This window comes from Doryrhamphus excisus, chromosome 22, assembly GCF_030265055.1.
Source record: "Doryrhamphus excisus isolate RoL2022-K1 chromosome 22, RoL_Dexc_1.0, whole genome shotgun sequence".
Lineage (NCBI taxonomy): Eukaryota > Metazoa > Chordata > Actinopteri > Syngnathiformes > Syngnathidae > Doryrhamphus > Doryrhamphus excisus.
The window spans coordinates 4,029,196-4,246,913 of NC_080487.1; the positions used below are offsets into that span (position 1 = coordinate 4,029,196).

At 41.5% G+C, this 217,718-nt stretch overlaps 22 protein-coding genes and 2 non-coding genes across 81 annotated transcripts; 13 read left to right on the forward strand and 11 right to left on the reverse strand.

Annotated features, from left to right (window-relative positions):
* The first annotated feature begins 207 nt into the window (after positions 1 to 207).
* LOC131109882 (urotensin-2 receptor) lies at positions 208 to 10,223 on the forward strand. Its single transcript, XM_058062345.1, has 2 exons — positions 208 to 1,443; positions 4,675 to 10,223. Exon 1 carries the CDS (start codon positions 337 to 339, stop codon positions 1,426 to 1,428), a length of 1,092 nt encoding a protein of 363 aa, XP_057918328.1. The 5' UTR covers positions 208 to 336; the 3' UTR covers positions 1,429 to 1,443; positions 4,675 to 10,223.
* Positions 2,938 to 13,783, reverse strand: uts2r2 (urotensin-2 receptor 2). 2 transcript variants are annotated; one of them, XM_058062346.1, is made up of 9 exons: positions 13,640 to 13,783; positions 12,935 to 13,161; positions 11,509 to 11,584; positions 11,332 to 11,374; positions 11,110 to 11,174; positions 10,491 to 10,547; positions 9,539 to 9,692; positions 8,334 to 8,457; positions 2,938 to 4,863 (listed from the first exon to the last, which is right to left on the reverse strand). In XM_058062346.1, the coding sequence occupies exons 1-9, from the start codon at positions 13,705 to 13,707 to the stop codon at positions 4,634 to 4,636; spliced, it is 1,044 nt and encodes a 347-aa protein (XP_057918329.1). In that variant the 5' UTR covers positions 13,708 to 13,783; the 3' UTR covers positions 2,938 to 4,633. The 2 variants fall into 2 exon arrangements, with proteins under 2 accessions (XP_057918329.1, XP_057918330.1); XM_058062347.1 differs by having other exon boundaries at positions 2,938 to 4,867.
* A 115-nt stretch (positions 13,784 to 13,898) lies between these two features.
* Positions 13,899 to 19,482, forward strand: hexd (hexosaminidase d). 2 transcript variants are annotated; one of them, XM_058062122.1, is made up of 12 exons: positions 13,899 to 13,992; positions 14,131 to 14,222; positions 14,299 to 14,414; positions 14,499 to 14,586; positions 14,710 to 14,874; positions 14,949 to 15,132; positions 15,570 to 15,641; positions 15,763 to 15,961; positions 16,039 to 16,200; positions 16,288 to 16,395; positions 16,869 to 16,958; positions 17,044 to 19,482. In XM_058062122.1, exons 2-12 carry the CDS (start codon positions 14,136 to 14,138, stop codon positions 17,213 to 17,215), a joined length of 1,443 nt encoding a protein of 480 aa, XP_057918105.1. In that variant the 5' UTR covers positions 13,899 to 13,992; positions 14,131 to 14,135; the 3' UTR covers positions 17,216 to 19,482. The 2 variants fall into 2 exon arrangements, with proteins under 2 accessions (XP_057918105.1, XP_057918104.1); XM_058062121.1 differs by having other exon boundaries at positions 13,903 to 14,222; positions 17,044 to 19,480.
* Positions 18,278 to 20,932, reverse strand: LOC131109777 (cytochrome b-245 chaperone 1 homolog). Of its 2 annotated transcripts, none has more exons than XM_058062125.1 (6): positions 20,867 to 20,932; positions 19,583 to 19,670; positions 19,454 to 19,495; positions 19,182 to 19,352; positions 18,894 to 19,038; positions 18,278 to 18,460 (listed from the first exon to the last, which is right to left on the reverse strand). In XM_058062125.1, the coding sequence occupies exons 2-6, from the start codon at positions 19,668 to 19,670 to the stop codon at positions 18,313 to 18,315; spliced, it is 594 nt and encodes a 197-aa protein (XP_057918108.1). In that variant the 5' UTR covers positions 20,867 to 20,932; the 3' UTR covers positions 18,278 to 18,312. The 2 variants fall into 2 exon arrangements, with proteins under 2 accessions (XP_057918108.1, XP_057918107.1); XM_058062124.1 differs by lacking the exon at positions 20,867 to 20,932 and adding an exon at positions 20,173 to 20,334.
* narf (nuclear prelamin A recognition factor) lies at positions 20,678 to 29,620 on the forward strand. Of its 2 annotated transcripts, XR_009120785.1 has the most exons (15): positions 20,678 to 20,951; positions 21,993 to 22,065; positions 22,157 to 22,222; positions 22,286 to 22,414; positions 22,479 to 22,611; positions 22,928 to 23,062; positions 23,522 to 23,640; positions 23,968 to 24,097; positions 24,721 to 24,793; positions 24,928 to 25,065; positions 25,137 to 25,294; positions 25,371 to 27,245; positions 28,454 to 28,819; positions 28,909 to 29,018; positions 29,087 to 29,620. XR_009120785.1 is itself a non-coding variant. In XM_058062123.1 (12 exons), the coding sequence occupies exons 2-12, from the start codon at positions 22,009 to 22,011 to the stop codon at positions 25,616 to 25,618; spliced, it is 1,386 nt and encodes a 461-aa protein (XP_057918106.1). In that variant the 5' UTR covers positions 20,678 to 20,951; positions 21,993 to 22,008; the 3' UTR covers positions 25,619 to 28,379. The 2 variants fall into 2 exon arrangements, 1 of the variants encoding a protein (XP_057918106.1); XM_058062123.1 differs by lacking the exons at positions 28,454 to 28,819; positions 28,909 to 29,018; positions 29,087 to 29,620 and having other exon boundaries at positions 25,371 to 28,379.
* A 236-nt stretch (positions 29,621 to 29,856) lies between these two features.
* Positions 29,857 to 41,143, forward strand: fdxr (ferredoxin reductase). 5 transcript variants are annotated; one of them, XM_058062099.1, is made up of 15 exons: positions 29,857 to 29,948; positions 30,014 to 30,196; positions 30,601 to 30,707; positions 31,084 to 31,179; positions 31,343 to 31,465; positions 31,534 to 31,647; positions 31,724 to 31,825; positions 32,032 to 32,139; positions 32,524 to 32,608; positions 33,074 to 33,273; positions 33,340 to 33,511; positions 33,595 to 33,768; positions 34,068 to 34,640; positions 38,493 to 39,314; positions 40,279 to 41,143. In XM_058062099.1, exons 2-13 carry the CDS (start codon positions 30,121 to 30,123, stop codon positions 34,196 to 34,198), a joined length of 1,488 nt encoding a protein of 495 aa, XP_057918082.1. In that variant the 5' UTR covers positions 29,857 to 29,948; positions 30,014 to 30,120; the 3' UTR covers positions 34,199 to 34,640; positions 38,493 to 39,314; positions 40,279 to 41,143. The 5 variants fall into 5 exon arrangements, with proteins under 5 accessions (XP_057918082.1, XP_057918080.1, XP_057918081.1 ...); XM_058062097.1 differs by having other exon boundaries at positions 29,863 to 30,196; positions 34,068 to 34,219; positions 34,536 to 34,640; positions 40,279 to 41,141; XM_058062098.1 differs by having other exon boundaries at positions 29,863 to 30,196; positions 34,068 to 34,219; positions 34,536 to 34,623; positions 40,279 to 41,141.
* On the reverse strand, positions 35,073 to 37,789 carry LOC131109758 (histidine-rich glycoprotein-like). Of its 32 annotated transcripts, XM_058062083.1 has the most exons (10): positions 37,674 to 37,781; positions 37,549 to 37,608; positions 37,390 to 37,473; positions 36,701 to 37,320; positions 36,399 to 36,637; positions 36,266 to 36,338; positions 36,069 to 36,217; positions 35,898 to 35,948; positions 35,679 to 35,783; positions 35,073 to 35,462 (listed from the first exon to the last, which is right to left on the reverse strand). In XM_058062083.1, the coding sequence occupies exons 1-10, from the start codon at positions 37,726 to 37,728 to the stop codon at positions 35,159 to 35,161; spliced, it is 1,740 nt and encodes a 579-aa protein (XP_057918066.1). In that variant the 5' UTR covers positions 37,729 to 37,781; the 3' UTR covers positions 35,073 to 35,158. The 32 variants fall into 32 exon arrangements, with proteins under 32 accessions (XP_057918066.1, XP_057918055.1, XP_057918053.1 ...); XM_058062072.1 differs by having other exon boundaries at positions 35,679 to 35,948; XM_058062070.1 differs by having other exon boundaries at positions 35,679 to 36,119; positions 36,234 to 36,637; positions 36,701 to 36,919; positions 37,034 to 37,320.
* mrpl38 (mitochondrial ribosomal protein L38) lies at positions 38,387 to 41,604 on the reverse strand. Its single transcript, XM_058062107.1, has 9 exons — positions 41,458 to 41,604; positions 40,864 to 41,052; positions 40,646 to 40,777; positions 40,271 to 40,473; positions 40,137 to 40,209; positions 39,995 to 40,040; positions 39,167 to 39,325; positions 38,690 to 38,826; positions 38,387 to 38,581 (listed from the first exon to the last, which is right to left on the reverse strand). Exons 1-9 carry the CDS (start codon positions 41,540 to 41,542, stop codon positions 38,442 to 38,444), a joined length of 1,164 nt encoding a protein of 387 aa, XP_057918090.1. The 5' UTR covers positions 41,543 to 41,604; the 3' UTR covers positions 38,387 to 38,441.
* Positions 41,605 to 41,721: 117 nt separating this feature from the next.
* trim65 (tripartite motif containing 65) lies at positions 41,722 to 49,553 on the forward strand. The gene is made up of 8 exons (XM_058062095.1): positions 41,722 to 42,180; positions 43,052 to 43,470; positions 43,674 to 43,769; positions 44,317 to 44,547; positions 44,921 to 45,089; positions 45,151 to 45,240; positions 45,504 to 45,721; positions 46,799 to 49,553. Exons 2-8 carry the CDS (start codon positions 43,054 to 43,056, stop codon positions 47,105 to 47,107), a joined length of 1,530 nt encoding a protein of 509 aa, XP_057918078.1. The 5' UTR covers positions 41,722 to 42,180; positions 43,052 to 43,053; the 3' UTR covers positions 47,108 to 49,553.
* unc13d (unc-13 homolog D (C. elegans)) lies at positions 47,674 to 67,735 on the forward strand. Of its 3 annotated transcripts, XM_058062057.1 has the most exons (35): positions 47,674 to 47,777; positions 53,825 to 53,894; positions 55,008 to 55,034; positions 55,110 to 55,166; positions 55,249 to 55,305; positions 55,382 to 55,489; positions 55,608 to 55,667; positions 55,780 to 55,846; positions 56,237 to 56,417; positions 56,486 to 56,530; positions 56,605 to 56,676; positions 56,816 to 56,885; positions 57,304 to 57,408; positions 57,551 to 57,643; positions 57,717 to 57,817; positions 58,488 to 58,605; positions 58,710 to 58,831; positions 59,003 to 59,093; positions 59,159 to 59,215; positions 59,678 to 59,775; positions 59,856 to 59,907; positions 59,975 to 60,105; positions 60,190 to 60,307; positions 60,398 to 60,550; positions 61,384 to 61,479; positions 62,420 to 62,626; positions 63,126 to 63,200; positions 63,272 to 63,351; positions 63,417 to 63,531; positions 64,261 to 64,332; positions 64,404 to 64,487; positions 64,567 to 64,687; positions 65,734 to 65,857; positions 65,942 to 66,165; positions 66,937 to 67,735. In XM_058062057.1, the coding sequence occupies exons 2-35, from the start codon at positions 53,832 to 53,834 to the stop codon at positions 67,047 to 67,049; spliced, it is 3,357 nt and encodes a 1,118-aa protein (XP_057918040.1). In that variant the 5' UTR covers positions 47,674 to 47,777; positions 53,825 to 53,831; the 3' UTR covers positions 67,050 to 67,735. The 3 variants fall into 3 exon arrangements, with proteins under 3 accessions (XP_057918040.1, XP_057918039.1, XP_057918041.1); XM_058062056.1 differs by lacking the exon at positions 47,674 to 47,777 and having other exon boundaries at positions 53,772 to 53,894; positions 66,937 to 67,734; XM_058062058.1 differs by lacking the exons at positions 47,674 to 47,777; positions 66,937 to 67,735 and having other exon boundaries at positions 53,772 to 53,894; positions 65,790 to 65,857; positions 65,942 to 66,091.
* wbp2 (WW domain binding protein 2) lies at positions 48,630 to 53,115 on the reverse strand. The gene is made up of 8 exons (XM_058062110.1): positions 52,885 to 53,115; positions 51,486 to 51,594; positions 51,274 to 51,409; positions 51,096 to 51,188; positions 50,200 to 50,346; positions 50,009 to 50,128; positions 49,796 to 49,872; positions 48,630 to 49,561 (listed from the first exon to the last, which is right to left on the reverse strand). The coding sequence occupies exons 1-8, from the start codon at positions 52,941 to 52,943 to the stop codon at positions 49,514 to 49,516; spliced, it is 789 nt and encodes a 262-aa protein (XP_057918093.1). The 5' UTR covers positions 52,944 to 53,115; the 3' UTR covers positions 48,630 to 49,513.
* Positions 67,072 to 75,645, reverse strand: unk (unk zinc finger). The gene is made up of 15 exons (XM_058062059.1): positions 75,364 to 75,645; positions 74,850 to 75,059; positions 74,034 to 74,210; positions 73,824 to 73,954; positions 73,169 to 73,304; positions 72,970 to 73,087; positions 72,821 to 72,905; positions 72,450 to 72,748; positions 72,312 to 72,377; positions 72,022 to 72,205; positions 71,820 to 71,921; positions 71,552 to 71,737; positions 71,298 to 71,479; positions 70,162 to 70,422; positions 67,072 to 68,308 (listed from the first exon to the last, which is right to left on the reverse strand). Exons 1-15 carry the CDS (start codon positions 75,510 to 75,512, stop codon positions 68,141 to 68,143), a joined length of 2,454 nt encoding a protein of 817 aa, XP_057918042.1. The 5' UTR covers positions 75,513 to 75,645; the 3' UTR covers positions 67,072 to 68,140.
* A 635-nt stretch (positions 75,646 to 76,280) lies between these two features.
* LOC131109768 (histone H3.3A) lies at positions 76,281 to 78,091 on the forward strand. The gene is made up of 4 exons (XM_058062111.1): positions 76,281 to 76,445; positions 77,093 to 77,230; positions 77,298 to 77,451; positions 77,534 to 78,091. Exons 2-4 carry the CDS (start codon positions 77,103 to 77,105, stop codon positions 77,660 to 77,662), a joined length of 411 nt encoding a protein of 136 aa, XP_057918094.1. The 5' UTR covers positions 76,281 to 76,445; positions 77,093 to 77,102; the 3' UTR covers positions 77,663 to 78,091.
* Positions 77,742 to 82,683, reverse strand: si:ch211-250n8.1 (uncharacterized). Of its 3 annotated transcripts, XM_058062103.1 has the most exons (17): positions 82,464 to 82,681; positions 82,344 to 82,367; positions 82,170 to 82,277; positions 81,423 to 81,498; positions 81,193 to 81,349; positions 80,763 to 80,808; positions 80,624 to 80,682; positions 80,524 to 80,559; positions 80,398 to 80,450; positions 80,173 to 80,305; positions 79,313 to 79,530; positions 79,205 to 79,250; positions 79,063 to 79,128; positions 78,905 to 78,964; positions 78,747 to 78,832; positions 78,224 to 78,312; positions 77,742 to 78,155 (listed from the first exon to the last, which is right to left on the reverse strand). In XM_058062103.1, exons 3-17 carry the CDS (start codon positions 82,192 to 82,194, stop codon positions 78,121 to 78,123), a joined length of 1,185 nt encoding a protein of 394 aa, XP_057918086.1. In that variant the 5' UTR covers positions 82,195 to 82,277; positions 82,344 to 82,367; positions 82,464 to 82,681; the 3' UTR covers positions 77,742 to 78,120. The 3 variants fall into 3 exon arrangements, with proteins under 3 accessions (XP_057918086.1, XP_057918084.1, XP_057918085.1); XM_058062101.1 differs by having other exon boundaries at positions 82,344 to 82,681; XM_058062102.1 differs by lacking the exon at positions 80,524 to 80,559 and having other exon boundaries at positions 80,398 to 80,414; positions 82,344 to 82,683.
* A 243-nt stretch (positions 82,684 to 82,926) lies between these two features.
* zgc:194990 (uncharacterized protein LOC568410 homolog) lies at positions 82,927 to 88,055 on the forward strand. 2 transcript variants are annotated; one of them, XM_058062105.1, is made up of 11 exons: positions 82,927 to 83,068; positions 83,272 to 83,336; positions 84,233 to 84,322; positions 84,384 to 84,482; positions 84,563 to 84,670; positions 84,861 to 85,019; positions 85,166 to 85,306; positions 86,292 to 86,343; positions 86,475 to 86,501; positions 86,575 to 86,601; positions 86,678 to 88,055. In XM_058062105.1, the coding sequence occupies exons 2-11, from the start codon at positions 83,319 to 83,321 to the stop codon at positions 87,235 to 87,237; spliced, it is 1,281 nt and encodes a 426-aa protein (XP_057918088.1). In that variant the 5' UTR covers positions 82,927 to 83,068; positions 83,272 to 83,318; the 3' UTR covers positions 87,238 to 88,055. The 2 variants fall into 2 exon arrangements, with proteins under 2 accessions (XP_057918088.1, XP_057918089.1); XM_058062106.1 differs by lacking the exon at positions 83,272 to 83,336 and having other exon boundaries at positions 82,939 to 83,068; positions 86,678 to 88,052.
* Positions 87,756 to 111,511, reverse strand: itgb4 (integrin, beta 4). 6 transcript variants are annotated; one of them, XM_058062050.1, is made up of 43 exons: positions 111,304 to 111,511; positions 106,897 to 106,985; positions 106,441 to 106,523; positions 104,956 to 105,057; positions 104,659 to 104,863; positions 104,497 to 104,593; positions 104,242 to 104,413; positions 103,819 to 104,082; positions 103,652 to 103,741; positions 103,444 to 103,566; positions 103,154 to 103,321; positions 102,999 to 103,075; positions 102,697 to 102,905; positions 101,189 to 101,292; positions 101,007 to 101,102; positions 100,617 to 100,749; positions 100,144 to 100,269; positions 99,682 to 99,800; positions 99,182 to 99,215; positions 98,918 to 99,112; positions 98,730 to 98,833; positions 98,596 to 98,654; positions 98,492 to 98,515; positions 98,190 to 98,338; positions 97,855 to 98,034; positions 96,883 to 97,031; positions 96,569 to 96,776; positions 96,140 to 96,457; positions 95,894 to 96,066; positions 95,626 to 95,806; positions 95,405 to 95,542; positions 95,034 to 95,216; positions 94,818 to 94,946; positions 94,277 to 94,435; positions 92,642 to 92,803; positions 92,419 to 92,574; positions 92,018 to 92,152; positions 91,631 to 91,780; positions 91,349 to 91,537; positions 91,117 to 91,272; positions 90,772 to 90,936; positions 89,762 to 89,881; positions 87,756 to 89,556 (listed from the first exon to the last, which is right to left on the reverse strand). In XM_058062050.1, exons 2-43 carry the CDS (start codon positions 106,970 to 106,972, stop codon positions 89,429 to 89,431), a joined length of 5,988 nt encoding a protein of 1,995 aa, XP_057918033.1. In that variant the 5' UTR covers positions 106,973 to 106,985; positions 111,304 to 111,511; the 3' UTR covers positions 87,756 to 89,428. The 6 variants fall into 6 exon arrangements, with proteins under 6 accessions (XP_057918033.1, XP_057918032.1, XP_057918034.1 ...); XM_058062049.1 differs by lacking the exon at positions 111,304 to 111,511 and adding an exon at positions 108,765 to 109,195; XM_058062051.1 differs by lacking the exon at positions 111,304 to 111,511 and adding an exon at positions 109,051 to 109,193.
* Positions 111,512 to 112,207: 696 nt separating this feature from the next.
* On the reverse strand, positions 112,208 to 124,281 carry sap30bp (SAP30 binding protein). Of its 2 annotated transcripts, XM_058062108.1 has the most exons (10): positions 124,112 to 124,281; positions 122,967 to 123,115; positions 122,095 to 122,145; positions 120,179 to 120,218; positions 116,353 to 116,441; positions 114,411 to 114,502; positions 114,165 to 114,277; positions 113,918 to 113,976; positions 113,474 to 113,564; positions 112,208 to 112,783 (listed from the first exon to the last, which is right to left on the reverse strand). In XM_058062108.1, exons 1-10 carry the CDS (start codon positions 124,203 to 124,205, stop codon positions 112,602 to 112,604), a joined length of 960 nt encoding a protein of 319 aa, XP_057918091.1. In that variant the 5' UTR covers positions 124,206 to 124,281; the 3' UTR covers positions 112,208 to 112,601. The 2 variants fall into 2 exon arrangements, with proteins under 2 accessions (XP_057918091.1, XP_057918092.1); XM_058062109.1 differs by lacking the exon at positions 122,095 to 122,145.
* Positions 124,282 to 132,812: 8,531 nt separating this feature from the next.
* On the forward strand, positions 132,813 to 140,855 carry LOC131109540 (cerebellar degeneration-related protein 2-like). Its single transcript, XM_058061676.1, has 6 exons — positions 132,813 to 132,985; positions 135,936 to 136,048; positions 136,853 to 137,001; positions 137,631 to 137,795; positions 137,913 to 138,120; positions 138,192 to 140,855. The coding sequence occupies exons 1-6, from the start codon at positions 132,907 to 132,909 to the stop codon at positions 138,957 to 138,959; spliced, it is 1,482 nt and encodes a 493-aa protein (XP_057917659.1). The 5' UTR covers positions 132,813 to 132,906; the 3' UTR covers positions 138,960 to 140,855.
* An 821-nt stretch (positions 140,856 to 141,676) lies between these two features.
* Positions 141,677 to 141,749, forward strand: trnar-ucg (transfer RNA arginine (anticodon UCG)). The gene has a single exon. It is a non-coding gene; the product is annotated as a tRNA-Arg (tRNA).
* Positions 141,750 to 142,232: 483 nt separating this feature from the next.
* Positions 142,233 to 143,567, reverse strand: mrpl58 (mitochondrial ribosomal protein L58). Its single transcript, XM_058061988.1, has 6 exons — positions 143,303 to 143,567; positions 143,116 to 143,140; positions 142,972 to 143,031; positions 142,811 to 142,893; positions 142,568 to 142,737; positions 142,233 to 142,357 (listed from the first exon to the last, which is right to left on the reverse strand). The coding sequence occupies exons 1-6, from the start codon at positions 143,462 to 143,464 to the stop codon at positions 142,282 to 142,284; spliced, it is 576 nt and encodes a 191-aa protein (XP_057917971.1). The 5' UTR covers positions 143,465 to 143,567; the 3' UTR covers positions 142,233 to 142,281.
* Positions 143,568 to 143,630: 63 nt separating this feature from the next.
* On the reverse strand, positions 143,631 to 143,702 carry trnaq-cug (transfer RNA glutamine (anticodon CUG)). Its single transcript has one exon. It is a non-coding gene; the product is annotated as a tRNA-Gln (tRNA).
* Positions 143,703 to 143,859: 157 nt separating this feature from the next.
* On the forward strand, positions 143,860 to 150,992 carry daglb (diacylglycerol lipase, beta). 3 transcript variants are annotated; one of them, XM_058061722.1, is made up of 16 exons: positions 143,860 to 144,005; positions 144,352 to 144,539; positions 145,024 to 145,175; positions 145,929 to 146,103; positions 146,174 to 146,441; positions 147,091 to 147,213; positions 147,288 to 147,415; positions 147,482 to 147,608; positions 147,680 to 147,763; positions 148,065 to 148,142; positions 148,216 to 148,296; positions 148,387 to 148,514; positions 149,261 to 149,329; positions 149,453 to 149,525; positions 149,608 to 149,861; positions 150,290 to 150,992. In XM_058061722.1, the coding sequence occupies exons 2-16, from the start codon at positions 144,445 to 144,447 to the stop codon at positions 150,462 to 150,464; spliced, it is 2,010 nt and encodes a 669-aa protein (XP_057917705.1). In that variant the 5' UTR covers positions 143,860 to 144,005; positions 144,352 to 144,444; the 3' UTR covers positions 150,465 to 150,992. The 3 variants fall into 3 exon arrangements, with proteins under 3 accessions (XP_057917705.1, XP_057917706.1, XP_057917707.1); XM_058061723.1 differs by having other exon boundaries at positions 143,887 to 143,965; XM_058061724.1 differs by having other exon boundaries at positions 144,000 to 144,126.
* A 1,001-nt stretch (positions 150,993 to 151,993) lies between these two features.
* On the forward strand, positions 151,994 to 172,899 carry spag9b (sperm associated antigen 9b). 6 transcript variants are annotated; one of them, XM_058062035.1, is made up of 29 exons: positions 151,994 to 152,547; positions 156,065 to 156,185; positions 158,024 to 158,094; positions 158,293 to 158,393; positions 160,730 to 160,877; positions 161,718 to 162,045; positions 162,134 to 162,230; positions 162,357 to 162,481; positions 162,863 to 162,920; positions 163,015 to 163,167; positions 163,255 to 163,312; positions 163,785 to 163,915; positions 164,365 to 164,421; positions 165,590 to 165,769; positions 165,892 to 166,021; positions 166,199 to 166,282; positions 166,731 to 166,892; positions 167,633 to 167,804; positions 167,877 to 168,089; positions 168,159 to 168,285; positions 169,022 to 169,150; positions 169,220 to 169,300; positions 169,378 to 169,445; positions 169,521 to 169,669; positions 169,755 to 169,926; positions 170,003 to 170,116; positions 170,663 to 170,842; positions 170,934 to 171,062; positions 171,144 to 172,898. In XM_058062035.1, exons 1-29 carry the CDS (start codon positions 152,248 to 152,250, stop codon positions 171,260 to 171,262), a joined length of 3,957 nt encoding a protein of 1,318 aa, XP_057918018.1. In that variant the 5' UTR covers positions 151,994 to 152,247; the 3' UTR covers positions 171,263 to 172,898. The 6 variants fall into 6 exon arrangements, with proteins under 6 accessions (XP_057918018.1, XP_057918015.1, XP_057918016.1 ...); XM_058062032.1 differs by having other exon boundaries at positions 167,877 to 168,285; positions 171,144 to 172,899; XM_058062033.1 differs by having other exon boundaries at positions 167,877 to 168,285; positions 170,666 to 170,842; positions 171,144 to 172,899.
* Positions 172,900 to 205,411: 32,512 nt separating this feature from the next.
* Positions 205,412 to 209,808, forward strand: tob1b (transducer of ERBB2, 1b). The gene is made up of 2 exons (XM_058062379.1): positions 205,412 to 205,645; positions 207,598 to 209,808. The coding sequence occupies exon 2, from the start codon at positions 207,767 to 207,769 to the stop codon at positions 208,772 to 208,774; it is 1,008 nt and encodes a 335-aa protein (XP_057918362.1). The 5' UTR covers positions 205,412 to 205,645; positions 207,598 to 207,766; the 3' UTR covers positions 208,775 to 209,808.
* The last annotated feature ends 7,910 nt before the right edge of the window (positions 209,809 to 217,718 follow it).

Genomic DNA, 217,718 nt, shown 5'->3' on the forward strand with positions numbered 1-217,718 from the left:
ATTCCTCACTTCTCTCATTTTCCAAGTTAAAACCTTTGAATTGAGAATAAAAAGTGAGTTAGAAGCAGGTCTCATTGTGCACCTCCAAGCCATTATGTTAAACCTGGAATGCAACATCTAAAAAGTGAGCATTATTGCTTGTATTGGATCTACAGACCTCATGTGGTGTCCAATGAGTGCAGTTGTAGCACCATCACCACCGTGTGTTACGGTGATGACGTCAGGAGCAAAGCTGCAGTGCCTGCGAGAGCGACGCAACCTGCTCCTACGCGCATCTTTTCCAAACTTAAAGGAAGCAAGAGGAGGACGCGCGGCTGGGAGTTTGTTATTGTTACCATGAAGAAAGACAACATGACTAACAAGTCTTTCTTCAACTCAAGTCCCAGTGGCTCTGGGACGGGGACGGCGGACGAGGAACTCGTCATCACCTCCACTTTCGGGACTCTCCTTTCCGTCGTGTACGTCATCGGGGTGTCGGGGAATGTGTACACTCTGGTGGTGATGCGTCACTCCATCCGCTTCGCCACGTCCATGTACATCTCCATCATTAACCTGGCCCTGGCGGATCTTCTCTACCTCTCCACCATCCCCTTCGTAGTGTCCACCTACTTCCTCAAGGACTGGTACTTCGGCGACGCAGGCTGCAGGGTCCTTCTCAGCCTGGACCTTCTCACCATGCACGCCAGCATCTTCACGCTCACAGTCATGTGCTCGGAGCGTTACCTGGCCGTCACCAAGCCCCTCGACACGGCGCGCCGCTCGAAGAGTTACCGTAAAGCTCTAGCGTGGGGAGTGTGGCTCCTCTCCTTGCTCCTCACTCTCCCCATGATGGTGATGGTGGCCCAGACGACTGCTAAATCCCCGGACGGGGGTGTGAAGAGGATGTGCGCTCCCACGTGGGCGCCCGTGGCTTACAAAGTCTACGTGACGGTCCTGTTTGGCACCAGCATCATGGCACCAGGTCTTATTATTGGGTACCTGTACGTCAAGTTGGCGCGCACATACTTGGAGTCCCAGCGCAACTCTGTCGTCAGCAAAGGCGGGAAACGCTCACCGAAACAAAAAGTACTCATCATGATCTTCACCATTGTGCTCGTGTTCTGGGCGTGCTTTCTGCCATTTTGGGTCTGGCAGCTGCTGCCGTTGTACCACAGCCAGCCGCTGAGTTTGGCCTCGCAGACGCACACCTGCATCAACTACCTGGTGGCGAGCCTCACCTACAGCAACAGCTGCATTAACCCCTTCCTCTACACGCTGCTCACCAAGAACTACAGGGAGTATCTGAAGAACCGGCACAGGAGCTTCTACCGGTACACGTCGTCGTTTAAGCAACGGCCGCCCAGTTTGTACTCCTGGGGGAAGTCCGCCTCCTCCAGCAACCAGTTAGAGTTCAACTCGGAGACGCTCGTCATGGGGACCTTCAAGTGACTTTTCGCGTCACAGGTGGGTGGTCAATTGTGTCTTACACATCGAGCGAGTGTGCGTAAAGCCATTACGCACGACGGACAGACCACAAAGTGCGCTCAAACTAGTGATGGGAAGTTAAAAGTTAGGCTTTTTGCCTTAGCTAGAAAAGCAGACGCGAACATTTATGCTCCCAAACAGATCTTAAAGGTGCAGTCTCCCATTCCCACAAAATACACACACACTGACTATGTTATGTTTGTTGTGGTTAGTAAAGTTAGCTGCTCACATTAGCTATCACTAGCTATGAACAATGTATCCATCATCTTTAGGCTACTTTGTGGTCATTTGTCATTATTTAAACAAACAAGAAACAAATAATCTGTCACAATATCACCAGCATAAGGCGGGACACGCTATGTGTTTGTGTTCAGGACATAAGACATAATTAGTATAATGACAACAAGAGAGCAAAATTGTTCTGTGACCTTCAAGAAATTAATAGGTACCTCATGAACGTGATATCCATTTCCTTGTGGGAAGTACTTTTGTATATATGTGGCTGCCTTTCGCCCCAAGTCAGCCGGGATAGGCTCTAGCATACCCCTGTGACCTTACAGTGCAAATGGGCATACGTCATTGTTAGTAGTGATTAATCATGATTAATTTGAAACATGTGATTAATCTTATTAGCTTACCTTTCACCACTTGTCTGTCTTCTGTCAGCCTGGTAACACAGCCCATGCCACGAGATAAATCAGTCCAAATCATCCTTAGTAATATCAGGTCATCTCACTCTACCGACTTTGGTTGGAAGGAGGAACTCAGGCTTTCGTATCTGCTGTGCTCACATTAACTTTAGTTTTTGGTAGGATGTGCAAACACAGGCTGGATGTAGAATGTGTGGTCGGCCAATAAAAAAAGGCTACAGGATTCAAGTATTTCAAGGTAATGCTTTCAGGTGTGATTAGGTGAAAATGTTCTTATTTCTTAACATTTTTGAAAGGTTTCACTCACATGATATTGTAAAAAAAAAATACCCAATTTACAGAGCAGGACAAATTACACAGGGAAACACTGTAATTTGTATACCAGTCCGATACCACAAGTACCCTCACCAGTCACTTGTCTGGTTGGAACCAAAACATATTTTTCTCAGCACATTATGCCCTGGCCCCCACATCACCTAACATGTTGATGAGTACCACATGAACAGCATCCTAAAAATGTCCCCAACACTTGGGTATACTTTAGGTGTGTACGAATGTCAAGTGCCTCAAACTCATGAATAAATTTATCGCAGCCGATCCTAGTAATTGGTGTACATTGACAGAGCATAGAGATGAATTAAACAGCCTAGCATTCCTCTCCTGCTGTGCAACTTTTTGTACCCAACATTGCGTTGTCATATCACTGCAAAAACTTACCGCAAGTAAAACAAAATAGTCAAATCTGACAATTTTCCACAGTCAATTCTAAAATAAAGATAACTAAAAATGCCCCATTCAAAATTTCAACAAACAGGCAAATTTATTCAAATACATTTAATATCTTTAGGGTACTTTTCAAATTAATACAGGTTTTGATTTGAACTGCATGTACAATATCAAAACTTGAAACTGGGGTTTGTATACAAGTTGTCAGGAATTGCTGGAAAAACAGACGTAAAAACAATTTTTTTTACTGGTGCTCACTTAATAATAATAATACCACCCAAAGATGTTATTGCAGCAACACATAACTCCCAAATAGTAATGAATAATAATGAATAAGACGAACATTCTTCAATTGACACCCAGGCGAGGTGCATATGGATTCAAGTAGGTACCTAAATGAATACAGAGATAATGATATAAGGCAGAAAAACAATAAAAACAAAAAATGCAAGAATTACCACACAGACAAGGGTTTCATGAGGGATGCCCCCTGCAACATCTCCACATATCCATCTGCCGTTTGACGGCCCTGCACAACCTGAAGCTACACAGCACCTCAGATCATGAGGCGCCACACGTCCACTGTGTCTTGTGGAAAACACCTCCTTGTCAGACCAGTAAGCTTGCAAGCCATCAGGTCCATCACGGTTGCATTTTTTTCTCATCAAAGAATAAAACATGCCATGTTTGGTGCTCTCATACAGTTTCCACACAGGCAATTTTGCAGCGTTGAAGGAAATAAAGCCTTTGAAGATGCTTTTCTGAAAAGCACCAGTAACAACCTTCATTTGTACAGAGGATCATCCCGTGTCTTGACAAACAGCGGGTCCTCTAGTTCAATATTTCTTCACTTGACTTGTTTGTCCGTAACCTTCAGGAATTTTGGAAGAAGTTCCAAATGACTTATTGCATCCAACCCTGGCAGCAATGGCGTGCAGCTCAACAATCCGATATGTTTAAATAGAGAGCGTTTTTTTTGCCTTTGCAGTCAAGAGATCATGACCGTGTCAATACCCTACAGAAAATGACACAGAATCTATAGTTCTTTTAAATTATTGCAATTTTTCTACAAGTCTTAAATTTGGATCAGAGGACTGTCGGGTTTGTCCATTCAGTCATAACATTATTATTATAATGTCTCACTGTATATAGTATTCTGAATACTGTATCCAGATGCTGAGCAGTTCAACTAAACTAAATTAGGATATTTACCAGTAATTTGCATACATTTGTAACGTTTAACATTGCTACGCTATTATCATGTAAGTCAGAGGTCATTATCCTAGACTTTTCAGATGTATACACACATATTTTCTTCATTAAATATTAAAACCAAACAATCAAGAACATAACCCAACCCTGTTGATGTTGTTGATTGTAAGTAAGTAAGTATAGGTATTGAAGTATTGTATGGATCCGAACATCAGGCCACGCTGATGATATCAAAACCAGTTTTTGAAAAAAAAAAACAAAAAAATCATGTTTCAGTCATTAGATTTTGTTAATCATATTTCTTAGCTGCCTGGCAGTTGTTTGATGACTCTGCTTCATGTTCACCATTATCTTAAAATTAGGATCAAAACCCCTCCTCTGTTTTTTCCTAAGGCTGTTTTCACACTTGTGGTTTGCTACTCTGGTCTGAACCAAATATTTTTAAAAACCAGACCGTTCTAAAAACAGGGAAAGGGGAAAAAATACTGTCTTGGCACAATCAGTACGAGGCAGCCAATCAAAAGACTGCAGCTATTGTATGAACTCTGAAACTAACTTGAGCAACAAATTAACCTTCCTTTTCATATCCTCTCATCACGCTCTGCTTCCCCCCGTTTTGCAGGGCTTGAGTGAGCCGGAGGACCTTCCCGGGCCCCTCCCTCTCCACCCATGGGTGCTTCAGGGCAGAGCTGGGTCAGAGATGGCTTGTGTCGGGTCGCATGTGAAGGACACGGTAATGGCGTACCGGGTCCCCCATGACACCGTCTCCACACGGTGGAGGTTCTCAGAGCCGGAGGAAAAGAAAGACACTCTACCTGGGCAAAGAAAGCGTCAAAAGCTTACAAAGAACACTAAATTCATCACACAACAACTTGAAAAGTATACCTGAGAAAGATAAGTACAATGAGGAAATGGATGGATGGATACGTACAAACATGTACCAATACGAACTTTACTCAGATGCAATGCATTATGGGAAAACTTTTTTCAAATAGAAAACAGCCTCTTGTGCGCCGCAATATGCCATTTCATAACACTGTGGACATGTTTGATATTATAGTCCAGTGTGGCTTATCTATGTTTAAATGATATTTTTCCTGTAATTCTAGTGGGTATATACCGGTGTGGCTTATAATTTACGGTAACCTTGAAGAGTTGCCCAACTCCTGTGAGAGGGTTGCAGTTTTATGGTTTGCTGCTTCAGTGTCCCACAACATTTTTGCAAGGCCCGTTTTGTCCCGGCCCATTGGTACTGTTGTGATTCACTTAGCGGACTTTCATTCGTCTAGTCTGGGATCAGTTCACACTCAATGTCCCATTCATAATCACCCTGCAATTGACTGGCGATCACTTGGGGGGATTTGCCCATAAAGTGGATAAGCAGTACTCTCTGACTTTCAACACCAATTAGAAAAGTAACAGGAAGTAAAAGTAAATGACACACACTATTTATCAGGAAGATGGCTACTGTATTTTACATTGGCCTTATGAACACAGTGCAAATGTTCTCCATTGTAGTGTAGTATATTTATGAACATACCTTTTATGATCCAAATAATCATTGAAATACTTTAATAAAATCCCAAAAGTTTAACCGTTATTATTAAAATTACAATAACGATGTGTCAATTTAATATGAATATAAATTGTACTTAAGTGGCGCCACAAACTAAATCAGAACTATGTTCCTCATCACGGAAATCTGACCAGAATTGGTGTCAAGGGGCGATGTGGGGTGTAAGTCACTGATGATGCAGTACCCTGTCGATGGGGATGTCATACAACCTCAAGTCTAAAAGATGTGAACTATCCCTTTAAAGCAGAGGCTGTCTCGTGTGTTCCTGCAGTGGTCGCATTTTTTGTCAGGGACGAGTGGACGTAGAAAATATTAAGGAAGGTTCAGTTTAAAAAAATGTTTCTGCAAGTGAGCATGAACATATGTAGGCTGTCAAAATTATATGGTTCATTTTCATCTGTGATTCATTGATTTATTTATTTATTAGTTTTCATTCATTCAGTTTTTTTCTGAATGAGAAACAACAAACACATAGGAAGACAGGTTTACGTGTTCTGGCTGTCAGTCATAAGCTACTATTGATCCTCTTGTCTTTGTGCAAGGTATCTCTTCGATCGCATTTCCACCGTTTACCTCTCTGATCATTGATGTCAATTGGCTTATTTTCTCTGTGCCCTTCCCTCCTGCCCTTGTCCTATAAGGAACACTATCGCATTGCCTCTTACTGCTCTCCAATCCTTTCCTCCCCTGGGCTTCAATGCCATCATTATTAGCGGCTTTCATTTTATCTCTCTCTGCAGGCCCGATTGTCATCTTGGACTTTTAATCATGTACCTCCATGCATGCTGGTGCATCGATGAGGTTAAGGAAAAATGTATCTGGGCTATTGATGCATAATGTAAGAGGTTTGCTTTATCTGAGGCATTTTGGGTTGGTGGCGTTGTCAGTTCTGTCATATTATGATTCCAAAAGGGTGCTTTACCTCCGCTGGGAATTTAAAAAATCAGTCAGGAGGACTTTTAAAGAGACAGGTGTCACCTTGTTTTCCATCGCTTCTGTCCTACATCTTCTTGCACATTTCAAAGGGTTCGGTCTCAGCGGTGACCTACTTCTCTCAATTGTTCAGCGATTATTCCCAATTCACTGATGCAACCTCCTGCACTATTAACAACTGAGCTGTCACTGGAGATGATTCAACGGGCACGTCCAAATCACTCTTTATTTCCACGTCCATCAGTCAGCATCACTCCCTACTACATCGTGGACGCCGCCACCAGCCCAAGATGTCTCACAGCGGTACACTGCCTGCTCACCTGAGGATTTGACTGACGGAGATGTCAGAGACGTTTTATGAGTGTGAATGGTTTTTTGTGTTCTGATTAAGAGGCAGAAAGGCTTCATGAGAGGTCAAGGAATGGGACAATGCGATGAGATAAAAGTGAAGAGCTAGAAGGACAAAGTGAACAAAGGACCCGATGAACAAAGACAGCCTATGATGGTTTGCTGCCACATGGGAGCGAAGCCGCCAGAAATAGGAAACTGTCTCGGGAGATGTGTTGCATGCTAAACAGATTTGGTTACAGACAGTTGGGTTACAGGAAGTAATAAAGGGAGCCGTGATGTATTAGGCGATAATGACTTTAACATTCAACATTAAATTACATAGACTGATATCAAATTTTATTCCATTAAGCTGTAATCAGCATAGCTACAAGTGGCAATAATATTGGGAATTTCAAAATAAACAATAAATAGGGATTCTATTTTGCTGAAATTGTTGGCTCATGCCGCGTGCAAACATTTACATTAAGGAAATTGAAATAACTTCACATTTTTCTATATTGAAAAAATGGTTACCATAATTTCCTGACTATTGAATGTTGAATTAAAATCAGTTTAAAATTAAAAGCATTTTCCAAACAGTGGTGAACAGTGTATCTAACACGGCTAGTTAAACAGTGCAGAACAGCACTTTGATCATGTGATCATGACTGTTAAACAGTGGCCTACAAGCAGTCATCACCGTCCTCATCCTCCTCCCGAGAACTAAAACCACTAAAGTTGTCTTCTTCTTCCCAACTGAACAGCCTCATGAATTCTTCGTCACACACTTTGTCAGTCTCTCTCCCCTTTGTTGTTGCAGCTTATACACCCAAAATGACTGTACCCTTTCTTCACATTTTCTCCGTTGAATATTCTCCGTTTAATATTAACTATTAACTGTAACTATACCTTAAAAGTAACGCACTACAATTTGTGAAAATCAGAAGTATATTTGGGGTCCCACTGGGGACCAATTCAGCTCACTCACACCAACCTCATATTTCAAGAAGTATGACAAAGTGAGCAATACTATTCAAAAAAGAGCTTTTCTCTAAATTATCTACACTACCATACACATGACACCGAAATCCCAACAATATTGGAGGTATTGTTGCTCTCATTGGGTACAGTAAGAACATTTTAGCCGAAGCCGCGGCACCGGAAAGATTATCAGTCATTACTGCGGATTAGCCACTTACAGAAGATTACGTTCATATTGCTACACCATTGTCTGATAAATTCACCTTCAGATTCCCTAATGTAGTTTAGTCACTTATCATTTTAAGCCTGCCTGGGATGAAATCCTCCAGCACGCATTAGTGCAGCCTTAAGAAGCTTCAGTAGACAAAGACGGAGGTTACATGTGTTATTTCTTACAGTGTATTGATGGTGCATTCAAATACTGAAGAGTAACCATGACATATAGGTAGATAGGTAGATACCTGCTCGTGGTTCAACCGTCTTGTTGCCATTTTGGTCCATAAAGACAAACCTTCCTCCAGTGAAGTCAGAGCCGTAGTCAGACAGGTACAGAAGGGACGTGTAGTCAAACGAACCATACGTCACCTGACAGAAAGGAAAAGAAACACAGAATCTGATTTTCATCAATGGAAGCTATGCATACATTAAATTGTGATATTTTCCTTTTTTTACACAGATCTAATGAGGACACTGCACAGGTTTAATGCAACACTGGGATCAAATCAGCATTTTCCTGTACCTCCGAACTCGGAACTCGGTACGCCTCTGAGTTCCATACCAAACAACACAAACACATGCCCTGGTGTGGACGCTAAGCTATGAAAGTTGTGTTAGCAAGTTTCTGAATGCCGCGTACAAAATCCACATTGCATCACGTCACAGTCTGATTTGTGATTTGACACCGTAACAGCTGTATGATCGATGGGAAGAAAATTTGCTATCAAAAATGTCAAGACCATTTACATGTTAATGAGTGTGAGGCAAGCCAATTATTCCCCCCAAATGTCTGCAGAGACAGATGGAGCACGGACGCACATCCCTACGTATTCAATTCCTTTAGTGCCAACGGGAGCAAATGAGGTGAATGAGGTAACCGATGCCACATAAAAAAAAACAATATGGGGCTGAAAGATGGCCCTTGGTTGAGGTGGTTGCGGAACCTTGGTTAGCATCAGTAATTCATTCCAGAAAGTCCGACACTAACCAAAACGGATGTTAACCAAATCATAATTTCCCATTATGGAAATAATGAAACAATGAATGGAAGGGCTTATGCATGAAAAAATATAAAAACCTTTCAGAGAGTCAATTGATCATTGGCGGGTGACATAACTTCCTGTACGGTTTGTGCTATCTAGTACTAGGAACCTTTTGGCCCGGGTTTTGCCCGGTATTCAACATATCTGATTGAATGAGCATTAGTGCTATGAAATATTGACTTTGAGATATCCACAAGGTTTCATCGAGATTCAGCTGTGTTTGGAAGTCACAAGGCAAGTCTAAATGGTCTCCAAGAACCCAAATATGCTGGCATACACATCGTGGTGACTGGAAAAACCATCATCACAAGACATTAGACGCCAGAAAGTCATTCTGAAGCCATTACAACAAATCTGGGAATGAGTAAAACCAGTCTATGTCAAAAGCCCATCAATCCATCAAATACCTTATCTATGTGTGGGTGCCAGTACTCGTCGTGTTGGGTCTTGGCCGTTGAGGAGTTGATCCTGGAGAAGAAGGTGGGCTTGGTGAGGTACATCAGAGTTTGGTCCAAACCAAACGTCTCTGCAATAAGTGTTTGGATTCGCTTGCGTACATCTCTGAAAGTGAAAAGAACATGACAGCGGTTAAGGCAGCTTTTCTTGTCAAGGGGTCGTCTCAGCTGCCTTTAAGTCGCTATATTTAAAAAAAACTTTACAGTTTTAACCTGAAATCTTCCCGTGTGGCCGGGCTCTTGCAAAGTTCAACCTCAATTGAAGAATAATCTAAACTATGAGGCTCGATTGACACGACATGATTCAAGCGTAATGCTTGACTGATAATGTAATCTTGTCAAGGGTTGCAGACATTGTTCAAAGGTCCTTGAAGGCACCATAGTTGTGTGCTCTGACTGCATTGCATCTGTTTATGCCTGTTTATGTGTACTACATTTACTTGTACTGTACATTTTATCATTTCAAATCTGTTAAATGTGTGTGTGAGGCATATTTTGGGTTAGCATCCATCGCTAGTGATCAATGACAATTGAAGCGCTGGTTCTGAAACCGAATATAGTAGAATAATTCCAAGAGCCACTTTTATTACAAATGTTGATCCAAAAACGGAGAACGTCAAGAAGAGTTTAGATGGGTAGGAACGAGCCATGTGTCAAAAATAGACATTTTTCTGGGCGTGTCAATTACCAATTATTATTACTAACTATACAAATGTTTGCCTTGGAAAGTAACTCACACAAAAAGTTGGGATCCACTGTATTCCTACCATTTTATCGCTACTCAACAAGTGCATTTTATCATTTTTGATATGATAACCTTAGGTCAGAAATGTATTAAATTTGCCAGCGTGGAACAAACCACAGTGAAAAGACTGCTTTAAAAGGGTAAAGATTATGTGGTCACCTGTATAGCCGGAAATCCTCTTCTGTGAACACCTCCTGAACCTTATCCCCAAAATACCTGCACCCAGGTTTCCAGATGCATACAAATCCAGGCAGAGATCAGAACGGGAGACACAAAACACAACGGTTGTGTAAAAGAGAGTGGGATCTGTCAGCGGCATAAATTAAAGAATAATCACATGTGAGATTAATCATGAAGATTGTGCTGTGTAGGTCATGTAGATAACACTGTCTACAAGAAACTGGTTCCTGTGAGAAACAGGTGAAGGGCTGGATGATTAAAGGTACCCAGATAGTGTTCTCTGAAGATCCTACCACCTGCCTATGGGATGGCAGAGGGAAGGGAGGATTCTGAGAGTGAAATTAATGAGGGTGTTGGTGGACATGCTTAGTGGGGAGAAAAAGAAAAGAGCGGAGCAGATGATCTCAGTACGAATCAGATTTCGCTGGCAGTGACCAATGGATCCGAGTATGGGTCACTGGACCCGGAGGTGATAGCTCACAAGAATCAGCATATCAGCAAGACTGATGGGCTACTATTTAATAAACTCCTACAAATGTTACATATTATGGAGGACATTCCAGGGAACAATATGTAAAGATAACATATAGTGTCCCACCTGTAAATGTTAACAAATTGTTTCCCCATCGATAATGCTCCTGAGTGCAGGTCCAAGATGGAGGCCTTTTAAGGTCAAAAACAAACTACGATTAGAACTCGGAAAATCACTTTTCAACATTCCAACTACATAAATTAGAAAAATAAATTAAAAACAGCAGAGAAGTGTGCTTGTTGCTCAGTCATTATTAGTTCCTCATGTTTTATTTGGCAATGTACTCACTCCTCCCTCGGATCCAGCTAGTTGTAGCCCCCTCTCAGCCAGTCTGTGCAAAAACGACAGATTTAAAAGTGATTCACTCAACCCACTCAGCTAGAAAGCAGTGAAACAAAAACAAAAAAAAAAAACAGTGAAAAAAATGGAGATGAGACACGCTGTGTTCTATTTGAGAGTGTTCACCTCCTGAGGACCCGAGCTTCCTCCACTGTCACCACGCCGTCTGCGAACGCACGCCCACACTTCTGCGGAGTGCAGCCTAAACAGGGAGACATGCACACACAGAGGTTGAAAATGATTGAATTTTACATTCAGGAGTTGGTTGGCGGAAAGGATTGTTTTCAAAAGTGAAAGTTGTTTACAGTGTAGACGGACTTCTAAATAAAACCACAAAACTGATCCTAATCATCCCCTGCTGGAGAGATGGCAGTGTGCTATCTTAGCTTATCTGTGGCGGACCGCTGCACAAAATAAACCTGTCGTTTTTTTTATATCTGGGTTCAATCACACAGCAAGGCTCATTCTACAGTGCCAGCTTTGTATTCTAGGCCTACAGGTCCGCTTGGCAACACTTGGCAACCTTGACCCACAACATTCTGTAGCTGCCCAACCGGTACTTAGCTTTAGGGGCAGACCATGTAGCTTTGGATTGTTTTTCTCCCTTCATAATAAAAAGTTTAATTTAAAAAAATACATCTTTTGTTCAGATGTGTTGTCACTGACTAATATTTAAATTAGTTTTATGATCTGAAACATTGAAGTGTGACAAATATGCAAAAAAATAAGAAATCACTGTATGCTGTCATTTCGAGAACTATGTAGTGATTTGAAGCCAATGGAGAAAATCAAAAGGGTTGTGCAGCCCAATCTGGGCAAATTCTTGCCTTCAAAGCTTGAATTACTCTTACTAACTGCACTGAATCAGCGCGGCCGTTGTCAGTGAACGATGACGTCAAATGACGGGTCAGTGGGAGGGGCTTTTATAGGCTGTGATCTCTTATTGGTCTCTCTCTTATTATATCCTGAATCAAAAAACCTACCCTGCTCTTGACCAGGTTAACTCCAGCATATGAGTTACCGTGGCGACGTGGATGATGTCCTGTGGCCTAACCCAGTACGGCAAACTGATGCACTTCTCATTTGTATATTTTTGTACTTTATTTTTTACATAGGCTTACTGTAGACAAGTGCTAAATGCACAATGCTCTATATTTACTATACATTGTGATGCAGAGAAGCAGATCACACACATGCTGGCATGCAGTGGGAGATGTCAGGAACCATAATAGCATAATGACAACTACCCGTAGTTGATTGGCAGGTTTACTGAACATTTTGCAATGTTATTTAAAGTCAAATAGTACCTAAATTATAATATTTCATAGTTAGTCACCTTTTCAGCCTCTGACTTTTTGGTGTCAATTTCAAATTCAACTGTAAATACTGTACATGCAGGGAGGGCTGTGTTGTAGCGCCATCTAGAGGTCTCTATTGAAATTACACAGCATCCAAACGTAATTATAGCAGGTCTGGCTTCATTCCATTCAAATCACTGAGGTAGTGGTACCGCATTGCTGGAATAATAGAGTGTTGAAGCAAATAACCTGACCTGGGTAGCGTTTGTAGTTGTCATAGTCCTCTGAGCACTGGACAATGTAAACTCTGGGCTTTGGAGAGACATGCTCACGCTGGCTGACCAATGTTTCTGTAATGTCAGGATCCCAAGAAGTGATGTACAGCCAAGTTGCTGCCCCACAAAAACACAGAGCAACCAGCAAAAAAGCTGTTAGGCCTCTGGAACTCCACCATGCAGTTCCCTGCCGCAGTGCATTACCCCTGGTGAAAAAAGGGAAAAGGAGAGTGAGGTGTCCATTTTATATATACCAGTCACCTGTGACCTTGTTTGCTATAGAATCACCACAGCAGGATAAACAAAAAACACAGTAAACAAAATCAAAGAAATCCCAAATTCCCCTCAAACACAAAAATAACGACTTATAATCAAATAATAACACAAAGACACACTCTTTCAAATACACAACATGTCCCTTAAGTACATGTTAACATAATATCAAGCCTGTACAAACATTTTAGGACAAAAAGAATATGGGAGGGAATGTATTACATTAAAAAACAACCAGAATAAATCAAAATTGGACATAGTTAACCAGCTTTCAATACAAGTTCAGTTCAATGTCATTAAACAAAAGTCTTTACGTAATATAATGGTAATACATGGTAATAGTGGACACAATAGGGACACAATTGGCTTTCCACGTTTACACACACAGACATGATCATTTTATGATCTCACCTTTTGATTTTCTTTCCTATCTCTGTAGCATTCAAACCCTTCGCAATTCTCTGCCGTAGCGGCGCCATTAAAAGCCGAAAGCGCACTGATTTTACGCAGTCATACAGGATCTTGTTGTTGCCCGTTAAACATACAACATGCCGCGCCACTTGCACCCGAATAAATCCAGTTCCGGGTTGGCGCATGTGAGACGTTCTGATTGGCCGAGCAGAGGAGAAAGTGTTGTTCCATTGGCTAAATCTGTCTAATAGGCGTGGACACCACATTGTTTGCGGATATGCTACGAGATAGAGAATCAAAGTCCACTTTGTTACGGTTTATAGTTCTGTACTCCTATTTATACGATATTTGAAGTAAGTAAGTACCAAAATGTCTACGTTGTGTGCTCGGGTATTTCTTTTTCCTCTTAAGGTTTAGCTACCATTCATAAAAAGAAGCACACACATCTTGTTGCTTTATTTATTGAGACCTACTGTACACTGCTACAAAAGGCAGGATGAGGAATCCACCGTGGCCCACAGGGAAGAAACTGGTACATCTGGATTTAAAAGGTGCCCCTCCGAAAATTGAATACCTACACCAGGTAAAATTAAGCCGCTCTGTCATAGTGACGCTTTAAACATGTATGTGTAAACGCTTTCTCGATTTTGCTGCTCCAGCTGATAGAGTGCTTCTCTCAGCTGGGTGCTGATGGCCTCCTTGTGGAATATGAGGACATGTTTCCTTATGAGGGAGAGCTGAAGCTGCTGCAGGCCACAGCACAACCTGCATACAGGTACAACAACTAGATATTGACCATATTGTTGTGCTTGGGAGAATTCTAGTTAATTTTGCTGTTTATGCGATGCTGTGTTTTTAGCCAAGATGAGATATTGTCCTTGCAGACAGTTGCAAAATCTAAGGGAATGGAGATTGTACCACTTGTGCAGACCTTTGGCCATATGGAGGTAGGCTGATGTCTTGTGATTTCTCTGTGTACAAAACATAAACTCAACTACCCTTTGTATTGATACTATGGATATTTGTATTGATCCACGCACTCCCATTGTACACATTTCTCTGTCTTGTAGTTTGTGCTCAAGCACCAAGCCATGTGTAACTTGAGAGAAGTGTCAACCTGTGTGGGCACACTCAATCCTCTCAGAGAAGATGGGTTAAAGCTTGTAATGGAGATGTTGAGGCAGGTGGTGGAGCACCATCCAGGTCTAAAGACACTGCACATAGGCGCAGATGAGGTAACGTGTACTACTTGTTGCATTTTTATCATTCTGGTATTTGCATTCTCCTAAGCCCTTTCATTTACCTTTAGGTTTACAGGTTGGGTGAGGGTGACATGTCAAAATTATGGTTGGCTTCACCTGGACGCACAGTGGAGCAACTTTTCTTGACCCATGTCGTATCGGTGGCAAGGTACATCAAAGCGGCGTGGCCTGACATCACGATCATCATGTGGGATGATATGATGAGAGGGATGAGCCAGGACACATTGAAAGGTTAGTTAGTATTTCTTGACAGAAAATGTAATCTCCGTACTTTTGTGTTCACATTTTATTTAGCTATAATTTTTACAATAACTAGTGCTAAAATACATTTATGTATTTTAAGAGTTTTTCCATATGCGTTACGTCTGAGCAATGCATTCATTGGTGCTTGCGAGGGTGCTGCAATGATGTCAGCCTCCTTCTGGATTCTGAGATCTTGTGGTGGATAAAGCATTGCACCACCATCCATCCCTTTTCTATGACGCTTGTCCTCCAATTAAATGCCTTTCTCAGACGCAATGCATTATGGGAATGCATGACACCCCTGGTTATGAATTGTTGTTTTAACTCTGGCTGACCTTGACTCACTCAAACTGTAGTTCAACACTTGGATCAGTCTAAAATAGCCTAATCATGTACATGTCTGCATTTCTTTGTTTTTATGACAGCTAGTGGTATTGCAGGACTCGTCCAACCAATGCTGTGGGATTACACACCTAATCTGGATGTGGACAAAACAGGTACAAACTACAATGTCATTTTCATTCAACAATACGGCCTGTGGAATATTACAATGATGTGATTGTTCTCAGTCTCCTACATAGTTTTGATTCAGATATACTTTATTGTCTTTCTTTGCAGTGTTGTTGCTGGAGAAGTACTACAGTGCCGGTATGCAAGATATCTGGGCAGCAAGCTCCTTTAAAGGCTCCACCTGTGTTTACACCAGTGTTCCCAGCACACACAGACATGTCGAGAACCATTTGCAATGGTTGAAGGTGGCAGCGTCTCTCCCCACAGGTTTAAATCTGAAGGGCATTGCCATAACAGGCTGGCAAAGGTAATACTGTGTTTTTCTAACCTTATCTACATATGGACAAACCCTCATGAAGTGCATTTGTGCTTTCCCATCATCAGGTATGACCACCTGTCTGTGCTTTGTGAGCTCATGCCAGTGGCTCTTCCTTCACTGGCAACTTGTCTCCAAACACTTCTCCACGGCCAATTGAGTCCTGAGGTTCAAAGCAAAGTGACGAAAATGTTGGGTGTCTCCTCTGTGGAGGCAGAGTTCATGGGAAGGTGAGGTCTTCACTTTTGGGTTATTTAAAAATATGAAGTACATGTTGATTTTTCACTTTAAGAGCTTTTTGTCTTGTTGGTGTTTAGCGCTTCTGGTGATGCCATCCTGTTCCCGGGAAGGACACTGGCAGAGTCGATTGTGGAACTGGATGCACTCCTTACCACAGAGGACATCATGTATTTTGAAAAAAATATGTGAGTCATGATTGGTGATATAATACTTACCTTGTTATCTGCTCATTATTAATTCAAACCTTTATTTTGTATTTCATTTTGTTATTCATTCAACAGCTTATTTTTTTATTTCCTTTATCACAATTACAAAATGGTGACACCTACAAATAGGCAGCCAACAAACGTTTTTGTGACAATCACACCAAGTATTGCATCGACATTTAAAAGCAAAACTTTCTCTAATTATTAGTTTAACAATACCAGAAAGTTGTCTGTTGCTTAATATTTCCCATTTTTGTGTGCCAACACAAGCTGCAGGGCCAGAAATGGGCCCTGGGCTGCACTTTAGACACCCCAAATCTAACTAGTTGTATTAACTCAGATGCTGCAGTAAATTCCACTTTTGCTCTTTTCCATCATAAAAAATATGGTCGACAGCTGAAGTCTGAGATTTTCCACTGTAATTGAATGAATATAGTCTGTATGTGACCTAGGTATGTACGTGGATGGTTTAGTCCCTACCACAGAGCAAGAAGGATGCTGAATCCTCTTATCGCCGTGCAGATTCACAGTCAAGCATCAGGGTGAGAACTTGTCATTTTCCAATCTGGACAGCATCGGTTGTGCCCCGCATGTGTATCGATAATATGATTATGTATCTCTCCTAAGGTATTTGGCTATGCTGCAACAGAAGGTGGCTGCGGTAAGAGAGCAGATGAGTCATTTTTACCCAGATTCAACAGCACAAGAGTGGATAGAGGAGCATGTTAGCCCGGTGATGGCCCCCCTGCAGAGCATTATTGATGAAATCTCAGAGTGCACAGTGAAGATAGTTCCATAGAATCATCTTCCTTTTTAGTGCTAATGTAAAGACTAAAGGATTGGGGAGTACATAACATTATGGTTCCTTGACAAAATTAAACCCAATAAATATAGAATGATTTTCAATTGGAATTCATTTATTTCTCTATGTACTTACAGTATATACAGGCCTGATTCAGAACACTTTTCATTTTTTAATTATCTCGTGTAGTGACCTCGAGATGACTGAATTTGAAGAATGAAAAGGTGTCACTTTATAAAGAAATTGATGAGCTGAAAGGGAAAGCGGAAGCTTAGAATAAACAAATTGATGAAAAGGATCACATATCAAACATAGTATGTAATTGTGACTGGGCTTTACGTTACATGCAGGTATTATGCTAGTGCAGCTGATAACACGGTGCAGAAGATGTTTCTATAAAACAGCAACAGGTGGATGCGAATGTCAATGTTTGGCTGGTATAAGGACACCACACATCATCGTCATAGAGTTGATGATGAGAAAGAAGCGAACGTCTACATGAATAAGCATCTGACCTAGCAGGAGCAGGAGAAAATGTCAATGTTTCAGTGCTTGCTGCACAACTTGTTCACAAACTTGCTGCAAATTTTGCCATTCAGCTCCTTCTGAAATAGAAAGTTGCACAGTTCATGTGCATTCAAATTAAATTCAGCTGTAAACGTTACATAGTGCATTTTAGCTTCATCCTGAAAATTCACACAAAATAACCCTGACTTTTTGAGTAGGGTATGTCTTTGGTTAACACACAGAGACGTAACAGGCAGAGGAAATTCACACATCATTTACCCGACTGGCTTGTAATTAGCTTAGTGTGTAAAAACAACCAAAAACTGGGTGGTCCAGGAAACTGTTTGGTCCGTTGACACACAATAAATACCGATCAGGGTTCAGTAGAAAGGCACAGTAATCTAGAATGTCTTGCCAAATAATACTTTACATATAAATTTGAATGTAAGAATATATGCATGCATGTAATTCAAGTCTGTAGGTAAGCATACCAAGCAATAAAGGCATCACATGTTATGTCTTGGCAGTGGCAGCATCCCAAAATCCATCCAGTCAAACTTACAAGTTTATTTACATATGAACCTGTGTCAACGTTTTTCTTTTTCATCCTCTGAATCGCTGCTGTTACCCGAGGAGTCCACTTCCTCCTCTGTGTACTCTGCCATTTTATCCTGCTGCCCTCGCTCCTCCAGACCCAAAAAGCTCTTCAGCAGTGTCTCTAGGGCTTCCACATCACTGACAAGTAATGGAGGAAAGAAAAAAAGCAGTCATGGTCAATCTTTTATGTCAATGTATAATCAGAAAAAAATATATATATACAGTGGAACCTCTATAAGCACAATTGGATTTATCACATATCAAGCTCCAATTTGGCTGTTGTGGCTTGTTGATACGTTCTTTCCTTTCGACACCGTGTGGAAGTCGAGAAGAGTCTCCCTTTTAAGACGGGTATCACACCCCTCAGCCTCCCTGGAAAAGTCCATCTATTCCAGAGTGCTGGAGCTAAGACTATTGGTGGGACTCCAATGTTCTGTCACTGTATGTTGCATTTAGTTTTGTATTTTGACACAAAAATTATGTAATTTCCCAAATTGTACAACTTCATGAGCTAAATTCTATCTGTAGAGGTTCCACTGTATCTTGTAGGCTGTTAGTAGTTGAGAGCTACCTGCGCCCCCCAAGCGTGGCACTCTGAGTCAACGGGTAGGAAAAGCCTGTAGCCAGACGTAACATCAAGAGGTAGCCTTTCCCCAAATAACGGACCCTTTCTTCTTGAATGCAGACATCATGGAGATGCCTCAAGTCCAACACAACTTAAAAGGGGAGAAAACCGAAAAAGACTTTAAATGTGTATTACTGTACTTCCCAATAGTGGAACCCGCTTATCTCAACGCCTCTTGGTTGGCGTCATAAGCGGATTCCACTGTAGATAACCCCTCTCTCAGTCACAACTTACCTTTCTCTTGTCCCTTTTTCCACAATGTCAAAACTAAAGTGTACAAGCTAATGGTTTTGAGTTCAATAACATTTGTAGTTTTGTCAAACACTGCCTCTTCCCATTCTTCCATGTTCTGCATTGCTACAAACAGACAGCCCGTCACGTAGAAAAGCTTCCACAAGATGCTATCTGTGTAGAAAACATGACAAATAGGGGCAGTCATGAAATATATGTGTCAAGCAATGAAATATATTAATATATACATATAATACATATATGTGTTTGTGTACCAGAGCTGTAGTATGCAGCCGCCAACCCAATTGATGCCATACCTGGACACAAGGAGGGAAGACAAGTTGTCGTTTTATATTCTCACTTAATTCAACTGTATTAATAATTTTTTAAAAATGCACATTTACCAACAAAGAGAGACCAGGAACGGATGCCAGGGGTTCTCTTCAGGTGCAGAATAGTTGTGCTTTTTTCCTCTACTAGCATGTATCCCATCTAAAACAAAAACATGTGTATACCAAACTACCAAACTCTAGACTCACCCTCATACAGTAGTACTAGTAGCCTATTTGCTGTTTGGCATTCTTTGCTCTACTTTATATAGTTTTTTTGATGGTAACTTAAATAGAAAGTGCTGGTGTCTCACCAGGCAATTGACATTTTCCAGCAGAACAACGCTTTGACAAGAAGCAATGTTTAAAATGCATATAATAAGTGTGATAGGGATCTCTCTGTTAACTCCAAATATTCCATTCCAAATCCATAGAGTTCCACGTGTGGAAGATATGACATTACCATTACTTTATTGTACCTAAACCCAATCCTTCATATTTCCTTCATGTTTTCATTCTGATTCCCGTGTTTAATTTGCATCGCCACAGCAAACGTGGCCCTACTCACTGTACAATGTAACTATTTCAAGGGCTGAAAATAATCAATATTGTGGTGTATAAAAGCTGCCCCCCCCCCTTGCCACGAATAACAAAAAATCCCTTACCTTAAATGAGGTGATATACGTTTAGTTTTTCGGTAAACAATTCCAACAAAAGAGACGGTACACTTTATGTACTGTAATATATGAGGAAGTTCTACTCGTGTAAACGTCTTCTGGTGATACTTCCTTCCTGGATGCGTGTTGTCTGATTGGATGGATTCATTTCCGGTTGGATTCAAAATAAAAGTTAAGTAAAATAAACACACAAAGGTGTGTGTTATTTAAAAATAATATATTGTTACTATATTATTAGTTATTATAATATATTTGCCATACAGTTACATTTTATAATACCATAGTAATGTTGTTGTATCAATTCGATAATAAATGAAATCGTTTTGTTACAAATTAAATAAAATACCACAGTTTTAATATTATAGTAATAATATATTAATAATAAATAATATATTATATGTTCTATGTTCAATATAAGACATTTATAAATATTTTTATTGATACTTCCGGGGCAGGCAACGCTCTGTGCGCATGCGCTGCTTTGTATCGTTCTCGGTTGCAACAATGGAGTCGGACGTACATAGACATGACTGGGCCCGGTTTGAGAAACGCCGATTCCTTTAAAATCACCCGTTTGTGTGTCATTAAATAACATTAATGTCTAACGATACCAGTCCCATTGACAACGAATGCACCGACCTTTCTTTTACACTTGAGGTGTGCTGAGTGCTTGTGGTTTCACCTTTTCTTCTGGGCTGTTTTGGCAGTGGAGCTCCTCCAGTGGTGCTGATGTTCATCTCTTTTGTCCCTTTATACTTTGCTGACTGGTGAGTTTCCGAAAAAAAAATACCTCGCAGGAAAAAAAACAGAAATGAAGCGTCAGTGCTGCGATTCCCACAGTGTTTATTTTAAAGGTGCTGATCGATACTTGCGCGGCGAGATCGATATTTTTAACTTCTGTTTATTTTCACAAATGACTGTGGGTTTTGGTTGTTGTTGTTGTTGAACACATATGGGAATTTGGGACGAAATACGAATGGCAACGGTAGTTTTTCTTTTTGTTTCATTATTTTGCTCCATTGCACTATATCACATTGCACCACTGGGGAAAAATTACCTTTTGTAGGGAAATGTTAACACAGTTCAGTTCCACTTGTGAAACATGTAAATAGGTCATGGTTTTATATTTGCAAATGGTTATATTGATCTTTAAAAAGTGTTTTTTTCCACCCATTTTTTAGTCGTGAACAAATATTTTCCTGAAACTTATGTTCTAATGTTCTACTACTGCTTGCTAATGAACGGAGAAAGGTAGAAACTATTTTTCTGATGATAGACAGGAGTCTAATCTTTATTTGTTAGGTTCCGTAGAAGACAATATTCTGTGTGCTTTGAAAGATCCGTTTTTTGAAAAACGGCTGTGATTTAATGAGTTAAGAATTTATGGTAATGGTTTTATTTCATTTGAACATGCATCAGATTACAATTGAATGCATCACATAATTAGTTCACAGTTCCACATGTCCAAAAGGAGTAGGAAGAAGCAAAGCTTATTAAATCCTACTTTTACAATCAGTAACTGTTACATTTGTTCACTTCCTGCTTTCCTAATCTCATTTAATTTTTTTTTCATTTGTTTTTTTTGTCATGTACCGAAGTACAAGGTGATTAATTTAAAACAACTTTTTTTCCTTGTTTGGCCATAGAATTCTGTTATGGGGTTTGTCAATAATGTGCGTATAAATAATAACCAGTGGTGTCAGGATAATTGTGCATTGCTGATGATAAGCAGGCTGAAACTTCGGCACAGTCAAAGGAAATGATTAAGTTCTTCGAAGGTAGAAGTATTTATCATCTTCTCTTCACAGATAACAGCTTAAGAAAATGTCTGAGGTCAGCATCGGGAAGCGCAAGGAAAAGTGTGAGAACTGCACCAAGCAGGTATTTTTTTCTAGATATTTATCCCAGAGATAAATACTCATACAATTTAGCAGTTATGATTTGTCCAATTTATCAACGACTTCCTCAACAGTGCAACAAAAAACAGAGCAATGATGATATCAGCGCACATCAGGAGAGTGATCTCGTCAATGGACAGGTAAAGCCTTATTTCTGAGTCATCTGAAAAAACGTTAAACTCCAAATCTTGAAACTCCATCAGGAGCGTGAAGGATCCCAGTTGCTCCTCAGTGCGTGTCTATCCTGTGACGGCTGTATGTCTGAAGAGGAGAGCCTGAAGATCTCTCAGCAGAACTTGGAGGAAGTGGAGCGTGTTTTTGCTCTCAATAAGGTAAACTACATTTAACGGCTGGTCTTGGGAGCATTTTTGAGAAATGTCCCTCTGTCCACATCAGAAGTGTGACGTGGCCAAGCACAAGGTCCTGGTGGCGTCGGTGTGTCCACAATCGCTGCCTTTTTTTGCCGTAAAGTTTGACCTGGACATCGCTGAGGCTGCCAATAAACTTTGTGGTTTTCTCAAGAGCCTTGGTAAGCCGCTGAGTACTTTTACTTTTTTGTGTGCTTTATTTAGCTAGAAACACTGACGAACCATGTTCTTTACCTTGTTTTTTATTCAACGTATTCAAATATTGTTTAAATATGGCTTTTGCTGTCACATCATGGCTTTGAAATTCCTACACAGGCCTGACTGATCAATTACATAAGAATTATATTGAATAGTTCACTTCATTTTACCTTATAAGAAGGTAAAATGCATTACATTTGACCTTAGAGGAAGGTAAATAAGGCGTGTAATCATGAACTGTATATCATCGTATATGATCTGTCTGGGTTTTCTGTGCAGGGGTGCAGTTTGTGTTTGATACCACTCTGGCAGCAGGTTTCAGCATCATTGAGAGTCAAAAGGAGTTTATTCAAAGGTACCGCAGGAGGCACCATGACTCCCACGCTTTGCCCATGTTCACCTCCTCCTGTCCAGGTACAACTCTCCTCATATTCTGTCTCACCTCCACCAACCCTGTTTTTAGCTAACCGCCCTACCTTGCACCCTCGTAGCTGCAGTCATTGATTGCACACCTTGCTGGGAGTTCTTATGCGTCTGCAGCATTTGGAGAAGTGCAGATAACAGTGCGGAGCTGGTGTGGAGAGATAGAGCACCCATTTTCCACCACTCCCTGTTTGAATGATAGGGACAGTGGCAGTGACAACTTGCTGTGGAGCATTCTGACAGCTATTCTGACCCTCCTTTTGTGAGAATAGCTCAACTAGATGTGGCATTGTTCACCTACAGACAGGTAAAGGCAGGAAGTTGGCAAGGTGTAGTGCAGAGATGTCCGTACTATTAACTGAACAAGTACTGCAAATAACATAACATAACAGACCTGAGGCTGAAATGTGGAAAGTGTTAGAAAACCAAAGTGTATGTTTGCTTGAACAGGCTGGATCCGCTATTCAGAGCGCGTCCTTGGAAGTTTGGTCACCCCCCACATCTGCACAGCAAGGTCTCCGCAGCAGATTATGGGCTGTCTAGTCAAAGACTACTTCTCTAAACAGCAGGTCAGTGAGCATATCAGCAATCGAAGGATGTGATGAGCAAACACAGGAGTTTGGTCATTTGCAGTCGGCTGGTGTATTTTTTGTATTTTTATGTTTTTTATTGGCCCACTCTTTAAAAAAACAACTATGAGAATAACATTACAAATTTTATGAGGACAAATAATTATATTTTAGTAACGTTCATATAAAGAAAAACATGGTAATCAAGTCAAAATATTGAGAGAAAAAAAGTCTGCACTCAGATTAAGCACACAAAACAAGCATCAATTGTTACAGTATTAACATTTGGACGTCATCATAACCCCCCACTATCTTCTCTTCCAACAGAAGATAAATGTTGACAAAGTGTACCATATGGTGGTGGCTCCCTGCTTTGACAAAAAACTGGAGGCTGTCAGAGAAGAGTTTTACAGCAGTCTGCTGGAGAGCAGAGATGTGGACTGTGTCCTGACCTCAGGTTCAGTACTTACAGTATATTAGAGATGAAAAATACTATTCTGACCTACTTTGATTTGTCATAAACATGTCCATGTTGAATTGATCATACATATTTACACTCCTGATCAAGACCAGTTGAAGTCACTGTAGTTGTTGGCGGTGGGAAAAAGTGGGAATGTTGTTCCAGGGATGGAAGATGGCTTCACAGAGAGCCGCCACTGTCTGGAACTGATTTCCAATGTTGTAAACTTCCCTTGCTTTCTAAATGTTCTTAATTGGGGAACACACAGGATGGTCCAAAAGAGTGAGCTTACTCCTCTGGAATGGTCCTGTGTCAGGCGGCCATTGTGAACACCAGCGTTGTCCTGTTGACAAAGGCAGTCATCACCACACAGACGAGGGCCTTCTTAGTGTTTCAAAGTGTTTCCTCAAAAAAATGTTTAGTCTGACTTCCATTTTTTTTTTTGAAGCTTTGCTAACAACCTCGTTAAGATCCAAGAGTAGAAAATGCAAATTTTTGCAATTTCTCAGCTTGTCTTCCAATTTTGATCAGGAGTGTTCTGTGTATGTTATGTGTACATGTTTCAGTCAGTTGCTACTGGCGTTAGCAATACGTTATTCACATACTGTGTCATGTTCCAGGGGAGATTTACTACCTTATGCAACAGAAGAAGGTCTCTGTGGAGGAGCTGGACTCTGTTCCATTGGACCATGTGTGAGTTTTTGACCAGCCTCATTTTATGAAAGAACAGTTAATGTTTTGCAAAACTTGAGTCATGGTGGCAATTCATACTTCATTCATCCTTTACAATACAATAGAAAAATACGGTATTGAATTAACCATTGCAGGCTAGGTGAAGGTGGCGACGTGGCGCTGGTTCGACATGAAGGACACGGTTCTGAGGGTTTTCTGGAACATGTGTTCAAGCATGCCGCCAAAGAACTATTTGGTCTGGATGTCCACAAGATCACATATAAGACCCTTAGGTGAGACAAAATGACACCAGTGGGTTTGCATGGAGGAGAATTGTTATCATTGAAACACTTGAATTTTGTAGGAACCGCGATTTCCAGGAGGTGTCGCTGGAGCGAGATGGAGAAACGCTGCTGCAGTTTGCTGCCGTCTATGGTTTCAGGAACATCCAGACCCTGGTTCATCGCATGAGGAAAGGACGGGTCCCTTACCAGCTGGTGGAAGTGTTGTCCTGCCCGGGAGGTATAACACTGCAACTGTGACTTCATTCTTATTCCTCACCATTTTCATTCCAACATGCTTCTCTGTGATCTCACAGGGTGCTTGAGCGGCCGTGGTCAAGCAGAGAGCGACACGGCGGGCCGGGTGGATAAAAACCTGGTCCAGCAGATGGAAGAGGCTTACAGCAGCTTGTCAGTCAGTCTCCCGGAGGTCAACCCCACCCTGCAGACCCTTTATCAAGACTGGCTTCAGGGCCAGGACTCACAGCAGGCTGGCAAGCTACTTCACACCCAGTATAAAAGTCAGAGACAGATGCCCTCGCAGGCCCCGTATATGCAGTGGTGAGGATAAAGATGATGAGAGCTGGAATGATTAATGAGGGTCCACCATCTGACAAACTATCATTGGGCTAAGTTACCCCAGGCGCACACTGAATCCGTTGCAGGTCTGGTCTCGCGAGAGTAGATGTTCACGTGATAAGTAGCCTTGTATACAGGACGTTTTTGTAAACCATTTGCCTGCACAGCCACGCCTTTTGACATCATAAAATGAGTAAGTACTTCCAATAAAATTAAATAGCGTTTAATTTCTTCATATTGTTGTTTGTTCTTTGATGGTACAATGTTGATACATATCGTCCAAATTGTCACTGTAACGATTATCACATTTCTTCTAGTGATACGACATGAGTATTCTGGCGTCTGAAAAAAAAAAAAGGTTGACCCCAAACGGATTATTTCCTTTTGGCCGTACGTCCGCCGGAGCTGCACTACAAGAGCTAGTGTGAGCCTACAACAGATCCACAACGGATCCACAACGGATTCAGTGTGAGCCTGGGGTTCAGGACAAGCCAGCATGTTTAAACCAATCACAGCTGGACGGAGTAGATGCAGACCTCCACTGGAGGGCGCTGTAGAGTCAAAACAAAGAATACTTTAGTGCAGACAAATGTGATGTGATTTCTTGTTGACATGCCCAACAATAAGCCAACTAAGGAAAAACTCATCCAAATGTACATAAGGAACATATTTTTTTAATCTAAACCAGTCCAAAGTTAAATGTACAGAATAAGTGTTAGAATTATGCAACAGTAATCTACCTGATGTCTCGTCGGTCAATGAAAAATATGAGTTTGAAGCATGATTAGTATTTCTTTGAAATGGTACAAGCTGTGGTAGCAGGGAGGAAAAGTGGTACCTTCATAGTTGTCCCAGTGTCTGGCTTTGAGTATCTATACGCACCTTTGGTTGTTTTTATGCACCTAAAGTCGTCTAGGGGAGGTTACAGCACAACAAACAATGGCAAATTTTTTGTTTTAATTTATTTATGTTGCTGGTGTTCTGTCTTTTATAAAATTGATACATGCTGACCACTAAAAAAAAAAAGTCTGACAGCTGAAAATTGTTGGTTTTATTTGTTTAGAGCAGGGGTGTCCAAAGTGCAGCAGTTTGTTTTTCATTGGTGAGTGATACACTGTAAAACTAAACATTAAAGTTTTGGGGAAAATGTAGCAAAAAGGCACAAAGCAAAGAGGAAATGCTGAAATGTTGATACATGAAGCTTTGCTTTTAAATATGTGCTTAAACGTGTCTTGTCATACTCCACGTCTTGTTCAGTTAAATCTTTTAAATGGAGTGACTTGTTTTAATTTTTTTGACATTCAAGTCTTTTGCCACTTCTAGCTAAAAGATACCCACCCAAACAATTTCTAAAAGCTTATTTTACCTACAAACTTGTCTGTGGTATGACCAAGTTTGCGCTGTACACTCGATGGTGAAAGCGGGCTTGCACCTGCATAAACAATCAACCATCTTACTTCCTTTTCCAAACCACATCACTTCTGTGTAAAAAAAGTCAAGATGTTTAGTCCGTCAGCTGCTGTGTTCAACAAGGCTGGGAAAGATGAAAGTCAGCTGGTGGAGCTGGGTGCTCGGACTACTCTGCATTCCAGCTGTAGTGAACACCTGGCCAGGTGAGGAATATCAAATATTATTGGCGCTAAAATATTTAGGATTTCTTCAACGAGTCATTTTTTTCTGTTGTTTAGAGTCTTGCCATTAAAACCGCTACTTTTTTTTTTTTTAGCTCTCCAAGAGAAAACCTTTTTAGCCACACATGTTCATCAGTCTTAATTGCGTATTTACTCATAGTATGTCTTCTATACTGGGTAATACGTGATTAAAGGTGACTATAGGGGTGTTATTCAATGTCTAGAGATCTCTAATGTTTAAAAATGTATTTAGAAGGTTGTAAACGGCAGTCGAGTGGTTAGCTTGCAGACGTCACATCTAGGAGATTTGGGTTCAATTCCACCTTCGGCCATCTCTGTGCGGAGTTTGCATGTTCTCCCCGTGCATGCGTGGGTTTTCTGAATGTGAGTGTGAATGGTTGTTTGTCTATATGTGCCCTGTGATTGGCTGGCCACCAGTCCAGGGTGTACCCCGCCTCTCGCCCAAAGACAGCTGGGATAGGCTCCAGCACCCCCCACGACCCTCGTGAGGAAAAGCGGTAGAAAATGAATGAATGAATGTCTTCTATACTGGGTAATACGTGATTAAAGGTGACTATAGGGGTGTTATTCAATGTCTAGAGATCTCTAATGTTTAAAAATGTATTTAGAAGGTTTCTGCTAGGACACTTGGGTTCAATTCCACCTTCGGCCATCTGTGTGCCGAGTTTGCATGTTCTCCCCATGCATGCGTGGGTTTTCTCCGGGTACTCCGGTTTCCTCCCACATTCCAAAAACATGCTAGGTTAATTGGCGACTCCAAATTGTCCATAGGTATGAATGTGAGTGTGAATGGTTGTTTGTCTATATGTGCCCTGTTATTGGCTGTGATTGGCTCGCCTCTCGCCCAAAGACAGCTGGGATAGGCTCCAGCACCCTCGTGAGGAAAAGCGGTAGAAAATGAATCAATTAATGAATAAACAGGTTTTATTATACTCTAACACCAACAATGTTCCATTTATGAGTAAGGAATCTTCCTTGGGTCTGGAAGCAGTTAACCATGATAAATAAGGGATTACTGTATTTTTTCCGGAAATGGTACTGGAGCCACACTTTGGACACCCCGGACTGAACCATTATTTTGTCTATTTGGTTGCAGCCTCGGGGTCATTGTCACACCGAGACATGACCTGACTGCACATCAATGAAATAAATGTATCTCTTCCTCACAGTTTCTCAGAATCCTTCACAAGCGTCTGTTGTAAGCATCAACTCCTCCTCTGAGATAACCTGCTCCACCGTCTTGCCTGATCCAGTAGGGGTCTACCTCCGCAGGCATTTCCAAGGCCGAAGGGATGTGCTGTACTTGTCCTTGAATAAAGGCCGGCTTATCAAGAGCACAACAGCTACAGAATTTCAGGGCCGAATTCACATAACTTCTTTCAACCACCCCGACCAGGGCCGTGGCTTCACTATCAAGCTGTCTCTGCTGCAGATGGAAGACGCTGACCTGTATACCTGTCAATGGATCTTCTTCAAATTAGACGCTCAGAATGAGCAAACCCTACTCAGCAATGACACCGTCATCATTGTCAGAGGTGAAAGTGAAAGTGTTGCTGTTCAAAGAATAGCTCTTCCCACTTTGTCAGACTTCATAACAAATAGTACACATCTTTTCCCCTCACAGAAGTGAAACAATGCAGTAATATTTTGGATCTCATCATGATTGCTGTGAATGTGACAGTATTAACGGTCACTATGGCAGCAGTAGGAATCATTTTCAGACGCAGATACAGAGTAAGGTCCCACTTATTATTACACTGTTTTCGATGTTGTTGTGTTGTTTTTTCTTTGTGTTCCCACAGTTTAAAAAGCACTTCCAAACTGCCAGACCATCAGTTCCAACCAGAACATACAGATTACAACATGCGTGCCATCATTCCTACTTAGAAAGTCCAGTGGACATAAGATACATATAGTGCAAAGATATTTTTGCAACATGTTTTTTTTTTGTCTTGCAAAAAAAAGCTCAGCCTGCAAATTGCAAAGGTGTCAACTTCTGGTCTTTGGTTTCCTTTTCATAACAAATGTGTCTTTTGTTTCCTTTTCACAACAAATGTGCTTTGCTGGCCTATTATGTGCTTGTACTATACCACATCCTACCCATGTAAGAAGGCGATTGATAAAGTGTATGTATGTATATGTATGTAAGTCTGTAGCACATAAGCACTGTAGTAAAATGCCATTTTAACAATGCAACCATCTATTATGTATGCATTTTCCATAGCTTTATTTTCCAAATAAAGGAAGACCAGTGTGACAAGAAAAAAGTTCTGACAGAGCATTCAGGATTTAGTCAGCACACGGAAATGTAATCCACACATTTACTGTTTATTAAACCTGACTGGAAATATGTTGTCTTGCTGGGACATACATTTTACTCAAAACATTTCACTGAAAATGTCAAATATTTACAAGTCATCAGATTAAAGTCTGAGTCAAGTCTCGAGTCATTAAGAGTCAAGAGTCAATAAAAAATAATACATTCAAAATGTTGTATTCGTGTATTTGTATTCATGAATTGAAATATTCAAGGCGGAACAGTCATCCTTTATTTCAGGTTTCTCCCGGACGACATTGGATGGTGCACACCGTGACTGTCAAAGATAATTGTTTGGTGATGCTGTGTTCATCATGTTAAGAAGTTAATATGTGTAGAATTAAAAGGTAGCACCGCTGTATGCTGACCAAAACCCTTTTTTTTTTTTACCTTTGCTTGTCTTTGTTTTCAGCCTTTGCTGCCTGACCAAACCTCAAAGCGGAGTGGACTGCCTACCAAACAGGAACAATTTCAACATTTCTTGTTTTAAAACCCACTGTTTTCGCTAAAGAAATACAAATGGCCGGCTATAAAAGACTTTTTAACAGAGCCACATTATGGACTTGGAGAAGAAGTCGCTGGATTAGTCGATATGGTGAGTCGCTTTGAGTTTAATGTTGATTTATATGTGAAAAGTATGTTTGCATGTTGACAGAGCTTAGCGAACCACCTAACATTTCACAAATTCTCTTCATCCATTGTTGATTTCTCAAATACCGCACCGACTATAATAAGCAAGTAAGCTTGAGATTTTAAATACGTCACTGATTAAGTTAATCATTTTGGATTTTCAACAAGAACATCCCAGATGAGCATTTTTTTGGACTGTAATAAATCAGGTACTGATTGTGCTTACACCTTTTTTCCAGCTATAAATGTTGAGAACCACTGTATTGAGCCACTCTCATTTACGTTGTGCAGCATATTTGTGTCAGATATTTCTTGATTATGCATTTAAAAAACAAACGTAGCATTTACTTCAACAATAAACTTTAACAGAGTCTTCAGCTGCGTTTGGAGACGCAGCTTATTCTTCTTGCAGACCAAAGGTGTGTATTGTTGGGAGCGGGCCAGCAGGTTTCTACACAGCACAGCACCTGATTAAGGTATGAATATAGACATATTCATGATTTTTAGGTTTACAGTGGATCCCTCCAATTGCATATTCATAGATCTCCTCTAATTCAACTAACGTTCCCAAAAATAGGCCGTATTTTGGGGGCAGAAAACCCACCTCATTCACCCTAAGTCAGTATCTCATTGATAATTATGTGCTAATAAAGTAGAGGTGTCCAGACGTTCTATTCTTTTTTTGTGCCACACATCGTGGAAAAATGATATTTTGTAAACCGACACATGTAGACACAACAAATGATAAGATGTTGTTGAGAAAACTGCATATTAGCTTTATGATATAGGTGAAAAAGTCTTTTTTTTATTACAAAATTAGACTTTTTTTGTATGTTTACATCATCCTCTCAGGCCCGTCAAGACCTGGAGGTGGACATTTATGAGCGACTTCCTGTCCCCTTTGGCCTAGTCAGGTTTGGGGTTGCTCCTGATCATCCTGAAGTGAAGGTAAGGCCTAAAGCAGGGGTGTCCAAACTTTTTCTACTGAGGGGCCGCATAAAGATAACTTGAAGGATGTGAGGGCCACTTTGATCCATTGTGAGCATGAAAGAAGCTAGAAGCAATCCAATGTATTTTCCTTGGAGAATAATCACCGACATTACTTCCTCAGAACGTCATCAACACTTTCACGCAGACAGCCAAACATGCTCGCTGTAGTTTCTACGGTAACGTGAACATTGGCAAGGATGTGAGCGTTCAAGAGCTGCAGCAAGCCTATCATGCCGTTATATTGGTAAGATGCTTCTGTTAAAGATTTTGTGTGTGTGTGATTGTTATTTATTTTAACATGTGTTGTGGTAGAGTTATGGTGCGGAGGCAAATAGGAGTATGGGGATACCCGGAGAAGACTTGGCCGGTGTGTATTCTGCAAAAGACTTTGTGGGCTGGTACAATGGACTGCCGAGCTGTCGAGAGGTATATCTCTTCCTGAAGCTGATTTTTTGTATTTTTTTTTTTTAGATTTAGCTTGTTGATCATCTTTTCCATTCAGCTGAGTCCAGACCTGAGTTGCGAAACAGCAGTTGTCCTGGGTCAAGGCAATGTGGCTCTGGACGTCGCAAGAATATTACTGTCACCCACAGACATTTTAAAGGTAAGCAAAGACAGTATGGGTGTGTGTTCTGCTTCTTTAATGGTGACAATAATGTCAAAATAAAATGTTTAAACACTTTCAAATATCAACATACACAAATGAAGTTCATCATGTCTACTGCTGTATCATTAATTATGTGTAATAGTCATGTCATGTTATGTTTGTATTGTTGCCATAAATGAGAACATTATTCCGTTGGTCTGCAGAAGACTGACATCACCCAGCCAGCCCTTGAAGCTCTGATGGAAAGCAAGGTTCGCAGGGTGCTAATTGTCGGCCGAAGAGGACCCATGCAGGTCGCATGCACAATCAAGGTGTGGGGGAAAAAAAACCTTCTGTATCCAATAACATATTCCTTGATTTTGCAAACAATGTAACAATATAAAAAGTTGTTTTTGTATTGTCCATAGGTATGAATATGTGAATGGTTTGTCTATATGTACCCTGCCATTGGCTCGCAACCAGTCCACCAGTCTCGCCCCAAAATCAGCTGGGATAGGCTCCAGCATACCCCTGTGACTCTTCAGTCAGGACGATCAGGATAAAAATGAAATGAAGAACTTAATGAGAGGTCATGTTAGCATATGCGAGGGTTAATAGTCATCATACATGGATTGTTATCTGACTGCTAAGCACACATTGTACATTTAGACATCATAAATAGCTGTTATTAACTGTATTAGTTTTTTTCATTACAGGAGCTTCGAGAAATGGTCAACCTACCTGGGACCAGACCTGAGATGCTGCCAGCAGATTTTGATGGTGTACTTGAGGCTGTTCAAGGTGAGAGTTCATCTAAATATCTTCTAGGTTAGCACTTTCTAGATGCCAACCAGGGTCTTCTGACTCTGAGGCACATCTTCAAACCACTACTCCACTGCACTCCAGTATATAATATTATAGATCGAGAAATGTGCCTTTACAGAGATGTACTTTGCTGAGGATTTGCAGTAACACAATTCCAGGTTAAAACTTGCACCTCCACGTTTTCCACATATTCTCTTGTCGTGTTTTGTTGTTTTTGGGGGCAGTTTGTCCCACGGTCAGGTCATCTGCCCTCATTTGTCATCGCTTGCCATGTCCTTGCTTGAGAAAAAACAGCAGGGCGGATTGATGTTGCATGTAGTTCATGGTTCATTATGATAACTTGTACCATAACAAAAAGGTTAAAGAAAAAGCAAAAATACATTATAGAAAGAAATAAAACAACAAAAAAAGACGCAACATCTTACACTTTGGCGGTTTCAGATTTACCAAGACCAAGAAAGCGTCTGACAGAGTTGATGTTAAAGGTAGCCCTCCAGCTTCCAGCAGAAAAGGAGCAGGAAAGAAGAAACATGTCTACACGCAGTTGGGGACTTAGATTCTTCCGGAGCCCAGTTCAGGTCCTTCCAAGTCCTGATGGCACCACGGCGGCTGCCATCCGCCTGGCAGTCAACAAACTGGAGGTAAACTGGATTTTGTATTCTTGTTCTTGTGCTGAAGATTGCTAATTGAACGAGTTTTAACATCAGGGTTCCGGTGAGGCAGCGCGAGCAGTGCTCACTAACGAGGTGGAGGACGTGACCTGTGGACTAGTCATCAGCAGCATTGGCTACAAGAGCCTCCTCATAGACCCATCAGTGCCGTTTGACTCTCACAGAGCTATAGTCCCAAACCAAATGGGCCGTGTTCAACAAGCTGCAGGTACCCAGAAAAAAAACAAAGCACCAAGTGAGCTAAAATCAAGAAGATAAGTAAACACGCATCAAATTGTTCCTTGCTTCTAGGTCTTTACTGCAGTGGCTGGCTTAAAACAGGCCCAACTGGCGTGATAGCCACCACTATGAATAATAGTTTTGACACTGCACGATCCTTGATGGAAGACATGGACTCTGGAAAACTGGATGTCTCTACTGCCAAGTCTGGTGCACAAAGTATCAGATCTCTGCTTGAAAAGAGAGGTATCGCACTATAGTACATTGGCAGATTTCTTCACTGTGTACCTGTAATCGGTTCTTGATATTTAAAATGTGTTTGTCTGTGAGAGGCATATACGGTTTATAAGCATTTTGGGGGTCCCCAATATTTGTAGACAGTCTACAAAATTATACCTGACACCAATTACTTAATTGTCGCTGTTAAAATCACACGTTGGTTTAGCAAGATCCTACTATGATATTTGCATATATTCTCAAATGACAGTGTATTGCTCACAAGGATGTTTGGACAAGCAGAGAATTCCGGTTTATCATCTCCACAGAAGTCAAGCCTGTGACCTTCTCAGACTGGGAGAAAATTGACCGTGTGGAAACGAGGAGGGGTGAGTCCACAGGAAAACCCAGAGAAAAACTGCTGACCGTGGAAGAAATGTTGCAGGTGGCGTGGACGTGATCATCGTGGAGCGATTGCTTGGTAAAACTGATTTGACAGGGCAGGGAGTGGTTACTTGACCCATGAGGCATGGAAAAGTATGTCAATACGTCGTAAATGTATAAATTTGTTCTGATGTATTTCAAATAAAAATGACTGGTCTTTCTATACTAGTTTGATGTTGAGGTGCAATATAATGAATAAAACCTTTTCATTGGATTAGTCTGTGCCGTTAAAAATACTGAAAGATGCAACAGTGGGGAAAATGCATGATCCCCTTACAATAAGAACAGTCCGGAAGTTTTATGACCAAGTCATAATTTGATTTGTCTTCTGCATGTGCATTCTTGTCCCCAAGGTCCTTTGGCAGCCATTTGGTTTTGCCGATGGTGAAGTTTGAAGGTCTACATGGAGATTATGAGTACCTAAAAAGGACAGGATTACTGGTGTGCTTGATGGGCAGGTAACCCGCCTGTGGGGTTCAGAATTTTTGTTGGTTGGTAGGGAATCAAGTACTTTTATTCGTAATCTTTAAATGGGTGGATTTGAGTTCACATTCCTAGAAAACCCACCATAAAAAAAAAAAAAAAAAATCTGGACTTTTCCTGTAAGGGGTAACTATACAAAATCAGGAGATGAAATCCTTGAATGACATTTCTACAAAGCACATGTAGGAGCCAAATATCCTCTGTAGAAATATTGATTCACCAAAATGGGTGAATTTTAAAAGGTTAAGAGACCGCAGGAAATGTGGCTATTAAGTTTTTGGACCACATTACTTGAAACTTTAACCACCCAGACTAAATAATGAAGCAGCAATTAAACAGCTTCAATATACATATTTTATACTAAAGCACATTGCACTTGAGTTTCAAATAAAAAAACAATGCATAAACTTGGTGTAAAATTTTTATTTATAATTAGTTTGTTGAAATCTGTCATGCTTTGTTATCTTGCAGCAATCATTGGACACGGCATACCTTAAACAGTTGCGTTGTCCTGGTGAACTTGGCCCTTAGAGTCACTGTGATCCTCCACCACACTGCTGCTCTGATTGCTTGATACATTGTAACTGGAGGTCACCTTGTGGTCCTTTTCCAAGTCCGCCATGTAGTCCAAGGTCTCACTGTGGTCCACGTAGTCATCATGACTAGAGTTGTAATTTAGGTAGTCTAGGGTCAGGCTGTGGCCCATGTCATCGTGGTGGCTCGAGTTGTCATGGTGGTCATCAAAGGTCACACTGTGGCCCATATCATGGTGGCTTGAGTTGTCATGGTGGTCAAAGGTCACACTGGGGGCCATGTCGTCGTCATCATCATCATGACTAGAGTTGTAATTTAGGTAGTCTAGGGTCAGGCTTTGGTCCAGGTCATCATGGTGGCTTGTGTTGTCGTGGTGGTCATCAAAGGCCACCCTGTGGTCCACATAGCCATTGTGGTAGTCTGTCACACTGTGGCCCAGATCATCATGGTGGCTTGAGTTGTCGTGGTGGTCATCAAAGGTCTCACTGTGGCCCATAGCATGGTGACTCGAGTTGTGGTGGTGGTCATCAAAAGTCACACTGGGGGCCATATGGTGGCTCGAGTTGTCGTGGTGGTCATCAAAAGTCACACTGGGGGCCATGTCATCATCATCACGACTAGAGTTGTAATTTAGGTAGTCTAGGGTCAGGCTGTGGTCCACGTCATCATGGTGGCTCGAGTTGTGGTGGTCATCAAAGGTCTCACTGTGGCCCATATGGTGGCTCGAGTTGTCGTGGTGGTCATCAAAGGTCTCACTGGGGGCCATGTCATCATCAGCATCACTAGAGTTGTAATTTAGGTAGTCTAGGGTCAGGCTGTGGTCCATGTCATCATGGTGGCTCGAGTTGTTGTGGTGGTGGTCATCAAAGGTCTCACTGTGGCCCATATGGTGGCTTGAGTTGTCGTGGTGGTCATCAAAGGTTTCACTGGGGGCCATGTCATCATCAGCATCACTTGAGTTGTAATTTAGGTAGTCTAGGGTCAGGCTGTGGTCCATGTCATCATGGTGACTCGAGTTGTGGCGGTCATCAAAGGTCTCACTGTGGCCCATAGCATGGTGACTCGAGTTGTGGTGGTGGTCATCAAAGGTCTCACTGTGGCCCATATGGTGGCTCGAGTTGTTGTGGTGGTCATCAAAGGTCTCGCTGTGGTCCAAGTCATCATGGTGGCCCGAGTTGTTGTGGTGGTGGTCATCAAAGGTCTCACTGTGGCCCATATGGTGGCTTGAGTTGTCGTGGTGGTCATCAAAGGTCTCACTGGGTGCCATGTCATCATCAGCATCACTAGAGTTGTAATTTAGGTAGTCTAGGGTCAGGCTGTGGTCCATGTCATCATGGTGGCTCGAGTTGTGGTGGTGGTCGTCATCAAAGGTCACACTGTGGCCCATATGGTGGCTTGAGTTGTCGTGGTGGTCATCAAAAGTCACACTGGGGGCCATGTTGTCGTCATCACTAGAGTTGTAATTTAGGTAGTCTAGGGTCAGGCTATGGTCCATGTCATCATGGTGGCTCGAGTTGTGGTGGTGGTCATCAAAGGGCACACTGTGGCCCATATGGTGGCTCGAGTTGTCGTGGTGGTCATCAAAGGTTTCACTGGGGGCCATGTCATCATCAGCATCACTAGAGTTGTAATTTAGGTAGTCTAGGGTCAGGCTGTGGTCCATGTCATCATGGTGGCTCGAGTTGTGGTGGTGGTCATCAAAGGTCTCACTGTGGCCCATATGGTGGCTCGAGTTGTCGTGGTGGTCATCAAAAGTCACACTGGGGGCCATGTTGTCGTCATCACTAGAGTTGTAATTTAGGTAGTCTAGGGTCAGGCTGTGGCCCATGTCATCATGGTGACTCGAGTTGTCATGGTGGTCAGAGGTCACACTGGAGGCCATGTCATAGTCATAACTGGAGTTGTAATTTAGGTAGTCTAGGGTCAGGCTGTGGGCCATGTCATTATAGTGGCTCGTGTTGTGTTGGTCAGAGTTCTCACTGTGGTCCGTGTCATTGTGGACCTTGGAGATGTGCTCAAATGACTGAGTCATCGTGTTGAGTCCTTTCAGTTTCTTCACTTGGAAAACACTTCCCAAGCCAAGCAATGCACCAGTTTCCACTTCTTTGGTTTCCACTTGTACTACAATTGAAATAAACATTTGTGAAAACTAAACATTTGGCAAGTTCTCCCTTCTGCCCAAATTCTCACCTTCTTTAACATGCTTGTCCAACATGGACTCCATAGACTGGAGAAATTCAAAAGCCCTTTTAATCGAGTCATTGGGGGACACAACTGTAGCAAAAAAAAGAGACATCTTTTAACCCCTTCAAGTACACAGTCTTTCATCAATACAATATTATATCTCACCCAACTTGCCTCCTTTCTGAAGTCCACTGTTTGACTTGCTATCTGCTGTCCAACACAGGCCTGCAGACAAAACAACACGTTAGCATTTTAAACACAAATGGGGTTAATACAAAGTTTATGATTACCTTTGCCAACCAAGATCGTGTGCACCAGGACAAGTAGAAGCCACGCCATCTCCATTGCTTCCACCAGAGTCACAAACACAGCAGCACCATGTGAGGTTCTTGTAGCAGTTGACACAGCTGCTGCTAATTAGCTCTAATTAGGCACTCTCCAGTTAGAGAAGCAGGAGAAATTTCAAGGGCCTTTGTTCATTTTTAAAATTCCTACCTGCTTATTGGTATTTCACTTTTTCATTTTTTCACACAGGAAGTGAACGAAAAGTGCAAACAGGTCAAAGTTATGGCGTGAATGAATTATCAGTAATAGACATGGAGAAGTGGCAGGATGAAATATATTAGCTCCGCCTCCTGGTGCTTCTTTAATGGTCATTTTGATTTGAACATGCATTAAGTTACAATTTTTAATACATAATGAAGTGCAAGGTAGTGTAACCATATAGTGTTTAATGGTGATTTTTTTTCAAAATAATGATCATAAATATCAAAATGCTGATAAATAATAAGAGATAAACATACTGTAACATGACCCGTTCAAGACTCTTATTTCTTGTATTTTGCAAACATCAACTGTTTGTATTGTTTGTGAAATTCACTCATCCTTGTTCATTGTTTAAGTTCCTTCCTCAATCCGTTCCATAATTTGATTCCACATACTAAAATGCATGCCATTGGCTGGCAACAAATCCAGGATGTATTACAGAAAAAAACAGACTGCATTGGTGTGACAATTTTTTTTATTTGTACATATTATGAAACATTTGTGTCTGATCATCAGTATATGCCATAGGTTTGTTCTTCCTTTCCATCTCTGTATCTGTCCAGGTAGCGCAGGGGTTGTCCATGTGGGTATTTAACTTGTGGCGGATGGTAAACTGGAGGACGGATGAACTCAAACAACGGCTCCCTCATGTCTGCAGGAGAACATATGACAGCAATTTAAACATTAACCATAAACTCCAGACGCTTTTCAAAAGCATAATCTTGTAAGATTTGTTGTTGTGGCCATTAGTGCGACTCACTGAGTGTGTTGTGAAAGGTGCTGGTGACAGATTGGTCCCATTGGCATTGGAAGAACGCCAGCCCTGCAGGTGTCATGCTGTCCTGGTGCTTTCTGTAGAAATCCACTGTTTTAAAGGTACGATCGGCCAACGAATGGCTAGAAAGAAGAGAAGAGGAACATGCGCCAAAAATGAGGTATGTCTGCACAATCTAATGAGATTCAACACAAAAGTTGCGCCTTCCAGTAGCAGGATCATGCTTAAGGTAGCCGCATTGAATGACCGCTCCTTGTACTTCTGTTAACTGTCACCTTTTAGAAACTAAACTCGCTCTAAGATGTGTTATATAACTAACAATTTTAATACACTATTATTTCTGGATTAATTGGATTTTTAAAAAGTTCAATATGCAGCATTTCGCCTACAATCTCAAAGAGGAGGAACATGCCAGGCCTGTCATTGTGATGGAAACAATCCCATGTGTGATTTTTGTTTTACCATGGTGACGGCCTCATATCTTCCTGGAAGTGGATGGCTTCTTCCTGCTTGAAAAGGACGTAAATGTAGCGGTGGAAGCCTGTTCCTTTTGCAGGAAAAGGTGGCAGGTAGTGACACAGTTCTTCTCCGGCTTCAAGTGCTCCGCCTGGTATGTTCCCACTGTGGAAACATGAGTGGTTTTTTATCATTTGCTGTCCAGTCAAAAACCCGTAGAACAGGCAATAGACCCCTGCTTTTTCTGTGCTTAAATTGTAAATTATATTGTTTTCAATAGTGAAAGTGGTGATGGCACTATCTGCAAGGAGAGTGTCCTATTGTTTCTTAATGTGAAAAACTCAAATTAAAATGTATTTAATAACAGACAGACTAATATTTCAGCATTTAGAGTTGCCTACCAAGTATTATCATTATATAATTAAAACTTCAGTCTTTTTTCCCCACATTTTTGCTTTTTTTTAAATTTCCGAATACATCAACTTTCTTTTTAAATCATCTTCATACATTGTTTGCTTGCAATTTTGTGACTTCCTATACTATTAACTTTTTTAACCGACATAATTGTACAAAAAAAAAGTTCTTTTTTTTCATGATGTTATGACTTGAAAAAAATAACATTTCCCTTCAAAGTGCTTCAACAGGTAATGCCACAAAGTAAATGTAAATACCTTTACTATTATATCTGATACCACCATGTGTATGTTACCAAGTGTAACACAGCGGGAAATTGCCGTTTATTACAGTATTATTCAAATACCATGATAGAATAATGGAGAAAATAATACATATAGATGCTATACTACAGTTATTATATAAATGACACTAACTTACACGAGCCAGTGCAGGTATTCAGCTTCATTATCGAGTAGATGTTCATCTGATAAGAAGAAAAATGTGTTTCATACCCAACAAAAAAATTAAACCACATTGAAATCTAGTTTAAAAACTAATATATTTTTAAGTGCATCCTTACCTGGGGAGGTGAGCAAGAGGGTCCAAAGGGAGCCTTCGTCTGCTTTAAAGCTGACCTCAGGGGTTGATGCTGCCTGAGTGTCAAAAAAAGGTATTAAGACAATGAAAGAGTTGCAATAAAACATTGTTTCATACTTCCGTAGGTGTCAGCTGATTCCCATAATGCACTTGGCTGCTGCTTTCCTGGCGATAGCAGATCCGCAGTGAGACTTGAGGCAGGAAATACGCCATGGGAAAAAGATCTCTGAAGATCCCGTAGTGGTCTGCCAGTCTTTTGACGTGGAAGCAGCCTCTGCTATTCTCCCACATTTCCTGCACTTGATCCACAGGTACCTTAACTGGGGGCAAACAGAGAAATTTAGGCAGGGTAAAAAAACATGTGGACGACAGGACAAAACGACTGACAAATATTCGCTCTTTGAAATGGTGACAGCATCGCTTTAGAGTATTTTCCTTTCCACCAATTGTGTGGAACATCAGAGTTTTCGTTACATTTATTAGCCAACGTACATGTGCGCAAACGACACGCCCTCTCCAGCGCCACATTTTTCTTGTTCTCCTTCACCACCTGTCTCCTCTCCCTCAGCACCTTAGTTCTGGGGGCTCGATAATGAGGTAGTCCAATGTCCACTCGCTCAGCACCTACAGAAGACAGAAAGACGTATTAAATCACAGACAGTCTTAGACGCCTACAGCAGCTTCATCCATTCTTTTTTTTTTTTTTTTACCATGTTCAGGATCGGCCTTCTCCACATAGCCTTGGAAGGTCTTCCACCACACCGGTGCTCTCTTCGCCTCTTCGGCATGTCTGAAGTAACGGTTGTAGCTGCGATATTTCTCCACTGTGTCAATGTTATTAACATCAATGTCTTCATTGGGAATGGGTCCCAAAGGAGGAGTCCTTCGACACAGGAATGCTATGTTATGTGGAAAAAAAAGCATATAGAACTATATCAATATAGATATACTATATACATCTACCAGGCAATTCCAAGTGATAATCTATATCACACTGGGATGCACTAACTCATAAAAAATTGTCATTACTTACTGTATATACTGTACACCAAAAGCATAATGCAGCACAAATCTAGACTAATTTATAAGCTCATTCCTCATTTAAATGAATACTATATTCGCGTCATCAACTACCTACCAAATACACACTTTTATAATTCGCGGGGGTTATAGCTAAATGTAATTAAAACACAGGACAGATCATGACTCCATTCCACGCGAAAACTGTAACACGATAGGAACGGCACTCAAGCTCCGAAAAGCACATTGACAAATCAAAAATGAACAAAATTTCGTTAATGTACCTGTTGTGGCAAAAACCCGAGTATTGTTGACCCCTAAATCAAACCGATTTCGTATGACACTTGTGTACACCCTGCGCAGCGCCATCTTAGATGCTGCACAATTCTACGGTGGCCGAGGAGAACAAATCTAGTTCAAATACACTCGTTTGTCTTAGTAGCAGGGTACCAGTTGACCTGGAATGAACGGTACAAGTAAGGCAATAAAACAATAATGGTGATACAAATAATGATATTCCTCCGTATATATGTTGTATGGGTAAATAAATAAATATAAATAAATATAAGAAATGTATCCCTGATGATTTAAAAATATTTAAAATCCTCAAGTTTCATTTTTATGATAGGACGTGAAGGCATCGTGTCGTCACCGGCGAAGAGTCATCTGACTCTGCTCATCTGTCTGATTTTCCTGAGGCCGTAATGATTCTTATTTTTCCTTCATACTAAATACAAGCCGGGATATTTTATATACCGATAAATAATTCGTTTTCAGTATGATTGTTTTTGCCACCGAGAGCCCCGCCACCGCTAACGTGAGCTGGTCGTTCCAATTGGCTAGGTAGATGCGCGTTAGTTAGCTCAAGTGTGCGTACCTCAGCATGAACTGCTCCCTGCTTTGTTGTCGTACCATCACGCACTTTCAGTGGGAGCTCGGCTTTTGCTCCACGTTGTTTCCACCAAGGGCTTCCAAGCTATAGTCGTTTCCTACAACACAAAGTACAGGTAAGGTGATGCTGCAACGTTCACTATCTCTTTTTATTCAATTATTTGTGGTATTTGTGTAGCCCATAGTAAAACACAGGATAAATATTTTTGGTAAAGAAAAATATTTTAGTGAGAAATCTTTGTGAAAAATGTAACAATACATCCTCCATGCCTGCTGGAGTCTATCCCAACTGACTGGCGGTTCTTTAAAATCCACACAGAGATGCCCAACATAAATTCCAACCCAGATCTTCCAGATCTCCTGCCTGTGTGGTATTAGCTGTCATTTGGCTTTTTGCCACCAAATCTCTCCCATATCCAATAACTTTGTATAAAAATATACACATATAAAATATGAACAAGACAACAAAAACACAGTTTTTTGGAACATAAACATAGTAGAGGACTATCTAGACTAGACTATTTATCAACATCTCATCACACTACTTGGTATTGATACTACCAGTTATTTGGAGATGTTTTTTAACATTATTTAAAAAATCTTTTCATATCAATTCATAAATGATAACTAAATAATAATTTCAATTGGAAATGATGATATATATAAGTGTCAGTTCATACAATTAAAGCTATACTGTATTTATGATGTGAAAGCCAGCCACCAAAGACAGTGTGTCACCAAACCAGGATGCTTAGACCCAACTAGGTATGGACACGGGGGCACTTTTGAGGTGGTCAGTAGACAAATCTTTATTGGTGTGATTCCCTGCCTCTCACCCAAAAGTCAGCTGTGATAGGCTCCAGCATACCCCTATGATGCTAGTTAAGACAAGCGGCATAGAAATAAATAGATGGATGGATGGGAAATCTCTGTTTGGGATGAAGGTATGTTATGGTCGTCTCACAGATGGTTATGTTCTCGTTTCAGAAATGGAGACGCAGAGTTCAAACCTGACCTGTTCCATATGTATAGATCGCTTTCGTAACCCTGTCACCATCCCCTGCGGGCACTCATTCTGTCAAAAGTGCATCACAGACCATCGGGACGCAAAAAGGAACTCTAATATTGAACCTCGCTGCCCCATTTGCAATGAGAAGATGGACACCAAGCACAAATTTAAGTGTAATGTGGTTTTGTCACAACTGGCTCAAGCTGCAAACAGCACCGGGCCGGCCTACAGAGAGTGTGCGAGTGAAGAAGCCGGATCAGTGCTATGTGATCGCCATAAAAAGCCTCTGATTTACTACTGCACACAGGATAAAATGGCAGTGTGCTGCCAGTGTGCCATATTAGAGTGTGCCAAGCATCCCAAGGTCCTGTTGGAGACGGAAAAGGAGAACCAAAAGGTACGATATGACTCACTGCCCTGAAAACTTGTCATTCACTCTGTCCAGTTCATTCTCACAATAACATTTGAATGGCGGGGGAACAAGTATCGACTTTTATCACAATCATAATAAAAGATAGATTATAAAGAAATATTATTTATTATTCACATTCATTATACTAAGGTGATGACTGAACGTTAACTATTGCATTTTGTGTGCAGCTGTTACTGCAACAGAAGAATGAAGCGGTGGGGAAACTCATTGAAGAAACAGAAGAAAGTATTAACGTCCTAGCTGAAAACATCAACAGAGCCAAGGTAATTGCCGCACGTTACATAGAATGACACTTGATACGGTCTCGCCTGACTTCTTACTTGGATGAATGGAGGATAAACTAATTTAAATGACATACTTTTAAATAGAGCATTAACTTTACATGCATTCGATCGTGCATATTTGGTATGGTAATGTTATTGTACAGTGGAACCTTGGTTTTCATGATTAATCTATTCCGAATTCCATCTAAAACCGAACGGTATGAAATTTAAAACCATTTTCCTATAAGAAATAACACCCAAAAATGTTCATATAAAACACTTTTAATAAAGAAGTATGAGTTTTACAAGCAGAAAACAATCCAATTTGTATACATGATGAGTGAAAGGGATAGTAGTCTAAGACGATCTTTTACATTCATTCATTCTTTTTCTTCCGCTTGTCCTCACGAGGGTCACATGGGTGCTGGAGCCTATCACAGGGCACATATAGACAAACAACCATTCACACTCTGTGAGGCCTGCACGCTAACCACTCTTCCGTGCAGCCATCTTTTTATAGTATTATTTCTTATTTTACTCTAACCAGGAGACATTTCAGAAGACATCCAGTCGGCTCACAGCCAGGTTCTCCACTCTGATAGACGTCCTGGTTGACCAGCAGAAAGCCACCGAGCACTTCATCCTGGAGCAAAAAGGGGCGGCCATCTCCGAGGCACAGGGGCGGCTCGCTGAGCTGGAGGAGAGGTCTCAGAAGCTGAGAGCGAGTCAGGCTCAGATATCAGCTCTACACAACCTCCCCGATACGCAATTAATTCAGGTTTGACCTCACCTTTGGTTCATGGGAACATTGCCAGACCCGGATTAACCCTTTTTAGGGCAGAATAACTAACAGAACTCATATTATTCTTTGTTGCGGAACATTGTAAACACTTTGGCAGCTTATACAGCTCTAGCAGTATATGACATGATTGATGAATGATACTTGTATGTAGTACTTCATCCTTTGCAGGAAACGTAAATCAAGTAAAAACTGGAAGGGAAATGAAATATACAATATAAAGAATATGTAAATAGGTGCATATGTTTGAAATTTTTGTTATTACTTTACTGTATTGCTAAAATTGAATGAAACCTCTCAACGTATACACCAAAGATATATACTCTCTTTTCTCATCCATACGTTCTTTTAGGAATCGACACTCATAGAAGTTCCGTGCCTCAAGAAAATACCCTCAGACATAACGCCCAACCTGCAGGATCGATTACATGGCATCACGGAAGTCCTTACGCGAATCTCCAAGCTGGTTGTTGAGGACCTTGATAGAGCTGTCTGCACCGCTGTGGGCCACGACAAAGAAGGTAAAAACACACACACACACATACACACCTCGTTCTTTCTTCTTACACCTATCTCCACCAGGTTCTCCTCAGGAGAAGAGGCCCATTCTTGCTGTGGTTCCCAGTTCAGCTGCTGCATGCCACCCTGGAGGGAAGGAGGGCCTTAGTGCATGTAAGTTCTTTCAGTGTTGGGCCTGATCTCTTCTGGAAGGTTGTCCCAGAGAGTCAGGGCTCCGAGACTGAATTGATGTAGGTAAAAATAAAGTTAAAAAAATATCGTATATATATTCTAGTTATTTTTACACTTGAATTTAAAAAATACTTTGTCTGTCTATGAGAGTTATATTCCTATGGAAAACCTGATGAGTAACCTTTGAGATAAACCTGAGACCTGTGACAAGTAATAGATATGTGTTTCCTGTTTTCCCGTTACAGACAGATGCTTGTTGACCTTTGACCCCTACACAGCCAACGGCAACCTGTTTTTGTCCCAAGAGAACCGAAGGGCAGAGCACTTGACCTCCGGGCTGCGTCCTGCCGTAGCGCACGAAGCCCGTTTTGATCACACCTGGCAGGTATTGTGTATCCAGGGCTTCCAGCACGGCCAGCACTACTGGGAGCTGGAGGTGTCCAAACCATGGGCGTATCTGGGGGTACGTACTTCCTTTAAACGGTACCCTTGACTCTTTATTGTCTTCTTCTGCTTCAAAGAAATGGTCTTTCTGATGTTCTTCAATGGAGGTCACAGAAGGACACTAGATTGAGGACTTTTTGAAATTAATAGAAATGAATAGAAAAAAAAATAATTCATAGCTACAGCGGTAGTTCCCCCTCACTATGCCCGGACTACTATGTCATGGTGCGGGGAGCTTGCACAGGAAATGCTGCTGTAACCGCAAGGGACTGTCAATAAATTACTGTTACTTTGAGGCGAGTTTGTCATATATTCCAAATCACATCATAAATTTGTCTGTAACCATGTCAACTTATCAAAGCAAAACCACACAAACCATTCATTCATTCATTCATTTTCTACCGCTTATCCTCACAAGTGTCGTGGGGGTGCTGGAGCCTATGCCAGCTGTCTTCGGGCGAGAGGCGGGGTACACCCTGGACTGGTGGCCAGCCAAACACAGTCAGCCAATTAACCTAGCATGTTTTTGGAATGTGGGAGGAAACCGGAGTACCCGGAGAAAACCCACGCATGCACGGGGAGAACATGCAAACTCCACACAGAGATGGCCGAGGGTGGGATTGAACCCTGGTCAACTAGCTGTGAGGTCTGCGCGCTAACCACTCGATCGCCGTGCAGCTCCCACACAAACCAAAGTAATTAAAATCCAACACGGAGCATGAGACGTTTGTGGCATGGTCCACTATTATTATTATTATACACTAGACCCCTTAGTTGGAGGTACAGTATCACCAAAATAAAAGGAAGTAAGTCGCAGTTTTTTGTTTTTTTATTAAATTGCAAACATTTTTTTCAGGTTGACATTCCACAATGTGTTGTTTAGAATTTCGAGGGGAAAAAAGATGTCCATTTATTTGTGGCCTCAATTATCAACACATTATAATGGGACTGTCTGTGAAGCAGCAGGAGGGACCGGCCTTTCCGATTCATAATTTTTCTGGCTATATTTATCTATATCTGACAAATCTAGGCAGGGTTGTCACAAGATACTCAGTCTGTGTATTTATATGCATTCACTCAACACTCACCTCCCCAGGTCACCTACAACACCATCCCCAGAAAGGAGAAAGGCAAGAGGTGCATGCTGGGTATGAACGAGCTATCCTGGAGTCTGCAGCTGGATGAGGAACAGCTCAACGCCTGGCACAACGGCCACAAGGAAACCCTGGCCGGACACTCACAGCACAGCCGCATTGGCGTGCTGCTGGACTACGATGGCGGGACACTCACCTTCTATGGAGACCAACACGTCAGGTTGCACGCCTTCCACTGTGCCTTCACCCAGGAGCTCTTCCCCGCCTGCTGGATAGGGGAGGGCGTCAGCATCACCTTGTGCTCCACATGAGACTTTTCAGTGGATACATTTTTTATTTCTGTGTTCTGCTTTGCAATTTGCTTTTCTTTAAACTGCTTCTTCCAGTCAAGGCAGGCGGAAGCTGGAGCGTGTCCAAACAAAAGACAGGCTCCACCCTGGACTGCCTGTCAGTTGTTACCGACAGTATGTGCACACCACTGGTGACTGCTCATATGGACTCCATGTTGAGCATTCATCTGCTATTGAGTGATTGGGTGACACTCTTCTCTTGGCAGCACCATGGACGGATGCTATGGTAAATCTCCATAGAAGCTCTGATTGGATAAACCGGCATAAAACGTCACTTCCAGGGAAGCTGATATTGTCCTTGATTTGGGTTTGGACTTTCCCATGATGCAATGCAGCCCAGCACATTCCAGGGGAGACAAGTCGGAGCATTTCCGTAGTGAACTCTTATCTTACATTGTGTGTCTATATGCATACGTTATGCCTCATCTGCCCGGGGCCTTCAAAATGAGAAGTTGTGGCCCCATCACATACACACTACCAGCAATGGCTATTTTTGTTTGTTTGTTTTTTTGGCAGGTCCTCAGTTCTGATTGGTTGATCACAGAAAAAAGGCGGGCCTCACTACAGCTGTGTTGATGAGAGTAATTGACTCTGACAATGGTTGACTGAGGAGGCGAAAACGATGTCTCTGGTGAGTAGATATTTGTGTTTTTGTCATGTTATCAGATGATTGCGAAGCGCTCCATATGATATTGTAGATGTTTGGACTTGACTTTTTATCACCACGCCTTTCTGCGTATGCTTGTTATTTTGGGTTGTGTGTTAACTTTACAAGCACCTGCGATCACTTTGATGCTCAAAGTTGCTTGCAGAAATGTCAGTCAAGTATCGGAAGATGAAGGATGTGTCTTGCTTCAATAATAAGAACACACCTCTTGTGTAGAAGAGACCAGTATGACACGCCGGCTATATTTAGCGAGCGTGGGTGCATGTCTTGCGTCATGCATTTTTTGGTAATTAAACACAAGCAGTCAATACAGTAGTGATGGTAAAGGAGGCGCCAGTGGTTACACGAGAGTCTTGGGATTCCTTCCACTACTTGAGTCAAAGTGAAAACACTGTTACAGTACTGTTAAAGTATTACTGGTTAGAATACTGGTGTTGAATATGTTCATTTAAATATGTATTTTCTTTGAAATGTACTTTTATTCTCTGTAAGGGGGAGTGGAACCGAAAAGCAAACCAAGTAAAGGGGTGGTGTCACTTTTACTGATCTGTTTCTGGTGTTAATCCTACTTCACATTTATAAAAGTACAAGTTGATAGAGGTGTCCAAAGTGTGACCCGGGGGCCATCTGCAGCCTATGGCTGTTTTTTTTATTGGACAAAAGCATATTCTAAAAAATATAAAAACTTAATCAGTAATTTTAAGTCAAAATATTAAGAGGAAAACATTACAAAGGTGGAAAAAGTCTGGACACCCCAGGCCTAAAGTGAAAGCAAACCTTCCTTTCTATTCTTTGACAGATGACAGGACGAATTGCAGTATTTCCAAGTATTATTATGACACAAATATATACAATTACACATAAAACAAGATCAGTTGAATAAATCTGACATCATGCTTTAGTGCTGTGCCATAAATGAAATGTGGAAATATTATGAAGCTTCATTACACATTCAGCCATGCCTGAGCAAGCGGGAGCCCAAAGCAGCCACACACGATATCGTACGTGTAACATAACATACGGTGTGTAGATGTTACATAGCGGCATAAACGTAACCTCAAACAAAATAGTTCCAATCAGGAGACTATGATCACTCATGGTTATGTCTGGAATTCCAACGTAGTTCTACGTACAGTACCTGTCACCAAACAGACAAGATGCCTCCATCTCTGAGTGTGTTAGAAGTGTTCTCTCGTCAAGACCTATATCTTATTTTCTAAATATTTACAATTACATGGTATAAAAATAAACTTAGTAGAGCTTGTCTCGGGGTAGATTTAGCAAAGCAGTCCTGGTTGGTTGGTAGTTCTACAAATTGACATGCACGTCACAGCAAAGCCAAATAAAGCTTCACGCCAACAGCTTTAAGACATGAAAAGGGGGGAGATTGTTGCTGAACTCTTCAACTTTCTCTGCTGTGTTAAAGCACCCCAAAAGCCATTACGCTATGAGATGATGTAATTCATGTAGGAGTAAGAATGAAGAGAGCAGTGGGTCTCGGAAGCAGGCGTGCCGTCAGGGATTTTGGGGGGGCAACAACTAAAAATACATTACTGGTAATGTACCCTGTCTGTCACTAGTAGTATTGTCTTAATTTTTCTCCCCTTTTGCGGCGCCCCTACTCGGAAGACAAAAAAAAGTGTGAATGATCTTGGGTAAAATAAGAAGAAGGTCCGCGTGAGGCTGGAAGATGAGCAGGTCTACTGATTCTTCTTGTCTTCTGGAGGAGAGTAAGGGGGGGGCTTGTCCTGGGGGAAAATAATACATCTTTTTACAAATAAACACCTCAATGAATTTGCCAAAATGTTGCCTCGGCTTTCGTACTACTGCAGTAATACTGCAGGTTTATTAAAGGTACATTTGAATGTTATATTTAGTAACATTCACAACAATAATAGTCATAAATAACATATATTAAATACATTCTTTTTAGATGACGAGGCAGCCAGTGATTGAGGAAATACTGCAAGCCCAATAATTACCTCTGGCAGGTACACATGTGAAGTCGGCAGCGTGGCACAGCTACTGCTGGCTGCCGCTTCGGCCGCTTTAGCTTCAGCTGGGAAAAGACGAGTTTAAAAAGCATTTATCAATGTCATTCAGTAAAGTGTAAACCTAATCTGGATCGTGTCTGAATGGTACATGAATAGACACCTCATGTGTTGCATCATGCTATTTCGCATGGAGAAACTTACCTGCAGCTGAAGAGGGGAGCCCGGGGTCTTGTGGGGGCTGCTGGCCCAGAGCAGCTGAATATGGAGGTGGGGGCATGAAGACTGCAGAGCTGTCAAAGGACGAGTTGGGGTAAAATCCACCTGCATGGTGAAGACAACGCCATGTTAGAGGAGATTCTCATTTTGAAGAATCAAGCTGTTTTTTTTCCTACCTGGAGGTGGTGGGTTAGGGTAGGCATAGTCAGGCGGTGGTCCTGCAGGGTACGCCCCGTTTGAAGGGGGGGGTGGGTAAGCATAGGCTCCGTTGGCCATGAAAGGACATCCACCAAACCCAGCAGTTACTGGCTGACCTCTGGAAGCTGGAGAAACGCATCATGAAAAGACTCTAATATCATCTATGCATGCATATTCCTGGATTTCTTCCCAAAAGAATTACATTTTTTATGATTTGCGGCAAAAACCCATCTCACTTAGTCAGTCATATTTGATGTAATTTAATCAGAAGTCCATTTGCTGCCTGAGAACAACCTGTGTAGCAAGTACTGTATTAGAAGTGACATGACAGTACAATGTCTCCCTCTAGCGGTAAGTAGAGCACATAACTTTACTATAACTGGAAGTCAATGCCTGTTAGTAATCCCCCTTTAACTGGTGCCACTTAAGACATTAATAAGACTTGTGCTGGTGTGTGTTGCTATAAATGTGTTCCCAAGGGAAGCAGAGTGAGTGGTAGACAGGAAGTGATGTCGGGGGTTCAGGTTGCCATGGGTTACGGCTGCAACAGTAGCCTGTGTTGTTATTAGAGATTATTGTACATCTTGTGACATCATTCAAATGGGCAATAAAAGTCTGTTGTTCTGGCGATCAAGTCTTGTCGACAGCTAGTGACCAGTGTAGAATACTATGTCAATGTTGTTAGTTCATGGAACCATTTGTATGCTTAAAATGCTTAATTTAGGCAAAAATATGTAACAATAGCTTGTTTGTTCATGTGCAAACTGAATTGAATATGTATTTTATAAGCGTGAAAGGCATATCATAGGGTTTGGAGTATCAGAAATAGGCTTTTTATAAGTGTGTCCATGCACCTTTGGCAGTAAATACTTACCCTGCGCAGCAACCTGCAGCATGTACTGACCAAACTCTATGGCTCCTCCAGCAGCAAAGACCAGCTTGAAGCTGGCGCTGCCCTCCCAGCCGCCTGGCAGAGAGAACACCAACACAAAATGTTAAATAACAAAATATCAGGACTGATATTTTTCCAGTCCAGGAGACCACACACTGACCACCAGGCTCTGCGTTGATGGTTCCCTTGATGTAATTTGCTCCTAATACCGGCTGTTTGATCTCACAACCCTTCATCAGGTAGAAAGGCATCATAAAGGACTTGAGTGCATCCCGGCCTTTCGCCACAAAGATAACCTGAGATGGGGGAGGAAAAGCAGACCAATTTTACATCAGAGTTTCAACTTCAGCTAAGCTGTAAATGAGTCCCCACCCTGTACGGCGTCAGGAAGATGCTGCCCTTCTTGCTCTTCCTGAAGGCTTCAGGTAGGCTGTCAGCATCGTTGAACACGAGCTCCACGTTGTCATGGTTCAACAAAACACTGAGACATAAACACAATGTAGTCACGTCATCACCGTGCTAACAAAGTATTCTCATACTTTAGACCAGGGGTCGGCAACCTTTACTATCAAAAGAGCCATTTTACCCCCTCGCTCACTGAAGAAAAATAGAATGGAGCCGCGAAACATAATTTAACAGCAGAATATAGGGGCTGCATAGCGGTCGAGTGATTAGCGCGCAGACCTCACAGCTAGGAGACCCGAGTTCAATCCCACCCTCGGCTATCTCTGTGTGGAGTTTGCATGTTCTCCCCGTGCAAGAAATGTGTAGCAACATGCTCACATCCAGAGCAAATTGCGAGTCTCCCAAGATTTTGATTGACTGCCAGATTTGGAGGGAATTTTGGGGTATCAAAGTAGTTCAGAGGAGAAAAAGCGGAGTTGATCAAGTACTCTTGCTAGTATACGGTCTCACAGAAAGTCCCATTTTTTTCAAAAGTAATTACAAAGATGCATATTTTCCTCATTTGGGTGTTAAAACAAATATTTGAGCATTGCAAAGGGAGCCACAACAAAGAGGCTGAAGAGCCACATGCGGCTCTGGAGCCGTAGGTTGCTGACCCCTGCTTTAGACCATCACAATAGCGACGTTACGAGATATGGATGGTCTTCACCACCTCAGGTTCACCACTGGATGATGGCTCTCACTGTGTTTGCTGGAGTCCCAAATCTAAATGGCTCAAATCTCAATTGCGTTCTTTCCGGGGTAGAGGGTTGCGTTACGCTCTGTATCAAAAATGACCCATATAACACTGTAAAACACTAAAAGTATCTAACGTCAGAAACCATTGGAAGCATTTCCATCCTTCTAGACTTATTTAGAAAAATCCGATGTGCCGCAAATGGCCCACGGGCTGTAGTTTGCCTACTTGGTCTTTACACAATGAAAATGAGACGATTAGATAAGGTTTGTTGTGCAAGTGTCACGTGACCAAACATAGCCCATCACTTACTTTAAATAACTGGGATTAGGCTTACATGCCATCTAGTGACAGTTCATACTAATCTGATTCTCGGTGAGCTGTTAGGAGTTATTCCGGTGGCTTCATTTACGCTTAAAGAAAAACATAAAGCCTGCTGTAATATAGTCAGCATCCCATTAGTAACTTGGCCGTTATAAGATTTACTGCCTGTCTATTTCATTGTTATTGTCTTATGTGCGTCGCTATTCGCTAAATCTGATAATAATCATCATTTTTTTCCCCAGCCGTGCATAGTTGTTATAGTTTTTAAACATTAGCTTGCTAGCCCGTTATACACGCTGACGCTACCTTTCACTGTTGTTGATAATGACTCCGCCGGACTCCGAATGGTTCTGGTTGAGAGTCATGTCGACGGACCTCCGCACTTTCTGACAGCAAAACACGAAATGCGTGGACTCTTCTGTGGAAAACACCACAGGCCCGTCTACAGCCGGTGTACGGTCCAAACACTAATAGGAAAGATGTTTATGCTGCTAGCTTCCGCGATGCACCTGCACTTCCGGTAGTCGTGGGGAACGCCCACACGTGACGTCATACCTCTTGTGACACATACGCTTTAAAAAAACAATTTTTCAAATTCTAATGTTGTACATAGTTTTGTCTATTGGTTCAGACGAAGCATCAAAATAAAGTCGTAGTTTTTATGTTTATGTTTCTATTAATGTTTCTTAATTAAAAAGGATGTGATGTCATAGCTCACCCTGAAATAGCAATACATTATTTATTGATTGTTGCTGTAAATATTGCACATTTTGCTCATTTCAATAATGTATGTATTTGTTAATAAAACATATGGCCTCTCTGTTTTGCAGTGCTACTCCACTCTTCCTTTAATATTCACATTAACTGCTTTTATAGTATAGCACAGCACTGTAGCCTGGAAATTAATTGTACATCTTGGAAGGCTTTCATCTTTTTTCCAAAATACATTTCTAATCTCTTAATGTACACATACGGTATGATGATATATATACACCATCGTGATGCATATTGCAACTGCAGTGGTTCTTACAATGAACTTGGCATATGTTCTAATTTCCCTTGCGCCGCCTCTGCAGTCTGTTTGAAAATGTGAGGAACAAACAAATGCAAGCGCGATTTCAGGCGGTATGAACAGAAAAGGCCCAGTCACTGATGCTACCTCCTTTTTGGAGGAAGTGATATGACATCCTGTGTGGTAGGTTTACCAAACTGTTTATTCACCTTCCTTCATACATGCAATGCACAGCAGCAACATGATGTCAGCTCAGAAGGAGACGGCCAGTTCAGAGGACCATCTACTCAAAACACCTGAACAGGTAAGGACTGCACTACACTACGACACTGGACTTTTAATTGTGGTATTTCTGTATAAGCGTGGGGATTGAAGATGGCCTTATTGCCATGTACTGGTCTGTACACCAGTAGCAACAAGTCAATTCAATTAATCAGTTGTTGTGCCCTTAAAAATACCTTGATAGTCCAGAATGTGGATTTGATAGAACTCTGTGGCAAACGTCAAACTGATGGCCCTGATGGATATTTACAGCCACAGTCTGTGAGTATGATTCACCGTTATTTTAGGATGTCAGCTTGTGATCAGATGATGGGAGGAATAAATCACCCTGGGTTGAATACCGTTGCCTCAGTTTCAGTTTCACAATATCAATTAGAGGAAGTTTGTAACAGAAGCATTAGTCAAACGTTTCCCATGAGCCTAGTGATGCTTTTTTGAGTGAACACTAAATAATAAGATTTGTTTGATACGGTGGACGAGTGTTTAGCGCGCAGACCTCACAGCTAGGAGACAGACCGGAGTTCAATCCCACCCTCAGCCATCTTCTGTATGGAGTTTGCATGTTCTCTCTGTGCATGAATGTGAGTGTGAATGGTTGTTTGTCTATATGTGCTCTGTGATTGGCTGGCTACCAGTCCAGGGTGTACCCCGCCTCTCGCCTGAAGACAGCTGGGATAGGCTCCAGCACCCCCACGACCCTCGTGAGGACAAGCGGTAGAAAATGAATGAATGAATGAATGATATCAGGCTGCACGGTGGTCCGGTGGTTAGACCTCACAGCTAGGAGACAGACCCGAGTTCAATCCCACCCTCAGCCCTCATGCATGCATGCGTTTTCTCCGGGTACTCCGGTTTCCTCCCACATTCCAAAAACATGCTAGGTTAATTGGCTACTCCAAATTGTCCATAGGTATGAATGTGAGTGTGAATGGTTGTTTGTCTTTATGTGCCCTGTAATTGGCTGGCTACCAGTCCAGGGTGTACCCCGCCTCTCGGCCGAAGACAGCTGGGATAGGCTCCAGCAACCCCCACAACCCCCGTGAGGATAAGCGGTAGAAAATAAATGAATGAATGTTTGATATCACTTCCATGATCACATGATGTGTTTGAGCAGTCTCTGTTGTTCCTTTACCAGGACCCCAGCTTACCAAGGGTCAGGCAGGTAAGGTATTTCATGAAGTACTGTGGATTTGTGGAACTGCAACATGGATTTCATCCACTTTTTTTTTTTTGCTAGCTTTCTCCAGGTCATGGACGTAAACTGGCCCAGACAAGGAAAATGCCATACAGAAGGGTGGGCACATCTTCATCTTCAAATATCTTCCTTTGTTCACTACGCTTATTAACAACTCTGATGTGCTTGTTGCTGTTGTCAGGATTTTAAAGAAGAGGAAAACCCTGAAGAGAAGGCACGTCGCCGCAAAGAGCAGGAGGTATCGTCTCTCAACTAATTGTACATTGAAATGGATGCTGCTTTCTCATATCACCTTCCTCTGCTTCTATTCCAAGCTATATCCTCTGTATAAGGAGTTGTTGTACACCATTACACACAAAATGGGCAAGTCGACATCAGCTGAGGTCTTCACGGATAACCAACTTCACCAGTTCATTCAAGAGGTAAACATCTCACAACTCTCAGTCATGGCTGAAAATTTGACAACGGGTAGGATTGAATAAGCTCTGCTTCTACCTACTCTTTTCTGTACTATACTACAATGTACTACAATCTGCTTAGGCTATGACCGTGACAGAGTCAGAGCATGATGCTCTGCTGGAACAAATACAGAACGTCGAGGTAGGAAGTATTTCTATGAATAATATTTTATTAAAATATATATTTCCACCAGCAGTATGTGGTTTTCTAGTTGCTGTAAATGAGCTTCTAATCGCGCTTATACTCCTTCCAGGCGCCTGTCTACTGCCTCATGGCCACTGTAAAGGAAGCCAGTGGAATCCTGGGAAAAGATGTCAGTGGTGAGTTTCTGGCTTGGTTCTTTTTTTGCGCTGCACAGATCACGTCATATTCCACAGGACAGGAATTGTGACTTCTTGTACTGCGCTCTTATTTTGGAGTGCTGCACTTCCTGGAAGTGTAAGGAAGTTACAGGCTTAACCTTAGTGGTATTGGTATTGGTTTTGTTTATGGTTATGGTTGTAAGAAGAGCTCCAATATGCAAAGCAGGAAGGGGGAGTCAGACAAAAACATTTGGAACATGAGACATTGTTTTGTTGTGGTTTGGAGAGTTTTTTGGTCTTAAACGTTTGATCAACTGATGAAGAGCCTATTTCACTTTAATTGTTTTTAAGAAATCTCATAATACAGTTCATAATGCTGAAAGGCAATATTTTTGTCTTGTTGGTCAGGTTTCAGTGACCCCTACTGCTTGCTGACCATCCTGGAAGACGAAAAAGAGAGCCGCACACGTCGATCCAGATCCAAAGCCTCTAAATATGTGGTCAAGGATGCCGTGTCTGATGATAAGATTTATCAAACACACATAAAGAAGCAAACTCTCAACCCCATTTGGAACGAAACCTTTATACTGTGAGCATGAACGTAGTGTATGCATGCTTTAAAATGTCAGGCTTTATGTAATCACGTTTTGACTTCAGGGAGTTTGAAGATGTGGGGGGTGCCAGCTTCCACCTTGAGATGTGGTAAGAAAAAACTTCCATCCGTAAATCTGCTGTTAAGTGCTTTCAAATCGTACTCACCTTGAATGTTGTTCCAGGGATAAGGATGAGGAGATATCGCTCACTCAGAAACTTGAGGAGTTCAAAACCAACTTTACTAGTTTAAGAAGGTGACATGCTTTATTTTGCTCAAACTGGTCGAGTTATATATCACGCATCTTCTCAATGCCTTATGTTTGTATATTGCCTAATGGGCCAGCCGGCACCGCACTTAAGTAAATTACACATGCTTTTCATGTGCTCATTCAGAATGATCAAGGAGGCCAAAAAGGAGAAAGGAACGGATGACTTTTTGGGGAAAATTGTCATTAAACTCCAGGTACAAAAATGTGTATTTTCCATTTGATTTTGTTGTATTATTACAGTTTTTAAAATGACTCATGATGATGATCCAAGACAACTGGTACAGACTTGGAACCCAGTAGTGTAGCACTGTTCTGCATCATCTTACAAGCGACACTAAACTCATCACACAGCAGCTTAACACTCAAAAAAGTGTGCCTCAGAAGTACACAATGCTGCCTCTGTCCACCTGAGGGAGGCTGATGTCATTGCAGCGCACCAATGAATGTATTGCTCAGACACAGTGCACTACTTGATTTTTTTTTCTAATTATATATGTTTATGGTTTATAGATATATGTAAATATATGTTTGTATATTTGCCAGTAATATGACACTGAGTCAGACTGTTATGTTAGCTTGTGCTAATGTACCAGAGATTTCCCATCATTTTAGGACCTCCACTGTACTGAAGACAACTGGTACAGGCTGGAGCCCAGAACAGAGACGTACCCAGACCGTGGACAATGTCACCTGAACCTCAAGTTCATCCATAAAGAGGTGAAACGCATCCATGGAAAAAGTACTCAGAAGTAGAACCACAATATTATAGGCTTAAATGATTTATTGGAGTTCAAATATGACCAAAAATAAGTAATTCATGTGATGATTTTGAGAGAAATATGTATCATGTGACTGACAGAGAGATGGGACACTAAGCGCAGGTCGGAACGCTTACGTCAACTATTGTGGGATCCTGCAACAATTTGTCCTGTCTTACATTTCCAAACAAGAGGTAAAAGTACTTTCTCGTCATTTTTCAATGAGTTACTACATTTAACTCCAACATCTGCCTCCATTGCTGGTAGAGTTGTGCTACGTGGAAAGGGGAAATGCGTGGCGAGGCGCTGACTCTACTGGAGCATTACGCTACGCAGAATGACCTCTCACCTTTTCTCCAGGATTTGGCGTAAGCACTCTGTGACAATACTCTATGCCGATATTACAGCCATTTAGTCCTGCCTCAAGGCATGCTGGGTAACTTGTGGTACTCTTCCTTCCAACATTGTCACATTTTTATGCAAATTACATTTTGACACAAGATTGGAAAATACGTTGATAATTTTTCATAATTTTGTTGCCACTAGACTACCCAGCATACCTTGCGGGCACTTGCATATACAAGTTTGGTATGTGTTGCATTTACCGGTTAGCTGTTTATTGCCCAAGCAGTAGTAGTAGTAGTAGTAGTAGTAGTTGATATACAGGTATATCATGCTTTAGTATGTTGTTCTCTTTGAGGAGAACCTATATATGGACGGCCTCGCTGCCAAATTTTTCTTCCCTTCATTATACAAAGTTTCTGTCATGTTTTTACTCCTGTATTTACCTATCAATTCATATTCTGTATTTTTTTTTTTTTAACACTGATTACACTGATAACATGTGAACATTTACAATAAACATGCTAAGTAAACAAACTTAAATTAAGCTGGGCTTATTCCTACTCCTTTTCGGACAAGTTGAATTGCGTTAACATGTTGAAGAAAGTATGTCGTGGGAAAAGATCTTTTGTTTTTCATCCGTTATTCCTCACTGAGACTTAATTGTTGTTGGTAAACATTATGTGCTCATTGCAGGAAGTGGGTGGCTTACAGTAAGCTGTACCAAAGCTTGGAGGTGGACTCATCTTTGCTGTTACAGCAGCTCACTAGCGTGGAGTATCACTGGCATCAACAGGAGCTACCACACCAACAGGTAGCGGAACTACTTAGCATATTAGATATAATTTTTTAATAAATGTATTGTTATAAATTTATTGTCACAATGTGAAAGTGATTGTTGGATTGATTGCACTGCAGAAACGAGAACTCGGGGACTCTCTTCATGGTTTCCTGAAATATGGACTCTATTTAGTGTCAAAATACAGAGATGTGTTCTCCCCGACACCAAGTACTACTCCAAAGTTACACACACTGCTCAGGTACTACACATATTACTGCATACAGAAAGTATTCTTCTTCACTTTCCTCGTGTGTTGTTATGTCATGGCAATGGTGTCCAAGCTTTTTCCACCAAGGGTGGGGGATTGGGTGGGGGGGTCTAATAATTGTTTATGCTGTGAATTTTCATGTGATTCATTTCATTTCGACAGAATCTTGGTTCAAATCTGCAAGACGCAGGCTTTCCGGAAAATGAATCCAGCTGAGTTTGAGCTCCAGGAGGAGGTCACTGATGCCATACAGGTCGGTGGTGATAATGATGTTGTTAACATGGAACGGTAATATTATGGGTTGTCCTTTATTAACAGACAGGTACACAGGAGTGGTTTACCAACAAAAAGGGTTTGCATCAGCCAATGACTAAGGTAAACTCAACATTTTTCTTATAAAAAAATAAATAATACAATTTTTTTCAATGAAACTACAATGTTTTTATTGTGGATGTAATTTATTGTGTATCTGCATCATCTTACAAGCAACACTAAACTCATCACACAACAGCTTAACACTCAAAAGGCGTACCTCAGAAGTACACAATGCTGCCTCTGTCCACCTGAAGGAGCCAGAGTAGTCCAGAGGGAGGCTGACGTCATTGCAGCGCCCCGATGAATGCATTGCTTAGACACACTGCAATATGGGAAACTTTTCAAATTATATTGGTATATGTAAATATATGTTTGTATATTTGCCAGACATACCTTTCAAGTGTTGCTGTGTGATGGGGTTTGTGTTCTAAGTAAGATAACACTGAGTCAGACTGTTATGCTAGCTTGTGCTAATGTACCAGAGGTGTCCCCATCATTTTTTATTGCTTGTTTCATGCACAGGATTTGTCAGAGATCTTGAGCGCCCTCTCCAGGTTGATTGAGGAGGTGCGGGATGACATAAAACTCAACAAGGACGTCTGGAATCGAATATTTGTGAGGTAAATTAAAGTTGGATATTACGCGTTGGAATATAGTTAATACCGAACGATTGATGGTGTTTTTTTTTGTAATCGTACAGCGCAGTGCAAGTGGACGTTTTCACAGAAGTCTACAAGAAGTTCGATTCCCTGGTAAGAGGGACGGGGAGACGATCATTAATTTCATTTTCCCGTCACCTCATTGACGATATCACCACAGCTTGCTACTGAGGTCAGAGAAACCTTATCGCTGCTGGAAGGTCAGACTGATCAGAGACTTGCCAACAGCCTGTTTCCTATTTACCTGAGCTTGCAAGCCATCCAGAAGGACAAGGCCTTCTTACAGAAAAGGTCAGACATCCTAGCTTTCAACCTCCATACATATTACTCCATATATATTACTGTGGATTGAATGTAAACACATGTTGTGTTCAGGGGTCTACTCAAGCTCACAAACTTTCATGAGAACTTCAGAGAGGCTCAGCCTTACTGGCTCAACCAGGTGTTTATCACCACCATGGACAGAGTGGAGCGGGCTGTCAAGGTGGACCAGGTACCAGTCGTGTTTTTTCTTACATTGCCTGTATGTACGGTACTTCGACATTTTTACAGAGCGCTGCATCACGGTAAATATGACTCTCAGCTCCAGCCCCTGCAGTGTGGGGCAGTGCCCATTAAGCACAGCTCCTCAGCAGTGGACCTGGTGGCATGCATCCAGCCCGTGTGTGACCTGTGGAAACAGATGTCGTGGCCCGACCCCGAGGAGGCGTTCATGCTAATGGTCAAAATCACTGAGGTACAGTATCCTTTCCATTTGAATGATTTAGGATGCGTTGTATATGCAGTATCTACAAAACCATAAGTACTACAAATAGTTCTAAACTAATATCCCAAGTTGTGATGTTATGTTATCATCGACACAATTTAAAATTGGGACCAGAATAAGCACTCATACTTGTATGACAATGTATGACAACATTTTGTATGAATTTTTTTTCAATGTATGACAACATTTTTTATAATTTTTTTTCATCCTCGTTTTTTCATAAATTTTTTTTCAATGTATGACAGCATTTTTTATTTAAAAAAAATTCATCCTTAAATCCTACCCCTCCATCTGGTACTTTTACAATCAATAACTGTTACATTTGTTCACTTCCTGCTTTCCATAATACAGTTTAAGGTTTTTTTTTGTTTTTTTTTTCTTTTTTAATAATGTACCTTGTACCAAAGTACGGGGTGATATGACCATACAATGACATTATGTGTACCATAGTAACGTAGTCAATATAGTGATATATATAGCACGTCATGACTGGTTCAAGACTCTTCATCCTTGTATTTAGCAAACATCAACTGCTTGTATTGTTTCTTGAATTGGCTCATCGTTGTGCATTGTTTGAGGTCCTTACTCAATCCATTCCATAGTTTGATTTAGAAAGGAGAAAGGTGCTTGGGAGTTTGAGTTGATAAAAACGGAGAAATATGTCATTGGTATTGAAAGAGTTAACTGTGCTGCATATGTTTAAATAGAGTAACATTTAAACTAAGTCATTTTTAACTCCAAACCTATGGTAACTCGGTAACTTGTAAAGGTCTATATGGTATCTTTCCTCTCTGTGTGTACAGGATGTGTGTAAGATCGTGGTGACCTACTGTCATAGTCTGAAGGACCGGGTCAGGATTCTGTCAGAGAACTCAGACCACGGAAGTGCAATCAATATGGTATGACATGCTATGGTTTATTTGTTTCAGTTAACAACTAACGTGAAGGAAATGACACGCATTATGTTGGCACAATTCAACATGTTGGATCCTGCTGCAGAACCCAAGGTGGTTTCATCTTGAGGTCACCAACAGATGAGCGGACATTCTTCTTCAGGATTTTTAGTAGACAGCAGAATTCATGGTTCCATTTATCACAGCAAGTCTTCCTGGTCCTGAAGCAGCAAAACAGCCCCAGACCATCACACTACCACCACAGTATTTTACTGCCTTTTGAAGGTCATGCCACCGCATCTCAATAGGACTTTGACTAGGTCACTCCAAAGTCTTGATTTGGGTTTTTTTCAGCCATTCAGAGGTGGACTTGCTGCAGAACCCAAGTTCATTGCGGCTTGTGTTCACCAGCAGGTGGTCGGACATTCTCCTTCAGGATTTTTAACAAACTGCAGAATTCATGGTTCCATTTATCACAGCAAGTCTTCCTGGTTATGAAGCAGCAAAACAGCCCCAGACCATCACACTACCACCACCGTATTTTACTATTGGTATGATGTTCTTTTTCTGAAATGCGGAGTTACTTTTACGCCAGATGTAATGGGACACACACCTGCCAAAGAGTATTTTCCCAAAGGACTAGGATACTATCAAGATGTTTTCTGGCAAAAAGCCTTTAATGTTATTTTTGTTCAGGAGTGGTTTTGGTCTTGGAACTCTGCCATGCAGGCCATTTTGGCCCGGTGTCTTTCTTATGGTGGAGTCATGAACACTGTAAAAATTCAGTTACACAGCATCATATCTCATCATAGTATCTTCCTGCTGGAAAATGTTGAGTCATCTTACTTGTGAGATAGCGACCTCTGCTGGATTCATCACTGCAGTACGTTCAGTAACCATAAAAACTATCTACTGTATTTCCCCTCTTCTTCTTCTTCTTCTTTAGCTGTGTGTGGTGGTGAACGACCTTGAATACTTGCGGTCTGTCCTGGCGCGACTTCCCACGCAGTTGAACTGGGCGGGGCTTAGAGAGCGCACCAATCACGTCATCGGGGAGAATCAGTTCCAGAACACGCTGCCATCGCAGGTGCAGCAAGCTCAGAGTATCCTGGATCGAGAGATCCGCTCGGCTTTGGACACGCTGGGTAAAAAGGTGCGTTGAAGAAGCATCGTATAACTTCCTTTTATAAATAACTCCTCGTATTTTCATTTTACTCTTCTGATTTTTTACAACCTTTTATTCAAAGTGGTTTAGTGAAGTTAATATTACAGTTGTAGTTGTTTTGTTACTTTTTTGTAAATATCTCGATTTTTGAAATTGTTCACCAAAATTGAGCCTGTTTTTTGTACACTTTGGGTTTTCATAGTTTGTATCGTCGTGTGGAGTCCATTGCCCCAAACAATTTTTTTTACTGCAAAACATAACCCACCATGGGGCCAAAGAAAGTTGCAAGTGCCAACAATGTGATAGACTACTGAAGAAAAAAGTATTCGGGGTAATAACCTCCATATGCCATTTATAATTATTGTACTTTTTGGGCATGTAATGTCATAATTACTTTCTATAAAATGTATTTTTGTTAATATTTTGGCACAGATTCTACATGATTTCCTATTTCCTCAATAACTTTATTTACCCAATGTCTTTCCAGTTGAACACAGACATCGAAACCCATGTCAGAGGCATGACAAGCAGGTGGAGGATTCCGTCCAAATCCACAGAAGACGTACGTGTCCACTATTGTCTCTCACAGGTCCAACCCGTGCATCACACTTTGTTTCTTCACATGTCATTCAGGCTGCAGGCCCTCTCATGCGCTACCTGGAACAAGAGCTGCATTACATGAATGAAAATCTGGTTCAAGAGAACTTCAACAGGTGAAGAACCCGAAAAGAATAGCGTTGGCCGAGTTGGCGTCTGATCCCGTGTCTCCCACATGCAGTCTCCTCACTCCTTTATGGAACACCTCGGTGAAGGTGCTCCACCAGATGGCTAATGAGCATGTGCAGCAGGAAGGGTTGATGGTGTTCTGTCAAAGGCTGATCTACATACTTCAGGTCGGTGCTGTCTAAGCAACTAGAAATCTACTTCTACGTTTGATAAGCTGTATGGGGCTGCACGGTAGTCGAGTGGTTAGCGCGCAGACCAGGGTTCAATTCCACCCTTTGTTCCACTCCATTCCACACAGTTTGCATGTTCTCCCCGTGCATGCGTGGGTTTTCTCCGGGTACTCCGGTTTCCTCCCACATTCCAAAAACATGCTAGGTTAATTGGCCACTCCAAATTGTCCATAGGTATGAATGTGAGTGTGAATGGTTGTTTGTCTATATGTGCCCTGTGATTGGCTGGGATAGGCTCCAGCACCCCCCGCGACCCTCGTGAGGATAAGCGGTAGAAGATGAATGAATGGTAATGGTTTAATTTCATTTGAACATGCATCAGATTACAATTGAGTGCATCCCATAATCAGTTCACAGTTCCACATGTCCAAAAGGAGTAGGAAGAAGCAAAGCTTATTAAATCCTACCCCTCCATCTGGTACTTTTACAATCAGTAACTGTTACATTTGTTCACTTCCTGCCTTTCTGATATCATTTACATTTTTTTATTATTATTTTTTATTAGCATTTAGCTAGCATTAGCTATTAGCATCACAAAAGCTGTTACATCGTGTGTGAAAAGCATTATAGCTACTGTGGCTTCGACTTCTTGGACCTTGGCTGAATCCAAATAAGGATTCAATTTGACTTGAGGTTTTTCAAGATGGCCGCTGCTGTTCATTCCAGTGCCTAGAGCAGTGTTTCCATGGTGAAGGTAACGGACTTCCATTGAAGATGCTCCATTCTGAAGAGTACGAGGTGAGCTATCCTCGAGGCAACACTTCCACCCAACTACCATAAAACCATTCTGACCTTTCTATCGGCGCCAGATGCTCAAAGCCTACCTGGCGCACCATTCGCTGAGCAGCCGCCAACTTGTGGAGAAGTTCCTGGAAGGAAAAATCTGGGAGCAGGTGAGCTCGCAGCGTGTCCGAGAGCCATGGTTTGGATGAACGTCATCTGAATGTTTTCAATGTGTTTCTGTCTCTGCAGAGAGTGGTTGGCGTTGAGAAATATGGCGCCGTCACCCTACTCACTTCCTATCGGAGATCCGACCAAAGGCTCAGAGTGGAAGTGCTGAACGCCGTCAGCCTTCTACCAATGGACTCCAATGGTGAGCCACACCATTATATTTATTTATTTATTTGGATTATTTTTGACACATTTATTGATTTATATTTTATTATTTCTTACAGTTTTTTATACATGTTTATTTATATAATTTTCATTTTCGTATTTTTATTTATTTTTTAACATTTTAAGTCATTTTTTGACACTTTTATTTAAGCCAATGTTATTTTTTGTTTTTTTAATACAAACATTATAGAAACAATTTTACATAAACAATAATAATAACAATTGATTTATATTTTACTATTTCTTACAGTTTTTATACATGTTTATTTATATAATTTTCATTTTTGTATTTTTATTTGTATTTATTTTTTTTACATTTTAAGTCATTTTTGACACTTATTTAAGCCAATGTTATTTTTGTTTTTTTTAATACAAACATTATAGAAACAATAATAACAATTGATTTATATTTTATTATTTCTTACAGTTTTTTAAACATGTTTATTTATATAATTTTCATTTTTGTATTTTTATTTTATTTATTTCTTTACATTTTAAGTCATTTTTGACACTTTTATTTGAGCCAATGTTTTTTTTTTTAATACAAACATTATAGAAACAATTTTACATAAACAATAATAACAATTGATTTTTATTTTATTATTTCTTGGTTTTTTATACACGTTTTTTATATAATTTTTATTTTTGTGTTTTTATTTTTTTTTTACACTTTTATTTAAGCCATGTTATTTTTCTGTTTTTTAATACAAACAATTTTACATAAACAATAATAACAATTATTGTTTATTATAATGATTTTAATATTTCTGTTTGTTTGTTTTTTTTTTAGCTTTATTATTTTTATGCCTGACATTTTTAAAACATTTTTCAAAGTCATTTTTAAGTTGATAGAATTTTTCCAGCCCACCAGTATTCATACAAAAAGTACAAAATGATCTGATATGAAATGAAATTGCACTATGATGAATATCATTACCAACAACTTGATTATAATATCAAACAAAAAGGTATTTTTAGGTAACGACTACAAGGCCATAAGACATGTTTGTGTACATTCCACAGGTTTAAGTGACCCCTATGTGCAATTATGTCTGGAGCCTTATCACACCTTCCCTCAGGTAGAACCATGTTGCACTGGGATCAAGAGCTGCGACCTAAACCCACTTTTTGATGAGGCCTTTGAGTTGTAAGTCGTCTCTAACTATTCAATTCAAGGCTGCTTTAATTCCACCGCTGCCACTCACATGTCTCTGTCTCCGTGCTGTGGCAGCCTAGTGGGCCTGGATCAGTGCCAGGCTCCAGGGGCGTGCCTGCTGGTGACGGTCCTGGACCACGACACCTTGGTGGCAGACGACTTCGAGGGTGAAGCCTTCCTGTCCCTCAAAGACATACCTGGCGTTGCAAGAGGAGAGGAGCAGACAGACGGCCTGGGCTCACATCCGGATGCCCCCCCTGCCCAAATACGCCTCCCCCTGATGCATCCAAAACCCAACGGTAGCATCACTTTGCATGAATCACCTTTTATCACGTGATTGATACTTACAATATACCGTAAATAACCATTATATTGTGATTCATAATAACAAAAATATTTATATTTGCCCCCCCGTCCTGGTTTTTTTTTGTCACACTTAAATGTTTCATCTCATCAAACTGTAAATGTAAATATTAGTCAACTTGAAGCCTTTTGAAGGTCACCATCACACTACCGCCACCGTATTTTACTCTTGCTATGATGTTCTTTTTCATGCGATGTTACTTTTACGGTGGAGTCATGAACACTGACCTTAACTGAGGCAAGTGAGGCCTGCAGTTCTTTGGATGTTGTTGTGGGGTCTTTTGTGACCAAGAGATTGAACTCAGGTGTGCTAAGTTATGTTTTAACATGGGGGGGGGTTTACAATGTTTGGTGTTTACATTTTGATGCTCTGAAACATTTGAGTGTGACAAACATGCAACAAAAAAAGCGTACGGACAAGCACTTTTTCATATCAAAATTAGCATGAACCCGAAAATAAATTATTTAATCATTATTTATCCAACGGTTCTTAAAAGGATGAAACCTATTCATTTTGAATGACGCTAGACCCATGATAGGTCACATAGTACATAATACTATAAATATTTGTATTTTGTTAGCATGCATGCCCACTTTGCATTACTTCTTACTTCAAAATGTTTTGTTATTGTCAGGAGAAATAATGCATCATATCATATATACGTATATTTGTACTGTAAACATGTGTTTATGTGTGCCTCGTCCAGACGACAACATCCTGAGCTTACTGGAGTCCAGGAAAAGCGAACGTGAAACACAAGCGTTTGTGAAGAAACGGCGACAAAGAGAGAAACAATCCAAGGAGGGAAGTCAAGCATAACGTTCACACCTTTTTCTTCCAAAAATATACAATTTGCTTTAATGATCTGTACCAAAAAAAACTGATTTGGAAACAGTGGAGTAGGATAGATTGTCTCTGTCCGGTCCACTTGTTTTGTCTAATCAGTGCAAAAGAGAATGACGTAAATAAAGTACAATGTCAGAGAAAGCTGTACTAAAGATGCTAAAGATGGCAGGTATGAAAAGAAAATTAAAATTGTGTACAATTGCGACAGTTACACCGAAAAGGGTGGTTTAAAAGACTACACCAAGTCCACTGAGTATATTTTTACCTTGATTGTGTTCATATGCTTTCCTCTTTATGTTTCTACCTGAGTGCTTTTAAGAGGCTGCAATGTTGTAGAGTTCATTCCAAATCTTACAATACACTTGATCAACCTAGATGAGCGCTACCTCATATGTTGGCCCCCTTTGGCTATAGCGATATACAATTAATAACAAGGATGGAACTAAATATGCCCTTTAACGTGTGTTACATCATACCTGAAGACTACTAAGACTTGTGATAATGTTAAACAATAAATATGTTTAAGTCGGAAATCCATTTACACTTCTGTCATGATTCTAAAATTACATTTAGCCAGAAGTGACACAAATGTATAAAAGTAGAATTTTTTTTTATAAATGGCAATTTGTTCTTTGCTGAAATGAGACTATCCTGATTGACAGACTGCCACTTGATTAGGTACGCTCCACCGCTACAATGCAATACGGAAGCGTTATGAATTGTCCTTTTATACAAGGTGGCCATCATAGTGTACCTGATGAAGTAGTAAATGTGCTCCATGGGTACTATTAAAGAAGTGCTGCTTGAGATGAGGAAGTGGAAAAGAACAGTGTTGCTGGTCAACAACTCATGAAATACGTATGTGTGTGTGTACTGGTGACCCCATTGTCAATACTTGAACTCTAATTCATCCTTCTTCCCATATTAAGAGCTTATTAATCACCGACATTGCCAGGAACCACGTGTGATGTCACGCAGAGAGGAATGGTTTGGAGATCCATGGCTGGTATTTGTGGAATCAGGTGAGGTGAGGTCTCTACGATGGTCTGTGATGGTCTGTGAGGTCAGGAGAGCTGCTGCTGCTGCTGCTGCTCCAGTACTTGGTCGGGGCAGAGAGGGCACTCCACGGAGCTGGAGCAGTTTTGGCACTGTAGTCCATGTCCACACGGCAAGGAGACGGAGCCTTGCTCCCCACACGATAAGCAACACTGCCTCTGTTTCTTGTACGCCACCTAGGGACAATGCAGAGGAACTGTCACTTTAAGGGACTTAGCAGAAGAGCTGTCACTTTAAGGGACAATGCATAGGAACTGTCACTTTAAGGGACAATGCAGAGGAGCTGTCACTTTAAGGGACAATGCAGAGGAACTGTCACTTTAAGGGACAATGCAGAGGAACTGTCACTTTAAGGGACTTAGCAGAAGAGCTGTCACTTTAAGGGACAATGCAGAGGAACTGTCACTTTAAGGGACTTAGCAGAAGAGCTGTCACTTTAAGTGACTTAGCAGAAGAGCTGTCACTTTAAGGGACAATGCAGAGGAACTGTCACTTTAAGTGACTTAGCAGAAGAGCTGTCACTTTAAGGGACTTAGCAGAAGAGCTGTCACTTTAAGTGACTTAGCAGAAGAGCTGTCACTTTAAGGGACAATGGAGAGGAACTGTCACTTTAAGGGACAATGCAGAGGAACTGTCACTTTAAGGGACATAGCAGAGGAACTGTCACTTTAAGGGACAATGCAGAGGAACTGTCACTTTAAGGGACAATGCAGAGGAACTGTCACTTTAAGGGACTTAGCAGAAGAGCTGTCACTTTAAGGGACAATGCATAGGAACTGTCACTTTAAGGGACAATGCAGAGGAGCTGTCACTTTAAGGGACAATGCAGAGGAATGTCACTTTAAGGGACATAGCAGAGGAACTGTCACTTTAAGGGACAATGCAGAGGAACTGTCACTTTAAGGGACAATGCAGAGGAACTGTCACTTTAAGGGACTTAGCAGAAGAGCTGTCACTTTAAGGGACAATGCATAGGAACTGTCACTTTAAGGGACAATGCAGAGGAGCTGTCACTTTAAGGGACAATGCAGAGGAGCTGTCACTTTAAGGGACAATGCAGAGGAACTGTCACTTTAAGGGACTTAGCAGAAGAGCTGTCACTTTAAGGGACAATGCATAGGAACTGTCACTTTAAGGGACAATGCAGAGGAGCAGTCACTTTAAGGGACTTAGCAGAAGAGCTGTCACTTTAAAGGACTTAGCAGAAGAGCTGTCACTTTAAGGGACAATGCAGAGGAACTGTCACTTTAAGGGACTTAGCAGAAGAGCTGTCACTTTAAGTGACTTAGCAGAAGAGCTGTCACTTTAAGTGACTTAGCAGAAGAGCTGTCACTTTAAGGGACTTAGCAGAAGAGCTGTCACTTTAAGTGACTTAGCAGAAGAGCTGTCACTTTAAGGGACAATGGAGAGGAACTGTCACTTTAAGGGACAATGCAGAGGAACTGTCACTTTAAGGGACTTAGCAGAAGAGCTGTCACTTTAAGGGACAATGCATAGGAACTGTCACTTTAAGGGACAATGCAGAGGAGCTGTCACTTTAAGGGACAATGCAGAGGAACTGTCACTTTAAGGGACTTAGCAGAAGAGCTGTCACTTTAAGGGACAATGCATAGGAACTGTCACTTTAAGGGACAATGCAGAGGAGCTGTCACTTTAAGGGACTTAGCAGAAGAGCTGTCACTTTAAGGGACAATGCAGGGGAACTGTCACTTTAAGGGACAATGCAGAGGAACTGTCACTTTAAGGGACAATGCAGAGGAACTGTCACTTTAAGGGACATAGCAGAGGAACTGTCACTTTAAGGGACATAGCAGAAGAGCTGTCACGTTAAGGGACAATGCAGAGGAACTGTCACTTTAAGGGACAATGCAGAGGAACTGTCACTTTAAGGGACATAGCAGAAGAGCTGTCACTTTAAGGGAAGGTCACGTGCATTCAGACATGACCCTCTTTTACTTTTTGCTAGATTTTCAGAGAAATACTGTATCAATATTGGGGTCAATACGGTGTATCAGGTGTCGGCTCTTACCTGCTCCACAGCATGCAGGCAGCTGCACAGCTGTGCCTGCAGACTGAGCACGGACTCTAAGGGCAGTCTGTGTAACAGCTGGAGCTGGTGTAGGGCTAGATGGGGGTTTTCGCCACTCTTCAGGGTCTCCAGCGCCTCATCCAGGAGAGCAGCTTGTCTCTGTGCCTCCTCCTCGGCCTGCCTGGTTCTCTCCGCCTCCATGGCCAGCCGTGCCGCGTGGGCGCGCGACTCCTCTGCGTCGGCTTTCAGTGTGGCCCACGTCTGCAGGACGGAAAACGTCAAAGGCAAGATTATTGTTTGTAACTTCTTCCTGCTACAGCGTTCGATAAATGTACTGTACATGGCATTGCACAGACCAGGGTTCAATTCCACCCTCGGCCATCTCTGTGTGGAGTTTGCATGTTCTCCCTGTGCATGCGTGGGTTTTCTCCGGGTACTCCGGTTTCCTCCCACATTCCAAAAACATGCTAGGTTAATTGGCCACTCCAAATTGTCCATAGGTATGAATGTGAGTGTGAATTGTTGTTTGTCTATATGTGCCCTATGATTGGTTGGCCACCAGTCCAGGGTGTACCCCGCCTCTCACCCGAAGACAGCTGGGATAGGCTCCAGCACCCCCCGCGACCCTCGTGAGGAAAAAGCGGTAGAAAATGAATGAATGAATGAATGAATGAATGAATGAATGAATGGCATTGCACTTGCAGCACTAGTGACACCTAGAGGCAGTTCATCAACATCTTTTACTGCTTTCAACTGTAGTTGTATCTTATACAACCAATATTCTTATGCTTGAAAAGTATTCATTCAGGCTATGTATACCAGTAATGTGCTTTTTTTGGACTAACAGTAGGCAATAGTCACCCACAAAACATTAATTCATTCATTTTTGAAACGACTATTAGATGGAGAATAGGCATTCATGAAATGTTAATGAATGATGTGATGATGATGTACTATTCATGTTTTTGTTGCAGGGTAAACATCGGGGATCATAACTTATATTCCCCTGCAATATTTATAACCAACATTGCCTGTCAACCCCAGTGCCTTCCTGTGACGACAACAAAACATGAGCGTGTGTATAATGGTTGCTAGAATTCCCCTGACTAAGCTCTTAATGGGGAGAAAAAGGCTACCTGAGCTGTGTGTCTCCAGCTGTGACCCCACTGCTTCAGCGCTCTGTGAGACTCCTCCAGCTCCTGCTTGAGCCTGGTGGTCTCTGCACAGGGACCAGAGGGTAGCAAGGTAGGAGGGGTCCCGGGGGAGCCTTGGCCTGATGGGAAGTGCTCCCAGATGTTACTACTCATGCCATTAAGACCTGCATACATAAAACAGATGAAATAAATGCAAAGAGTCGTAACATCAACAGTGGGGGTGGCGTTCCACAAACCTAAGGAGCTGTGAGATGGTCCCAGGAAAGAGGTCTCCTGTTGGCCTGGTTGTGACAGCTGAGAGGAGAAGAACGGGGAGGTGTTGGGTCTGATTGGTGGGGAAGGTGAAGGAGAGCTAAAAGGGCCGGACGTGCTGAAGGATCCAGGGATGTTGACGGGCGCAGAACTTTGAAGCTGGCTACCTCCTGCACAGGAAAAAAAAAACATTTGCCATAAAACTCCACACTGGGAGACTGTGAGTGCTGTTAGGACAATTTACACAATTACCTAGCATAATGCCCACACTGGGCAGCGTGGCGCTGCTATCCAAACCTCTCTCCAGCGCCGACACGCCAAAGTCATTCAGGTCAAGGTCATCCAGCGCTGACTCTGCAACATAAAAAGCATCAGAAGAGCACAGCAATTATTTTAGACCTTCACTGACCGTACAGATCGACATAAACTGTACAATCCGTACATGGTAACCTACCAACGACTGACTCCACTGTCTCGCTGGTGGGATAGAAGGGCAAGGCGTTGGCGTTCATCCCTGATGCGATGCTGGTTCCCGGGGGTCCAGGAGGTGCTGGGCTGGGCGGGGTGGCAGCCAAACTGGAGGGAATGCTGGAGGATATGCTTAAAGGGCTGCCCACAGGTAGAAACACCAACAGATCCTGAGGGAGATATCATCTTATGTTCACGTGTGGGCAAACTACCCCCTTTTTTTGTACTTACAGGTGCAAATTAAAGAGGTGGCTGTCATAAAGGAATAAATTCTACCTGTTTGCTTTGAGCTAATGTCATCTCTCTGCTACGCTGCTCAAGAGCAAAACTTCTATGCTTTGCCTGAAAAAACAACAAACAAACCATGATCAGATGCAACTATTCCCATTTTGGCCTCCTTTTTATCCTCCTCACCTGATCCTCTCTCTCAAATCCAGGTGCCCTGCCATAGCCTCCCTCTCCTGCCCAGGGAGACAAAGGCTCGGCCCCTTCTCTCATGGCCTCACACAGAGTTAACACGCGACCCAGCAGTCCTTGCTCAGCTCCGAGTGAGCCAGCAGAAGGTGAGAAGGGGTCAGCCAAATGACCAAGCCCCATGTTGTGTCCTGCTGTGTCCACCGCCGCCGCCTCCTCTGCAGCGCCAGGATCTGGAGGTCGTGGAGGTGGTGGTGAGCTGGGAGAGGGAAATGATGGTTCCTCGAGGGCCACTGGCTCTGGAGTGTTTTGTTTTTATTAGAATGCTGTGTTTTGTTGTGGCACTGAGGGATATGTCACGGCAAACTTACTTTCAACGTGTGCAAAAGCACAAAAAGGGCCTCTGGGACAGCTGCCGCACTGCTGCATGTCATTACACTTAGTGGACTTATAAATCTGTGGAAACACTAAGTCATATTCTGGCGTGTCCGCATTTGTACACCGTGTTTTTCAGACGCACCTCCGGGTGGAACTGTTGTTCTGTTCTGGTGTGGCAATACTGGCATCCCTCGGCCCCCTCGCATTTGCTGGGATCGCCCCACTCCTCACTGTGCTTCACAGCTGGACACGGTAACGCTCTGTGGGCGCAGGAGCATGTAAACAACGCTGTCAAGAAAAGGCAGTTTCTTGTATTATATATGTATATATTTATTTTGCACCTGTATTTGTGCTTGTGTGGGCTCCGCCGCCTGTCTTTGCTGTTATGGTAATATGGACAGGCGTAACCTTGGCGACACAGGCGGGGTGGCTTCTTACAGAGCTCTGTCTTGTAGTGGGACAGCACGTAGTTGTTATCTAAACACACACAAAGAGTGGGGACAATTAGGCAGACAGTTGAAGAGATATTGTATGTACTACATGGGTACAATTCTATATCTTCCCCACTCATTGAAAAATAACACATGAAATATATGTGGACATATTAGCCAATCAGAAGCCAAAAAGAAAAGAAACCGCCTGTATTGCATTTTTGGATCACTCCCTTCCTCAATATTAAGCACTCCCGGTTTATTCTTCCATCACGTCAGAAGGGAAGTTTAGCAAATTTGCATTGTTTTCAGCACCTTGGTGCCATTCTTCCATAAACAATGGCATGAATGGAGTGAGCCCTTTAGTCGGTCAACCAGCGGGTGGAGGCGGGGCCGCTAGTATGCACACAGAGTGCAGAAGAGTGTAATGTAGTAGAAATTATATTAGTATATTTTTTATATCCACTCTATAGTACTAATAGAAATGAATACAGAATACATACTAGTTTTAAACCCCACACGATGCTGAATACCAGCGAGAAAAGAGTGTACATGAAGATATTACCTTGCCAGCGTGGTTCCTCACTCAGTATTTTCTCTATGAGGGCCGTACTTGCGGCCTGGCCTGACTGTGCGTCTCCACCAGCTCCTTCTGTGGGGCCCGAGCCACCTTGCAACTCCATCACTTGCACTTCCCTGTGAAAAAGACCCAAAGCAAAACACCTTACAATCACAACATATTGACATAATTTGCAATGAGGGTTATTTTCTGCACCTGATATCATACACAGGGCTGCGTAAGTCATGTGACCCGTGCGCAAAGGCACAGTGGGAACCGTTCTTGCTGCAGTGGCCTTTTGTATCTGTTTCATGGATACATGAGCCTGTCTTATAGTAGCGCAGGTGATACCGTCGCTCTGTGTCACCTGCTGTCCGATGTAGGAATGCACACCTAGGGGGCACAAAACACATCATTTAATAACAAGACAATTTCATCTTCTACCTTTCATTTTTGTAAAGTACATTGAGAAATGTTTTGTATTTTTTCTTTTACTACTAGCAAAGGTAGTTGAGTGATATGTATTGCACAACGGGCGCACCAAAGTTTGTTTGCATGTCTTGAATGCGTTGCACTTTAACCAGCATCCTTCACATTTACATTCTTTCTTTTACTGTAATCACAAACCATAAGGCTACTTTTGAAGAACACAAAGTGAGAGACAGGCAACATTCAGATGGTAACGTCTATGTGACGACACTATTCTTCTTACAGTCACCACTGGGGCATTCCCTCAAGTGGTACTTTATCACCTGAATAGCTCACTTATTCGAGCAATTGTGAGACGAAATGTTTAGGATCTCAAAACTGTTGGTTTTTGCTTTCACACCAACCCAACAAAAGGTTTTCATCATTACACATTTAAAATTGTAAACAGCCAGGTTCTTTCCAACTCTAACTGCATGGCCACAGACAACAACAATGTATCCCACATGTTATCTAGCAAGAGCAACATTTGATGACAAAGTGTAGTAATCTACTAGCCAATTTGATTGCTATGACATGTTTAGTGAGCTTGCAGTTCCCCCTTACTCGTCTCCATCAGGACAGGTTCCTGATCCCTCGTCGTATTTGGTACAGTAAACATCTGGGCTGTAGTTGAAGGTCCCGTCCCGTTTGCGCATGGGTCGGCGGCGCCGCTGGTTCAAGAAGTGCCAGTGGAAACAAGAAAAGGGTCTGTGTTGTGTACATTTGTGTTGTACAAACAGGGGACATTGCTCTGTTCTGAACTCCTTCAGGTATCTGAGAGGGGGTAGCAACAGAAACGACATCATTGTAAAAGCACAATACTGAATGTGTGTAACATATTTAATCACATTTCATCTTTACTTCATCCCTGTCTTGCACACTTTCTATGTTTAATTCAATGCTAATGTAATTGCTTTTATCGTTGGGTAACTTTAGAGCGTCTAATCGAGATTAGGACTAGTAGTAGATTTTAGCGTCATGTGTAAGGAACACATTCCGTTACTGTACACGCTATACTATAATACATTCGTGTGTGCGCTTAGCTAGCTTATTTAGCTAACTGGCTAACATCACGTACGTGTAGTGCTGAGGTTTCTCGGGCTGAATGTTCAACACGGTTGCGGGAGATGTCGAGCCCCCCGCGGATGAAGACGAAGAGGACGACGAGTGTGCCCCGGTGGACGTCGCTCCCGATGATAACGGGGGCTGGGGCTGCGTTTTAGACATTTTAGCCGTCGGAAGCGTCACAACAACGATCTTGTTTTTAGCAGAAGAAGCTAGCTAGCCGAGTTAGCTTCGAAATCCGCATACTACGACGATTTGAGTTTGCGCAAGACAACAGGAAGTACTACAAGTGCGACGTTCAGGTTCTCTAGTAATTTTGAGATTACCTAAATTAACTATTTACCTAAAAACGTTACCCAAATGGGCGATTTAAAAACGTATGTTCAACTCTTGTTGACATTTTACAAGATAGGGTCGAGTAACTAAGTCCACTCATTATATGCTACACAAAACACACATATGGGCGACTTGACTGGGGTTAAACGCCCATATCTTTGTGATACTATTAGGACACTGGCCCTTTTGCAGTTATACACAACTCCGTGAATGACCAATATAAAACATAAGCGTTACAAAATAACGAATTCACGAGGATTGAAAAATACAAGGCGTGTATTGGAACAGGGTCACATTGTATTATTTTTGTTTGGCGGGTGTTCTTTGCTGTACCATGTGATCAGTGTCGTCATCTGAGTTTGCGCAAGACAGATGAAGTACAACATAAAAATGCTACGTATTTAATGACAATTTACAAGATAAGATAGCCATGATAAATTATATAAGAGGCATATATGTGGAAAAATGTATAACAAATATTACACTTTTATATGACGAATGTCTATTTGTAAATATTAAAACATTCAAGTCGTTGTAGCCAGCTCACTTTTGTATTCATTTTGTCTGTTGTATCTTATTGGCTGTATCACGTGACCGCGGTCGTCAACGTACCAATGGGCGTGAAGAAGGTTTACGGGATGACGTCACGCCACACTATTAATACTTGGCCTCAATCTTCAATGCAGCATTGATCGTTTTCCGAGGTGACCGTGCCAGCGAACTATACAGAGCTCACTTCACGACGTCATCGTCAGTAAGGTAAGTAATCTTGTGTTTTGGTCGTATAGCCTTGCGTGTATGATTTCATAGCTTTCACTGAGCTGTATCCACGGTTCGTGTTGCTGTGTTGTTAGACTGACGAACATGAGCGTTGTGCTAGCCCTAACAAGAACAATGGGTTCGTTTTACTGTGCGTTTCTATGTTAAAACTGCAACGACTGCCCACCCGATACCGTTGGTAAGTTAAATACTAATGTTTATTTATCACAGAGGTTGACGGGGAAAACATGTGACGTTAATTGCCAGTAAGATTAAGCTGGCTGAGCGTTTTCGTGGTGTCGAGTGTGGGGGGGTGAAAGGAGATCGAAAATGGCGACAAGCTGAGGCTCATGGCGGCCTGTTGGCACCACTTATTGTAAAACATTTTTTTAAAAACCCGACTATTAAAATGTTAACTAAATGTTAACCTGTGTTTTTTTGTGACGTTCCGTTGATCCGAATGATGTGTGAAGTTGGATGATACAAGTCGTTTGTCGAAGCTAAACGAGACACCTCCTAGTTAGGCAGGAGGGGGATGGGCAGGCTCTTGTTGGCTAAGCTACCGCGTTGACACCGACGGAAGCTGTTTCTAGTAATGGTGGTATAATTTGAAATTCGTGATATTGATACATATTTTCTGCTTGTAGGTAATACGAGATGGCCCGTACCAAGCAGACTGCTCGTAAGTCCACTGGAGGAAAGGCGCCAAGGAAGCAGCTTGCGACCAAGGCAGCCAGAAAGAGTGCGCCCTCAACTGGAGGAGTGAAGAAGCCCCATCGCTACAGGTGGGTTTATAATAACATGTGACGTCACAACACGCGGATGCACAGCTCACATATTTTCTTCCCTTAGGCCAGGAACTGTGGCTTTGAGGGAGATCCGTCGTTACCAGAAGTCCACGGAGTTGCTCATCCGTAAGCTGCCCTTTCAACGCCTGGTGAGGGAGATTGCCCAGGACTTCAAGACTGACCTGCGTTTCCAGAGTGCTGCCATTGGGGCTCTTCAGGTACTTTTTACCATGTGACTATCACATGAAACTGCAAGGATTTATGCACTTTTGGAGCTAACGCATAATTTTTTTTTAATAGGAGGCCAGTGAGGCTTACCTGGTGGGTTTGTTTGAGGACACCAATCTGTGCGCCATCCACGCCAAGCGTGTCACCATCATGCCCAAAGACATACAGCTGGCCCGCAGGATAAGGGGCGAAAGGGCCTAAAGATCCTCTTGACGGCGTTGTCAACACATAATCCTATTTATCGTACCTAACAATTTTTGTGGACTTCATTTCTTGGGTATTTTTCTTTTTTGCGACTTTTGTATCGTATTTTAGACATCAACCATTCCACAAGCTAATGGGTAGTTGTGTAGGACTATTTGCCTGTTATATATGAATCATTACGTTAAAAGACATAATTGCCCCCTCCATTCAACTTAAGGCTAATATCTTGCTATGTTGGCACCATACCATTTTAGCACAATGCAGCTCACTCGGTAATCTCGTCACTGTTATTGGTGCAAAGAGCAGACCCTATTTTTCTGGACTGCTTTTTACGTGTTTTCCAACATTGAACAAAAACTGGCAGCTACATTTTACTATTTATGAAATTGTCATGTCTTTCTATTAAAGGTCTTTATGAATAGAAAATTGTGTTTTTTATTGACAATACATCCATGTCATACAAACCACTCCGTGTGTTTGAAACCGGTAGCTGCAAAAAAACCTGCATTAACGTGGCATGATGCGTATAACAATTGATGTAACTAAGTGCGTGCTCACCTATACGACAGACGATGTCCTTGCAGGCTTCAAAGCTACCTGCTTTGAATACCACACAGTTGAAGTTTGGTGGTGGTTCTGGGGTGTCGCTGTGGAAGTGTGATGTTGCATTAAAGTGTGTCCACAATCAAAGTAAAGCAACTCCACTTAATGAATACCAGATACTAAACACGGGTTTAAACTATGCTCGATTAATTTGTGATGCATGTGCACATAAGTAAATATTTTTAAATCTGCACTGTGGTGTTTTCGTTTAAGGTGGATTACAGCATGAAAGTTAGCCAGGGGGCCAGACCTGGTGGGTATACACATCTCACTACTGAAGCTGTAATATCTTGCAGCACAGAACATGTACAATACATGAACAAATGCAATACTTTCTCATTGCAGAAACATTCTTAGGAACATCCCGCTGTTCTTGGGGGGCTTGTGGCATTTGGAGCATTTTTCTATGACGTGTTTTATATGGGTTTTGATCATTTCTGTGTTTGGGTGATGCATACAGAATGAATGTTATACTTACACAACACAAAAGCCCATGATGGTGTAGTCCGGCTGACAGTACCTCCCAACACATGATATCTCTGGATAGTGATGCTCACACAGTTTCTACAAAAAAAACACAAACCCTTCTGTGATTCTCCACACAATCGTTGCAGTGACATAAATATCCACACCCACCAGTTGACTGCTGCTCTCTGTGCACGTTAAGTGAGTTTCCTGCAAATCTAGAAGCACTTCCTGTTGGGCAAACATGTGAGGGTTTATGTTTACACTTAAGTGAGAAGGCAGAAGAGCTTTTAAGGTGACTGCCGCAAGCAGGGGAGCGGTGTGCTAACCTTGCTCTGCAGGTTTTTCTGCAGCACTTGGGAAATTGCATGCTGCAGCACATCCTTGCTTCCGTACTAAAAGAAAAACAGGATCATCAAAACATCATAATACATAATAATTAAGAGAAAGTAAAAAAAAAAAAAGCTTTACCCCTCCAATATTTGCTGTGCCCAAGAACTGGACAATGTAGACAATCCTGTCAAAAAAAGAGGCTCGTTTTTAGGCTTGATCATTTGAAGGCTTTTTGTACTGACTTGCCTTCCCTCTTTGAGACACTCTGATGGAGCAGAAGCTCTCTGGTCATTTGCAGCCGTCTGCTGGCAAAGAACAGGGCCAAGCTGCAACCAGGGGTTCTCCATCCTCAGAGTTCGCAGGAGTTTAACGAGAGGACGATACACTGTCCCATCCTGGGCCTTCCATCGCACAATGCGGATGGACAGTGGGTGGCCCTTGAAGCGAGATAGGACCACACCTGCCTGGCAAAGATTTAGACACAGACAGGTTATATGGCTTCTCAGAGGGTTATATTTTACTGAGAATGAGACAAGAACAGTTTGTCCAGACAGTGTGGAGCCAAGTGGCCTACTTCCTGTTCTTTAATTACTTTTAATAACCATGAACAACAGGTAATGGAATGATAAATAACATTGCAATCATTCAGTACATAGTATAGTGATACTGTACTGCAGAAGTGTTGACCCACATTCACAACAACATTCTAGCCTTTGTTACATGAAATTGGATTAATTTATTTCAGAGTTGATTCTGAAAAGTTCCCTTTCATAGCATCTCCTTTAGCTGAGCTGCTTCCAGTACACATTTCTAATGATTTTTTCATCCAATCTGATTTCAGCTTCCATGTGTTGCCATGTAGATGTCAATCCACCCAGGGTCTTAGCAACCAGGCATGTTGGCCCATGTCATGTCTGAAAGACTCTGCCTAACACCGACAGTCAAAAGTGGGCTTGAATGCATCACCACATGAACTTTAGCTTTAGTAATAATGTTATTCATCCTCAATTCTACAATGCCACACACACACAATTGCATTATATTGCATTTTGAAAACACAACACAACTCCCAAGGAGTCAGTGCCTTATTAGCAGTATTATGGTACCTGTCCGTGCTTGGAGTTTCTCAGCGAAGTGCCGTTGATCTCGTCTATGACGTCACCACGACAGATGAAGTTGTCAACGTGCGCCTGTCTGCCAGGCATCAAGTCCAGAAGGAAGACACGGCCACCGAGGTAGCTACCAAACAAATGGGAGGCAATAAAACTATATTTTGTTACTTTTTTACGCAGCGTAATGTAATCAGAGCAGCTTAAAAAAAATATACAGACCTGAAGACCATTCCCACCTGTTGACAGGGCACCACTTCGTATGTTTCACACACCTGGAAAACAAATACTAACTAACTAAACGACTAATAAAGTGTGAAGTGGTATTAGTAGTAGTGGTATTGTTACCGGTAGCAGCCAGCTATCATCCAAAAAACTGCAATTCTGGACAGAGAAGTGTGGTTTTGTGAAGCACATCAAGCAAATGTGTGGAGTGAATAAATCTGACCTCCATGTCCAATTTGAACTCCATGTGAGAGAGGACCAGCAGCAGGGATATAAAAGGTTCTGGAAGTGGACAAAGAAGACTAAGATGACCTCTTCTACTTCTACAGTTTTCTGTTTGTAAAATTTCAATAAAGATTCACCTAGAAATTCCTCATTCCGTAGGATTGAGAAGGTTGGGCTGTACCACTGAAGGCGGAGACAAAGAATATGACTGCATTGCAGCGATTTTCATAAACATTCAGTTCATAGCTGGGCAACACGGTGGGCGAGTGGTTAGCATGTTCGGTCACACAGTCAGGAGATCGGGGAGACCTGGGTTTGATTCTCTGCTTAGGCATGTGTGGAGTTAGCATGTTCTCCATGTGGGTTTTCCCCGGGTACTCCGGTTTCCTCCCACATTTCAAAAAGTTAAATAAAGACACCTCATACCCAAGATGAGGATAAGCGGCATAGAAAATGGATGGATGGATCACACAGGACATCTTTGTATTTGTGGTTTTGTGGAAAAACATGTTTATAACTAACATATGAACAGCAAAAATGAATATTAAAACAGAAAATATATCTGACCTCTAGGATTCTGTGAGTGTGCAGGAGGTGTCTGATGAACTGTGGCAGGGTCTTGCGGCTGAGAGCCAATCTGAGCAGGTAGCGACCTTTACCCTGAGCTGAGAGCAGCTTCCTACAAGCGTTAGTCTGTTCCACAGCCAACGACAAAGCACACAGCCTACAATCACAGGACAAAACGATGTTTAACATCCAAGTGCATCCCCTTTATTATCTTATTATAGTGGTGTCACCTGCCACAAGAGTCTTGGTGGGGAAGCCGTTCAAAACACTGCCAGTAGTCTCTATGGACCAGATTGAGAAGCGGCTCTGGAAAGAAAGCACACATACAGCTGACATTGAAAAGTGTAGTTCCATACGTGCATGTCAGTCGTCGAAATTCCAAATCTGCATTCCAGTTGCCGCAATTTTATTGAATTTCCAGGAAAATGGCAATTGCATGGCAGCACGGTGGACGAGTGGAGTTTGCATGTTTCCCCCGTGCATGCGTGGGTTTTCTGCAGGGTACTCCGATTTCCTCCCACATTCCAAAAACATGCTGGGTTAAATTGTCCAAATGCTAGTCCAAATTGTCCATAGGTATGAATGTGAGTGTGAATGGTTGTTTGTCTATATGTGCCCTGTGATTGGCTGGCCACCAGTCCAGGGTGTACCCCGCCTCTCGCCCGAAGACAGCTGGGATAGGCTCCAGCACCCCCACGACCCTCACAAGAATACACAAGAACACACAAGAATACCTTTCAAATGGGCATTATTGTACAGTATGTGTCAATAGAGAGTTTTTTTGTCATGCATGTTTCTGGTTGATTCCTTGGCTGGGAATCTCATGTGTTGGAATCTGAAGTATGACAGGTGTACTATACCTTGTCAGCCTATGAAACACGCAGTTAAAATAGCAAGTGCTTGCTAGGTAGCTCCAAGTCCACAGCTACAATGCTGTACTAGTAATAAAGAATGGAGTAATAAATAGCACTACTAACGTTGGAGTCCTTTCCTGAGAACCATCTCAAGAAGCTCACAGCATGACACTAGGTGAGGGTTGCTGTCGGTCACGGTCTCCCCATCGGACTGCAGGTTCAGTACACACACTGGGAGGGAATAGAATGTGTATATTAAGATAATTTAGTGCTGTAGGTGCGTGTTGCTATTGTTACCTTTGAGGGCGGTGAGAAGTGGATCTTTGGGTGACATAATTACCGATCAGCTGTGTCAAAGGCACACTTCCGCATAGCCAAAACTAAGGTAGAATCATCATCACGACTGACTTTACTCACAGACTCCGACGCTATTTCAGAAAACACTCCAAATAGTTAAGTCCTGTCAATTTAAAAAAATCGGTTTAGTGTTTAAAATCCTTCCATTGGAGCCATTGTATCTGCTGTCGTTGTTTACACCGGCGCGCGTGCTAGTTTTCTTCTTTCATTTCCGGAGGTGTAGTAGTAGAGCAAGTAAATGCATTACTGCCCCCTGTAGTCGTTTGAGTGTCATAACACTCTGTCTATGTCTATGCTATGTCTTCGTATCTTCGTATCCACTTTTGATGAAATGCAGGATGTCATTGGCTCTCTCATCGATGAGTTATATCATACATAATTGAAACCCAAGCCGCAGGCTGTGCTGAATGCGAAGCGAGGAAGAAAACGACGACCAAGCGCCTAATTTTACGATGGCGCCCTCTGCTGGCGGTAGTATTAACCTGCATCAGTCCCCGCTGAATCTATAAAGCGCTTGCCGTCAGTCGCTCCTGGCGCAGTCCTAGTGAGCAGGAAGTGTGTGAACCCGCATACATGAAATTGCTGCAAGTTTGGACAAAACATCACCGAAGGGACCCTGCGAGTTTTTATTGCTCACTGGAAATTTCACCCTCTCGCTCTCAAAGGTCAGTGTTTGCATGAAATTGACATTTTAAATGAGTTTTGAGCAGAAAAAAAAAACCCTTTGTTGTTAGAATTGTGTTGTGTGTAACAGTGTCTCAGTGTCTTTTGACAGTTTAATCATGCATTGTTTTTGCACAATTAATAATGCACATTTAAATGTACAGTATATTCCAACCTGTGCATATTGTTTTTTTCTGCAAAACAGAGGTTGTTCTACCAGTTCTTTTATAGAAAGCCACTACCTGGACCTGTATGGCAACAACAGCAGTGGTAATCCTGGATTTCCTCTAATCTTTCAGCTCCTGGCCAACACACTCCTCTTACAGCTTTGCTCTGCATAAACAAACTCCACTTTAAACTAAGTGTGAGGTCTATAAATATGACAAATTATATATTATTATTTTTGTTTCATGTATACTGTAATTGTTTTAATTCATGTACATGTACATATATTATTTTTAAGTAATTTTTAAGTAGTAATATAATTATAAAAATATAAACAATGTATTTTTATAATTAAAAATAAATGCCACAAATAGTCTTTGGAGACCACCTCTCTCCAACCAGTGCAGACTCGTCCCAGAGAGCTTTGACTGTCGCTAGAAGCATTTTCTGGGTCTGCTTTGCTATTTCTTTCAAGCCAAACAAGAACTTCCTACAGCAGCATGGTTCTTATTGGAAGTGGGAACTGCTGCATTCAAGTTACTGCACCAGCAATGCAGCTCTCTACCTGTCATCTGTTTTTATTCTACGTCTAACGCCACTTGGGTCAGCTCCTGTGCTTTTCTGGGTTTCAGTGCATGTGTGTAGTACGCTGGATCCCTGCACATTTGTTTTGTCGGAAAACACATCTCTTGCAACAATGGCAATTAAAGAGAGAGGGGCAGGGTTCTGGAGCTGAGTCAAATGTAATTATTACAGTTCTCTTTTGTTGGGGAGAATGTTTATGTCGAGGTAGCAGCAGGGGGAGGAGCTAGCTGACAATCAAAATTTTTATTGAGGTTTATGTACATCTTATGGGGATCTGCTGTACTTCCTCGTCTAATAAGACTTCCTGCAATACTCCACTCTAACTCGCTGTCTTCTTCTAAATCGCACTGGATTGATTTGTGTGCGCCGAGTCAGCCTCCTGCACGGCCTGAAGCGTTTCCATCATGTCCCCACAGGGCACGTCCCTCCTAAAGCTGTCCACCATGATGAAAGAATGCCTGCAGTTCCTCATTGAACCGGCCAAAAAGCTCAAGAGCCGACTCAAAGTAAGGTGCTCCATTTCTGCTGAATCAGGATGGCGCTGAATCTGCTCTGTCTCGGCTCCAGGAGTCCCGTAAGCGAGTGAGGCTTGACAAAAAGGAGCCGCTGGTGGAAAGTCAGGTATTTATTATGGAGCTGGCGCGGGAGCTCAACAAAATATGCCAGGTATTATCACCTTTCCTCATTTCAATAAGAATCAATAAAGTATGTTTATGACGCTGGTCTGTTCTGGCCTGTTCTTCTAGAGGTCAAACGTTCTGCAGCACATATGGACCAGCGAGGACACGTGGCCTGCCAGGTTGTGTCGGGACTTTATCGTGGAGTGGGCTGCTGTGCTGGAGAAGAAAGTGGAGGTGTGTAGCTATATAGAAAACATGTTTATGACTTTCTAAATATGGCTTTACTATTATTAGAGATCTCCAGACATGAAATAACAACCCTATATTCACATTTACACTCGTATTACCCAATATAGTAGATCTAATCGGAGAAAATAAACAATATAAACATGAATAAGTCATATGTCAAGTATGTCCCATGTAGACAAAAACCAGCCTGTCAGACTGCCAGTCCCACAGACCAGAGAAGAAGGACTGGAGGGGCCATCTTCTTTGCATTCTGGAGGCCGACGGGGAATGTGACATGGGTCCGCACAAAACGGTCATCATGGAATGGATGCGGGAAATGAAAAGCAAGCGTGAGGTGAGAGCATGGATGGATGACGTGTTTAAAGTGTGAGCCAATTAAAGATGATTATACTAAATCCTGCCCTTGACTGTCATCTCTGTCGTACTTGGAGGGCCGTCCGTCAATCACATGTCACTTTTAAACACAGCGTTTCCTTCTAGCCCACAGTGTGGCCTGGCGAGCCTGTGCTGATGATGCTGGATGACTTGGAGTTCCAGTGGAAAAGGGGACATCTTCCCAACTTGCTCCCCGCTTTGGAACTTGTCATCCTGGCTGTGCTGAACGCACACAGTCCCCTCAAGGTGTGTAAACTCCCCGACTCCCTGGAAGTGGTACCCTGTCATGGTGTGCTAGGATTGTTCTAGCATCAGGAGCACGTAAGGGGGAAAGCGGGATTCTTCCCGTCTGCCTAAATCTGTCCCTACGGTCCTTCATCCGAGATACGGGCAATCAAATGGGGGCGTTCTCGGTCAAATTTGGCCTTTTGTGTATTCTCCTTTAGACCGAAGTACTTTTACCGCTATGTGCTTTTTAGGCTGCATAAAAAGAGAGAACATACTAACTCCTTATTTCTAAAATCACAAATACTTAAACTTGCTGATATAGTTCATCTTCAAACAGCTAAAATAATGCATAAGGCTAAAAATAACCAATTAGCTAAAAATGTCATCCAATACTTCTCTACACTACAATGAGCCAATTCAAGAAACAATACAAGCAGTTGATGTTTGCTAAATACAAGGACCAAGAGTCTTGAACCAGTCATGATGTGCTAAAATTTAATTTAATTTAATGTAATAATATTAAATTAAAATAAATTAATTTTTTTTTAAATTTTATTTATTTTTTTATTTTTTAATTTAATTTAATTTAATTTAATTTAATTTAATTTAATTTAATTTAATTTAATTTTATTTTATTTTATTTTATTTTATTTTATTTTATTTTATTTTATTTTATTTTATTTTATTTTATTTTATTTTATTTTATTTTATTTTATTTTATTTTAGCACATCATGACTGGTTCAAGACTCTTTAATTTTTTAAATTTAATTTAATTAAAAAAATAGTATTAGGAAAGCAGGAAGTGAACAAATGTAACAGTTACTGATTGTAAAAGTACCAGATGGAGGGGTAGGATTTAATAAGCTTTGCTTCTTCCTACTCCTTTTGGACATGTGGAACTGTGAACTGATTATGGGATGCACTCAATTGTAATCTGATGCATGTTCAAATGAAATAAAACCATTACCAAGTATTTCGATGGTTAATATTTTCTTCTCTTAGGAGGATGTGACCAAGCAATGGCTGGTTAGAAAGCAGAGAACCCAGAAGATGGGTGAGATGTCTTCTTTACTACAGCACCCAAAGATATGATCATGTACTTTACATATCATATACATAAAATGTATGAATCAGGTATGATGGTTTTTGCCTACACTTTTTTTGTTTCACCTCTTGCTGTTTCAGATGCTGTTCACTACATCCCCCATTGTGGTACGTTAGAAAGTTCTAAAATGATATTTTTACCCGCATAGAACATTTCTTGATATGTTTTTGTTTTTTACAGTCTGGAATTGGATTTGTGAGGCATCAGGTGTGAGTTTTTCTTCTTAAACGCAGAGTCTGTTGTCACAGATCCTGGTCTTAATGTTAGGTTCTGGTCCCTACAGAGGACGTGACGCTGGACCCGGACTCGGCCAACCCAGACCTGCTCATCTCCGCCGATGAGAAGAGCATGCGATGCGGCCTGGAGCGCCGGGACGTTCCTTGTTGCAGCCAGCGCTTCGACGGCTGGTGGTGCGCGGCGGCCCAGAGGGGCTTCCTCTCGGGGCGCCACTACTGGGAGGTGGAAGTGGGCCGACGGGACTGGCGGCTCGGTGTTGCCAAGGCGTCGGCTGTGAGGCGAGGCTTCTGCTTGCTCAACACGCACACGGGCTACCTCATGCTCCGTTTGGAGAGGGGCACGGATCTGAAGGCCCTGACGGTTCCTGCCACCTCGCTGCCTCTGAGCTTGTTGCCCAAGAAAGTGGGCGTGTACCTGGATTACGACGAGGGTCAGCTGTCCTTCTATGATGTGGAGAAGCGCGCCCATATTTACACCTTCAATGACAAGTTCACAGAGGAGCTGTTCCCTATATTTGGGACCGTGGAGGTCATCAAGGACCTGGTGATCAGACCTTGTGGCCTCAAACAGCGGTGCCTCTGCCCCGGGAGATGCCTCTGGAACTGAACGGCACCGCAGACATCATGACATCGTCAAGTGTGTAAGTATGTGGTGTTTACACAAGTCTCCAACAGTCAATACGCTAGTATAAATAGTCACATGGTTGGCACATTCATGGGGCTAAAGCTAATAACGCAAACATACAATAGCATAGAAAGGGATCAACTCTCACCTGCATGCATTTGCCGTCTAATATTTACATGAAAATCCTGCCTATAGTTTTTTTTTTTTTTACATTTTTGAATTTTTCTAATGCAGCTCTATGGCTTTTTATACAGGGACAAAGTGGCTTTTTTTAATTTAAGGTTACACGGCAACCCTATAGCTATTTTTTTGTGTGCACTAAGCATTAAAAACATGCCGACTAAAAGCAAAACACAGAATGTAATTGTGCTGTTTCAAAAGCCGCTTTGGAAGAAAATGTGCAACGTGTGCTGAATTTTTGACTTAATCAGTTGAAGTTTGCTGAGTGAACGCACTTTTTTTTCCGGGTCTATCAATAAACAAACGTCACACTGTGCTGCTTGTTTTCAAATCTTTATTAAGTGCAATAGATTTGATGTCGAGAAAATACAAAGGTAAGCGCATCTGCTTGAAAGGCACACATTAATTCTTTTAAAAAATATATCCTTTTAACCACGTTAGGCCCAATATTGCATGTTTTTCTTTCATAAAATTAAAATACAGGTACATACATTTCAATACCATGCAAAAGTTATTTGACTTCAGGAGTTCAATTCAGACAAAACAGATAAATTGAAAGGTTTTTTATTAGGGCTGTTGTGTTAATGCCAATTACATGCAACACCCAGTGTGCAAGTGTTAACACTTTTTTTTTTTTAAATAAAATTAAAAAATGCTACTTTTCTAATATTAGCATGCTAACACCAGGCATGATAGCATTCAGTGCTTATACTGTATAGGTTTCTAATCATGAAAACAGCCAAAATGCTACTATGCTAATGTTAGCATTTTAGCAATGGTAACATTAGCATGCTGAACCTATCATAATAAGTTTCTGCCTATGTTAAACTAATGAAAATGACTACAAATCCTAATATGTTAATGTTAGCATACTAGCAATGCCAACATGCTAATGTTAGCATGCCAACACCAGCCATGATAGCATTCAGTGCTTACACTGTATAGGTTTCTAATCATGAAAACAGCCAAAATGCTACTATGCTAATGTTAGCATGTTAGCAATGGTAACATTAGCATGCTGAACCTATCATGATAAGTTTCTGCCTATGTTAAACTAATGAAAATACTACAAATCCTAATATGTTAATGTTAGCATACTAGCAATGACAACATGCTAATGTTAGCATGCTACCACTTAGCATGATAACACTGTTTCTGTATAAAAACGGCAAAAATGTCTACTATGCTAATGTTAGCATGCTAATGGTGATTAATCACATTTAATTTGATCATATGACAGCCCGGTGTTTTTAAATAAAAAAGTTTGCAGTTCATTTACTGATTAGGAGAGCACAAACTAATTATTATTTGCAAAATTATTAAATATTCTTGAAATATTTTAATGGAATATACAAATATTTAAATGCATCATACAAATTTAAATTTCATATCTGAATGTTTCACTTTTTAAATTGAACTACTGAAACAAAGGAACTTTTCAAAGATATCCTAACCTACTGAGATGAACCTGAATGGCGTTAAAATGCGGAAAAACTTGACTATATTTGTGCATTGAAGCACATACAATCCTTTTTGTCATATGCTATTCCTGCAAACGTACAGCTTATAATCCATTAGTACAAAAAATAGTATACGTCCATCGTAGTACTGCATATAACACACACTTAACATAACAAGCATCTTAGGAAATGTAAAACCGAGAACTAGTTGTTGAATCACAACAATTAATAAAAGGTATCTATATTTGGCATGCATGTTTGTGTTACTTATGAAATTGTAATATTACACACAGACAGAAGAGATTTACAAGATTAGTGTGGCAAGGGCGTCGTGTCATTTTGGATTAGGGAAGAGTGGGATTACCCGCCTGGTTTAAATACACTAAGTGTGTGTGTCGGTTATTGTGGACAATGTTTGTAACAGACAACTATAAACTGTTTTGTTTTTGGTACCGTCATCTCATACGTGAGCTCTCAGGCTCCTAGAGAGCGAGAGTGTGAATAAAGGTGACATTAAAATGGAAGTGTACGTCTTAGGACTCATAAAACATCTTCTTTGTGACGGAGCTTCCTCCGATGACACTCCTCTGGACCACTTCCTTGGTGATTTGGCGCGTCATCATGCCGCTGGTCTCCGTGTGCGTGGTCATCGACATTCCGTCTGGAAAAGAAGAAGAGACAAAAACTGAAGTCCAGTCTCCTTGTATCTCTGTTGTCATTTGCCGATGACAAGTGTTTGATGCTACTACTGTAAGTAAACAAAACAAAAGGTTGGCATGTCGGGGAAAAAGTAATAACATTACAAGAAGAAAAATGTTCCACTTTTCTGTGGAAAAAGGTTTGGACACCCCTGCTTTAAATGGTACCTGAGAAGAAGGGGTCGTTGACCATGGTGCGGGAGATGTTGCTGACTGTGTTGATTTCGGTGGGCATGTGGAACATCTCCCTTCTAGTCATGGATTGATTGTTGTACTGGGACAAAGCTCCTGCAGAAAGGGGGGGGTGGGAGAAAGATTGCAGATGTCAATCAAATGTTAAAGGTCCACTATTATGTTATAACAGCCCATAGCGGATGTGAGGGAAATCTATTATCGTTATAATTACAGAAAAACCCCTTGCCAGATGAGCCCACTCCATGCCTCCCACTTCACTGTTTTTTATTACTTTGTAATTAAAAAGAATAATTCAGGCTTTAATACACATTCATTCATTTTCTACCGCTTATCCTCATGAGGGTTGTGGGAGGTGCTGGAGCCTATCCCAGCTTTCTTCGGGCGAGAGGCGCGGTACACCCTGGACTGGTGGCCAGCCAATCACAGGGCACATACAGACAAACAACCATTCACACTCACATTCATACCTATGGACAATTTTTTTGGAATGTGGGAGGAAACCGGAGTACCCGGAGAAAACCCACGCATGCACGGGGAGGACATGCAAACTCCACAGCCGAGGGTGGGATTGAAATAATCTTAAAATAAATCTTGGAGCTCTTCCATCCATCCATCCATCCATCCGTCCGAGAGCTATATGTAAGTTTGATCATTTAGTTTTTCCTCAGCGAACCCACTCCTGGGTGTTACGTTGCCGTGTGTGATGTATGACTGATGTATGACTGATGCGTGACTGATGCGTGACTCATGCGTGACTGGTGCGTGACTGGTGCGTGACTGGTGCGTGACTGGTGCGTGACTGATGCGTGACTGATGCGTGACTGATGCGTGACTGATGCGTGACTGATGCATGACTGATGCACGACTGATGCACGACTGATGTACGACTGATGCACGACATCAATTCCATTCCACCAAGACTTTAGACAAATACAGTCAACACAGTGAGTATATTCACTGCAGTCCCAAATGAGAATTCCCACCTCCATCCTGGGACTCTATGGTGATGATGCCTTCCCTCTCGGGGCCGAAGCCTTGAGTCGTTCGAGCCTGAACTTTGAACTTGTAGGGGATGTTCTCCTTCAGGTTCGGGACGGTCAGCCTGGTCTCAGCGCTGTCACCGCTCACTTGGAAGGAACGCATGTCGCCTAGAAGACAGAGGCAATCATATGAGCTTAATAGAAGATATATGTGCCTACTTCTAAACAACTACATGTATGTACTGTAGTATGTACTGTATGTACTCACATCATCACAAGAATACAGTGGAGTCCACCATGTGTGTACAGTACTACAGTGTTTGTACAATTACAGTTAATAACCCTCACCTCCTCCATGCAGCTGCTCACAAGTGACTACATAGCCCAGAATTCCTCCATTTGGTTTCCGGGGTTTCTCCCAGCTAAGCTGCAGGGAATCCGGGCTGAGTGCTGTGAAGACGAGGGGACCAGGAGCACTTGGTGTGCTCAAGGTGAACGGCGAGCCTGTGAGGACAGGAAATCATCAATCATCACAGGACTGCAAAACAGTGGCTGGTCCAAAAAGGTCAGGACTGGGCACCTGGCATGGGACTGAGGGGACTCTTGGGATCGACGGCCGACTCGATGGTGATGACGCCCTCTCTCTCCGGACCCCAGCCCTCCTGGCTTTGAGCCTTTACCTTAAATAGGTACGAGTGATTGGGCAGCAAGTCCTGTATGATTACGGAGTTCTCTGCCGGGTTGGACACGTTGATGCGCTTCACATCGCCTTTGGGAGACAACACAGATTGCTTTAAAGTGAATGAACACTAGCCGGTACCAATTGTTATGTAATATTTGGATAATATCCAGTCATCCTGACCTCCATTGAGCTGCTGGTAGAGCACACAGTAGCCAAGGATGTCCTTCTCACAGTGCGGTTCCTGCCAGCTGACCTTCAAAGCAGTGGGACCCAGAGCAGAAAAAACAAGTCTGCTGGGGGTGTCGGGGACTCCAGGGGAGAGTCTTGCATCTGATGACAAACCGGGCAGGAATGTGAGATCCAATACGTGAATAAACATATTTCATACAGCTTCAATTAAAAGCTTTATTATCAATTATTAACATCTTTGATAAGGAATTCTACATCTCATGGATTCTTTAACAATGTGGCTCGTACTTTGGTGGCCACCACAGACAACAAGAGAACATTTAAGAAGAGAGCAGAAAGTAAACCCCAGCCTCCATGCTTACATGCATCCATACTTACCGTGGAGAACCCTGTCCAGATCATACAGAGCTTGGCTGACCTCCGAAGACTGGGTCCTGGCCCTCGGACCTTGGGATATGCTGTAGTTGAACTGGTTCTGTGAGGTGCTCTGCGACCCAGTGAAGCCGAAAACACCTGATGGCACATCAGGCCCGAAAGAGGAGGATGCAGGGAGGGTGGAGAACATGAGAGTAGATGGTGGAGGTTTGAAGCACGGGGGCAGTAAAAAAAAAAAAAAAAAGACAAAGCGATAGTCAGCTTAGCTTTTGCAAAGTCTGTGTTTAGAAGCCTGCTATGCAGCCAACAGCATCCAGCATGCTAACGCGCATCCAAGCCATTGACCTCATGCGCTTGCACAGCTTTCTTTTTGGCGATCCATTTAACGGGGAACTTCATGTTACCTAGATCTGGGAACTTGCTGGAACCATCTCCCATGACAATAGAGTCGCGGATGTTTTCATCTGTGTAACCCCTGTTCTCCGAGTGCTTCCTCATGGTGACGTCTGATGTGTGCAGACCACCCATTCCACCGATCATATCAGGTCGGCGAGGGCTTCCTGAGGAGCATAATTGGTTGAAGACTAACATAGACCTGGTCTGTTTCCTCCTTAGTTTTCTTCTCACCTGCTCCAGACATGTAGGTGGTGGTGGTTTCTGTGGTGAAGGAGCCGCCTCGGTAGTTGGAGCTCACAGTGGACATCGGGGAGGATGATGTTGACAAGTTGCGTGTGGCAGAACCGCCTGGGAAAAGGAAGTTTGTATCCCACTTTCCATTCATCATATAATCTGTTGGACAGCAAGACATGAGCCAGAGTGGTCAGAAGACGTATCGGTGGAGGTTTGGATGATGCTGCTATCACTGTATCAATCTTGGTGATGTTCCTCAGCGGAAACCATCATTAAGAGGACACAAGGGGACCAGGGACACAACCATAGTGACTGGGTGGAGGGAGCGAGGATTCAACCACCAATCCTCCACTTTCTGGACAACCTGCTCTATCTCCTGAACCACTTCCACCCAGTTTTCAAATTAATTAATCATAGTTAATCCCCATTTCAACTACATGATGTCTGAAATATGCCATTTGTATTGTATGAACAGAATTGATAACACACATTTCTGAAAATCTAGTCATGATGTGCTATATATATCACATATATATCATATATATTGGCAGTTACTATGGTACCCATTATGTCATTGGATGCTCATATCACCTCCTACTTCAGTACGTGACAAAAAAAAAAAAACTTAAACTATATTAGGAAAGCAGGAAGTGAACAAATGTAACAGTTACCAGATGGAGGAGTAGGATTTAATAAGCTTTGCTTCTTCCTGCTGCTTTTGGACATGTGGAACTGTGAACTGATTATGGGATGCACTCAATTGTAATCTGATGCATGTTCAAATGAAATAAAACCATTACCATGAGGCGTTGCATTCAAAGACACCACACAGTTTAAATTGCAATCACATGTTTTGAGTGTATTTCCTGGAATTTTCAAGCATACTTCAAAGCAGGGTAAAACACGGCGGTCGTGTGGTTAGTGTGCAGACCTCACAGCTAGGAGACCAGGGTTCAATTCCACCCTCGGCCATCTCTGTGTGGAGTTTGCATGTTCTCCCCGTGCATGCGTGGGTTTTCTCCGGGTACTCCGGTTTCCTCCCACATTCCAAAAACATGCTAGGTTAATTGTTAATAGGTATGAATGAGAGTGTGAATGGTTGTTTTTCTATATGTGCCCTGTGATTGGCTGGCGACCAGTCCAGGGTGTACTCTCGCCCGAAGACAGCTGGGATAGGTTCCAGCAACCCCCCGCGACCCTCGTGAGGAAAAAGCGGTCGAAAATGAATGAATGAATGAATGAACGTCAAAGCAGCAAATTGTACTTCCGCATTAAGATAGTAACACGAACATCCACTTATTGGATTCTCCATAACACACTTACTTTTACGTACACCACTGCCTTCCCACTGGGATGTGAAAGGACATAGTCAGGTGTATGGGAATACATGGTGGGTGGGGGGGTGGATAAAGCCCGCCTCTGATCATCAACTAAAGGTGGTGCAGTTGATGCCAGTGCTCTTCTCTCAGCATTAGCCAGGGGAATCGATAGGATACACGCCAACTTGGAATGGATGGATTACTCAAAGTCTCACATGTGATCGTTAAGAATAGAGGGAGGGACACTAGAGGGACACTTTGGCATGTTGACTGCCTGTCTGCCTATCTGCTGCTCTGACGGAGTGCTCTTCACCTGGCACGGCTGTCTGAGTGAAGCGTGGGAGTGGGACCTCATCTGTGCTCGCCTCTGTGTCTGTGCTGTGCCGACTGTTGGGGATGACGTCCACTCGCTTTTTCCATGACACCTTTCGGAGATCCAGGTTGGACCCCACCATCTTGACATATTTCCAGCCTTGCAAATTGAGGTCATTGGGGAAGGGGGGGAAGCAAGCAAGTGGAGGATGGTAGGCAAAAATATTCAGTGGTTGGTTTCACGATAGATTTTGTTAAACACTTTTTGTGTTTTTTTGTTAAACCATGTTTTCTGTGGGCTGGGCTTTATATATAAATCATAATGCACTTTTATTGAAGATAGGTGGGGATGCTTTGGAGCAATTTGTAGCAAAATGGACAGCAGAGAGGAATGTGACGTCACATTATTATGTCCATCTTGGACCAGGTAGACGACACTAGAGTACATATTGTATACTTTGTCCTCTACTGGCCATTTCCCTCTTTGTAGAACAGCAAAAATGACATTAAATAGTTTGCATGTTTTGGGCTCGGTTACCAACCTTCACCAGAGACGCTGGGTGTCTTGGAGCCTGCAGGAGACTTCAGCACCTCGTTGCTGTACATCAAATAGCTGTCATATTCGTCTCCCGCTTCTGCATCCACAATAGGGATGTCTGGAATAATGGGAACTAGGGATGCCACAGAAATAGCGCCACTTTCAGAAACAAGAACAAAGTCTCACAGGGTTAGATGTGTTGGATTGGATTGCGACTTACTGGACAAAGGTCTGACAGGTTGTGATGCCAAGTTAATGGTAGCGTCTCTGAAGGGTCCCCAGCCAACACTGTTCTTGGCACGGACTTTGTACTGATAGGTCTGGGCATTGACAAGATTCTCAATCAGGAGCATTCGCTTCTTCGGGTTGTCAATCTTCACCTTCTTAGCAGCGCCCACTTGTTCTACAAAAAGAGGATGAAGATAGGACATGAAAGCAAAACACGAAATAGAAAAACACTAGGGAACTACAGGAACTGAAAATGGTGCCAACATTTGTAAGATCAGATGTCACTTAAGTTGGACGAAGCTGTACAATTTGAACCCTGACTGATGACCGAGGTAATGTATTTGCAGGGCGTGGTTCTCTTACTCAGCTCATCATCGATGGGCGTGTAGATGACTTCATAAGCCGTGATGTTACCATTTGTCTCTGCAGGCTCAGCCCAACTCAGCTGAGTTACAGTCGGGCTGATGACATTGAAGGCCAGACGACCTGGTTCTCCCGGTACTGCAAAGGACACATACCGTAATGGCGTACGGATGCTACAGTAATAATGTCAAACCATGAGCAGTAGGGGGAGCAGTCGTTACCATCCTCCAAAGTCTGACAGGCAACAATGTCTGTATCGTTGCCATCTCCCATTGCATTGTAGGCGGACACTCGCATCTCATAGTCACAGTAGGGATACAGGTTGGTCAAGTCCGCTTGAGGAGACTTCACATCAATGACCTGGGCATCTTTCTCTGGGTCACCGTAGATCCAATACTTCACCTAAAATATCAAAACATGCATTTTTTTTAATGTGTCATGCAAATTGTATGTTCAAGCTACTGTAAACGTGTGTTCACTTTAATGCACCTTGTACCCCATGGGGTTACCCGGTGGTGGGTCCCAGTTGAGACGGATGCTTCTGGGTCCGGTCGCTCTGGCCTTAGGGTTAGGTGGAGCAAGAAGGCGACCCCCAGGTGAGGTATTTTTAGGAGTTAAAAAGCCTTTCTGCTGCATTTGGGACATCTCGGGGGACCTCGGACCTGCAGGAAGTCAAGAACCATGTCTCCAAATTTGTCTCACATGTCTCACAAGAAGTTCCCAGCTGAACAGTACCTCCTTCTACGACATTCACTATTGTGGTCTTCCTCTCTCCGATAGTGCTGTTGCTGCTTGGGTCAAAGAGCTCCAGTTGGAAGGTCTCTGGTTGAACCAGACCAGGGTGCGATCTTGGGTCGATCACTATATTCTTCTCTGTTTCTCCGGGGCTGAACTTGAGGGGGCCAGAAAGATCAAAGCGTTGGGCTTTCTTGGTGCGCCACTTCACTGTGGCCAGGCTGTCTGGGTTGCGAGTGCGGAGCACAGGGATGGTGTAGGTTGGATCGGATGTAGTGAAATTCTGGGTGCCCCTCTTGAACATCATCACACTGGGTTCTGATTGATGAAGAGAAGACAGGGAATAAAGATGACTGAGACCTTCTGCACAAATAATGTAAAATCATAATAACAATAAAGTTAAGTTGAGGAAGTGCTTCATTTTCCTACCTGGTATGTCGGCGATAGTGACAGTAGTTCTCGGGTAGCGTCCGAGCTTGGCCCCCTGACGCGGGTTACTGAGGTCCATGACAAACTGTTTGACCTGTTTGTCATCCAAGAGCGCATCTTTCTCGCCCAGCTCCAGCAGACGAACAGGGACGGTCTTCTGGGTCTCACCAAGACCATAAGTGAGGTCACCATCCACGGTCACATAGTCCTAAAATACACACAGGAGTTTTACATATTGATATTGAAAATATAAAAAGCCTCAACAGGACAGACAAGGCCTGAATCAGGATACTGAATTGGTCAACAGAAGCCACCTTTTTATCCTTAGCTGTAAGATCTCGAGTACGATAGGAGACTTGCGTGCGTCCGTCCTCAATGATCTCCCTACTGATGGGAATGTTGGCCACCCCGTCCTGTCTACTGTAGGTGTACGCCGGCTGGAGGAAAGAGAACACGCTGGTGGCTAGGGAGAGGAAGTCAGAGAAATCAATTAGTACAATCAATAGAAAAACGCATTTATTAAAAACTAAAAAATTAAAAAAACTTCACTTTGGTTCCAATTTTCTACAATAAAAGCTCTGATAAAACATTCCACTGTTCTCAAATATCTTACTTTTTATTTTTCTACACAAAATAAGATGAAAAATAAATAAACAAATCAAGAATAAAGAAAATCAATCAATCAGTAATAAATAAATAAATATAATAATAATAAAACGGCAAATAATAAAAACTTAAGAAACCACATATAGTTGGTGGGTAGACAAATTATTTTTTTCAGATTAAAATTAACAAAGCATTATTAGAGCCCTGTAGACATGACAAAACACGATTATAGTCACATTTATACTCTTTTTATTTACAACATATTGCGCAAATGCAGCGTCTTGAGACACATGCTAACTCGCAAACTCGAGAGCTAGCGACCTAAACGGTAGCCTTCAAGTTATTCCCTTTAAACTTAAATAGCCAAAAACTTACCACTTCCACACGGATAGGGAGGATAACTATTAACAGTTATTTAACCTTTAACATGAACATTAATCAAACGTAATAATTTTTTCTGGGTACATGATACCATACAGCATCCATATCAAACTTGCGCGGGCCGCACTAACATTAAACTTTCATATCAAGGCGGGGGCCTCAAACAAGTGTCCTGCGGGCCACATTTGGCCCGCGGGCCACGTGTTTGAGACCCCTGCAATAGATAATATAACAATTTCAATTGACAGCTGTTCTGATGCGCCACTTGTGTAACTGTGTGTTTTTAGCTTCTTCCTCACCATGCTCCTTGATGATGGTGATGTTCACCAAGCGTTTCCCAATGCCGGCAATGCCCAGCGGTACGTCCGTGGCCTCCACCAGCAGCTGCTTCTTGTCATCATCCTCATCCTTAGTAAAGAGTGGCACATGAACATCCACTGACTCCACGCCTTCTTGGAACTCGATAGCGCCTGCAGCCTCTGTGGGGAAAAAAGGAAGCACAAATACAAATCATTGACAATGACTGATGTTTGAGCAACTCAGGTCAGATGAAGACAGAATTCGGAAACTGTTATTGTCGGGTATTCTCATAATGCGGCAATAATCACTATATTGTGGCATAATAAATGCAAACCTCTGTCTGTGGCTACCGTGTAGTAGCCGGGTAAGACTTTCAGGTCGTTGAAGCGTCCTGACTGGACATTTCTTTCAGTCAGCTTGACGATATCAGGGTAGCTGCTGCGTGGAGCAGACAGGATGGTGTCCATGATGGTGTAGTCCTGCCTGTTGGTCACCACGGAGTCATGAGTTAGAGTGAGTGAGTGTTCAGGGCACCACAGAAACATCATATATATATGTATATATGTATATAAAAATATGAAACATTTGAGAAGATACAATGATACAAATAAGAATATGTATAAAAATGAATGTTACCTTTTCCCAGCATTTCTCTGTGTTCTGTAACAGAAATATACAAGTGCTTGGTTATGGACAGATAGCTTCATTTATGTGCATGTCTTTGTAGTAATGCCGCTTACCTAAATGAGGTCTTCTGCATCTTCTGGGCCCCAGGAATTTGCTTGTAGACCTCATTAAGCTGGAGGGAAACCAAATAGAGACCTCAATAAGACGGTAAATGACAACCCCAATGAATGGAAAAGATGCGGCTCACATTGTCTGCTACTTCTTTGGAAAGTTGTTCAGCATCTCTGGAGTCAGGGCGAGACAAGTTCTCTGAAAACCGCCTGTTAAGCCGCAGGGAGATTGGATACTGAACTATATCCAAGACAGATATAATTAGAATGTATCTTTAAGTTTTTGTGACATGAGGATTTGCTTTAAAAAAACACATATACTCACTGATTTCTTTAGGGTTGGGCTTGATGAGAGCCTGAGGATGGTTGGGACTTCGGTGCACATTATCCGTAACCTTCCAGCGAACCACATCTGTGCCTTTGAGGGGGCCCGTTCTCACCATCGGCGTGTCCAAGTGGTCTGAGGTGAGCAGGGAGTGGCGGAGGAGATACTCATCCTCCTTGAATCCAACCATACGACCTGGGGAGAAGACCAAAATGTATCAATAACCCAGCTGACTCATAAATGTGAAATTCCTTCATAGCTTACCTTTCCTACAGCAAGGCAGCAGGGCGAGACAGCTCTTTGGAGAGACAAAAGGACATTATTTGTAGTGAAACTTAGAAACATTCAGCTACTTGAGGGCAATCTCTCAGTGGAACAACAGCGGTGTCATATATGAAATCAAGCGATTTATTAATCTTCAAGGCACACTTGTCTGATGGTGGTTTAAAACAGGGATGTCCACATTGTGGCCTTGGGGGCCCTTTGGAGCCCATGGCTGCAGTACATTCTAAAAGTATTTAGTTTAACAAAAAAAGCAGTTATTTTACAACAATAAAGTCAAAATATTAATAGAAAATCTAACGATAAAAATATGTCATTTTAGGACAATAACATAGTAATATTATGTTTGAAAATATTATTTTAGTAGCATACAGTTGAAAAAAAAATAAGTCGTAATATCAAACAAAATAAAGTTGTAATTTTTGGAAAACTAGGTTAGGGGAAAAGTCATAAAAATTATTAAATGTATGTGCTTGTCATACCTGGCAGCAGGTTTTGCAGCAGGCGCAATATTTCCAGCAGCAGAGCAGCAGCAGTGCCAGCAGGAGCAGGAGGAACAGGATGAGAGGGAGCAGCCAGAGGAGGCTGGCAGGAGGACAATCTGAAGACAAGGTCAGTAATGCAACAATTTCACACATGTTGAGGCTTACGAATATTCATATTCATTGTCGAAAGTTTTTTATTATCCTTATCACAGCCTCATGCTAAAAATCAGGAAGTATATTCTATCAAAATAATAACATTTCTTTGTAGCAGCTACAGTTTTTTTTAAATAATGCACTTATGACTGAGAGAAAATGTTTTCTTAATTTATCAACAAAACAAAACCCGCTGCTAAATTCAGTCATATGCAGGACGTTATTATCTAACAAGCAGGAAAAGCTTTGAAAAATAAAAACAAATGTAAGTTGCTGTTGTGAGAGCACATGAAATCCTGAGATCACCTTTCTTCTTGAGAACCTGGACCTCCAAGTCTTTGACCACCGAAGCTTTGGCGTATTCCACAGTGTAGTGGTACGTGCAGTCGTCATCCTCGTCACGGAAACTACACTTTTCGAGCACCTTTTCCTCTGAAAACACACACATATTGTAGCGTTGAAACACTCATATGATGGCTAAATTGTGACCTTTTTCCACTTTATTATTTATTTATTACAATATTATTCATTGTCTAGTTTTTTATTATCATTACGACTGCACAATGCTAAAAAGCAGGAAGGGCGTGGCTGGAATAAATTAAACAGACCGTTTGGTTCGAAAGCAGGAAATCCATGGAAACACTACTGGACCATCTAGAAAGCTTTATGTTGGGGTTATCATGTGTAGCGGCTCTATAGGAGTCCGCAACTCAATACAAAAGGGCTGAAAATGAGCATAAGAAGCCCCCCTTGAAGAAGTCCATTATTATTTCCGGCACCTTCTTTCAGTTCATCCACCATGACGACTCGGAAAGGACACTTGTCACACTCCTCTTTGTCCTTCTTCTCTCCTGTCTTCCAAGCTTGGCACTGAACGCAACTCCTTGTACCCTCACACACGCCGAGCTGGGCCTGGGTACAACACACAAACATGGTTATGTTGGAAAAAAAAAAAAAGTCACTTGCTAGTTTATTATCTTTAGAATGACTATGCTGTGATAAATGCTCATCATATATACTGTATATGATATAAACATAGAGTAAATTTGTTTATGTGTAAAGTATATTTAATGAAGCCAAATAGTCTCACCAAAAAAACATACATTAATGGTGAGTGAATGTACAACATCAGTACAGATTTACACATATGTACAGATCCATTTACATACCTGGAAATTGGGCTCACAGGTGGAAGTCATTTCTAGACCAGATGCTGGACACTTGCATCGACCACATTCACATTTGCCGCGTCCATTGCACACTCCCTGCAATCAGGTATCATGGAAGGTGAAATGAGGAATTAAACCATTCCAAAGACAAAGACATTTAAAAAGACCCTGGTAGTACTGACCCCCTTACTGTCCAAACAGGTCTGGTTGCTCTTGGGACATTCACAGGCATTTCCCTCCCAACCATCAGAGCAGACACAGCGGCCCATAATGCAGGATCCACGTTCTGATTAGGTTGGAAAAGGGAAGAAAATGATTAAGTGTGGCGTGTGGGCTGTATGCTTGTGGGAAAATGTCATACATACTAATTACTGTGGAACCCGCTTATCTTGATAACATGCTGACGGACGTCGATATAAGCTGTTGTTGACCCAAACGGAAACTAATCATCGCTTGCACATTTACTTGCGACTTTGACCGGAGACATAAGGACAATGGATAATAAATGATTTTTGACATGGTTCTGTGGTTAATTGGCTGGCCACCAGTCCAGGGTGTACCCTGCCTCTCGCCCGAAGACAGCTGGGATAGGCTCCAGCGACCCTCGTGGGGATAAGCGTTAGAAAATGAATTAATAACATCTTCCAAATGACTTATTCCTTCATTTATCCATTTTTATGATTGAAAATGCTTAATGTGGGCCACAAATGCATAGAACTTTCTTATATATGCACATGTTTTGACTAATAAAACGCTGTATTCAACCACAAAACATGATAATTTATTCATTCATTATTTTTGGAATAAGCGTGATGAGTGAGGGAGCGATGTCCGAATCACAATGTGGCAAGAAACAATACTGTTACTACAGTAAACCTCGGATATATCGGATTCAATTGTTCCCACTGGTTTTGTCCGATATAAGCGAAATCCGTTATATGCGTATACCGGAAAATGTCAGTTTTACGCATATATCGGATTTATATCCGGTATATGCGTAAATCAGATTTTATCCGTTATAAAAAGGCACTTCCTTGACTATGTTTCCAATGTACCTGGACACGCAGGCAACGCTGCAAACGCTGCAAATGACGTCGTATAGCGGCCTGTCACGATTCGGCGAATCGGAGCGCCACGATGCAGCCATCCGATATATGCGAGGGAAATTTAATGGAAATGCATTGGAACGGGACTGGAGATTTTGTCCGAAATAGGCGAAATCCGTAAAAAATCCGATATATGCAATGAATTTTTATTGGAAATGCATTACAGAAAAATCGGTTCTTTTTTATCTGTCCGTTGTGAGCGAATTTCCGATATATCCGAGTCCGATATATCCGAGGTTTACTGTACAATCCTACAGCATATGTCATCATAAGCGGATGGATTTGTTATGGAAATGACCCCTTAAAGGGCGGCACGGCGGTCTAGTGGTTAGCGCGCAGATCTCACAGCTAGGAGACCAGGGTTCAATTCCACCCTCGGCCATCTCTGTGTGGAGTTTGCATGTTCTCCCCGTGCATGCGTGGGTTTTCTCCGGGTACTCCGGTTTCCTCCCACATTCCAAAAACATGCTAGGTTAATTGGCCACTCCAAATTGTCTTGAGACTATTGACTTGAGAGGGCACTTCCATTGTGAACCAATTTAGCTTACACCCAAAAGATCGTAAACGAGGCAAAGATGTCGTACCATTGCAGAGAAAGCCTCCGAATCGCTGACACTGGGTTCGGTCATATTGGCAGTAGGGGCCTTCAAACTGATCGGGGTTGTAGCACACACAGGTTCCACACTCCAGGCAGTCCCCACGGCCAGAACAAGGTTCGGTCGAGCCGGGACCGATACACTGGCTGGTGTCAAGAGCTGAAACGCTCGCTGAACAGTTACAGAATGTACTCAACCTGAAATAAAGAACACAACATAGAGAACTTGCACTGCCGTATTCTCTGAAACATGGTTACAATTACAATTGAAGTACTTGAAGTGAACCTCACCAGCCGTCATAGCACTGACACTTCCCACACACGAGGTCTCCGTTGCCATGGCATCTGGGTGCCTTACGGAGGGCAGTCTACAGGACACAAAATATATTAGGATGAAGCCTCCCTCTCTGAAGCGTGAGTGTCATTTAAGGGTCGAGGGTGTCTACCTTCTCACAGTCACATTTGGGGCACAGAACGCTGGCTTTAACATTCACGGCAGAGTTGAAGGTGGTAGGTTTGACTCTCATCGTGCCCTCTTTTTCATCCACATCCATCTGACAGACCGGAGACTCATCCACCAGTCTCTGGGCTTTGAGTCGCATCTTGAATTTGCCCTGCAGCAAATAGTAGAGTGGAAATTTAGAGGGTCTTCCCCAAATGTTTTCTTTATGCGGTTGCCTTTATATTATATTCGATATTCTTAATAGTTGATTGGTTGTCCAGCACAGACACTTACAATTGCGCCAGGCTTGAAATCAAACTTTCCGTATTCTGCGACAGCTTCATCAGTGGACAAGAACTGAGCCTCAAAGGCTTTGGGTCTGTCCTCTGCACGAATGCTCATTTTGGAACGGATGTTCTGGAAGAAAACACACAGCCATGACTTGTTTTGTTCAAAGCCGACTAACAAGTTCTCATGATAAAGTTTTTTTTTTTTTTTTTACATCAAAGGCAATTTCCATGACTTGAAGGATGTTGGATGAGTCTTCCTGCAGCAGGCCCACCTCAGCGATCGGGAAGTACTCTTGGAGTTTCTTAAGAAGCAAGAGCAGAATAGATTATGTAAGAACGCTTTGTCGCATACAGTGGCTTGGCCAAAATAACCACCGACCTTGTAGTACGAGTAGGAATAGTTGGTAACGGCGAATACGGGAATGATGTTATTTTTGCCGAGCAGACGGACCAGCGTGGGTATGGAGGGGTAATCTTGCTTGATATCCTCGGTGTATTTGCCATTCGCATCCAGGTGGCACTGCTCGTCGTTGCGTGGCAGGATGCCCGACAGCACGTTGGCGCCGTCGGCCTCGTAGTGGAAAGCGGATTCAGTGGAGAAAACCAGCAGATGTGTACTCTGTTGTCTCCAACCAATCTCATCCTGATGATAAGACATTTCTTAATTAAGAATGGTGGACCTTATAGATTTCGAAATACAGAACAACATTTATAAAAATGACATTTATAGGTCAGATAATTGGAAAAAGCATAAAATGATTTGAAGAGTTTGGATGTGGTTATTATGAATGCTTATTCTTACCCCGCAGACGGCAGCTTGGAGTATGGCATCAAAGCCTCCTTCTGGAGCATCCAGGTTACCAGAGATCCTTTCCTTCTGAAGCTCGCTGTTAAAGAAGTCCAAGTTGTTGGTCAGCTTGATGACATTTTGAAAAGAGAATGGAGGGTCACTGTTGGGCCACGGTTGAGCGAGTCTGAAGGAAATACCAGGAAGCGACAAAAATGACTTGATGATTTTCATTGGGTGCCTGCTCCAAATGTTCTAACTTTTTCTTACTTAGTGGGTCTCATGTCAGTTTGGGGCTCAATCACTTTGTCCACAAACTTTCCAAATCCGATGGTGTAGTCATCTGACAGCTTCGCCGCCAGCGTAGCTTTGAGACAAAAGCAGCATATGTCAGTGGGACAGTGACAGCCATCATAAAAAGGAATCACTCACCCAGCTCCTTGCCCATTCTCTTCAAGTTGTCCAAGTCGTCTTCCATAGAATTGGAGAAGTCCATAAGAATGTACAAATCTAGAGGACCTTTGGTTGGAGCAAACACCTCCACATCCACCATCTTCTCTTCCCCGGGTAGAAAAGACATCGTCATCTCTTGCGGGGACACCTGCGACTGTTGCATTTGGACATTGATCTGTTGTTTCTGTGCAAGGATGAAGGGGAATGTTATGTAATTTGAGCATTTCTGGGTGTAACAAATAAGGGAAGGCATTGACGACAGATGAGAGGACTTACTCTATCAATGGACATACTGCTTTGGGCGGTGATCACTGCAGCAGCACTGCAGCCGTGGGCCAGAATGTTTTCATACAGGTCACAGCGAGGGCCGTTAAAGGTCTAAACACAAGGAGGACTCACCAGTAAGGAACAATCAACAATAGTGCATAGTTATATTCCTATTTTTGTATTCCAAATGACTTTATTTCACAATAACAAGAAAATATTTTGTCATTTCATGAAACAATTTCCAGTCCAATATGGAATATTTTCCGACTTATCGGAAAAGCACTCTCAAGTTAAATAGTACATTGGAAAAAGTGCATAGTTACATTCCTATTTTTGTATTCCAAATGACTTTATTTCACAATAACAAGAAGATATTTTGTCATTTTATGAAACAATTTCCAGTCCAATATGGCATATTTTCCGACTTATCGGAAAAGCACTCTCAAGTTAGATAGCACATTGGAAAAAGCGCATAGTTACATTCCTATTTTTGTATTCCAAATGACTTTATTTCACAATAACAAGAATATATTTTGTCATTTTATGAAACAATTTCCAGTCCAATATGGAATATTTTCCGACTTATCGGAAAAGCACTCTCAAGTTAGATAGCACATTGGGAAAAGTGCATAGTTACATTCCTATTTTTGTATTCCAAATGACTTTATTTCACAATAACAAGAAGATATTTTGTCATTTTATGAAACAATTTCCAGTCCAATATGGAATATTTTCCAACTTATCGGAAAAGCACTCTCAAGTTAGATAGCACATTGGAAAAAGTGCATAGTTACATTCCTATTTTTGTATTCCAAATGGCTTTATTTCACAATAACAAGAAGATATTTTGTCATTTTATGAAACAATTTCCAGTCCAATATGGAATATTTTCCGATTTATCGGAAAAGCACTCTCAAGTTAGATAGCACATTGGAAAAAGTGCATAGTTACATTCCTATTTTTGTATTCCAAATGACTTTATTCCACAATAACAAGAAGATATTTTGTCATTTTATGAAACAATTTCCAGTCCAATATGGAATATTTTCCAACTTATCGGAAAAGCACTCTCAAGTTAGTTAGCACATTGGAAAAAGTGCATAGTTACATTCCTATTTTTGTATTCCAAATGACTTTATTTCACAATAACAAGAAGATATTTTGTCATTTTATGAAACAATTTCCAGTCCAATATGGAATATTTTCCGACTTATCGGAAAAGCACTCTCAAGTTAGATAGCACATTGGAAAAAGTGCATAGTTACATTCCTATTTTTGTATTCCAAATGACTTTATTTCACAATAACAAGAAGATATTTTGTCATTTTATGAAACAATTTCCAGTCCAATATGGAATAGTTTCCGACTTATCGGAAAAGCGGCTGCAAAGGTTCACCCACTATCACCAATGATGAACAACAGGGAAAAAATTCAGGAAGAACAAAGAGTTGGCTCAAGACAAATTTCTTTTATGTTCCTATTTTATGCTCTGACCTCATCAGGACAGTATGCACAGCCTTTCCCCGCCTGCAGGCATTCTGAGCAGGTTTTGGACCTGGAAGCGAAGCAGTAGTTCGCTGTGGGGGAAGAGAAATGAAAGTGAGAAGGACACCCAAGAAAAATACACTTGACTTGATCATATTTTGAAAGTATTACTACATAATGATTATGAAAATGTTGATGCTGACCTACAGTATGTCGCGTCTATGGACAATTTAGTGTCTCCAGTTATCATGCATTTTAGACATTCTCTCCACAATAATGTTGTTTGAATGGCGGATGTACTTCCTACCATCTACCTGTCACTATGCTGCATCTCGTGGGCATAGACACATGAACGAAGATAAGTTATTTCTACAAAATAAGGACTAATTTGGGGACCAATTGATTATTTTGGTGTAGTGCGGCACTGTGGCTGGGAATAACTGTATTAGATCTATTCATACATACCTTCGGTATAAGAGCGGGTCAACAGGATGAGCAGAAGCCAAAGGCCCACTGAGAGACGTAAGGTCCATCTCCCCATCTCCTCCCTACAACTGAAACACACAAAGAATACATACAGAAGGGGTGACATTTGTGGTGCAACCTACGGGTTGTGTGCAAAATCCTTTGAAACACATGCCACCATACATGGAATACAGATCATTTCGAGGTTTTTCTTGCTAGGATGGCTCCTATGTTTTGCAACAAAATTTGCTCAAATTCTACAGACAGGCGCCTGTCAGTCCCTTAAAGGTCTACACCAAATTTGGTGGCAATTCTTGACATTTCAAGTCATATAGCAGGGTTGCAAGTTTGCCAGATTTTCACCCTTTGGCGTGCTTTGGTTCTGGAGGAGCAGAGTTGTACACAAACAACAAGGCTAAAAAGCTCTGTAACTAAAAAAAAAAAAAAAAGGGAGGCGGAAGATATTTGAACCACCTGCACTTTCCCTTGGTCAAGGTCAAGCAAAGGTAAACAGAAGATATGCAGATTGACATCACTTGCTTGACATTTCTAACTACACACTATGTTTGCATCTAAGATTAACTTAGATTAACTCATTCAATACCATCCATTTTAGACCATTTTGAATATTACCTTCATGGAACCTACCAAAAAGAAAGATTAGACAGGAAAAAAGGTTTCTTTCTACCCCTTACCGTTTTTTGTTTTTTTTTAGCAATTAGCCATAGAACATAAGTAGGTTTCAGGAAATATAAAAATCTGTGGTACACAAATGTCCCCCGAGCCGCACTTTCATACCGTCATGCACCCATACCAATAACGACATGTCTGTTGGTGTGACAATAGCAACTGGTCACAGGAAGACAAACATGGGTGTGTGTGTAATGTGGTACTATCCCATCATGCTTTGCCAGGTGGTGATGTTGTAAACGCTGATCAAATACATGCCGCAATCACGCTAGAAGAAGTGAGAGTGAACAAAGGGTGCAGTGTGGCCTGAAATGTCTCCAGTCTTCCACGGTACGTGGGCAGATCACACACACACACACACACGGTGCCATAAATGACTAAATACAACAATCAATTAAAAATAAAAGGCTACTTTTGTCCGCTGATGATTCATAACACAGAAAGAATTTCTCCTGGAGGTGAGAGATGGACTTGTTGAAGTTAAAAACACATGGGAAAGACACCTTAACACCAGCTTGTGAATATCACCTCACTATCACAACAGGTGTGTGTGTGTGTGTGTGTGTCCCATAAATCACTGACCAAGAGAGTTGTGGGCAGACACGCCATCTCCATTCCTTACAAAACATTTCCATCAAGCACAGTGACGTGTTTTGGAAGATATACGGTTTAAATAAGACGACACTTAATAATGCATTCGATGTTGCTCGCCAGATTGTTACAGCCAGAAGCGAGTGCCGCATGCCCTCTGGCAAAAACCTCTAGCACACTGACGATGCAGGTCTTTGGGATTTACAATATAAACATGTCTTTCATCTTCTGGTTTCCTTTTCACCTGTGTTTAACAAAATATAGTCTCTGGAAAAAGTACCTTAGCCGTACTTGGACTATTAGGTACAGATTGTACCTCAAGGGAAAGACACTGACTGGTACTGTACTCCTGTTTCTCACAGTAAAGCATCCTAATCTCTTTTATCTATGCTCCACGAATGAGAAATGACAAATAATATTCGGTGTTCATAGGGTCAAAGTTCATATTTGCCCTTCAAAGCAGTGATTATTTTCACAATTACAGTTAGTTAACAGTTAACCAGCAGTCACCTTTCCTAGTACATGAAGAGTGTGTTACATTGGAGGAATAATTTGAGAGAATATAAAATATCTCAAAGCAAACAAACCTGTTCCTGCTCCCACTAGTCCAAGTTCAGAAATCCAAGAATTACTTAAAAAAAAAAAAAAAAAGACCCAAATCCTTTTCGGCATGTGTGACCTAGGAGTTTGGTGAAGATTTTCTTTATCCAAAGTCCTCTACGAATGCTGGTGTAACAAAAAAAAAAGTGTTTCTCGTGTTGTTTTGCGTCTTCCGTGTCGTATAGCCTGTCCTGGTCAAATATTGACTGAAATGCCCATAAACCCAGAAAAGCAAGTGTGTGATACGGAGAAATAGCAAGCAAAGCCACTGACCGAATGTGACTTGATCCCTCCTTTAACCCCCGATCACACACCCTCCAACCAGGTGAGAGGGGTTACTCCCTTCCTGGACCTCTAGCTCTTCCACACCCTGCTAGGAGGTAAAAGCTCCACACCTCTGTCACATTCCACTCCAACAGCCGTTACCTGTGTGGGCTTGAGCGTGGGGGCGCCAGGCCCCTCCTTTGACGGCCTCATCCCAAACTCATGGGTGTGGCACACAGAGCAGAATACTGCCTGCAGGCCATGGGAAATACTCGGATTGTTGTGTTCACACATCCTGATGGTCATTTTGCTTTGTCAAATATTTCATAGGAACCATTGATGTTTTCCTTCTTCTAGAAACGTTGCATTTGCACGTGCACAACTGCTCCGGCAGAATGGCATTGAATGTGACATTCAATCCTCAAGTGCTCACCGTTTACAAAGTATTGTGTACACTCAAAGTACTACAAAGTACAGTATGAATAAGACCGACCCATGTCAGAGTTCAGAGTTTCTCATTAACTAGTGATTCTCAGCATTTTTGAGCCACAAACCTAAGTTGTACTCTTTTCAAGCACTCCAACAAAATTAAAAATATTTAAAAATGTTGAGAAAAAAATATTACAATCCATTTTTTTGCGTTATCTTTTATAAAACATCCTTGTTAGCAGCCTATTAGCTTGCTAATATGTAGAAAAACGAACCGGAAGTCAGCTCCATCTCCTACCAATGACATCATCAGCAGTTGACTCTGTAGTTATTTGGTAATCAACACAGTTACACTACAAGGTTTGACATTTTTTTTTACACAAAACATGTTTTTATAGTTTTCCAATTGCATTGTTAGCATATCAGAGATCAAAGCTTTCTCATTAACTAGTGATTCTCAGCCTTTTTGATCCACAAACCTAAGTTTTATTCTTTTCAAGCACTCCAACAATTTTTTAAAAAATGGAGAAAAAAATATTGAGATCCATTTTTTTTAGCGTTATCTTTTTAAATTATAAAACATCCTTGTAGCAGCCTATTAGCTTATAGCTAATATGTAGCTTAATATGTAGGAAAAAGGAACCAGAAGTCAGCTCCATCTCCTACCAATGACATCATCAGCAGTTGACTCTGTAGTTATTTGGTAATCAACACAGTTACACTACAAGGTTTGACATTTTTTTTTTTACACAAAACATGTTTTTATAGTTTTCCAATTGCATTGTTAGCATATCAGAGATCAAAGCTTTCTCATTAACTAGTGATTCTCAGCCTTTTTGATCCACAAACCTAAGTTTTATTCTTTTCAAGCACTCCAACAATTTTTTAAAAAATTGAGAAAAAAATATTGAGATCCATTTTTTTTAGCGTTATCTTTTTAAATTATAAAACATCCTTGTAGCAGCCTATTAGCTTATAGCTAATATGTAGCTTAATATGTAGGAAAAAGGAACCAGAAGTCAGCTCCATCTCCTACCAATGACATCATCAGCAGTTGACTGTAGTTATTTGGTAACCAACACAGTTACACTACAAGGTTTGACTTTTTTTTTTTTTACACAAAACATGTTTTTATAGTTTTCCAATTGCACTGTTAGCATGACAGACAGTAAGGAAAGCCTTTAGACATTGTGACACATACGTATGGGAAGCAACGAGTTAACCCAGCTGAGAAGTGATAGCAGTCCTTTCTTCTCCCAGCGTACATAAAACAATGGACAACCGTGGCATGCAAAGTTCAGACCGTAGAAACCAGATCGGGTTCACTACAATAGCTAACTTCTTTCTCAACAGGAGTACAACTTTTGCAGGTTGCAACTCAGACTCCTCCCCTGCTTTTTCATGTCTGACACTTTAGTAGTGCCACTGATCTCCAAACAGCCATTTGATTTACTTCAAAGGTATGAGGCATGGGAAAATGTTATTGTCAATTCACATACATACTTTGGATTTTTTAATTATTCCCGTCACATAGCACAACGTTCTCAAAAGTGTAACATTTCAACATTGTAGCTGCAGGCATTTGTGACAGGGTGAAAACAAAATGGCACATCCCATCCAATTCAAAGATGGGCATAAGATACCAGGTTACTTCATGAATCAAGGAACCTTAGGGGACTACGCCTTAATTACCCCCTTAACCCCCCACAGGGCAAAAGTTACAGTAAGATAGAGAACAAAACTTAAATGGCAACACTATCAACATACTCATCTGAAATAAACTTGATTGTGTCCTCTAAAAACATGCAAAATACGCCTGGAAATGTTACTTACCGGGAACTACAGGTTGTCCTGGTGAAGTGGAGGCATGAAGAGCCTCACACAAGAGCTGCCCCCCCTGCAGACAAACTACTGAGAAACTGCTCAAGACAGTTCTCTCTCCACTCGCACACTACCATCTGATCCCAGTCTGGTTCACTCACTCATTTACATGATAAAAAAACTGTCTACTTTTGGATCAGTGAGTTCATTCATGGATGAATGCATCCCTCACTTCTCCACCCCCCCCCCCAAAATGGCAAATTAGCTGCAGCGGACCTTGGGGACACATCAGTGACTTGTGCACAAGACTTAACAGCACATTGCAGTTTTAGTTCTAATACTTATTAATATGACAGCTTACAGAATAAAAAAGTGTTTGTGAAAGGTCAAAATGTTTTACATAAATATATGCATTTTGCAAGATATGGTTGTATCTACTGTGTTGGTTTGTGCTGGAGTTGAAAAAGTTTTACAATGTAACAGTTACATAACATTCAACGAGTAGAAGATTAAAATAAATACCTGGTGCGTTTATAGTTGAGTCCTTATTCAGGCTTTACACACACTACGCTAATATTTGATGATATTTAAGCTGCACTGTCATCCATCAACAATATCCTTAAATAGGGGACGATGGTAGATGTTATAGTTGCTGGCAGATTCCCGCTACAAAAAAGAATCGAGAGTAAATTCCAATAAATCATGGGACATTTCTATCAGTGTATAATAAAATACAAAAGTGGCTCAAACCTCAAACCCCGTACACACCAGCAGGTCTTAAAAAAGTCAGGTGAGTAGGACAGGAAAAACATATAAGAAAAGACAACAAATACCAAAATATTTACCATAATGTACCATAACTATTCAGTAAACGTGGTGGTCAGTGTGTTGAAATGACAAACTACAGGGATTCCATTGAAAAGGCAACAGAGAAATTTATTCACCTAATCAGCATTATTATATATACAAATGTAAAAATGTTTTACCTCAAAATGAGTCAATAAGCAGGAGAAAAGACTGTCACCTCTGCATCAGCACTGCGGACAGAAGACATGCATTTCTCATTTCCATATGTTTCTCCATGAAACTTTTACCGGCATGCTGAAACCAAAGGATGTCACACAGACAAGCACTTCATCCAGACGAATGATGAAATACAGTTTACAGTCCCAGAGATAGAAGGAAGTCAAGTCTATTAAATAGTCCTTGTGTACTGTGGGCATTTGAGCTGTCTTGTGCTATGCGATGACATGTGTGATGAGCGTAGGACAATTTGGGCCGCATCCTATCACCTGCAGGAACCAGCAGGTTCACTGTTTGGCTTTCTTTACTATGGTGCCCACTGCAGAAATGACGGTGGTCTTGGTGCCGCTGGCAGTGGTTGTCACGGAGACAACGGCCGGCAGTGTGGCTGACGTGGTGGTGATGAGAGTGGGCTGGGCCAGGGTCACAGGGATGGCAGAGTCCCACTTGCTCTTCCTCTTCTGGGTGTCTGCCAATCAAGGTTGACACATTTCAGTTGAGTGTTGGGTGTCTTCTCCCACCCTCATTGTTTTGTTGGTGGAAAACTCACTAGTTACAGTTTGACAGATTATGGTTCATGTTTTTAAACAAGGAAATTTATTATTTCAAGGACGTCAAACTTTGATTAGAATCCACAGACAATAATACAATTAACGATTAAATGATCCATTGAAAAAAAATTCTACCTGCCCAATTTTTGAGGATGTTGTTTGACATGATCAATTATGAGGAAAAGTAACATTAAAGCAGTAAATCAATAAGATCAAGTACAGTGGATTCCCGCCGATTCACAATTCAGCATTAGCCCTTTCTTGCCAAATATAGGAGGTTTACTTCACAGAAAAGCCATCCCACACACACCCAAGTCAGTCATAACTTGGAAATGCATGTAGAGTGGCAAAAATCTATCAATGATTGATTATGCAATTAATCTACAACTATTTTGGTATACGATTAATCTTTTTTTTTATTTAAAAAATTTAAATATCCTCTAATTTCAGAACTGAAATGCATCTTTTTGTTTAAATTCATGTTTTTCTTTTTTTGAAATTTCACAGTATTCTTTGAGTGCCTTTTGTCCGATATGAGTCGTCAGCGCTTGGGCTACAAAAAAGGGCACGGTCGAAATGAGTCAGACCTCTTAAGTGTGCAAGTTCACCTGTGGCTGTCGTGGTGGTGCTGCTATTGGTGGTGGAAGCTGCCGTGTTGGATGAGTTGGCGCCTTTCTTCGTACCCGTGACAAACTCAATCTGTACAAAAACACACAGTACAACTACGTTTGAATTCGATTGACATGGTTATCATAGGTATTGGTTAGCTTCCGGTCAAAATATGAAATGAAGTTATTCATTCCATTCCCATGTCAACCAGCATACCACTGAGTACATTTCAAACAAAGTCAGAGTGCCGCATGCAAGGAACTACATGTTCTTTCTAGTCTCCTTTCTGACTAATATGCAGCTGCCGGAATGATGTGGCTACTGATGACAGCACCATGTGTCAATGATTGCTCTCTTTGTACATATTTTCTATAAAATGCAATAATTTATTAGCATGTTTCATATGCATAATATAGTGTCAGTTTTTCACATTTAAGACTCACCTTTGTCCGCTCCTTTTTGGCTTTTTCCAGCTTGTCCATCTCCACTTTCTGGGCTTTGGCTGCAAGAACGAGAACTATGCATTAAGCAGTGTTTACACTTGCACGCCTCTTGCTGCAGCAATGAGTGTCATTTAGATGACACGGCTGAAAAAGGCTAAAGACTAGTTTGTGCATCGTGTGCACACAATCTGTGACTGAAAATCATAGCTGTAATCATAACACAATGCTGAGGGAGAATAAACCTTACCAAGTGCTTCATAGTAGGAGTCTTCTGACCAGCCGTGTGGATCAAACATATCATTTGGATAGTTGGTTCCCAATTCGTCTATACTGCAGAACTGAATGAGCTTCTCGTAAATACTTGTGGGGAAAAAAAGAAAAGAAGACATCAGAAGTCAATAATAACTTTTCTACGTCTTATGCCTTAATACACATGCAGAAAAGCATTTTTTTCTGGCCAAAACTGTTACTTTGTGTTTGTCAAGTGGCCTACCTTGGGTTTCTAAATTCTTTCTTCTTCTGGATGTGACTGTTGGTGTCGAAATCGCCATGGAGCTTCCTTTCATACAACTTATGGATCTTCTCCTGTTGTGACAGAGACATCAAGACAGGATGGTAATCCAAAAATGTAAACATGTGCGCAGGGCTGTTAAGACTTTTAATTTTTTTAAGTTTCTGATAAGATTAAACTGACAAACATTTCAGCTGAACAGCAATAGGTAATATCTGAAAGGAGACACTTTGTGGATAAATGAGGGGAAAAAAAGGCATGGATTCTCCAGTCGTTTTGACTGCAAGAAAACCATGTTGATGAAATTACCGTATCTGTCAAGCAGCCAAGAAATATTATGGTCACAGATGAAAGCATGAGAACTTTCAGTCAAAACAATGTCTACGGGTTAGTAAATGTCACATATCTCAAGAAGTTTGAGGTAAAGGTGCAATTCCAGTAGACATTCATCTTTATATTTTTTTTCCTCTCTCATACAAAGCACAGCTGATGTTCAGCTGAGTCCAAGATTCTCAGCACCCAATGAACTGCTTTCATGCTACGGTCTGGGCCAGATTACAAAATATACCGTGGAAATGTTCAGAGCGAGAGAAAGGGAACGTTTTAGTAACACTGAAGCATTTCTTATGCGTGTCCCAAGGCCACAGATAACCAGGCAATACTGGTGAAAGTGAATCATTAGTTGACTGGATAGGTGTGGGAGTGGAGGGCCTGCGGGAATAATGTGGAGCTGTTCACTTACTAAATCTGCCTTGTGCCCCGACCTGCCTCAGCGCCTTACAGAACAAATCTTATTGCAGTCTAAGAATTTATGTAGACACCAGAATTCCACCCTGAGGCGAGTGGAATTGCACAGTTATTGACGTGACTCGAGAGATGACTACACCAACACAGACGTTCTTTTTCAACTCCTATTTGAAAGGAAGCAAATTTGTTTAAAGCAAACCTCCAGTCTAAGGCCCACTTCAACATCCCAACATTTTCATTTGTATTTTAGGGAAAAATACATAGAATATTTGTGTTGTACAAAAACCCTCATCAAGTCAATGCTGTAATTATGATTCATCACAGAGTGACAGTAACAGAGATGTGAAGCTATAAATCAAGGCTGAAGAATGCTCTTTCATGTTCATTCACATATTTAAATACATCTTTTACCTTCATAGAGAATTCTATTTTGGAATTAGCTGTCTAAGCTGCTGGTGAAATTAGCATACTTGCACGGTTCACCTCTTTATTCCATCTTCCAAAGTCCACCCTTTGGCATGTCAATGCAGATTTGAGGCTGGGTGTGATCAGACCAAACTCAAGTACATCAGGTAAGAGGCAGAGCTTTCCATCCAGCCCTCAGAATAAAACGATTGAATTCAGGACGGCTATAAATGTAATAATAGTAAGTCAAATATTAGTTTGGATGGAATTGTCATTTTATTTTAAGATAGCATTCGGCCCTCACACAAGTTCATTACTATTGATTTGTAGTTATTAGTTGTATAGCCGCAAAAATATTTTTTTAAATAGGACAAAAAAGAAAAAACTAAAAGTTTGGTCACAGGACTGAGATTGTATTTATTTTATTATTTTTCAAAATGATCTTGCACTGCTAACTCCGCATTGCCCAAGAGGCAAGTATGAGCCACTACTTAGGCAGTCAGAGGCAAGTAGTCAGCATGTCGACCGGTGCGATGTGCAAATAAAACTATTCATGCAATGAGGAGAATGATCTCAGAATTACGCAAGACCAACATCATCAGTAAGAGCATCTCCTCTGGTCTGGCTGGAGACACACATAAATGTGCCTAGATTGCATTATAAAATCACATAATGAAAAAAACAAGAAAAGAGAAGCATGTTTATGTTCAAAGATGAATGCAATGAGCGCTAATGTGCTTCGGTAATCAAATAATAATGGAGGCGTAGCTACCTGTAATTGGCTGGAGCAGCGTCCTGGGGGCTCAGGTGGAATTCTGATTTCATCAGGTGACATGTTTCTCACCTTCTCTGAGAAGAGAGCTGTTGAGGAGAAAGAAACATAATTATAATCTGTATAAATCCTCCACTTCCATGCAAGTCTTTGCATGCTACGGTTGGATGAACCAAGAAAGAACAGTAATACAGATGCAGGGAAAACAAGAGGCACGTTTGGTTCAAGGGTGTTATTTACAAAACAAGAAGGAATTTAAAGATTAAAAATAAACAAACGGTCGAATGATTTAATATCGTCAAGCATTGTTTTTGTTTGTTGGTGTTTTATGAGATATGGTAGAGTTAAAAAGCATGTTCCAAGCCATGTCAGGGAGTGGTGGCTGTTACGAGCTTGTAAGGACAAGGGAGGCTCCTTTTCCCCCCCTCCGTCAGTCCCTTTGGAACCATGGTTTGTTTTGTATCTTTTCTAACTTGAGGCTAGACATTCCTCTGTGTCACACTATCCTTACCCAAACCAGACACGCAGCTTTCATAGTCATTCAGGTGTCCGTCACACTCCTGTATGTCGCAGATGAGTGAAGATGCATGCATGCAAGGCAGAAGCTTTTCAACTGTGCATATTTCAGACAAGTAAAAACTTGACTGGACATTTACTCGAGTAACAAACTGTAAGACTTTAAGCTAAGCGAGCAAAACATTTTTTTTTTTAAAGGCATTGGGAATGTCCACCATCAATCTTACTACAATGAGTTATGCGGTGAGATTTTTGATTAGTCTTTGCTCCAGTGGATCTGTGGATCTGATACAGTGGACTCAGATATGTTTTCCACTAACCATGTTAAACAACCCAGGGAATGAAATAACCTCTAATATACCGACTCAAACGAATATGATCCAAGACTAATGCATTAGTTTTGGTTAAATTGTGCCAAAGTTTAACTTTGTGCTTCTGTGTACAAAGAGGCATGACTATGCATACTGATGAATGCTTTCAAGCAGCCCCCATGCGCTTTATCTTGGTCTGCTGCTCATGCGTGATATAGTCTGACATGTATGTGTACAGACCTGCCACCAAGGCCCCCCCCCCCCACTCCCTGCTTGTCTTGAAAAGTTCAAGAGGAGGAGCAGCAACTCCCCTCGTCGGTGGACCATCGCCGCTCCAACATGAGCACATGTTCCAGCAGACACTGGGGGGTGGTGTCAATATGGAAACGTGGCTGGTGTCGCTTGTTTGAGGTCCCTGCAACATCTCCACATAGCCAGCTGCCGATTGATGCCTCTCTCTCACAATTACAGATGCCACCTTTTGGTGATTAGTCAATTTTAATATATCTAGTGAATATATATATCACGGAATTTACGGGGGGGTGGCAGACTATATATTTTACACGTAACAGTCCACCTGGTATTATTGTATCTGTAAAATTGTCATGCAATCTGCTATTATTATTTATTATTTTATATTTATATTTAAATATTTTAAAAATAATAAAATATTATAATAATTACAATAAAATTAAAATAATAATTATTATATTATTATGTAAAATATGCAAATATAACAATAATATTATATACAATTAATATAATAATTAGCATTAATATAATAATTATAATAATCATAATAGTTCTAATAATTATTATAATAATCTAATAATAATAATGGCGGCACGGTGGTCTAGGGGTTAGCGCGCAGACCTCATAGCTAGGAGACCAGGGTTCAATCCCACCCTCGGGCATCTCTGTGTGGAGTTTGCATGTTCTCCCCGTGCATGCGTGGGTTTTCTCCGGGTACTCCGGTTTCCTCCCACATTCCAAAAAACATGCTAGGTTAATTAGCGACTCCAAATTGTCCATAGGTATGAATGTGAGTGTGAATGGTTGTTTGTCTATATGTGCCCTGTGATTGGCTGGCGACCAGTCTAGGGTGTACCCCGCCTTACGCCCGAAGACAGCTGGGATAGGCTGCAGCACCCCCCGCGACCCTTGTGAGGAAAAGCGGTAGAAAATGAATGAATGAATGAATAATAATAATAATAATTATTATTATTATTATGTGCTTGTGTCCCTTTTTTCAGGAGCACTTTGTAAACAACAGACGAATGAAATACTTTGGAAAGATTGGGCGGGCCGTATTCAAACACTTGGCGGGCCGGATGTGGCCCCCGGGCCGTAGTTTGCCCACCCCTGGTCTAGAATCAAGTAATGGTGATAAACGAGCGATTACGGATTGTTCGGGATTTTATGTCTTGTGTCTTGTCCAGAGGGAAACACTGTGTGAGAATTGCACACACTGTCACGGGCAATTTCACGTTGTAGCTGCAACTGGGTTTAAGCACTGTGAAGGGCGGATAATCCCGTCTACTGTTAGACAGACTAACAAATCAAACTCATGTAAGTGAGCGCCGACCTATGTAAGAAAAACAATTGTGTGAATAATTTCTTATAGAAGCTGCACAATCAGGAAGTACACGAAGCGGTATTAACAAGCCTTCAAAAAGCAGATAGTAATCATCTGTTCTGCTGGAAACAGACGGTCAAAATCTGTGCCCTGCGGGTCTCTTTGGACAGCGGCACAATGCGTGTCCCTTTACTGAGCGGACAAAGAACTGTCTTCAGGCCACTGACAGGAGGCACACAGTGACATTTACTGTCAGACAACAGAGCAGCCAAGCACTGCTGCCGGAATGTCAAGTGTCCAGTTATGAGTCACGCTCAATCCCCCACACAACACCGATGGGCGATGGGGGGGATGGCCTGAGGACTAAAAATTGCTGCATTTACCCTCTCATCAACGATTCTACTGATACTGTTGCCAGTTAAGTGGAAGGGTCATTGACTTTAATGCCATTAGTCATTTTAGGATTGCATTCGTCAGCTCCTGAGTCTTTTGGCTGGCAGTAAATGGCAGCCTCTCGCAACAGGCCAGAGTAAACAAATAGCTGAGTCGACATGCCCTGTGCTCAATGTGGGGTGCATAAAACACCACTCCTTGTATCACTCATTTCCTGTCTGGTATCTCATACACACACCTGCACGGGTCTGTGATTAACTCTCGCAGCACTGCCAGCTCGTGTGTTAGACCTTCAAGACCCATCTTTCAACCAAACGGCAGACAAAGAGCCCTTTATAACTCGAGTGGGTCCAGTTAGTCTTTCACACTTTGACTGCAGCCAAAATGTCACTGAAACGATTATGGGTTGTTCTTTCTAATATTCTATTCTATTCAAAACACAACCAATTTATTTTATCTTTAAAAGGCAAAGGTGGATGTTAATACAGTGGAACCTCGGTTTTCAAATGATGGGTCTCTGTTATGGTACGGCCAAACAGACTAGCAAACCAGTCGGGTGTCCAAATAAAGCCTCCACACATTGTTGGCTCCGTGAGGCGAGCCAACTCAATGCTTTTTTAGAATAAAAGCAGCAGTTTCTCATTTGGCTTATTCTTGCTTTGCAATAATGTATTGAATAGGTAGGTCTGGCGTATGTCCCACTTTTGCCACTCTATGGTTCTATGGTCATTGTCACACCACTGCCGTTCTCTGAAAGCATCACAAAAAAGCATTAAAAAAACAAATTCTGCTTGTCAGTTAATCTGTTTCTTTGTGATCTTAAGTTTTGGGGGGAAAAAAACCCTTCACAAGTCAAGTAATAATGTCCAATCCTAAATACAAAAGCATATGTTTCATCTTCCTTAGCTTTACCAAATAAAAGAGGTGGCGTTTTGAAAAGTGTGTATTCGATAGCTACATATGCATTATTGTGATTTATTGTAGTCAGAACCAACATTGAACAGTAAAGTGCATGTGTGTTTACACTTACCGACAAGCTCATTTGGGTCCTTTGTTTCTACTTCTGAGACCTATATAGAGACACAAAAGGTAGACAAATGTTTCATTTCATTAGTTCTCCTCTGGACAGGAAAACCTACAATAGGAGAAGGAAGAATTAACAGCACCAGGGGGGGAAGTTAAAACAGCAAGACACAACTAACAGGACACACACTCACGCGCACATACACACAGGATAGATGTTTAAATACCAGTACACCAGAAGAAGGAAACGTAAGCACTTTGAGTGATAACTTTAGTTTGGCAAAGGGTGGGGTCTTGCACAGCCTCTGAAGTATGCCGCATATTGTGCCAGCATTGACTACATAACACAGGTTGGACACAAAGGAACAGTGCTGTTATTCATGGGCATCACGATGTCACCTAGCAACGGCGCGGGTAGGTGAAAGCATTGCCCTGACGCTGGCCAAAGCACGCAGCTCAACAGGAGCGTGTCAAATAGAAACATGCACACAGCAAACCCGCAGGCAGAGATTCGAACCAATCAACTACCTGGCACACGCACACACACAGAGACAATATCATACAATTTTATGTCACTCATGCTAATCTCTGGTCTTCTTTCACAGGTTGCAGCAAGCTAGAGGTAGATAAATACTTTATTCATTTCCAAGAGCAGCTCTTTGGATTCTGCTCATAAACATAGTTCAAACTGCGTTCAAGAAAAATTAGAGCTAACATTTTAGTATACTGTATATATTAACTTTGATTGAATGTGCTAATCACAATTAAACCCAACGAGAACAACGTCAGGAAGGAATATATATAGAAATATTAAATATCTAAAAAACTAAAGATTTCATTATTTTCAAACAAAGAATCATGCATAAATGTTGTTTTTTCATCGTCAACCAAGACTTTCAATGACCCTCAAGTAGAGAATTTATCAAAACACAACTAATCCATAGTATTGCATTCTTGAAAATGAGCCAGGTAAATGCAGTTTGATTATTACGCGTGTGTGTTAAAAAAAAAAAAAAAAGACCTACACATCACTTGACATATTTGTAATGATACTCCATATACTGCAGGGCCTCTTCTAGCCAAACAGGGACAATGACCATGAATCCTGAATCCTGATCTTGACCTTCTCACAAAGAGTTAACAGAAACACAACAGCAACCGCAACTCATGAATGAAAAGTCATCTGTAATCTAAACATGAGGTATTTATGGGTGATTGATATTATGGCTTCTCTTCCAAAGAAAGCTGGATAACATGTTGATACATGCACTATTGAGAAATCATGGCACACGTTACTGAAATGTCATCAAAACACGGCAACAATCTTTCCTTGTATAGTTGCAGAGGATGTTTCTTTCCTCAACTTATTATTTATAATTACAAGGCCAACATGTAGCTATTCCTGTTTTTATCTAGTCCGATCAGATCGATCTTTGCGTGCCACTACAAACTTCAGCTTTACAGATGCCATGTGCCCTTAGCAGGTGATGTGTGCTAATGTGCACACTGCTGAGCAGGTCATGATATGAGAAAATACGCGTATGTGTGCTTATCAATTATTTGATTTGTGTTGGTTTGCTGCATGACTCACTGACTTCATTCACCTGCATCAAACAGGTGCTGCAATAAACAATAACACACACGTGCAGACACACACACACTCCTCCCTCTGAGGCTGAATGTTGTATGTCCACTTTGTGACACCAGGAGACACACGTGAAGATAAAAAGTCTCTCACAGGGAGTGCCAGTGGTTACAACACTATAGCTTATCATTTACCGGAGTGAACATCGGTCATGAGCAGGCTCAGAGCACCATCTAGTGACCATGCATTTTCTTTGCGTTTTTGGGTTAAACGTTGATCAAGCGTGATCTTTTTTTGTTAGATGCAGGCCAGCCCACAGCAGGTGGATGCTCAAATACCTCAACATCATCTGCGTCCCTCCCCTCGTCAGATTCGTCATTCGTCATTTCCTATAAACACAAAAATGCAGGGGGTTAACACTATAAATCTAAAGGCAAAAAAAGACTAGTAGGGGAACTGAGCAGCCATTTGGACAGGATGGCCCGTTCATTTCTTCAGGCTTCTATCATAAAAGTGACGCTGCGTTTGGGGGGGGGGGGGGGGGGGGGGGGGGGCAGCAACAAAGCTGCCTGATTTTCCACTAGAAGCTACAGAGTGTTTTATGGACATACAGTTTCACACACGCAAACCACAAACTGTCTGTTCTCAAGTTTGACATGTTAAACATTCGTAAAGTCCCCCATGATAATGGCAGGATAATGTACCAACTTATCGCTTCAAACCCCTCTGTATGAAGTTAGCTGGGATAGGCTGCAGCATACCTGCGATCCTCATGAGGATAGGCAGCATAGAAAATGGATTGATGTGCTTCCAGAGTAGGAAAATGGGATAATGCCGGCTTTTCATTGTCATATAGACGACTACTTTGTGAAATCGATGACATCACCGCTGCATGACGAGCTCTGCACATATAACAACAATGGTGGGCTACAGAGCTTTGTTTGTGCTGCACTTGGTGCTACTAGCATGATTGCAACAAAACATTGCCATCTTTGTGAAACAAAGCGTTTCCATGTGGACAAGGTTCCAAGATGTTGTATGGCTGTGACTTCATTTTTTTTCAAGCTTAATTTTAATCATTTGTACAATGAAACTCCTCCACAAAAACTGTAATTAACAGTTTTCCGACATACAGTACATACATACACACAAACACACACACACACACAACTGACAGGTGAGATTGTGACTACATATATAAAATACACACCGAATTACTCTCTCGGCTGTCTTCATTTTCAGATGCCTTGTCAATGACACTCTCAGTTCGATTCAGGTCATCCTCACCGTAGCCGAACACCAATCCACCGCCTCCTCCTCCTCCTCCTCCTTCTTCTTCTTCTTCTTCTTCGGGCACCTCTGATGGTGATGATGATGTTGGGATAGGAACAGACAAAAATCACAATTGATTAGAACAAGCCGATGACAACCTAAGTAGCAACAGAGTCATGATGCCCCATTAAAGGTATTGTCTAAAGGGCGGTGACATTCAAAGGTACTGCTGGCATTATATCCTGCCTCTTCTTGCTTTGAGTGGCCATCTTGAAACACACTTAACTTGTTTGCTAACGATCAATTTGGCAGAATTTAGCTCCTAATGTAAGGTCATCGCTGTTTTGTAGTCGACTATCACGTAGTATTAATCAGGAAACAAGTATATTCAAGCTAATTGTACGTATTTGAACTAAAATCCAAATACAGCATCAGCAATTAAGACCACCAACTTGTGACTGTAGTACCCTACATTGGTCACAAGGTGTCACTAATTGTTCCGTGAGACCACCACCGAAGTACCAGACTTGGAACAACGGGCTTTTATCACAATACTAATCATCATCATAATTACTACACTCAACTCTAAACCCCTGACGACACTTACTGTCCGCCATAGATTCTGCTCCCCTACAATTTAAACTGTCTTGGATGGCTTGTTTTCTCTGATTGTATCTGCTATATTGGGTAAAACGAATGTAAATGTGACAATATGGGTGTTATTTCATGCCTAGGTGGTTCTAGTGTGTTTAAATAATGTTTTCTATGCCGTAGCTACTAATATATTTCATTTCATTGATAAACAATGGCGTTAAGAATGCACCGAATGCATAGGTAAATAATGCGTGAGACATGGAAGCAAATAAACATTAGGAAATTGAGCATTATTTGGAAAAGTGACCATTTATACTTGAATAAACATCCCCGACCGACAGCAATATCTTAATACAAAAACAGCTTCATCTTTTGATTAGCAACGGCAGCTAGCTAGTTTAGCTACCACATGAAGCTCGAGCGTCATGCCTCAAACCAGGAAGTAAAGTCCTAGTTCTTTGTCTTGAATCAAGATCGCTTTCTGCTCACCTGTCTCTTCTGGTTCGGGGTCTGAGTCAGGATCCGAATCGTCTCCATAATCTGCTAAAGAGGAAAGTAGCGCACTCTTTTTTCCACTCGCCATTGCTTCGTGAATTTTATCCCGCCGGGCGCATACAAATTACGTCACTTGTGCCGGACGACATAAGCACCATTGGACATTGGGAGATGTAGTACGTTTTCATCATGGCGCTGACGCCTACATTTGAACACAGTTTGTGACTTCTGCAATCCTAATCTAAAAATACTGAGAGATTTACTGCATTATTGAGCTTTAGCTAAATATTTTGACATACAGTATTTTGGAATTGCTGAGTAAGTCTAAACCAGAATATATATACTAACTGCAGAACTATTGTGCTCCAAGTTATACTCTGCTAAGAATCCACAGAAATGACATTAAGTTACTTAGTATTTTAGTTGTAGTCACAAAAGAAATTATACATTTCGGATGCAGAACCGGATAAAGGTGTCAAATTTATTTTTACTTTTTGTCTTTACGGTCCACTAGCATCAAGGCCTGGACTCCAGTTCCAACAGATTAAGATGACATTTTTATTGTGCATTATTGGACTACTTCGGGATTTAAAGTGGGACAATGTTGCCCGGCATGTCATAATTTTTCAACAGACATGTTTAATATTGTTCAGCCTTCTGCCCTCCTGAGCATATACAGCATGTTAGTCTTTTTTATGCCAATCAACAAAAAATGAAAACTCGAAATTACACAACATGCCCCCAAAATGCAATGCCTAGATCACTCGACTTCTCAGCTTCCTCTGCTGCTTTTTCTTCTTCAGAGTCTCCTCTTCATGTGCTGCTGGGCAATGGCAGCATCCATACAGCAGAGCCAACACAGCCAGACACAGCGCTCCCAGCACAAACGCGACCATGACCACAAAACCGCCCAGCGCCCATGGCTCTTGGTGTAAACGCAACAGGAACCACTCTGTCCAGTCATCAGGTGAGTCTGAGGCTTGCTGCTGCCCTGGGAGCCTGCACATGAGGACAAACAGAGCTTTAGTGGAGAAGATACTGGCAAACATGGTTGAGATATGTTTCAGATCATCAAACACATTTAAATATTAGTCAATGACAACACAACTGAACAGAAAATGCCGTGTGGGAAACCCCCTAAAGCTAATAAGTGGTTGGGGCCACCTTAGCAGTAACAACTGCAATCAAGCGTTTGTGATAACTTGCAATGAGTCTCTTACAGCGCTGTGGAGGAATTTCATCCTACTAATCTTTGCAGAATTGTGGTCATTCGGCCACTTTTCCAGGATGAAACGCTGGTGTTTTGGACCATTGTCCTGCTGCAGAACCCAAGGTGGTTTCAGCTTGAGGTCACCAACAGATGGCCGGACATTCTCCTTCAGGATTTTTTGGCAGACAACAGAATTCATAATTCATGGCCAGTCTTCTAGGTCCTGAAGCAGCAAAACAGTCCTAGACCATTACACTACCACCACCATATTTTACTGTTGGTATGATGTTTTTTCTGAAATACACCAGATATAATGGGATTTGAGCTCGCCGTTGTGTAGTGGTTAGCCTTCTGGACTTTGGAGCGGACGCCTCGGGTTCGATTCTCGACTAGTAAGCATCACCGGTATTCTGCCAAGCCAAAACAATCACAATGCGGATCAAAAGTATCCGCTGTGGCGACTCCGTAACCAGGAAAAAGCCAAAAAAACAACCAAAAAACAGATATAATGGGATTCACACCTTACTAAATGTTTTAATCGATTCAGTCATGTTTTCTGGCAGCATTGAGACAAGCCTTAATGTTTTTTGTTCAGCAGTGGTTTTGGTCTTCGGCCATTTTTGCCCAATGTCTTTCTTTTGTTGGAGTCAAGAACACTGACCTCAACTGAGGCAAGTGAGGCCTGCAGATGTTGTGGGCTCTTTCGTGACCTCTTGGATGAGTCGACACTGTGTCACAAAGTAGGGACGCGATACTCAAAATGTGGGTACTATTCACCACTGCAAGATTTTGTTCAGGAGTGTACATGGAGAACATAATAACCATTGTTGTCATGATAAATTGTTGCCCAGAAGCAATAAACATCCACTAGCGCTGCAAAAAAACAAAGCCATTGTCATCAAACGCCGCTAGGACAGCCCGGTCCAAAACTCACCTCTCCACAGCCATGTCCCATTAAACGCGTCTCTCCAGTTCAGTGAGTATGAACATAGCGTACATCAACAGAGAGTTTACAGAGTGACACCTCTTCATCCACTGGTAGCCCTGACAATATTTCAATGCCCCCGTTTTGTGCACATGAAGGCTATTCAGTTTCTAATGTGCTTTCCGGGTGACGATCTGAACATGGAGACGCTAAAACAGCAAAGCCTGGTTAATGTTTACCCAAAATACTGAGTGGTGAGGGTAAAGGAAGGAGGCCATAACAAGACCTGCCGATAGCAGTGCAGTGGTTTACAGAAGCCATCGTTAGGATCTTTGGAACACACAATTTCACTTTGAACTTCCACTAAAACATAGCTTAATACCCAAAGCTGAATGATAATGCATGCACATACTATAGGCTGCTTTTGATTTTTTTAAATTACAGTTTAGTATTAAAGAGTGACATGATCCTATAAAATATTAATACATTATGCATTTATTTTTTGCATTCTCTTATACTCATTATACACATGTATTACCAGATAATGCATAATACTGTATTATTGGTGCATCATTGCATCACTCGGAGAATCAGTAATACTTCAGGAGTATACCTAAAATATTTCAACTTTACCGGTTACATTTACTGTATTACAATGTGTGCCAATTTTTACAACAACAACAATATATAGTAATAACAAGACCACTGAATACATTAAAAAACAAGCAAAAAAACAGATATATCAAGACAAAATAGAAATGTTAACACTCACACCGTAATGAATACTTTAGCTGTATACTGTACGTATATAACTCCTGAGCATACCCAAATCCTTTAGTTTTCCAGGCTCCTCAATAAAGTCTGTAGACAGCCTGGTTTAATGTGTTTTTTGGTGACTCATCATATGACCAGCAGATGGTACCTTTAGTTTTCAAACCAAACTTTGCTTGAAAATACAATAATACAGTATGAAAGTAAAAAATGTTTTCATATTGTGCTCTCTTGGTGAATAGCATGAATAAGAAGTTTGGAATATTTCAAGTACTTCTTTACATATCACCAATGAGTTGAGTCACACATTGTTTCTTTGTTTTGGTCCGAGTACGCCACTGATCCATTTGTACTCCAAGGACTATATCCGCATGTTATTCCACTTTTTGATCCAAATACTAGAATGGTTAGCAATGTGTCTTTGTCTTTCCCCTGATGCATAGCCAAAGAACTGACAAGGAGGGCTTCCAAAATGTGTTCATGGTGATAGAGCTGAATCCTCCTTTCTGTGAATACTGTCAGGCGCTCCATAGAGGTCTCACTCTGGAGGGCTGGTATTTTGGCTTTCCACAGTAGCAGCAGTGAACACAGGTAAGCACGACCATGGCGAGGAATGTACCTGAAATGAAAGGTCACGCTTAAGGTCATGCAGATGAAATAGAAAATGGATTGGACTCACAAATGAAAAAGATGATCACAACGAAGGCCCCCAGTTCCAACGGATCGGCTTGTGGCAGCTCTTTCAGTTTGGTCCAAACCTTTTTGAGAATCTCTTGCATTTCTTCATTTATATCCATGGTGATCCTCAGATGCACACAGGATACGCTCAAAGTCGGCTTTGTACCTCCTTTTTTTCCAGCAGTGAGATAGCACTCATTGAAATCTGCAAAAGCTAAACATAAGTCACAGATTACTGCTTCTGAATGCAAAAGGGTATTTCAAAGTGCAACTCCACCCTTGACTACTCTGCAATTTTACTCTCCATCCCTACAATTACTCCCTGAAGCCTGGAAAGCTTTTTAACCTTGAAATGCTACTTTCTGTGTGGTCATATCACGTATGTAGAGTCTACAGGGAGAACCTGCAGCTGAGTGCTTGGTGTAAAGATAAACAGGGCATACTATTTCTAGCATGGTATTTCAAGAGTGATGCCGGCCATCATGGCTTAGGCAGCTGTGTGCTTGTGTGTGAACACCACAGTTTGAGACAGGTCTGGCTGTACAAGCTTTGAATGCAGTAAATAAGGTACCCAAAACATTAAAAAAACAGCTTTCCATATGATACAGTGCAATTCTAGATCACTGCAAATAACCACAATAAACATGATATTAAATGAATATCTCCTATACAGTATGGTTTTAAGTAGTTGAACCAAAATCAAAATGCATATAGAATGCTGAACATCCACCACGTGACTACTTTATGAGTTTTTGTTAACACAACTCATACTATGAACATTTTTTTAATCCATGTTGTTTAATTAACATGTCCATGATCAGTCAGTGACAGAAATTACTAGTCAATGCAATTACACCGCATTTTAAAATGTTTTTTTTTTTAAGACGTAGACTGTAAATACGAACATACGCTTTGGAAATACAGTGTGACGAAACGACCCATCAAAACGTCTGCATTCAAAGCGTATGGCCATTGGCTTACAGAGATGTCAATCAAATATGACGTCCGTCTCAGTTTATCGCACCGCCCTCCTTAACTTTGTTTAGGGCAAGGAAGCTAGCGTTAGGACTAGGAGAATAGTCAAGAATGTTTGTACGGATGATTAATATGATAGTTGACTGCATTGCTTAGCTACGTTAGAAAAATAATTAAAAAAAAAACCGAGCACGTCAAAATTGACGAAGTTCAACATCCGGGCATTTCATGAAGTGTTCGCTGTAAACCAGGCAACGTAAGACGCAGGAGCTTAATTTCTGTGTGTCATTTAATCATTCATTTTTACATACAGTATTGCTAAATATTTCGGTGTAAGTTTACATTTTTGTAAATCTTACCATGAAAATCAAAACTAACTAAACTAATAATTTTCCTTGTTAGATAATATGAACAACAAAAATATTAAATGTTGGTTAAAAATGAGCTAACGCTAACACTTTTCACATTTTATTGTGAACATTAAGCTAACAGGTTCATTTCTATGATACACAGACTGGCTAGGCTACAAACAAGCGGGTCACATATTGACACTCTTCTCTCACCTTTCTGTCTTTCCTTTTTTTGAATGCCAAACTTTATTTTACTAGGCATTGACAACATTGTTTCACTTTGCTCTGCACAGCTACTGATGAACTGCAGTTGAGATGCACAGTGAAGGTAGTAGTGGACCAAACCATTTCATTTTCCTATGGGGAGTGATCAATCAATAAGGAAGATTACATTGTCTGTTACTTTAATAATTTTCTGACAGCTAAATTATTTTACCCAGGGGCCCTGTGTGGATATGCCCACCCCTACTGTATGCCAGTTGACAATAATTGATGCATTTGCTCATGGATGTGTTTTTTAATGTTTGAATTTTGTCTGTGAAAGTTGTCCAAATATAAACCACCTGCCACAGCCATTAAGATCACCCAACTATGCTTATGGATATGAGTAACCTGCACTTTGGTTTGTTAATAAAAAAAAAGTTATATATAGGAATACATGCTTACCACAGCTGGAAACAGTTTCCAGTCCTCCCAAACTGCGTTGCACATAAACTTGACCTTCTTATATTTAGCAGACCTCTGCTTCAGCACTTCACCTTCCCCCTCTTCTTGCTCCTCCTGTTTGTTTTTTACTCCAGCTGATCAACTCTGCTTGCTCCAATTTAGCTGGAGACTGGAGCTGAATGCTTGACTCTTTCAGAGGCTCAGCAGCCTTTCTGGACAGTTGCATGAACTTTTTCCTCCAAGAGCAATGTCCACGTTTGACTCCTTTTCTCGCTACTTGTGTGTGCGTCCTCTCTCCTCCCTCTTTCTCACTGGCCTCTCCCCCCTTTTTTTACCTCCTACACGTCTTCCCAAAATGACTCTTTCACTGCTGCTCACACGCCCCCTCAGTGTCTGTACATCTGAGCACTCATTCAACGTTTTTTTCCCTCCTCCCTCTTGGTTGCCAGAGACCAGCTGAAACAGGGTCTCTTTTTGTGTCTTCCGTCGCCGTGGAGACGATGGTACTTTTAAAACAAGCAGGGGGTGATATGTTTGTGTAAATCCATCTGGTGTCTTAACAGCTGACTCCAGCGTTTCTTTGCAGTTTCATCTGGAGACTTTTCCCTCAATAGTCTAATTTGGATCTTCTGTTGCCAATCTGTTTTAACGCAAAATGAAAACAATGGCTCCCTTTGTATTAACTCCCTGGAAAAGAGGCCTGGCATATGTTCTGTAAGGGCTGATGCCAGTCAGGCCTCCTTGTGGTTGAAATGTAACGGTAACATATGGCTATCGCTTATTTCCTTAAATGTCTTCAGAGCCTAGAAAGATGTAGAAAGCTCACACCCGGACACAACAACACAACACTCAGAGCGCGGTGTCGCCGCCGTGCAGTGCTTCAGTGCACATCTTGTGTAGCACAACTTGGCAGAAGTGTAGGCATATATAGGTAGTTTACAGCTGAACAGTAGGGCATTTAATGCCCTAATTGCATCCAGAATTTCAGAAACCATCAGTAAAAACGTCGAAAGTCGCAAACGAACAAGGTAGTACTACACAAGATGGCGGACTTGCAGTGACAAAAACGTACGGCTCTTGAGGTTTCTACATAATGTAGTTCTGTGTGCATCATTATCCTCATATTAGCATCAAGCTGATGACTGATGTATACCAGTATCATCATTATTGGCATATTAGTATCAAACTGATGACTGATGTATGTCAGTATCATCATTATTGCCATATTTGTATCAAGCTGAAATCATCATCAGAATTACTAAAACTTTGGAAAAAATGTCAGTAGCATCATTAATGCAATATTAGAATCAAGGTTATGAAATCGGCATCAGTAGAAAATGAACGGATGCAATTGGCCTCTCACCGAAGTCAGCTGGGATAGGCTCCGGCAAAAATATGCATCAGTCTTCATGCTAAAATGACAAGAATGGTACAGGCCGAGGGGGCTCCGGACACCAAGGCGCTCCCAGGCCAATTGTGAGACATGATTGCACCAGCATGTTGGAGGTTTTCCCCCTGGGTCTCCTCCTGGCTTGGTATGCTCGGAACACCTCACCAGGAGTCAGAAGGCATTTGGACTAGGTGCACGAGACACCTGTCGACCTTCAGCTCCATAAATGCTGCCATAAATATGCAATTTCAGTTCCTTTTCTTAACCTATGGATGCTCTCTGGTGGTCAAAACGATACTAAATATTAAATCAGAACCTCCAGTAGATTTTTTGTCCCCCATTGGGCTGTAAATCCAGTTTGAGACAGAGCTGCCCAAATTGTTATCTGCCAGCAATAGCAAATCATGTTTTAGTGCGCATTCCAAATACACACTCCAGCTTTAGAGAGTTTTCATGTTGCATTTTTTTCCATTGCCTTTGTCCAGTCAACAGAATGTATTCCAGGGCAGACGTTTAGTACAGCAAATTTCCCATTTAGCTCATTATGGTTTGCACATGCATCTGCGTGCATCTTTAGTATCTTGGCTTGTCCGGTGTTTTCGGTGTTAAACCTTTTTGGGGTTTACTATGCATGCTTCTCCCTGCTTCCCTGCATTTAGATCCACTTTGCTTTGGCACAACGCCCCGACTGTGACAACTGCACTAATGTTGATAGAATGATTGTTTACATGCATGTATAAGCTATAACCATATATTAATTGGTACATGTGCTGGTGCATCTGTTGATTACAGACTGTACTTGAATGTACTAAGTTACTGTCACATCATGAGAAAGTATAATGAGTGAGGTGGAAAAGGTAACACAATACAAAATAATACAACATTTTGGAATAGCAATATTCCTTGTAAATATACAAATTCCTTATTTAATATGTTTACATTATTAAAATGTATTCAATTGGAGGTTTCAGTGATTCAGAGTGACATAAAAACATGTTTGAATAATAAGTTACATTGATTTATGCAAATTGTTTGCTACAGATGGGATTTTAGAATTGAGTGTGTGAAAAATGTGAAAAATATTTTATTTTTTATATATCACAAAATGAGTGTGATAGACTCTTTGTTTAATCACCTTGTACGGATGTTACATTTATCATGTTGCACGTGTGGCTGAGCCTGCCCTACACTGTGTTGGGGATTTACGAACAGTACCTGAAGGCAACGCGAGCGCTGCAAACAGGAGGAAGACCGGAAGCGCCGCTCTTGTAACTAGCGGTGGGCGATACTGCAAAGTGTGGAATCGGTTCGATACCAGGTAAATACTAGCGATACATGTTTCGAGCTCTAGGATGAAACACAGGACAACGACTTTAAGAAAACAAAATATTGATTATATACAACAATTTAGGGCAATTTAACGACAAAATAAAGCAATTAGTCCCTTTTATAACACACAAGCAGTGGCGGTTCTGGCTTGAATGACGCTCCGGGCGGCTGTCATACAATTGCTTGGGAAAAATAAGCTAAACAACAACTGGCTTTGATTCATATAATTTGCATGCCATTGTTATCACTATTGTTGATATATGTATCGACCCGCCCATCCCTATTGCAACATCTCTGCCACGTCTCTGCAGCAGCAGCAGCAGCAGCGACTCTCTGGGTCGGGATGGGCGGTGGGGGATGAGAAGGAGACAAGGGAGGATGTGGGAGGGACTGAGGAAATACCGAGGAGAGGACGGAAACAGGAACCACAGTAGTGTGCAAGAATAAGACAGGAGCTGCCCTTCTGGAGGAGGATCACGTCGGAGTTCTTCACACATGCTAAGCTCAGGGACAATGGATGAATTCGTTACCGAAGAAGAAGAGCCTTGGTACGACCAGCGGGACCTGGAGCAGGGTAAGATCTTCCTTCTTGGCCGCAGCATCCCGGCAGGAAGCAGCTGGAGCCGGCCGGCCGGCCAGTCAGCTGCCATGCACATAACAAAGACTCAGTCTCAGCATGACACATTTAATCCACATGATCTAGCATCTTCTTCGGTTAGTATTAACAATTTATGTTAAGCATTTGCCATCATCAGTTTTGTTTATTAGCCTTAAACTTGGACTGGTGTAGTGTTGTTATTGCAGCATGAATTATGAGGCCAAATACAACATTCATTCATGTTAGTAGGGTAGAGTATAACAATAAAATATCTGGTGATGAGCAATTAAATACACAACATTGCATACTATGTGCAGTACATAGAAGAATGGTATATGTATATATGTATAATTAAATTATAATATGGGGTTTCAACCTTTTAAAAGGTCAAAGTGAATAATCACATGAAAAATGTCAATGTTTTCAAGCATTATTGTACTTGATAAGTAACTTTATGAAAAAGTCAGAAACATGAGCAATACACAAAGTGATATCTTTGCACCATAGTGTATTCGTCTTATGATATCTCTACGTACAACAGATGATATTTCCCTTTCCAAAATACTGTCCTCTCATGCTAACTCCACTTTCCTCGTCAGTCACCGTGCCAACTCATCACAGTTATACGCTTCAAGGTGAATCAATGCTGATGCGGACCTTTCTTTGCTTTGGCATGGAATTCAGTTACAGACTTTGTGGAAGCATTGCTGCGCTATGACAACGCACTTTGCATTTTCTGCAGGATGTTTCATTAATCAATAGAGCTTTTTACATGACTGACAGACTTGTCCAGTTCAGCAGTTCATTATTTAGTTTTATTACTCTACACAGCAAAGGCAATTTTGATAACTTTGGACCCGACTTAAGAATATCAACGAAGACTTGCAAATTGATTGGACTTTGGCATCAGTGATTCAGGACTTGACTCTGACTTTAGTGCGATGACTTAAAAGTAGATGAAATTTTCAGTGAATGTGCTGAGTAAAATGTGTCCCCATCCAAAGTATTCAAATCTCCCGGTTGTTATTATGTCATTTCCAGCTATACAACCTCCGTTTCCCTTTGAATCTGACTCACTGACTGCATGCTATGGCAGCACTCTTTTGTGGCTAAGTCTTATTGGTCTTATTTTATTTAAAAACATCAAAGTCCAGTCATTGTATTTGTCAAATTGAATCTATTGTTATATTGTTAACATGCTACTTTATTTGGTGATGGCAAAACAGTGCCCATGACTTGTAAGGACTGCATTTTTGTCACACTTAAATGTTTCAGATCATTCAACAAATTCAAATAAGCACACACTTAAAACACAGCAGTAAGTCCACCTCTGAATGGCTGAAGAAAAACCAAATGAAGACCTTTGGACGGCCTGGTCCAAGTCCTGACTGAAGCCTACTGAGATAATGTGGCATGACCTTAAAAAGGGTTCATGTTGGAAAAGCCTCCAAAGTGGCTGAATGACAACAATTCTGCAAAGATGAGTGGGCCAGCGTTCCTCCATAGCATTGGAAGAGACTCATTGCAAGTTATCACAAACGCTTGATTGCAGTTGTTGCTAAGGGTGACATCACTTTTTCACACATGGCCATGTAGATTTGGATTGTTTTTCTCCCTTAGTAATTTATTTAAAAATATAATTTAGTGTTCAGTTGTGTTGTCATTGACTAATATTTACATTTGTTGGATAATCTGAAACATTTGAGTGTGACAAACTAGAAAAAATAAGAAGTCAAGAAGGGGGCAAACACTTTTTCACAACACTAAGATTGTAAATGCATTCAATGTGCTAATTTACTGAAGGTGTGATCCATTGGAATTCCTGCTAGTGTTTACAAATGGAAAAGCAGAGAAACAAGAGCGAGTCAAACATATCATTAGCGTCTTTGTTTGAGCCTTTTGTGTTGTTTTCCAGCCTCTACTGGCTGACGTCCAAGAAGCAAATGCTGGGCTGTACCAGCTCAGACTTGATTTGAATCTCACCACAGGCTTCCATGGTTTCCCTTTTAGTGCTGCTTTTTACCAATCACTCATATTTTATGTTGATAAATCATACAGAAAAGACCCATAAAGGTCATTGCAATGACTTTTAACATCATGCTTTGACAGATATAGGATATTATTTAGAAGGGCTGTACAAAAACATCTGAAATATCTCGATTAACACAAAAAAGACGCTTTCATTAAAACGACAACAACGTATAAGAAATCATGCCCGACTTTTAGCGCCATCGTTTCAAGCTTGAGGCCTGAGTGTGTGTGGCAAGTATTGATTGTGATGTTTTCTAATGCAATTATTTCTATTGATCGGTAGGCCTTTTGCCTTGTCTCGTGTGTGTTCAGCTGTTTTCCTCTCTATCTATGACATCTCAATGCAGTTCTTCTTACTTTATTTCTATCTTGGACTTTCAGCTAACAAACTTGATTCTTATTTGTGTCTGCTTATAACTGCTAGCACTGTGTAGCCACGCTAAGGGCACAAAGAGGCTCAATAGCCGAGAAGATGCTCACTCTTTTTTGTGTACATTTCATGTAGAGCCAATGCGCACAGACACCTGCAGAGTGAACCCTCTTGTCATCCAGCCTGTGTAGCGCAGATAGACTAACAGAAAGTTACCCAGCTGTTTTTTTTATCGTTCGATAAATTGATACATCTGTTTTAGTTTAAAATAATTTTTTCTAAAAATATGACTTGGTGCTCTAGTTATGAGTGAGGCAAAGTGATAGATGACCTGACTTAAAACAGACCACAGTAGCAGTTCAGCAACACTGTGCTGCTGCACCCTTTTTTATTTTCCTTTATATTTTTTATTTTTCATAATTTCTCTCAACTCAAATTAATATGCTAATCTTTCTCACCTTATTGCTCTTTCTCTGTGTTGATATGATTTATTCATACTATCCCCTTAACCCTTCTCATGGTTAGACCTGCACTTGGCTGCGGAGCTTGGAAAAACATTGCTGGAAAGGAACAAGGAGCTGGAGGACTCCCTGCAGCAGATGTACATCACCAATGAAGAGCAAGTGCAAGAAATTGAGGTAGGAGAGCGGGAATAGATTGGGGGGAATAGACGAGAGACAAATAGAATATAAAAACATCCAGAAAAAATAAAACAATATGCAATGGAACCTCGGTTAGCATGTTTTTCGGTCATGTTTCTCACATTCTGGATCAAATGCCAGCACTTGAACCTTTTTTGGTTCCATTTGGGGTTGTTTATATTGTGGTTATTGTTAAGCAGAGACCTGAGATGGTTGGTGTTGATGTTCTAAATGAAGTGAAATACACTGCACTGGCCACTAGGTGTCACTGGTAACACACACCAGACTTGATCTCTAATGACAGGCTTTTGTTATTTATTGCACAACAGGCACAATCATAATATAATAACAATATTAATGTTCGTCATCCACGTAATAATAATAATAATAACAACACAGGACACTGTTGTGGCCGTGCACTAGCTAGAATTCACCTCAGAATCCCCGGCCTCACTTCCTGTCCACATGTCCAGAAGACATTTATTGAAACAAACATGAATGAGAATGTGTCTTATTTATGTCTTAAATGTTGTGTTTGTCTGATTATATATACTATACTGGGTAATATGAGTGTAAAGGTGACTATAGGGGTGTTATTTCATGTCTAGAGAGCTCTAATAATGTTATTTAGAATGCCATAAGCAGGCTGTTTGGGCTCTATGAAAATATTCGGTATGAGAATGTGTCTTATTTATGTCTTAAATGCTCTGTTTTGTCTGATTATATATACTATATTGGGTAATATGAGTGTAAATGTGACTATAGGGGTCCTTATTGTGTGTCTGTGTGTTTATCATGCAGTACCTATCAAAGCAGTTAGAAGTCCTCCGGGACATGAATGAGCAGCATGCAAAAGTATACGAGCAGCTGGATGGAACGGCAAGAGAGCTCGAACGCACCAACCAAACACTTGTGATTAACAGCAAGGCCTCGCAGCAAAAGATCGAGAGGTAAAGCCTTCACTCACTTCCACAGCATTTATTTATCAGTCTGCTACATTTGGCCCGTCAGCCAACAATCCTTATGTGAGACATTTTCTGGCTTTGTATAAGTGGAATAGGTGTGTCCCATTACGTGCATTATTTTTTTTTTAGCTGTTTTTATATCTTCAGAACACGCAGAAAAGAGACATGTGCGTTGACTTTTAACATAAGGATTGTGAGACAATTAGTGGGTACATTATTTACATTATTCATTCATTCATTTTCTACCGCTTTTTCCTCACGAGGGTCTCAGGGGGTGCTGGAGCCTATCCCAGCTGTCTTTGGGCGGGACTGGTCGCCAGCCAATCACAGGGCACATATGGACAAACAACCATTCACACTCACATTCATACCTATGGACAATTTGGAGTCGCCAATTAACCTAGCATGTTTTTGGAATGTGGGAGGAAACCAGAGTACCCGGAGAACATGCAAACTCCACACAGAGATGCCCGAGTGTGGAATTGAACCCTGGTCTCCTAGCTGTGACGTATGCGCGCTAACCACTCCACCGCCGTGCCGCCTTATTTACATTATTTACAGCAAAATTCCAACAAAAGTGCAGTTTTCCTTGAATGTGTCCTTTCTTAAATCAGGTTAACAGGGACCATTGAGACGTTGCAGAATCAGGTGGAGTCCCTCACAGGACAGGTGGATCAGCTTCGCTCCATGGAAAAGCTGAGAGTCAAGAGGGAGAAGAGGGAAAGACGCAAGACCATTCACTCCTTCCCTTGCCTGAGGGAACTTTGCACGGCACCCAGGTATGGCTGTCTTGCTTGTGGAGAGATAACACAACCATTTGGTTGGACCATAAAAGTCCTGGATTCTACATGCTGTTTTAGGCGTACTTATTTGTATTTGTGATGCGTTTGTAAAAGGTACGAGGATGACTTTGTGGTGGGCAGGGCTGAAAGCTTCTCTGTGGAGGCGAAGCGTCAGCCGTTTGAAGAGGAGAACCAGCACCTGAGGGAGGCCGTGTCGGCTCTACGAGCGGCTATCCGGACGGAGAGGGGTCGTCGAGAGGGTGTGGAGAAGGAGTGCAACTTGCTACTCGCTGATTTCTCTCGTCTGCAAACACGTGTGCAGGTGACTGTTCGACTCCATCACCGCTGTTATTTTGAAAGAGGTTTCAACGTGATTTGGGTTTGTTCTCCCAGGATGCTGAGAGCTGCCAGGCGAGGGTGCGGGAGTTGGAGGTGGAGCTGCAGGAGCTGCAGCAGCTCCGCCGCGCCCGAACTTTCCTCCTTGGAAACGAAGATGACGGCGTCACACTCACCCAGACCGTTCTCAACAACACCCCGGAGACTGACACCTTCCTGGAGGGTGATGTCTTGGAAACGGGAGGAGGCGTGAGAGAAGAGGCGGACGGAGGAACCGGCGTGGGTGGGGAAACGCTTCCCGAGTCAAACCCTGTGAGGAAAAGCTGCAGCGACACTGCGCTCAACGCCATTGTTGCTCGGGATGCATCCGGCCGCAGGAGAGGAAGCTACGCTCTCCACGCCAACAGTGTGAGGAAGCGAGGCATGTCCATCCTCAGGGAAGTGGATGAGCAGTATCACGCTTTACTGGAGAAATACGAGGAGCTGTTGGGAAAATGTCGACGCAACGAGGACAGCCTCTGTCACGCCGGGGTCCAGACCTCCCGACCCGTCTCTCGGGACCCTTCCATGAAGGACTGCGCCATGGGCCACACCCCTGCGCCGCCACCGACCCCCACCCAGTCCCCCTCAACACCGGAGGCCATTGAGATGATTGGCAAGCAAGTGGAGGCGGTGGATAAGCGTCTGGGACAGAACACTCCAGAGTACAAGGCTCTCTTCAAGGAGATATTCTCTCGGATCCAGAAAACCAAGATGGATATTAAAGCTACCAAAGCTGCTAAATCCAGTAAATCTAGCAAATCGGGCAAATCTAGTAAGCAGTGAAGTGTCAACAATATCAGTATATAATGTATTTACTGTGGAAAAACATCAACATAGTTCAGTCTTGTAGCTAGAATGGCGTTTAGTATTAGAGATAGGGCTGCAATTAACAATTATTAATCGGTCGATTATTTTTTTTTCGATTAATCAATGAATTGGATTAAAAAAAAAACACATTATAAAATTCTGCCTTTTTATTCAGCAATCACAAACACCAGATTCGGCCGTTGATGGACCAAGTGAATATGCAGCAAACACAGCTACGGTTACAAAAGAGGCAAAAGTGGCCATCACTGTTTTATGAAGTCAACGCTTCCACATGGGAATATCTTGTTTGGGAATATCTTGTTTGGGCTTCAAAGCAAAGATAACAGGTCCGTTTTCATGCATGACTAAGGAAATGATCACAAGATATTTACATATTTAAATTTTTAAAAAGGGCGGCACATGGTTAGCTAGTGGTTAGCGCGCAGACCTCACAGCTAGGAGACCAGGGTTCAATTCCACCCTCGGCCATCTCTGTGTGGAGTTTGCATCCGGATACTCCGGTTTCCTCCCACATTCCAAAAAACATGCTAGGTTAATTGGCGACTCCAAATTGTCCATAGGTATGAATGTGAGTGTGAATGGTTGTTTGTCTATATGTGCACTGTGATTGGCTGGCCACCAGTCCAGGGTGTACCCCGCCTCTTGCCCGAAGGCAGCTGGGATAGGCTCCAGCAACCCCCCTTGTGAGGATAAGCAGTAGAAAATGAATGAATGAATGAATTTTTAAAAAACATTTAATCGATTACCAAAATAGTTGTCGATTAATTGTGTCATCCATTAACCATGGATTAATTAGAGTGCGGACCCAAGGCCCAGTTAGAACAGCATCTTCATAAATATCAACCAGCTCAGTTTTTTGCTTTATTTAATGGAACATTTGTTCTACAGTGACTCAAATTGAAAAATAGAAATACTTATTACTTATTTTTATGTTCCAATACGCTTTCTGTCCCGTGTCTGATGATAACTCGCTCACTTTTGCACAAGTCGTTTACTAGAGGGGTATGAAGGACAATACCGCTCTGTAATGGTTAATGTGAATGATTAATGTGAATGGTTAGTTGCAGAAGTTGGTGGTGAACCTAAGGGATATTTGATGGCGTGTGAACAGAATGTGAAAGCTGCACTCGAAGAAATGTAACAATCTTCTCAGACGATTATTTTTCACAACGCCTTGGCTTGGAGTCAGCTCCTCCAAACAAGCGTACAAGTCATGTGATGCCGTAATGTCTTGTGAGTCAGTTCTTTATGACATATACTTATTCTGAAGCGCCTAGCCCTATAAATGGCAACTATTAAGCATTGTTTTGCTTTTAACGGCGGATTTCATCATTTGTATATTATCTTCAACTAACACTTACTGGAGCCTTACTAGATGACCCGTTTTCCCAATGAGATAGCCCTGTTTGGGTGATTGCCTATGTACTGTATGAAGCTTTGCTACAATGAATGTTATTACTGTGTTGAAAGCATACCCCTGCACCCACAGCATAAGCTAAATGAGTCTGGAAAATAGTCAAAATCATTGAAATCTGATGATAAAATCAAACCTAAACCTGTGATGTGTCAACTCAAGTGCATTTTAAGTACACGAGTGGGGGAACTGTTCCCAACTTGTGTTTTTGTTTTATTTTTTATAGTTGGGACATGCGCATATTCAGCATTTATTACTTCTGTATTTATTCTCTTCAACTTTTTCCCAGCGTTGTAACTTGACACTAAGAAATGTCGTCATATGTTATGTGCTTTACTTTTTATTATACGATATATTCTGTATTTGTCCATTATTGTGACTCACATTTTATATTCATCTTGTCACATTAGATTCACATTCATATTGTTGTCACTCAGTGAAAGCCTATTGGTAATAAAGCCTTACACTGCACTTGTTGTTGTTATTTTGAGGTGAGCGAGCAGCTGCAGCAACTTGATGGTGATGTGGTTTTCAGGTCTGCAATGCAACAATATCAACATAATAATACCATTATTCTCGTATTCCCTTTTTAAAATTGTTTGAACAAAATCAAGTAAATTGTGCAAAATAACAAAACTAAAGCAAAAACTACAATTGGGCTCTCATCAAATTCTATGCCCGGTGATTTATTCCCTAGTGTGATTTTTTGTTTGTAATGTTAACAATACATAAATATAACAATGTAGCAATGTGATGGGAAGTGTCGTCATCGTTCGTGATTGGTTAAATGATTATGTATGCTAATGAAGGCGGAAGCAGCTAGGCTCTGGTGGCTAAAAATGGGATACACGGGTACTGGCGAAAGATGGACAGAAGCGGTGAGAAAGTGGGACAATGTGGGACAATTTAGCGCGACTAACCATGATGCTGAGCATCAAAGGACGATAGGAGAAGAAGAAATGATTGAGAGGGTGTTTTCAAGTTATTCATTGCTCTGCCATGAATACGAATACAAGTCTGACTTGTTTACAGCCGTACTGCCGTTTTATTATTCAGCCAACATTACGATAGCCTATATGGTTTGCTCACGTGGGTTTCAGATATGTACTGAAAAAGTAACATTAATTGCAATTGGATAAAATTAATCTACATTAATTCTGTCAAATAGAATTATGGACCTTGGGACAAAAAATCGTCGTAAACACCTTCCTCTGTGTTAACTGTGTTTATAAATCCTATTGGGGCACAGTTTGCCAATGACCGCGTGGCCTAATGGATAAGGCGTCTGACTTCGGATCAGAAGATTGAGGGTTCGAGTCCCTTCGTGGTCGATATTTTAATCCATTGAGACACATGAAAATGTTTTTTGTCGTATTTCGGAGGAATTCGCCAATACCAATATATAAATACTCACATATTCACTTTTAGACACAAACGTTCCCATATCCATGTAGGGTAAACTGTAGGTAAAGTGCAATATTACTCACAGAGTTATACGGAAGCAGAGTGGCGCAGCGGAAGCGTGCTGGGCCCATAACCCAGAGGTCGATGGATCGAAACCATCCTCTGCTATTTTGTGTGTATTACTTTTCGAGAGTTGTACATACTTACTCTTACCTACCTAAAATTACAGTACAGTGTAGTGTTTAAAGGTTTTGTTTTGAATGCTTGTCTACTATTTACGGCTGATAAATTTTATAAAAATAAAATGGTTGCAATGACAAGTCATTCATTGATGGTATAGTATGCACTGTTTTTTGGATTGTTTCAAGCCATTCTATTTGGTAGAGAGAAAGATTACGAACACATGGACATTTTTCAAAACATTTTATTACAAATAAATACACGAAGACATCAGTGGGACTACAGTTGTCTGCTCTGTTTGGTAGCTGAATTAATCTTCTTCTGTCTGAGTCGTTCCTTGTTTCTTTTATCAAGCCTGCAAAAAATGTTCCCCATCAAAGATATTTAATGAAAACAACAAAACAAGATAATAGCATATTTCCTCAAAGGTTTGAACACAGTTCCTCTGTTTGTGTTGCTTCAAGGTTGCAGTAATAAACCATCATGTCTTTATCCCAGCAAACACACCTTGATAATCTTTACAGCTGTTCTCTGTGAAGAAGTACTGCATGTCGAGCATTCTTACCTGGATGCCCTGATGGCGATATCATCTGGTGTGGCTTCATGTGGTTTTTCGCTAGCCTCTGCAATTATGGCTGAGATCTTCTGTAAACAATCACTGACGTTTCTCTGCTGGCTCCTGCTCAGCTCTGAGGTTACAAGCAACTCGCCAGCCTTGTTGATACGGTTTCTGTTCTGCAGTAGAAATATTGCATATTTTTTAAACACGATTTGCACATGAATATTGGAATCATTATTGCAAACTAGCCTTTTCCAGGATTTTCTGTCTGACGTCTTGAGGGATCCAGTCTGCTGCTAATACACTGAATCTGATCTCTGCTTTTGTGTTGACTGTGGATTGAATAAACAGGCAGTGTCAACTCTATAATAATATTAGTTTTAATCTTTTAAAAATAAACTTTTAAGTACCTTTATTGACATGCTGACCACCAGGTCCACTACTTCTGCTGTAAGACACAGTCAGACGGTCTGAAGGGAAGAAAGGTAATGTGGACAAACCGAACCGAGGAACCCATTAATTTGTTTTTGTCTTAGTTGGTATGGAATATTTACCCAATGGAATGTGCACCTGGGTGTCCTACAAAGATGAAAACAAAGAAACGAATCAAGTTTTTAGTAATCTGTATTATCATATCTTTATATGACACTAGTCACACAGTTGTTTACAAATTGATGTGTAACAAAACAAAATGAAAAATTCATTTCTTCGTAGTGAAGAGCGAATTATAGTTTGACTAACCTCGTTGTCAGTCCCCCGGGTTCCGTAGCCTACGTTCGGTTGTGTAGCAATGTTTAATAGATTTATTCGACTACACCCCTGTTTTAAAGGCTGCGGAATAATTACACTTGAACGAATATTACCGCACAGAAAATAACAACGTCTCGTCATGTATGCCGCCATGATGTTATGACGTCACTGAGGTTAACCCAGCAGCTTACAGGCGATACTGTTAACATGTTCGTGTAGCTCACTTGGTTGTGTCGAGTGCTAATAACTGAAAATAATAGTAAACTGTAGAATGCATTCAGCTATAAAATGTAGAATAAAATAAAATGAAAAAAAACTCAGGTTCCACCGAGATTTGAACTCGGATCGCTGGATTCAGAGTCCAGAGTGCTAACCATTACACCATGGAACCTCTTGTGACTTGCTCGTCGATCATATGGTCATATACCTGACTTCACGCAAATACTGATTTTTTTTCCATAGCATTTATCTGACTATTATTACTATTTTACAACACAGTTGCGTCCATTAAAAAAATTACAAAACATATTATTCGCCGAGCGACAGATCCACTGCAAAAAATGAAAACCGTCTAATGTGGAACTATTTCAGTTGCCTTTTGTTGCTGGGGGGCGTCATAACCAGCGGAATGGACATGGTTTGTGGACAAAACAAGTCAGTTCTTCCTCCTATTATTTGTGATTAATTCCTTGAAGTAAGTTCATTCACCATTTCCAAATCAACCAATGTAGATATCTTGGTGTCGGTCTTCTCGGAATAGATTTATTTTTAGTATTTGCAGATCGCCAATCTAAGAAGCTAGTCACGTAACATCAGTAAGTCCGCTAACACCCTTTAACCACCTTAATATCGTTATTGTGTCAGCTACACAAGGATTCGGACAGTGGTCGCGTACTGCTACCTCCATCTAAACATTGTAGCTGGACGTTTTGGCTAACATTACCGTACCACAGCGTTATGTGTTGCTTGTAAATGGCGTGTACAGACAGATCCAGTTGCAACAGAGGAATTGTACAATGTAGTAACACTATTTTTTTCAGGAAGTTGAGTCATGAATGGCCTGAAGTGCCATTTGAAGAGATTTGGTAGCAGTGAGACACCCCCTGTCAGAATTCCATCCCTTTAATCCCAAAATGCCTGGAATGGTGGTTTTTGGTCGTCGCTGGGGAATCGCCAGTGATGACCTTGTTTTCCCTGGCTCATTTGAACTCTTCGTCCGTGTAGTTTGGTATGTATGATTCAAAATTATTTTTATTTCACTTTTTAACGTCATTGTTGCAATTGAGACGTTTTAACACTGCTGCTCTTGATGAATGATGAATACACCTTTTCCACATTATTTAACGTTACAGCCTTATTCCAATTTGGATTCCATTCATTTCCCCCCTCAAAACTCTGCACACAATACCCCTTAAATGCAACACGATATGTTGCTATGTTGCTGAATATGATACCACAAGCTTGGCATGCCTATCTTTGGGTAGCGGCGCCATCCTCTGACAGTTAACCAGCTTTAAAGGAGGAACACCTGCATCCTCTCGGACAGTGTGTGAAGCATATTATTTCATATTATTGTGTTTTGAATCTTCAAGCAAAAAAAGCTATTTAAACAATTATGGCGTAAGGCTGTAACAAGTCTAAAAAAATCTATTTAAATATGCTGTGAAAACTTGCCAGATGCACTATTTATTTTTACTGATGTTTTCAATTAGGTGGATTGGCACAATGATCCTGTACACCTACCACAAGGGTCATTTTGACTGCAACGGGAAAGGTGTCCTTCACATCTACCTGGTTGGACTGTTGGCGGTGCTGGCGCTCATCATCATGTCGCTGTGTGTCATTGTTTACGTCAGCGCTCAAGGTAAAAAAGCTCCTGATTTCTATTTTTTTTGCATGTTTGTCATACTTGTTAAATGTTATAGAGCACCAAATTGAAATATTAGTCAGTGACAACATAAAATGCAGTTTTTAATTTAAACTTTTTAATTAAGGGATTAGATAAAATCCAAACCGTCATGGCTCTTTGTAAACATAACATTCATTCATTCATTTTCTACCGCTTTTTTCCTCACAAGGGTCGCTGGAGCCTATCCCAGCTGTCTTTGGGCGAGAGGGTCGCCAGCCAATCACAGGGCACATATAGACAAACAACCATTCACACTCACATTCATACCTATGGACAATTTGGAGTGGCCAATTAACCTAGCATGTTTTTGGAATGTGGGAGGAAACCGGAGTACCCGGAGAAAACCCACGCATGCACCGGGAGAACATGCAAACTCCACACAGAGATGGCCGAGGGTGGAATTGAACCTGTGCCGCCCTGTAAACATAACATAACTGAGATTAATTGAGATGTAGCAGTCTGGAAAAGGTTGTAAAACCATTTCTAAAGCTTTGCGACTCCAGCAAACCACAGCGAGAGCCATTATCCACAAATGGAACCTTCCTAGAAAATTACAAAATTACACCAAGAGTGCAACAATGACTCATCCAGAGGTCACAAAAGACCCCACAACATCATCCAAAGCACTGCCGTTCTTTAGGATTATTATTACAAAAGACATACTACATGAGGCCGTCTGTGGCTCAACGTTCATCGTTGTGCCTGCAGGTACCATTACGAACCCTGGAGCACGGCGGTCCATGCCTGCTCTGGTCTACCTGCGAGCTCTCCTGTACATCCCCGAGTTTGTGTGGGCCTGTCTGGGAGCTGTCTGGGTGTCCGATGACGGCAAAGGTTGCGACCCGGCGACGGTGGGTGCCGTCATCGCAGCAGTGGTTGCCAGGTAGGAACGTTTGTCGTGCAGTTAATAGCTTCTGCAGTTGTTGACCAGTAGTACTCCATTGTCACGACAGTTGGATCATCCTCCTCTTCACGGTTCTGGGTGTCATATTCGTCTTTGACCCGCTGGGCAACCCCCGCCCACTGCCCGCTGCCATGGAGCCACTGGGAGTACGACACTTGGAGAGCAGCGGGGGAACTCAGTTCCTCTCCACAGCGCGCTCAATCGCTGTCAAAGTGTGGGAGAGCAGGATTCGACTGCTGTGCTGTTGCTTGCCGCAGGACGAAAGCCACAGAGCAGCCTTCTCCAGCATTTCACAGCTCGTCAGTGGATTCTTCTCAGTAAGGGTCACCTTCGCTTTCTTTACACCAATCATTCTGTGAGCACTTTTTTAAAGAGGGAATTATGGGACCATGGGAAATGATTTATTGTCATATACTTGGTTTGAAAATGATTTACACTATTTACTACAAATATATATTTCTTCATCTAGCTATGCCAGTGGCGCATACACATGTGATGTGTTTAAATTAATTTACTGTATTTTTTCTTGTTAAAATTCTATTTTTATAATATGCAGCGGGCTACAATTTGGACACCCCTGTTGTAGCGGGATGTTATGCTGTATAAACATTTGACCCGAGGCAAAGAATTGTTGGAATAAACCATAAAAGTTGTATTAATAAATAATAAATAATAAATAATAAATAATAAATAATAAATAATAAATAATAAATAATAAATAATAAATAATAAATAATAAATAATAAATAATAAATAATAAATAATAAATAATAAATAATAATGTGGATAATAAATAGATTACATCAAATATGAACAACAATGGACAGCGTAAACAGTCATTTGTACAAATAATTTAAATAATTTAGAATAAATAACAATAATTTAAAGTTTTGGTTGTGCGTGTGGGCAGGTAGAGGGGCTTATTTGGCATTGAGCAGTCTGATGCCATTCATTCTGTAACTGCAGGACACAGACTTGGTTCCCAGTGACATTGCCGCCGGTTTGGCTTTACTGCACCAGGAACAGGACAAGTTGGAGCGAAGCAGAGACCCCGATGTCACCGTGGATCACAGTCCATCCTCTCCCATTGTACGTACTCGCTCCGCCTCTCAACAGAGCTGATGTGAGGATGGTATTTTCTCAAGATGAATTATAATCTATAGGAAGAAGATCTGGAGGCAGAGTTGGAGAAAGCCGCCCACTGTATGCAGTTTGCCGCTGCCGCCTACGGCTGGCCTTTGTACATTTACTCCAACCTTCTCACCGGGCCCTGCAAACTCAGCGGAGACTGGTATGATGTGGTTTTGTTTCCTGATTAGCCTGCTAATTTGGTGCTAAGATTACGCTTATGTTCCAGCTGTAGGAGTCGCGCGGCTGAGTATGACATTGTGGGGGGAGACCACATGGGATGTCACTTTTCCTCCATCCTGCAAAGCACCGGACTGCAGTACAGGGACTTCATTTATGTCAGCTTCCACAATCAGGTAAGAGTTCCAACAAGGAGAACTTCAGTGTTTTTATGTTGTCGTCATAGTAGTGATGACGTTTCTTGCAGATATATGAGATACCCTTCTTTGTGGCTCTGGATCATAAGCGGGAGGCCATTTTAGTGGCTGTCAGAGGAACACTATCACTGAAGGTGAGTGGAGGTATTGGTGAGGAATTAGATACAGCATATCAATTGATCAGGGGTATCATAAGATAAAGGTATAATGACAAAAAAGACAATATATTGCATTGTACCATTTTAAATCATTTCTACTATGTTACACCATTGTGCATTGTGTGTGTATGCTGCTTTATGGTAAATGCAAAAAAAATCCATTTATTACTTTCACTTCTTTTTTTTCTAAATTAAGGTATACTGTCCACAAATAGCCATCACAGAGACTAAAATGTTGATCATGCAAAAATAGAAGTGAACACTGTTTCCCCTGCAGGATGTCCTGACAGACCTTTCAGCTGAATGCGAGAACCTCCCCATAGACGGCGTGACTGGAGCCTGCTATGCTCACAAAGTACCTTCAATCCATTAAAACTAAGGTTCCCTTTGCTTAAACCTTCCTATGTTAAAGCATTTGGGTGTTGCAGGGCATCAGCCAGGCTGCATCGTACATTTACAGAAAGCTGGTCAACGATGGAATCCTGAACCAAGCTTTCTCCATTGCACCAGTAAGTAAATGTCAATGACTGGTTGAGAACTTTCAGCAACTTTCTTACTGTGAAAGAATGTAAGCATATGTTTTTTGTACTGTGTTGTAGGACTATAAACTGGTCATCACTGGCCACAGCCTGGGTGCTGGTGCAGCAGCAGTTCTGGCCATCCAATTGCGGAACTCCTTCCCGACCCTGAAGTGTTATGCCTTTTCTCCACCAGGGGGACTCCTGAGGTGACACAAGCTGGTTATCTGGCATTTCATTACCAAGGTTCATTACTGATGGTTTAGTCGGGGGTGTTCAAACCTTTTTACTCGAGGCTGCATATTGTATTGCCGTATTGTTTTAATGTAATTGTAGAATTCAAAACAATGTCACTTGGACACTCCTGGTTGAGGTGCATTCATTGCCTTGGTGTGTATTACAGTAAAGACTCAGAACTCTTGTTGTTTTTTGGTGGAAAAGGTTTAGACACCCCTGCGGCTGGCGACCAGTCCAGCTGGGATAGGCTCCAGTATACTCTTGTGTGGATAAGCCGCATAGAAAATGTATTAATGGATGGGTTTGGACACCCCTGCTGTAAAGCCAATAATATGACTCTCACTGTTATTAAACATGGCGTCTTACACATTAAGGAACATTCACATGCAAACATTATCGTACTTACAAAACATCACATTTTGTCATAGCATCCTCCTGGGAAGTGTTGAGTGAATTGACCAGTGATTCAGCACCCTTGGCTAGATTTGTAGCTGCAGCTCTTGTTCTACCCTGCAGATGGCGCCATATTCCCGAACGCTCAAAGTAATTATTTACAATTTAAAGCAGGGAAAATGCAGGAAAAAGTGATGAGTGAATAGTTGGGGATCTACTGTACTGAGCAGATCGTGTTTAGCATAGTCATTGTCAAGTAATAGCATACATACAACATACAACTGTTCTTACTAAGTTTTTGTCTTATTTTTCATTGTATGTGCAGCAAAGCCTTAACTGACTACTCCAAGGACTTTGTGGTCTCAGTCGTTCTTGGAAAGGACCTGGTTCCACGGTAACTGTCTGTATTTGTCGATACCTGAATGAAAATCACTCCTGTGTAATGCTATCACATGCACACGTGTTTACTTCTGCATCATTGTCCCCTACTTTAGCCGTGTCTTTATTCCCTATATAGATTGAGTCTTCCCAATATGGAGGATCTGAAACGAAAAATACTCAAGATCGTCTCAAATTGCAATAAACCCAAAGTAAGCAAACCTTGTTACCTATGCTTGGTTGCACAATGGCTGCCAAAATCACTAGCTGTTATTTCTACGCGCTGTGTTGCAGTATCGCATCCTGCTGAAGGGATGCTGGTATGAACTGTTTGGAGGAGACCCAGACGACTTCCCTTCCGAGATGGAGAACAAAAGGGAGCAGGAGCTGAGTCAGCCACTGCTTGGCGAGGAATCACTTTTGATCCGCCATTCGACGTCCTATCAGAGCTTGGCGTCGGACGATTCTCCTGTCCACACTGCAACACATTTGCCTCTTTTCTTGCCCGGGCGTGTTCTGCATATCACGGAAGACGGGCCAACACGCAGGTTTGTCACAGATGTATTGATGCCATTGATGTTGATTTATTTATTCCACCATTTTGGACACACTTCCTCATGCTTTTCAGCTGTACTGTACATTATACTTTAGAGGCTCTGAATTATGAGGAAATACAATTTATGGGAAAAAATTGCCTCAAAAGTTGAAATATGCAAGATCTCCAAAGGGCAGCTCCAGGGGGCCATTTTCATCCAGTACCTTGGTTTTTATTGGCTTCTCTGCATATTCTACAAACAAAAAATAAAAAAAATTACACACATTTGCTTTGCATTATCCCGGACCTGAGCCAACTTGTATGGCCAGACCTCATCACGTATGCATCCAGGTCACTTTTTTGTGTTTTAGGATGAGGAAAAACACTTTTCAAATATGAATGAATATGAGATATGTCATGAAATATCTTCTTCTCTTCTAGATCATGTATATCCCAGGTTCGTTACCGTGCCGAGTGGTCGAATGAAATGGCATTCCGGAGTATTTTAATCAGTCCGAGGATGCTTGCGGATCACATGCCCGACATTGTGCTGCGAGCTCTCCACAGTCTGACCGGTGACAAGCCCTACTCCCTTGGCCAGGCCAACGTCATCTGAATGTAATCGTAAAGATGTTTTTTTCTTTTTTTTACACGCTCATACTCTCTGTGCCCGATCATGCCCATTTTTAGATCATACACCAGCAAAACTTTGGAAACTCCACTGTAGTTGCTGCACTTTTTATGTTGCACTTTTAATGATTTAAATAACGCTCCCTTTCCTTGTCCTGTGTTGCTCGGAGTTGTAACGGCTTGACTTGTGAATGTGCGTTGTGTACAATACTGTACATACTGTATGTGTGTGTGTGTGTGTGTGTGGTGTATTGCTGCTGGAGGCGGGCCGCCCCCCCACCCTCTCTCTGATCAATAAGTGACTTCCTTATTGGTTGGGAATGATCACTGATGAGAAGTTAATAGGTGTAACGTGAAAATGTGTCGGGATTGGTGTTGTCCTGTTCACAATGAACAGTGTCTTTGAAACTGACATGCCATGTTTTTTCCCCCCCCCCAAAAAAACAAACAGCGTTGAAGTTTGAATCGACTTTCACATTCTAAACATCTTGCATTGAAGCAAATAAATGCTTTGTCCATCATGCGCTGTACTATCTCTATTAATGTGATTACTTTTAAGAGCAACATTGATTTAAAATGATGAAAAAAATCCAAAAGTTGATTTTCACACTCCCACAAAAAACCGCGTGAGTCAAGAGGGTGGAGGCACACGTCAGTGAAGATAGATTTGCAATGTTTGAGGATTAGCAGCGCGCCTGACTCCATCCTCCCATCCCGCGTTAGAATGTGACGTCACCGTGATGACTTTTCCAGCCCATGTAAATTCTAGCTTCGAATGTATTCACGTTCAATTTAATCCGTACCTATACTTCAAGTTGTATTCGTAGTTAATTCTATTTTCGTTACAACTTCGTAGGGAGTCAAAACAGAGAAGTGAATATTAATAGTTTCAAATGTTATGTAGTTTTAGATCGAATGTTATGGATGTAGCCAAACTTCGGTTTTGGTCGATAAAAAGTAGACTCTAGCAACACGACACCCGTGTTTAATCCAATGTGTTAATCCATGTTAGCAGAGTTGACTGGTCGGTGTTTGTTTTTTCCGTGTGCGCATGAATGTAGCAGGACAGGCTCATCTGTTGGACAGTCTGTGTAGGCGATACTGCAAAGTTTGGTATCGATACAATACAACGTAACTATAGTCACAATATTGCCGATACCGAAACTTGTGTTTTTTTTCAAGGGGGTAGAAGATTTTGAGATTTTGGTCATGATTATAATCTGACTAAAACACGGGAAAATATTTTGAGCAGTATTTATGCGCATTTTGACAAGCTGCATCTGAACTTTCAAATTGACCTTTTAAATTGTATTTATTTCAGTAGTACAATTCAAAGGTCAAACTCATGTTCAAAAAACTCCCAACACAAAGTATAACCCCAAATTCAATATAACGTGTATAATACAACATAGCAATACCAATAGTTTCATATTGGAATCTAATTTTGTAAAACGCACTCACTACGGTATTGTATCAATACTAACTATCGATATTTGGATCGATCCGCCCAGCCCCTATTGGATAGTGTAACTAATGAGGAGGCAAGGAAAGACTTTCCAGCACTGCTAACAACAAGGCTAAAGGAACCTCTCCAAGTCAACAGTGCACTTTATTTTTGTCCTTACAACACATAACACCTGAACGATGTTTTAGAAACAAGGCATCGGCGCTTAGAGAGAGAAACAAGGCGGACACGGCAGCCTCCCCGGGACGTCAGCTGAAGTTTGCGGCTAGCTCGCTCACGTTAGCCGTGGAGGAGTGAAGACGACATGGAGCTGGACGACGTCGTCCTCTACCAGGACGACTCTGGCAACTCGACCATGATGTCCGAGAGGGTCTCCGGTCTGGCCAGTTCCATTTACCGGGAGTTTGAAAGGCTAATCGCGAAGTACGACGAGGACGTCGTGAAGGAGCTGATGCCTCTGGTTGTTGCCGTGCTGGAGAACTTGGACTCGGTGTTCGCTGTCAACCAGGAGCATGAAGTGGAGATCGAGCTGCTGAAGGAGGACAACGAGCAGCTTGTTACACAGTATGAACGAGAAAAGTCCTTTAGAAAACACGTTGAAGAGGTGCGTTAACACAATAACACAATAATATATGTATTTTTTTTTATCACTGTGGCGTGACTGGGAGTTGGTGATGGGAAGTTCGGCTCAATTATGAGAGCTGGCTCTTTGGGCTTGACTCCCATATAAGTGACGACTCTTTAGGCTCTCACATTTTGTGTGAATCATGATTTTCTGATTTAGATTAGAAAGACACACAAAAATACCTCAAATTAAAAACGAGGCATATTTGTGCACTCAACACATTTATGCAACTGATGACAAGTCAAACAAAGGTTATTTAATGCGATTAATGATAGTATAAGCAATTTTTGCGTAGACCTAAGTTGGTCTGTTCCAAAAAAACATCTTACTTTTATATAGTAAGATATAGTATATATGTATATAGTCGTTCCTCCCAATATCACGGTTTGATTATGGCTTCCATGCTATTTAAATTATTGAATAAATGATCCCTGTGGTCGACTATGGTCTATTATGAAAACACATGTAAATACAAGTGATATGTATGAAGTATTCTGGTGATTAGGCGGCAATACTGACACAAAATATTGAGACATTACCTCAACACTGCATGAAGTCATGGCAAATCCGACATCATCGAGTGAAAAAGAGTTATCCTCTCATTCTGTGTGGAAGTGGTGTATTTTTTGGGGCTTTTTAAGTTTAGAAAAATAAATTTGAGGCTAACTGGTTCGCTTAGTAGCTTGTAAGTTCACTTGCTAGCTAGTGGCCGTCTCGTGTCCCAGCAGTGTGAAGGTGATTATAGGATGTTGTTTATATAGTGTCCAGCAACAAAGTGAATGAACTAAGCTACTAATTCACAATTTAAGTAAATGTTCTGACCTTTATTTATTGTTAGGTTTTGATAGTAATTGAAAGAGTGAAGTGGATAGTTTCATGCGTGGTGTGACCGACCTGTGCACACCTGACAGTAAGAATCAGGAGCTCTGACATTTGCCATTCAGATACAAAGTGGTTTGACGGGTTCTAGTTGGTCTTTACATGTATAAAGGCCAACTTCAAACATTGGTACAGTCTTAGTGTACGTTCACACTTTTGGCCAATTGTCAACACCGTCAAAGTCCTCTGGAGCACTTGAGTGTGACCAAGCACAGTGGAGTGGGCATAGTACCTAGAGGAGCGCCATGGAAAGTCCATGGAAACACTACAGAAAGAGATGCAGAATAGTCATAAAATATGTGTAAAAAGTAGGAAAAAAGGAATAAAAAAACTAAAATGGAAAACATCGCAGGTTGGAACAAAATAAAACACAATGTGGGGAAAATATAAAACAGATTTCAGGAGCCAGGCTCTTTGGCAGGGCAGCAAGATCCCATAGACAAAAACGTAGTGACCGCACACTCAAGCACAGGCTTTTTAATTCTGGTCACTACTTAGAATAGCTGCTACTGCTTTCAGGCCTTTGAGTCACATTTGGTTGGCGTTGCCATGACACTAGGCACCCGTAAGTCTATTCCATATATTATACAGTATGGTTTTCACTTGATTCACATTGTGGACAACTGACAACCCTGCTTCCAATGTTGTTTTGATATATAAAACGTCACCTCACTGTTATATCCGTGGTTATACAAGTATAAATAACCGTGTGCACTTGAGTGCCAAAATAGTGCTGTTGTTTTAACCCCTTGCTCACTAGCACGTTGCTTAATCCTCTTTGGGCATCCCACACACAAACAGCATCAAGCATCTCTAACAACCCTGATCCACTGCCGGCTGGGGTTATTACACCTAATCTGGTTTAGTATTTTTCCTTAAACCCTTTGTATTTAATCCTAGCAAAAGCAGCATGCTTTTTTTTCCTGAGAAAAAGCACATTGAAATTAAATCAGTACACAACACCTCCAGTATTTTATGTGGGCTTGTCATGCTTTTGTGTGTTTCGGACACGCCCTTTTATTGACGTGACATTGGCAGTCCGAAGTTGAATGACAAGTGCAACCATTGTCACCATTTGTCACGTTAAAACATGAACCTTTGACCCCAGAATATACAGGACACATGAGTTTTGACACTTCTGGCTTCAGTGTGAAATTCTGCATGGCTGGGAAAAGTGGACTACTCACAATCCCAATTGCCACTTCTCCAAGCCCAGAGGAATAACTCCAGCTAGGAGTTAATCTCAATAGAGAAGAGGAAAAGGCAAGGCAGGAAATTCTTGGGAAAACAAGGACTTCCCTCAACGGGGTTGTCTGTTGACCAGCAAGAGATTGCCAACTACTGCAGAATTACCTCAGGGGTTCAAATGTTTCAAGAAGTCGTGGTCTTGTAGAAATCCATCAAATGCGTGATGTGAATGACATACTACATTCTATCAGAAGATCAGAAGAACAGTTTCTATGCTTGAAGTTAAAATGATCTTTTGTCTGATGGTTCGGTATCCATAATTATTCCAACATACTCTGTCATGAGTTAGTCATCTCTCGACTTTCTTATCTAAGCGAACAGTAGCCCTGTACCCCCCTGAATTAAGCGTCTTTGGTTCGGATACTGTGCCTGGTGCTGGTCTTCCCAGAATGCCCCAGGAGCATCCAAGACAAGAGTTCATATCAGCCTGTCAATTGAGTGCTGATACAGTGGTGCACTGTGTTTGGTTGTATGCATGTACTTGTGGGGAGCCACATGTGTTAGTGTATTGGTACTCTGGGACAAAGGGAGCATTATGCAGGAAACGCTGCGGGAAGAATGCATGACAGAACCCGGGGAAACGCATTGTCTGGAGTATTTTCTTAAATGTGGAATTTTTTGTCATATGAGCCACAGTGTAAGAAAAATAATCTTGTGTTAAATGTGATTAGGACAAGCAGATAATTTATTGGTCATTTGTGGACAAACATAGCATGGTTAGTGTTGGAACAAAAATAGGAATATTACTCTTAAACCTTCTCTTCTCTGACAGGGATTCAAATGAGAAATCCATCCCTCAGTTTTTTTATGGCTTTATCCTAGTGAGGTTCATGGAGTTGCTGGACGTCATCCCACCTGACCCGAACTGGTTGCCAATCAATGACAGGACATTGAGTGGGAAGTAATCCCACTCTAGCTTTGTAAACCACTACATTTCCCTAAAGCCACATCTGAAGTCATGGACAAAAAAAAGCAGCACTACAGTCAGGAAGTCATGCCACCACAGCGCTTACTCAGCGTCCAAATAGATTGCCCTGCTGGCGTTCCTTAGGATTCTCAATTCTCCGTACAGTCGAACCTCTGTTTTCATCATTTGGCGTCACAGAAGGTCAGATGAAAACAATCAATTTGTCCCATAAATGTACATCTAATCTAATATATCTAATTCTTTTCCAGCTACCCAGAAATATTAACACCAAACACATTTCATAGAGAATAATTACAGTTTTCCATGCTTTGAATACATATAAATGATGACTGAAATTGATAAATAATATTGAACACAAACTTCAGCAGCAGGTACAATCATCATTGCACACACTGTGTCTTTTTTCAAGGTCATTAATGTTTTCCTCTCCTCCATCTACAGAGGTACATTGCAATTGAAGACTCCCTGGATGGCGAGAGAAAGGAGCTTCAGGGTCGAGTGGTGATGTTGGAGTCGCATACACGTCAGCTGGAGCTAAAAACGAAAAACTATGCAGATCAGAGTAAGTGCATGGTACAGGATATATGAATACGTGCATGAACTCAGCTCGGTATGACAGCTTTCAAATCTTGTGACTGTTTATTGCATCTATGAATCCCATCATTTATATTTCTTTAAACACAATTTGAAGGGTGACTAACGCTGCTCTCGGAACCTTTCATTAGATATGAACCTTATTCGTCTGATCACCGCAAATCAGTTATACAATTATTCAAATGAGCTGATCGTTATGATAAGGAAGCAGCAATTAAATAAGCAAAATAAAATATATTTGAGTTGTATAAATAGGGAGGTAGTCTACCTAAGGGCATCAAAGAGAAGTCCTCATGATGTGGGCATGACTATCCTGTTGACAACCCGTGACTTGTTTGTTCCAACGCTTGAACAAAATGGTTTCATTTTGCTTTCCAATGCAACACTTCCCTTTTTTTGTCCTTTGTGCCATATGTGGACTTTCACTACAATTTCTGTTTGCAGATTAAATTGGCAGCAGTGTGACTTAAATCAAAGCACTGTTGAATCACCGTCCAATCCGTTGACAACACTAATTTTCAAAGTGTGGGCAAACTCTTATTTGATTTGGGGAACCTTGGTTAGCATGTTTTTGGTTACTTTGATTCAAGAAATAACTCATGGCAAAACAGGAAGGTGGCGTCCATGTGGTGTCATAGCTTACCTTTGGGAAAAGTCACTTCAAGAGTCACTTCTTCAATGAAAGTAAAAGTAACCTTAAATATTAATTTTACAATTTAATTCATCATTTATTATTGTTCTAAACACCATCCTTTCATACTGGAAGTGGAAGAAATATGTAAATCATACATGCTGAAATATTATGGTGTGAATAAATGATCAGTAATAGACATGGTGTAGCTGGAGGATTCTTCCTACTCCTTTTCAGGCATGCTGAAGGTTCCTGCATGCAAGTTGTGACGCATGTCTGAAACAAATAAACATATGTATTTCTATGCATTTTGAATGTAAAACTCTCAAATGTTTATTATACATTATATACACTTTTGCCTTGGCTCCCATGTTTCAAAACCACTGCCACTGCAAACAGCGTTCTAAAGTATCATTTTCTTTAAATAAATAGGTCATCGGAAGACATGACCTCCTACTTGCTGATACTCGGGCCTCTAATTATGGCACCCCCGCACCCCCATAGCAGCGTTCTTTTCTTTGCACACCTGTGTCTGACTTAAGCGCTCGTGTCTAACCACTATTTCCTCTTTCCTTCTTCAAATCAGCATAGTGGATCCCAGTTTAGCTCAAGAGTGAAGAAGACGAGTCATTTAATTTGACACAAACTGGCGTAGTGCGGTTTGATACATATTTAGTTGACCTATAGACTGTTGGACGGTATGGCTGTAGGGATGATCATAGCTCTGCATTTTTTATCTGTTTAATTCCTTTTTTTGTTTTTCTGTTTGGTAAGTGGTATCTTCTTTATTATTGGTGACATTTAACCCTGAATGGTAACCCATAGAATGTTGAATGAGTTCTATTGGCAATACAATTGCTGTTAAATGTTGATGGTTGTGGGAATGTGGGAATTCAGCATTTCGCTACTTCTGCTGCCTCAATATTTTAAAGAAAACATTTGATATTTCTGGTATATACTGAAAATCACAATTTAAATGAAAGCAGCACAACATTTTAAGTCACTCCCAAAACAATAGTGTCTGTTCCGTGTGTTGGGGGGGCCCCCTTGTGGTTCTAAGGTCCCATTGCCACATTTACTGTGTACGCCTTTGCTCCTGACTTCCATCTTTTCATTGTTTCTGTTGACTCCTTGGAGCTTGGATTTATAGAAATGTCTGTTTGTTTTGTGTGTAGTTGTCAGATTCGAGGAGAGGGAGGCGGAACTCAAGAAGGAGTACAGCGCCCTTCATCATAGACACACTGAGGTATCATGAACACTTCATCAATGTGCATGTATAAGGACATACAGTACATACTTAGAAACCAACAGAAAACGTTATCCCTGTAGGATTTAGCACTATACCCGGATTGCAGTTTTGCATGGTGCAGAGTGCAGTAACTTTCTGTATTATTTCACTGCTAAATACCTACAAACAAACAATGTGTGTTATCTGAACTTGCAGATGATCCACAGCTACATGGAGCACTTGGAGCGAACTAAACACCAGCATGCAGTGACAATAGAGCCTGCAGAATCCACCACCGGCACACCAGCTAAAATAAGGTGAGGTTCATTAACTCCTGTTTTTTGCCTTTGTTTGCCAATATGATCTTCACTGGAGTAGCAGGCAGCAGCTACACATCAGCAGTGGCCCCGGGGTCCGCCTACACTCTACTCCCTCTGGGGCCACACTTGCTGTACACATTGGGATACAGCCATGGTTTAAATAGGTAACAGGCAGCATACATAGTTTTACCCTTGGTTATGTGGGTGATTCTCCATCTATTGAAGCATTTTAACTGGTCCAAGAGATACTCCTACACACCTACAATACATATACTTCAGACGAGTAGACAGACTAGTGCAGATAAATGATGCAAAGACTCAGCAGAAACAGAGCAAGTAGATACTGTATGTAGTGTAGAATAGAAGGGAGATTAGCTAATGGGTGTGCAATGGTGATGCGGCACAGAGCTGTACTTCCTAATCTGCTTTCATGGGATGGTGAACTTTGTGGTTGATTGATCTTTTGCAGAGCAGATCAGGACTGGATGCATTATTATTATTATTAAAGAGACAAAGGTACACCTCAAATTCTCAAATATCTTCATATTTATTTTTCTACACAAAATAAGATCAAGAATAAAGAAAATCAATCAATCAGTAATAAATAATTATAATAATAAAACGGCAAATAATTAAAAATTAAGAAACCACATATAGTTGGTGGGTAGACAAATTATTTTTTTCAGATTAAAATTAACAAAACATTATTAGAGCCCTGTAGACATGACAAAACATGACTATAGTCACATTTATACTCTTTTTATTTACAACATATTGCGCAACTGCAGGGTCTTGAGACACATGCTAACTCGCAAACTAGAGAGCTAGCGACCTAAACGGTAGCCTTCAAGTTATTTCCTTTAAACTTAAAAAGCCAAAAACGTACCACTTCCACACGGATAGGGAGGATAACTATTAACAGTTATTTAACCTTTAACATGAACATTAATCAAATGTAATATTTTTTTCTGGGTACATGATACCATACAGCATCCATATCAAACTTGCGCGGGCCGCACTAACATTAAACTTTCATATCAAGGCGGGGGCCTCAAACTAGTGTCCTGCGGGCCACATTTGGCCCGCGGGCCGCGTGTTTGAGACCCCTGGATTATAACATTTACAATTGACACTTGCACTTGCAAATGGTTGTTATCCAATACAAACTCTTTGCCAGCCTCCGTCACACACGCTTGAGTGTGTTCACTTTGGGAAACACTGGGATTCTTCTTGGGGTATTGCACCCAATAAGCTGCAGCCTGAGGAGAGCCATATGGAACAAGCTGCCTCAGCATCCCAGAGAGAGAGAGAGGCGGGGATGAAGAGAGGGAGCGAGACAAAGTCAGATCGTTCTAGACTGCACAGAGCCTGCTGTGTCACATCTCAGCAGAGGACAGGAAGAGGAGATGCTGCAACAAAAGCAGGATTACCAAAGGAAAATGGTGTTTACCAGCGTCTCCCTGCTCTCGATGGATGATTTTCTGCTCTGTATGTGCTGCCGCTCTGCTTCGCTCTGAATTCCTGCCACTCGTTATCTACCTCACAACTTATCTTTTCCTGGCGTCAACAGCTTTGGAAGGTTTTACAGTGGGTTCACTCCCACAAGGCTCGTTTCTTTCTGTGGCAACCATACCTGCTTTATTCAGCCTCGTCTCCCAAAATATTTTGGCACCAGTGATACGTGGGGCCATGAGCCCCGGGCGTTTGCTGCTTTTTGTTTTTGGCTTTGTTGGGGGAGCGGTGGTCATCAACTCTGCTGTACTGGTGTCTCTGTCGGTGCTGCTGCTGGTTCACTACTCTGTCGCTACCGGCGGCTTACCTGCCCTGCCGTCTTTACCGTGTGTACCACGGCTCAGCAGGTACGGTGTGTGTGTGTGTGTGTGTGTGTGTGTGAAGGGATGCTTTATGTTGTTTCTGCTTCATACCCACTATAATAAACTGTATTTTATCAACTTGACAGTGCCTTATGCTGGAAGTTCTGTGTATCTGTGATTGACTACTCGGGCTTACAACATTTTTCTTGCCTTTTTAAAAGTAGTTCACCTAGCATCATTTAATGCCAAAAGCACCATGTAATAATACGAATATAAAAATAGATTTATCTGATGGAGATCCATTCTTAGCAGCTGACTAAATATTTCAAAGAAAATCCTTACAAAATCAGAGCTTCTGGGCTACATTATCAGCAGCATATTCAACAAATCGATGTTGATTGATGTCGATGTCGTTTGCCCTCATTGTTTATCCTTTTGGTTCCCGACGGCAACTATAACTTGTCTGTTTTGTTTATCTCCCTGAATAATTGTCTGTTTCTCTATTTCCATTATATCTAGGAAGGAGCGGCCCATTTCCATGGCCGTCCTTCAGGTTCCAGGGATTGACGGCTTGACCTCCGATGTCCAAAGGGAGCCTGTGGATGTTCACTCCGACCCTTGGAGATACAATAACCTCAGCCATCCAAGGTCCAACACCAGCATCAAGGTATGAAGAACACAACTATTTTGGAGGTTGACATTAAGGTGGATTTTTTGTTCTTCCACAATGCCATTATTCCAAGTTTCATTTGAATGTGCTGATTCAATGCAAACAAAAAATGAGTGTAAAGTTCTCTGTAGAAAGAAAGAATTGTTTCATGTGTCTAGAATTTTTAACAGCTTGTCTTGTAACTGGGTGGCCTGGAGCCCAGTAAGAGGACGAAATGGTACCATTCAGAGAGGGAGGAAAATACAGAGAGTCTTCACATTGCTGCTGTTAGAAACCACACGGCAAGCTGGTCTACATCATGAATATTAATGATGTGCTTATATAGATGAAACAACATTGTAATGTAAATGGTAAATGTCCCAATGTAAAGCATTCAGTGTATAGCTTGGTTATCAATGTATATTTACTGTCTCCTCAAAATTGGTGTGAATGCGGAGCTGGTTTCCACTTGATGTCCATTCCCTTCCATTGCCAAGTGGCTGTAGATACCTTCTCAGTCTGTTAATTTGATCACATTGAAACCATTTTTGCATCTCAGTCTTTACAGGCGAGAACTGCGATTACGTCAGCCATTGTTGTCAAACTACTATGTTGTTTTTGACATTGAGAATATCAAAAATTGCACGACCATAAAAAAAAGACCTCCAGTTGTGACCTAAGTATTAGGATGGTGCAAGAGTAGTTGTTGTACTACAAACTAGTAGTATGCTCCTTTTTGCCTCAGTTCTAGAAACAATCAATCAGTGATCCAATTGACAGGATTCCTAATCAATTCTAATGCCCATTCCTAGCATCAACTGTGAGTCGGTTCTCATTGCTGTTTGCCCTCCACTGTAGGATGAACTGGCCAATGCTACTAATGAAGGGTCCAAATCCAGCACTTCAACCAGCCAGGCAAACATCTCAACATCAAATGCCAATGACGCTACACGCTGTCAGAAGGGCACCTTGAAATCAAACACCACCACGTCCACGCAGAGCAGTGACTCTCAAACGTCCACGCCGCTGTCGCCTCATGGCACAGCGAGTGGCAGTATGAGTCCTTTATCCAATCAAGTCTGCGCTACACCCGTCCCTTCTGCTGCATCAGATGTTGCAATGCAATCTGTAGATACACCTCAGGAACAAGAACGTCTTGGTGGGAACACCAAGAATCTGGACAGCAGTAAGAACATCTCAACTGTGCAACACAGCTAGATCTGTTTAAGCTTACTGAATGAACACCATTTTCTCACCTCTGCTGCTTATATGAGATGGGAAAGACAACCTGGAGAAGTCATCTGAGGTGTTAGCGATCATAGAGTCTACTCCTGAGCTGGATATGGACCTTGATGGCTGCAGAGGAACAAGGTATTAGACAAATTAATATCTGATTATGTTTGTACCACATGTAATTATTTGGGACATTGGGATTTTGAGGTTTGTGTTTAGCAAAAGGATGTAAAGGTAAAAAGTACTTGCTTCTTGTCTGCCCAGCACACCAACTAAAGGCGGCATAGAGAATCTAGCGTTTGACCGGAACACAGACTCTCTCTTTGAAGAGCTGTCCTCTGCAGGAAATGACTACATTGGAGATGTGGATGAAGGAGCAGACCTGCTGGGTAACTATGTTCACACACAAGTGTTTACCATTGCAGATGTTGTCTCCCTTTTGTTTACTGAATTGTTTGGCTTCCTGGCATAATCGACCCTTACAGATGAGTTTTCTGGTGTGTATCAATTAAAAAGCTACTCTATTCATCATTACTTTTCGTTGTAAGATGTGTGTTTTTGTGAGTACATTAGTGAAATTGTGTTTTTAGAGTAGAAATTCCTTGGTGAGATGGTCGTATGTAAAATTAATTTTGACTTATAACTGTCCATGCATGAATGTCAGACTTCAACATTTTAGGTAAGGCTAAGCGAAGGTTAGATGTTGGATGATTTGTTTTTATATATTTTGTAGTGCTTTTTTCTTTTCACCTGTTTAACTTGATTTTCAGGTATGGGTCGCGAAGTCGAGCATCTTATACAAGAGAATGCACAGCTTCTGGAGACAAAGTTAGTGCAATACTGTTGAATACACATACTGTAGCACAATGATGTGTGATGATGAACTGAGAGCCCCCCCTTCCTTCCTTGTGTGTATTTTCAGAAATGCTTTGAACGTGGTGAAGAATGACCTGATTGCTCGTGTCGATGAGCTGACCTGTGAGAAAGTCGTCTTGCAAGGGGAGCTTGATGCCATCAGTCAGGCCAAGATCAAACTAGAGGAGAAGAATAGAGATTTAGAGGACGAACTGAAGGGGTTTGGAATTTTCAAAGTATTGAAATGTAAATCGGACTGTTTATTACTCTTTTATTAATGAATTGGACACATTTTCTGGTCCTTTAGGGTTCGAGCTGCACTTGAGGAGAGCAAGCAAAAAGCTAAAACTGAGAATGAGGATGATGTGAGTTACTTATAGACACGAAATAACAAATGTATACTAGTTTTATTACCATATTGTGATAAAGTTCATTATTTTCTGTAATGTACTGATAAACATTAGACTTTCATATATTTTAGATTCATTACACACAACTGAAGCAGTTCAAGCCTTTTATTGTTTTAATATTGATGATTTTGGATGATTAGGTTAATAGCTCGTTTAGATTACCTTTTCATGATATGCACATTTTTTGAGATAGGGATTTTTGTTTTTTCTTTACTTTTTTGCCAAAATCATCAATATTTAAACAATAAAAAGCTTGACCTACTTCATTTGTGTGTAATGAATAAAATAAAATATATGAAAGTCTAATGTTTATCAGTACATTACAGAAAATAATGAACTTTATCACAATATTCTAATTTTTTCGAGAAGGACTAGTATTTCTATAGTGTAAAAACAAACATTCATCAGTGCTGGTGCTTTTGTGCAGAGTGACGTGCCGACAGCACAGAGGAAACGCTTCACCAGGGTGGAAATGGCCAGAGTCCTGATGGAGAGGAACCAGTATAAGGAGAGGCTAATGGAGCTGCAAGAGGCTGTCCGATGGACAGAGATGATCCGGTAAGACATCAGGGGACGGCTGTAGCAGGCCATGTGTGCAGGCTTTACGGTTTAATCAATGTTCTCAAACTGAGAACTTGTTACTGCGGCGACAGTGGTCATCTGCTACACATCAATGAGTCGGTGTAAACAGAAAAAGAAAAGTCACTCAAATTTTAATCACCTTCTTGTGACTTTCAAGAACAGGACAATGAGAATGCAGTAATCCCTCGTTTATCACTTTTATTTGGTTGCAGACCCAACCGGGATAAGTGGGAGTAGACACAGCATCTTAATAAACAGAGCGGTTTGAGCATAGAAAACCTATGTATGACTTCCTAAATGTCATTGTTACCAATGTTAGAGACCTCCAGGCATGACGTAACACCCCTATAGTCACCTTTACAGTCAATGGCAATGCTTGCACACATGCAATACTTTTGAGCAAAATATACGATTGTCTCTTTTAGGGCCTCCAAGGAAAACCCAGCTCTTCCGGAGAAGAAGAAATCCAGCATCTGGCAGTTGTAAGTTCTCCTCCTTTGTGTTTGTTTGAGCTCATATTACGAATCATGTGATTTCTTTCTTTTCAATGTTCTTTATGTTCAATTTCATCATATGGGTGTTTCTCCAGGATGTAGGTAAATGTGTGACTTGCAGGAGTGCCAATCTGGGTTTCTGCATGATGTTTGTTTGAGGTGTTTTCATCGGTGTAGTAGGTGGTCCTTGGTTTGCATTTTTTGACACTTTGTGGTTACGAACGTTCCTTAAATGAATTGAAAGCAGAATATTTGTCACCAGACTAGTGGGGGTGGAATAATACGCTCAACTACTCTACTACTAGGATATAATGATGGTATTGGGATGTCTTGTGAGGTTGTAACGATGGCGAGGAGGTGATCGATCAACAATCTCTTTATTGCAAAAATAAAAAAGGCAGCTTTCAGCCAAACCACGCCAAAACATCAGAAAACCCAACAGTCCCCTCTGCATGTAGCCAGCCTTATTGGCGAGCATCCGGTCGGAAATCACAAAACTTTTTAACACTACACATAATTTCCAGATTGTGTCGGTATCCTTGAGCATGTCAAAGGATCAGAAAAATATAACTTTGCAGCAAAGGTAATAAATGTGCAGTTTAGTGGTCTTATTATTGCAATGGAAAGGTTGCTAGTGTTTTCCTTGAAGACCAGACAGTTTCTAATTGGTTGGGTTTCAATGCATGTTAGCGAAGCACGTGAAAGTGCACTTATTTGTTGTGAGTTAGTGGCCGCTTTCTCTGTGCTGAGAATACTAAAGTTGGGAGTAGGCGTGGCCTGTACACAGATATGAGCGAGTTGGCATGTTTAGTTGCAGTGGATGTTATGGATGTATTTAGAATAGCCAATAAGAGAATGACGGCACTAACAATTTAAGGAGAAGAACTTTGTGTCTTGACTAACATCCCAGTCAGCGTGCATTATTAACCCTGCACCCCATGCAACCCTGTTCCTGCTGTGCAGCTGCTCAAGTTCAAGTTTAGGTGGAGAGTGTAAGAGATTATGATATGTTGTAAGGCTGGCATGAATTCCTCTATTTGTCATCCTTCCTTTTGCTGGAGCCATCGCTTTTGTCCACCCGCCTATACGTACGTTTGTCTGTGTGCTCTCCCCTCTCCCCTTCGCCCCCCACTCTTCCCCGCCCTTACAACTCCAGTTTCAGCCGTTTGTTCAGTTCGTCGGGCGGCGCGTCGAAGAAGCCTGCCGCCGAGGCCGCCGTCAACGTCAAGTACAACGCACCCACCTCACAGATACAACCGTCTGTCAAGAAGAGGAGCACCACTTTGCAGCAGCTGCCTAGCGACAAGAGCAAAGCCTTCGATTTCCTCAACGAGGAGTAAGTTGAAGTGGAAGATTCATGCTTTGGCTAATTGTGGTAATTGAACAAATTAACAAATGTGTCTTTTCATCAAGAAAAAGTTTATTTTTTTCTTACCGGTTGGTGTTTATATACCACAGGCTGGCAGTTGAAAGCATCATGTCCAGGCGAGAACAGAAGCGGGCACAGTACAAGCAGGTTAAAGCCCATGTCCAGAAAGAGGACGGCAGAGTGCAGGCTTATGGCTGGAGCTTGCCCAACAAGTACAAAGTAAATGATTCAAATATTCAGCCTCTAATAATTAACCAAATCAAATAAGCAAATCTTTTATCCACTATAAATAGATGATTATTATTTTACAATATTTGCCAACCTTTTCTTCAGTGAATGTGGATGGCAAAATGACTGGGATCACCAACATTTTGAAATGTTCTTTTCTTTTCTAAGCCCAACGGAGGTCAGGAGAAAATGAAGGACCTTCCTATTCCTGTCTTCCTTAGACCGCTGGATGAGAAAGATGCTTCAATGAAAGTAAGTAACTTGGGTTTTGGTAGGGAATACCTCAAGTCAAGCCCTAAAGTCTTCATATCCAGGCCACATTTGGAGTTTAATTCCCTATTTATTTAGTGAATGGGTATGTTTGGTGAAAATTAGACAAGAAAATCCCAGTACTGCCAGTAGTAGTGTTCGGAAAGAGTTTGGATAATAGGTTTGTTTTTGTTATTTTATCTGCATAATGTCTTTCAGTACAGGCACATACACTTAAGAGCCACAATAAAAAGGTTGCCCAGGCCATCTAAGTCCTATATAAGACACTAAATACATCTTAGAGACACTTCCCAGAATGCCACACAGTAATTTCTCATTGCAAAATCCAACCACAATAATAAACAGTGACAAATCTAATAGTGTGTCTCATATCGTGTATGATGATAATAATAAGAAAGTATATTGCAAGTTGTGTGTGTCTGTGTTTCAGCTGTGGTGTGCCGCTGGCGTGAACTTGTCGGGAGGTAAAACGAGAGATGGAGGTTCCATCGTAGGGGCCAGTGTGTTTTACAGCGATGCATCAGGACCAGAGAGCCCCCTAAAGAAAACAGGATCTCAGAACAGCCTGGAAAAACTGGATCGAGAACTTGAGGTCAGAGTTTTTTGAGACTTTTTAGGGTCGCATTAATGGTGACAGGGAGTTTGGAACCAGTTCTTTTGGCTCCCACGTGGCTTTTTTGGTTGCTTAAATTGATTTATTACCAAATGACTTCAAATGGCTACCAAAGGGCTTGAATGTTAAGGTTTATTCTTGTAAAAATTGCAGTTTTTCTCGCTCAATAAGACGTCTTTCCATTAATATTTTTACTTTCATCGTTCCTATTGTACATGTTTTTCTTTAATTCTGACTTTATTCCCTTAATCTTTTTTACTTCCTATAATATTATAACTTTTTCCCCAACCTAATTTTCAAAAATGACAGCTTTGTATGTTTTATTTGTTTCTTATATTCATCATATTAATTATTAATTTAATCAAATTATGTTATTTTTCCACGATTTATTCTCATACAATTGCAACTTTTTACTTCCAATATACATTTTTTAAAAATTATTGTATGCATGTTTTCCATGAAAGCTTTGGCTTTTTAAAAGTAATGTTCCTAATATTTCAACTTTCTTGTGAATTTTCATCTTGTAATATATTAAATTTTTTCCTGTCATATTAAACTTATAAAACTTTATTCTTAGTTTTGGATGTTTCTCATGTTACATTCATTAATATTTCAACATCATGCTATTAAATGATGTTATTTTCCCTCATAATATTGGCGTGGACAATAACAGTATTTTCTCATTCATCGAGTGCTCATTTTACCCTCCGTCTTTGCAGGAACAGCAGAAAGAACTCAGACATCAGGATGAGTTATCATCATTGGTGTGGATTTGTACCAGCACCCAGTCCACAACTAAAACCGTTATCATTGACGCCAACCAGCCCGGAGTCATCCTGGATAGCTTCTTTGTGTGTAACGCTCACGTCCTCTGCATTGCTAGTGTACCAGGTCTGTGGGAATTTTCTTTTCATACAAATCGGAGTCCACCTTAATCATTTCTGACTGTATTTTATTATTCAGGTGCAAGGGAGACAGACTATCCTGCAGGTGAAGAAGTCAACTTGAGTTCGGAGTCTGCACCGGTGGAAAAGGACAGTTTGTCCGACAGCAGCAGCAGTGCAGCAGGCAGCGACGGCATGCTAGGGGGCATTACGGTTGTGGGCTGCACAGCGGCGGGAGCAACGGCGGTCCCTCAGACAGCAGGCGGCGCGTGCAAAGAAAATGGGGAGACGGGTAAGAGATTTCAATTTGTTTTCATGCATGCTCACTCCCTTTTGCTCACTGCGTCAATGGTTCAACTAGAATCCAGACCGGCAGAGGCCACTGAGGATAGGAGAAGGTCTGGTGAGGAAGTCTACACCGAACAGGTCTTCACTGATCCACTGGGATTTCACCAGACATCAGACGCCCCCGCCATGTATTCTCAAAGGTATTATCAGGGGAGTGGAACATTCGACTAAACATTAGGATGTAGTAAATGATGCCCTTGAGCAATTAATTACATGTAGCTTACATCAATAATGACAGAGATCTATACAGCTTGACTTCACTCATCCTTCTGGTACACAGCTCTGCAAAGTGTGGCATTTGTGGCTCATGGCGTTTTTTTTATTGGCCTGTGCATAAATACCATTTTAATAAGACAAAAAAATCATAAAAAATAGAACATTTTATATTATGAGGAAAAATACAATAATTTTAGTATCACATTGTTCAAATATTACAGACAAAATATGTTATTTTTAACTCGTAATATATAAAACAACAAATAAAATCGTAATTTGGGGGAAAAGCCAATCACAGGGCACATATAGACAAACAGCCATTCACACTCACATTCATACCTATGGACAATTTGGAGTTGCCAATTAACCTAGCATGTTTTTGGAATGTGGGATGAAACCGGAGTACCCGGAGAAAACCCACGCATGCACGGGGAGAACATGAAAACTCCACACAGAGATGGCCGAGGGTGGAATTGAACTTGGGTCTCCGAGCTGTGAGGTCTGCGTGCTAACCACTCGACTGCTGTGCAGCCCAGAAGTGAACCAACAAATGAATAATCACATTAAATATATGCTGAGTTATTCAATTGTGATCACATGACATCCCTTAATGTGATTTATTAAGCATGTCTGTAACAAAAGGACCACGATGCTATTTAGGGAGTGTGACCTGGTGAAAGATGGCGTGAGTTCCAACACCAAAGCAGAAGAACAGGATCTGATGAGAGAAGAGGCCCAGAAGATGAGCAGCGTCCTGCCCACCATGTGGCTCGGGGCGCAGAATGGATGGTGAGATTCAAAAATGTTCCCCTTAAGTAGAAGAAACGACCCAATTCAACTGGTTTCCCCCCCCCCCAGTGTCTATGTCCACTCGTCTGTGGCACAGTGGAAGAAGTGTCTCCACTCTATCAAGCTGAAAGACTCCGTTCTGGGCATTGTGTAAGTTCACTGTGATAACTACTGCTTGGATACGGACTTTCCAAGCTGACCTGTGATATTGTGTTCCCCCACCACAGACACGTCAAAGGGCGTACCCTGGTCGGCCTCTCTGATGGCACGTTAGCCATCTTCCACCGTGGAGTTGGTGAGTGGTCACATGATCCATCCAGACAAACTACTAAAGTGGATAAAACAGCTACAGTATGTTGTTTGGTATCAGATGGCCAGTGGGATCTGACTAACTACCATCTGCTTGACTTGGGGAGACCTCACCACTCCATCCGATGCATGACTGTGGTGCATGACAAGGTGTGGTGCGGCTACAGGAATAAGATCTTCGTGGTGCAGCCCAAAGCCATGAAGATAGAGGTACAGTCTACAAGACCCAAACATGCCTTGCTTTAGATGATCTGCAGAGAGCTTGAAGGTCACGGTTATTTATTTCATCTCCCAGAAGTCCTTTGACGCGCACCCCCGTAAGGAAAGCCAGGTACGCCAGCTGGCCTGGGATGGCGACGGCATCTGGGTGTCCATCAGGCTGGACTCCACTCTCAGGCTTTTCCATGCCCGCACTTTCCAGCACCTCCAAGACGTGGACATCGAGCCCTACGTCAGCAAGATGCTAGGTCGGTTCACTGTCTTGTGTCATGTAATCACCATGAGAGTCAAGTCCGGCTTGTAATACTTGCATCCGTTTTATAGGTACCGGGAAACTGGGTTTCTCGTTTGTGCGCATCACGGCTCTCATGGTGTCATGTAATCGTCTGTGGATTGGCACCGGGAATGGCGTCATCATTTCGATACCTCTTGCAGAGAGTGAGTATTGAACTTAGAGTGATGCATTTAAGGTCACTGCAGGGTTTCAGTTGCGTGCTAATCTGGTTTGTTTGTCCAAAAACATGCAAGTTAAGTTCACCGGAGACTCCAAATTGGCAGTAGGGGGGTCATGTGAGTGTGAGTGGTTGTCGATATATTCTCTGTGATTGACAGCTGACCAGTCCAGGGTCTAATAGTACAGACTCACACTGATTCACAGGGTTCACAGAAAGCCTTTGCAAAAGAAATGCTGCTCTTTCATGCAGTTAAAAAGCAGGCATTTCAAGAAATGCTGCAAATGTGACACAGTAGAAATTGCTTGTGGGAAAATAATAATGTTACAAGCAGCAATTCCACAACTGTACAAAGTCAAAGATGCATATTTAAGGAAATATTGCATTCTTATGAGGACCTTATTATATACTGTATTATCATAACTGTGGTTTATTTGGGCTCCAAAAATGTTGAATTTCAATTTGTGGGAAAATAATCTCCATTTGATCTGTTTGTCCACACCCCTCTGTGATGTGATGTTCATGATTTTAGCAGCTAACAAGCTAACCAAAGGAGCAGGAAGCCAGCCAGGAAGCTCCGTTTGCATCTACGGTGACGACAGCGGTGACAAAGTAGCAGCAGGGACATTTGTTCCATACTGCTCCATGGCTTACGCTCAGCTCTGTTTCCATGGACACCGGGACGCGGTCAAGTTCTTCACCGCCGTACCAGGTTTGCAAAAAGCTGACACGTCAAGAACATATGTGTGTCCATCATAAAGTGAAGATGATGATGAGATTTTGATGGTTTTTATGTGTGTCAGGTCAGACCATTCCATCTGTATCCAGCTGTGGCGAAACATCAGAGAAGACGTCAGACGCCACATCTCAGGAAGGAACCAAGTCTGTGTTGGTGATGAGTGGAGGAGAAGGTTACATAGACTTCAGGATGGGTGAGTGCTGCCTTCAGGCGGGGGGGTGGGGAGGTTTACGGTGCCTGTCGGTGACAGCATGACATCTTCTTACCTGATCAGGGGATGAGGAAGGCGATGCGGCCGAGGGGGAGGACCCGCCCATGAAACTGCAAGCCCCCTTGGCGATTGCCGAGCGCAGCCACCTCATAGTCTGGCAAGTCCTGGACAGCAAGTTCTGACCTGTTACCTCTGACTCTGAATGAGGCCCTCTGCTCAATCAGCACTTTTGCAACAATAAGATGTTTCTTGTGTTTTTAGTTTAAGGCCTGACTTTTTCAGTTCAAACCTTATTTATTCATTCAGCACATATATTGTATGACATTCAAGAGAGAGAGCTTGTGCTACACAAAAGGATAAATGTCGGGTTTAATGCGTAAGTATGGGCAATAATGAAATGATTACTTTTATATTTGAAAGTTTGCTTTTGCAAGACCCCAAATATAATCCATGTTTTTTCCTCCAGGCAAGACATGACTGATTAGTCAGTCAAGTGTGGTATTGTATTTTAAATATGGACGTCTGCCCCAGTTTGTGCCTTTTCTAATCAAAGTAGTGAAAGTTTAACGCGCTGTGTTGTGCTGTGCTGAAGACTAGTCGAACCAAATGAGCGATAACGAATGCATGCATGGGTCATTATTGACTATCAATTATCAACATCGGAAGATTGCAGCAGTTTCCAAATCAGAGAGCTGCAAACTTTGTGCAGCGTACACGGCAATGCAATATTGTTTGTTTTTCTAATATTTAATATTAACCGCAACTTTATTGTTTGCCAGCAAACGACACATCTGAGGTTAAATAGGAATTGTATGCATTGGAAGCAAATAATGTCTCTAATAGGATTATTTTTTAAATTCAGCAAACATATAGTAAAGCTTTTCTTCATTTGTCGTGTGTTAGCCGTGCTGAGACTTTTAAAAAAAATTTAAACTGTCGTCTCGACCCTTGCCTTAGCTATGCCGCTTTCCCACTCTATATTTATTATTGCCTGGAAAGAATGTTAAATGTTTGCTACCAAAGGATCAACAATCCATGTTGGCCATGCGCTAAATTTAATAAGCATGTCTCAGCAGAACATGGCGCCTTTCAGTTGCTCTGGATACAAACTGCTTTTTTTCCTTTTCTAAGGTGTGTAAATAAGATGTATTTTTGGAAATTAGGCTGAATATTTTCATAGTGTGAGAGAAGACAAAAAGCCTGTTGACTGTTTAGTGGAATCACACTGCAGCCATACCAACATTTATACTTAGCTTTTACAGCAATTTCCCATCTCAATATTTCATTCTATTCTTGTCTCTTTTTGGATTGTGCTGTGTGTGTGTGTGTGTGTGTGTTCTCTGCAAGAGAACAGAATTGTTGTTGCTGTTTAGCCATTTCAGTATTTATTTTAGTGATTGAGTTTGCAATTCAGAATGTATCTTGGTGCCGTAAATATGAATGATTAAGTATGTATGAAATATGACAATTGCTTGTGTTGAAATTGTTCTTTTTTTTTGTTTATTGGTAGGTGAGTGTTGACTTACTACTACTTAGCTATGCACAATGTCTCTGCAGGGGGTGCTGTTGTCTCCCTCTTCAAGCAGTTTCATCTTTAGTAATAATGGACGCAAAGTCGAGTAACTTTGCAGGTTCATTCCACCGAGCACTTTGTATGGACACTGTTCTCCCGGCTCTGATCTGCATAGAAATGGTCAAAAAGTTGGCAGGGACTGTTCCAATTCAGCAGGACTCGCAATACACCATTGTACTCGGACATCTCCGGCCTTACTTTAAGTCAATTAAATCATATTTTGTGCCCGGAACAAAACCGTTTATGGTGTTTTTATTTATTGTAGGTGAAGATTGGTTCCAGACTTGATTCAACGTTAACAAACTGAATTATCTTTTGTAGCTAAAGCATAAAAAACAGTCTATGACTTTCTGAATACGATATTAACATATTTATAGCACTATAGACATTAAATGTTACCAAATATAGTGGATACAATCAGAAGAAAAACATTTATGTGTGTTGCAATTATATGTCTTCCGGACACGTGAGCAGAAAGTGACGTCATCACGACGATACAAAAGTAAAGGTGCACAAAAAATAGCTTACAAAAATTGAGCAATATTTTCTCTTCCTGTAAAATGCACTTTGGACATGTGTTTAAAAAAGATGACAGGTAATTTTGATGATAGATAATTTGGATTTAAAAATTCAGTTAGTGTGTTAGTTAGCGTGTGTTTTGGATGGTGGCAAAAATAAACACAAAAATCACAAGGTGGCGTAGTTGGTCTATAAAAGTACTGATATTATTAGAAGCCATGTGATTGGTCCACTCATATTCTATTTAAAGTGCTTTGCACTTCACTATAGAGTTCTCAGTAGATGCTGCCTATGTTGAAAAGCCTTTGCTTGGACCACTGAGTGCTGTGACCTCTATTACCATCTTGTGGTGAGGTAGCATATTGCAACCCCATTCCAACAGGTATAAACAGTACGAGCTGTAACTCTTATGCTAGTAGTGCTGTAACTGAGAAAGAGATTTTAAGTTGATTTCATGTGAACAAACGTGATTTTTTGCCATTGGAAGTTTTTTTATAGGTATTTTATTATTATTATTATTATATTTTTCCCCAGCTTTTTCAGCTCATAATATTTTCTCTGGTTAGGTGGTACTTGAAACAAATTGAAGCAAGTTCAAACAAATATTCCACAAGGGGTTCTTTGCTGAAAAAAGGTTTGGGAAGCACAATAATCCCCAATAAAACCTCAGGGGACCTTTGCGGTCGTACCCGCTCAAAGCTGAAACTCCACTCCCTCACTCAGCTCCCCTGAAGGAATATTTATAGCAACACACGCAAACATAATTTATGTCTTAAATTACTTATTTACTCTTATGTCTACTTTATTGGATGTAAAGGTGACTATAGGGGTGCTATTTCATGACTACATGACTCTAATAATGTTAAATAAAGGGTTTTCTATACTTTAATTAGGAAAATATAGTGTGCTGCTTTTTTGTGTCCTAGTTTCCATGCACACTTGAACACTAAATGGGCTCACTCAAGCTGTCCGCTGCATAAAGTGAATCATCAGTCCAAGGTAATCGAATAATACGCCGCCAGCACAAGCTATTACATCATTCCAGCTTCCTTTGTTTAGTAAAAAAATGGCCTTCTGGCTGTCATTTGCACCCAACTGAACTTGGGACTGGGATGCAAGTTACACAACTGGCTGTGTTTTTGTACCAGAGATGCTCTGGCGAACACTTGTGGCTGTGAGACCGTTCCCAAAGCAAAAGGCTGGACGTGTGCAGCAGGATAGTGACAAACTGCAAGCAGGCTGTCAGTTTTGCAAAGTCACTCAAGCACCCATTGGTTCTTTCTGCCCCTCAGCAGTGGAGACCATCGTCATGGCGAGCCGGTCCCAGCTGATGATCAGCGTCCTTCTATTCACCTTGGGGTAGTAGAGAAAGAGCATTTTCTTTGTGTGGCCTTCAGGGCCTCTTTGGGGGGAAAAGGGTATGTTATTTTTTGCTGTATTTGCGATTGTAGTAAATGTAACAAATATAACAAATCATTGAATTTCCAACGGGGGTCATGTATTGAAAAAAAAACGTGATAAAAACAGAGCGAGTAGAGAACACGTGCCGGCCGACGGCCCCATCAAACATTCATGAGAGGACTGAAAAGACTGACGGACACTAGGGACCAAAGGAAAGAGGAAATAAAGAGGCTAACAAATGCTAATGGAGCCTCTGTTGATTTGTGTATATGTGAAAGCTACCTTTACAGCACAGCCACAACAGTACCCCCCCTTCTCCCGCCCCCACCCCGAAATGAAATAGCAGCTGCTGTGATGCTCCTCATGGTGTTCGATGAGTCAGAAAGCATTATCATGTGCATGAAAACGAGTGGTAGCCGTTTCCACGGAGATGAAACCTCAGTGTAGGGGAGAAAAAAAAAAAAACAACAACAACTTGACCTTCCCTGCAGCTCCCATCATGTCTACTCAGGATTGGTTGCAATTTGAGGGCAGACAGTCGAATATACAGCAGCCATGGGCTTTAACCAAGTGTCTGTTATAACAATCATCACCTCGTTTTAATGATGCTCCAATATACCATTACAAACACCAAGTATGTGAAATGAAATACAAAAAGATGCTGTGTATTTATGCTTTATTTCGAGCCAGGGTATAGGCTTTTATTCCAACGTAGCTGGGATAGGCTCCAGCCCCAGACGACAGATAATGTTCAAATCTATACTGTTCCACTTCAGTTTTGTGTTAACTGAAAAACATGCAAACCGGGGCGGACTCTAACCAAGGTTTGGTTGTGTACAGTATTCATTTAATGTTTTCAATGTTAAATTTTTTATAAATAACACAAGGGTGGCACGGCGGTTGAGTGGTTAGCGTGCAGACCTCACAGCTAGGAGACCAGGGTTCAATTCCACTCTCCGCCATCAATGTGAGTGTGAATGGTTGTTTGTCTATATGTGCCCTGTGATTGGCTGGCCACCAGTCCAGGGTGTACCCCGCCTCTCGTCCAAAGACAGCTGGGATAGGCTCCAGCACCACCGCGACCCTCGTGAGGAAAAAGCGGTAGAAAATGAATGAATGAATGAATGATAAATAACACGAGAGTGTTCGAGTGGTTAGTGTGCAGACCTCACAGCTAGGAGACCAGGGTTCAATTCCACTCTCTGCCATTAATGTGAGTGTGAATGGTTGTTTGTCTATATGTGCCCTGTGATTGGCTGGTGACCAGTCTGGGGTGTAAACAGCCTCTTGCCTGAAGACAGCTGTGATAGGCTCCAGCACCCCCGCGACCCTCGTGAGGAAAAAGCAGTAGAAAATGAATGAATGAATGATAAATAACACGAGGGTGTTCGAGTGGTTAGTGTGCAGACCTCACAGCTAGGAGACCAGGGTTCAATGGTTGTTTGTCTATATGTGCCCTGTGATTGGCCCTTTAACTGTTTTTTTTTAGGGTTCTTGTTTTGCCTCTCAGCTAAACTTAGCTTCTCAGTGAATTTCGCAGTTTTTGGGGTTTTTTGGTGTCTAACTTGTCAACTCTTGATCCACAAGTTTCTTACCAGTGACATGATTTGGTTAGCATACTTGCTAATAGAAGCATTGTGATGCTCTTTCATCGAGAACCTTTGTCCACGGATTCTCCGTCCCAGGGTGGAGGGAAGATTGAGGTCAGCGTGTTTGTGTGTGTGTGTGTGCATGCAGGAGAACATCCTTGAAAGTTAGGACGATTAGCGTCTGTGCTAATACTGGCACATATCTGCCATTGATCCTCATTAGCCCAGAAAGGGAAGCACCGAAACAGTTCCATGCACTGAGCAGATTAAACTGCATGTATTGAAAGTGATGCTATTTGTAGGACGCGTTCATGGATAGTACTTCATCCAACCACCGTGCATGCTGAGGTACACCAGTAGACCCGAATACCAGACCAGGTGGTCAAGTGATTAGCGTGCAGACCTCACAGCTAGGAGACCAGGGTTCAATTCCACCCTCGGCCATCTCTGTGTAGAGTTTGCATGTTCTCCCCGTGCATGCGTGGGTTTTCTCCCGGTACTCTGGTTTCCTCCCACATTCCAAAAACATGCTAGGTTAATTGGCGACTCCCCAGACGACAGATGATGTTCAAGTCCATACTGTTCCACTTCAGTTTTGTGTTAACTGAAAAACATGCAAACCAGGGCGGACGCTAACCAAGGTTTGGTTGTGTACAGTATTCATTTCAAGTCAATGTTTCATTTTTTGCAGTGCTAAATAACACGAGGGCGGCACGGCGGTCGAGTGGTTAGCGTGCAGACCTCACAGCTAGGAGACCAGGGTTCAATTCCACCCTCGGCCATCTCTGTGTGGAGTTGGCATGTTCTCCCCGATTTTGCGTGGGTTTTCTCCCGGTACTCCGGTTTCCTCCCACATTCCAAAAACATGCTAGGTTAATTGGCGACTCCTCTGACGACGATGACGTTCAAGTCCATACTTCAGTTTTGTGTTAACTGAAAAACATGCAAACCAGGGCGGATGCTAACCAAGGTTTGGTTGTGTACAGTATTCATTTAAGTCAATGTTTCATATTTTGCAGTACTAAATAACACAAGGGCGGCACGGTGAACAAGTGGTTAGCGTGCAAACCTCACAGCTAGGAGACCAGGGTTCAATTCCACCCTCGGCCATCAATGTGAGTGTGAATGGTTGTTTGTCTATATGTGCCCTGTGATTGGCTCGAGACCAGTCCAGGGTGTACCCCTCTTCTCGTCCAAAGACAGCTGGGATAGGCTCCAGCAAAAGGAAAAAGCTTTAGAAAATGAATGAATGTTTGATAGGCCTAGTGGAGCTGTATCTGTGTTACGTTGAAAGGAGGTTAGCGCTTCTCTTACATCTGCTCATGCTCAGTGGCATCTCCAGCCTGCCGCAGGAGTGGCGTACTTATTAGTCTGCCGGGTCTCAGGGACGGCGGTAATTAAAAGATGAGATGGACCCGGCAGACTGCTGCAGCCTACTGATGTCTCCCTTTAAGACGTCAAGCACCCGCCTCGCATCCGCAGGCGTTGTGTTTATGTTACTGGCAGGTTGAAGGAAACAGAAACCAGACATCTGTCTCCATGTACGTGTCCTTCAGTGTTTAGAGATGATGTCACGTCGGGATGTTTTTTATGAACTGTATGGAATATAACTGTATGGAATATGACTACACAATATGCACTGGTGTGAAAATGTGTTTCTTTCTGATTTCTTTGTGTTTTGGATCATAGTCCTGCTGCACAACCTAAGGTGGTTTCATCTTGAGGTCACCAACACATGGTTGGACATTCTGTTTCAGGATTTTTGGTATAGCAGCAGAATTCATGGTTGCTTTTATCACAGCAAGTCTTCCTGGTCCTGAAGCAGAAAAACAGCCCCAGACCATCACACTACCACCACCATATTTTACTGTTGCTATGATTTTCATCTGAAACATGTCATTACTTGGGACACACTATATGACAAGTTAGACACCATGATCCAAAAAACTGCAAAATTCACTTACAAGCTAAGCTAAAAAAGCTTAAAAAAACAGTTGAAGGGCTGTGTTATTTATTTATTCATTCATTCATTTTCTACCGCTTTTCCTCACGACATACGCAGCACCCTACATACTGTAGTTAAATACATGCTGCATATGTATAAAAAAACACATATATCATCATTCATTTTCTACTGCTTTTTCCTCACGAGGGTTGCGGGGGTGCTGGAGCCTATCCCAGCTGTCTTTGGGCAAGAGACGGGGTACACCCTGGACTGGTGGCCAGCCAATCAGAGGGCACATATAGGCAAACAACCATTCACACTCACATCGATGGCAGAGGGTGGAATTGAACCCTGGTCTCTTAGCTGTGAGGTCTGCACGCTATCCACTCGACCGCTGTGCCGCCCTTGTGTTATTTAGCATAATGGGACACACTATATGTGTCCTGTGATTGGCTGGCGACCAGTCCAGGATGTACCCCGCCTTTCACCCGAAGACGGCTGGGATAGGCTCCAGCACCCCCGCGACTCTCATGAGGAAAAAGCAGTAGAAAATGAATGAATGAATGGATGATGATATATGTGTTTTTTAATACATATGCAGCGTGTATTTAACTACAGTATGTAGGGTGCTGCGTATGCTGGGAGGGCTTATAATTAGCGAGTGCTCCCCTTAACCCCTTAACCTTCGTACCTCTGCCCCCATCTTGATCTCAGCGCCCTCCTCTTAGGACAACACGCTCCACATTCCTGCAACCATGCCGGTTACCATTGTGCAGTGACGACAGCTAATCTCTGCGCTCGCTAATGGGCTTGTGTAAGAAGCTCAGGCGCATGTTAACCTGTACACACACACACACACACACTAACACACACACACACTTACACACACACATGGTCCTGTGGGAATAAGAAACACATGAGACTGAGAAGGTGTTGCAAGATCAACTCCAAATGTAGAAAAGAACCCATGCAATGGAACATCATATCACTTAATAAGCAACTAATCAAATCATTGATATCCATATACAATCTGGGGATTGCTATGATATGCTGTGATGTATTAACCCATGCTAGAGTTATTTAGTAGTGTGTTGCCAGGTTTCTAATATCTGTTGATTTATTTTTTGTTGTTGTTTTGTTTGGATTACTTGATAATATTATTCATTCTTTCATTTTCTACCGCTTTTTCCTCATGAGGGTCACGGGGGTGCTGGAGCCTATCCCAGCTGTCTTCGGGCAAGAGGCGGGGTACACTCTGGACTGGTCGCCAGCCAATCACAGGACACATATAGACAAACAACCATTCACACTCACATTCATACCTATGGACAATTTGGAGTCACCAATTAACCTAGCACATGCAAACTCCACACAGAGATGGCCGAGGGTGGAATTGAACCCTGGTCTCCTAGCTGTGAGGTCTGCGCGCTAACCACTAGTCCGCCGTGCCGCCCTGATAATATTATCTTGTTAGTTTTTATTATATTATAGTTTAAGTTAAGTTCATTTTTGAAGGACAAATAGCCACTACAATCATGATCAATTCATTTGGGCTCTGTGATTAATCCGTGATTAACCCAAACTAACCACTAGACCGCCGTGCCGCCCTGATAATATTATCTTGTTAGTTTTTATTATATTATAGTTTAAGTTAAGTTCATTTTTGAAGGACAAATAGCCACTACAGTCATGATCAATTCATTTGGGCTCTGTGATTAATCCGTGATTAACCCAAACTGCCCAGTTGCGATGTGTTAAATGCCCCGAGAACGCTGACATCAAGGGCTTCTATTGTAGTTGTAGCAAAACGACTTGTCACAATTCCTTCTATTGGCCGATGAATGAGCCCTTTGAACTACGACAGGAAGCAAGCGTCCACACAACGCCATCACATGCACCGTGCATCGCCGACATCCTGCCTTCACAGAGGCCATATCTGGTTTTGGGACAGTTGGATTTTCACTCAAATATCTTGATGAACGAAAACACATCCTTGGACTGTAAGTAGTACTACTTAATTTAAGTAGAACATTCTCGTGTTTTCCTTCATGTTGTTATTGTCCTCCTCCATTTCTCTGATGCTAATCCATTCATGTGCTAATCTGCAGATAAGGTGCACTGTTTGCACATAGTGTACAAGGTGTACTGCATATATAGGAGGAGTTATGCTGTGTTTTTCTTGAGTCCATAAGCCTGAGGTCATGTGTGCTTTCTGACACATTTGGGCGTACCTCAGAGAAGAGTCTCGTGTTTCTAACTTCACGTGATTTGCGGCTTGTTTAAGATCAGCGACTGTAACATGCACCGCAGGTCAGAGGTCAGGGAAGGACATGTGACACTGTGACCCAATTCTACAGGAGTAGTGCATCAGAATGGGGATGACATCACCATCAGCACACCCCGTACTCAATTTACTTAATTTGGACTTAATTAGAATGGAACCTTGGTTAGTGTACAAACCGGATAGTGTGTTTTTACATCAAAGATTTGTGCGTGTGTGCTCTGTTTTGCGTTGTGTTGTTGATACACGAGTCAACTGTGTTCTGAACTCATCCAAGAGCAACCATTTTTCAGAAGTCAACCAACTCAGTGGCGGACATTTTAGACGATTTTGACTGATCATTCAAAGCACACAGAATGTTGTGTTCAATGACTTCATAAACTACACATGAAAGATTGGACTCCCATCTTTCAGCAGAAATAAATGTTAGTTTCTACCTTTTTTGATTCTTGATAGGCTGCACGGTGGTCGAGTGGTTAGCGCGCAGACCTCACAGCTAGGAGACCCGAGTTCAATTCCACCCTCGGAGTTTGCATGTTCTCCCCGTGCATGCGTGGGTTTTCTCCGGGTACTCCGGTTTCCTCCCACATTCCAAAAACATGCTAGGTTAATTGAATTTGAGTGTGAATGGTTGTTTGTCTATATGTGCCCTGTGATTGGCTGGCCACCAGTCCAGGGTGTACCTCGCCTCTTGCCCGAAGACAGCTGGGATAGGCTCCAGCACCCCAGTGACCCTTGTGAGGATAATGGGAAAATGAATGAATAAATATTAATAATTTTAAATATTATAGTCCGTACTCAACCACAAAACAGCAATCAATTATTCATTAATGCTGAAAAAAATGACCGTATTGTCCAATAACTTCTTTTATATGTCCTACTTTAAAATGCTGCCGGGATGCAGTTTGTGTATATTTTAGCACAATTATGTAATTGAATGTCATCCCATCACCTGTGGCCGTGCGTCTTTTTGAGCCAAGCGTTTTGATGAGCCTCAGCTATAGTTAGTGTCAGCTGCTGCCGCCCTTGTCCGACGTGCACTTTGTGCTGAGGTGGCTGTCACTTGTTCTACTCAACTTTTAGGTTGACATTATATGCCACAGCGTTTGCATATCCTGGTAAATAAAGGCTCACTCTGAGGGTTTTCAGAATAAAGTCACATTTCCTTGTGATAAGACAACAACACTTGGGTCTGCACTGCATTTGTGGATGCAAACTTTTTTAAACCCTGGTTTCATTATTTTTGACAGCTGAATGCATTTGCTTAGTGACTGTTGTTGACATGCTGTTTACATGAAGTGACGTCTTTGTGAAGGAGAAAAAGTGCATCCGCTCATCCAATTACAGAGTGGGCTTCAGTGACAGACTCAAGTCACTTTCTTTGTAATGCCTTGCCATGTTTCTTATTCACCTTGGCTGCCCTTAGACCACATCCTGAGGATGTTTGCAAGCGTCCGTGACGAGACGGAGCCTCAAGGTAAAATGAGTTTTTTTTAATTTTTTTTTTTATTGGAGTGACAGTGGCTCACTCGGTCAGGATGTGACTGGCTGGGATAGAAGCCACAGACCAACCGGTCCACACAGGCCTAAAAAAATGACACTTTAATATTCACACCACACACACTACTTCCTCATGAGAATGATCCAAACGCATATTTTCAATAAATATACATGATTACTGCCGTCAGTTTTCACATTGTCCTCATGTGGGTTTATAAAGTGCAGCCATTTACGGCCTGGAGCTTGTTTCATTATTCTGCAGCACCTTGGAAATGTATAATTAAACAAGAAAACGGCAAAATGGCAAAACAGCTTAAATGTCAGGAGAAATAGTTGAAATTGCCGTCATAGTCGGTGAATGACGGAATTACAGCAGCTGCCACTGAGACGTTGTCTACGTATACTAGTGGAACCTACAGTGGTGTGAAAAGGTGCTTGAACCTTTTACCTTTTACCGTCTCGTTGCGTGGTATTGGATAATCATCGTTAACAAGTCACATTTGACATCACACATGATATAATGATAAGGACATGACATGACATTGCCTTCACACTGCATGTAGTCAGCCGTTCTCCTCCCATTCTGTGTGGAAGTGGTACGTTTTTGGTTTCTTACTTGGAAACCCTTTCTTAAGTTTAGAATAATGGTATAAATAACAACCAAAAAACAGACTGTGTACATATATTTATACGGTTATTCTGTATATTTTGTATTTTTCATTCTTTTTTAATAGATGTGTCTGCACCTATTATACCAAAACAAATTCCTAGTATGTGTTTGATCATACCTGGCAATAAACCCTTTTCTGATTCTGATTCTGATTCTAATAATGGTAAAAAAAAAAAAACGATTAAGCCACAGTTTGAAAAGGTTTTCTTTGCTCCAAGTATGAAAATAATTCATTTATTAATATTTTAATTCTACCTCACAGAAATTCACTTATTGCGGTCTTGTCTGGAACCAGTTAACTGTTTTTTTTTTTGTTTAATTATCCAAATACTACTTCTTCTTAATTAATCTTTGTAGGCTTTCTTTTGTAATATTATGTATGACTTTATTCCCATAGTATTATAACTTTTCCAACAACCTAATTTTCCACAAATACAAACCTATAAGTCAAGTATACTGTGAGAATAACTTGGAAAGCACGCTTTCATTTGCATTATCAGACAGAATAAATTCAATAATGTGAATATTTTAAAGATTTTAAAGAAAACTGCCTATACTGTTGGATTTTGTGTCACCTGCAACATGATTATCCCCAACCAAAGAGAACAACACCTACATTTCGGAGTCTAATGAAGCTCATGCCTGGCTGCTCACGCTATTCAGATGCTGGGATTTTTAATAGGAACAGCGGCAAACGGTGCAAAAATGGTCCAGAAAGGGTGAGGAATGATTGGAAAATGCAGGTTTTTGAAGCCGTTTCCTTCCCTCAGGATACACGCCTCTTATATTTGATTCCTGTGCCAACAGAGCCCATTTAGCTGATAACATTCTGATTTCCTGATGACAAAGACGTTGGCGGAGAGAAGATTAAATATATGGAGAGAAACTTTCACAGCCGCTGAGTTAATTTGCCTCCGGGTCCTTTAGCGCCTTGGATTGTCAACATAGCTTAGTTCATTCAAGCTGGATCCTGGTGTAAACCATACAAGTGGACCGAGACCACTTGCAAGTGAACTCTGGTGCGCTTCAACGTTCAAAAGGCGGCTATCTTCGCTCTGCTTTTTTGCTGTGTGTAGATTATACAAGCTTTTTTTGTGAAAAGCAGTTGGAAATTAGGAATTTAGTAGATTAGTAGCTTAGATTGGATAGAACTTTATTGATCCCTTGGGAAATTAAGGCTCTAGTAGCAACAACACTGTATGCAGTATACAGGACAGTAATAATAGCATAGCATACAGAGTAAACACTGAGCATAGAATAATAGAATAACAACAATATAGAAAATATAGATACAAAATACATATACATCTAATATAATAAATATACATACAGTAATTCCTCATTGGGCTGCACGGTGGACAAGCGGTTAGCACGGAGGTCTCGCAGCTAAGAGACCCAAGTTCAATTCCACCCTTGGCCAACTCTGTGTGGAGTTTTCTCCGGGTACTCCGGTTTCCTCCCACATTCCAAAAACATGCTAGGTTAATTGGCCACTCCAAATTGTCCATAGGTGTGAATGTGAGTGTGAATGGTTGTTTGCCTATATGTGCCCTGTGATTGGCTCGCCCGAAGACAGCTGGGATAGGCTCCAGCATCCTCCGTGACCCTCATGAGGATAAGCAATAGAAAATGAATGAATAATTCCTCATTCATTGAGGTTAAGTAATCCCAGACCCGACCATAATAAACGTATTTGAGCCCTCTAGACATCAAATAACACCCCTATAGTCACCTTTACTCTTCTTTTTTCACTGTTTTTCAATAATGTATTAATAAATGACCCCTTTTTGTTAGCAGTAGCATCTTTGGAGAGAGAGATGCAGGGGTGAGTTGGTGGCCGACAGCAGCTCCTGTGTGGATCTTCACTAAGTATACTAAGTATGTGTTCTCTGCTCGTTAATAAAGCATCGGGAGTCGCTCCTTAACCACAAACGGTATTCTATGGTGGTCTCTAGCTGTCAGTAACGTTACATTGATCCGAGCTGCTTGAGATTATGTTCTGTCTAAGACATCATGTTGTCTATTTTTGTCAACTATGTTGGGTAAAAATGACTATAGGGATGTTATTTCATGTCTTTAGACTCTATTTAGAGTGTGTTAAACAGCCAGGATGGGTACACTATTTAATATGTATGACAGAATATGTGGAATATGGAATTCATATAGTAAATTCTTTGATTGTCGCGTCTTTAGAAATGACAGTGTTCAGGCATAGATATAGAGACAGATGTCACTCAGCTGACATGATGGACATTCCTCTTATCCGGCAAGGCACATTTTGTCATGAGTCATGCCCCCAGTCAAACGCTGACTATGCTAATCATCAAACTTAACACCAAGTTATAGCGCCTGTGATAATAAAACCTACTCTTTCTTCTAAGGGCTGTAAGACATGAAAATAATATACAGTATTCATTCGTTCATTCATTCATTTTTACGAGGGTCGCGGGGGGTGCTGGTGGCCAGCCAATCACAGGGCACATATAGACAAACAACCATTCACACTCACATTCATACCGATGGACAATTTGGAGTGGCCAATTAACCTAGCATGTTTTTGGAATGCATGGGGAGAACATGCAAACTCCAAACAGGGTGGAATTGAACCCTGGTCTCCTAGCTTTGAGGTCTGTGCGCTAACCACTTAACCACCGTGCCGCCAGAATATACAGTATAAAATATCATATTATCAGATTAGTGTTTTATTTCGGTAGGAAGAGGACTACCTTTGAATCCTCCCACTGCCCACCCAATGTATGAGCCGTGGAAAGGCTGCAAGCTTTCAGATGGTTTCATTTAAATGTGGTGCGTTCATGCACCAAGCGATTGGAACTGAGAGAATTTAGCAACTCCAAAGCGTAACTTGATGCTCAAACAATCAGAGGGGGCCCTTAGAGAGTTATCATACAACACCAGACAATGAAACGATGGCTGCTGAGCCGGGAGGATCCAGCTGAGGGCGCCACCATTGGCAGAGCCTCGACAACAGCTGGTCGCATCATGCGGATCTCTTCGTGTGACTCCAGCCTGCTGCCATGATCTCCATTAGATCTGTGGATTTTCAGATTAGAGATACTCTCAGCAGCCCGGTCATCGCCGGGCCACCCGGCGCCCTAATCCACTTCCTGTCAGAATGCGTAGCTTGAGCCAGATGTGCTAATGCGCGCACACACGTATCTGCAAGTGTTTATCGCTCAAATCTTCCTGTTTTGGCACGCAACTTCACATTACACAACAAAATCAGAATCAGACGCGATGCAAATGAGGTGTCATGGCGTCTGCTGGTATTGATCATGACGTGTCTTGTTTGCCTGCGGATGTTCACCCCCCACTGCCCAGAACCTCTATAATTCCTCAAACTGTTGAGATGAAGTTCAGGCTGTGAAATGATTAATCAATTTCAATTACTCCTCGTATGATCAATCATATTCTCATTAACGCGTGAAGCGCCGCTCACGGCTGTATGGCCGAGATTACGAGTCAAGCGTCCAAACTGAACAGTTTTATTGCACGAATGTCAGTAAAATATATGTTACAGTCTCCTAAGAGGGTCGAGAAGCATGTTCAACGTGATGCTATGTTAGCTGCCAGTTAGTGGTAACACCAGCAGGAACAGTACCAGCATAACCAGCATAACCAGCATAACCAGCATAAGCCTTTTTTCAGTAACGGGTTCATTCATTCATTTTCTACTGCTTTTCCTCAGGAGCGTCGCGGGTGTGCTGGAGCCTATCCCAGGGCGAGAGGCGGGGTACACCCTGGACTGGTGGCCAGCCAATCACAGGGCACATATAGACAAACAACCATTCACACTCACATTCATACCTATGGACAATTTGGAGTCGCTAATTAACCTAGCATGTTTTTGGAACGTGGGAGGAAACGGAGTACCCGGAGAAACTCCATACAGAGATGGCCGAGGGTGGAATTGAACCCTGGTCTCCTAGCCGTGAGGTCTGCGCGCTAACCACTCGACCACCGTGCCACCTAGTGAGAAGACAGCGTTTGCCAAATGGAAGTACAGACACTACTTTAAGTCCACGTTGAAGTCAAAGGTAAAAATGTACACGTCGAATGTACTACAATATGTCCCCGAAAAAATACTTAAACCTACAGACTGCAACAAAATCGAAACCTCTGTAATGGTACCCATCTTTGCTATGTGTGTGTGTAGTTACTAGTTACTTTTGTGGTGGAGTAACTCAGTTAGTTACTTTTTGGAGAAGTAACTAGTAACTATAACTAATTAGTTTTTAAAAGTAATGTACCCAACAATGATAATTGAGGTAAAAATAATGTCATTTTATTACTAGAGTAGTTGTAAAATTACAAAGAAAGAACAACAACAGCAAAAAAGGAGGAAATGGGGGGGGGGGGGGGGTCAAAGACCCATGTTTATACTAATAATAAGTTTTTTCATGTATATCACAAAGCTGAGATGCAGGCTTTTGTAGAAGTATGTAATTTTCGTGGCACTCGGTAGACAAGTTGGACATCCCTTGTACAGACCCCAGTTCAGCCTCCCTTGCCCCAGATGCAAAATCCTAATTTAAAATAATCATAACGGTGTTTCCTCAGCAGATGAAATCATATTTTATGGGAATTTTGGGGTCACCTGCCCAGTCAATGAGCTCTTTGACCGCTTCCTGTGATGACGAGCGCCGCGGCTCGTAACGCTCACCTCTCATGTCCTGGATGTCCTGGATGTCCTGGATGCTGAACAGATGAGCTGTGCTGGTTTGACTTTTCTCCCTTTTGGCTCGGCCCCGCACATAATCTGGGGCCGAGCAAGGCTGCTTGCTTCCTGTTTGCTGCGAGGTCAGGTGAGGCTTTCGCAACATTTCTCTAAATACTATTTCAACCTGGGATTTTGAGCTGTGTTCATGCACCAATGGAAAAAAAAACAACAAGCGGGAACAGGAGCTGTGGAGGTGAAAGGCGGCTTGGGATTTAGTTGTGACAAGTCATGTGCTGCAGGGGTCAAAGGTTCAATGATTTTTACATTACGAGTGCCAAATGTGATGCGGTGTCGCTCGTTGGCCAGGGATCTCTTTCTCTATGTTATTATTCACATCTCCTCCATTTTGCTTATCGCTTAGAATGAAAGATAACATGTGAGTCATTTCTATCACAAAGTCCAATGAGTTGCAATATATAGAAGTTGCCACAAACGTTGCTATTATTGCTGCATGAAAAACTTTTGCATTGCCACAGAGGGCTTACTATTACTAATTCCTTACTATTGCTTTAAGTGGGGGCTGCACGGAGGTCTAGTGGTTAACGCGCAGACCTCACAGCTCGGAGACCTGAGTTCAATCCCACCCTTGGCAATCTCTGTGTGGAGTTTGCATGTTCTCCTTGTGCATGTGTTTTTTCCGGGTACTCCGGTTTCCTCCCACATTCCAAAAACATGCTGGGTTAATTGGTGACTCCAAATTGTCCATAGGTATGAATGTGAGTGTGAATGGTTGTTTGTCTATATGTGCCCTGTGATTGGCTGGCCACTAGTCCAGGGTGTACCCCGCCTCTGGCCCCGAAGACAGCTGGGATAGGCTCCAGCAACCCCCCAAGACAGCTGGGATAGGCTCCAGCAACCCCAAAGACAGCTGGGATAGGCTCCAGCAAACCCCAAAGACAGTTGGGATAGGCTCCAGCAACCCCCCAAGACAACTGGGATAGGCTCCAGCAACCCCAAAGACAGCTGGGATAGGCTCCAGCAACCCCAAAGACAGCTGGGATAGGCTCCAGCAAACCCAAAAGACAGCTGGGATAGGCTCCAGCAAACCCCAAAGACAGTTGAGATAGGCTCCAGCAACCCCAAAGACAGCTGGGATAGGCTCCAGCAAACCCCAAAGACAGCTGGGATAGGCTCCAGCAAACCCCAAAGACAGTTGGGATAGGCTCCAGCAACCCCCCAAGACAACTGGGATAGGCTCCAGCAACCCCAAAGACAGCTGGGATAGGCTCCAGCAAACCCCAAAGACAGCTGGGATAGGCTCCAGCAACCCACCAAGACAGCTGGGATAGGCTCCAGCACCCCAAACCCTCGTGAGGATAAGCGGTAGAAAATGAATGAATGAATGAATGCTTGAAGTTGTTTTTCCCGAGGCTCCATCCCATTCTGTACTGTTAAGTGGATCATGTGACTATAATAAGCCAACGCTGATTCTCAGCACATGCACAAAGGTGATTACATAAATTTGCGGAAGTTCTTCTGACTCCGCTCTACGCGTCATTAATTTCACAAGTTATCCTCTAACTTTGGCCGGGCAGGTACTATACAGCGGCTTTAGCAGTTAGTAACGGCTGGAGCCGGCGTTGATGGGAGCCGGGGGACTCAACATAAAGTGGCAGGCAGTTAAAGCTTAATAATGAGATAAAAGTTTCTATAGGGCTTTTTAGGACCAGGGGAACTGCTGGAAGTCCACTTGTCATTATTCGCGACACCTCATTCAGTCCATTAGAAAACACACACATACACACACACAACACACTATGAAGAGAGCATAAAACATTTATGATGTATATTCTTGTATACTTACGACTTACTACCTTTTAAAGCTAGCATGAAACTACTGCGTTGTGTTAAACAATACAAGTATAATCAGAATCAGAATCAGAAATTGTTTATTGCCAGGTATGATCAAACATTCATTCGCGGGTCGCGAGGGGAGCTGGAGCCTATCCCAGCCGTCTTCGGGCAAGAGGAGGGGTACACCCTGGACTGGTGGCCAGCCAATCACAGGGCACATATAGACAAACAACCATTCACACTCACATTCATACCTATGGACAATTTGGAGTGGCCAATTAACCTAGCATGTTTTTGGAATGTGGGAGAAAACGCACGGGGAGAACATGCAAACTCCACACAGAGATGGCCGAGGGTGGAATTGAACCCTAGTCTCCTAGCTGTGAGGTCTGCGCGCTAACCACTAGACCGCCGTGCCGCCCTCTATTAAAAATGAAAATACAAAATATACAGTATAAATATAGCAGACGGGAAAAAACTGTTCTTGGTGCGTGAGGTTTTGGTCCTGATGGACCAGAGAAGAGAGTCTCGAGGAGTCTGTGTCCGGGGTGAGAGGGATCGGCCACAATCTTTTCTACACGCTTCAGGGTCCTGGAGGGGTACAGATCCTGGAGAGACAGGAGATTGCAGCCAATCACCTTCTCTGCAATAATGACCCAAGTAGAAGTAGTAAAATGTGTAATTTGAATAGATCACAATTTGTGAACCGCTTGTGGGTCCCGACCCACCAGTTGGTTTGGTTTTGTGAAACGTAACATGAGTGATGATCTCACGGCAGCCAATTAGTGTAAAATGTCACCGTACTTACACCGTACTACACGAAAGTCCCACAAATTTGAAGACGCCCCCACGCTGGATGCGGAGCCAAATCAATATTGTTTCTAACGTGCACGTCGTGTGCACCTTTGGCTCGGAGACGAATGCTTGCGGCGTCCTGCTAATCAATGAGCAGATGGCTCCTCAGCATCACTTCAGTTAAATTCAAATTTACTGTCTGGTGTTTGATTAGATGGAAATGTTGTGTGCTTACTAAGTGGGCTGTCTCGCCTCACCTCGCTGCCACCTGCTTTATGTGTTATTTCTCTGAGGCCCTTTGCCGCTGATTACACCCTTGAAGCAAGGACTTCATCCTGGCAACAATCTGCGTGTATGAGCGTGTGTCCATGTGCAGAAAATCCCTGCCTGCACGTGTTTCCCGGGCCAGCAGAAGAAGAGGGAGGGGGTCGAGGGTCATGAAGCTAACCACTGCTCTCCAGTGTATAATGTGGAAGACCAAGAAGGGAGATTACATGGCTCAGTTTTGGGGCGTCGCTTATCATCAGTCCATCACTAATCGCTAATGTTGGTGAACACGGAGAGGGAATGAAATAGAAGTTGCCACAAACGTTGCTATTATTGCTGCATGAAAGAGACTTTTGCATTGCCACAGAGGGCTGATTTGCGTTAAGACCGAGGACCTGAGAGTGACAACAAAAGGGAGAGAGACTGACAAAGTGTGTGATGAAAGAATTATAAGGAAGAAGAGGACGACTTTAGTGGTTTTAGTTCCCAGGAGGACGATGACATTTGGTGATTAATGACTTTTCGGGTAGACTACTCTTTAACTACAGTAAACCTCGGATATATCGGATTCAATTGTTCCCACTGGTTTTGTCCGATATAAGCGAAATCCGTTATATGCGTATACCGGAAAATGTCCGTTTTATGCATATATCGGATTTATATCCGGTATATGCGTAAATCGGATTTTATCCGTTATAAAAAGGCACTTCCTTGACTATGTTTCCAATGTACCTGGACGTGCAGGCAACGCTGCAAACGCTGCAAATGACGTCGTATAGCGGCCTGTCACGATTCGGCAAATCGGAGCGCCACGATGCGGCCATCCGATATATGCGAGGGAAATTTAATGGAAATGCATTGGAGATTTTGTCCGAAATAGGCGAAATCCGTTATAAAAAATCCGATATATGCAATGAATTTTTATTGGAAATGCATTACAGAAAAATTGGTTCTTTTTTATCTGTCCGTTGTGAGCGAATTTCCGATATATCCGAGTCCGATAGTATATCCGAGGTTTACTGTAGTTGTCTTACATGTACTCTTTGGGGGAATTTTTTTTTATATAATCCAAAGTTTAAAAAAATAGGTTTATGTAACATCTTGCCTTGTAGTAATTAGCACATTTTATGACATAAACAGGACTATTTAAATTTAATGGGGGGGGGGGGGTCGAAATGGAATGCCGCTGCATCATAGTCACTCACCGAGACATGCTGGCTGATTTTTGCTTGTTTGGAGCGACTGAACTCATCTGTGTGGAGACAAACACAGCCAAAGAAAATAACCTTGGCCGACCTTCCTTCCGAACCATGTGTGTGTGTGTTGGGACTACAGCAATGGCTTTTACACTCACTGCTTGTGTGTCTCAATAATGCATGATTAATGAGCCAAGTGTGAAACTGAACAGTGGAAAAAAAGAAAAAAAAACATGAGGGAAAGCTCACACATACGTGCGCAAGCACATGCACATGCACGATACAGGAAGTTATTATTTTTCCTGATGCTCTTCTCAATTTTAAATTGAGAACCGTAATTAGCAGGATGATCGCTCCAGGAAACTGGAACCTGAAATGACTTAAATCTTCTTTCATTTTAACCGAAAATGTCATTAGTAATAATTAGGTGATAAAACAGTCACTGTTGGGTAGGTGACTTCCACCATAAAACAACCAGGTCTGGTTATCACAAGGTTAAAATGCATCGTAATGTACATTCATGTACTGATGTACATATTTGACAGTTACATCATCCAGGACAGAAATCGACCGCTACCGATCACATGGATGAATTAAACTTTCTTCAATTTATTTATGATGAGCCAGGGGTTCCATATTAAGGGGAAACGTCAGGATTTTTTTTTGCAACATCCCTTGACTGCCAGGCGGTCCCAAAAATAGGTCATTACTAATTAAATGAGTAATTAATTAATGGTGGAGAGGGGGGAACAGGATTACGTTATTGGGTCCCCTGCTACTGGCTACGATATGAAAAAAGGAACCATAAAATCATCTTAAGTTAGACAAAAATGTATTTTACAAAATATCCAGAGGATGACTTTGGCTTGACTTTAATATATATATATATATATATATATATATATATATATATATATATATATATATATATATATATATATATATATATATATATATATATATATATATATATATATATATATATATATATATATATATATATATATATATATATAATGAAAAATTTGATATGTAGTATATATGTATAATATAATAATAATACTAATAAAATATATGTATATTATATAATAATATAGAATATTATATTTAAAATTATGAAAATTTGTATAATAATTTATATATTAATTATAATTATAATAATAATTTATAAAATAATTTAATAATAAAATATAATAATAAAATATAATAATATAATAATATAATAATATAATAATATAATAATATAATAATATAATAATATAATAATATAATAATATAATAATATAATAATATAATAATATAATAATATAATAATATAATAATATAATAATATAATAATATAATAATATAATAATATAATAATATAATAATATTATATGTGCCCTGTGATTGGCTGGCCACCTTTAATTTTCGCTTATGGCTTTCATTCATCATTTAGAATTGTTTTCATGCATGTGAAACATGCTAAACATGCTAAAAATGCTAAAACATACAATTAAAGCAAAGCAACTGTAGTCTGGGGTGGAGTGTCCAATGCAGGAGCAAACTTTAGTGTCCTGTGATTGCAGCACTAACAAAGTTTAAAAGAGCAATGTGCCCATTTTTTGACCTATTTCTCTCGTGCCACTCTGTCACTGAGGTCCACACGGGCTCACACATACACACACACACACACATATACACACACATACACACATACACACATACACACATACACACACGTGTGAGCTGGCAGGAGACTATGGCTCCAATGGACTCTGTTCTCCAAGCAGGTTTGCCCAAGCTGTTTGTACTGGCATGATTCCAAACTCAAAGTCACGCTGAGACGGAATGCTGAGAGGACGAGAACATATTGGACGTGCGGATACCGTATCCACACGGAGAGAACGAAAACCCCCACATGACTATCAGGCATATACAGTATATATGAGGAACATCAAAGTGATGAAATAGAAAGGCAAAAAGGAAGCAGTGATAATGATGACGCATGTTAGGGTTAATTCCCAATTTGTGATTAATGCCTTTTCACATGAGCATGGAACCCTTCGCCGCTTCCCTGTGACATTCCTTCCAATCCTTTGGAAGTTTTTCAGCCTGATCTCAACTCGGGCCCATGGGTGTCTTTCTACCCCCACCGTCGGTCACTGCAGACGGTAAACACAGCACTGAATCAACACCCCACAGAGAAGGTTATGTCGCTCTATCAGGCTGAGTATGATGTCCATTTCTTTGTATTGTGTCTATCCATGGTAACGACCCACTTGAGTGGGTACTGCTTATGTCTGAGTTCAACAGCAGTGGGATTCAAACCGACAACCCTACAGTTCCGGACGACACACTCTGGTTCTTGAGCTATATATCTGGCTATACTAGCTTGTAGTAATGGCAGTACAAGTGTCCCTGTCGTGGGTGAGTGTAAAGGTGGATATAGGGGTGTTAGTTCATGTTTAAAGAGCTCTATTCATGTAAAAAAAACATATTTAGAAGGTTATAAACAAAAGTAGTCAATTTATATTGACTCCTCCTGTAAGTTTTTACCCCGGATGCCTTTCCTGGCTAATACGAGTGTAAAGGTGGCTATAGGGGTGTTAGTTCATGTTTAAAGATCTCTATTCATGTAAAAAAAAACATATTTAGAAGGTTGTAAACAAAAATAGTCAATTTATAATGGCTCTTCCTGTAAGTTTTTACCCCTTTCCTGGCTAATACGAGTGTAAAGGTGGCTATAGGGGTGTTAGTTCATGTCTGTAGAGCTCTAATCATGTAAAAAAACATATTTAGAAGGTTGTAAACAAAAATAGTCAATTTATAATGGCTCTTCCCATACATTTTTACCCTGGATGCCCTTCCTGGCTAATATGAGTGTAAAGGTGGCTATAGGGGTGTTAGTTCATGTCTATAGAGCTCTATTCATGTAAAAAAAAAACATATTTAGAAGGTTGTAAACAAAAATAGTCAATTTATAATGGCTCTTCCTGTAAGTTTTTACCCCGGATGCCCTTCCTGGCTAATACGAGTGTAAAGGTGGCTATAGGGGTGTTAGTTCATGTTTAAAGATCTCTATTCATGTAAAAAAAAAACATATTTAGAAGGTTGTAAACAAAAATAGTCAATTTATAATGGCTCTTCCTGTAAGTTTTTACCCCTTTCCTGGCTAATACGAGTGTAAAGGTGGCTATAGGGGTGTTAGTTCATGTTTATAGAGCTCTATTCATGTAAAAAAAAACATATTTAGAAGGTTGTAAACAAAAATAGTCAATTTATAATTTATTTATCCAGGCTTGAACACAGCACTAGGGATCAGAATGTCCCATTACTCAACCAGGGCATGAATGAATGATGAATATTAACGAATAAACCAACAATCTTTCATGAATGTCTTTATTTATAACAGTGGTTTTAGAATGACGAATAAGTCATACTGTGGGCGGCGCTTGTGCAAAAATGCACAATTATTCCTTTGAGTTCGGAAGACGATGTCATAAGAAATGTGTGCAGTTACGCCACAAGTAAGGCTAACAGCTGTGAATGCAAGTGGTTTAACTAAGTTGAACTGTACAGATCCGTTCACTACAAATCGTATTACAGAAGTACTGTGACCAGGATATAAGAGATTCCCTATCTCACACTCTGAGCTAAGCTGTCAGAAGAGAAAAAAAGAGTCTCTGTGTGCCACAAGGTAGAGGATATTTCCCAACACCAGCAGCTTTGTGGGATTGACACAGTTTGACTGTATTGTGGTGAGAACTGGAGCGGCCTTGTGCGGCTAATTGTGTTCTATTCGTAAGAGGTGGCGTAACAAAGAGACGCATGACGCCGGTCATGAACGGTGGGAGATATGTGGTAAATCTTAAGATTATGCAGAGGCTTATCAGACAAACTGTGAACAACTGACACCTTCTCCACGTTAGTAAAGTAGAAACAAAAGTATATTCAAGCCGAGCTGCTGAAAGTAGTCTTTTCCAGCGGTGTACTGTTGCATTAAGTGTACTGGCAATTTTTTATTCACATTTAATGTGAATGACACAACTGTAATGCTGTAGCCAATTGTTTTCTTCCTTTTTGTATAAGTGTAAAAAGCCAAAAAATAAGCTAAATATAGTGGAACGACCCCCATTGGACTGGCTGACTAAGTGATTGTCGACATCATTGAAATCGACACGGAACAAACCACTGCTTGCACATTTAGTTGTGACTTTCACCGGAGACTTAAGTGGAATGGGGCACAAAAAAGTATTTTTATACTTTTGGATTCTTCAGTTTTAATATGATATTTTCCACAATTTTAGCAATGCATTCATTTGGGGGCTGCAATGACATCGGCCTCCCTCTGGGCTCTGAGCGCCAGAGTCCTCTGGTGGCTGCTTGTCCTCCAATAAAATGCGTTTCGCCATTGAAATGCATTACATGAACACTTTAAAAAAATGTTTTACTCGTATTGGTACATGTTTGTATATTCCTGATGTATACATTTGTATACACATGTTAAGTTGCTGTGTGATGAATTTAATGTTTCAAATCAAATCAAATGACACGAGCAGTTTCGAGCATGGCGGCATGGCGGTCGAGTGGTTAGCGCACAGACCTCACAGCTAGGAGGACCAGGGTTCGATTCCACCCTCGGCCATCTCTGTGGGGAGTTTGCATGTTCTCCCCGTGCATGCGTGGGTTTTCTCCGGGTACTCCGGTTTCCTCCCACATTCCAAGAAACATGCTAGGTTAATTAGCCACTCCAAATTGTCCATAGGTATGAATGTGAGTGTGAATGGTTGTTTGTCTATATGTGCCCTGTGATTGGCTGGCCACCAGTCCAGGGTGTACCCCGCCTCTCGCCTGAAGACAGCTGGGATAGGCTCCAGCACTCCCCGCGACCCTTGTGAGGAAAAAGCAGTAGAAAATGAATGAATGAATGAATAATAATACATTTTATTTGTATAGCGCTTTTCAAGAATGGAGTTGAATAAAAGCAAGTAAACAGAGTAAAAGATACATTAAAATACAACATTCATTTGTATTCGTATTCATTCAATAGGCTGTTTTTGTATCACAATAGACCATTTATAATAAAAATAAGGATATTATTTGTAAAAATGTGTGCTCCGCAGCAGCCCTGGGCACCCCCCATGTCGTCAGAATGCTACAATCTTGATCACATGACATTTTTATATGAGCCAATTGATCGAGATTGATAGTTGACTCAGACTCCTCCGAATGGAATCGTCAAATAGTCAAACATTCTACGACGAGGCCATAATTCAATGCTTTAATGCTTGCTAAAACACCAATGTGTATAACATGAGGAGTTCATGAACCAGACTGGTAGTGTGCATGGACTCGTCACCCTGACAGCCAGTGATTACCGGCCTGACTGAATTGCACTCAGTAGAGATTCCAAGCCAAAGAGCATTGTCACAATCACACTCCTCCTCCCCTCTCTGGAGATTACAGCATTGAGCTGCTGATGTAGTTCCATGCATGCATGCAGTCAGGCCTCGAAAACACTACTTTTTCTGCACTGCTGCTCTTTTTCTCTGTTCTCAGGCTCTTTTTTTTTTTGTCCAGCCTATCACCTTCAGCCATTTCTATCAAAGGACATTCATCAGCGAAATATGGCTCCTCCCTCTCTTGTTACCCCGGCAGCACTGTGTCAGCTCTCTGAACCAGAAAGCACCAGCTAATGCCGCTGCAGGTTTGGGTGCTGCCGGTGCTGGTGGAGAGGTTGCATTAATCTCCATTATATCCCTTTTCCTGAGTCATTATCCATAGTGACAACACACAAAGTGAGAGCCTTGACTCAATCTGTTCACAATCCACATCATATGTAGGGGTTGAATTAGCAGCCAGAAACCGAACATCATCCACTCCGCACATGAATGATCATGGCTTCAGGCTCATTAATCCTTCTCATACAGTTTCTGTCTCCTGGTCAGCTGTTGCAGAAACGCAGAAAAAAAACAAAGCCAAAAGGAGCTGTGTTCTGTCTTGCTTCCGCCTACCGTGTTTGTCTCTGACATTTGTCAGAAAAATAGCACTTAAGTGCTACTTTAACTGTGAGAAAAGGCAGGAGGATGTGTTTAAGGATAGTTGCCATAGCGACGCTGACATCATTTTCTGACAAACAGCAGGATTGAAGGAGTTTCAGAAAGAAAGGCACGGAGCAAATCAAATTCTGACTTCATTTGATGTGAAGTTCAGTGCTGAAATATCGATACTTCTGATACCAGCTCTAATCGATCCTTAAAATGTTGATACGCTTGATACTTAATTCATTTCAGGTAAAGCTAGCGACTGGCGACTGAGCCAGCAGAGCCAAGACAAGGCATGAAAAACGGTCCTACTCTCATTCGGTGTGGAAGTGGTAAGTTTTTATCTTCTTTTTCTTTCTTCCCCATTCCATTTTAAACACTTTCTTAAGTTTGGAAGTTTAGCACTAGCTCCTATGCTAGCGAGGGCCGTTTTTTTGTATCCCTGCAGTGATACTGTAGCCTGCGCAATGTGATAACAAAGAATAATAGGAGAGTATAAGTGGCTATGGGGTGTTAGTTCATGTCTACGGGGCTCTAATAATGTTAAAACTTTTTGATTATATTGAATCCTACTTTGTGAAAAGCCCCTTATTACTTTTATACATTGTGTTATATTGTTATATGTACTGTATATTGTTCAAAATACATTATTTTTATTCACTAAAATCACAAAATCCTGAAGATTTTCAAGTAAAAAGTAACAGAATCGGCATACTGGCCTCTAATAATGTTAAAACTCCTATTGATTTTTGATTATATTGAATCCTACTTTGTGAAAAGTCCCTTATTACTTTTATACATTGTCTTATATTGTTGTATGTACTATATATTGTTCAAAATACACTATTTTTATTCACAAAAATCACAAAATCCTGAAGATTTTCAAGTAAAAAGTAACAGAATCGGCATACTGGTCCCGTAGCTACGTGGTATGGGACCAGTACCACCATCGCCCACCACTCTCTCATGTCATGCATAATAAGCTTACCCACACACACAAGAGTGATGTGTGGGAGGCGATCAAATACAAATCACAAATACAAATCACAGTGACAGCAGCGGCGCTGCCTTCCATAACACAATCCATTCAGTATTCATAGAAATGTGACACATTCCCACTGCAAAGGATGGATCCCCCTTGTAAAACTTCTCTTTAACTTACAAGTTACTGTTTCCTGTCTTAATTGAATATCAATGTCAGAAGAACCTTCGCCCGGCACAACGTCATGGTGTTGCATTTCATTTCATGCCCCCGTCGTGTGGTGTTACGAGGCTTTTAATGTGATTCATGACACAGCAAACAGAACGCTAACCCTAATCCTCTTGACATGAAACCAAAGAGCCCAATGCTGTTTAGATGAGACGAGTGCAGCTGAGCCCCTATTGTGCAATCTTCTTTTCTCCTGGAGATGGCTTGATATGAATGCATCATCCATCTGGGGGGTAAAAAAAAAAAACACAGAAGTCAAATATCCAGTGACTGGCAGCTGCTGTCCATGGTATGAATCGGATGATTATTGCACATAAACACCACTTCATCTAAAAGTGAGGAGGCTAAATACACAACGAATGTCTGTGTAGGTGCAAATATTAGTGTATTGGTAGGGGCGGGGGGGGGGCAAACATTACCTCCACTCATATTAATGGAATTCCTGGCACTGGTGTGAAAGAGAGCCCCCCCTGAGCTTGCCAAAGCCCTGGTAAACAACTTGAAGAGGAAGCAGCGTGTAACGCCATTTCCTGCACACACTGGGGTTACGAATGCTACCATGTGATGCGGCGAAGTGGATCAGTTTTTCTAAACTTTTCAGTCATTTCCTTGCATCGACAGTGCTTTTTTCTAGAACTCTCTGCGTGCTGACATCATCACAGGCGTGTGTGTTGGAATTGAAGCAAGAGAATAAAGCAGATGCGCGTACATGCGCGTGGAGCGATAAATTCCAGTGAGCAGTGTAATCTTGCATTGCTATCACTACGGAGTCGCTATGAATACTAATTGAGCACCCCCCCCCCTCTCTCTTAAGACTGCATTTCAATAACAGAGCTATAAAACAACTGCTCCCAAAGAGGATTACAGTTCTTCGCACAGCAAATCTTATGAAGCGGATGCAATGTCGGAATTACATGTCGCATCTTTCAACGGGATTGAACCTGCTGAAGAACAGCAAAAGAGTGTCTCAAAGATTGTCTTTAAACTTGGGGTAGCGGTATGACGTCATACCGATGAATCCTACGATAACCGATAATTTGAACGCTCCAAAATTGTGTTCCGGTAGCTCCACCTCCAATGGGGAGTTACATCCCGACGTGCAAAAATGGGCACGCAAACCTGCAGACAGAACGCAAATTATGAGTGTGTGACCCATGCGTGTTGCAACTTTAAAAATACATCCAGGGCAGCTGCTCCTCCCTCGGTGGACGACCCCCTCCAGTCACTCTGGTTCTCCCAACCACCGTGGACACACAGCAGCTGCCCACATAGCAGAATAGCGTAGTGGAAAACGTCACGTGACTGATACTGTATCTTTTTTCGCCTGCATGTGAGGCGCTAAACTTCATAAGGAAGCCCGTCTGACTTCTGTCATCGGCGTGCAACATCTCCGCAATAAGAACAGATCTTTTGAAGCTAATCTGGTGTGACGTGGAGATTGAAAGAAAAAGAAAGATTTCCGTCGTGTGGGACCATTTTGATCAAATAAACTATTTGGTTTTATTTCCTTTCATTCCTTATTTGGTTTAGTTCTTCTCCTCTTGAGCTGTCAGAATTCATCTGCAGTTTATTGACTCTTAGTGGAAAATACTTGTTAGATTTACTGCATTTCGACTATGAAGCCTTCTAAATTAACACGTACACTGATGATAACATGTAATAACTGTAACTGCCGTATTTTGATTATTTAAAACACTACCCAAACGTCTTTCCTTGGAGCATCTATACACATACTTATACTAGTTCCGTCAACAACACGTACAATGTCCGCTCTCCTTGAGTTGGCTGCGTCTTCCAGCACAAGACGGCAAGATGGCGACGACAAACTTGTGTTTTAAATCATCGAAACAAGACACTCCCACTATTACCTGTTATCATCAATGTACGCGTTAATTAACGCATGATCACAGCAATGGGTATCAAACAATTATGCTTTTTTTTTTACAGCACCTCATAGTCGAAATAGGTGTATCCCAATAATGTGCTTTGAAAGAAATAATAATAATAATAATAATACATTTTATTTGTATAGCGCTTTTCAAAATACTCAAAGACACTTTACAGAAGAATGGAGTTGAATAAAAACAAGTAAACAGAGTAAAAGATATGTTACAATACAAAATACAGTTAAAACATGAGAAAAAGCGGGGCGGGGCACAGCAGTCAGATATAAAAAGTTAGACATTAAAAACAGATTTAAAGAGTTTGAAAGAGATTTCAAAGAGTTCCATTGGGTGGGGGTAGCGATGGAGAGGGCTCTGTCTCCCCAGGTTCGGAGCTTGGTCTTACAGGGGAGTGCCAGGAGGTTGGAGTCTGAGGAGCGAAGGGGACGTGGGGGATTGTGTGGATGGAGCAGGACTGTGAGATATGGGGGGGGGGGGGGGGGGTCAGATCATGGAGGGCTTTGTAGGTTATAAATAAATAAATATTTGTTCACATTCCACATAAGGAATATGAATGATGGGCAAAAATCCCCCCAAAAAGCGCAGTTCCCCTTTAAATGTTGGTCATTTACTGAGCATCGTTGTTGAGAAAGAAGGTGTGGCTTAGATGTGACAAACGTGCTTGGAAAACAATGGCAGCCTGCAAAACAGGTTGGCATGGATGTTGCTGTAGCAGCAGTGACGATGACAATAACATGTCTTCATTTCAAAGGACATTCCTGAAGACTGGTTTTGATTAAAATGATGTTTTCTGTCCTCCCTGAATGGATTAAACCGATCACACTGGTCAGTCAAGGCCGTCATTGGGATAGCACGGTTTATTCTTCTTTATCTAATTGCCCCTTGTCACAAGCTCCAATTTTCTTTTGGAAATTGCCTGTCCCTTTTTGAGTGTTTTTGTTGGCTCTGATTAAAATGGATTGGTGAAGCAATGCATTTGATGTGTGAAAAAAAACTCCATTAATCCTCATATGACTTGCTTTTCTTGTTGCGTTTGAGCGGAGCAATAGATAACTCATGACAGGTTACACACGCTTCTTCCAAAAAGTCAAATTCGAGATCTTAGTATGTACTATGTGTTCAAGAAGGGAATTAAAAAGAGCGGGAAACATGACATTAGAGTGCAGAAATGGTCTAGTACGAGTATAATTTAAAGCAGGGGTCTCAAACTCAATTTACCTGGGGGCCACTGGTGCTAAGGTCTGGGCAAGACTGGGCCGCATCAGGTTTTCCAAAAAAAAACAAAAAACGCATTCATTAAAAACAGAAAAATATACAAACTTTTTCAGTGCTTTGGTTCCGATTTTCTACAATAAAAGCTCATTCTACTGTTTTCAAATATCTTAATTTTTATTTTTCTGCACAAAATAAGATGAAAAATAAATAAACAAATCAGGAATAAAGAAAATCAATCAATCAGTAATAAATAAATATAATAATAATAAAACAGCAAATAATAAAAACTTAAGAAACCACATATAGTTGGTGGGTAGACAAATTATTTTTTTCAGATTAAAATGAACAAAGCATTATTAGAGCCCTGTAGACATGACAAAACACGACTATAGTCACATTTATACTCTTTTTATTTACAACATATTGCGCAACTGCAGGGTCTTGAGACACATGCTAACTCGCAAACTAGAGAGCTAGCGACCTAAACGGTAGCCTTCAAGTTATTTCCTTTAAACTTAAATAGCCAAAAACTTACCACTTCCACACGGATAGGGAGGATAACTATTAACAGTTATTTAACCTTTAACATGAACATTAATCAAACGTAATAATTTTTTCTGGGTACATGATACCATACAGCATCCATATCAACATTAAACTTTCATATCAAGGCGGGGGCCTCAAACTAGTGTCCTGCGGGCCACATTTGGCCCACGGGCCGCATGTTTGAGACCCCTGATTTAAAGTATTTATTGCTACATTACCACTGCCTAGATATTCCTAATAGTGGCATACATTTATGGTGTCCTTTAAAGGTCCCGATACGGGCTGAATCTGAGTTCTGTGTGAGGGTTCTTCCTTACAGGGAGTTTTTCCATGCTTCTGTGTAAATATGATGAAGCCTAGTCCCCTCATTAAAAGGTGTATCTGCGTCAGTCGTTATAATATATTTAAAAAAAACACATCTGTTTTGTGTTGATGAAGTGGAATTTCTAAAGATTTCTGATAGGAGTCCACTAACCTGGTCTGATAAATCCATCTGCAGCAAGAGGACCAAATGCAAGGTGACAGCTTTCATTACCTGCAATGTTTTTGAGACTCACTTGGCTCACCGACACTCAAGTACTTTCGAATGAAGTAACACCAAGCAACACACTTTTCCATCTCAGGTTGTAAACAAGCAGGTAGGCACATAATCACATAGTTTCCTCTATGTTTTAATTTCATTTTGAGCCAATGGTTGATTCAAAACTACCAACAACATGTGGGGATTTGGTTTGCATACTCTATGTACAAGGGATTTCACAGCTTTGTGAAGGGAGTGGAGAAAAAAAAATGTCTATGTGGACTGACTTCAGTGAAAAATTTGCATGAGTCATGTTAAAACATCTCACTTCATTAACTGTGTTTACCTCACATTCCCTGCCAGACACTCCCGACAACTAGGAAACTTTCACCTTGCACACGATCCATTCTCTGGAGTGGAATAACAAATAAGTCATTGTTAGGCACGCTGTGGGACTATTATTCCAACTGCCAGTAGCCAAAACTAACACCCACTTACAGGGTATATAAAGATTGTGGACCTCCTGATGGTATATTGCCTACTGAATTGCAAAGCAGCCTTGTGATGCCAGAACAAATACGCAGGGTTGAATACAATCTCAAAACTAATTTTCCTGTGCAAATGGAGTGGAACCTCAATATTTAGGTCGTGCAATTTGGACAAAGATGGCTATTTGATAGATAGAGTTGCAGTGAACATGCAAAGACTTGTGCAAAGACAAAGGGACAACAATGGCAGGACTCTTCTGTTACATTGAACAGGAAATGGAACTCGTTTCAGAGGAACTTTTGTGGTACAACAAAGTACCATCCATCCGTCGTGGGGGCAGCAGCCTAAGCAGGGTAGACCAGACTTCCCCCACTTCGTCCAGCTCCTTTCGGTGGATCCAGAGGCTTTCCCAGGCCACTTGAGAGACTTAGTCTTGCCAACCGATGTCTCCTAGGTCTTCTCTGAGACTGACTACCGGTTGGAACACCTCCAGACCAGATGCCTGAGCTACCTCATCTGCCTCCTCTCATTACGAAGGAACAGCAATTAACATTTTGCTAATGCTTGAAGTCCAATGCATCCCTCTCCATGTCTTTATCATCATGTGGCATCACATTTCATTACCCAGAGCTCAGCTTCTTTTTACACTTGAATGACACTTAAAATGTTTATAGATTATGGCTTAAGGATGACAAAACCATGTCTCTGAAGCAGATTATTTACATTTCCATTATTTGGGAATACCAACACATTGGAGGTCAAACATTGTCTTGGAAAGAATTGTGTTTTTCCTTTAAGGCTCCACTCTAACAAGAATAAAGCAGCCTGTTTGAGGATCAAACTATCTGTCTATCTGTATGAAGATAGCCTTGGTGTGTCTTCAAGGCCCTCATGATGTATTTATCGTATGTCCATATCATCCATCACATTAGTGCACATTTGTGCTGGTGGTGCTGGTGGGGTGGGGGGTGGGGTGGGGGGACTTATCTCTCACTCCTGCTGGTGCTCAATCTGGAGGAAGAACTCTCCACTGTGCCTGCAGCATTCTGCAGCCCTGCAGGTATGACCTGACTGCATAGCGGTATAGCATCAAGCTACACATCAACTACTTCATGTGTACTCTACATTTCATTTCTACTCTTTTTTATTCACTAAGATAATTGTGTTAATCAAAGGTGTCAAATGATGAATCATGTACTTTAAAGCATAATAGGCATTTTCCCATATTTTTGGTGGATTTTGGTGAGCTTATCTATTTCCCCTCCAAAGGTCTGGCTTGTCTCTCCCACCATGTTACCCACTTCCAGCCTGCACAATTCACGTGGCATTGTATTCATTGTGCAAACAGAGTGTGGGAGCCCATGTTAGGTCAGAACAGACCGTGGCGTCAAACACCCTAGGCCTGACAGGGGACAACTTAAGCCCTGCACTGCTCAGCTGCTGGGAACAAGTAGCTGATTTCAGGTGCCACAGGCTGCCAGGAATCATTGTACAACAATTTTCACAGTCCAAAATCATTTTAATGACATGTAGACTGCTGTGCACATTTATGCATCTGGATAGTAGAAAATCAGTTTCATTAAACCTGGTGGGACTTGCAAGAGAGGATTGTTTATTTGTGCAGACACAGCTGGATCATCAAAATGTCTTTGCAGTGAAGCAAAAAGACACAACTACAGACAGGTGTGTCCCTTTGCCATGTTGCATTCAAGTGGTGAGTCTGTCAAACTTGAAATTACAGAACAATATCCTTACAAAAAATATGCCAATGTGTAAACAACATGGGAGCTTTTATTTTACAATATCACATCAAAATAGTAATGGCATATAGCGTATAATAAATATATTATACTTCATAAAAATAATTGTACTAATATGTGTAAGTTTTATCACGTTTCTGGTCGAAAGTCCGCTTTTTAATCATTAAAACCAAGTCAAGTAGTCCATAGCACATGAAAGGCAAAGCACTGCCGTAAATAGAACCCACCACGGCTGATTGAGCACAACATCATCCAATCAGTAGGTCGAGATTAGGTGGTGGTTGGTGACGTAATTCGTTTAGCCAATCGGATCTCTCTACTGGGTGTCGACCTCTGTCAGCCACATCACTACCTCCACCATGTCCGTGGCGGAGGGATACCATATAAACAAGTCGCCATCACTTTTTAAAGGGCAGAGTTGCATTAACTCCCAGGCTGAGGGGGAGTCACCTGAGCTATTACTTTGGATTGGACTCTAGCAAATACCCCCACCCCACAGAAGGAAAAATCGCCTGGAACATAGATGTAATCGTTTTGTACTTCGCTGGAAAGAACTTGCACTTTGAAAGTCTGTAATACTGAAGCGGAAGCCTGCAATTGCAAGAAGGACGTGCTGTAATTTTCCATGTAAGTACATCATAATGTCGAAAACAACGCCTTTTCATGAAATTAATTGATCATGTGAATTTGTATCAATATATGTGGGACTCTTGTGTTTTCAGGCAGTGAAGTTGTGCTGTTAAATGTTAGTCACGTACCATCTGTCGAATATCCGAACTAGTGGCCAAGCATCTAATGAAATGCTATGTAGCTAGCTTACGGAGCAACCACCAGGTGAACGTGAGTTTACCTGATTTGACGCTTGTTTTTGTCCTTGTCACCAACCTTTTAATCGTTGACTCGGTAAACACTGCGAATGATAACCAGCCTGTCGAGCTACACATTAACAGTATCTCTGCCTGAAGAGATAAAAACCGAGATAGCTCAGCTGGCTTTCACGCCCCTCACGGCAAGCCGACAAGCTAATGCTAGTCATGCTAGTCTTTAGAGATGATGATAAAGCGCATGTACCTTTTAAAAATGGCTTCTGGTATGTCAGGAGTTTTGTGAAGTTTTTTTTTAAATATATATATATAGTGGCTGGACTTTGGATGTTGATTATGTAACTGCAGCGTCCAAGCGTGTATCCTGTTATAGCTCGATGGATGCAAGCCTGGGTAGTCCTCATCGGCATAACGCTCCACCCCGACGCCCAGGCATGGGCGTTTTGTCCGAACATGTTCTTTTAAAATAAAAAAAAGCATGTGGTTATTGACACTTTCTGTCCACAGAGGTCACTCATGGGTGTCTTTATCTGTCACACAAGGGCGCCGATGAACACACTGCTGACACCGTTTGTGACTCAGTGGCTTGTGTTTATTAATAGCAGGCAGCTATAGACCAGCTGAGCGGTGCAGCACTGCAACTGACTTGCATATTAAAGACCAGGAGTGGTCTTTTTCTACTAGAAATGGCTTTCTCTATCATTTATATGACACAATTGATTTTAAAAATGTATTAAACAAATGCATTCAAACAAAATAGAAACATGACATGACCCATTAAGGCTTTATTTGCTTGGCTTTTACTATTATTATTTCCTGTCTGTATAGGACTCATTCAGAGGCCGTACAGCCCAACTGTGTAACGCAGGCATTCCCAACCAGGGGTACGCGTACCCCAAGTGGGATGTGAGCAAATAGCACCGGGTTAATGGGATAGGCTCCAGCATACCTACAACCCTACTGAGAACGAGCGGCATGAACAATGGATGGATGGCAATTCATTTTAAGGCAGGCATAAAATGGAACGTGTGCACTACAACTTGTTTCCACAGGGATACAATAACCTGTGGCACAGCTGCACCAAAATGGGGGGTAGAGAGAGGCTCTGGGGGTCCACAAGACAGAAAACTCGTGAAGACAATGGTATAACACATTGATGAGTTCCACTTATTCATGCTAACAAGCTATATAGTGGATGCGAGTTGTGGTTGATGCGCCACGAAACATCATTCCCACAACACCAGGATGTGTCTTTGCAGACATTTTGCTTCCAAATGAGAAGCTACTCGCTGCAGTGAAATAACCTGTTAGTGGGGCAAACAAGATCAGCAATGCAATAATGATCTTATTTGCCTAGTTAAACTCTGGTGGTAACCTTTTTTTATGGTCATGTCAACATGACTGCAGACTAATAATGTTCTGTAGATGCAGAGTTACTAGTATGCTACTTTCTGCTCGCCTGGGTAAGCTCACTATTAATATTTGTTTGGGTTTTAATCAAGGGATGTGTCTGAATGTTCTGCTCTCCTGTTTCCATGCATTCCATGTACTGTATTGAGCAGATGAATGTGGCTTGGAGACATTTTGCCACAGCGGAAGTCGTCGTGTGTAGCTATTAACTGATGTTCACACGGCGTTGCTGATGGTTCCTCTGCTGGGTGCAACCAAGACACACGCTCTTGTTTTGCCTGCCTGTCAAGACCTGCATTTTGTTGGTTAATTGCTGACTTTTTTTTTTCCTGCTCTTGTTTTCAGGGTCCAAAATCTCATTGTTTTTTTAGGAAGGATATTCATTTGAGCCACAACAACCCCAATCTTCACACTTTTCCATCTCACTGGTTACTGCTGTCTTGAAGGTTTTTTGGAGTTCTGCGGAGGGAAAAAAAATACTCTGGAAAAAAGACGACTCGTCACTGAAGCAGCTATGCAGCTTGAAATTCAAGTAGCACTCAACTTTATTATTTCCTATTTATACAACAAACTCCCCCGACGACGTGTGAACATCTTTGGCGAAGAGCTCGAGAGCCAGCTGAGGAAAAAATATGAAGGCCACTGGTATCCAGATAAGCCATACAAGGGTTCGGGGTACAGGTGCATCCACGTAGGAGAGAAGGTGGACCCCGTGGTGGAGCAGGCAGCCAAAGAGAGCGGGCTGGACATTGAAGATGTCCGGAATAATCTCCCTCAGGACCTTAGCGTGTGGATTGACCCGTTTGAGGTTTCCTACCAGATTGGCGAGAAGGGACCAGTCAAGGTGCTTTATGTAGATGACAACGGCGAGAATGGCTCCGAGCTGGACAAGGAGATCAAGAACAGCTTTAATCCCGAGGCCCAGGTCTTTATGCCAATCACTGACCCCGTTGGGCCTTCCTCGGAGTCCAGCTCCCCCTCGCCTCCTTTTGGGCAGTCGGCTGCCGTCAGCCCCTCTTTCATGCCACGCTCGACCCAACCCCTGACCTTCACCACTGCCACCTTTGCCGCCACCAAATTCGGATCCACCAAGATGAAGAGCAGCGGGCGCGGCAGCAACGCCACCAGCGGGAGTAGCAACAAGGTGGCTCGCTCGTCTCCCATCAGCAACCTGGGTTTGAATGTCAACACCCTCCTTAAGCAAAAAGCCATCTCCACCTCCATGCACTCGGTGTACGGTCTGGGGCAGCAACAGCAGCAGCAGCAACAGCAGAAAGCCACTGCTCTCTCCCCCAATGCCAAGGAGTTTGTGTTCCCCAATCTCCAGAGTCAGGCCAGCCCTGGAGCTGTGTTCCCCGGCGAGGGCTCCCTGGGGCTTGGACCTCTGCCGTACAACAATGCCTTTGACGTGTTCACAGCCTACGGAAGCCTCAACGACAAGTCCCTCATGGACGGCCTCAACTTCAGTCTGAGCAACATGCAGTATTCTAACCAGCAATTCCAGCCTGTCATGGCTAACTAAACTCATCAGATGTTTATTTATGAATGACGGTGGCTTGAAAGAAGGAAAAGCGAAATGCACACTTTAGAACTTGGACTGATAGCGTCTGGTCCATCAAGTGCATGTGCCCAAGGGTGGTGGTGTTTTTTTTTTTTTATTTTTACTGGAACCCCTTGCATTTGTTTCAACTAAAAAAGCTTGTTGTACAAACACACCCAAGCTTGGTTACTTTGATTCAACATCCGTTTTCTTTTTCCCATTTTGCCAACCAAGCACAAGGTGTTTTTTGTTTGTTTGTTTGTTTGTTTTTTACTGCATTGAAGAAAATACTCCAAAAATGAAGAATTAATGAGGCAAGGGGCAGGGGGACACACAAACTTCACGTTTTGGCCTCTTACAGTATTTTACAAGTGGTAAGAAAAGGCTTTTTTTTAATGAATTGGCACTACTAAGTGGGGTTACTTGGTCTTTTTCTAATGGTATAATTTAATTTAGTACAGAGTTTGTAAGATACCAGAGTATATATTGTTTCTATGACATGGTGTTGCATTTATATCTTTTTACTACTCCAGTGATCTGTGATGGCTGCAGCAGCTTTTCCTTATTTTTCTTTATTTTTTTTTTTTTTAAAGATAATTGTTAAATAAATCCATCTTTAAAAAAAAAAACAGATATTCTAAAGATTGTGTACAGAGTATTCCTTTAGTGGTGGAACTCAAGTGTAAGAATATTCGCTCTTTCTGAAAGATGAACTGTATTTTCTGTTAAGAAGTTAAAGATTTTGCTATACTATGGACAACAAATGTAATCGTATGAATATTAATTTTGTACCTACATTGTGCAATACTTGATAAAAAAAATACGGCATAACAAAGTATTTTGAGTCAGTGTCTTACATGTCAAGAGGGACTGAAATAGTTTATATTGTTAAGTTTGTATTAAATGCTTAAAAATGATATGCTTGTCTTTATTTTTTAATTTCATATTTGCACCCTGGTCTTTTTAATAAAATAAACTCCAGTTGAAGATGACCTTGTTGAATGTGGACTTATTCTCTCTTTGCCTGTGTAACGCAGGAACACGTGTAACAAATGCTTATTGTCAAAGTTCTGCTCAATTTCTAAACCGATATCAGCCGATGGCGATGTGTGTAACATGACATATCTGCTGTGGTTTTATGAACGCATACAATGTGTTGTATACAGCATTTTTTAATATCGCTTTTCCTGATAGGAAAAAAAAATACAATATACCAATATCAACAGATATTGCATTTTTATGCTGATATCGGGACGAGAAATATTGGACAACCTTTTGAATCCGCTTGTATACTTGGTAATGGTTTAATTTCATTTGAACATGCATCAGATTACAATTGAGTGCATCCCATAATCAGTTCACAGTTCCACATGTCCAAAAGGAGTAGGAAGAAGCAAAGCTTATTAAATCCTACCCCTCCATCTGGTACTTTTACAATCAGTAACTGTTACATTTGTTCACTTCCTGCTTTCCATAATACAGTTTGAGGTTCGATTTTGTTGTATTTTCCTGGTTTCACATTCATGTTAAATCAGCCAGGTTTATTTTTGTAATATTAAAATCAAAGTAAAATTAGTAAATACAAATGATTAATTTTATTACAGCTAAAGCATAAACTAAGCATATTACATTCTTAACAAAGCGATATGTATCGTTTAAAGCAATGGCATGATGCAGGATTAGCCTTGGAGTTGCTTATAAATACCCCGTCAATTAACAGCATTTTACACGACTAGACTATAAGCTGCAATATTAATACCAGGTAACACGTTCATTGTCATCTTTGTAAAGGCAGTGATCCAGCTCTTCATTCAATTGTGCAATTGTACCTAATGTTGTGTTGGGTGAGAATATAATGTATAAATGTGCAAAGTTCCATTTTGCTTTATTGCGTTGTAACTGGGTCAGTTCTCAGCTCAGTTTGTTGATTTTCAATACCACTTTTCTCAAGACCCTGCAGTCCTAGTGAAAAACAATATGCAAAGCGCACACGTACACATACACATAAAATGTTTCACATGAGCACTGGATAAACAGGCCCACAGATGGTGTGGTGAACACCAGCTGGAAGACTCCCATGGCTTGGGGTGTTGTCTTGCTGTGACTCCATCTTGTCTTTCTGTAGTGTGGACTCACTCACCTGTTTCACCAGAGACAGAGTTACATTCCATTTCTGATCAATAAAATGTATCTGTACTGCAAACACAGTAAGTCATGTACTATATCATTTCTATTGGGTTGCATGTACAGTATGTGGGCAATTCAATTTTACCACAAAACATCTTGATGTTCCCCCAAACCTTTGGGAAAATACAAAAGTTTAACCTTTTGGAAGGTGTGTGTCCTAATATATCTGGTGTAAAAGTATAATAACACTTCAGAAAAAGAACCAACAGTAAAATATGGTGGTGGTAGTGCGATGGTATGGGGCTGTTTTGATGCTTCATGACCAGGAAGACTTGCTGTGATAAATGGAACCAAGAATTCTATCAACACCACCTTCACATCGACAACCATCTCCGTCTTTGTTTGCTGTCTTTGCTGGTCAGGACACAAACGTTTCCTCTTTTTTCAATCTTCATGCTAAACTAAGCCAAGTTGCCGTCACTTCACGTTCACCATTGTAAAGTTTGAGCAGCATCTGTTGTTACTTAACTAGCACCAGAAAAGCAAATAAGCACATTTCCTGAAATGTCAACTTATTGCTGGAGGTATTCAGTAGGGATCATCTCCACTATTCAATAGCCACACTCTGAGAGGTTTTAAATCCTCATGGCTTTTCTGTGCCTGTATTAAAGTTCTGCTGGAAGTTATTATTTTCTTTTTCGTACAAAAAGTCTTTTTTTTCCAGATTGCAGATTGCCGTCAGTTTGAAGTACAAACAAAAAAAAAATTTAATGTCCTTGGGTTGAACTCACAAAATGGGGCTTGAAGAATAAATGACTTTTTGTAGATTCCATACACATCTAGATACACACATTAAGATACGATTCATAAACCAGACATTTCAGAACAATTACATAAGATTCAAGGACTAACGTTCAGTTAAAAGGTAACCATACATCAGGAAATATGCACTGTATGTAACAATACGAGTTAAAAATAACAATTATTAACATTTTTAATGACGTCAGGGAGTCTGACGTCATTGCAGCGCCCCAATGAATGTGTTGCTCAGACACAATGCCTTATGGGAAAGCTTACATTTTTTTTAAATTTTAAAGCTTGTATTGTTACATGTTTGTATATTTCTGAGGTGCACTTTTTGGACTGTTTAGTCGCTGTGTGATGAATTTAGTGCTGTTCTCAGTAATATGACACCATGAGTCGGACCTTGTTGACAAGCTTGTTGTGAGTACACTGATGGCTTGTATTTGGCTCCTGCCAAATAAAGAGCTACCGTTTGCTCATCGACTCACAAGATCAGGATGGAGATCTGGAACATGAAATATTTCAGAGTTACTACATCTTTAAACGTGACCCTGATCTGAATTCTCACTTCTCTAAAGAAGCCACATCAGAATGAAGCCGTCACCAATTGAATTAACCGCAATGAAACCAACGCCCGTATGTGATTTAGGATTTTGGCATGTGCGCAAGCCAGACATATATATATATATATCGCCACGTGAGCGGGAAGCAAATCAAGAAACGGCACGCTTGATTAAAAATACATGACCACGAGCAAAGATGAAGAGGATCTAAAAAGGCCGTGCACCAGCCCGTGTTATCCTCGCATAAAGCCCAATGTTGAGGGACTTCAATGAATACGGGCCGCTCTGTGTTTGCCCAGGATGGAACTTTAGTCAGTGGTAGCTTTCAAGTGCTGCCAAGTCATTTGAGAAGGGATCATCCATTCCAACCTATTCTTATTCCATGGCCCGACAATCGTTTAAGCCAAGAGCACCGCATCATATCCATAATCCATATTTCATTGCTCAGGAAAAGGACCGCCTGCTTTGTTGCCATTGCTTTCTTTCTCTTTGTTTATTTTGAAAAGCACGGTTGAAGGTTAGAGTAGCGAGAGGGTATTGCACACACTTCAATAGGTTTATAAATAGGCTTTGGAGATGTGTCTGCGTCATCCTAGGAGAATCCTCGTCTCACCGCAAGCAACATCCCCCCCCCCGTCACCTCGCCTCCCTACGCCACCCACCAATCCCAACCGTCAGCCAGCCAGGGACATGCAAATGAAGCAATGGGAACAATTCTTCTCTCACGCACCTGCGTCACGGCCCCACGTGCTGACGTAGACCTGAATGCAGGCCGGGGGTTCTGCTCCCGAAGGTATGAAGAGGAGCTTGAAAAGCAGGCATGTACACACACAACCTGACAGGGACAAAAGCAGGCGGATACAAAGATGTTTTCACCAATAATACATTTCAAGTAAAGCTTGTAGCCATGACAACACAGTCCGTACTTTCCCATGCTGAAATTGCTTGTTGACGCAGAAAAAAAACAAAAAGGCGACTGAATTAAACCCGACTCACCAAAGCTCTTTCCTATTTATCTTACCTTTTTGTGCCTATCTAGTGGTTAGCGCGCAGACCTCACAGCTAGGAGACCAGGGTTCAATTCCACCCTCGGCCATTTGAAAATGAAATATAATTTCATATCATCAGATGCACCATGAAGAGCAGCTAAATTTATTTATTTGACATATTATGTTGCTAGGCAGAGTTCACAGCTTAAACCAGTCACCGTCATTAAGCAGTTTGACTGCATTGTATTATAATAATAATACAATGTAATAATAATAATGTAATATAAAACACATTTTAGAGAAACAGAAAATTAATGTTGTTTGCAGTACAAAGTCCCACTGGCTGTGTCATTTCATTTTTATTTAGTAAATATTTTTCATAGGCGGCACGGTGGTCTAGTGGTTTGTGCGCAGACCTCACAGCGAGGAAGACCAGGGTTCAATTCCACCCTCGAGTTTGCATGTTCTCCCCGTGCATGCGTGGGTTTTCTCCGGGTACTCCGGTTTCCTCCCACATTCCAAAAACATGCTAGGTTAATTGGCCACTCCAAATTGTCCATAGGTATGAATGTGAGTGTGAATGGTTGTTTGTCTATATGTGCTCTGTGATTGGCTGGCGACCAGTCCAGGGTATACCCCGCCTCTCGCCCGAAGACAGCTGGGATAGGCTCCAGCACCATCGCGACCCTCGTGAAGAAAAAGCGGTAGAAAATGAATGAATGAATGAATAATAATACATTGTATTTGTATAGCGCTTTTCAAAATATTCAATACTTTACGAAGAATGAGTTGAATAAAAGCAAGTAAACAGAGTAAAATATACATTAAAATACAACATTCATTCGTATTTGTATTCATTCAATAGGCTGTTTTTGTATCACAATAGACCATTTATAATAAAAATAAGGATATTATTTGAAAAAATGTGTGCTCCGCAGCAGCTCTGGGATAGGCTCCAGCACCCCCGCGACCCTCGTGAGGAAAAAGCGGTAGAAAATGAATGAATGAATATTGCTCTTATTTATATTTCCGATAGCAGCGGTCAGTCATCTTCCCTTTGCACTGACAATCTTGCCAAAATGGCATCCAAATATAATATACAATAACAACAACACAAAATCCTCTCTTGATATCCCGCCATTGTACCGTACATGGGAACAGCAGGAATACCGCAGACAAATATCTTAGCTGAGAGCCTGCGACGTTCCTCCAGAATGTGAAGCATGTCCGTGTAATTTCATATCTACAATTCCCTGCAGTTCTCTCCAACTATAAACCTTTCTTCTAATAATAGGAAACCCAGGCACGGCGTCCTCTCTAATCTCGGCTTCTGTGAGTGGATATTTGTTTGGAACTGGTTCCTCTGTGCCGTGGGCGGTGAGACGGTAGTCAGGACCAAACTAACCCTCTTTGTCCATCTATTCATCAGTTAGCGTGTTTCCTCCTGGTTAATGGAGGCGACCAAAGAGATACTTTTATGGTAATAAATTACTATATCTATAATGAGGTTGGGGATATATGTCCCATGATTCTCAACTGTAACGTATATTTTCACAGAGTGTGGACCTGCTGTGGTTTTGTGTCTGTGGTCCCGTTCTCGTTTTGGTCCACTGGGTTCTCGCCATTGGTTGCTTCGACACGTCGGACTGTGGCCTTAAAACCGATCATGCTGTGGGACAAAGTTATATGGTGCGTTCAGGGACCACCAAACAAAATGGGACACTCGAATTTTGAACTTTTCAAAACTTATATCCCTTTACATAAAATTTGACGTAGTTATCGGAGTGGCGTATCAAAGTGTTTACCACAAAGAGATTTGTTTCGATCTGTGATTAAGTGTGATTAATCGTGATTGCATCGTATCACATCATTGGAAAATAAAACCATTGAATCGTAGAACATGTATAGTGCTTTAAAAGTACATTTTACTTTAGAAAAGTACATGTATGAGGATGTTTGCACATGGTAATGATGCCGTTATTTCAGCACCGTGCATTTGGAACTGCCATCAAACGTCACACAACATGTCATCCTGCCAATTGTCAGGAAGTCAAGCGTCAGTGAGCTAAAATACTGTACCTACATCCTGCAACTAGTATAGGCTCTAATTTAGGCAGAACTCCCGAGGGCGGCAACAACCTAAAAGGTATAGCAAGGAAACCATTTATCGCTATCAGGTGTCGGATTCTGTCCAAATGGAAGAGTTGATAAGATGGATAGACTAAGATCGGATGAGAAATCTGCTTACTTCATGCTGTTCTGCCTCGGGCATGGATGCTGAGTGATTCTTTTTACTTTGAAAAAGAGACTTAGGGGTTTAGACTTCAGTGAAATGCTCTTTGTTGGTCCACTGTGTGGCTGCATCACCCCCCCCCCCAGCTATGTTTCATTTATGGCTCATATTAAAATAGACACGGATGTGCCGAGTCCGCTCTGAACTACTTAAAGCATCCATCTCCCGTGGTTTTAATATTTCAATGGCTGGGGGGAAAAAAAATGGCATTGTGATGCGTGACAAGGTTTGTCAGTGAAAGGTCAAAGTGCCATTGGAGGGATTCACATGTGTGCTGATTGCAGGATTGCTCAAGGGCCAGGGAAATAGGTAGAGTGGACCAACATCAGTCTCAGGTCAGCGCTCCTGGGTCAATACGGCCACCTTATAAAATGCAGCATTGATTCATTTGAGAATATATCATAATATTATAATATCTTATGCTTTTATCTCATATTATGTACAAAAATTTACAGTTATTATGGTACTCATTATGTCATTGTATGGTCATATCACTTTGTTCTTCGGTATGTGACAAAAAAAAGAATTTAAGAAAAAAAACTATATCAGGAAAGCAGGAAGTGAACAATTAAATTTAATTTAATTTAATTTAATTTAATTTAATTTAATTTAATTTAATTTAATTTAATTTAATTTAATTTAATTTAATTTAATTTAATTTAATTTAATTTAATTTAATTTAATTTAATTTAATTTAATTTAATTTAATTTAATTTAGATAGAGTTTTTTTTAATATAGATAGAGTTTTTAAATTAAATTAAATTGAATTGAATTTAATTTAATTTAATAAAAAACTCTATCTATATTAGGAAAGCAGGAGGTGAACAAATGTAACAGTTACTGATTGTAAAAGTACCAGATGGAGGGGTAGGATTTAATAAGCTTTGCTTCTTCCTACTCCTTTTGGACATGTGGAACTGTGAACTGATTATGTGATGCATTCAATTGTAATCTGATGCATGTTCAAAAGAAATAAAACCATTACCAAAATGATAATACCTTGGAACCTCTACCTTCCCCATCCAATTGCTAAGTCTTCTAAGTCCTCTCATGTGCCATCGTTTTCCCGAGCTAGAGCCATGTTCCCGAGATTAATAGCCCCCAGCCCCCGCTATGGCAAATCAATAGCGTAACATTCTGCTACCGTGATGATGAGTGGAAAATTAGCAGCTCTGTGAGCAGCTGCTGCTTGACCGTGTAACAACATGGATGGGATTTCACATCATTGGAAAATGGGAGCGTGTAGAGCGTGTTGAAAGTTGTGTCCATGCGTGTGAATACATGTACTGTAGTACTGTGTGTAGTGTGTGTACTTGCTCCATCCTTCTCATTGTCTGTCTTCTTTGTGAAAAGAAGCTGTGGAGCAGAGCAAGAGGGCGGAGTCTATTTCAGCGGGTGTCACCTTCCATCTTTCCATATGCTGAGCTTTTGAAGTAACTTGTTCAGTTTGGCCCAGCCTCCCTATATGCGTGTGTGTGAGAGTGTGTGTGTGTGTATTGTTCTCACCTATGGGCCTATAAATCATTTGCACAAGGATGGCTGCACAGATGCCTTTGAGGTGCAATGAGAAGCCACAAGAAGAGAAGGTCAATTCTCTCATGATTCTGTCAACTGGAGGTTTTCAATCAAGATCCAAGGCTCATCTGTCCGCACCTTCTCAACAATGTAAGACAAACAATGAGGCGGTGCAGTATTTATAACCACAAATACGAGAAAACTGACCTTCATTTACTGTGCACACTTTATGTTCTATATATTATTTTGGTGGCGGCACGGTGGTCTAGTGGTTAGCACACAGACCTCACAGCTAGGAGACCAAAGTTCAGTTCCACCCTCGGCTATCTCTGTGTGGAGTTTGCATGTTCTCCCCGTGCATGCGTGGGTTTTCTCCGGGTACTCCGGTTTCCTCCCACATTCCAAAAACATGCTAGGTTAATTAGCGACTCCAAATTGTCCATAGGTATGAACGTGAGTGTGAATGGTTGTTTGTCTATATGTGCCCTGTGATTGGCTGGCGACCAGTTCAGGGTGTACCCCGCCTCTCGCTCAAAGACAGCTGGGATAGGCTCCAGCACCCCCGCGATAACATGTCACCCGACAAAGAAATACAAACAAAATCTCATCATTGGTAGCACGGTGGTCGAGTGGT

Bases quoted from the DNA above. Each gene is read 5' to 3' on its own strand.
- LOC131109882 (XM_058062345.1), top strand. From the start codon at position 337: ATGAAGAAAGACAACATGACTAACAAGTCTTTCTTCAACTCAAGTCCC.
- uts2r2 (XM_058062346.1), bottom strand. From the start codon at position 13,707: ATGGCGCCGCTACGGCAGAGAATTGCGAAGGGTTTGAATGCTACAGAG. The intron at 11,585-12,934 runs GTCAGGTTATTT...CTCCCTGTTTAG, and splicing joins CAACTACAAACGCTACCCAG to GCTGCACTCCGCAGAAGTGT. The intron at 10,548-11,109 runs GTGGGACACTAT...ACCTGGGTGCAG, and splicing joins CAATTTGTTAACATTTACAG to GTATTTTGGGGATAAGGTTC.
- hexd (XM_058062122.1), top strand. From the start codon at position 14,136: ATGAGGAATCCACCGTGGCCCACAGGGAAGAAACTGGTACATCTGGAT. The intron at 15,642-15,762 runs GTACAAACTACA...CTTTCTTTGCAG, and splicing joins TCTGGATGTGGACAAAACAG to TGTTGTTGCTGGAGAAGTAC. The intron at 16,959-17,043 runs GTGAGAACTTGT...ATCTCTCCTAAG, and splicing joins ATTCACAGTCAAGCATCAGG to GTATTTGGCTATGCTGCAAC.
- LOC131109777 (XM_058062125.1), bottom strand. From the start codon at position 19,670: ATGGGATACATGCTAGTAGAGGAAAAAAGCACAACTATTCTGCACCTG. The intron at 19,039-19,181 runs GTAAGTTGTGAC...TCCCCTTTTAAG, and splicing joins GAAAAAGGGACAAGAGAAAG to TTGTGTTGGACTTGAGGCAT. The intron at 18,461-18,893 runs GTAGCTCTCAAC...ATTACTTGTCAG, and splicing joins GCCACGCTTGGGGGGCGCAG to TGATGTGGAAGCCCTAGAGA.
- narf (XM_058062123.1), top strand. From the start codon at position 22,009: ATGTCTGAGGTCAGCATCGGGAAGCGCAAGGAAAAGTGTGAGAACTGC. The intron at 22,066-22,156 runs GTATTTTTTTCT...CTTCCTCAACAG, and splicing joins GTGAGAACTGCACCAAGCAG to TGCAACAAAAAACAGAGCAA. The intron at 22,415-22,478 runs GTAAACTACATT...TGTCCACATCAG, and splicing joins GTGTTTTTGCTCTCAATAAG to AAGTGTGACGTGGCCAAGCA.
- fdxr (XM_058062099.1), top strand. From the start codon at position 30,121: ATGGCCGGCTATAAAAGACTTTTTAACAGAGCCACATTATGGACTTGG. The intron at 32,140-32,523 runs GTGTGGGGGAAA...TTTTCATTACAG, and splicing joins AGGTCGCATGCACAATCAAG to GAGCTTCGAGAAATGGTCAA. The intron at 33,769-34,067 runs GTATCGCACTAT...TCATCTCCACAG, and splicing joins ATCTCTGCTTGAAAAGAGAG to AAGTCAAGCCTGTGACCTTC.
- LOC131109758 (XM_058062060.1), bottom strand. From the start codon at position 37,728: ATGGAGATGGCGTGGCTTCTACTTGTCCTGGTGCACACGATCTTGGTT. The intron at 36,638-36,700 runs GATGACATGGAC...GATGACGACAAC, and splicing joins ACCACAACTCGAGCCACCAT to ATGGCCCCCAGTGTGACTTT. The intron at 35,463-35,678 runs CTTTGATGACCA...CCCCAGTGTGAC, and splicing joins GCTATGGGCCACAGTGAGAC to CTTTGACCACCATGACAACT.
- mrpl38 (XM_058062107.1), bottom strand. From the start codon at position 41,542: ATGGCGCTGCGCAGGGTGTACACAAGTGTCATACGAAATCGGTTTGAT. The intron at 40,778-40,863 runs GTAAAAAAAAAA...TGTCTTCTGTAG, and splicing joins GAAGGCCGATCCTGAACATG to GTGCTGAGCGAGTGGACATT. The intron at 39,326-39,994 runs GTAAGTTAGTGT...ATGTTTCCACAG, and splicing joins GAATACCTGCACTGGCTCGT to TGGGAACATACCAGGCGGAG.
- trim65 (XM_058062095.1), top strand. From the start codon at position 43,054: ATGGAGACGCAGAGTTCAAACCTGACCTGTTCCATATGTATAGATCGC. The intron at 43,471-43,673 runs GTACGATATGAC...TTTTGTGTGCAG, and splicing joins CGGAAAAGGAGAACCAAAAG to CTGTTACTGCAACAGAAGAA. The intron at 43,770-44,316 runs GTAATTGCCGCA...TACTCTAACCAG, and splicing joins AAAACATCAACAGAGCCAAG to GAGACATTTCAGAAGACATC.
- wbp2 (XM_058062110.1), bottom strand. From the start codon at position 52,943: ATGACTCTCAACCAGAACCATTCGGAGTCCGGCGGAGTCATTATCAAC. The intron at 50,347-51,095 runs GTAAGTATTTAC...GCGTTTCTCCAG, and splicing joins GCTGCAGGTTGCTGCGCAGG to CTTCCAGAGGTCAGCCAGTA. The intron at 49,562-49,795 runs GTAATTATTGGG...ATTTTCCCCCAG, and splicing joins CACATGTGTACCTGCCAGAG to GACAAGCCCCCCCCTTACTC.
- unc13d (XM_058062056.1), top strand. From the start codon at position 53,817: ATGCACAGCAGCAACATGATGTCAGCTCAGAAGGAGACGGCCAGTTCA. The intron at 63,201-63,271 runs GTACGTGTCCAC...CATGTCATTCAG, and splicing joins CGTCCAAATCCACAGAAGAC to GCTGCAGGCCCTCTCATGCG. The intron at 63,352-63,416 runs GTGAAGAACCCG...TCCCACATGCAG, and splicing joins GTTCAAGAGAACTTCAACAG to TCTCCTCACTCCTTTATGGA.
- unk (XM_058062059.1), bottom strand. From the start codon at position 75,512: ATGTCTAAAACGCAGCCCCAGCCCCCGTTATCATCGGGAGCGACGTCC. The intron at 75,060-75,363 runs GTACGTGATGTT...ACCCCCTCTCAG, and splicing joins GAGAAACCTCAGCACTACAC to ATACCTGAAGGAGTTCAGAA. The intron at 74,211-74,849 runs GTAAGGGGGAAC...TGTGCCCCCTAG, and splicing joins ACCTGTCCTGATGGAGACGA to GTGTGCATTCCTACATCGGA.
- LOC131109768 (XM_058062111.1), top strand. From the start codon at position 77,103: ATGGCCCGTACCAAGCAGACTGCTCGTAAGTCCACTGGAGGAAAGGCG. The intron at 77,231-77,297 runs GTGGGTTTATAA...TTCTTCCCTTAG, and splicing joins AAGAAGCCCCATCGCTACAG to GCCAGGAACTGTGGCTTTGA. The intron at 77,452-77,533 runs GTACTTTTTACC...TTTTTTTAATAG, and splicing joins CTGCCATTGGGGCTCTTCAG to GAGGCCAGTGAGGCTTACCT.
- si:ch211-250n8.1 (XM_058062101.1), bottom strand. From the start codon at position 82,380: ATGTCACCCAAAGATCCACTTCTCACCGCCCTCAAAG. The intron at 82,278-82,343 runs GTAACAATAGCA...ATTCCCTCCCAG, and splicing joins ACTTCTCACCGCCCTCAAAG to TGTGTGTACTGAACCTGCAG. The intron at 80,560-80,623 runs GTCAGATTTATT...TTCTCTGTCCAG, and splicing joins AGTTCAAATTGGACATGGAG to AATTGCAGTTTTTTGGATGA.
- zgc:194990 (XM_058062105.1), top strand. The intron at 86,502-86,574 runs GTACGTTAGAAA...TGTTTTTTACAG, and splicing joins TCACTACATCCCCCATTGTG to TCTGGAATTGGATTTGTGAG. The intron at 86,602-86,677 runs GTGTGAGTTTTT...TGGTCCCTACAG, and splicing joins TTGGATTTGTGAGGCATCAG to AGGACGTGACGCTGGACCCG.
- itgb4 (XM_058062050.1), bottom strand. From the start codon at position 106,972: ATGGGGAGATGGACCTTACGTCTCTCAGTGGGCCTTTGGCTTCTGCTC. The intron at 105,058-106,440 runs GTCAGAGCATAA...CCTTGTGTTTAG, and splicing joins GTGCATACTGTCCTGATGAG to ACCTTTAACGGCCCTCGCTG. The intron at 104,594-104,658 runs GTGAGTGATTCC...TTTGTCTCAAAG, and splicing joins GAGAATGGGCAAGGAGCTGG to CTACGCTGGCGGCGAAGCTG.
- sap30bp (XM_058062108.1), bottom strand. From the start codon at position 124,205: ATGGCGAGTGGAAAAAAGAGTGCGCTACTTTCCTCTTTAGCAGATTAT. The intron at 122,146-122,966 runs GTGTGTATTTTA...TTGTGTTTATAG, and splicing joins ACAGCCGAGAGAGTAATTCG to GAAATGACGAATGACGAATC. The intron at 114,503-116,352 runs GTAGCTACGCCT...CTGTCACAACAG, and splicing joins GCTGCTCCAGCCAATTACAG to GAGAAGATCCATAAGTTGTA.
- LOC131109540 (XM_058061676.1), top strand. From the start codon at position 132,907: ATGCTAAGCTCAGGGACAATGGATGAATTCGTTACCGAAGAAGAAGAG. The intron at 136,049-136,852 runs GTAGGAGAGCGG...TTTATCATGCAG, and splicing joins AGCAAGTGCAAGAAATTGAG to TACCTATCAAAGCAGTTAGA. The intron at 137,002-137,630 runs GTAAAGCCTTCA...TTCTTAAATCAG, and splicing joins TCGCAGCAAAAGATCGAGAG to GTTAACAGGGACCATTGAGA.
- mrpl58 (XM_058061988.1), bottom strand. From the start codon at position 143,464: ATGGCGGCATACATGACGAGACGTTGTTATTTTCTGTGCGGTAATATT. The intron at 142,894-142,971 runs GTACTTAAAAGT...TTCAATCCACAG, and splicing joins TGGTCAGCATGTCAATAAAG to TCAACACAAAAGCAGAGATC. The intron at 142,358-142,567 runs GTAAGAATGCTC...CATTTTTTGCAG, and splicing joins ATCGCCATCAGGGCATCCAG to GCTTGATAAAAGAAACAAGG.
- daglb (XM_058061722.1), top strand. From the start codon at position 144,445: ATGCCTGGAATGGTGGTTTTTGGTCGTCGCTGGGGAATCGCCAGTGAT. The intron at 147,416-147,481 runs GTATGATGTGGT...CTTATGTTCCAG, and splicing joins TGCAAACTCAGCGGAGACTG to CTGTAGGAGTCGCGCGGCTG. The intron at 149,330-149,452 runs GTAACTGTCTGT...TTCCCTATATAG, and splicing joins GGAAAGGACCTGGTTCCACG to ATTGAGTCTTCCCAATATGG.
- spag9b (XM_058062032.1), top strand. From the start codon at position 152,248: ATGGAGCTGGACGACGTCGTCCTCTACCAGGACGACTCTGGCAACTCG. The intron at 156,186-158,023 runs GTAAGTGCATGG...TTTTGTGTGTAG, and splicing joins GAAAAACTATGCAGATCAGA to TTGTCAGATTCGAGGAGAGG. The intron at 163,313-163,784 runs GTGAGTTACTTA...GCTTTTGTGCAG, and splicing joins AAACTGAGAATGAGGATGAT to AGTGACGTGCCGACAGCACA.
- tob1b (XM_058062379.1), top strand. From the start codon at position 207,767: ATGCAGCTTGAAATTCAAGTAGCACTCAACTTTATTATTTCCTATTTA.